At 39.6% G+C, this 288,358-nt stretch overlaps 1 protein-coding gene and 2 long non-coding RNA genes across 7 annotated transcripts; all 3 read right to left on the bottom strand.

The window, feature by feature from the left end:
- Window positions 1–5,576: 5,576 nt before the first annotated feature.
- Window positions 5,577–46,255, bottom strand: LOC125697155 (uncharacterized). 2 transcript variants are annotated; one of them, XR_007378700.1, is made up of 6 exons: window positions 46,083–46,255; window positions 45,595–45,722; window positions 40,378–40,488; window positions 8,875–8,935; window positions 8,557–8,753; window positions 5,577–5,756 (listed from the first exon to the last, which is right to left on the bottom strand). It is a non-coding gene; the product is annotated as an uncharacterized LOC125697155 (long non-coding RNA). The 2 variants fall into 2 exon arrangements; XR_007378699.1 differs by lacking the exons at window positions 45,595–45,722; window positions 46,083–46,255 and adding an exon at window positions 44,796–44,842.
- A 20,307-nt stretch (window positions 46,256–66,562) lies between these two features.
- ZNF804A (zinc finger protein 804A) lies at window positions 66,563–201,604 on the bottom strand. 4 transcript variants are annotated; one of them, XM_048953582.1, is made up of 4 exons: window positions 201,270–201,604; window positions 98,265–98,408; window positions 74,872–75,002; window positions 66,563–72,657 (listed from the first exon to the last, which is right to left on the bottom strand). In XM_048953582.1, the coding sequence occupies exons 1-4, from the start codon at window positions 201,429–201,431 to the stop codon at window positions 69,363–69,365; spliced, it is 3,732 nt and encodes a 1,243-aa protein (XP_048809539.1). In that variant the 5' UTR covers window positions 201,432–201,604; the 3' UTR covers window positions 66,563–69,362. The 4 variants fall into 4 exon arrangements, with proteins under 4 accessions (XP_048809539.1, XP_048809540.1, XP_048809541.1 ...); XM_048953583.1 differs by lacking the exon at window positions 201,270–201,604 and adding an exon at window positions 111,737–111,805; XM_048953584.1 differs by lacking the exons at window positions 98,265–98,408; window positions 201,270–201,604 and adding an exon at window positions 93,164–93,266.
- A 35,200-nt stretch (window positions 201,605–236,804) lies between these two features.
- LOC125697032 (uncharacterized) lies at window positions 236,805–240,624 on the bottom strand. The gene is made up of 3 exons (XR_007378651.1): window positions 240,494–240,624; window positions 240,241–240,383; window positions 236,805–236,950 (listed from the first exon to the last, which is right to left on the bottom strand). It is a non-coding gene; the product is annotated as an uncharacterized LOC125697032 (long non-coding RNA).
- Between the last annotated feature and the right edge of the window lie 47,734 nt (window positions 240,625–288,358).

Below are 288,358 nucleotides of genomic sequence, written 5' to 3' on the forward strand. Positions count from 1 at the left end.
GGCTGCACATTTTTCACTGCTCACAGAATTCAGCAAAAACTCCAAAACTTATTTGCCATCAGTTTACCATACAAGTTGGCACTGCACCACACACTCCCCGTGCCCTGGTTTCAGCCCAGAAGGGTTTGCAGCACACCAATATTTGGTTGGTGCTGAGGATTGATGCTGGGCACAAGGCAGGAAGAGCTGCTGTCATGACGGCACGGAGCAGGGGGCAGCCACAACACGAGATGTGCTGGGCCATAGGTTGGACACGTCTGCCATAGCAGACCACAGACCAACAAGTGAACATCTGAGAGCAATACTGCATAATCATAAACCAAGCAGTAAGATTCACACTGTCTCCTTCTGCAGCACAGTGTTGAAAATGCCACTGCTGCTTCATCTTTACACTTCTGTGCTCGCCACATCAAAACCAGAGCGATCTATCGACAAACGTAAGTCCTTTCTACCTTACTGCAATCTTCATCTTTTGCTGCTGCTCTTGTTTCAGAGCCCCATGGGTTTAGGTTCATGTGATCCAAACGCAGAGCAAGCAAATGCAAGTATCAAAGATCATCTGAGCTCATCTGAGAAAGCAAAGGGATGAAACAGAAAAAAGCCCAGTAAGTATCAGCTAATTAAAAAAATGAAAGAACTGGGATAAAGCTGTGTTTGATTTGGAGATTGAAGCTATGTTAGCACAATAGAACTTACAGATCACTACTTACCCATGGCTGACCCCAAAATAACAAAGGCCTATTGCTAGGAGCTAATGAAATCATTACCGTTGGGCAAGTAATCAACAGCCAATCTTCACAACTGCTGTGGATTTACACCGCTTTTAATTTTGCATATAAACTCTGTCCTTCAATAATGGGGATGAAAGACAAAATAGAGCTACTGATAAGAAATTCTTGGAATAAAGTTGAGTGGGAAAAAAATAGCAGAGAAAAGGGATAAACTACCTAGACTTCTTTCTTCAATAATTATTATAGGAAAGCAGCAGCAGCATGAGAAATACACAGTTTATACAGCTGCACTTGAAATTTCTCTTAAGCTACGTTTTTGTCTGCTTTCCTTCCAAGCCATCCCCCCTCATTTAGAAGGAACTGTACTGTGTACTAAATTCAGCATTCTGGCTGAAAATAATTTCAAACTGAGCACCACAGCAGATTCTTTGCTCCTCCTCTGCTCTGCAGATATTACAGTTGTTCCAACTCATGTTAGTGCAAACTGTGAAAGCCAAAATTGGTTCAGCAGGTGCAGAGCAGATCTGCCAGGTTTAGGGTTTTGTCTTATTTGCTATTCAGGGGAAGAGACCTGTGCAAGCTCTCTGTTTTGTAGAAGTACCTTTTGTTGTTTACTGGTAATCCTAGCTATCACCAGTAATACCAGACAAAGCTTTCTTATTTGGGCTTTGCCTTCTCTCCGTTTATGTAGGACACTGACTTCATTACATGGATTGGCACAGCTATAGGACAAAAGTTTCCTTGCTCCTTTGGCCTGACCTATAAACAACGAAAACAATTCTATGTTGTAGACCCAGAGAAACCCTGGGATAAATCAAATACTTTTACAATGGCTTTTACTGTTTCTCAAAAGACATCTTTTTTCTTTTTTGTTATGTTAAGATAACTGGCACTATGACATACGCTTAGTTTTATGACAAATAGTCTTAATTTTTTTTTTATTTTACTACTTTTTTCTTAAATTTAGGTCAAGTTTGCAGTACAAGGAGCTATCAGGTGGCAGCAACCCTCAGGAGTTAGTCACTCTCATCCCTTCCGCTTTACTGTCCCCTCATGGAGACAGTTAGCATTTCTTTTTGGTTATTTAAAATAAAATACTACCACCAAGATGTACAAAATGAGGTTCATACGGTTAACGTTTGTAATTACTCACATTTAAAGCCATCCAGCTCTCCATAGCACAGAGGAAAAGCTTTAGTCTGCCTGGAAGCACTGATGTACACGTTGCTCCTTCTGCTGCCCCTGCCATTTTTCTATAGTTCACTGTTGCCATCTCTGGGAGGATGACAACGGGGAGCAGGGAAAATACACTTGCATGCTTCTTGCACAGCATACCCAATTTTGCTTTGTGTTGCACATATTCTACAAAGCTTCCTTCCAGCACGCTAGGCCTATTACTAATACAAATATTTAAGTCTACTTCCATAAAACAAATTCCATCGGGAGTTTCTGTAAGGGACAGTTCCATCGCATGCTTTCTGCTGTGATTTATTCTCCCAGATTGATCAAATTTCAGATCAATTCTCTGGGCATGACAAATATTTTCTGGATTTGCAGTAACCTGGCCTTCCAAAGGTTGTTTTCTTCTATTGTCAGCAGCATTACTCATGTGCCACCACAGCCACGCTTTCTGATGCTTTTCAGATGCTTAAGCATACGCTATGCACTGTCTGTATCACAGAAAAGGTAGAAGAAGGATGATAATGATGGTTACACTTAAAGGAAACTAAAATTCACTGAAATCAGAACAAATACATGCACTGATCTTGGTAGGACATGCACCTCACAGACCGATTAATGGATTAAGCAAGATCACAGTAGAAGTGCTTGCATGAGATGATCACTGAATTCGAGTTTCTGGAGTCCTAGCCTATTACTTAGGGCAATCCATCTCTCACACAAAGTCTGTTCATACCAGTTTGGCTTCCCAATTCGTATGATTTAAGAAATGATTGCCTGGACAAAACAGGAAACTGCTCAGGATCAGTCTAATTATAAGAAAACAGTACTAAGGTACATAGAAATACTGATGCCAAAGAATAAGACGATCCAAATAAGCTAGTACTGCTAATGTGGGCAGCACTGCAAGAAAAAAAGCCTTTGGATTGCTACTGGTTAAGGAAAAAGATGCACTGCTTTGCAGTGTTACTCCCAACCCAAGGGACAGTAAGAATAAAGAAGTAAATCAGTCAACACTAAAATGCATCAACAATACCAGAAAGGTTAGAGGTGCACCAATTTTTTGTCTTAGAAAGACACTATAGGTGGAAGTGACCCTTGTTTTTAACAGCAATACAAGGGACTTCCTAAAGAAGTGGCATTATGCCTCGGTACCAAGTTCAGCCTAAACAGCTGTGTCCCATCCACAAGTCTTTAAAATTGCTGGGAACAGGAAATGCTAGTGATACAATACCAAAGACCACAGAGAGAGATTTCAAGATAGTCCACAATTTCCTAGTTCCCCTCCTGGTCAATCAACGATAGAGCACAGCAAACAAACTAGCAAAAAGAAAAGTGCTTTTCCAACTCACTTTCAAAATAGTACTGCACAGATGAGTGCTCCCAGCCCTGCTAGTTTTCTACCACCAATCAATACGCCGTAATTCTGTCAACATTTGCAACATTGTCATTTTAAATTACACAACAGCCACAGAGAAAGTACCTGATGTGTCCAAATGATGAACCACCAACTCCTGCCAAAAAAAATACTGCAGCAACACTTATTTTCTGCTGGGTAAACCACTTCATTTCTGCACTACAGAGAGTTCTTTTGGAGCTGAAAAATAGCATGTTACTGGCACAGAAATATTTGCAATCCCCAAATCCTTTCCTTCCCCTCCCCTTGCGATTCTCTCCCCTGTCCATCCCTGTTTAAAAATGAAATGGGAGTAGAAACAGTTGGAACTTCTCATCTCTCTTTTTTCCAGCACTCCCTCATCATTCGAGATCATTTCACACGCACCTCCAAGAATTGTGTAGTGCATCACCTACAGAAACAGAAATTATGCAAACTGCAGAAACAGGCAGGTGCTCATCTCATCATCCTGCTGAACACTGAAGAGATGCCTGGAATGACAGCAGCCCATCAGCTCTTGGGAAAAACAAACACATCCCAAAACCACATCATTGCAAGTGGACTTTGCACCAGAGAAGCTTTAACAGGACAAGTCGGTAATGGCAGTGGGACACATGCTCAAAAAGTAAGCAAAGAGTAGGATTTTATCCCCAGGGCATAAGACCCTAGAAGCATAACGTGTCCAGATTAAAAAGATACATATATATTATTAATAAGTAAATAAGAAACATCTAAACGTACCCCTACATGCATGCAAATTCCAATGCTTGAAAATCTCTTGGAGTGCATCCAGAGAAGGCCACAAAAATGATCCAAAGGATGGAACATTTCCCTTAGGAGGACAGGCTGAGAGACCTAAGGCTGTTCAGCCTGGAGAAGAGAAGGCTGCAAGGCAAACTGACAGTGGCCTGTCAGTTTCTAAAGGGGAGCTACAGGAAAGGAGGGGACAGGCTCTTTAGCAGCGTGGTGACAGGATAAAGGGAAATGGTTTCAAATTTAGAGAGGGGAGATTTAGGTCAGTCATAAGAAAGAAGTCTTTTCCAGTGAGGGTGCTGAGGCTCTGGCACAGGTTGTTCAGTGATGTGGTGGATGCCCCGTACCCTGATACAGCTGAGCACTTCCCTGTTTGCTGCAGGGGAGCGAGACGAGACGGCCTTTGAGCATCCCTCCCAATTCAAAAGATTCTATGATTCTACAGGCACTGCTACAGGGTACTGCTTCATCCAGGAGGCTTCCTTGCCTGAACATACAGCATTACCCTGAGTTATTTCAGTTGCCTCATATACCCTGGTAAAATGCTTCTGTTTGCTCACCCTACGTTTATTTATCACCTTTCACCACACAACTCGACATCTTTCACACACCACATGTGAGTTAATGCCAAATGTCTTTGCAGCCAGCATCACTGCAGGTGAGCCTAAAATCTGGTAGTTACACTCACCAGAAGGCAGCATGCCCTCATTCTGCACTAGGATTCCTCACTCGGCACCAGTGCCTGAAAAAACATAGCTGCCCTCATAGCTCATTATTTCTACACCATGGTATTGCTCCTGATGCCCCTAATGTCAAAGATCAACTTCATTGCAGTAACGCTGCCATAAGCTCTGATCTTCCTTGGGAAAAGGCAGTTCAGATATTTGGGTAAGTATATTTCAGATAGAGGAACAGAAGTGAAAAGCACCTTTGAACATAAGAAAAGCACCTGATGAAAAGAAATACACTTCCACATGAAGCTGACTACCTGCATGTTGAAGAAAGTTGACATTTTTGGGGTTATTTTCTTTTCTTGTTGCTGTGCAAAGCAATTATTACTCTTCTGTGACACTGCTATCTTAGCGGTAAATTTTGTAATGGGCCCTTTCAGTTTGGACTGTTGAAAGCAACAAACGATCATTGCATAAATTGATCTCTCTCTTTAAGAATCAAACGTAGGTAAGTATATATGAGGTATAAATTATCTGTTCAGAGAAGTCTGAAATTCTATCAATGTCAAACAAACTTCTCATGTGAAATCTCATGTGGCAAAGTGACATCTGAGATTTTAGGCATTATACAAACTATACAGTATGTTTCTAAGAAAGATTTAAGAAAATCTACAATTTGAAAGCATCTGTACAAAGTCAAGATAGCTCACCGTAGCTGCTGCCTCTCTCCTAAAACTAGCCTTATGCTTTCTTTCCCCTTCTTTCTTATTCTGAGAAAAAGAACATCCCGCAGGTTAAGGAAAGATGAACATTGCATTTCACCACTCACCAGCCTAACAAGGTGCCAGGCTATACGGGAAGTCCTCGCCTCTTTCACGTGTCTTCCTCTGAAGCTGGCGGTCCATCACTTCAGCTCACTACGCAGGAGCCCCTCCTCTTTTGCAATGGAGAAAACTACTTGAAGAAGTTACAGCAGTGGAAAGCAGCTCAGCAAACTGGGCCGTGATGAGTTGCCTGCCATCGTGTCTAAAATGATCACAAACACTAAGATTAGAGTGGTCATGAATCATGTTACAAGATTTTCTAAAAAGAAAAAAATAATGAAAACAACAACAGCCTCACATCTGTGCAGGACATTCCTGAATAAATCCAAGCGGATCCTTGAGCACTCGAGCACTAACAGGTGCTCCTCTGTTTTGCTTTTACATCGTGGAAGGGAAGCAATGTTGTGCGGTTGCTTTTAATGGAAAGCTATTAAGAGTTTTGTACCTGTCAAGGTTTTAATTAATTCAGACCCAGAACCGAAGCTGGTTAATAAAGGCCTTGATTTACTGCGCCCTTTGGAACGTGTTGCATTCAGTCATTGTAGATACCATTAAGAACCATGGAGATAACATGAAAGCAAGCTATTCAGCAAGGCTGCCCTTTGATTTCCAGTTGCCATGAGGTCTGCAAAGAGTTGGTCAAGAACAGCACCTCTTATTTCCTAACAGAAGTTAGGATTTTATGCAACTAATTCATTTTTTGACAACCAAGGCATATTACAATAAAGGTAATTCCTTTATACCTATTTTATTACATAGAGCTTGACATACGAAAAATGCCAGTCATCAATTTTGGTAAAGGTAATGTTTTTTGCCTCCACATCAACATTTCAACTCACTGGCATTTCTGACCTCTCTACTTGCATGGTGAATGCTGTAATGCTCCCAGTGGATGTTAACAATTGCTTTGTGAATATGTAGAGATAGGCACTCCATCCAACTATTACTACTGGCAGAAAAAAAAGTCAATGTATGTTAATCTGTACCATTTTTTTTTTTTTTACAAGAGGCTCTTAAGTACATATAAAGCACACACAAAAAAAGAATTGGTTTTGGACATACCAACAAACATATATTATTCCTTAAGAGGCTTAAGCTTTTTAAAAATCAAATAACATTATGGCTTTTTGTGACAGCAGAAAGATGATAATTTCAGTACTTCATGAGAAATATCTTCAAGCAGTGATTTTCCTCTTGAAAGCAGTTTTTCTATATTACCTACAGGAACAATTCTTAATCCAACACAAATAACATTTTTCTGATAGACATACTAACACTTAATAGGGAATCATGGAATAAAATAATCTGAACACCAGGTGTGAATATTTCTAAATTAAGAACAAACACCTTTAAAACCTGAAGGTTTATTGATATAGTGCTATTGCTTAATTTTGTCTCTATAATCAGGGGATAAAATATGTAAAAGAACTGCCGTATGTAATTTTGCTTGGATGGAAAACTTCAGTTAAATCTTTGCCTCTTTACTGGAAGGACTGTTGGAAGTAACAAAGCTACTGATCAAGCCACATAATACACAAAATGGAAGCAGCTAGTACATTTCTTTGTATCAATACTATATTATTTCAAGAACATAAAGGTACCCCTAGAAAGGCATTCAGGAAAACTGTTAATTTTGGTGAAGATTAATGCTATGATACTAAGAAGGTATGATGTAAAAAATAATTGATGGTAATTTTAAGTGAAATCAAAGTGTAATGGCTTCATGGATATTTATCATGGTGCTGTTATTAACTTTTCTTACACGAAGCTCACACAAGATTTAAATAAATGTGACTACTGCTTTGGCCCAACTCTATATTATGAAACAATTATGGAGGTAGAAGCCTACGAATTCATCATACTTGTGATTTTGAAAGAAGTTCTGATGGGATTTAATTTCATCTTTCAAGAGTCTTTTGCAATAGTCAAATAAGAGACAAATGTCATGCGACATCAGAGAAAAATAAGAACAAAGAGTCCATAATTTTTCCAAAGCAGGCAGTCTAATAGATAAGACTGGTTACCAACTCATGTTTTCTATCAGTTTGGAGCCTCTGGGGACATGAAATAGCACCTCATTCAGAAGTAACGCATAGTTCTGAACTCATTATTTTTCTCCTTCACTAGTGATTTTACTTAAACTCTACAGACTTCAATCAGATTTAACTTCCCTCCCTCAAACTGAAGGCATAAATAGGGCTTTCCTATAAAAAGTTTCCATATACGTATACAGATGTCAACCCAGTGACAGGCCTATCTGTGACTTTCTGAAATTGGAACGCACAACCAAACTTTATCTCCACATTTTCCTGTTTTCTAAATTAAGTTGTTTGTTTTGCTTTCACGTCTACCTGTATTCCTATGCAGACTTCTGCACAGATCAACTCTTCGTGCAAAAGTCTAACTTGGGAAAGCCTCTCCATTGAGGTTTAGATAATTCTCTGATAACAAAGATCTTTTTTGCATTCAAATACAAATGTCAATTCACAAGAAGTGACTGTAATGAGGAGCAAGAAACAAGAAATTCAGTTGCAACACCCTCTAGGGTTTTTTAAATCATATTGAACACAGTATTGAATTACAGTTAATAAAAAACAGAACAGCATCTTAACTTCCACTGATCATTTTCACATTGTAAAGGCCTTCCAGACCAATAAGCATATCAAAGGGTGATACGAACAAGTGAGCTAACCCTCTAGTGCACTTAGTTTCCCTATTTCTCATTCATCTTCTTATAAGGTATAATTTCCAGAATTTAGGTATAAGATGACAGGAGATACAAAATTTGTGTTTGGACTCCCTTTTATTTTCAGAAGATTAGATATTTGAGGCTAGTATCTCATTCCAATTTCTCCATAAATCAAAGTATATTATGCCTTTCTCTAAAAAATCAGAGGCCCCTCTGTCAACTCCTTTTTGTCAGTGATGAACTATTCACATAATAGCAATCAAATTCCTTCTAGGCTGTCTTTTTGAAAAGTTAAACGAATTGAGTTACTCACGTTTACTGGGATATAAATAAACTCGATTTTCCTTAGCTTTGAAATCATCAATGCAGGTCTTTTTTCTTCTTCAATGTTTTAATTTTCGTTCCTTGACAAAATACTGGCCTCATCAGGGCAGTATCAGAATATGAAGAAATACACTGATTTCAGATTTTGCCTCTTACACAGCAGAAGGGATGAATACCGCAATAGGTCTGAAAGGAAAATTCCAGAGGTCATAAATATTGAGCAGCATTAAAACAGCACAGAAGAGTGCACAGTATTTCATATTTAAACTCCACCTGAATTCATTCAATTTTCAGCATCTTTACTTACCTTCCTCACTTACTGCTTCCACCTTAGTCTGCATATCAGAGATCTGCATTCTGTACTTGCTCTGCCGTACCAGAAGGAAGGAAAAAAAAAATAAAAATGATGAGCACAGTGAAATTTAACTTTCAAATTCTAATTCGAGTCAGGTCTGCCAACTACTCCATTAACATTTCCAAACCTGACAAGGTACTCCTCCTTTTACAGAGCTCTAGGATTGATTTAAAGCTCTGCAGCTTCAGTTAGTATTCACAGTTCACTCAGATTCATTCTGAAGGTACAACTGGTGTACTAGATTTAGTATCTACAGATATAAACACAGTGCAAATGATTTTCATTGTTGGCATAACCACTGCACCACTGCCATTTGTAATGGCACTGCCTACTCAGATTTTATGAAGGAGAATAATGGATTCTTGCTCATGACACAGTGGACTTGCCTTTAAAGTGTTAATATGTCTGTACAAACAAAAGCGTAATGGGAATGTTCATCGTTTTTGTGTTCAGAATGACTACGGAACCAGAAGGCTATGGATCATAAAAAGCTACTAGGAGGAGTTTGAAAAAGACCCACTAGTCCCCTACGGTCTAGAGCCATTTAGACTTACTTGGGTTGGGCACTAACCACAGCAGGGTCAGTGGAGCAGCACAAGACATTCTTCCCATTCCCTTCTTAAACTGAGATGCTATAATTGTCACAAGGTGTTTACCAGCCATTAACTTGAAAGTGGCTCTAATTTCTCAGCGTGCAATTAGGGACGGTGACTAAAGCTGATCAGACATCATCCTGTCAGCTGTCTCAGATTAGGGATGCAAGGCACCTCTCCCTTTCTCCCAGTCATGACAATTCATTAGTTCTGCTGCTGGAGAGCAGCTGTACCATTCAAGATGTAATTTATTCAGATTCCCTCAAAATTATTGCTGAAACATGGGAAGATGAGTGATTTGATGAAGCTCCGCATTTACTGTCAGATAAAATTAAAGGTTGGATGTGTGGCCAGAAATGATAGGAGAGTATGTTTTGTCAGAATTATTGCCCTTTTTAAGGCAAAAGATCAAGTCAGACAACGCAAAGGACAAAACGCTTCAACGTGTCCGTCACATCTCAAACTGTTATCCATAAAACACTCACAAAATTATCTGTTTCATAAAACAAACAAAACAAAACTCATACCTGTTCCAAGGATCAGAAAACACAAGATGTTCTGCATGATTAGCAAGTTGGAAGGTGGACGGGAATGAGTGAAATTCATACTGACTTGAATGCCACGCCAAAACAGATGAGTCAAGAACTTAGGTATTTAAATTGCGCTCTGAGAAAGAACATAACTTCTATCTTCTTAGCAGCAACGAAACAAATCTACATTGCTCAGAAAACTCACAGCTCTAACTTATGGGTGTTTTCTTTTCCTTTCTTTCTTGAAACTTCAGTAGCAACACTAGGAGGAACACCGCAATGTGAATTCAGAGTCAGAAAGCAGATCGCAGGCTTCTCCAAACCAGCTCACCTTCCTGGATGTTCAGTTTCTAATTAACAATTACAGTTCTACCTCTGAGAGCAGCAATGATTGGATGTACCAGGAAGGTGCACAGGAACAGGGTAAGGATCTAGTCATACTGCCAGGTAAACCCTTCAGCTTACACGAGCCTGCAGCTAGGGAACTTCCTGAGCTTCAGGTGGTGATTTTGCTCCTAATGGCTCTCTATTATTTTTAATTCTGGTACTTCGACCGTTAGCTACAGTATTTTTTGTTATGAAATGCACACGCTCCATTGAAAGCTGCCTCCTTGCATCCACTCTGAACTCTGGAAACACTGAGTGTGGCCAGCTTTGTCCTCGACAGAGATAGCGTCACACATCACAAACACAAAGTTGGACAAGGCAGATTAATGCAGAGTGACTTCTCAAATGCACATTTCCCATGAAAAGTCAAAAGCAGCTTAAATTTATCAGTTGCTATCTCAGCGAGTATTTAACTGTAGCAAACTCCTTATTTAGGTATCATTTCAAATGATTTCTTACTTATGTCTGAAACAGGAAATTATTCCAGAATATTTCTTCTATATCTTTCATAGTACATACATTCAAACTTGCTTCAGATCCCTGCCTTTAACTAACTCATGGATGCTCAGTTGCTTAACGTGGCAATTTTTCCCATAGATTTGACTCAGACTTTGCCAGGTTTCAGCATCTGAATATCAGATGCCATCAGTGTACGCATCAAGCACACCAATATAGCTTCCCAGCCACGTAATGTCATCAGTGCTGACAACCTCGTCATGGTCTTAAATCCAATATCCTGTGGCCTCGCTGACTTCTGCATTTTAATTTGCTATCCCAGTGCACAGTAATTTCTGGTTATCTTTGTCATAGTCTTAAGCACATCTCAAGATGAAATGCTGGCAGGCTGTCATGTTTGCTAAGAACAGGTGCTCTGACTTCCTTTGTGGGTTTTTCTCCTATCTGCGCTTTAAAATTGGGTACTCTATGCGTGAAAGTAATCCCCGGTCATCCGTAATATGTAGATCTTTTTATCCCCATTTTTATACATACATGCACAGGCATAACTTTTAATCAGGAAAAGCTGAGATGAAATACCAATAAAGCAGGACTTGTTCAACATGACACTTCATTTACAGATACAGCTGAGAAGGCGAACGCCTGAGCCAGCAGCCTGTCCATTACACCATCAGCTACCTAGAAACAAAATGCCACGTATGGCTCCTCACCGCTCCCAAGAAACCTGCGCTGCCATTTCATCTATATGCATGCTATCTCCCTTTACAGTAATATTAATAAAAATGCAAAACTCAGTTTTAAAGAAGAAATCCTGCGTGATACCTTTCAGGGCACATGTGTGTGCCTACGATCTCTTCTGATATGCAACTTACATGAAGTAAGCTTCGCTCCCTGGGACTCTCCTTCTTGAAAGCTCCAAACTTATGAGCAAACAAGTGGGGGCAGTGAAGTGAGAGAAAAAGAAAAAGGGAGAGAAGGGAGAAAGCGCAAGCTGATAACACAGGTGTATTTGTTTGCAGGCATCAGCACCAGAACAATTATTCAACAACAGACTTAGGAACAGATCCTAAGCGTTCTGGGTCCATTTTATTCACAAAGCTTTCTATTCACACCGTTCATTTCTTGCTGTTAACGTGGAACAACAGAATACACTTTCCGCAGGAAAAAATGAAAAAATATATGTAATGTACAACACAAAGAAATGAAGATCAATTTTTTAATGCCTCTATTTAAATAGGGTGGTATCCTTCCATTTTATCTAAGGTGCATATTTAAATGATATAAAACACTTCTGAACTGCCTAGCGCACAGCAATATTCATAGGAGGAGCTTTCATTCAACAAACAGATTAGAAGGAAAACAAAACTTACGCCGATTGCTACGGGACAAAATTAAAATACAGAAAAAGTAAAATTATGTGTGTGAATGAAAAAACTACTTTCTTCCCGTGACTGTAAATAGACAGATTCCAGTCGTTACAGCTCTGTATTACGTTCATGAGAAAGATTTGTTTGTAAGTGCAGTGATCAAGAGTATTTTCTACACAAACCAGCAACATGGCATGCTGCATGTCCTGGATGACCTGCAGGAAAAACACTAAGACTGCACTGAGTTAACCCAGACAACAGAGCTTCTCCCTGGTTTTGCAGGTGCATTGCACACAGAACCACAGAATCACCAAGACTGGAAAAGACATCCAAGAACAGGTAATCCAACCGCCCACCTACCACCACCACTTCCCCACTAAACCATGTTCCTCAGTGACACACCTAAATGTTCCTTGAACACCTCCAGGGACAGGGACTTCACCACCTCCCCGGGCAGCCCACTGCAGTGACTGACCACTCTTTCAAAGAAGGTACTTTCCTAATATCCAGCCCATCCCATCAACGTAAAGAGGGACTTCCAAGTAAGCCAACAAAACATTGTTATTCATACACACCACCTGCATCACCTATGAAGCCTTAGCATTTCAGAGGTGCTGGGTGTTTTCAGTCTGTATTTGAGGACGCTGTCCAAATGGCAGTGAGAAAGTCCATCCTGCTCAAACATTATTCATTAGCACAGCAGAGTAAGAAGGCTTCCCTGCCTTCCTCAAATGCTATTTCGATCATGATTTTGTAGGTTCTTATCTAAATATTTCCCTAAACACTGCTCAGCTGCTTGGCACACGCTAGTATCATAAGGCAACTTGACATCTCTTACATTTTTCATGAGTAGTTTCAAATATCACCAGCTAGAGCCAGGTAAGTGTTGTTATAGAAAATCACTGAAGAATAAATTGTTTACAGCAACAATGGGTTTTTTGAGCTTTTCTCTCTGAGAAGATGTATGGCCTGTGAACACCAGGTATTTTAGCACACAGTTGTTTTTTTTTCCCACTCAAGTGCATTCTTTCCGGAGCTCTGAAACGTCAGACAACTGGCAGGCACACTTTACATTTGCCTCATTTCTTGCTACTAAAATTGTCTTTGCTAACCAAAGAGAAACTCAAAGCCAATTTTTCTGCTACAAGTATGTGTCATCTCTTCGGACTTCATTGTGTCTGGAAAATCCAGGGTCAGGAGCGACTGACAGCCAGGCTGCTTCACCACAAAAATCTCACCACTTCTTTGCAATGCTTATCTCGCTGAGCAGAAAAACAAGTCCTGTGTGTTTGTGCGTGTGCATCAAGTGTTAAGGAGCTCTACATACTCACAGAACTAGGGAGAACAACAGTGATTCTAAGAAAAAGCCATTAACCCTGGGAAGCCATAAGACAATACTGTAATGAAAATTACTCTTCCATATTGTTGGTATTGTCCACTACCAGGTTTTCTACTACACAATTAATAAGGCAAAAGCATATCACAAAGCAATTCTGCAATTTTTGTATGTAGAGAATATAGGGAACAATTACCATAGTTAATTTGCATGGGACATGATCAAAACAGTCAAGCACATCTTCAGCAGTCAGTCAGACTAACACTAACAACATCTGGCATTTGCCATCAGAAACCTTGAAGAAAGAATTGGAAATACAAAAAAAAAAAGTCAATTCTATTGGAAAACTATAAAACCAGAAATCTACTGCAATTGGAAATCCTTGCATCAAGACACCCACTTCCCAGTTCCACAGGACAACATTCAGCAACTCTGAGATACCACCTGTATCACACTTCGGAGGGCTTTTCCCTCCAAGCAGGTAGTCACCATTTACCTCTATTATTTACCTCTTTCAGCAGAACTCTCACTAGAAATTTTATTCTGAGCCATGCCGAGGTGCTTTTAAAGTCAGTGAGTTACAAAAATTACTATTTCTAAAGCTTCTTTCAAGTAAGAATCATTAAGAAATTCAATGCACAATCTCATTTAAAAAATAATAATAATAATCTAAATGAGGATTGACTGACTTACTTTCCAAGCAAGTCATTGGGTCTCATAGATGCAGATGTGGCTTTTGTTCCTGCAGTAAGCTCGCTGAACAATTACGTGGAAATCGCTTCTGTTCACTGTGCTTTGGTTCTCTATTCATTAAACTGAGATAACAGTTCCTTTCTCTGACCTTTTGTAAATTTTCTCTAAAGCCCACTGTAAATTCTACTGTGCATGTCCCATCTCTTGTTATGTGTAAATTCAGTTATCTGTTAAAGTAAGACCTTGATTTCAGCTAGGACCTCAAACAACAGCTACAGAATAAGAGAGTAAGTAACAACTAACCCGAAGTTATTTCAGCTAGATTTTAAAAAAGTATGCTTTGCTTTTTTTTTTTTTTTAACCCTTCAAAACATAATGCTTAACCATCAACAGTGTAACACAGATAGTCTACTTCCCTGCTTTGCAGTGGCAACGTTAAATGTGTAACATCCTGCATTCAGAAAGGGATTTCCTTCCAGCAACCAAAGTAGCATTTATTCATTCATGCATCCTTACAAAACCCTTAAAATTCTATAGACTATGTAAGTTATTTAAGACAATCTTGAAGAAAAAGGCTTTTGGTCTATGAATAGCACCAAGCCTCTAAAAGTCTGTAGAGAATGAATATTGGGTATATTACCTGTTAAGTCAGAACTGATACAGAACTGATACAGAACTGATACTCTACTTAATCCCGAGACATTACTTCAGGTATTCCCTTTGATTTTAAGGGAAAGATGTCTGACTTGGAGCTCCACAGCACAACTTCAGAGAGATGAGGACTAGCAAGCATGGGCAGCTGGATATGTTTTTGTGATGCCTTCCTTCCCTGATCATCTGGATAGCCTTGTTAAATACTGCTGTTTTGGAGGACCAATTGGAGCTTTCTCAAAATGGATAGGCTTTGACCACAGAACAATATTTATATGTACATCCAGGAATAAACAAGGGTGATGGTAAGCCTTGGATTAACCTGTTGTCTTTAAGCGATTTGTTGTAATGAATGCAATACAAACCCAGTATTACACTTTAGGTCATCAGAAAGCTGCAGACACACAACGCTGAACTCTGATGGATGAGATATTTTAACACTACTGGAGAAATAAACATCTTAGCAGAACTGATGTGGTCCTAATGTCAACAGTACGCAGGACTGGAGAAGACCCTGTCCCTCAAAGTAGATTTTCCTGCCCCATACTTCCAGCCTACATAAGGAAAAGTTTCCCACACTCCTTCAAGTAAGATTTCCTTACTTTTCCCCATTACTTGTTTGCACCCTCGACTGAATTCAGGCTTCTTAGATACAAAAGACTTTCCAGGCTAGCAGTCAGAATTCCATTACTAGGACTTGAAAACAGCTGCAGTAAACTAATAATGCCTCTGTTGTTTAATAAGCAGAAATCTTTTCCGTGACCATTTTCCTGAAGGGTAAGAGAAAAACAAAAATAAAGAGATAAAGAGCAAAGGGATGGATAGGTTACAGCTATGACAATTTGCTATGACAATGACTTGCACCATGCAGTTTCCTAAAGCAGGAATATTCCAGATACCTGCTTCATTTAAAGCAAATCTTTAAAGCTCTTAATCCTCCCAACTGAAGCCTTGCTGAAAAGTTAACCATTTTTACTGTAATCATCTGAGAGAAAACAGATTTGAATTTAAAAGGAATTCCTAATTTTCCATGAGATAACACTTTCATATCTTAAATATTTTGGTTCGAAATTAACAGTTATTTATTATATGGACTACTTCAAAATGTCTCTGAAATCACCCTGTAGTTTTGAAATCCTTTAGAAAAGATCTTCTTGATGTTTTGGTATAATAAAGTTCACTATGGTAACAGCTGTGAATAATCTGGCTACGGATAAGCGATCAGTGGCTTCACTACCCACCTCCAGCAGATGACAGAGTTATCCCTAAGAAATGCCTACTGTGGAAGGAGTTGCAAATAATCAGAACAGAACAATATCTAAGACAGGTTCTACAAAGTTCAAAACGTTCAACATCATATAACACATGCAAGGTTGTCAACGTGTTGATGTAAGATGGTCTTTCGGAAACAAAAAGCCAACAAGGTAAGGATGCTCAGAAGATAAAATGATATTCAAAGACAAGACGCTTAGGAGCTGACATGTCTATTTATGTCTACACAATCCTGATATTACATAGTCATAAAGTAATTGTAGTCCAAATTACATCCAGGTCCTTTCTGCAGTCAGACAAAATTCATATATCATTAAAAAGTTATAAATTACCAACAATAATGCAATTTAACTAGACAGAAATAAAAAACACCCTTTTCTCCCTAAGGCAAAGTCACGCGATCATGGCCACCTCCTCATATTTCCAGGACCAGCCCTTCTCTCCTCTGAGAAGCTCTCCTCATCCAGTGAATTTTCAGGAAGAAAAACACAGTCCACAGGACAACTCATGGAGCACAGAAGTGTTTTCCAACCAAACAAAACAGACATCCTTCCAGCAGCATCAGAGCAAAGAGATCTGTTTTATCATGGCAGCCAGCCTAAGTAGAAGAGCAGAGCGGTACGAGTAGGGACAAGTCCCAAAGGACACATCAGAACTTCAGCTTTTAGGTAAAACCCCTGACAGTCTTACCAACTGCAGAATACCAAAAGAGATACATTAAGATACATTAGTAATCCACAAAGCAAATTAGGAGAAAAAACAGCTAAGACATTGGGAACGCTGAGACCAGAGGGAGGAGGTCTCATTAAAACAACTTTTTGACAGAAGGACTTTATAAAAGCAAGCAAGAAAAGAACTGAGATGAAGAACTGATAGACATAAACTTGTAAAGTCATGTGGCAGCAAATAGTGTTATTTTGATTTTATACTACATAATAAAGATTTCATCGCGGACAACGGAGCTAATTAGATGTATTCATTACACATTGTTGATCCCAAATCTGCCATACTTGAAAAAGTGACAGCTAAGAAAGATACAAACTGCAAGGAGATCTGGGGGGAGAAGTGCATTGCCAAGTACGTGTAAAGAAACGTTTTAACAACAACATTAACGTTGGGTTTGAACAAGATGAGCTCCTAGTGTCCCTTCCAACCTCACTCGTTCCCTTACTTCACAATTCTGTAGTTGCTCAGATAGAGACACGAGTCACGGACTAACAGACATCTAACCCTCCAGCAAAATAATATTTTATATAGCAATGGAACGGTCTGGAAAAGTAGAGACAATTTTTATATGAATCAGTGCAACATAAAGGAACAATGGTGTATCAGTAAGAGCAACTCCATCCTAAGACTTGAGTGAGATTCAACTGGATGCCTGAAAAGCAGTATACTCCAATTTAGAGACCAGTTCTCCTTGGGGGACCATTTAAGGAAAACCTGAAATGTTTTCCTCAACTCTTACAATGAGAATTCAGCCTAAATTAGCAGTTCTTGCTCTTTCTGGAGGGAGATACACACTTTCTTCACACCCGACCTCCACTGACAATTCCATTAAGCCACAAGGTCTGACCAGAGTATCATTTCACATCTATCTCATATTGACCAGTGAGAATCACTGAGTTTTCGAGCAGGTTCCATCATTGCCATGCCTTCATTCTGACTGCTTTTCTGCTTCGGGTAATGAAAGAAATAGCTGCTGCACCGCAGAAAAACAAACATTCACATACAGAAGCCTATTTTATTCCCAGTCAGTTTGAGCAGGAAAACATATCAAAAGTGTTTTTGCATTTTGAGGAAAAAAGAGACAAATCAGAAGATAAGTTTATTGTCTGTATTTGACATCCTTACCATGTATTTATCCCTTGGGAATATTGTCAGAAAGGTGTCTCAGCAACAGTACCCTGGTTTTCCTATTTGCTCTCAAGTTTCAAGAGATCCGTTTGTTTCTGCGTAATTTTTTCCCTCTAAATACTCACTGTAATTAATGCATATAATGAAATGCATATGTATATGCATGTTTATGTAAACATTTTATATGTAAGAATTTTTTACATGACAGTCCCCAACATTTTCCCCTTGGCTTAGAGATCTGTACCTGATCACTGGCAAGTGGTGAAAGCCAAAGTTGATTCCAGCTTGATGTTTAGTGCTTTGTATTCCAACAAGCCTGAGAAATTGCACCAAGCTTTCACAAACCCTCACAAAGAGCACTCAGCCATGTTGGCTTGTCAATGAGTGACTGCTCAGTATGAAGAAGGTCTTTGGGTAACACAGGTGCCAGCAATGTGCACACCTACACTCCTCGAATAAACCTTTGTTCAAAAAATACCAGACTGTTTCAAACACAACTGCTTGGATTTTGCTGGCCTGCGAGCAGATTTCCATGATGCATTTTGAGACTTAAGAAATCCATACGTAAAACCAAAGTGACATCAGATGATGATCTTATTTAAAATGATGGCTGAAGCATTGCGTGCTAATATTAAAAAACTAATTTTTCACTCTATTTCCCTCCTGCAATTTTTTGAGATTTAACTGATCATTCCTCAGCTGTAATTTTGAGCTCCACTGAACTGTTGTGGATGTTCCATTATGTTAAAAAAAAAGGGTAAAAAAAAAAAAGAACATGTGGAGCTGAAGTCTTTCTTCTGCAGCTGAACAGTGCAACTCATGTTCTGTCACCTGGGATGCAGATGTTCACGTTCACTGCAGGGTAGTTGAACTAGATGACCTTCAAAGGTCCCTTCCCACTCAAATATTCCCATTTCAATCACAGAAGTGGTGGAAGGGACTTGTAAGGATCATTGAGCCCAGCCCCTCTTCCACCTTTGCCAGTGATCTTAAAATAATGACTTAGTATCTTTATTAGGAGAAAAAAAAAAAAGAAAAAAAAAAAAAAGATATTGCCACTAATCCTGTTTTTCCCCTTGTTAAAAATCACAATTCATAATAGTGAACACAAAAACAGGACACAGGCTTCAGTGCTTATATATGATTTTTGTCTCCACACATTTATATCACATGGACATCTATGCGCATGCAAGATTTTTATGTTGGACAGCTCAGGTTTGTAATTTTTTTTATTAGTCTTTTCTCTTGGTTTTAATCTCCTGTAGTGGACTGTAGGTTCTTCTACATCGAGTATGTCACCAAAGGTGAATAAGTGAGGACACAAAGCGCTGTAACTTGTTTGTGGACAGCTTGGAGCTGTCACGCAACAAGGAATAGAGTTTTGTATTTCCTGCCCCATGATGTACTGTAGGGATTTATATACTGCAAAGCTACTCAAAGCTCCAGCCAAGGTATTCTCTTCCAGGCAGAAAAGCCTCCAGGTACTAATATACAGAATCCATCCGCTGCTGTTTAAAACAATTGCTTCTGGATTTTGAGGATAAGACGAAACACCACAGGAACCAAAAGAAGTGTAATAGCATGGGTCGTAATAGAATAAAAGCACTAGAATGAAAAAGGTTTGTAGAAATGTGAGGAATATACAGCAAAAAAATTTAAAAGGATTATGTTAGAGCAGCACTGTTTAATTTCTCTGTGGAGCTGTAATAATTACCACCGAGCAGTCCTCTCTCATGCACTCCTTGCTCCCTACCACCCACAGAAAAAGTTAAATTTTGTTTTCCTATTTTTGAAGTCTGGCACTTCTGTTCCTTAAAATTTGATAAGGAACACCTATATTGTTCGTAGTTCTGGAAAAGTAACAGCATTTTAAACAAACCTGATGTGTTGTTGCTGTTCTCAGCAGAAGACCTACTCCATTTTACAATCCCCTTCAACACAGACAAGATGCATTTATTAACAAATACACATCATAGTGTCCAATGTAAATTAGTGATACTTTATCTCAGCTTTGCAGCACTGGTCCTCACTAAAATAACTGTAGTTCTGACAACCTGACTTCCAGCTTTTCATATCATAGCAGGGCCTGATTATGCATATACATGTTAACCTTCGAGTACAATTTCTTTAAATAAATGCCTTTGATGCCAATTGATGCATGCACGTATTTTGAAGATTTTATTTTAAATTTCAATGGTTTTGTCCTTTTTTTTTTTTTGGAGTGAAAAGGTTAGAATTTTTCCACAGGGAAGATGAAGACATGACTGTTGAAATATCTCAGAACAGCAAACAATTTATTGAAGTAAAGCTGCACCTCACAGCACTAGCCCACGTGGCTGCACTCTCCACCAACCACTCACACACTTGCTTGAAAACCACACATTTGCACCTCACCAAACTCCATGTACATCTCGCCAGCCTCTCGCTATGATGAAAGGCCAAGTTGCAGTCTGATGTACTGCAGTTTACACACTAGCACAGCATGGCACTGTAGGTACATTCTCACAGATGCACCACAACGATGGCATGTGCATGAGATGCTACATTCATTCCTGCCAGTAGCCCCAAAATAAGGAGGTGCATGGTTTTGTACTCCACGAAATGCCAGCTCTGTTGTCCTGAAAACAAACTTCTTAGATGGTCACTATAAACATTCCAGGCATTTCTTACTGGCATATGCAATATTTTTAAGTAATTTTAACACTCATCTAGCAGTCCATATCCAGGATTAAAATAGCCAACTATAACCGTCACAGATATTTATGTATCGCCTGCAGTACCTCATGATTATAGAGAAATGATTACTAGCAAAGATCTAAATCACTGTTGGAACGATCTCAAACTACGATATTCTAATTACAATTTGAATTTCAAATACAGAACACAGGGAGCAATGTCTCTTGGGGACAGAGCTTTTACTAGTCCTACTGCCTCCAATTCTTATGTTTTCTATTAGAAAAGAGTATTCGCCATTACTTTTCGTAACACATTGACAAACTGCAAAGGCATTTCTACGGACATAATATACAATGCTATGAATACATTTACTCTAAACATTTAAAGAGAAAAACCCTGGCTATAACAACATGAAAAGGTATTTCTAAGCTAGTATACGTTTGCATTTTATTTGCTCATTCAACTTCAGCTGAAAAAAATGGAGGTGTAATAAATCACCATCATTACGTCCAAACTTTCAAACTGCATCAACTGGCCTGAAATCTCTCAGATGTTCCTCACTGACAAGAATTAACGGGCCTGATCCAAGCACAGACCAGGAAAGGACAGGTCAGTCCTCACCAGAGCAGCCTGCACCTCCTCAGCTTCTCCACCAGTACTGCGGGACCAGGACAGCACATTATTATATATTCAAGGTATCACAGTTCTGAAATACAGAATTATTAAGGTTGGAGAAGATCATTAACTCAATCCCTCCTAACCCCCACCACACCAGCTAACCACACCCTTCAGTGCCACAACCACACATCCCTTGAACACCTCCAGGGACTCTCTTTCCCTGAGCAGCCCGTTCCAATTCATCACCATTCTTTCTGAGAGAAAGTTCTCCCTAATATTCAACCTGAACTTCCCTTGGCGCAACATAAAGGCAATTACTTCTTGTCCTGTCACTGTCACCTAGGAGAAGGAGCCAACATATTTGGAACTTGTTTCAAAAACAGGGTATTCTTTAATTAGGTTTATTGTTAAGAAGAAAAAAAAAAAAAAAAAAGAAGCCAATACGACCGAGCATTAGCATCACAATTCAGGCTGTGATCTGGAAATATTTCACACTATTTCTTATTTACTTCATTGTGGAATCAATCTCTCTAACCCACATAAGGTTATAACAACAGGTACGTCTTTACTTCAGCGCTGCGCCACACGCTGGGTGCAAGGGGGATCGCTGCTCCTAGCTTGCACACCGGAGAGTGGGATCTCCATTCACTTGTAAGCCAAGCCGTACATACCCAGCAGTATTACCCAAGACCCGTTGACATGTTCATTACTTTTCTGGGAATTCATTACATGCTGGCCCCCTCCCCAGTGCGTGCACAGCAGCTTGCATTGGATGAAGGCTCGATGTCTTCCTCCCCATTCGGTCTTTCTGGGATGAAGTCAGACATCTTCCTCGCCACGTCCTTCTGACCTTTGTCCCAGTTCTGAGCTCTTCTCCCTCCCTGCATGCCTAAGCAATTTCTTATCCTGCTTACCTTCCCTTTCCATTGCTTTCCTTAGGGGCTCCTTTCTACTGACTTGAGAAGGCTTCCTTTTGAGAAAGTGCTTGGGCTAGCGAAAGGTTGCACTAAGCAATAAACTTGTCTCGAGTTAGCAAGAGGTTAAACTAAGCCATGCTATTTGCAAATTCCTTTTGAGTAAGCAAAACTAAGAGATGGACCCCTTACATCTTGTATTCTTCAGCTTACTATCTCATACTTTGACCTCTGAATAATACTTGCTCGAAGTATTTGAATTAGCATCCCGTCAATTCACCACAGCTATCGGTATGTATACACTAGCAACAACTCCACTAGCTCAATTACATTCAAGGCTCATGAGCAGGAAAAAAGATGACTTAAAACAACATCTCATTCAAATCAATTTACGTTTACATATAGAGAAGGTCCAGGCTATATGAGGTATCTCTGAGAATCCATTCAGGAAATGAGCAGTAGCTCTCCATACAAATGATAAGTGTGCTAATTGTTGTCATCTGGAAATCCTAACCGCTTTCTGTGTTGTATAATTTAAAAGCCATTGACACACAAATGACAGATTAACGACTGGCATTATTGAAGCATAAATAACAAGAGCTCGATGAAATATACAGAGGTACCTTCCTCAGGCCCTCCTCTGCAGACAGTAAGTTTTAACTTGCCGAGGATGAAATTGCTCCTTCTCTACCTGGTTATTTAAGATCAGTGGAAGAATCCCCAGACAGGTGCAGGCAGATGGAGGCAGGAGAGTCGTTTAGAGTCAGCAACCAAAAAACCAGACTGGGTATTTTTATCTTCAGAAGAGTAGAAGAAATGGTCTGGGGGCTCCACAGAATCATAGAACGGCTCGGGTAGAAAAAGACCTCAAAGACCATCCAGTTTCAAACCCCATGCCATGAGCAGGGTTGCCAACTGCTAGACCAGGCTGCCCAGAGCCACATCCAGCCTGGCCTTGAACGCCTCCAACAGGTTCCCTGTTCTGCCTTGGTTCTGGTGGGCTAGACTTCAGCTAAAGTAGTAGAAATGCTTTTGTATGTGCTTTCTTACCCAAGAAAGATGCACTTCAATTCTATATCTAAAGACAAACCAAAGTGTTTTCCTTTTTCATTAAGCTTTGTTTGAAACACAATGTGCTTACAGCCAGGAAATACAAATGTGCAGTGACAACAAAGAATGCTGCTCTAAAGAAGAAAGCTGTGTTTGGGCACTCTATATTGTCTTTCCTGACTGCTGCACAAAAGTACCAAACACAGTGATCAGATCATTCCTCTGTAACCACAACAGTAGCATTAAATAGCATCTTTTAAATGTTGTTTCACCTCTATTTCAGCTAGCTAAACTTTTACAAAGGCACGCTTTGTAATCTCAGTTTCTAGAAAGGCAACTGTCTCCTAACGCCCAGCTTGCGTACTTTTCCCCCAAGACATGTTTGACCCCATTTAATGCATTTATTTATTTAGCAGCTTTAGCGCATCTGAAACAGTTCCTCACTCTATGAAACCAAAATGAAAACAGTGAGCATGGTCTTCCCATGCTGAGAGGGGATCTCCGTCCTGCAGTGGAAACGTTGACTTGTACCTTGAAAACTAAGAGTTTTTCAGCATGATGTCAGAAATTGCAAGACTGCTGAGAACTCAGCCTTGAACCAGCATTCCCTAAAGCTTCTAAGTTTTAGAATGGGGACAAAGTATTGATTTGTAGACCAACTTCTGGAGCGTTCAGCCCAGAGCTATAGTAAACAATTCTAAGTACAAAAGACTCTTCTCCCTTCCAACTAGGAGTATTTGTATAGGGGAAAAAATGCCTGGCAGTCCTCGTGACAGGTTTATTATTCAAATTTCATTTTTCACACATCAACATATCAGCCTTCTTAATTAACAGACAAGCAAGTAATTCAGTTTTTCCAGTTTAAGACACAGATGTTACTAAAATCTGTTGGAAGACTTCCAGGCATTCTTTGTCCTGCCAGTTTTTGCAAGTTCCTCCCCTCAATTTAAAGGCCTTTGCTTCCTCTCCCTCCACTCCCTCTCCCCCAACTATCTATTGACTATTCTGATTGGTTACACACAAGTTGGCTTCTTTCATGTCCTCAGAGTTTTTGCTATGTGTAAACAGACAGATATTCTGATACCTAATTCCTAGCTAATCAAGTCAGACAATGCTTTGTGAAACTACGTCCAAATCAGCTTTATGGTATCATACCGGAATGGTTAATATTGAAGAATGTTAGCCTTCAAAATTCATTTGAAACAGCCTTAGTATCTTTTAATTATAATTATGCAGTTACTGACAATACTGCTAATGCGTCTTGTTATTCCAACTATCCTTTATGAATCAAGATCCACACGTCAATGTGGTGAAAGAACGTAATAATTGACTCTTCATTAAAACCCAGGGCAACACATGCACTCCTGCACGCTATTAGTAACCCAGTCAGAGCTTCAACGGGGAGTTAATAACTACATAATGCATAGATGTCGAACCTCACATCTGTTTGATCTTCTACAAGCGTTACCCAGTTAAACCATACCTGCAGCACATCTAAGAAGTGATACAAACTGCTTGTGCTTTGCATAATCGAAGTGTGTACATTTCACATTCAGAGCACCCAGCACAGTGCAGCACGCATGGCCACATCCCCAGCTTTACTGGTCTTGCATCTCAGCATTTCCTTCCGGCAGTTTCTGATCCTGAGCTCCCCATCGTAGCCAGACAGGATTTCCCTACATTCTTGATGGCACTAACTTGTAACATTAAGTTACGCAAATAACGCTCTGCCACTTCAACAGTAATTTCGCTGTCTCACCTTCACTTGATCTCCACACACCCCTGTCCTCAGCTCTCCGTATCAGCTTTTAACTAAATACGTCAGACCGGTATTTCACTTCCAATGGTAGCAAATCCACCCGTGAAGTGACACAAGAGCTTTGTGAACATAATGCATCTGTTCATCTTAACAACCAAATCTACTAGGGAATTAAAGATTTAAAGGATCGTTCTTTAGAAGACATGCAGTGGAATCACAGAACAGGAAGAGCAGTTTAAGTCCCATCACTCCGCAAAACCTTGAAGGCACTGCTAAACCTAGCGAAGCAGCAGTAACGTATGTATGTTGCAATTAGTGTCATTGCAGAAGCTAAAGTCAGTGAAAATACTGAAGATGACAACCTGAGAATCACTGATTTGAAATTAATGAATGACAGCGTAAGGTGACAAGTGTGTTGTAACTTTGATAAAATAGCAATAATAATCCCAGAAGATTAAAAGGAGGGATGGATACCATTCCTATGTAAAAATCCCTCTAACTCTCTATAGATCTTGTCAAGTCAGGTATCTTTTCCTCTATATAATACCAAATAGCTGTATACATGGAAGAGTTTTAAACAGACTTAAACTTTTCCACAGATATCAAACAACGTTATGTGTCCACAGTATTTGACACTGGAAAATATAAAAAGATACAAGGCACAACAGTGGTCTAAGTTGGAGACTTGGCAATTAAACAATACATGAGTGAATGCTGCATGCCTCATTTGCTGCTAGGCTAATCCATTCAGTGCTCCTAAACCCAAGCTAGTAGTGATTACAGTCAAGGAAGACTAGAAGTACCAAAGCGAACTGCATTTTTAATCAGGAAGAGTTTTTGATCAGTAATCCATCAACACATGCAGCAGCTACCCCCTTATTGTCAGTATTTGCCAAAACTATTATTTCTGTGAGAAAGTATTTCATAGAGCAACAGTAGAAAATACTGCCTCATCTACTATTGCTGAGCTCATCTCCAAGAAGTCTGCAATTTTTCTAACTCTTATCTCAGCGCTGTAGATATTGAAGAGGGCAAGTCACATAAGGAATTCTACAGCAAATCAAAAATAGGAGGGTCGACTTGTCCTCTTCCTTTTACTCAAAAGGCTGAAAAAAATACACTAGCTAGCTAGGAGACTGAAGCACAACTGGACTTAGTGTGAACAAAACAGTCTGGAGTCATCAGGCAGAAAACCAAAGAAGCTACACAAGAAACTAAGTAACATGCATTGGCCACAAAAAGAATGATGTAAGAACTATTATTTTTGTACTGATTTTACTACAGCGATCACTTCACATGGTTCACAAAGACAGCTGGCGTGTGTATGTCAGAACCCTAAAATCAGTCAGGTTGGAAAAGACCTTCCAACCAAAAAGGTCTGGCCTCTTCTCCCTGGCAAATAGTAGGACCCAAGGAAACGGCCAGATGTTATACCAGAGGAGGTTTAGGTTGGATATTAGGAAAAACTTTTTCTCTCAGAGGGTGGTCAGGCACTGGAATGGCTGCCCAGGGAGGTGGTGGAGTCGCTGTCCCTGGCAGTGTTCAAGAGGCGCCTGGATGAGGAGCTACGAGAGATGGTTTAGTGCTTGTGGTACTGATAGGAATGGGAGGGTGGTTGGACTAGATGATCTTGCAGGTCGTTTCCAACCTTGTGTGATTCTGTGTGACCTTAAAGATCAAGTCCAACCACAACCTAACCATACCACCTTAACAACCCTCCACTAAATCATGTCCCTGAGCACCACATCCAAGTGTTTTTCAACACATCCAGGGATGGTGACTCAAAGGAAAAGCACTTCTGAGTACATTAAAGCGGTAATGAACTTAAATATTTCTCAACGTTATAGATTTGCCAAGCTACCAGCTAGAAAAAAAAATTACATTTCAGATTTCTTTATAAGGCTATTAAGTAACATACCCATTACTCCATTACCACTGTGCAATTGAAAATCAACTTAGTCCAGAAAATCTTAGACTACTGCATTAGACTGTAAGAAGTTCTGATGAATGTTTTTCTACAAAAAAATTCTCAACTCAAATTCCTCCTAAACGATTCTATTGCATATTGCTTCACCAGGAACCCACAGGTCTAATTTTAGAGAGGAACTTGGGAAATACCATATTTTTCAGCACATCAGTGAATATTCAGTATATGCAAAGCTTAGTTAGAACTTCATGTAGCTGTGGATACTATAATAAAGAATGAATTGCAACCCAGAGAAGTCTGCTCTTACATCTGTTCATAGAAATCACGTACCAGTTCTTCAGTACACCTATTACAACGCTTCAAGTTAACGTTCCAAAAACTAGATTTGTAGTTTCCCTAAAAGTAATTAGTATTGCTCCTCACATGTTTTTTCCTCAAAATAGCTAGCTCAGTAACATCAAAAAGCTATTAACTTTACACACAGTCCAAAATGTTTGGTTAAGATGGATCTTCACACACAAACAACACCACCCTCAATTCCTAGATGGTGTAAAAGTGGGAATACAAATTCATCATTTCACCCCTGAGGCCTTATTTCCCATTTGTGGTTCTTTTATGTCATCCTTACATTCAATAATAATAATTCTTAACTGAACAGCCTTTACAGTTCAGACATCTCCTCTTGCTTTCTTTTTTCATCATATCTTGTTAACATAGAGCAATTCTCCTTAAAGATCATCTCATAGAATCATAGAATCGCTCAGATAGGGAAAGACCTTAAAGATCATCAAGTCCAATCACAACCTAACCATCCTACCCTAACAACCCTCTGCTAAATCACGTCCCCAAGCACCACATCCAAACAGTTTTTAAACACATCCAGGGATGGTGACTCAATCACCTCCCCGGGGCGCCTATTCTAGTGCTTAACAACCTTTCTGTAAAAAAGTTTTTCCTGATATCCAATCTCCCCTGGCACAAATGTCTGCAATCATTCAGGAGGAAAGAAAGGGAAACAACCAAAATTCCCTCAAAGCCCTTCAGGTGTAGCCTGTACATTTCTCAGTTTTATGTAAGCAACTTAACCAGTGCATTAAGGTAGGACAAATTAAAAAGTTGAAGGAGAAGCGGTGCTGTAAAGTGTGAAGGTAGTCACATGTCAAGCTTCGGGAGAGTTGTTTGTGCTTCCTAACCTCTACAACCTTTCACCTTCTGCCTTATGCAGTCTCATTTCAGCTATTAAACTTAACATTCCTGCAGCCAAATCCATTCAACTTCAGATCCACCCTTGCAAGACTGAACCTGCGTCTCAGCCACATAAACCATTGGTCACCCTCCTCCAAGATACATTGACGCAAGTCCTCCATGTGTGGAATCTCTTCCCTGTGGGATCTTTGGATGTGCTGTTTTTTCAGGAAAGCATTTGAGCACCTATGCGAACATGTACCTAACTGCCTAGAATAATACTGATAGTTCTGTCTCTGACTGTCCCTTTGTGATAGGTGATCAGGTGAACCTCTTCAGGTTGGAATCTTTTTGTCTTCCTTGTAAAGCTGCCTGAGCTCACCAGCAGCACCCAACTCTTACACTCAGGGTTTCCAAAGGACAACTTGCATTTATTGTGAAACATCACTAGCAGTTTACCTTGCATGTGAAAAGCCACACGTTATAGGATAGCACAGAGAGAGACCACTGCATACCTTCCTACTGAACTAGACACATATAAGTGGGTGGTGAGTTTAACCTGGATACACTATGCTTACAAAGGCCATAAAGGAAAACATCTAACATGCCTGCTATTTTTCCCGGACACAACTTATTTTGAACTACTAAGCCATTAGCTCCTTTCATTGTAATACATTGTTTTACTATATTCATTCACTGTAGCAAACTCAGTAGAATTCATTGCGATGCTCCTGATAATTTCAGCCAAAAAATAGAGCTGTTACAGAACTACTGAACGGGCACCATTACACTGAATTCAAAGCAAAGACTTAAAGTTCGAGCACACTGTTAAGTGTAAGGCACATTTATCCTGGTCAGTTCTTACAATCAATGCCGTCTGTTAGATCACTCCTCTTAAACAAAAAAACCCAAAATCAATCCAGCAAAGCAAAAAAAATTAACTACAAACCAACAACAAGAGGACGAGAGCAGCTATGGTGAAAGCAATAGGGCCATCTACAATGCATGGGTCCTCAGTAAATGCAAAGCCAACCAGTAATACAGGAAAAGCACTGGGAGTGGTCACACCAAAACCAGCTCAGCCAAGGACTGAGCTTTCAAGCCAGAGATAAACAGGTCCCTGAGCTCCCTTCCAATCTGGGCCATTCTACGATTCTGTGAGCTGATGGGCTGCAGATAGAGCTGGGTGGCCAAGGGGAGATGGTCACAGACAGTCAAGCTTGTTGCTGCACTCAGGACTGACAACCAGCTGCCCTTGATGCCAATTCCTAAGTTTAGGCCAACACCAAAGTGCTGCTCAGAGCTAGGCAGACTGTTGGGCTTGCGATGTGCAATGATTTTCTTCTAACAGCTGGGTGCATTACTTACTTTTGCTCTGTTTCAAGCAAAGAATGAAGCCCACAAGTGCACACTGGGCTTGTACTCCACTTGCACCTACACACAGATGTGTTACTAAAACATAATCTCAGTCTCCTGCTGCACGCAGGGCACTCACCTGTAACAACAACAAACAGTGACACCTGCGCCTGACTTGTGCAGCTATAGATCTATTCAGACAGTATGAAAGCAAAGCATGACCTGAAACACCTGAACAAATATCTTTCCATTCAAAACCCAGATAGATATATGAATTTCACAGCATCACTCTACAACGTAACATACAAGCCTGTGCAAATGAATGCCCCAAAACAACTTCAAAAAATTACAACGAAGCACAGTAACGACTCTACCATACTATCTACTGAAAGTATAATAGAATATTCAATTGCAGAAACCAGAAGGGTAAATTCAGCAATATTGCAAATAATGACACCAACAACTTTGAGTGACACAGAAGATGGTATTTCTGCCACGCACCTGCAATTATTAAGAAAACATTTTCATACACAGAAGTACATCCCCCTAGAGAAAACAGGGATTGCCATATGAAGAACTAAGCCATTGTATTCAATTTGCCTCACCTCAAGTGAGTATAAACAGCAAAACCACAGATTTTGTTTGTTTCCTTTTAAAGAACAAGTCTACCATCTGACTTGATACCTCTTCAAGAGAAAATACCCTTTTTACAAGGCTTCCTTTTCTCTGTTTACTTTAAAAGTCTCATTTCGAGAAGGCAGCATTTCAGAAGATAGAAAAAGAGGCATTTTTACACAAAGACGCATCATTTCCTCTTGTTATGCCTGAATGTATTCCGCAGTCTGTCAGACATCTGAAGAATAAGCTGAAATTCTTAAAGCCCAACAAGACTTATTTTTAAATTCTTACTGATTTTTCTCTTTAGAGATGAACATTGTGAAAACAGACACTGGAGCACAGGAACCAGCCAGTTTTCCAAAGGAAACACAAACCACAAAAGCAAAGGGATGAGACAGTGTCAAACTTCATGACAGACGTAGAAGTTCCCGTGTTCTTTTCGCAAGGTGAAACTGGAGACACCTTCCATATTTGAAGAATGCAAAACATATCCAGAAACAGAAACAGTCTGATTTGAAGTGGTTTTACTGGTATTTTAAATGAGGTACATTTTTCAGAACGTATTTACTTTTAGAATTTTATAGTTTCCATTTGCAGCCTCGGAAACATATCTATGCAAGCTGCAGAACTGCAGATCACATTCTCTCCTTACTGGGGAGGCAGAACACACATGGAATGGAGGTCATCTTGAAAGGGTTTTTTTTGGTCTGGCTACCTACCTGACAAACACTAAAATAAATGATTACTTAAACCATATAAGATACTTTACAAGCACTGATGTAGGTCAGCTACAAAACCGACTTTCATTCTTAATCTTATGAAGAGGATGCAATCCAATCATTCCAGTGAAATGTTTTTATCTGTCAAGGAAATACTCTATTAGCAAACATTAGGTTTTCATGATGATGCTTTCTGCAATTTTGTCTATTCACCAGTGGTGTCTACCTACTTAGTGCTTCCACATGCTCTCGCATTTAAGTACTGCAAAAATTCCTAAAGGCAGAATATAAATTGAAAAAAAAAAAAAAAAAAAATCAAGCTACAATCATGATTATTTAGATAATAATGCATCCAAAGATGAGTTGAAGAATAAAAGAAAAAAGGAATTGTCAAATTAGATATCAGTATACATTTGTATATGTTTGCCTATTTGCAGCCTTGGCACGTTCATATGTAGAAACCTCATCTGGAAATATCGTATTCTTCTGGGCCACATCATGGCATGTAGGGAAGCCACTGTGAAATAGATCCTTGCTTGAAAATAACATTTGATTACTTAACGATGTCTTTGCATTTTCCAAACCAAAGGGTTACAGGAAAGTTGACTGTAACTACTCAGTGTTTCCAAGGCAATATCAGAGATGATAACATGATAACAGCACCATCCATTTCTGGCTTGCTTGACACTGTCCTTAAGATGGAGGATTAAAGCACTCAGCTGTTGTTGGTTTTGAAACAGCCATCAAGTTTAGGATGACAGGTCTCTCACCTCCCACCCGCTAAACCAAACTAGCAAACTTCACAAATGCTTCTTCTCTATTTCCATTGAAACAGAAAAGCACATTTGTCTCGTTGCTGGAATTTCTGAGAGAATTCATGGGTAAACCATGCGTATAATCAATGAATATAAAGATGTTATAATTTGAAATTATGAAATAAACAAGAGAGCTTGGCTAAGCAGGTTATAATCACAAAAAGAGAACGGATACAATGCTCACCCACATCCTGAGCTCCCCGCAAAACTCCAGAGGAAGGATCTCCGGAAGAGCTCCTTCCCCACTGGCAGTCAGCTCTTCAATGGGCCTAGGAGAGGTGCAGCCAGGCAGCACGGTGAATTGCCTCCACCTGTGCTCCTGTGCCTGACTCACTGCTCACCCCAGGTGATCATCAGAGGTTCAGGCTGTGATTCAGCAGTTCCCCCACACCATGACTATACAAGTGCAAGTAAGTTTTAGGAAGCCACTCCAGTAACATTTTGGGCTATGCTTGTTACATTATCGCTATTTAGTGATACATTATCACTAAAGCTGAGCAGGAGAGGATTTAAAAGTGAAACTAAATCACCCATGAACATACACTTTCACACCTCTGCCCAGTGATACTTCACTGTTGAAAACATTAGGAGATCAGCATGGTTTCTCAGAACCTGACACAAGGTGTTGGGCATTACAGATTTCCAGGTGTTACCACATCCTATTCAAATATTAACAGCTACTGGAGTTGGTTCTGGTCATGGAATCACATTTCTAAGATCCTGAATCATCAGTTAAAAATAAGCCAAAAAATACTGCCACTGTAATGGTCACAACCAACAAGAAGGTGGGCGGTGGAGGAGGACAGCTCTTATTGTTACAAGTAAAAGCTTTTTCCTTCATAACTACCGAGATATAGATGGAGAAAAAAAAAAATTATTTCCTTTAGTGAGTGAAATTATCAGCTATTTACATGTAACTATGGCAACATTCACAAAGTGTGAAAAGGAAAAATGGATAAAAGCAGAAAAATAAATTTACAAGGAGATTAGGAGCAAATAAAATTAAACAAAATTGATGCTACATTTTTTTTTTCTTCCAAAAACAAGTGTATTTCCACTTAACAATGATCCTCTCCAAAGGAAATTAACAATCTCATTCACGTGCTGGCTTTTTAGCCCACAGCCAGTTTTTATAGTTGGAAACCTGTCAAAGAAAAATGAGTCTATTTTCTACAGTAAGAGACAAAGAAGAGCTGCTGTAGCCGATTTTTAAATGCTTGCAAAACTTGGCTTTTCCTTCAGACTTAATCCCACAATCACGAAGAGCACATAGGCAGAACATGTTGCAATATTTACCCTCAGTCAACCCTGAGTTGACTGGGAAAGGTGTGACCATTACGCCTTGTCTCATCATGGGTAGAAAATCTCCTGGAAGTGTTTACAAAACCCTCTAAAACTACAAGATCAGTTATGCGGTGGCATCACCTGTCCAACCAAGGGTGAAAGGTTGTTGGAAGCTAGGCATAGAAGGACTGTGCTTCCTGTACTGCTCCTCCAGTGCAGGCAATGCTGAGTATGATAGTGGTTGAAAGGCACCCTGTCACCAGCAGAGAAGTGAAAGGCACTTGGCCACCGAGAAGGACTTGGATGGGCTCCTCACGTACACATGCACGTGTTGCAGCAGAGTTGGAGGTACAGTGGTCCAGCTTCCCCATTGCCACCAGTCCACCATTATTGACAGATTGCTGTTTCCTGATTCCAGTGCTGTAGAGGCCGCTAGATATAGGTACATTATCTGTAGTTTGTGCTAGGAAACTGTTCTGCGTTTTACAGCTCTCCAGCAATTTAGACAAAATATAAGCCAAGAACATTCAGCATGGTTTTTTTATTTTTTCGAGATGGCGACATTAATGTGAATATTAATGTGATATTTCAGTGCGAATACTGACGTGGTCACATAAAATCAGGGGTGTCAGAAGAAGAGAAAATTATGAAGTTATCGCATATAAGAAATAAAGATGTGGTTAGAAAAAAGAAAGGAACAATAGTTACATGTAAGAAGCAACAAAGCTTTTCAGGTAAAAAGGCCAAATAACAGACATTTCACATGAAGACTGGGTGCAGTTCTACAATCAGGAAAGGCTGAACAGGAACCATGTAATAAAGAGATTTCATTTGCCTACAGTTTGAAAGAAAAAAAACCTTTTAAAACACTGCTTTTTGGCAAAGGGAAAATTAGTACCTGATGTTACCCATAAACCTAGCTCTGCTTTACAAAGGGAACTCGTGGGCCTCTCAGCCATTAACCTTAAAAGCCTGTCTTGTTAAGCAGATAGCTTTTATTTTCAATCCTCCCAAGCACCTTGCACTTTCACATAGCAGAACCAGAGGAACTAAAAATCAAACGTTCCTTCCTCCTGTCAGCTTGAGAGGGCACCTCTCCTTCCCGCAAGGTGTGACAACCCACAGCCCCCTTCTGCAGTTCCAGCACAGGCTCTGGTTACACACTTGAGTGAGTATAGGAAACACACAACTGCGAAGATGAACTCTTCTCAGTCTAATGCACCCCAGCTATAATCTCATTCACTGGCACCTGTGGACATGGTATTCTAGGATATGGAAAGCAAATGGACAAAGCACAGATTTGGAAACAGGAAGAGAAGATCTGAATACTTGTTGTCACCTTCAAAAACACTGCATGTGTTACAGAATGTGGAACCTAGAGTGCAGCACATTCACACAAAGCACAGGACATGTGCTGTTCTGAATCTTCAGGGAGTTGATGCTCTGAAACATCATACCCCTAATGACACTTGTGCACTGTTACTTGGATTGACTGTAATGGTATTGGTGGTTTCTTGTTACCTGAAAAGCTCTTACACAAAACTGGAGAAGTTAACTGAGATAAACATCAGTCTATTGAGTATCTAATGAATTAATTATCACAGCTGATCTTTTCCTGAGTGAAATCACCCTACTGTTAAACAGAGAACAAAAATAAGTGAAATCCACAGCATATAAAACAACTTACAGTTGCAGCATCTTCTAGCTCTGCAGATCTTCCCACTTAGAAGACATGGTTAATAAATGTGGAGATTTTTGTTTGTTTGTTTTTTTCAAGTGCTGTGTCCATACCCAATAGCAATGCAATTGGTGCTTTTCGCTGCCTCCCATCCTGGACCTGAATGACCAATTCTACATCACAAGTCCCAGCTGATTCACTGGGTAACAAAAACGCAGTGGTTCTTCACAATCGGTCTTGGGAGACGACCATCTTAAAGACATTTGGACTGTCCCACACTACGTAGCTTAAGGTACTCAATGCACCTCAGCAGGATTGTACAAGGATTGTTTCCCTCATCTCTCTTCCTTTACTTTGACAAGTAAGTACCAAACAAACGTTGGCAAAGCAAGGATACTTGCAATGCTGTTGCAGTCATGCAGAATGAGGGCTCCTGATAACAAAACACAGTCCGTGTTGAGATACACAGCCTGCTCTTTTTCAGCTATTGCTGCCTGGCACCCACAGAGTCCTACTGAACCACTCCAACCAAGCTAGGAGAGCAATGTGCTATCCAAACAGATGGCTGCAGCCGCAGGCAGCCAAGAGACCACAGTTTTTTTCATGATGCGTAGGTGTTGACAGCATTTCCAGACAGAAATCCAAATGGCTGTCATTTCTGAGCTTCTTCTCTAAAGGGGATATGTCAGTATTAATCTACCTCTGAGACAGGCTGCCCTTCACAAGATAACATCTACCCCTTACTTATAATTGCTGGACTCTGTGTAACACTTGCAGAATCATCCTTTCCCAAGCTGTCGTGCAGCAACCTCTCCATGCCTTAAGCTACAGCTGACCTCTCAGGTAAGGTGGACTTCAAGAATGAAAAAAAAAAAAATTTATACACGTTTTTGAGGAGTCTTCTGTTTAATTCAATACATAGAGCTAATTTCAAGTTAGCACAGAGGTAAGAATAGTGGAAAAGCTTTTTGGCTTTCTGCTTGTTTACACACACACAAAAGAAATACAGAGACACATTTACTCTGCATTTACAAACAAATGATTTCACATTCTGCACACCACTGCTCCATACTGACAACGCCATGTAAAGTGCTTACGATTAGGAAGGTTCCTCATTTCAGACCTGTTGACAGTAGCACAGCTACATCGGTTTTCAAAGGACAATGTTGATTTATTCTGTATGAGCACATGACCTGTCAGGATTTAGGGATGAGCTGTCAGATTCAGCTGGGTAAGGTTTAAGGTATATCCACTCTACGCAGACTACACCAAAGATGTCCAACAACCTTGAATTAAATAGCGACGAATCAAGCTTAGGAAGGCTGATTTCAGCTAAATCTACATACTAACAACTGCTCTGGCTTTGCCCAAGACAAGTATTAAGAAAATTAAAGAACGAATGGAAGGGACAGTCAAAGGCTGTTGCTAGGTTGCCTCAATAAAGCAGAGCAATTTGATAGTATTTGCAATGAATGAGGGACAGAACGATTCCATTAGCTGCTTCAGTTTTCACTTCCTTTCTCTATTAGCTCACATCAGGCTTAAAACACGCTTTCTTGATGCCTTATGTCCTGTGGTCCACTAAATTGCCACAGCATTCAGTAACACAGATCTCAGACAAACCCTTGACAAGGCATAGCCATTCCATGAAAATAATATCACTTGAACAATAATTAGCAGAAATGCACACAAAGACTCTCAGACAAAACAGTAAGCTCCATTGGATGAAGTGGGCTTTCCTTAGATCCCCAGTCAATGGCAGTCTACAATAAAGTGACTTAAAAAGCTACTTAAAGATTGATCAAACAAAGATGAAGTTGAAAATCTATACTTAGTATTCTAATTTTCTTTTCAACAAAGGAAAGAGAAATTCTAGAAGGCCTTAAATACTTGGTCTCAGCTGGCTTCCTTCCTCCACACGCCATGATAACACCTGAAGTTCCAATGAAGAGCCAGGAAGAGGTCAAGCCCTTCAAAATGGCAGAAATAAATAACCAGTCAAAGCCCTGCAATGGTTTTCCTCTTTCATTATCTGAGTATCTTTTCAACATGCTTGTTGAAACAACACAGCAACGGCTTTAACAGCATACAAAAGCACAGTGGCTGGACTGCTAGGAAGATAATCCCTTGATCTTTTTCAGCTCTGTACCCTATTAGCAAAGCCTTTCATACTGCTCAAAGATGCCTAATGGCTGAGATGCTTTGTGACACGGTAAGAGCAACAGTGCAGCAGGGATTTGACATCCTCTTCTTTCTCCTGGAGCCTTCATGGACACTAGTAATTCCCATACTTGTCTACTCAAGACTGGCTGGGTCTACCTCTGTTTATCTGCCAGGCTATCCCTTACAAAGCTATACAACTGTACTTACTACCCAGACAACAATTAGTAAGAAACTAACTGGGAGGGACAAGAACCCTATGGACTTGTTCCCACTGGGCAGGAGCCCACCCCTTCCTTGCTCCAGGTCCATCCCTGCAGGGATGAGCAACACATCAAACTGCCTGAAGGCACCACAGCTTGAGAACCACAGTGCACTCATCGGCTTGCATTTTCTCCTGTGTGTCCTGGAAACAGTTTGAAAAGGCTGTAAATTTAGCTTAGGAGAAAAAAAAAAAAAAAAAGAAAAAAAAAAGCAGTCTCACATAGATCAGCCATGGCTGTGCACGAGGTACTCATTTAAAATTCTCTCATAATTGTAAAGAGCCCCTTGAGAAGAACAAATAAGCCCTGCCATGTTTCCTAATCTTGCTACACTAGTTATACAGAGAAATGTTCACCCCTAATGATGACACAAAAGCTGCTGTAAGCTTTTCTTCCACCACGCTGCTGCTTATATCAGCTATTATTCAGTGGCTCCATCCTAACGGTGGAGATTCATTTTTGCTTTTCATTCTTCCTCCCAGAGGGCAACAGATGTAATAACTTATTCCCTCTCTGGCACATTAAGGCTTGAAAAATTAATGCAGTGCTGCTGAGATTTCCACTTCCAGCTTTACTTAGAATGCCAAAGCTTTGAATTCCACAGGAAAAAAAAAAATTAAGTAATAAAACGCTTATTTTAAGTTTGTTAATGCACTTGTCTGTTATAATGCATTTCTCTATTTTCAGCAAAATAACATTTCTAGTAACTAATCTTCCAGATTTTTTCCTGCTTCTGAGCTATTACTTTACCTTCTAACTGGGAGCTCTCTGTTTCACAATTATCACAGACTAACCAAAATTTAAGCACTGTTATCAATTGTGTTAAGTTAAAAAAAAAAAAGTAATCAATTAAGGATACGGGATGAACATAGATAAGCTTGCTGGCAATAGGTTTTATCAGAAAGCTCTTAAGAACTCCCCAGTCACATCACTCCACAGCTTACTCAATCACACATACACACGTAGCTTACGGTTTACACCCAGGGCAGTCCATCCCTACAAAAACACTTTCTAGTGACATGCATTTTGTCAAAGAGTAAGATGGTCCAAACCAAATTCCACCTGTGTTTTACTGCTCTTGTTCAAAGTGCCCCTTCGGAAGCAGCACAAGAAACAAATTGTTACCATTGTGGAGTTTTTGCCCAGGGTTTTGCACGCCACAGGGCTTGCAGAATGGAATCACAGCCTGTCTAGGTAAAGAGCTGTTGTAGAGAATTATGCACTGTGTCATCCTTCAGGGATATTGGGTTTTGCACACCATGGTATTTCTCTCTACATCAGCACTATCTAATAATTTATGCCATATGTTCCAAAGGCGTATCTGCAAACTGGCTACCTTCAGAGATAAGAAAATAAACAGTCCTATCTCAGGTGACTATGGTCAAAGAAATCAGTAAGAATAATGCACGAGCAGAAGAATGCTGAGAGGATCAAGAGGGAAATCACAGCTGGGAACTATGCCTCATGCAAACACCACGCACAAGTTCTCTCTCTCCACCTCTCATATATTCACTGTTAAAGAGATAAAACAATCCCTCAGCACCAACTTCATCCACAACGAGTCAATCCTCAGCGTTACAACACTCAAATGGACAGAAAGCCTCAAACTAAATGTAGAGATTCAAAATACACCAGCATCTACAGAGAAAGCAAGTCCTGGGCCATGTTACCCAGCAGTGCAAGGTATTTTCTAAAGCTCCTGCTTTGTGTATTTCACACTTGCAAGCAGTGGAACTCACGTTAACCACACATCATGTCAGGCTGCCCTTTCACTCCCGCTTACAGCTACTCACTTCTCCCCACCCTAATAGAAATCCTCAAGTCATTTCTCCTTTGCCTTGCAGGCAACGGCTGTGCCCCAGAGAGCATCAGCTGTTACAGAACACAGGCTTCGTATTTCCAGTCCCTAGCAACACTTACTCCTTTATTCCAGAGAGAGGTCTCCATTTCATTAAAAGCTGGCTCTGGCGATTCAGGTTTCCTCATCTCAGAAGATTTCCCTTACAGGTTTTGATCTGCCAGCATCAAAGACATCCTCCTGTTCAGAGCATGCCTCAGTGATCACACAATAAGCAGCAGAAAAGTTTCAGACACAGCTACTCGTTCCCCAGGAGACCAAAGGCAATTAATACCATGTTTTTCTGCAAGGAGCAAAGCTAATGAACCCTGATTTCCTACAGAAGACATTCATCTTCTACCCAGCCTGTACACTGTTAACCCACTGAGCTACTCCACCTCGTACCTCTCGCCTTACCCCACTCCTCCTGCATTGTACTGTGAGGAACTGCCAAGCATCCAGCTTCCCCTCGTTGCTAACAGCCCCTCCACAGGGCCCTCAGCGTCCCCCATGCACATTTTCTATTTGTTCCATCACCTGCATGACAACTCACACTGTGGCTATATGCATGCTCAGGGAGCAGCAAACAGCAGCCAGGCAGAGTGAGAAATGTTTGCACCTCCAATAAGCAGCCCAAGGAGCAATTTTAGAGAAAACCATAGATACTTCATAGCTGTGAGACCACAAAATTGTCAGGTTTTTCTGTAATAGTACAACAAACTTACAGCAAAAGCTGTAAGGAAGCACAGGAGGAGTAAGAACAAACTGTCTGAGTACATTTTCCTGTTCTCTGAAAACCAGGCAATTAAAAGAACACTGAAGATCTTCTTCCATTACTGAACTGTGACCTTGGCTCAGTCACATATACTGATCAGTATCTGATATGAGCCACCACAGTTGTGGCATCGACCATCATTATATTTCCAATAAAAATGTGAAAAACGGTTGTTAATTAATACCTGGATCATGACGATCAAATGCCATTTTCATCAATTAACCATATCAAGCTTGAAGATAAGCAGAAGCTGACTAGACTCACTCTAAAGAGTCTCCAGATCATTTCATTTCCCTCAGTGGATGCTTGAACTGGATTATTCTCCCTCAAACAAGCTGGGAGCACACTCAGAGGAACCCTCTGCGCACAGCTACCCGCTTGCTGAAGGGATGCATCCTGTACCAGTTTTAGATCTGACCCAACTTGCGAACCATCACCTGCACGACTAGCCAGGATTTGGAGTAAGCTGCAAGCATCAGAATGCAACATACCTATAGAGCTAGTTAACTTTCCCTACCTATGCCTGCTTCTAAAAGATGAACTTCATCTCACATTCATGTGCCATGGTCAACTATTCCAATTGGAAACTGAGCTGACTTGGCCAAGTACTCACTCAAGAAAAAAATTATTTAGCAAGCAGCACTTGGGGAAAGGGAAGAAGCTTTTAGAAGGCAACATCTACCTTCCAGTCCGCAGCTTTCTTTCAGGTCGCTGTAATCTGCAATTGCTGCTGTTTGTAACAGTGTCTGAATAAGTTGTTTGTAGCTTCCACCTCATTCTTAACAATCCAACCCTGCAATTTAAAAAAAAAAAAGATGAAAGGAACATTACATCACCAAAGAATGTTAGCAACCTATTCACACCCCAGACCCATAGAATTCACAGTTTTGTATTTAAAAAAGAAACAATTTTAAGGATATAATCTAACTGTGCTAACTAAAGTAGTTGAGAATTAGGCATAACATTTCTGACAAGGGCCTAGAGGAAACATCCCTGTTTTCAGTACTCTTCACAGATACACTACATCTATTAAACAGGACCATGGCTGTCCCATTAACTTCTGCCATCTGTGCTCAGTTAAAGTGATTTGATGTTACTATTCTCATCATTTGATCACGTAAACCTTTTCTCTCAGTGCCTTAAGTACTACTTAAGGAACTACAGAATAGTGTATTTTCGAGGGGAGAAAATTTCTGGCTTAATTCCTTCACTGCACAAGATCAGCTTTTTTGTTAGCTCCATTTTTAAGTCATCTACATGGGATCCAGTTATTTAAGTTTGATTCATCTTCTTTTAACCTGGTGTTAGAAGGAAGATGTTCGTGCCTTAGCTTTAAGCTTACTGATCACAGGAGCAGCAAATCGATACATTTCTTGAAGAGGGTTAGAGATACCATCAAAGGGAAAACAACGTCTGCATCCATTTTATTTCACGTTCAGAACTAGTTCTTAAACTGAGAGGCAGAACAAAGATGCGTGAAATGGCTTTGCTAGGAAGCAACTTAACAGCATGGGAAAAACACCTGGACAAAGAACGAAAAGAAAAATGAGGTCATGGGAGAGAGACCACATGGTCAACCACTTCAATGTTCGTTGCATCTTGGTCGCATCCGAGACTGATCTCTAACTACTAAAAATGGTGTTAGAGCCACTGAAGTTTTATTTGTAGGAAATAAATGCTTACAAGAGGAAAAGAGATCACTTAATTTTCAAGACTGAGAATACCTGCAAAGGAATTTGTTAAACAACTGTAAAGCCAAGGAGAAATGCTTCACAGTGTCGGAAAAGTTCTGACTGAGGATTCACAAACCACGTGTGAAACTACTTCAGACAGTTCTTAATCACTAGCTTAAAAAGCAGCAGGCATTCAGAATGCCATCAGTACCAAGGTGAATGTCACATACATTGCAAAGCTTTTTTTTTTTTTTAATTGGCAATGCTTGAAATAGATGGGAGAGACTTTGCAGACTATCAGGAAGGTACAGAAACATGGAGGTGATACAGCACAAATGCTGCACTTGTTGCAAACTCTCTCACAACGTGTACAGAAATACCTAAAAGTTTGCAGAACGCTTTGATAGAGTGAAAAAAAACAAGTGAACCTTGTCTAAAGGCTTTAAAAACAGAGAGGGAAATGAAGAAGACAGGGATGAGAGGGAAAAGGAGACAAAAGCCATTTACAGCACTATGAGGCCAGACCCTCTGTGTGTACATTCATACAGCTCCCCAGTTCGTGAGGACTCCAGATGAGCTCCTCCTGAACAGCATTCCCTTTCTATCAGCCACAGGCAGTACAGCAGCCACGATCTGAACCAGTCAGAAGCCTCAGCGCATGAGCACCTCAACAAACCCACATCAAGAACGGCCATCTCTGTTCCAAAACTGGTGATCCTTAGAACACCTCAGGAGCAGGCTCAGCTGGAATACTAACGCATAAATTTGTGCACAGCAGTGACAGCCAATGAAGGCACCACCTCCTTCCACGGAGCACAGAGCTGGAGCCTGCAGCCAGCTGCCCCCCCGGGGTGGCAAGATGATCTTAGCTGTCTTTGCCAGCCTTAATGACTCCGATTCTACAATTCTGAAAGAACTCAAGCAGTCCCTGAAAAGAGCAACTAACTGTATGTATGATCCTTGCGATATACGGAGCGTTAGCATATAATTTATGTTTATTAGACACTATGAGGTTCAATAAATCATTGTTTTCATTTGTAGAGCATTATTAGAGCAGTGATTTAACTGAGGGAATTCTTCCTCATGGCCCATAGGAGTGAAAGGTTAATGGCATAATGTATTCCTATAAAACAAATAGTAGACTTCCCCCATCCCTCAGCCAGCAGGTGGTAAATTAGCAGGTAATAAAGTGTGTATGTAATCTGCATTCACAGGCCAATAAATAACGTTCAGGGGCCAGTTGTACCTGCTCCAGTTGACAGTACATCAGGGGGACTGTACAGCTCCACAGCAGTATGGGAAAGGTACGGGGACCAAAGGGAGCTGCTGCTGCAACAGCCTGACTTGAACACTGATATATGCCAGATTCCAACAAAAGCAGCACACCTAGGATATTGCAGCAGTGCTCATAAATCCCATACCGTGCTATAATAAAGTACGGCTCCTACATGTGGCAAACACACACTGCCTTGTTCCCTTCGGCTCCTGACATTTACTCTGCTATCCTATTAACACTGGTGGCATTTCAGTCAGGTACTGGAATAAGCTGAGGAAAAAAATAGCGTAATATGCGATGAAGGACAAACTAAAAAAAAAAAACAAAAAAACAAAAAAAAAAACACACCTAAAATAGCATGCTACCTCTTGCTCTGAAAGCAGAGTGTATTACCCACGTATTCCTACGGACGGGACTCACAGCACGGGTTAACGCAGGCACGCCCTTCCCGCCCAGCGCTCCGCAACAGCCGAACGCCGCTGAGCTGCAGCCGGGGCGCGAGGAGAGCGCCTGGATTTGACCTATTGGCTAAACAGTCCTGCGAAAAGCAAAGAAATACGCGGCCTTGCTTTCCGTTTTGATAAAGGGATGTGAGGGCAGGCTTCAAGACTGCGAAACTTTTTTCTTTTGTATATCTCCCCGTTCCATCGCCGCTATCTGGGAGCGCGCACCTTCGTGAACAACTCTTTTTACGGCTGAAAGGCTGAAAGATTTCATCAAAAATCCGACCAACACCGTGAGAGCTCACTGAGATGCCTCACAGCTTCAATGCACGAGTGCAAATGCCTGAGTTAACAATGGCTCGTTAGAGGGTCCTTATCGCTTCCACAGGGATTGCGGATGACTCAGCACGACAGCTTTTACCTGTGACAAAAGGGACGTCCTGGAGCCCTGTTGAGCTCAGAGTCCCACCGAACGCTCTGCTTCTGCCTTCTGCTCCAAAATAAAGCGCATAATTATTTGGATCTACAGAAATGGGTATAACTAGAGGGTACACCCATCAGAGCTGCACGTACATGCAAGCACTGGCTTTGCCCCGGCAGCGTAGCAGCCCTCTGGCACTCAACTCGTGCCTTTCAACACCTGTGCATCAGGACAGGCGTTTTGCTTCGTCTCAATTAGCTGTGGAGCGGCTTCCACCTGTTAGCAACAACAGAAGAACATTTTGCAAAGAAAAAAAAACCCACCAAAGGCCAACCTAACATTTCCCTTCATGGCTGACAAGCAGTATCTACTTACTGTAGAGAACACGCTCCAAAAGACGCCTAAAAGCGTATTCGTCGCAGTGCTTTGCAGACGCCAAAACGACGCTTCCATTACTTTGCAGCCGTTCCACAGCACGTGCCTGGGGATGACGGAAATGGCTGCCCCTACTTGTGCTTGCCAAATGGCGGCCTGAGCTCTTAACTAATTGCGCTGTAACAAGAGAGCGATACCGGCCGATAAACTCCATGTTGAACCGGACCGCAGCTTTAGAAGAGCCCATTAAGACCAATCCGCAACTAATAATGACATCAAGAAACAACAACAACAAAGCACCAGGGAGGAAAAGGTGAAGGACAATAAAGCACCAGCAAAGCCTATTGCCCCGCGTGCTCGGCGTTGTTCCGAAGACGTTAAAACCAATTCAAATGCAGCAATGCCTTAAGTACGGCACAAGGCTCGCTGTCACCTCCTCCACCTGCCTGCCACCAGTCTGCGGAACCCTTCGTGCTCTACTCATCCTTCCAGTGGGACAACATGTTAAATAATCGCCTATTCCAGACCTCACAAACAGAACAACATCTCTCATGAGGCAGAAGACGACAAACGTTCAGACGCTCTCTTCAAAACACAACAAATATTCATGGATATATGTTTCTCCTCCTCCTCCTCGTATGCTTCACCTGACTCACTTACTGATAAGCTTCTGGCATTTTTCTTTTCCTCTGAGATTATAAATCAGAATGGATATAATTAAACGGTGACTCCTGGTTAACACTTTATAGTTCCTAGAGGAAAAACACCACCAACAAAACACCTTAACAAAACCTATTATTTTACTCTTGATGCCTATAATTAATTATAAACGTTTCAATCTTGTCTGAAATAAAAGTTATTCATAGATGAGGCAATAAAAACAGAGAAAGCCAGCCAAAACGCATTACTCACCGTTTTCTCTCCTAGCTGTTTGCAGGTCTTGTGCTTTCAGAAGTGGGAACAAGACTGGGGAGGAAGGGTTGCCCCAGGCAGCACTAATAGAGCCCATGCAGGCAGGTGGGACTGGCACACAGATGTTGCTGCTCACAGTCATTAAGGCACAAGGGCACCTCCCCCTACTCTCCCCATCCTGGGCTGCTGGTGGCAATTTTTATCCTTTGGGCCTCAGATACAACCAACCTGCTGTACCTGGAACAGTTTTGATCAGGCCCTGAGGGAATTTTTAGCCCCAGTGTTCTGCTGTCCCTTAACACGGCACTCGGGCTGAGGCTGCACAGTTCCTCAGTTTGCTGGTCACTCATCATTTCTAACTCTTTGGATCACAATCCCCATACAACTTAGCGGGCCATTCTCACTAACAGCACTCAAAATTCATTAAATCCGTTTAAAACCCATTCCCACTGCTACATCTCAGGAGACAGTTGCTATTCAACTCAAGGGCAACATTTCAAAATATTTTACAGGTTTTATTGGGAACTGAATCAAGGATACCGTCATCTAACTGCTGAAGCCCCTTCTGCAACTAGCAAACAGATCAGTCCCAGTCATTTTTAGGGAAGTATTGATGTTTAAAATCAATACAGCTTGCTTTTAAATAAGCGTAGCAGTCCTATTGCCCTCAAGAGGGTTTTAGCACGTATTTAAATTTAAGGACAAGATAAAATATTTTCCTGAGTCAGTAATATATATTACAAGCTCTTCTAATTACAACAACTTGCAAATATATCTTTTACACTGTACTATATCTCACCTGTGTTGAATTGCCAATAGCACCCAGCATTTTTCCATTCTTGGTACGCTCTTATCCCACCAGCCCAGGCTGTGCTGCTGTTTTTGTTCTCCAAACTGCCTGACTTCATGATTCTGTTCATTTCACACCTGGCAACACAGAAAATGCAGAGGTAAGAGAGGGGAAATCCTCCAGCAATCAGGAAAACGACCAGAACCGCAGCAGTGATGTGTGCTATTTTCTCAAGAAGCAATAAAAAGCACGTGAATTTTCAAGAGAACTGCAAGTCATTGTTTGCTACAGTGACAAGCCAGCATATGCTCACATTGTCATTTAGCAACATGGAAGATAGCACTCATCGTAACTGTCACAGAGCAAAATATCAGAGAGGGAGGTGTTGTCATACAAAGTAACTCCATGCAAAATGTGTCACGTGCTGCCTGGATGTTGAAGTTGGAAGCAGATTTTATACAGAAATACAAAAACAGAAAAGATCCCTAGGTACGTACCTATGCATGTAAATGCACATTCTCCTCTTTGAGCAGGGAGAACAGCAGAGGAGATGAGAACCAGAAGTGAACTTCCTCGAGCTGAGTTTCTGCAAGATGTCCAGGAGGAAGCACCAGAACAGTCATCCAAAAGACATGGTGGGATGAGGTCAGGTGTGGATAAAATCCTGAGCCCTTTTCTTAAAGGAAGGAATAATTCCTAAGACCGAGGATATGGAGAAAGAAGAGCATCAAGCAGTAGCAGTTAGATTCCAATCCTATGAAATCGCGTCTGGAACAAGTTGTCCAGAGAGGTGGTGGATGCCCTGCCCCGTCCCTGGATTCATTCAAGGCCAGGCTGTGCAGGGCTCTGAGCGCCTGACAGAGCTGTAGGTGTGCCTGTTCAGTGCAGGGCAGTTGGACTAGATGTCCTTCATGGTCCCTTCCAACTCAAACGATTCTATAGTTCTGTGAAAGAAAAGCAACTGAGACTCGGGAGCTCTGCTTTGAATCTATTTCACACACTTCTTGGCCTATTTTACATTCATCTTCTAAATTCCCCCTCCACCCCCCCAAAAACAATTGCCCTGCATGTTTCACCATTAAATTATGCTTCAGAAATGACTGGTGATTTCATGTAGTTCACGGACAATGTTGCCATGTTACATATTCAAGCTAACTTTCCCATTATTTCATTTGCTGCTCCAGTAACCATTGGGACTGCAGTGGAACGGGAGCACATCCAGCAGAGTACAGGTTGTGGAATTGATTCCCTGTTTGTACGGAAAGCTTCTGTGTAAAATAATGCATAAAAAGGAAGTCAAATACAGATTAGTTATTCAATAAGGCATAAATAATTAAGAAGGATTTAATAAAACTAAACTTTAAGCTAACTGTATTTCCATCAATATTTGATATGTGTTCATTAAGTTTAGAAAATATATTGTTTACATTTCACATTGTGAAATAAATCCGTTCCTAAAATGTCCAAATTGGTCACACAGCACAGACACATATCATACAAAACCTCTGGGAGAAAATCTCATTATTTTAGTGGCAACTTGTAAATAACCATTATCCTGTTGTTTCCAGCAAAGGCTTGTTTCAAAAGCACCCTTACAAAAAGACAGAGGAAAAAGAAAGGAAAAATTCAATAACAGGAAATATATAGTGTAATAAACGTATGCCATGTTTTTCAGGGAGGGGCGAGCCTGTAGGGGCCCTGGGGTAAAGGGGAAACAAATGTCATCTTTCTTTTTATATAATTGTATACCCGTGTGCTTTATATAATCAAAATGAATACTTCAATTTGCTACACATTTAGCTGGAGGAAAAGAAGGCATATGGAAGAAAAGCCCCAGGGGCAAATGATCTCACTCACCTGGAAAACAATGTGTGCGTTAATGGAGTAATTTGTTAATTAAAGATTCTAAGATGCCCACCAAAGCCATTTATTTTTGAATTACCACTTCCTTGAGTCGAACAAGATCCCAGCTAAAATGTAATTAGAAAGTCTATTTTTCCTCTGTCTCAGTTGTTTCTGAGCACAATCAATTTGACAAGGATCCCCAGAGTTACCTCGGCAGCAGATGGTCCGCACGCTCACCCAATCAGCGCCGTGCACCAAGAACAAAAAAGATAAAACAATTTCACGCCTGTCGCTAGAGCTCCGAGATGCAGTGCTGGATTGAATTATCTTGAGATTAAGCTCCTTATTTGCAGTGGAACACAAAACAGGGACAACTGCCGAAGACGAATAAGTACTCATTTGTAAGACTCCAAACACAGTGCAATTTTTGTTGTTGGTTTTTTGTTTTGTTTTGTTTTTGTTTTAGGTACACTGAAAAAGCAGGCAATGCCTTTTCAGCTCTCAGTAGCAAAGATGAGAACTTGGCTGTAAGGATTTATCTAGAGGCATGTCCATTCCACTGACACCTTGGAATGCTTTCCATTGCAACCATGTGGCAGCCCATTAGGGAGTTCCCTAAACAGCTGCTTTTTGGTTTTTTTTTTTAGAAAGTAACAACAATTTGCTGTGCTTTGTGTTAATAACTCTAACAACTGTTTTGTTCATTTTAGAAGGAAATGACTTGGCTACGTTTAGAACCATAGAATTGTTCAGGTCAGAAAAGACAATTAGGATCACACAGTCCAACCATCCACCATCACCACCATACCACTAACCATGCCCTTCAGTGCCACATCTTTTTTTTCACTAGCTTGCACACAGCAGCGTAAAACAATAACATTCATACGTGTGTTCATCAGGAAGGGTCCTAATTTCCAAGTCTTTCAAGGGTGCTCTATAGGTTGCTGTGACATGGTGACAGAAGAATTGTGCTGTAAGAAGCAGTGCTTGACTCCAACTCCTGTTGCTGCTGTTGGCTTTGCCCCAGGTTTGAGCCCTGTGTGGTACTTGGTTTTCTTCAGCCCCTGAGACAGGAACCCAAGGAATGAAATAAATAAATCTTGTGATATGGAGCTAGGAGTTGTTCTAAAAGTCTACTCCCAGGAGCAAAACCTAGCAGGAAGTGGGGACAAATGTTGTCATGGGACAGTGGGATGCTACATGTTGCCTGGAATGGTTGTGCTTATTCCCATTGGAGGTGTTTGGCCCAAAACGTTGGCAGATTACGAGTAATTGGAGCAGAGCTTTGTTTTGACGGGTTGCTAAGAGACGCACTCAGTGCCATCGTTGGCTCTCCAGGAAAACTACAAAAATCCCTAAAAAGTCTCACAGTATATATTAAAATTAAGTTTGGGGAATTCTTAAACAAAAGCATCAGGGAAGAGCTGTCCTTTTCAAAAATTTTTGAATCAGATGCATGTTGTGCATCAGTCAGAGAACAAGCTATGAACACAGATACACCTAAACCTGAATCCACTGAAAAATTGTTTTCTTGTGGTAAGAATTTAAAAGCACAGTAATTGAAGTTTACGTGAAAATAACACAGGGGCAGGAGGGTGAAGTGCTTTAAACACAGCATGTAAGGCATCATCTGTCATCAGGACACACAGCAAATAATGTTGTTCTATTTGCAAGGTAATAGGCATTTATGGAGAAGAAAAGTGACAAAGACCTTGGCAGTGCAGGTAGGAAAACAGTTACCATTTGGGATACAGAGTTGCAGTTTGATTGCTACTGATCGAGAGGTTTTTCCTTGCTGGCCATTGTATCAAAGCTCAGCAAGTCTGATATTCTCCTCCTCTCTTACATTACTTTTGGCCTCTGGCCTAAATTCAGCTGTGGGGAACTTCTAGGTTTGGGGCACTTAGTAGCTGAGAAGTGTGTTCCTTTGCAGAGAAGCGGCTCCTTTTGCCTAACTTTCCAGCATACTTAGTAGTACCGTTCTTGACTTTAAAGAACAACAGTACTTGCTGAACACAAACAAACCTGATGTTTCTCCTACAACAAACCAGAGTTGGAAGCGATCCCAGAATTCCCCAAATCCAAAATGTTTCTCTACGTAGAACTTGCTAAAATTCTTTCCCTTTTTCCCTCATCCATACTTAGTGGCTTCCTGGATTCCCATTTTGCTTCAGGTTGGGGCTGAATGGAAGTTCCTCCCCTGTTAAGTTTGCACTGACATTAAAAAGCAGCCCGAAGCAATTCAGAAGTCCCATTTCTAGAGAACATCTCAAGTTCTGTGCTTACTGTTGCTCATCACAAAAAAAAATAATAATAATTTTAAAAAAAAATTGGTTTTTTATTCTTAATTAATTCCATTAAAAATAAATTTTAAACAGGCTCTCCCTCTCCTAATTTTATGAACATCTTATATGCTCCTAATTATTTTAATTTCTATTAGCCTGCAGGCCATACCTTGTTTTCATAACAATTTCTCTCTCCTATACCACGTGTTCCAACATCTGTCTTATCTTTTTGTTCTTTTGTTTTCAGCATCATTGTGCATCAGCACTGTATTTTGTGTATTCTGCTGAGTACACGCGGAGCCTTTTCCAACTTGGACAATTTTTCCTAAGTCTGCTCTGACCAGAGAAAATACATTCAGTGAAACGTCCAAATAACATAACAGAGGCTAATTAAATTAACTTTTGCCCATTATTTTGTGAGCCACCAGCATCCCACAGCCAGTCATTTGTTAACTAATAATAGGTGCATTATTTATCGCGTACATTGTTCCCTGACTTCAAAATGCTCCTAATGCCAATTCCTTTCTTCTCATCGCTGATAAATAATATTAAATTTGCTCAGAGGACCCACAAGCAAAATTGTAGCATATTAATTGTCTTGAGCTACGTAAATAATATTCACCACAAAAAAAAACTGCTTAATATAGTAAGACTACATAAATTAACTAACACATACAAGAAAATTAACAAGAAATTACATGAGGAATGCTTTTACCTGTTATTCTTATATAACCATTCATTGCAAATTACAGCTAACACTATTAGCTGTAATTGCTTTCTGTTTGTTCTTATTCTCTTTTCACTACTGGTTTTGGAGCCACATTTGTTCTAATAAGTATCAGAAATACGGTCAGATCTATCATTCTTATTTGGCCACCATGCTTTCTGTGTAGGTCAAAGTTTGATCTATGGAGTCCAGAGACATGTCAGTTGAGAACAGTCAGTATAATAGCTTTTCTATCCTGTTCCTCTTAAATCTCTGTCTAGTACATCGCATATAATGTTGAAATATATTTTGCCCCTACCTGGTGTTATTCGATACTGATGGGGGTAGTGATGAATAGAGAATGCAAATTTACTGCTTTTGTTGCTCAACAAAGACCTTGCGGAAGTCCTTGCATTTCAGGTTTCGTTTGGGGAATAAAGTCACCATCTGCTGTATTATTTCCTCCCTAAAATTACCAGCTCATGCCAATGTAAATTAATTTCTTATTAGCTTGCATTACCATCAGTATCTTCCTCTGCTGCATTCCGGGCTCTTCCCTTTCACAAAGTAGTCATGAATTTGCAGTTATGTGGAGTTGATCAAAACTATGATGCTATGGGAAGGGTTATTAGGAAATAAAAGACTGGAGAGACTCTCATGTTCTTATAGATATTCTGTCACTTCACCAGGTGAGGAATGAGGAAACTGCTGCAGAAAACAAACGGCAGCTAGTTAATGGATTTTCTTACAAGCCGCATATTTTCTTGACAATAACTGTGAAGACCATTGCTGCAAAAGGCCAACAGAGAATTCAGATCTATACTGGCAGGTCAGCAATCTTTGCCTTGGGTTTCTGTTGCAGAGCAATACTTGCTAGTTCAGGCAAAAGTTTAATTGTAGTTTTACAGTCCAGTGATAACCCTGACTAAAATTATCTCTTCTAGAAAACTGAGGTATGTGCAAACTAAAATTAAAAAAAAGGGAACACATTACTTGTCTAAGATGCATTTGTTCATTCCTTCCCCTAAGTGGTTTAGTGGCTTGAGAAGATGATAACCTTTTCTTGTAACATAATAATGCCAGGCCTCAAACCAATTTAAAGACCATGGAGCACACTGCTGGTCTTCCTAACGCGCCCACGTAATAGTCCAGATTTGGTGCCTTTTGACTTCCATCTGTTCAGCCCAATAAAAGACGGATGTTGAGGCATCATTTTCCTAGCAACAACGCCATCATAGCAGCTGTGAAACAGTGAATCTCCTCCACAGTACAGATTTTTGCAAGCGCAGCATGTAGGCTCTTCGTCACTGCTGGTAAAAATGGAAAGCTAACGGTGGTGACTGTGTTGAAAAGGAGTGTTTTGTAGCTGAGAATTTACTCTATCAAACAGTGCTGTACTCTTTGTTTTAGTTTCCATGGAAATAAACAGGAGGCGTTGCTTTCAGAGTGACCTACCTACTTCAAATTTGAAGATTTGAGGTTTTGAAGGTATTTAATGCATATTGCATTGATAGAAAACAACTCCAACATTATTGATAAAAGTAGCAATTCCCTTACTATCTACAGATGAAAACATTTCACTTCCTGCAGTGAATGAGTATACAGGATGATTATGACTTGTTAAAAACACCTCAACTATTGATGAAATCTATACAGGTTAGACAATGTCAGTTGTCAGAACAGAACATAACCTGTATTATAAGGAAAGCATAAATAAAAAATGCAATCTGACTCAACAATGCACCCAGGAAAGACTGGATCGAGTTACTGATCACTACAGAGAGAAGGAAGATTCCCTTTTACAAGTCAGAAGAGGAAAGTACATGTCATTTGGTAAGGCCAAGATGCTTAGTGGCTGAAGTGTCCCTCTGTCACAGAGCTCTGCAGTTATCTTAGTGAGCATAATAAAATCTGAAAGAATTTATTACACTGAACTCATTCAATTTTCAGGCTCTAAAAGGAAAAACAGCATTAATCACTGAAGAGAGACTAAAATGTAGTAGGATCGTGGCACTGTGTCCTGATTGCCATTTCTAGTAACGAGTCACCTGCACAGCTACCAAGTTCACTAAGCCTCTGGAGAGAAGCTTGTGGGGTACACTCGGTCTAGACTTTTCCTGGCCTTCCTGGTCCTTATTTTGCTGTAAAAGCATATATATTTTTAAAATGTACAGCACTGCTATAGTTTTGTACAGACAGTAGTAACAAGCTCTTGTTCTGTGTAGAATGAAATAATGATGCTTCTAATGTAATGACACGGCATGGAGAAACACAGGCCTGGTGTGATGGGGACATTTCGAGGACATGGATGTCCTTGAATGGGGACATGGAATACAGACAGAGGACAACTGGCAGAGTCAGACTGGAGGTCTTGGAGCACACCAGAAACATTTTTAGGGCTAAAAGAATGAATCTAACTGCTCCACGTACAGCAGCTTTGCAGGTCACATGGACTTACAGACCATTGAAGAAAAAGTAAGGTGTAAAAGGTTTTAGTAGATACCTAAAATAACCTTAAGCAATCCCCAGGATGAGGAGAAAGGAAGCATCAACACCAACTTCATATTGCTCCTAGTGCAGGGGGTGGCAGCAAGGAACACGTGTATAATTAATTGAACTGCATTGTTATTACTGAGCCTTAATGCAATGATACTCTTTTCCTTACCTTTTTTTTTTTTTTTTTCCCCATCCTGCAATTGTTAAACCTGAACTAATAATAACAATAATTATATGATTAAGATTTCAATTATCATCCCCAGAAATTCTTAGTTTTACACATTATATGCATGCCTGTTTTTCCCATAGCAGAACTTTGAGCGTAACAATGTACCTTTTAAAACATACGATAACAAGTTTGGTCTCCACATGGAAGTATCTTCACCAATTTCACACTGGTTCAGTCCAGGGTTCTCACTCTCCTTGAATCACCACTGTCTTTAACGGGAGTGCCATGCACACACTGATCTACGGGTGCTTTTTAGGGGGGCAACTAGCACGGAGTTCATCTGGATCACTGATTTTCCATGAATGAATTACAAGCTCCTGATCAATATCTTTCATTTCATCAAGCAGATGAAATCTTGAGTGCACACAGATATGCTATAAATACCTAAGGAGCCGTGAGTTTTTTTCTGTTATCTCAAAGTGACCAGGACCAAGACTTCAAAAAAAATCTCTGTAAACTAGATCAATGCCAGACTCAGTAAGTTAAGAAGAACCTCTAAGGAAACATCAGTGAGCCTGAGGGTGTGGGTATGACCTATGGATGGCAATAAATCATCAGAGGGGGATGTCTTTGAAATGAGAATATTATTACAGGTTTTTCAAATATACTCACTGTATGAAAGTCTGAGTCAGACTCTTCCAGTACTTGCAAAGTAGCCCTCTCTTTGACGTATGTTTTGATTTCCTCCTTGTACTTCACCTCTGCTGTCATGAAAGCTGCCATTATGTATAGTCACCTGTCATTCTTTGCTTCACAATTTCACAAATGCTTATTGTGCCCCTGATATAAAGTGAAGGAAAATTCAAATAGAGTTGCATAAAGCCCTTCTTCATTTCTAAAATAGTCTGGGATTTGAATGCCACCTGCAAAAACTGGATCTGAATTGCTGAGAGTTTGTTTTGACAGATCCCAATGGAGATGCCAACTTACCTCTGCCTCCAAGCCTGAGACTTGTCAGAGATCCCTGAAAAATACCACTCCTGTTAGAGCTGACTTTTAGCCACGTACCCCTGCTGAAATCGGTAGGATCTGTATTCTACTCAAGCCAGTGGGTTGGCCATAGCTCCACCTGCTACTTGAAAGCCTCTAATGATTAATGGACCACGCTGTCTCTCAGTAACCTCTCCCACCACTGTCTGAATCAAATTATATATATTTCATGTATGCGTATTTATATGCATGAGGAACTTCGAATTCTTTTCTTCCCATAGAAGTTGGCATTGAGATTCTATCAAAATGTTCAGACTTAATCCCCAACGCTTCTGTGCAACTGAAAAAAATAATAATTTTAAAACATGAGAATGTTGTGGAGTTTTTTTACTATTTTAAAAATCACGTTGTCTTCCCCCACTGAGATCCAACCAAGGCTTTCAGTTTTATCAGCTGGAACTGTTGAGAAATTTTTCCATCACAGCAAAGATAATGGCAACATAGTGAAGTCTGGCTTTCCTCACGTTTTGAGATTTTTGTGTTGAAGAATGCTCACTGATTGATTAATATAAAATCTGAATTGCAATAAATATACATGAAATACTTACCAAATGTAATAATGCATTTGAAATATACGTTTCCATCATGTTCATGTAAATATACATTCCAAACTCCAGGAGAATTATTTCATCCGTGACAAATTTAAGCCGTTGAAGGCTGTAATAGCTGCAATACTTTACAATTCACCTCACAATGTATTTTGTGACCTGGTTTTTAAAACATTAAAGAGGAAAAATCTTAATAGCAATTTATTCTATTCATGTACTGTAAAGAAGATGCAACATAAGCATAGCTGCATGAAATCAGTCATTCTGTTTAATTTGTTGTTTTTTGTAATTTGAAAATATTACTTTGCTCTGAATATTATTATACTAGAAAATGAGTCAGGCATAATACGAGGGCTGCTCCAAAAGTACCGCCTCCCATTTTATTCTGTTGGCCCACAGTGTCAGCAGTGGATGTTGGTGAAACGGCAGTAGGGGTTGAAGCTTCCCACCAATACTCTGCTACATTTTGTTACCATGCAACACATGGCTGTAATTTACCTAACAGTCTTGATGGACATATAAAATGTATTCTACCTACTCTACAGATACTTACTGATGTATTTGTATAGAGTTGCACCAAAATACAAAAGCAGCTATAGTAGGTTCATGTGATGATTTACGAAGCTAAGTTCTGCTTACAGAGAATTATTACAGTGTAATCTGAAATAGCTATGAGGAAACCCAATGAATGCTTCAGGAAAAGTTCTTTGCCCATTCATAAGGTGTACTCACTTGAATTCACTCGGTAAAAAGCTCTGTTGGACTTCAACCATGTGCATGTCTTTGGCACAAAGTGAATATGAATTGTGGGCATTATTCCAACCAGGATATTTTCATCTTTATTTCATTGCTTATTGTCTCTGCACTATGAAATTCACAGCAATGAGCTAAACTTCAGTTATTCAAGTGAAGTCCTGCCTACATATTTTTTAATGAGATCAGATTTTGCCTTATAAGCTGCCAAGATTAACTGTTATTTTCCCAATACTTTCTCTGTTGCAACACCAGAATGCACATGTGGAAGGATTCCACGCTATTGTAAATGGAAATGCGAATCAGAAGGAAAAAAAGATCAACAAACCAAATCAACCAACCAACCAAAACCAAGGGATGATGTATGGGAACTGCTGAATCATGGCCTGAACATCTGATTGATGACCTGAGGCAAGCAATTCACTGTGCTGCTGGAAGTGAACTGGCTGCACCTCTCCTAGACCCATTTAAGAGCTGACTGCCAGTGGAGAAGAATCTCTTCCGGAGTTATGCAGTGACTCCAGTATGTGGGTAAGCATTCTATCCATTCTCTTTTTGTTATGATAACCTGCTTAGCCAAACTCTCTCGTTTATTTCATAAGATCTTTATATCCATTGATTATACACATGAAAAGCAAGTTACTGTAGAATATTTGACTCGTTAGTAGATGAGTCTAAAGTCAAAGTTTAAATTGAGGCAAGCATCGTTAAGAATCTTCAAAACAAAATGCAGCTCAGAGATGATGAGAAAATGAGAATACCCACTTGTTTCATAGATTCAATGCACCCAAGAGAAAACGGTCACCTATCTGGCTGCTCCTATTAAGATCCCTTTGTTAGTTAGAGACCCTGCACTTGAAATGCGTTTGCAGATATGGCATCAATTCTGGAGCTTGCATTTTAAACCATGGACATCTGAATAGCAGGCAATGCAAATAAGTAACAGGGTTAGGATCTACCCTCCGGTAAGGAATGCTTACAGCTATCAGGTTTTCTCTCTATGTAATTGAAAGCCATTGATTAAAACGGTCAAAATGAAACTGTTTGCTTTAGAGCATAATCTCTTTACAGATCAGAATTAAATTCATAACAGCTGCAACTAAGATCATGCTCCTAAGCCTCCAAAAAGAATTAAGGTGGCTGGAAGGGAAAACATTAATCATGACAGAGTAAACCTGATGAGAAGTAGAATGCGATAGGCACGAAAGGCCTGTTCAGGTCTCTTTAGCTACGGAACATGCACAAGCTGATAAGAAGTTATATGTTCACACATGGCTAGAAAAGTCTTCTCTTTCCATGGTGTGCATATTAAGTTTCTTGACTTTTTTGGATAAAGCTTATTTCCAAATATCAGGCTTGTAAATATCCTGTGTGAAAACAGTTCATTGATGACATCAAAATATGCCATTCAAATGTACTACTTTCTGTTTAGAAGCTCACTGTATGTACCAGACCTATGATAACCATCTGTGCTCTATCTTATGACACAGCATCCATCTAGAACATTAAGATAATAGAGGGGAAAAAAAATCACATTCTTTCAATATGAACTGAAAGAAACATATCTGCACTTTTGTTGTGGGCTATGCTATCATTTTTCGATCTGAAATTTGTACCCATCAATAACCTACTATAAATACACACAAAAACACTGGTCATCATGCTCCCTGCAAAGAGAGTTACTCAAAACTTGTGCATTTTCAAAATGTACAATTAGTTTCTGATTTTAAAGTACATTAAACAACACACTCAGGAAAACAACGACAACAACAGCAACAACATAAACAGCTGCGTTGCACAACAACAACAAGAAACTGGTATTTTGGTAAGATCAGATTCATCTGATACATGTAGTACCTGTTTAGAAGCCAACTCCAGAGCATTACCAGATCTGTTGTCTCTGACCTCTCCTATACTGTTCTTCAGAAACAAGGCTGAAAATGAGTTGTGGGGGCTTCTGAGGTCATTCAAGCAGCCATAAGCCTACCTGCAAATCAATTTTTGCTTAAAACAAAATGGCTGATTGTGCTTTTAAGAATACTGGCTGACCACGTGATACTGCTTTTACTCCAACTTTGGGTTATTTCATTTTGTAAGAGCTATATATTTTGTGATAAAAAGTAAACCATGTCATCGATCAACCATTTCCTGCACTTTCTAACTTTATCCTAGGTATTTCAGCTGCCCATCACTGATAAATGCAGGTTTGCTTTCGATAGTTACAGAGCACTGATTGTACCTGGTTCCATGTTTCAATATATCGCTGAGCACAGACCAACATGCACCAATTAGCATTTTCCAAGCAATTATCAGGTACAGTGTTGCAGCTTGGACATGTTGAAAACCACTGTCTCACTGCTCACATCCAGCTGCCTTCACTGGCACAGTAGCAGACCTACCGAAATCAATCTGCATGGCACTGTGTCAGGTACTTGCAGCACCCACAAACACTGGAAAGCCTATTTAATTTACCATATCCCCCTGAGAGAAAGCACTTTGCATATGAAATCTGCCAGTCTATTAACTGAAAGGCAGGCTCTCTTGGTTGTTTACTTTTTCTCGTTATCTTGCTAAGCAGAATTCGGGTTGAACAACCAGCCATATTTTTTAGTTTCTGCTATGCAAGATAAGTGGGCTTTCCATACTTGTTTTCTCCATATACATACATATCCCTATGTGCACATAACTATGTTGGGATCTGTTGTTGTTTGATTGTACTCTTCTTTCCAGGCTGTTTTCCAACATACATTTTTCTCATTATATATAGAAAAAAATTACCACTCTAAGACATGGAGGGATATGTGGAAGGACCTCTTTAGAAAACTGTTAAAACTGGTTTAAATGTCTTCACAATACATATTAGATCAAAATCAAGATAAATATATAGTCCTGGATAATTCTTCATGTCCTTTAAAAGGAACAGAACTTTGTCATTTGGACCATTCCCTTTTATGCACTTGTTACTCAAACTGAGCAGAGGCTAAGAACCAGGGTCTGAAAAAATTGATTTTAAGTTAGTGACATTAGTGAGCATCATCGCTCCAAAGTTCAGCAGTTTCCATGAAACCTGGCCACTGTTTACAGTCTAAGTAGAATCTTGGACCAAACTCATGTGTACAGTATTTGTCTCTATTTCTGTCCTAGTTAGATCACAGAACATCCTGTGGAACAGCTTGCAAGGTGTCCAAGTAGCACCACAGCTGCTGTGGAATGCCTCCCTGTCGCCTCAATTACAAGCTTTATTCTCATAATATCTTTACCTTTTCCTGATCAAGCCTGCTACGTAATGTTAGTGTGGGTTCTGAGCCCATTACAGTGATGAATGAAATAACTTGAAGAAAGTGTGTTTCTATAATTGTTTTAATTGATTTGAGATAATTCTTCAGGAAAAAGTAATATCCATTAGAATTCACAGTCAATTTGAGATTACACTTCCTTATTCTAAAGTAAAAGAACTGTACATTTTATTGGTGGTGTGGAAAAAAAAATATCAGAAAAGGTGATTAATTGCACTTAATATTGCCTATAGATGCTCAGTTTAAAATTGATTCAGAAGTTTTTATGATGGAAATAGTGTTTCTTTTCATTAAAAGTCAATTTGTTAACATGGAAAACTGTCTTTTTCTACCAGAGAACATTATCTAACTTAGATGTTAATAAAATGCATTTCACCTATTAGTACTGTGGTAGAAGATAAGTGTACCCACTATCCTAGAAGGTAATTGCAATTGTTTCAGTCTCCTGAAGGAAGAAAGAGGGAAACTATTTGTCCTAAGCCACATTTCGTGTTTGTGATGAAGATCACATCTGCAACCCACACTCCTCACAGTATAACAACAGTTCCAGGATCCTGCATGTGTCGAAGCATGAAGATCCACATTTGTCTAGCAGTAACAGAAATCCTTTCTGAACCCCCAAAATGCCACTAGAAGGCTGCATACCTCAGGTGCAAGCCAACAGCAAAAAGAGGTATTTTTACTTTTTTTTTTTCTCTTTGCATTTTGCAATGCAAAACAAATCCCCATGAAGAGAGGTGTATTTTTCATCATCTTTTTCTCCAGCTGAGGTACTGGTAGCTTTAAAAAAACACTGCTTTAGCCTGACAAAGAGCATCACAAGACCACAGAGTTAGGAGGAAGTGAGAATTGCGTTTAGCTTATTATGCTAAAACCCCAAGGAAACGGCTGAGTCCATGAGACTGATAAGCAGCATGATAGATTTGAGGAAAGAGAAAATTCAAAACTTTTTTTTTTTATTTTACATAGAGTCAAAAAGAGCATTCAGACCCTTTTAATGGCTTTGGAAATTCCTCAAGATGCACATAGCTGTCAAACATAGACCCAGTTGAAAAGTTTGTCTGCAAAAATCAATTATCCAGACCTCAGCGTGAGATTTCTGAGATAAAAAATTACTCACAGAACCACAAGTGTACTGACAGAGTAGTTCAAGCTACAAAGACACATTCGGAGCAACTCAATCAGATGTAGATACTGTAGATGAGCAGAAAAAAATGCATGATTTTAGGTCAATCCAGTACCTGTTTATAAATGTTTTAAAAGAATCTTGAAAAGCAAAAGACTCCTATCCTATTGATGTATTTGATAACACATAAGAGAGCCACACATTGCTTGCTGGAATCTAATTCAGTTTCAGAGGCAACACAAACGTAATCCTGTGTACTAATAAGAAGTAATCACTTAGTAGAAAAGGGGAAAAAAAATATAAAAGAAAAAAAAATGTGGAATTACCCCAGAGTGAACACTGGAAATATTTGTAACTAAAATGTCATGAAAAACAATTTCAGTCTGAAGGAACTCTAAACTGAAATAGTGCATTTTTACCAGAGATATGTGAAAGTACAGGAAAAATTGAGCACATGTAAAACATGAGAAACTCAGTCTGCCAGGTACCTGGATACTTGTGATGACCAGAAGCCATCTTCTGTGGAGGACACTCTGGGAGAGCTCTAGCAGCACACAGCACTACTAAGGTGATTGAGGCTCCTACTCTCATGAGGAAAATCTCAATTGCTGAGGTTTGAAAAACAAGATTTCAGTCACTATTGAGTCTTCCATTATTATTTACTTCCAAGGAAGAACAAAATCCTATCTCGTATTGAGAAACATGAAAATTATCAGTTGCCTAACACAGAGGACCTAGTAAATTCACAATATTTGGTGGTAATGGCCCCTTCCCATTCCTCGTGGTTTCACCCACCTCTGCAGCACACCCACTGCCATCTCCTTACCCTGCATTTTGTCAGCACTCCGGACACAGTAGGCGCCTCCCTCTGCTTGAGTCTTGAAAGCCACTCTCCACTCAGTGACAGCACAAGACTGAGCAGACCCAGACTCCTTTCTACATCTCAACTGAGACATTTATCACTCCAAAACAGAGTTTTGCCCACCTGCTAACTTAAGTCCAGTCTATCATGAAGTTCATCCATACTGCTTATCTCCAGCAGCACTAGGGTCAGCCTTGAAGGTTATCAAAGAATGTTTGATACTGTGAGCACTTGGTATTTTGGCTCTAGAAAATAAATAAATAAATAAATAAATAAATAAATAGGTTTACTTTGCATATTGTTTAAATAGTTTTACGTTCTTTATTTTCACTCTTCTTAAACTGCAGTGACTGTTTACAGAAGTGTGCACTGCATAGACAGAACTGTTCTATAATGGCAGGACTTAGATCTACTTAGATCTATCCTAGACATCATTAAACAATTCATTTTCTGTGATAGGGAAATGTGCTCTTGGGCAAGAGCTCTCCATTAGTATGAATTATTAACAGTATGTATATACATGTATTATGGATTTTAAAGACGAAAAGACAGCTTGCCAGTTATTCCATGGAGCTTTCTCTGTCTACAAGACTGCTGGATTGCAGACAGCTGTGCGTGCTGAGTGGCCACAAACAAAGAATCCCTGGTGACCACAAAAATGTTTTCTTGTTGCCAAAATCATATAAAACTTACCAAAAAGAGAATTCTCTGTCTGATAATATCTGCTTAATCCTTCCTTATATCTTCCTGATGCAAAGTTATGTCTTTAAAGTTCCCCAAATATCCCCAAAAGAGGTCTCAGCACCATCCTCCTCAAAATGCTTCCACTTTTATGTTAAAATATCTCACAAAAAGAACATTTTTGTAACCACAGCATTTAAGAAAATTGTGTCGTTTTCAGATGTCCCTGCTGACGCATCTCCTTGTGATGTATCAAATCACATCTATCAGCTATGTTGAAGCTACAAAACCCTGCATGATAATGGCAAATGATGGAAAGAAGCAGCTTTGATACAGCACATCACACTGTGATACAGCAGTGGAAAGTCTAAAAGCATTTAAATCTCAAATAGAACCTCTCAGATGTGCAGCTGCAGACAGTCTCCACTCATGTTTCTACACAGCTTTGCTCTCTGTAAAAACATTCTGATAGGGGTTTGCTGCTGAAACCTTTCCAGGTAATTAGTCCCCCTGGTGCCTCAGGATTCACCCATCCTGCTGCTCCTGTTGCCATCTATCTCTATGAACGTTACCCCACGAACTTCAGTTGTTTTTTTCTCCAAAAGTAAATATGTTTTCCTCTAGAAAGTGCTCTGTGAAGGATTCCCTGCCGTCCTTCAAGACTAGTGATGAAAACAGAGTCTAACAGAGCACCCTGTTTACCGGTCACTCTGTGGGTTCTAATAGGGCATGCCTCCTTCCATAACCCAGGACTGCACATGTACTCCTAGTGCTGCACTGAAGACTTACAGGACTGGTTAAAGTTACACAGATATTGTATGCCTAAGGACATTATAATTGTTATATTGTTCTTATTCTTCGCTATCCATTTCTTACCTCTGAAAATGCCCTCATGGTAGCTTTGTGATTGATATTCCTTATCTCATCCCAAAACTTCTCTTTACTCTGCTTTTAAAAGCTGAATGATGTTTATTCTTTTTTTCTTAACCAATAATACATACGTTATCCACATCATTTTAAGAAAACAAACCAAATCAGGCTTTCTCTTACCTTTCTGAGGCACTCCCTGTCCCACCCCATGAGCAAAGTCTTGACTGATCTCTACCACACGTGGGCATTGATGCCTTAATTCAGTGGACCCCAGTAACTTAGTCTGAGATCCAGCTCTTTCAGCTAACGTGACATAAGTCTGCAGACAGCTGGTGGACATGTCCACAAGCCATGCATCAGCACCAGACAGGCTGTATGTGCTCCCTTATCTGACTGCCAGCTTCAACTTTACACTGGGAGTGTAAAAACAGGAGCGTTAGCAGCAGAACAGGAAGCAGGTCCTGCACTCTGTCCTACCAAAGGATCTGCTCAGATGCCCATGAAACAGTGACCTTTTGCTAGGAATTCATTTCTGCGCCCAAACAATTAGTGGCAATTTCTTAGCAGTTTAAACTGCAGAAAGCCTGCAATTTGGAAAACTCAGCATGCCTATCACTAATGAGGCAGTATAGGAGCTAATTTTTAAAATGCCTCATTCATTGTCGAAAACCACCTTTCCATAATATTTCCACTTCTGTGCTTCTTTTAAGCTGGCTGTAGTTCACACACAGAAGAGCTGAAAAACATTCACTGATTGTAACATTCACCGTACTTAAGATCACAACTCTGCTGTGAAGAGCATGGATAATCCTCCAGCAGGTTCCTCTGCACCTAGTTCTGGGTAAACCAGAGCTGGCTGATCAAAACACCTTCCCTTTATTTCTTCTGCTTCTAGAGGGCAGCATGTTAACAGAAGGAGGGAGCAGTTATGCAGCTGCCAGCAGTGGCAGAGAGCAACGTTTGCTTTGCACACAGAAGACTCATTCTATTGAATAATTTCTCCAGAGAGAAGTGGGATTCTATTTACAGCAAACTATATGCAAATCTTCTCTCTACATACTGTTTTTCTGCTTTTTGTTTTTTCCAACAATACGATGGATTGACAGACCAGCTACCAAAAGGCATACTAAAAAAATAGCACTCCTAATTTAAGTGGAAAAAGACACAAAAATAGAACAAAACAGTAAAAAAAAAAAAAAATAAAAATACAACAACAAAAAAGATATACTTTGAAACAAATTTCCTACAGGCTAGAGAGAGAAAAAAACATGTTTATTATATAGTAATCACCTACTTTCTCTGTTCATGTGTCACTATTCCTCCATCACAATAGTCCCTTCCATTCAGACCTACTCAAACAAGCCGTTCTCACCACTGCTTCACTATGGTTCACTGCAAAGTTATGCCCAGAAAAGAAGAATCCTGAGCCAGTAACCCGGTATGTGCGTGCCACAGCACACATGCTCACTTGCATACCTACATATAAGCATCACCACTAAAATCCAAGTGAAATTCTATTTCCAATTTCCATTTCACAAGCAAAAAGTCCTATTTAGGCACTGACAGTTGCAGGTTTCATCTCTTCAGAGTGTCTTACCATGGCCACCTCCTCTTTATTTCAATAGTTACTCTTCACATTAGAGCCATCGCTGGGCTAAACCAAGTACTGACATTTGAATGCACTAGAAATGCAAGACGCTTCTTTAGAAAACCCATAATTCGTTATGTGCAATACTTACATGCTGTTTCTCATCCACAAGGAAAGTGTCCACGTACCACCTACAATTCATTAAAAATCCATTTACAAATGTACTTGCCTGCTTGTCGTTTCTTTAAAAAAAAAAAAAAAAAGAACAAGAATTTGTTTCTTTTTTAACCAAAACAATGTTGGAAATCTCATTCATAGCAAACAGAAACACCACTGCTTATTTTACAGTAACCTTCTTTAATTAACATACATAATATTATACTCATTGTGGATTCACATTTGAAGCTTACTTAATGATGCTTTTTTTCTCTACAGGGATTTGCACATTTTGATCCTACCCCAGCAAAAATAAAGACCACTGATACATTAATTGATCTCAATGTGGTACGAACATAGGCCTGCTTACTAAAACCTTCTAAACATGCCTGTACAGGTAGAAAACCCAGGTTTTTGATTAACTGCATTTTCTTCTTTGGTATCAGAATAGAAGGTGCATGTACATGTTTTCAAGCACAGATGACATACAAAATAAACTTTAAAGATAGCTTTATGGCCATTAATTACAAAAATATCCTTACAGCAAAGGAGGTAAAAGGATGACTTAGGATGGATTAAGCCTTCTTTACTGAGTTGTGCTTTTCAAAATACCTCATGAAATTATCATTCAATTGAAAGCAAGATTAGGGCATTTCAATAAATAAAGAGCCCTAATGTCCCAGATCAAAATAAATCCTGAGTTATATTAATGGCAAAGCTTCCTTAGAATTCGTTGGTTTCAGAGTTTCACCAAGAGGTCAAAATTCAGACTTGGTAGAGATTCTTCCAGCTTTATATAAAATGCATGAAATAAGAAAGAACCTTGAAACAAAAACCAGGAAGTCTAATAATTCTTACACTTGGTATGCTATTTTTTTTTCCAAAAAATAAAATAGTAAAAAATAGAAACTAAGAAGAAAATCTGGTTCTTATTCACAAACGTACATGTTTGAAGAAATACTGAGAATCTTAGTTGGAGACAAACAGAAAAAGAGAACGCTTCATAGAGTTCCTGAAATGGGGACAAAAAGGAAGGCTATAAATAAAATAATATACAAGGTCACAGCTAATGTAAACATGAAATCAAAGTGATCTACAAAACCACATACACATTAATAACTCATCTTAATTTAAAAATATCAGATGACCTCTACACAGTACAAATGTCCTTTGAAGAAAAAGAGTTAACATTTGATAACTTTACAGAAGGCAAGCATATTGCATACATATGTACACTGCTGGGTACATACATGTCTCTAGGCAATGTACAGTCATAAATCAGAAAACTAATGTATGGGGTTCAGAATATGTAGACAGAGCACCATGTTGAAATACTCAATAGATTAAAATTTGCCACCTTAATTACAGACAAATAACTGTCTTAGAAATACATTCGTGTGGTCGCAATGTATTGCCTTCTTCTGAGAAAGTTAATGTAATCTTTAATGAGGAAACATTAGTGATTTTCAGCTGGCACAAACCAATAAAATGCAACTGAAATCAGGAGCTGTACACTGATTTGCACCAATTCAGAATCTGACCAAATACATTTACAAACTGGATTTTAAATGCAGCATATTAACTTAATGATATTATAATGTAAAAGATGTATTCCGAAAAAAAGCCGTACAATTATCAAAAATGAACTCAACAGAAAAAAATACAGCTGTAATGTAAACTGTATTTGGGGAGCATGTTATCCCATATAGTATGTATTAGAGAGAAATGGATGTTCCAGTGGCCTTCTAAAGCACAGTCTGAAGATCACATCTAAATTAATTTCCTTGAGTGTAAAAAGTTTATGAACCAGTACAAAGTTAACACTGCAAGAAAAGGCGACAAACTGCTTCATAATAATTTGACTGCTGTTTGATTGCAGCAAATGATAACAGCAAAAGATAGCAGCAAACATTCCTATTCTGTAATATTCTGTAAAAGGTACTTCTTTTACTTTTTGTCATCAGCAGTTTCTACGTACATTGCTCGCTCCTGTAGCATCTCAAGGTTTTTCTTCTTCAAAAGTTTGCATACTTCCTACTTTGTGAATGAAACCAAACGAACAATTTGGTTCCTCTGCTCTTCCTAGGTATTGGCATTCTGTGTACTTACAGACATGACAAAAGTGACTGATAACTTCGAACTGCCGATAACACTGTGAGGTGATGATACTTAATGCCTGAAAGATCCTATAAGGACATTACTCTATGGCTCATGTTACCTGAGAAATGGTACGGCTCCAAGAAGGTCACTGCCTGGACAGACTGCAGCTTCCCAAGGACAAAGACACACTTCTCATCTCAGCGGAACAGATTAACTTTCAAGCATTTCTCTGCAGAGCTGCTCTGTGGGGCCACTTAACAAAATCTATCACCTAATTTAAGGTCATCACCGCAGTCTGAAGATCTAATTCCTGTGATTCAGGTGGATTAAAGGGGATAGTATCACTTTCACTGTTTACAGGAGGAAGACAATCCAGTAACTCTATGAACTGGCAAAGTGAATAGGAACATAAATTAAAAAAAAAAAAAAAAGAAGTTCTGAGTAAACTTGAAAATTCAAAAGTAGATTAATTAAGCAAGTTTGGTGGAGCTTATTTAGAATGACAAAAATTCAACTATTTATCATTTGAAATAATGTTTACTTACAACTTAGACTGCTAAAAAACATATATTTAATTTAAAATACCAGATGAATGCCAAAATGAAGCTACTGTTACTTAAGTTACTGTAAGTTTAATACTTAATAACAATTCCAACTCAAAATGATACTTTATTACTTGCTTTCAATTACTGTGTTCAATTCTAAACTTAACTTGAGAATTATTTTTCTATTGGTTTAGCTCTTACACACGATGTCACCTATACTAACAGCTCTAGAATTGAAGGCAGTACCATGTTAGCAAATGATTGCATCTGATGGTTATTAGTCTTTTATTCTAAGTTTATACACTACCGAAAGCAACTACAGTAAATAAATAATGGTGCAATGTTATAAGATTTTTAACAACTTAAAATAGAATAAATTTAATTTAAATTGCTGGGAAAAGGTAAGATACAAAGCTGTTTGAATGCTTTTTTTAATCATTGACTCCTAAATTAGTAGGTGGGACTTATTCAATGAACTGAAATTCTGAAATTTGCTATCTTTTATCTTCTGCCAGATAAAAATGTAGGGATAGGGATCATGTATAATCACAACCGTCCTGCATTGTTTCTTTTTATCCAGTGGGTGTTATCAGACTGTTGTCTTTGACAGGACATCAGGATCCAGGGGAATACCCATGCTGACTCCTGCAGAAGATGCAGGAATACAAAAGCCAGTGTGGGTCAGCTATAAGGCAGGGGCCTGAGCAGCAAGCAGGCACCTTCAAGCGTCAGATACAAGTTTCGGTGCTTGAGCAGTGCGGCTTGCATGCAGCCTGCTTGCTGCAGAAGGCAGTGAGACATACAGATTGGGCAGGTTTACTCTTGAAATAAAGCAGAAGGATAAAGTCACTTACGTAATTTCTAGGTACCAGATAACTAGAAATGGGCATTCACTTGAAATTACAAGCTGGAGAAATTTTATCCTCTTAATGGCATTATATACACGGATGCCCACTAAGATCCTGCTCTGTGGCAGCATCAGGCAGCATTTATGAGAAGCAATCCGTGACCAGACCATTCATCTGCTCTTGTCAACTTTTTGTTTATTCATGTAGTTCAGCCCTTTCTAATGGCATGACAAGGAAAAGTTGAGTATCCCACACTGTAATCAGAGCTGACAAGATGTTGTTTTCTATAGTTTTAATGCATTATTAGACTAAAACGTTCAATATTGATATAGGTAAGTACTAATGCTATAGATGCAAAAAATAATAACCAGATACATATCTTTTAGGCTATATTATTACTTTTTGAATGGATAATATGTGATGCATATTCATAATCTTCCAAAACTACTATTTCAATTCAACTGTATATAATTCCATTATAATATATAAAAGGTGAAAAGAAGTGATTAATTTGAGAGCTAGCCCCTACCTTTTACTTTGGAGGGTCTACTTCTAGCACTAAAGGTCATGCTGCAAATTCTAAGCTTCACTCACGTGGCTAGATTTCATTTTAACTCACAGAGCTGGCTCTGCCCCGCAATCACTTTTGCTCACAAGTGTGGGCCTGAAATATCTCACAGTAACACGAATGAGAAGATTTCTCTGGCTGAAGTCGAGTTTCATCAACAATAAAAAGGCTTCAGAGGTAGGGAGAATTCTCTGAAATACAGTCAGAAATAACGGCAACATGTTATCATTATTTCTATTCTATGTCACTCATATATTTTTAATACCCCAACGCTGAAGGTAATGGAGTGAAACGAGGTAAGAACCTGAACCATCCCCCTGGTGAGATTCAAAATTCCCAGTGAGAAGTTTCTCCTGACCTTCCTGCACGTGTGCAAAAAGTAGGCATGAGAAATGGAGATCAGCTGAAGGTTTGATGGAAATAAGGCTCTCTGTGCTGCATGTTTTCATCATAAGAAACATTCCCTTGCAAGTCAAACCACTGCTGATCCATTCTTTTTTCTTCTACCACTGATGTTATTTTCGTTACGCGGCCTTTTTGTGGTTTAGTAGAAAAGGGATTAGCTCCAACAGTCAGCAGTCTGTGCAAGAAGACGACAAGAAGGCAAAATTTGTCACAGTGACATCAAACTGCTAACACAAACGGATCTGTTACCCTTTCTCTCTTGCTCAGTGAGACAGCTGCCCTGAAGGTATTAGCCTCTGAGCATCCGTGATAAATCACTGAAAGATAGGAAACCCGATTATCCCAGCACAGCAGGGGTAGAGGATGCAGAAGAACATAGAGCGACAACATCCGTGAGGCTTATAATGAAAGATTTTTTATATACTTAAGTAGTTAACAAAAATTTATTGCAAGAGATAGTTTGTCACTAGATTTACAGTTTCAGAGAACATAGTACAAAACATAGTGCATCAGCTTTGTCTAAACATTAAATAGGTGCAAATACACAAGGATAAAAAAACAAAAAGTGAATACTTTACAACAGAAGTTATAGATCTATAAATATATTTTATATACATTATACATATTCTAAGACATGAGCTTCACTGATATATATAGTTCATATCGGTATCAGACTATTCAGTGCTTTACTTATAGGATAGGTCTTTACACGGGACAGGAGCTTTTCATGGATGTTTGCATCACTATACTTACAGTAAATACTTCCCAAGGAAAGAGGAATTTCAACCAGTTTGTTTCACAGGACCGCTCGCGAAGCCGACGGGTGCTGGGAACCCCACGTCCATCTGTCTGGAGGCTCCCTGCCCCCCAGGAACCCATCCTAGAAGAGGGGCTGCAGCGGCAGGACGGCCGGGTGCGGGGACAGCAGGGAGGGGAACACGGCGTGCGGCAGCGGCGAGAAGGCCAGCGGGGCCGGCTGCAGCACCGAAGGCGGCACCAGCGGCAGGTGCGGCGGGGCCACGAAGGCTGCGGGGCCCCCGGGGCAAAGCCTGGGCCCTACGGGCAGATGAGGTAAAGGCGCTCTGGCAAGGGCCGGGACCTGCGAGAGGAAGTGCTGGTGGGGCCGGAGGGCCTTGAGCGCGCTGGCGGCGGCGTGCTGCTGCAGGACGGTGTGGTGGATGGTGGTGACCGAGGTAGAGCACAGCGGTGGCTGCAAAGGCAGAGGCTGCAACGGAGAGCTGGGGGGCTGCATGGCCGGGGGAGGAAGGGTAAACTTCACCTTGCTGGCCAGCATGTTCTGTTGCACGAGCTGCTGGTATGCCTCGGATGGGAGGTCTTTGAATTTTTCGTGGTTATCTGGAGGGAATATCAGCGTCTGGTCGGGAAGAGTAAAGGGAGCTATCAGCTGCTCCGTAGCTAAGAAGGTGTGGCTGTTGAGGTGTGCTTCTTTGAATGGCAAGGGTGGTGGGCTGTTAAATATGCCTGAGTTGCACTGTACCCAGTCACCGGTCACCTCATTTATCTTCTCATGTGGCAGAGAATCAGCCAACTCGTAATGGCAAAGGACTGACTTTGGGGGAGCCTGGTCCAAATGTCTGGTGGGCGGTGGAGCTTTATAACGAGCTTGACTTTCATGGCTGTTCGCATTTTCATTTTTCTTTTCGTCCTTCAGAGCATCTTGTGTGCTTGCAGCTGCAGGAGCACCCTGCTCAGGAACAGAAGCAGTACAATGTGTGGCAACGTCCGAAAGCACGCCCAGCACGCTCTCTGGTGCTGCACAGTCTGTTGGCTTGTCTTGTTCCAGAACATGTGCACCACCCATTGGCAGAGATGCCTTGTTTTCCTCCAGCTGCATGGCTTCATCTGCATCTTCTGCAAGATCAGCTTTGGAATTCATGATAGTATCCTCGGTGTCGTCTTGAGTCAAGAGTTCTCCCAGAACGTCTAATGTGGAACTTGCAGAGTTTTCTTTACAAGGCCTGGAGGCCTCACTTCTCTCATTCTTGTCAATGCATACGTGACTGATTCTAGTTTTCCTCCTCCTGTGTTTTCCTTTTGCCTTGTGATGCATACCTACAACGCTCACTTGCCTGAAATACTCCTCTGCCAAGCACGCCTCTCTGTACAAACTTTCATCTGAAGAACAGGAATAGGTGTGCTGTCTCCGCTTCCTGTGGGAGCTTTCCGGTTCATCCATCAGGCAGCTGTAACCTCTCTTTATGGACTGATGGTGGCCTGGACTCTTTTCTTCACCGCAGCGCCCTAAACATTTATGCTCTGGGCTGCAGCTCAACCTCCTGACTTTCCAGCTACAACAGGTTTTGGAGCACAGGCAGCTGTGCCTCCTACAAGTTCGAGCCAGCTGCCTCAACTGTCTCCGAGAGCTTGCTTTTCTCTTTCTATGCAGAGGTTTACAAGCACTGCGTTGGTCCCTACTTTTTGCATGCCAGATGTCACATATGCCTCTGCTCGCATGGAGGTGATCTGATGTAGCCAGGACTCTTTTATGACCATTTTCAGAATCAGCTTTTTGATGAGACTGCTGCACCTCATCCGAAGCTATCCAGATATTCCCTGCATCGTATCTACACTTCTCTGGGTTGTTTTGGAGGTGCTGATGTTTATTTTCATCTCTGTAACTCATTTGCTTTTCTATAACTGAGGAAATTTCCATTTCTGCAATTGTTGCTTCCCCACAAGGATGATAATGATGGTGATGACAATGACACAATTTTCTTCTCCTTTTCCGTTTCCTACTTTTGTGAAGCCATTTTTCGTGACTTTCTTTGATCCAAACTTTGTTATATTTCTCACCTATCACAGCATTTTGTCGTAAGTGATTTTTTGAAATGTGACACTTTTCTAGCTTTTTAATCCTGAATGACTCACCCAAGGCCACTTTATTTTCATTTTTTGCAAGATCAGAATTTCTGATGAGGGAAACGTCACTTACAAGGGGTACTGTATAGTCAGATGCACTTCTATTTATTTCTGCTTCAGGATCACCACATTCTGAAGTAGGCTTATTTGTAAAATCTGAGACTAAGCTATGGTTGGATTCAGTTGTGTGGTGCAAATTAGGTACGTTTGCCTGATGCTTGGGTTTTTCTTGACTATCACTTGCTTTTGATGACCTGAAATCAAAATACAAAGGGTTGCAGCTGTAAGAAATGGATGGGTCTGTACTCGTGTAAGTTAGCATTTCTGATGGCCACTGAAGAATGTTTGATCCGTGCTTGCTAAGAACAGGAACGAACGGTTCACAAGATCTCTTGCGTGTGTCCAGTTTGCTCCGGGGGACTCTCGAGCCATCTTCAGAATGTGATGGAACTAACGTCTCTGTCCCCAGTTTTATTTCAGTTTCAGCTGTAACTAAGTCACTGTTCCCATCTTTACCATTTTCCTCAGCAGTGTCCTGCAGAGATGAGCAATCCTCCACAGCAGCCTGAGCAACAGCTCCGTTTCCCAGCAGCTCACAACTGCTGCAGTCTGGGGGCAGAACTCGAGCACTGTCCACAGCCACAGACAGTGTTTGACCCGGTACATCCACAGCACAGGCATCAGTACTGCAGTCCTCCATGTCAGAAGACACTAGCTGCTTTGAATTAGAAACAGCAGGAATTAATGTGGGGTTCTCTAGCTCTCTGTTTTCTTCACTGGCTAGCTCTTTTGATTCCTGATTTTCAGGATCTTCTGCTGTGTCAGTGCATCTTTCCACCAGTGGGTGCAAACAGTCTTGCTTCTCCTCGGGACACAGGACTATTTCAGTTGCTGACGGAGACTGAAGATTACAAGCTCCTGGGAAAAATCTGCTTCTTCTGCTAAGTCCATTCTCCATAGATGTTTCGTCATTATATTCGTAGAAAACAGCAGCTGAAGATTCCAGTTTGACTACTGCTTTCTTAGGAAAAGCAAAGGAGAACCCAACTCTATGTCCTCGAGCTCCTTGAACTTGATCTCCAAATTTGTTAGTTCTGGATGTATTACTGCATGCATTTTCAGGAGTGGAAGAAATACCTGAAGTAGCATCTTTGCAATTCTGCGTATTGTGCATCAGCGTACAGCTGAAATCTTGTTTGCTGGAAGAATCTATAGCAGTGCTTTGTGGGATATCAGTGGAATTATCCCGCACAGTCACTGTTGTGGATTTGAACATAGGTCCACTTCCAGGAGCACTAGGAAGGCAAACAAGACTCAGAGTAAGCACCTCTCAGAGGACTACAGGCATACACAAAGCATTACATTGGTACTGAAAGGATTTTTAAGAAAAGAGGAAGAATCTATGGACACACACATTTAGAAAGTCTCTTATTTCACTATAGGATTTGCTTAAAAAAGATAAGTATTTTGTTCACAGTTCCTTCATGTGAGGTCATCGGACAGAGGGCTAATAATCTCATATAGTTCTATTCCCCTAAATGTACTTGCTGAACTAATAAAAGACCATATATTTCCCTAGAAACCTTGCTTCTCCTCCCAGCATGCCATCACAGTTATGCCACTATTACTACAAACAGCTGAGGCTTTATATTTCTATGTGCTACAAAATATATTAAAGGAGAGAGTACCTCAGAGATCACTTCTCTCTTAGTCATGATCCCAGCGACTGCTTCTCCACCCACAGGCAATCACCCAGCAGCTCCTTCCCTATTTGTGTTCTCAGACCTGTTGCAAGCTCAGCCATTTATTTCATGGAAAAATAATACCAGGAAAAGCATTTCAGCTGACAGTAGTGCAAAAGTGATTCATCCCTCTTGAGAAAAAATTTATCACTGTCTACTTCTGTTCTTCATCTCATACTCTCCCCATCTGTTCTATATGACTTAATAGGAAGTAAAGGGAAGAAAAAAACTGCTTAAGCTGGCAGTTTGCTGGGATTCACTGGAACTGGTCAGCACCAGGAGTAATGAACCTAACTACATCAGTATGGCTGTTGGTTTTTTTTTTTCTTTTAATTTTGGTTTGGTTTAGCCCAATTATTCTGTATTTTACAGTGCAATGCAGAGCACTACTGGATGATAGGTCACTGGAAAAACTTGCAAATATGATTCAGGACACCAAGAAGTGTTGCATTAAATAATGACGAATGTACCACATACATTCTTTCACCAACAAAATAAAGTAGTGACTTTTTATTCAAAACAAATCTAGAAAACACTAGTTAAAATAAATCCTGTGTGTCTGTATCATACCTCTAAGGACAGAAAGTAGCAGTGCACAGCAACTATTAGAGTTCAGAGAAATTCTTCACCAGTGATTAGGAAGACTCTGAAAAAAAAGTAATGGATAGAACAAACTCCTACAAAATCTGTGCTTTTTTGTGTTTCTTTTACCTCTTTGTCCTGAATTATATCATACAGGTTTTCTAATACTCTTAGGGAGAACGATATCTAAAGCTGGGAGCATAAAAACCATGTTTGCCGAGTATTAAATTTGGAAAGTTAGAACACTGAGGGAAGAAAAAGCATTTCCACGTGACTTACCATCAAAAGATAAGTAAATGAATAACTAAGGTGCTACACTGATCTTACCAAACAGACCTTACAGCTTCCATGTCACCTCCACTTGCTTAGAGAAACCTGATGTCAGCATGCTGCCCACCATACATGCTATGGAGGAATAATCACTGAACAAGGACTGTGAATCATATGGGCTGACTCTTCTGATAGATCATCTGGTGAGCTGAAGCTCGGATAAAATTGGCATTTTAGCTTATATTTTTCCCCCTGAGGTTCCACTGTGAAAACTCAAGTTGGTATATATATAATTAGTGCCAAAAGTGCACAAATAAGAGTAGAGTCACAGTCAGCAATCTCAATATTAATTTCAATAGTATGCCTAGATTCAGCAGCAGCGTGTATGACTAGCAATACCTCTGCAGTGAGAAGTAAACATTCTGTGGAGATGAGGAAAAGGAGCACTTACCTTTTAACATATACATAAAAAAATCCAGTTATTGAGATTTAAGATGAGATTTCTGGATGCTTTCCCAGGCAAGCAGTTTGAAAGCTAAATCACAGAAGTCTGTTACATCCTAGAAGGATTCTGTATTCCTCACCTCATCAATGGAGCAGTGTCAGCCTTCAAATGTGTGACCTAGTTCACTAAGCTTTCAACCAATACGCCTGGTTTTAAGAAATATATATATGAAATATCTTTTTCAACTAAAAATACATGTCATTTTAGCTCCACTAGAAAAAAAAAGGTTAAACATTTCTTCACACAGTGTGACTCAAATTACTGTACACACACTGCTTCAGAAATGTCATAAAACCACGCATGCAGGGCTCCAGCTGAGGGATTCCAGTAGCCCAGTGTCCCAGGTCTTCAGCAAATAGCTGAGGGATTATTTTAAGGCATTCTTTGTGTTTCAGTAGCCAAGCACTTACCACGTTGTCACTTTCCTCAGCTCAGCTAACTTGTGCAAACGTTGAAGGGCCTTTTCCTGTTTCCTTTCATCCTTCCTCGACTTTGATGCTACATTTCGAGCAAACTCCCTCTGCTTCAATTCCTTGAGTCTCTGCAAGATATCGTGACACACACACAAAAACAAGGCCAGGAATAATTAACATTTACAATGATAATTACTTTCTGGTAAGCAATTTCATACTCAGATTGATTTTCCAACCTAATCAGAATGATCCATTTAATAAATTTATAGATTTCAAGCACGTAACAAAAATACCTCATGATTTTAGGGAGAAACTAGCTGGGGCAGATATGATCGGATAACCATATTGTACTTTTGGTGATTATTATAGACCAGCCTCAGTAGAACTAGACACTGTTCATCCCGAATCATATTTTGACCCCTTTACTCCTCCTGCTGAAAGTGTAGGGCTGAGGTTAATGGGACTTCACGCCTCACGGTGTTGGTACAGTCTCACTCCAAGCCACGGCTATTTTCAGTTTTCATTTACTGCTTATTTCGAGCTCTACCTATTTCTCTCAGTGAACCTGACAATAAAATCCCCACTGACAGCACAGAACAACATTGAACCCACAGGGAATAGGGAGAACGCTTTAAAAGAACACTTGCACAATATGGGATGTAAAAAAGGTGCACTTTGTGCCTGCCTGGATTATGCAGACACAAGCGGTTCTTTTTCTTGCATCAAAACACAATCACATCATTTTACTGATCCGAGCCTCTCCTCAGCCTAATCAAGTCATTATGCGTTCAGCACATACAAGTTGTGGAACAGAAGAATCATTTAAAACTTTTCAGCAATTAAATTACTCTGCATAATTGCTACAAGTAGGTGTCAGTGTGTGAGACAGAAGAGTCTGGCTGCAGTTCCATACGCACAGCCTTCACGTTGGACTGTCTGCTTGTCTTTTCTGGAACTATCTGTTCTTGAGTTTGCCTTCTGCCAGATGTCCTGTCAAATAAACGGCCCTTCTTCCAGAATGGAAGGGTGATGAGCATAATTGTTCTTAGCATAATAGGAACTACTCCTAGAAAGTGATTTTTTTTCTTGTAACTACTGTCTCCAGCTTTAGCACGGAGGGCTTTAACAATCTATCAGAATTATTGTTAGACAATACCCGAGGGGTTTACTGACCAAACGCATACGTGAGTGGAGCTGTTCTTAGCCATTAACCGCAGAACATACAGCAGGCACAAGCTGGTCGGAGGGCTGATCAAGAATTCCAAAACTACTATTTCCTGGATATAAAAGGTCATCCAAGTGCAAAAATGCATGTTTCTATTCTTGGATATTGTGGCTCTTTTCCATGTGTCCTTATTCAGCCGTCTGCTGAGTCACCGTTACCTGCATTTCCACACTGCACTTAGGTGTGTTAGTGATAACTAGCAGAGCACTTAGCTGCAAGGTGTTTGTATCTTGTTGGGTTTTGCTTGTGTTATACAAATGAAAATATTGCCCAGTTACACATACAACGTCAGTAGTCCATGCACTCTGAGTATCGCAAGGTCCCCAGTCAAAAATCATTCAAAGTAAATGGGAGCAACTAAAAGAAGTGTACCTTAGTCTTAAAAAGCATAATTTCCCTAATGTTTTCCATGTCTTTCCATGTGGTGGGACTATTCAGTAATGATGAGCGCTTCGTTTAATGCCTGTTTTTTCTGTTTGCTTCTGCGGATCAGTAAGCAAGTAATTAGCAAGCAGTCATACAGTATTTAAATGTGATGCCCTCATAATATTATCCTCTGCTTACGAACCAGCTCAAAATGTGCAAGTCTTTGCAAGTAACAAGTTCAACGAGCAGTTCACAATGAATAATTAACCGAGATTCCTCCAACAAAACCAAATGGCTTCATAATGCATGATGCTGCCACAGGAATCTCCCCTGAGGTGCAAGCTCAGGTGAGCCTGCTTTTCACCCTGTCTGAGGTGTCCCCAGGTGGGCACTGCATGACAGCCAAACAAGATAAGCCCTAAGCAGAATGCTAACAAGACATATTTCTGCTTCTTTCACCCATGCCTTCACTTTCCAGCTTATTCCAAAGAGGTTTTTCCAGTATTCCTTGTTTCAAAAAACCCACGTCAAGTTCCCTAGTTTCTCTCTGTGTTATCAAAGGCACAAAACCAGATCCTGCTGTAGGAGACAAATGCCTGAAGACCTCCATGGATCAAAGCCTCTCTACAGCAGAGAGGCATTAATGCATTAAGTGTGCTTCTTTTTACAAGCCTTTTGCCACTCTGCAGTGTTCTGTTCTTTTTTTTTTTATTATTATTTTTCTTCACTTGAAGATTTAAGCACTTGCAACAACTGCACTTCAAAACTAATAGGCCTTAAAAACATCAAGATGACGTTAATTAAAAATATGCTCAGGACAGTGAAAGCGCATTAAGGTTGAAAAGTGAAATACAATGGAGCTGTATACTACAATAACAGGTGATAAAATGAGGAAAGAAAGACCAAAACCAGTGACAAATAAAGCAGATGATACATTCAAACCTGGAATTTCCACATCTAAAGGAAACCGGTGCAACTTTCACACATTTTATGAAAAACAAGGGGAAATCATACCATGTCTCAGGACTGATAATGCAGCTCAGAGTAGCATTAGTATCCCACATTAAAAGCAGGCGTCCTCCCCATCACCAAAGCATCAGCTGAGGACTGCCTATTCAGAGAGGCTCTCATAGCCTGCAGCAGGATATGGAACAACAGGTAAAGCCTCAGCAGGCTGGGAACAACTTCAAGAGGGTCACGAACTGATGGGAATGGTTTTTTCTAATAGCAGGAGCCGGGGGATTTCAGGACACTGCAGTTCAGATACGATGATGTTAATGTTCTGCTGACCTGAGATTAACAATTAAATTATGTGGACTTTTACAAGGTTTAAAATACCGTAAATCCATTTCCTGATCAATGCAAGTATAAATTGCAGAACTTAACTGCCATGACATCAAATTTCGCTTATTGTTTCTTTATTTTATTTAAAATCAGGAAAAATGACTGCATTCCCAGCAGCCACTGAAACTCTCTAGAGTTCATATTATCGTTGGCTCCCTCCTCCCCTTCTAAAATGTTTCCACATAACACAGAACTATGTGCTGGTTGTTCAGCACTGCCACAGAGGTGGCACAAGAATGGCGCTTGGATTTATTTAGAATAAATGGGATATCCCTTCCCTTTAAGACTTATACAGCATAAAACATTACTAAAGGTTAATAATTTTTTAAGCTTGTACTCATTTAAAAAAAAAATCTGATTACTGGCTGACACAAGGATTAAATACAAGTACTTCATAGCTACTGCTGACTGTTCTACAAGCTGTGCATATCCCCCTTTCTCTGTTATAGTATGACTGCTTTCCAAATACTCCCTGCTAACTGAGATGGTTTATCGCTTCTTTATGTGAATTATGGTATGACAAACAGAGCGACAATACACTCATTAGATAAGCACTTGTCTCAGCAAACCAGATTAGCATCCTTTCGCAAAAAGGATTGAGCTTAATCAGTTATAAATAATAACTGAATATACCAGAGTTCTATGCAACACCTGTAAACGTGGGGAATGAGATGTGCATTTAAAACACACAAGGTTGCTTGGCAAGATGTAAAATATATCCACCTTCCTTCTGCCTTTGGTGGTTTGGTGGAGGCAAATATTTTTCTGTTCTGCAAGTGGAGCCACCTTCACTTTACACAGCAGGACAGAGCAGCATCTTGATACCTGTGCTGCACTCTGCAGTGCTGCAGGGACTTCATGACCACCTCCTCTCTTAGCAAAAAGAATTTCTCCTTTTGAAAAGATTACACGAGCCCTGAGAAAATAAGAAAATACAACAACTTGCACTTTTAGTGCTACAAGTCTTCTCTAGCAGAAGCTAAAGAAGGCAAGTTACATCAACAGAAAGCAGAAACATTAAGATTTCTCAATTAAATGGGTAATTCAACCACTCCAACGTGGAGCAAACTAATAGACGATCCATTTATTTTCATTCTGCCACCCCGAAATTAACTGCTATAATATGCTCCTGAAACAGAATTGCAACATAGGGGAATTTTAACAGCAGCTTACAGCTACTTGGTGGGGAGTTGCAAAGCAGTTGGGACACTCGCTAATGGCTGGGAAAACCTCCCTGCAGGGCAAAATTTGTTACTAATTTGCAGGAAAGCCACACTTTTTGTAGTCAGATATTAGGTCTTCCATATGACAAGGGGTATTCAGGTTGTGAATAATCCTTTTCCTTTTCTATTCCTACCCCAAATTACAGCCATTACCTCCTGATTTTGTCTTTTAATAGTAGCACACGTTAATACAAATATCTATGGGATTTTAAAGTAGTCCACAACAGTGTTGTTTCTGCTGAAGGACAGATGTCAGGAGCCAGGAGGTGGACTCAGTGGGTCCTCCCTCCAACTCGGGATGTTCTCTGCTCCGTGCTTCCAGAGGTTGCAGGCACGTTCATTTCTAACAGCCGTGTAGGTAAAGCACCCCAGCAGCAATAACCAGCAGGCTCCATGGAAGCCACGCACTGTGGTTACGCTGTCAGTGCCGTGTGCTGAGCGCAAGCAGATTTCCTTGTCCATCATTAATGTTCTGCTCTTAGCATGACATATTTCCCTCGGCAGCACATACAAGCAAAGCTTGATTATAAAACACATCTGATTCTCTTCAGCATTTGGAGGATTTGTATTAATTTTAAGCACGTCCATGTAATGCAAAAACGTGCTTTGCTTCTCAGCACACTCAAGCACTGTGCAGTTGTTGAGAAGTGCGCAAGAGATAATTGTCAATCTAGCTTTTACATTCAGACCCCACAAAAGTAACAGATAATAAATATTATTTATATGCATTACTATACAACCAAAAATTCACATTGGTCTTTCTACATTTCTAACATGTATTTTTCTACTGCTAGAAAGGAACTGCTACACTTCAATGCAGACAATATGAATAACTCAAACAAAACTGGACTAATGTTATTTTTTGAGAATAACTCATGCTCACCTACGAAGCATCTTGCTAGTTTTTTGAGTTCAGGTAGATTTTCCTATCTAAGTTCATGGGAGAAAATAAACGGAGCAATCTTAAAATGAAAACTTCACTGGCTTCAAAATTGAGGAAAATCAGAGTGCTCAATATTTTGCACAATTGCACATTTAGTACACATGACAGCTAGTTATCTTTCATGAAGATCTTACTAATTGCTCTTGATTAGGTAACTGCAGAAGATACGCCCTGGAGCAACAGAAGGAAAAAAAAATAACTATGCTTCTTAAAGCGTTTCCTTCAAAAATTATCTGTGAGAAACAAACTCATACTCCTTTATGTAATGATTAATGCCCTTTCCAGCACAGGAAGTCTCATGCTCAATTTGACATCCTTCTGCTATCTGCATGTCTGCTGCTCCCTTACAGCGCATCCTCTGCAGGATTCAGATAGCGTTCTGGCTCACAGCATGACAAGGCTCCAAGACTTTGACAAATAACAGGCTCTGGACTCCAAAGTGAGACTTCTGTTGCTTTTGTTTTAAGATAACTGTGTTTGCTGAAGTTGACTAAGTGGACCCAGTGTTGCCATTGTGCAAAAATATTGTTTTAAACGCACAGAATTGCTGAGCGCTGCATGCTGAATATTTTACTATCATTGCTAGGAACCACGTGTACAAGAACAGCCTGCTCTTACTGCAAGCTTTAGGATACTTCTTGTTAGCTTCGGCAAAAATCAGCAGTGTACTTCATAAATATTAAGACCAAGACCAAAGAAAGCATCATAAAACCACAGAATTACTGTCTCGCCTATCAAATTAATGTTGTTAGATAATGAACATGAAGTTGACACACATTTGTACAGCTTGAAAGCGGCTGCATTCGCTAGTTCATTATTAAAGAATATTTATTTTAATGACTCTAGGCCTAATTCTGCTGCTCTTGAACTCAACAGAGAAACTCCTGCTAAGCTCAGGGAGAGCAGACTTTATAAATTCTACGTGCCAATTTTCAGCAACGCCTAAGGGAGCTTCTTCAGTCACAAAGATTAAAGATGGGATAGGTGCATCCCTTTTAAGGATCACTTGGCCTTTATTTCCACTTCCGCACCACTTAAGAGTCTAATTAAAAAACAACAACACAAGCAACATTTTAAGTCCTGTTAAGAAATGGTAATGCTGAGCAATGTCAGAGAGGAGGGCAACGCTATAGAGAAAGAGCTTGACACACGTGCTGGTCTGAGTGTAGGGCTGCCCTATGAGGTACCAGCTTGTCTTTGCTTCTTTTGAGTGACACCTGGAATGGCATCCTGCATAGCATGGGTCACTTCACATGACACATGTCATTCTCTGGCTCTCTCCACCATCACCATTTTGCTCCAGCAGAGAAACATAAGCACCCAGAATAATCTTTCTGAGCATAGATTGCCATTTTCAGGCTTGACAGTTGCGCTGCAATCCAAATACTCATTCAGTGAGGCACTGCCTCCTGATATATTTGATATATTTGGGTGGATGCTGGTCACTGAATGCTAAATGTTGAGGACTGATCTATTCTCTGGCCATTTACAATTTCCCATGCAAAATTAACAAGAGCTCAACATCCCAATTAAGCTCTGTCCATAAAGGTTTAAGGTACTGGAAAAATCCTCCCCTCGAATACCATTCATCTTCCACAGATCTCTTCGCAGGAACTGTGGCTTCTTCATCCAGAACTCCTTTTAGAGAAAGGTCACCTTTGCCTCTGTGGAAAGGGAACATTGGCTTTCCCTTCAGAATCGCATTCCAGAGGGAGACTATAAGACAGTAAGACTACAGAACGGATGACTCCATCCAATGCAAAGCTGTTGATGTTGGCCTTTGAAACTGCCTTTGCCCATTTTGCAGACTGCCTTGCTATTTCTGGCATGAATGGCATACTTGGCAGTTCTGAGTTGAGACATCACCCAAGAACTCCGTTCCAGTGTCCTCCAGTATCAAACAACAGCAGTGTTTTATTTTTACTCGGCTCAAAATGATTCTCTGCCTTCATCAGAGCTCTATGTCTCCTGGGGGCTTTTGCTGCCATTCTGATTCTTTCTCCTTCCTTACCAAAGGGGAACGCAATATCCTTTCTAAAAGCGCACTGAAAATAGAAAGCAGAAGTCTTCAAAAGACTTCTTTTTGGTCTTCTTCTTGGCCAATCACATTTTAGGAAAGATCACCACAGAGACTGAAGCGAGCCTACCACGTCTTAAGTCTCTCCAGTTTATACTGTGTTCACAATGACAGAAAAAGGAGGAAATAATGTTTACAGCCAGGTCCTCTAAACACTTTCTACATTCCTTGAAGGATACCCTAATAATAGTGACGGGCTGAAGCAGACTCATGAATTCCCTGAAGGTGAGCTCTTGATTCTAATTCTTTCAGTCAGAGATAAATCACAGTCACTTTCTCGTACTGGTTTTATATTGGATCACACTCAAAGCCTCTGTTCACAAATTGATTCTCATCAGCAGGATGCAGTCCTTGCCAGAAATTATCCCACAGCTACAACAAGCTTTTTCAAAGAATACATAAATGTGATCAAGCGAAAACTGAGAGGAGAACAGAACTTTACACATTTTGGCACATCTCAGCCACAACTAAGTGGCATTGACAGAATTTTATTTACCCTTAAGAAAACCATAAATACCATTAATTCAGATTCCTCTGAGAGAAACACAATATTAAAGAAAAAAAAAACATTAAACATCTTGGAAAGAAAGATGAATTAATACCGTAATTTGGCTTATGCTTTCATTTTCAACCATCTAAATGAAGAATGTTGAAACATAATGTTGATAACACACCAGTGATGTGAATGTAAATAGCTGATATTGGTAGCAAGTGGTTACAAGAGCACCGCTTGGTTATGAGAGCACACATCTGTATTTATATATGTCTTCTAGTGCGTCGCCACTTTTGCAGTGAAATATTAATAACTGCAGAGCAAGAATGTATCTGTCACTACCTCATGCTTAAGTATTACTGAAGTTATCAGTAAATCACAGCCTGGAGGCTGCTGAAGGAAAACAGGACTACCAGAGAGGGCTCCAGAAGTGCAAGCACAAGATCATAGCAAAGGCCGCGGGAGCGCAAGCACAGGATGACACACCAGGGTCCCAGGACTACAAACAGCTCAACAGTGCTCAACTACTGTGTGCTAAAGGAATGCAAGTTCAGAATATGGATAAAACTAAGTTTAGGGATTAAAAAGAGAATGACAAGGTATCCGGCATATCTGAAACTATACACAAGATAACAATTGACTGTAATACACAGCTGTGGACCACTAAAGACAGAGCAAGTAAGTTATTAAGTACATAAAAATGGCCCTCAGACAGACCTCCGTGAGAAGGCACCATCACCATCCAATTTGCCCTTTCAGCTAGAAGGAGGAAGAGGCCACCAACACCATCATCATATCCCCTCCCCATGAAGAACTACCTAACAGTACCTCCCTTTTTCTTCTGTAGGAACATCAGTGAAGCACTGTGACACTACAGAAGGATTAGATACTAGAGAGCTTGTGTCTGTCTACATCCTTACTGGGAAAGTGGTGGTATAATTGGATAATTTGGACTGTAAGTGCTGGTAGCACTGCTAGTAATAACTCATTTGTTATGCTGAGTCTTGAGCTGAGCTAATAGCCAGTTCTTGGCTTTGCATACAGTCTATGTTTTTCTCCCCGTGCAGCTGCAGAAGGCACTGGTTGGGCACCCTTGAGCCCTGGCTGCTATGTGGGCAAACAGGGCAGGGCTGAGAATCAGTGGAGCAGGGCAAGCTCTCTGCCTTGGTGTTTACCAGAAGCAATCCCAGGTAACGTTCCCTCACCCAACACAGATATCAGCCTTTCAGGAGATAATTTGCTCTTGATTAAGAATCACTAGGAAATTAATAAAAACAATAATTAGCTAATGAAGCACAGCTCATTACTGAAAGGAAATGTACCCAAATCTCAGTCCACATTCTTAATGGCAGAAGGCAATTTCTAGGGAAAGCTGGCAATACACTGTTTTACATTTTCTACTGCAGCAGTCAGGGTACTCCGCACACACTGTGGCTTCTGATTAACAGCTGATCACACTAAGAAGAAAGCACAAAGAAACACTAAACTCTGGAATATGAACTGCTGTATGTTCAGGCTTTGAGAAAAAGAAGAAAAATAAGCACGTAGGAAGTTATCTATCTAACATGAAGAAGAGGAGTAATTAACTAGGTGGGCCTTCTGTACATCTCAGCAGAAGGCAGATTTAAAGTGTCTCTGTGCTCTCTGTGAAGGTATTTCTGGATAAAAAATTGCCACAGAAAATGGAAAACAAGAGCAGAAGCTTTATCATTTCAAGGTCAACAGTGCTACATATTTAGGGAAGCTTAAAAAAAAATAGCGCTTCACACTCTTTCTCTACAGCAAATACAAATAAACAAGCAGAAGTACTTAACAACTGAGAACTAACAGTGATAGACATGAGAGCCTTGTCCACTCCTCTGAAAAGATGAGAAAAAATAATCTTAGAAGTCTTCTCGCTCTGCAAACAAGCCTCTTCCCATCTTCAAGCACTACGCAAGCATGACTACAGCACTCTGCAATTAATAAGCATTTAGAGAGCAGACTATTTCTGCTCAAGACTTACACTCTTGAAACAAGTATCTTCGTTGATACTTAATTTGGCACTTCTCACCTGGGGGCAATTTGCATATTTTTTTCTGTTTCTGATTCACCAAAGATTTTGGGTTTCAAAGTTCTTCACACACTTCTTTTTCTATGGAGGTCTATAAAAACAGAAGCAAATCACGGCTTTTCTTTCTATCCCAGCAAAGATTTGCCTGTTTTCTGCCCATGTTATCTCCCATAGAAACCTAGATATTTCAGAAGTCTGCTTTCAGTCTTCACAATACCCTTAAAGTAGGCTGCTCTTAGGACATCAATTCTGCCTTAAGGTCCCCATGTTACCACTACAACATTTTTTAGCAATATGCTGTTGTGCCCTCTGGGTTGGGACAGGAAAATATCTGCAAAACACTTGCCTCTCCCTGCCACATCCTCCTCTGTTTTTCTTCAACTGCCACAGAAGATGCTTAGAGAAGATTAGAAGGACATAAATTTATGCAAGTGATACTTTTTTCCTTCTGCACATCTAGGATTTATTGTTGGAATTCTCTCTCTTAATGGCAGCAAAGTGACTCATCCTTTATTAAAATCTTGAAGCAGTTCATCAAATTGTCAGCCCCCAAAACTATTTCTTGCTTGTTTGCGTAGGATGAGGCTACATAAGTCATGGAAAGACTCAGAAAGGCTATGAAAATTTCAGCGTAGTTTTAATAACTTGGTTGTAACATTTATACAGTGTTCTCCATTCTCCTCAAATCTCATTAGCATATAGCACTGCATAGGGATAAACTGAATGCGGGCTATGCCTTGGACCAACATTTTATTGCCAAGGTTTTGGCCCTTTTAAAATCTGGAAATTAATCAAATCTTTAGATCAAATCCTGGGTGAGAAAATTGCAAATGGCCATCTTCATGGAAGTAAATTAGCTTTTATACTGATAGCTAACCAAAATTTCTCCAAATAATTGCATGGAAAAAGGGACACTAAATACACGATAAAAGGACTATGTGGTTAATTTTACATCATCTTCAGCATTTCTTGAATCAAAATATTAAAATTTTGTAATGTTAAAACTTGAAGCTCTGATACACCTCTGTTCAACACGTAAAGACTGAGGAAGTTTAAGAACAAAACCAATGAACACCAAAACTTAAGACACTTGGCTTTTTGAATGAATTCCTGTCAGGAATTCAGAGCCTTTCCCCTACAAGTTATGCCATGCTGCATAACCTCACAGCCTCCTTTGGAAATGAACGGACACTAGATTACTAAAAAATATTACAAAGCTGATGTTCCTACACAAGAAAATACATTAGCATAGCTTCTGTTTGCTTTCCTTTTTAACAGATGTTGCGGAACAAATCTCCCGTGTCTACAAAGAGTGCTCGTCGCTCTGATGATGTGAGCCTTCCCTTCTGCCTGTGGCAGTATCACAAGGAATAAATCATTCTGTTTGAAATTCCTGATGACCCTCAAGATTCCAGCTGCTGCCCTACATGCAGCACACCTGCAACCAGCCTCCTGTTTAGTACCAACGAAAGCATTGCCTTCTCCACTGTCATTCTGGATAAGTCCTTCAGCCACTGACACCTCAGAGTTCAGCAGGCTCACGCTCCTCTGCCCAGCTCTGCTCACATTCATACTTCCCGCCTCCTCTGGCAACTGCTTCCATAGGAAGCGCAACCAAAGCAGCTTATCTGACTTACATAAACTTGGAAAAGTTGTGATAGCCTTCAGAAAGAATACAGAAGTATGTACGAGTCCTTTCTCCTTCCACACAGCTATGCTTTGCTCCAGATATTTCCTGAGTTTTTTGCCACTTCAGCCATCACCAGCGAAGCTCTTCTCCAATTCTCATCCACACATCCTCTCCAATGACACACATATAGTTCTTTACATCGTACTTTGACAAGGACTTTCATACATGTTGTATGTACTGTATATACAGCAACCTCCTTTTCTTCATTTTGAAGCAGGTTGCATTCGCTTAGATCAATGACTGCAGTTCCATTTGGAAAAACTCTGGCTAGCCAATATTCTCACCGAGCCTCTTTCTTCATGGCCTGAATAACTACTGCTTACCATGCCACACAGTAGTAATTCTTTCTCTCCTGCCCCTTATCAGGCAATATCGACTCTGAGATGTTCCCTCTTTCCTCAGGGCAGTTCAGTTCCTTACAAACTTTTCATCTCTCTGTCAAAAGGCATTAGGAAACCCAAACAGGCTGTGCTAGCCCAATGGCACTTACTTGTTTGAAACCCAAAGACAAAAAGTAGTATTTTTTCTTGCCAAAACTTATCTTTCTACTACCAATAGATTACAGAGCAAGAATTTCTTTTCTATTTCTTTTTCAGGTGCTGGAGCAGAGGACTACACCTGTATCACATCCATCACTGAAATGCAGCCACCACAGGCTTCGACCACGGCAGCTGTTTGATGGCGTGCACCAATTACACCTTGTAGTGAGGACAGGAAGGGAAGAAGGCACCGTAATCAGCAGAGGCTACGGGGGGGATTCATGTAACACAATCTAATTACTTGCCTGGATTTTGGCCAGTACACTAACTAGAGATACCATCCTCACTCCTAAGCAAGCAGCCTTGAAACTTCAATTACTGCAGTGGTCAAGGTCTTAGTTTTATGTCTCGAAGGCAGCAACTCCAGCTACACAATTATATTACTCCAGTACTGACTCCACAGAGAAAGTGCCACCTGCTGAAACGCCATCGAGTCCTGTAGCATATAAATGATAATTAGCGGCCTTTTTTTTCCCCCAGAAATTATGAGATGCTCTATAGCCTGCACAGCGTGAGATTTGATAAGATGGGAGCACTGGGTGGTATAGCTAATAAATCAGTTTACTGTACAACCTCATTTCTTTAATGAACAGCAAATACCTGAGCCTTAGCAAAGAGCTCCAGGCGCACACTTGCAGAACGAAACGCTGGATTTAATTTTTGTGTTGACTCTGAAGAGGGAGCGCTGACCTACCACTAGGCATTAGAAAACACTCTCCTGCCAGGGGGCAATGCTAAGTGTAAACCTCAATGTAAGAATTAAAACATAAAATCCAGAATACCAGAAGAGATAAGTGGCAAAGCCATTATCGGAGAATAACCCAGCAGAGGTACCATTTTCATAAGAGAATAACTTTTAGAAGCTGACAAGAGCTGTCAAGAGCTGTCAAGGTGTCAGGCCGGGAGAAGAGCCAGCACAATTAACATATACCAGGCTTCAATCTGCTGCGCGGGGAAAAAAGCGGGATTTGTTTTGGACAATTACAAGTTAATAAATGGAAGTGTCAGTTCCTCTGCAGTTATTTCTACAGCACACATTAAAGTGTACTAAAGGCCAAAACCTTTCACAGTTCCTGTCATGGTAGGCAACAGTACCATTATTTTATATTTCAAGCAATGTCAATGACAGCACTTACAAATGTCCAAGAAAATATTTCCCCTAGCAGCGTACCAGGCAGTTTACTTGGCAGAAATCATCTGTGCTCTGAGCAGTGACTAGTGGTTTAGATTTTTATTATGAAGACTATTTTTTCCCCTGCAAAACACACATAGAAATGAGTGCTGGAAGTGAAGTGCTCGGAAAGGCATCTCCATTCAGATGGCATCCCAAGCGATTTGCAAAGGATTCAAACTCACCATGCATACAGAGGAAGGCACAGAAGCCTCCATGTAGGGGGGAGCTCGCACTGGAGGAGGAGCAGCCATCGAAGCTTGCATTTTATCCCAAATGCTTACAGAATGGAGAAAAAGCTTCAAAATCCCATATGTCTTAACGCAAGCATTTTTCTCCTCTGTTGCTGAAGGAAAATGGCTTGACATGATTTTTGCCTTGTTGCTCTTCCCGTTAATCAAGCTAGAAAGATGAATCATTAGCTGCTTTATCTTCCTTTTGTTCACAGTCAGACAGGTGTGCAGAACCAAAGCAAAATACTACAGCAGCGTTTAAAAGAAATCCGCTACCCACAGAGTAATTGGGAAATACTACCTATTAGTTAAGACATTATCCATCCTTACTGAAGTAAAATAACCCCCCGATTCATCATCAAAAGTGAGGTTATCCACACACGCTATTTTATGACACACTATTTTAAGCCCAATTGCCACTGCTGCAAATACTATTTTTTGGTTACGAGAGCTCAGCTTTGGCAGCCAGCTGCTCCTCCTCACTCTGAGGAAGTTTAAGAAGAAATTGAAGATCCTAAAATGGGCCTGGGAACAGCAAACACCTCGCAGGAATCTTGGCAAGGGGTGAATGGACAGCTGCTTCAGCCCTGACCTTAATTTCTAAGCATCTGAACAAACACGTCTCTATAAATACTACCTGCAGAGTACTCTTTCAGTTGTTGATCTCCCTGTCATTATATGAGCATCTCAGAAACTTCCTCTGCTTTTCCAGCCCTGAGCTGAACTGAGTTATGTTGGATCTGGCTGTAGGAGCAAGTTTATAATGCTCACAGGTGAACTACAGCAATTTAAGCTAGGTTGTATTTTTAATATATTTCTAATTATGCAATTCATACCCTTTTATCAACCTTATAAAGTAGGCTGATGCCAGCAAAATGTACTAATTGTGGTATTCCTTAGAATTGCAAAACTACGAGCAGGAACAAGGGAAGAAAATGAAGTAACCCACATTAGTAGCATTCATTATCCTCACGTTCAAAGAAAGGAAAAAATGAAGTTTCATTAAGCAAGAAACAAGCCTTGAGATGGCAGAGAAGAAAGTCCCTTGCTGGGGCAGAGAAGGAGGACTGCCAAGAGACAAGGCAGAGAATGAGGTGGCAGCAGCCCATGATTTACAAATCAGATGACAGAGATAACTAATTCCTATTAATTCAATACTTGCTTAGGGAAAGAAAAGGCAAACTAAGGATGAGGAGTTTGATAAGAACCATTTTAAGGCTTCATTTACTTTTTTTCTGTTTTTATTTTTCCATCTATGAGTACCCATTTTCTTATGTATTTGTTGTTCAATTTCGTATCCTATCTAGCGACAGCCCTATTTCATATACAGAATCTTTTGTCTACGAGAGAAAGGCTACTGAGCACCTTAAGCACCCTTAAACAAATGCCCTGCTCTTGCACTGCTCACTCTAACTGAAGCCACGTCGGCCAGAGGAATGGTTGCTTCTTACAGCTAGAGAGGGACACCAATAATGGCAGGGAGGAACGTGCACATCTGGGGTGAAAGGATGAGCTGATCCCTAAGGGAGTCTCCAACAGTTATCTTTAACAGCTGGTACTGCTGGAGCCCTTCCCTTCTCAACATTCTTGTTGAGTCCAGTTCTCTCCCTCATGGAATTCGTAGGCTAATACATCTCTGTGTGATCACAAGTGATTTAACACAGTGAGATCCTGTCTGTACCAGATGCAAACATGTAGTTGTCAGTATAAGCACAGAATTTTAAAGCTATACAAAATATATGCAAAGAAGGGTGATTCATTTAAAAAAAAAAAAAAAAAAAAAAAAGCATTAAAAACTGTTTCTTTTTCCATTTAATAGATTTTTGTCATTTCCCTGACTTCCAGTGACAGCAAAGTGAGTGCAGGTTACATAGAGCTAACTTTCTGCATGAACTCTTGGTACTGTTAACATATCAAGATGACAGCAGCATGAGAGAAGCAGGAAGCTGGGCATTCAAAAGTAGCAGCATTAATAATGAATGAGCTTGAATTAATATTATTCATTATTTATATTATGGTGTACCATGGGCTTCAGTCAGTTCTAATTTAAGAAAAGATGCAACAGGCTGTTGTTTCCTTCAAGGAAAGAGAAGGATGCCTGCAAGAGAGGCACAGACACAAAGCCTGGCTGTATTTACGTTGCCCTCTGCAGACAGAATGTCTTAACATAAAGAAACAAAAATAATTCAGCCAAAAGACAGTAGCACTTTCTATAACCTGATCTCAAACCACAACTCTTCTGCCACATACGGAGTCTTTGGAAGGAAATAAAAGGTTCTTTGCAGAATAATTGAGGTTTGTCACAAGGATGCTTGTCATGAGCAGGCATAGATGAAAGCCTAGCGAGAAACTAGGGGCTATTTCTCAAATAACAGCATATGGCATCCTTGAAATGAAGGAAGAGGCTGGGCTGAATTCAAAGCAGGACTGATAGGAGGAGCACACTTCTAATTTCCTTTTCCATCAACTCTTGAAACTTTCTTAAACAAGGGCTGCTGTCTGCTCTGTCTGTCTGCTCAGGAGCAGCCGCAGTGCTGTTCTCTTAAACCATCCCTCGTTCCAAAATTTTCATGTGCTGTGTGAGGGTGGGGAAAGTTCAACTTGGTGAGTCGTTCAGATCTTTGCTAGACAGTTGAAGTTGTAGCAGTAAGTGAGAAATAAAAAAATTGAGACCTACTAACTGCTGAAGCTCACACAGAACAGGCTCTGCAGTTAGATTGTTCCAAGAAATGGGGAATCACTTCTATGCATGCTGCCTGTCTACTCACACCTCCTTCCAAAAGGCAACACAAATCACAATGTGACCCCACCAGGGGGTCAGAACCACAACTCAAAAAAGAACAAGCTCTTTCTGAAATGAATTGATTTTGCATGGATCAGCAAAGAATGCAATTATTGCTATCAAATTGAGTGTGCCTTGTACTGAAAAGGTTACTCAGTTCTTCCCAGTGAGCTCCCACATGTAAAACACAGGCTGCTAAGCAAAAAACAAAACGAAACAAAAACCAGAAGTTAATTTCACAAAACCAAGTCATCCTGAGAGGTTGGAATTTAATACATTACTGTCAACGTATATCTGTCTTTCATTTAAGAAAACTTAGAACTTCATCGTAAATAATATTCTTTCCTTGATCTCTGACAACGCAAAACCAGGAACAACCAAATTATTGCCATGCTTTTCGTTTCTTACACTTAATCTACATTCTACTTGATTACTTTCAGGACAGCAATGGGATTGCCTTTGGAATTTGAGAAAATTACAGAGAATGTATTCAAGTTGATTGGTTTGAACTTTGCAGCCATAATAACACTTAAATAACTTCGGGAGAGCGATTTTGTTCAAGAATGAATGACAACAAAAAAAGAATATTTTTCTTCCAGATAATTGCTTGGCTGATCTGCAGACTGACACAACAAAGCGTGTGATAGGAAAGCTCTCATTTGACCTCAACAACTGTATAAGTCAAGGTTTCAATCATTTCTGTCATCTGGAATATTTTACGCCAAAGTATGCATTACAATATGCAGGGTGCTTCAGGAATCACGTACGTAACACTTCCTATTTTCAGACCTCAATTATTATCTTCATTCTTATCTTCGTGCTGAATAGAAAAAAGAATTTTCTTCTGTAACAACACTGGCCAAATAGCAGAAACCTGATAAATACTGATATAGTAAAGCTAAGTTTAAAACTTGCCTTGACTTCAGCTGGTTTACATACAGACCGTTTCATGCACTGATGAAATTCAACTGAATGTTGATGAAGCTCAACTAAAATATATGAGTATGACTTTCAATAACATAGTGAACCACACAACAGCAGAAATGCATGCTGGTGAGACAAATGCACAGGATGCATTAAATAAATCATATTTCACTGTATCTCCCTCTGTGGTTTCTTTCAGACAAGCTAGATTCCCAGTGCACAGGTTTTATGTTATAAAAAAATTAAAATAACTAAAAGTTCAAAAGCCAATATATGATGGAATCCAAAGCACATCTGGCAGAGACTGCACCAGGACATTTAACAGTGATCTGAGTGACACACCTATGCAGACACACCTGAGGATGACACTTGGGCAATGGGTGGATGAATTACATTTTTGTTTATTTTGCACAGAGATATTCTATCAGCTATTTAACAGCGTAAGGACTGACAGGGATATTGGAAAGGACATAGGATGCAGTAATTCAAGACAGAAAAAATGAAAGAAATGAGAGTAAACACCAAGTTTCTATGCTCAGAAGGGGTTACAGCTGAGTAGGGCTAGCTCTGTATTAAGGAAAGGGCTTCTGGTGGAACCACAAGTACCAGCACACGGGCGTTAATATTTTGTTTGTAGACTATCTATGGGACCAGGCAGAGTATATGTTTTTCTATAGTAATTATGTTTGTTCTAAAACACCTCTTTGGGAAAAGTAAGTCAATTGCAGTATAGAATTTCCTTGTAACTAAAAAAAAAAAAAAAAAAGTTGTAATTGTCAACAGTTATTATACTTAAACACATTTTCTTTGGTATGTAAGAAATAGAAGGCTGATTAGAAACAAGACTGAATTCTGCAGTATTGACTGAAGAATACTATGATCTAAAGTGTCAGTACACGTTTGGAGCTGAAGAGTGCCTACATATTCCCTAACAGTGAAACTTGTCGAGGAGCCGATTCCTAGAATTAAATTTTACGGGTAAAAGAAAAGAAAACAGGAAAGAAAATAAATCAGCTTTTTCCTTCATTCAGCAAATAGCATAGAAATTCCTCCTCAAATAAATTCAGTCATTGCCAGCTAACTCTCAGACATCACCTCCTTAACTTGCAGACAGGCTCCACCATCCCAGCTGGCACCCAGGTGCTGCCTTGCCCCAGGCACCCAATGCCAGCAGCACAGCCCCGAGGGCACTCACAGCACAGCAGGGCTCTGCAGGAGCAGCTCACCTCTTAGCCAGTCAGCCACAAGACAATCCCCTTGGACAATCCTCTCGGGTGTTATGCTGTGAGTACCTTCTCATACTTCCACACAGCAGCGATTCTCCTTTATGTTCCTATTTCTGGAAAAGGAGGAGGTGTTTTGTGGTTGTGTGTGGGCTCCAAACGCACATGTATCTATAAGAACCACAGCTGAATATCTGTTGGTGTTCCCTTCATACTTAAAAAGAAATGAAAAGATAAGCATCTTTTCCTAAGGGAAAAAATTCAATCCAGGCAGAAATGAAAAAGTATGTTCTGTGAGTGGGAAATAACATTTAGAAAGAGCCAAATACTCAAGTAAAATCATTTAAATCCCATTTTATGCCTGCTTCACTTTGAGAAAAGTTAAGATTGCCCATAAAGGCACACAGTGATATCACTGTCTTCTCACCTGAGAAAACAGCTGAAGTAAGGGAAGAAACACAAAATTTCTCCATTCCTGGAAGTCTGGCCACGAGAATCCTGACTGTCTGATTCCCAGACTGATGGTTCATTGGGCACACAGCAGAGAAAGCACACAGCAACGTACTGCACTCGCAAGGAAAGGAAAAGATATTGCAGTAAGTGCTGCAGGAAGGGGGCTTTGTTCCTCAGCCCCCAGACCAGTGGGTTGGCACCTGGAGATCCATGCCTTCTTCTGTTCCATGTGGGCCCAGCTGGTGATCAAAGAAGGGATTTCTTTCATCACTCGGGGATGTTGATAGCCATGAACACTCCCCCATGACCTTCTTGTCTGCTCTGTTATCTTAAACATCCCCTTCTGGCTGGGCTCAGTGTGCACTACGATCCAAGCAAATGCAGTGCTACTGCCAGCAGCAACGAGTTTTGTCACATACATATAACATGCTTGTTTTGCTTATAAGTAACTCCTAAGAATGTCTCTTGAAGCTCTTAAGGCTTTGTTCTGTACTAGAATAAAGCTCTTTTTTGACACGTTGCTCTGGAAGAAGACATCTTCTGGGGAATTATTGTTTCTGTGCTTCTAAGATGGTATATAATGTGTTGTCTTAGTCTGATCCAAATAGCTTCAGTGCAACTCAGCCTGCAAAGAGCAGCCTCGACAAAGCAACTTAAAATACTACTGCCTCCCAGTAAACATCTTTCTTTTCAGCAGCTGAGGGGACTGAGCTGCTGCAATCCATGTTTTCACCTATTTAAATTACGTTCCTCCTAACCCAACACAAACAGATGGGAACGCTGGCCAACTAAGGGGCAGAAAAGCCCTATTTCAGTCAGGTACTTCTGTTTTTTGAAGTTACAGAGAATAAAGAGCAGCGAGGCATATTAAGATCACTCTTTACCAGGACACCGCTTCCACTGCCAACCATCCACCCGCCCCATTTCCTGTGGTCCCCATGAGCACTCCAAGAACTAAGACATTCTTTCAAGCAGCTTTTGTTTGGGATTTCCTATCTATTTCCTATCTAAGAGAGCTACACGTGTTGCATAGGCAAACGGAACATCTATTGTGAGGATCATGCACTCAAGATGATCAAAGGTCAAATTTCTGATGGGCTGCAGATTAATGTCCTCTGATCTACTTGGCACTAACCTCTAAAACTGTGCAAAGAAGAAAAGCGAGTAAAGAAAGATGTACACTGTGGCTGAGACACAAAACAATGGTGTCTAGTAATTTAGTCTTCCTCTATAATTTCTACTTTAGTACCTCCATAAAATTTTAAATACATTTTTAGAGCGAGAAGATCATTTTCATACAGGGAGAGAGTTTGCAACACGACCTCTGATTCTGTGGGAAAAGTTTCCTGCTAAAAATTTACTTAACTGATTGTATTTGCATACGTAGATGCAAACACATCGGGACTCTTTCAAGAGCAGCATTTTTTGTTCTGATACACAGAAAAACAGTGCAGGGAGAGGAAAGTACATCAAACCCGGGTGTGCTGCCATGATATTAGGTGATAAATCAGGTCTGGGATGGAGAGGAAGACTTTCACATTCAAGAATAAAAGCACTTTGTTCTGGCAGCAACAAGCCTCTTGAGGAATGATGGATGCAGGAAACCCAGCTGTGTGATCCACCGACAGGACAAAACAACTCACCGCCTCCGAAGGGCTACGAAAAGACGAAGGTCATTCACAGCTTTACACTCACTGCTCTGCCACGTTTATCAAAACGGCAGCATTTCAAGGAGCATGGGCAGCATTTTTTTCCTATCCTGTGTGAATACGGCACTTCAGAAAGCTCTTTGTATGCTTCCAAATGCTTAAGAAAATGCATAAAATCATACAGATGCTTTTGAGTCCTCAGATGGGTCTCAAAACCGCAATTCATTATTTTAGATCACCATTATCAAATAGGAATTCTCTCATTAGTACACTGGATAATACAGGTTCAGCCTTTGTCACATTTCTATCCAAATTGGGCCCAGAGCAATATAAAGACACCTATATTCAATTTTATTTTCTTTTGGTCCAGGCTTTCAAAGCAAACAGAGGAGTTCATTTTTCTTCATTACCACTTTTCAAGTTGCTTTTCCAGGAGTATTTCTTAAAAGCTGGAGATATTAGTCTCCCAACCATACTGTCAAATCTAAGACCAAGAAAGCACTGAAAGAGGGAAAGAGGCAGGTGCAGAACCCTACATACTGGTCTGAACTCCTCCAGCTTCTAGGCAATAAAATTAATTTTGCCCTATCCTTTATTTCTGGTCCGGTTGGATGGATCTATATGAGTGCAGAAGCGATATTAGACAACAAATCAAAGCACAAGCAATTCCTGGCAGCATGGGGTTCCCAATCCAAAAGGCAATTTTACAGTTTATTATTTTTATATTTTAATCCTGGTTATTTACTGTGCTAGAAATCTGTGAATTTTTAGAAAGTAAGGACAATAAAGTTGAAATACAGATGTGATGAACACTTTCTCTGAGGAACTACTGCATGGCTGACATGCGTGACAACAGAATGCTTGGTTAGGATTAAATAAGGCTTTTCAGAAGGGCTGGGATGAAATCAGGTGGACAGAGGTTTCAGCCACTTGATTATATGAGGGACACTGTGCTGGGAGCAGAAAAACAGAACTGACTGCACGTTACAGTTATTCTGGGAGCACAGGAAACTTTCATTTTTTTAATAAGCGCTTCCCCCTACCTGCTCACTATTAGTAGAAATGTGTGACTGAATGGGAAAGTTAGAGACAAGTAAGAGGCAAAACCCAGATCATCTGTTCATCTCCCACAATAAACTGCTGGAAAACTTCTGCCACTGAATTAGGAATGTCCACAACAAAATCAGAGTATCCTTACAGCAGCATCTGCAAATGGCTCTAGCAAAATGAGGTTGCTCAGAAATAGAGACTTGGTGTTAAACCCTTGAAAATCAGAGAGAGGCCACACCGCAGCCATTTGCTGCCTGCCTCCTTTTTCACTGAAATACAGGAAGAGGAAAGGCTAGCTTTTGTAACAGCAATCGAAGCCACAAAAGAAAATGCTCCAGAAGGGTTAAAGCTGACTTAACATCTTAACTCAGGAATCGATAGCCTTACTTTCTAATAGTATTACAGAAAATGTTCTCTTTGTCCAAACGAGCACCCATACATCTTGTCCTGCTGGAGAAGTGGCCACCTTTGTCTGATTTCCCACCAAAAAGCGGGGAGTTGTGATTATCTGACGTAGGAAGAGGATGGCTTACTGAATTTCACCAGCTAAGATGACACATGCAAACACTGACACCCCAAGACACCACTCAAAAGGTACAGGAACTGCCACACTCCTCCGAATGCTGCTGCTGCAGTGCCAGCATCTCCTGTCTAAAGCAATTAAAAAGAGAAGCAGCTGTGTGAAACACTGAAGTAATACCTGACCTCAGTTTCAAAGTACATTTTCATCAATACTGAATAGGTAGAGGAGCAATTACTGCAATCTTCAGGTTCTCATTATTTGGAAGTGTTTCAGAGCAGCCTGAAATTCCTAAGAGAGTTCACATGGGAAAGAGTCTGCCCATCACTTTTTCCCCTGCCTTCCATAAATGAGGTGATATTGTGTGATGGTGCCTGAAGGACCAGTTCCAGCTGTATTTAAAGTCAAAATACTTACAACTCATAATAAGCATCTCCAGGATGCAATGAAGTTACCTACTAATTTCTAATATAGCTTTCCCTTTAAAGTTTCTCATACATTCCTATAGCTGATGAGGTCTGCAGCTTTGTAGTTCTCAACAATGAATCTAAAACTCACAAAATCTAAAGCTGATAGCATCTGAAAGAAACTGCAGGAGATTCAATTAGAATGAAAAGCAATCGATTCTGATCCAGAACCTTATGGCTGCACCAGATAAAAACAAAGATAAAGGATAATTACCAGCTAATTGGACTAAGTGGAAACTTCCTGTATGGTTGTACCATTACATATCCTTTTGGCAACGTCAACCAGTACATTGCTGACCACTCTGCAGACCATGAGGCTGCAGTGGCATGCTGCTGCCTTGTGAGACAAATGCATTGCCTCTTCCTTTTATGCTACAAAAGCAGGATACGGGACTTGGAGGTGCAGTGACAAAATGTGGCAGTAAAACTGTAAATTCCAATGTTTAACACCTAACACACATTTCACTGTGGACCGAGCCAGAAACTTTTCATTACGAAGGCTTTTTAAACTCAGCACGTTTAAGGAAAATTATAGCCCATTTCACACAGAGGCAGCTCTGAAAAGAAAGTTTACCAAAAAATATGCCAAGCTTCGTATCCACACCTGTTCCAACACAAATGCTTCCCTGTAATCTCTTAAATATACCACTGTACTTATTGACATGCAAAATTAAACTGAGGACAAGTGAATTCTACATTTACTTTTTTTTTTTTTTTTTTGTCATTTCTTGTTCCTTTTTACCATTTAACTGTTTGCATTTCCTTTAGAGAATTCCCCACTCCTTATGTTTCAGAATTTTTGGCTGTGAAACACTTACAACTTGTACCTATGAAAACTGCCTGCTTTTTTCCAGAATCTGCAATCTGATGACTGTGATTTTCAAGCCATCCCAAAGGACACTGAAACCAAAAATGTCAACATTCTTGCTGGAGCGAAGTTTAAATAGTGAGAAGACTCCTCTTACCTGCTTGTGAGCGTGATCGTATGAGTTGATGTGATTGTCAAACTCCTGGTGTTTATAGTACTGCTTGTCACAGAGTGCACAGTAGAAGTTGGCTTTCAGATCTTCCAGGGCTTTTGCTATCGTGTTTTTCTTTTCAGCATAATCCTGGGGGGGAATGGAAAAGCAATTTTAGTGTATTCCTCTGATGCTGCGAATGGATTTTGTGCTTTGCAGTTAATCATATTTGTAAACATTTACACACTTCCATAACTAAAAGCCTTCGCATATTTGCTGTGTTACATTGCACATATTTACTGTATCTGCTGAGAGGCTCAGGATTTGCACACTTCAATTTGCTATTCAGTTGCCTGCTCCCCTCAGGGCTCTGTCAGACCTTAGACTACAGATGGATTTCCTCAGGTCCTTTCCAAATACAAATATTTATCGTGCTGAAGGTTATTCTCCAGTTAGTTTCTACCAAAGACTCACTGTTCAGATGACCTGGGAGGTGACATGCCTAAGCAGAATGATCACAAAGACACAAACTCCAATAATTGAGTTAGCAGACTTTCACAATGAAGCGTGCTTCTTAAAAAAGGAAATGAAAAACCTCAACTGTGCCTCTCTGAGCACAGAAACACATGAGAACATGATGAGTTCTTTCGTAGCTGAGAGTTAATGAATATCTTCCAAAGCTCTGTCATCCAGCATTAGAAGGAAAGACCCACATCTCCATTTACCATACTTTAGCAAAAGCATTTAAAACAACCTTGCTTATTATTTATGAACAAGTACTATACAAGCAATATTTTTCCTTTCCTGAATGCATTGATGACAACATGGCAAGTTCTGAAAGAGCATGGAAATGGTCTGTCATCTCAAATTAGTTGAGCACCAGTTACACATTAAACATGTCAAAAGCAGAAAAGCAGGAGGCTTTTCACTGAAGTCGACAAGTCTTAGAACTGCATGCTGAAGCCCCAACTGCAGCTAACACTGTAAAATATAAATATTTTACACTTTGAAATACATCTGTGTTGTATGGAAACCTATCCTGGAGACTCTGCCATTAGTTTTTAGTAACAGCAACACGAAACTGTAGGTTTTGAATCACTTCAAGCATTACTAAGATGCCTGCATTAAAGAAAGCAGTAGAGAAAACATATCAAAAGCCTCAAAGGGCAGAGACTCCCTTGATACAACTCAAAAGTGCTTCTCACAATCTGCAAGGGGACCCTATGTATACTTTTACTGGTTTTTAGAACACAACAAAGGAGAAAACTGTGGCTTCGGGGGATCATAGTGCCTATGATACTTGAAAATTAAAACAAAAAATATGATGGATTCTAAGAGTAGAGAAATAAACAATCATTTCTCTCGTACAAAGATCTCACAACATGTTCTCAAGTGGAATTCTGCAAGTCATACTGATGTAGGGCAGCAACTTAAATAAAATTATGTAATATTGTTGGTGTTCCTCTTGAAATAAAGCACCATTTTTGAAACGCTTATACAGCAGAACATAACCTGAATGGGATCTGTGCAATTGTAGCTGATATGCACAATGGACCCCAAATGGAGCACAGACATGAGAACCATGTGAAAACTGTACTGCAAAATAATAAAATCTCATCGTACCTGGAGTTCTTTGATGGGGAGGGCTCATTTTATATTTCAGTATCATCTAAAATAGATGCAAGTAAACAGAGAAGAAACAACAGCAGAGTTTGATTGTGGACACAGGAGAAGAAAAGACAGGGTTTATTTATGACAAGATTTGTACTTTTAAAGCCAGTAAATATTGGATGTCAGGAATACACAAATGACTGTACTGGATCAGATCAACTTCTTGAACCTAGTAAAGTTTTGTTGTGTGTAACAAAGGTAAAGTGACCTTTAACTGAAGACTACTCTATTCTTCACTTTGCTTAGCAGCCCAACAGACATTCTATTTATTCTCATATTGGAAGAGGTCACAAACATCCATTTTATAATTCCTGTTGTCTGGGTCATTCATAATTGTATACACCGTATCACAACATCTCTGTCTGAACAAAACTCTTCTGCAGTATTCAGTCATCCCTCAGGCCCAGGTCATGCATTGCCTGCCCTGTCCTTTTCACAGCTTCCAAAGCCTTTCCAGCTGTACTCTCCAACTCTTTTTATCACCTGTATCATCAGCTGCTGTACAGTATTTGGTTGGCAGGAGAAGTTTCTATTCAACTACCAACCTTCACTTGATTTGCTGAACAACATGAAGTAAATGGGATACATACAAAGACAGCATGTACTGCCTAGAAGAATGGGTTAAACACTGGCAGAAGACAACAAGAGGATCCAGATGAACACCAGCGCAATCACTAGTTGCTACAGGAGAACCTCACTGGTGAAATACACTCTTTGTGATCTAAACACAGGCAAAAAGAATCACTGATTGTGGACGGGGGAATCAATCTGAAACAAAGTACTGTTGTGACAAAGAACTGCTAAAGAAATACTAACAGTGGTTATTTTTCCAAAATTTTACCTTGCATTTGAAGCAATCATGAAACACGAAGCGCTCTCTTCACATTATCCCCAATGACCACCAGATGAAAACTACATATTTTATTCCAACCTGCAGGAAACAACACTGAACCACCACTCCAAACACCTGGGTTGATTATTTTAAGGTTCATGTTTCAAAGGATGAACGGGGAATGGAAAAAGGAGAATGCAGACAGATTCTCTGCTTGTTAAACCATTTGTATTGACTTGGAAGGGAGCACTTCCTTGGAAGAGGAGGCTTTTGCTAGCGCTATGAATTTCAATGAGAGACAGCTGCCCAAAAACTGACAGTAAGAGATGACAGTCCCTGGACCTTGATAGCAGCAGGCTATGGATTGCAGATGGAAATGACAGCAACTAGCTGGAAAGGAACGTGCCAGAAGTAAAGCAGTGGCCAAAAGCATTTAAAATGGCTAACTATTACCGGGCTTAGTCTCAATTCCTTCCAAAAAAATTTGCAAACCATACTGGAAGTTTTAAAAAGAACACTGAATTATGATTCATCTCGGTTGTGGAACTCAGAACTGAGTGTCACTTAGTTTCATTATTTTTTTCCTGAAAGGCTTATTATCTGAAAGCCTGTGGCTATAATTCACTGGAGCCATCTTTCATAATTGATATGAAAGATCTCTAATAAGTGCTCACATCTCTCAGCTGGCTTTATTTCTCTAAATCCATCTTCTCCACTCTCCAAATCCTTAAGCCTTAAGTGCAAACGCTGCTGCAAGCATCTGACAAATGGTGCAAAGAGCAGGCTCCATCTGCAGAGGTGTCGCCTGCAACAGCAGGATGGGACCTTCTGCTGCCATTGCACGGACAGGAAGAAAGGAGGAAAGTAACACAAGTATTTATTGCTTCCCATGGATAACTTCAGGAAGTTGACAGGATCCCTTGCTCTGGAGGATGTTTTTATGTAGTGCTACATACATTTAAGTCTCATATGTCTACAGTCTGTAGAGAGGTTAAGCAGGAAAAAGTGTAAGAATGTGAAATTATAAAACCCCACCTACACTGCTCTGATTGCCACAGTGAATATTCTTACCTCACAAGAAATGTGAGCATGCTCTACTGCAGCAAGCCATTTCACATTTACTGTAGACAAAAAAGGGTCAGGCAGGCAGGCACTGCAAAGTAAAATGTATTACAGAAACAACCCCCTTCTTCCAGAGTATTTACTGGTACAGTCCTCCCAGGGAGGATCAGGCTGCTCTAGTCTGAGCCTCTGGATTTGACCACATTAGACCTGACTGATGTTCTACAGCATGCATGCTTCACAAAAAAAAGAAAAAAAAAATATATATATATATATATATACATATATGTTTGTAAAGCATTTTTTTTTCTTTCCCAGTGCCAAAAAAATAAAGGCAAAATCATATTTTGAGCATTGTAAAAAAAAATCCAACTTGTTCTCTTGCTCTAGTGAAACTATTCTATATAGTTGTTGTATCTTCAGAGTCTGCTTAAAAACATGCCGTTACCACCCTTCTCTCCACCCCTCCACCCCAACAAAAAGAAAGGAAAATGAAAAATGAATCAAGGGAAAAAAAGATGTAGCTTAAAAGCAGACACTTCTATAGCCATTTCACTGCAATATCTATGGACGCAAGTAATGATGCCTTCATTTCTGGTTTATTTGCTAGGTGCTATAAAGATAGTGAGAAGGGCAGATTTCACTGAATAAAAGGTACGATTTACTAATATCTCTGCTATCAATCTCAGAATTTCTAAGCACGTATCATTTGTTTTAATATTTTCTTATATCACATTCATTTCCCTCATGTGAACAGTCCATACATCATCCACTGAACTGGAAGGAATAAATAAAAAATAGAATGCATTCATAATATTAATGCGCTCTAGCACCAAACCTAATTATTTATAAGGTTCCTGGCCTTATGAAGGCAGAAAGACCAAAGCAGAAAGATTAGATACATTGATCAAATTCCTCATTGATCTCAGCAAATTCGTATCGTGTAGCAAGCTTCCATTTCATTCTGAGCTGAAAAGGAGACCGGCAGGGACAACAGTGACAATTCTGTCACATCTTCCCTGTTACCTTACTTCAAACTTTCCTGTTAGCTGTGAGATGTGATAGCAACCCACAGCTCTCACGGGGCCATGAACATCAGATTGTTATTTGGTTGATTTTTTGATCCCACCTGCCACGCTCCTTCCAGGCGAAGGAGTTTCCAAGGGCAGCGACCCCACTGCTTCACTGCTTTGCTGCACCAGGTGATTACGGGGCTGAGGAAGAAATAGTTACCCTGAAGACTCCTACATAAATTGAACATCACAGGTTGAAAAAATAAAAGTAAAAAGAAAAAAGCACTCTGCCTTTGTTCTCTCTTCACGATGACCTGCAGACATGGGGCTCCAAACAGAACAGGTCCCACATACAAGGAGCCGCTCAGCTGCTGGGTACACATGAAAATGCTACTGAGGACATGCAAATACTTTTGCATACATATTCTCAGCTTTATGACAGAATTTCACATTTAGGCACACATTTTGGTATCAGGACAAATAACATAGTGAAATCAGAAGGAAATAGCTCACTGATTCCAGTCAGAGCTGCTGGTTTCCTAACGCCACCCTCACTTTTTTGAAACAGCACATTTCTCACCACCCATACTCATTTGAACGGATGAACTCTGCCCCTGCTCCACATGGAGGGAGATGGATGGGCGCAGGGACAGAGCTGGGCCCACTGGAACCCAACGCATCGCAGAGTAGTGTCCTGCAATGATAGGATTGAATTAACTGTAAAGGAAGCTAATGATGAGACAGTAATTTGTTATCAGATTTGTCTGTCTCATTAACTTCCTTAAAGCACTTTCAACTGTATAATTACTTTTAACTGGAACTCATAAAATCACTTAATTAGTTTTTTTGCCATTAAAACTAACTCTTGTGCATATATCTGTAGGATTATTTATTCTAGCGATTTGAAAACTATTTCCAGGCAGAGCACTCACTTAAAAGTTGACAATGTTGGACGCACATTTTTGCTTGGATACTCCTATTAAGAAGGGGGCTCTTCACCAATGTTTTGTGAGAAGTCTAACGTGGGCCTGCTTATAATGAAGAAGAACTTATCTACCCCAACACCACCACTCATTTCAATCCGTGCAAGATGGAATAGAAGAATGTCTTGCTGTAGAAAAGAAATGTTTAATAGCGGAAGACAAAAAGGTTTACTCAGATGTGTATTAAACTTAGATATGTATAAAACTTTTTTTTTTTTTCCACTGGATGTTTACCATTGTCAAATGACAAGCAGGAGAAGCCTTTACTGGTCTGCCTGAAATAGTCCAGTCATATGCTTCCACTAGAAAAGAATTCTGATTTAAAGAAAACTTGCAGTTGATATTCAGCATTTCATTTCCTTCCAGCAGGCATCTAAAGATGTTCATACCTCCTCAGTGTAATTTCCTTGACACATAAGTGTTGAATATAATTAGACTCTTTGGAAAATCAAGCTCTTACATCTGACCCTTACAGCACCACCCTAAACAAAACAAAGAGTCTTTTAACCCCTGCAGAACTCATAACCCTGAAGCAGACCACAAACCACTCCTGAACACAAATGCCACACTGGAACCCATCTCAATTTTTATGCCCAGCAGCCTTCCAAGAGGTCCAGGGGCGCTGGATTCGATGATCTCTGGAGGTCCCTTCCAGCTCCTACAATTCTGTGATTCTGTGAAAGGGGGGGGCTTGAGGATTGATTTCATCTCAAGACAACCTGGTGCCAATTGACTGGTAGCTATTCATTTGTGTTAGAAGCTGCTGTAGAGCTTGTCAAGCTCTACAGACTTGTTCGTGCAGTTAGCTTTTGGCCTGGTAAAATTGCCAATTTAGTTGGCTGAGGCACTGGGGAGCAAGAAAATTGGACACCACCTGTGATATATGTAACTTTCACTATGGCACTGGATTGTGGGGCGACTCGCTCACCGAGGCCTGTGCGCTTGTACGTTCGGATCAGATGTCTCAGTTTCAGTTTCCCTGGCTCTGGCTGTTGATCGTAACAACTCTTTTTCTACAGAGATTTTTATTATGATTGCCAATACCGATTTCTTGCCTAAGTTTCCAAAACTTTATTCTTCCTGTATTTTCTCTTTTCTGTTTCAGCTTATATTTTTAAAACCTTTTCTTTTGTGTGTGTGGAACAAAAAAGAAAAGCAAATGGGAGTAGAATCATACTTCAAACTGAAATTAATACATTCCCTTCCAATTTTCTTCCTCTCCAGAACACAACCGCTCCACAATAGGTTGAAATTGCGAGCCATTCTACTTCCATATCAATAACCCAGTTACTTAAATATACATCAATGCCTCAAAACCCAGGAACACGGCATGTTTGCCCCATCAAGGAAGCTGTACGCTGCGTTTTAAGATCAGCAGGTGCGCTGAGTTTTCACAGTTGATGCGTTTGCTCCGAGCAGTGCCTACTGTAGAAAACACTCATGAGAAGTTTTCTTTACAGACCTTCATACCGATTCCATTTTACTGTGACTTTCCAGACCATTAAACCTTCTCATGCAAATTTCCTATCTTTTTATAGCTCCAGGGACCCATCACTGCTAGCCTTCCTTCATGTGCTTTGAAATGATACGCCACAAGCACTTAAATATCTGGCCATTGAAGAGGTATCTGAGAGAGGCTAAGGTCTGAAACGCTTCTGGTTTGTGTGCCTCTGCCCAAGAAGTCTGATTCACTGATGGAAAACAGTTCAGATGCCAACAAGAATAACGCTCCACTTCTCCCTGTTACCATAACCCACTGCACAGTCATTAAATGGAATTCATCCTACAGGGCTTGACCAGAGTACTTTTTTACGAGAAACACAAGGAATTACACTGCTTGGCTTCTTCAGCTGATTAATTATGAACAGGCACAAGCTTAAGTTTACAATTGTTTTCAAAAAAATCATTCTGTTAACATTGTCAGAAAAAATGGGAAAAAAAAAGGAAAATATTACTACTTCTGGCATCTTTCAATAAACCCAGTCTCTCCACCACACAGAAATTCCTTTTTTGCACAGTGTTTTCTGGCCAAGAGACTGATAGAATTCCTCAGCAGGTTTGAAGCCCATAGAAACAGTCAGTCCTAAATAAGAAATAGACTTAAATTTAAATTTTTCCTAGGGGGGGGAGGGGGAGAGGAGGGAAAAAGCCCCGCATCACCCATGGATGCAACTGTGCTTAGAGGTGTACAGAGAAAATAAGGTGCATCCACAACATTGTCAGGCTTCCTCAAAAAAAAGTAATAAATCAAAAAAAAAAAATCAGCAGGATGATGTAGTTTAAAAATACTTCAGGTTAGGGGTGGAAGAAAGGAATCTATATATATTCATATATATATATATAGATATATACATAGACAAATAGATAATTAATTCCTTCATATATATGCAATTAAAACATTAATGACTTTATATCCGAGTTTAGGTTTCCATAAAACTATGGGTGCAAAGCTCTTCACTTAATCCTCATGAAGGAGAAGTTACCTGGAGCACCAAGGATCCTACGCAAGCAGAAAAAAAGATCAGAAGGGAGAGACAAATGGTGGCATAAGGTGCTGGATGGAAACAGAGAGATTCCAGCATTAGCAGTAGGCTCAATGAATTCAGTAAAGGAAACAGATTTCTTGTGTATGACTACTCTCTGGTGTGTGTGTGTGTGTTTATGTGTGTGTGCTTTTTGTATTCAAAGGCTTCATTTTCTTGGATTATTCAGTTCTCATCTAGCCTTAAGCCGTCTCTGCCCAGCCAAAAGTTTTCCTTTTTTAGCTGAAAGAAGCTCCAGCTGCCTTGAGGGAATAAACAAAAAAGAAATGCTCAGTGTCATGGAAACTGCATGTTGCACAACACTTTTTTTTTTAGCTGGAAGAATCATGGAGACCTAAGTGACATTAGCATTTCTGAACACGCTCATCATTTGTGTTAAAAAGCAACAACAGCTGCAATATTGCTGATAATAGTAGACAGATTAGCAGCATTCCAGCTTATCTATGGTTGATAATACACTGCAGTAAGTCTGATTTCGTCTGGGCCTGAGTTTCAAGTGTGGATTCTCCATCATGCACAAACTATGCTGAGGTCTTTTCCTCTTCCAAAGCATTTATTAGATCCTCTAGTACTGAAAAAGTATTTCAAACTTAAAGACACTGAGATCTCAGATTCTTTGCAAAATCAGATGCAAATGGGTTTTCTACTTCATGTTTACACGCATGCACATGTACACACAAAGATATGGCAGCATAAACCTAGCTTCAGAAATCAGATTCAAAGACGCTACTCAATAGCTAAAATGATCCACCATCCTGCTGAATTCCTGCAACAGAAAGGGATCCAGGAAGACACCAGGCCCTGCTCAGTCTTACAAAGAAAAATCTCCAAGGGATCTGATCCACACGGAACAGTAAAATCTCAAATCTGGGCAGTCTTAGTGCTGACCTTTCCAGGAAGAACTGTGAGGACCAGGTGATCTTCAGAGGTCTCTCCCAATTCCTCCAGCTCACCACAGGGTAATCACAAGGCAAAGACTACATACCTTGTTGCCTCTAACTGTGCTAATAATTATGAGGAATTTCCCTTTTATTGTTGCAGGATGGGCATCAAATAAAAATACAATCATTCTGCCAAACCAAGCTCCATCCTATGGTGAAAACCTTGCTGAAGTCAGACAAAAGCCTTTTAACCATATTCAGCCACTCCAGCCAATACATTTGTTTCCTACAGACAGGGGCACAGCAAAGGATGCTCAAACGGGAGTTCTGTGCCTGGATGTTGCCAGAAGATGCTAAGCAAAGAAAAATTTTTATGTTTTTTCCTTCCAATTTCATCACTAACAATGTTGCTAAATCTTTATGCATATTTTTAATGGTTTGCTTCATTTGAAGTGTTGCTTTATCAAAGCTTGTGGTATGTTTTAATCCCCTTGCATGTCATCAATTTTACAAACCAAAGCTTATAATTATATGACTTGTGTACAAAACAAAGTGAATGATAACTACATTTATCACAATTAATGCTTTTTCATAAATGGCTTCTCAGCTGGTTTTGTCTATGGAACCACATTACATCAAGTAACAGTAACATTCCTACATACGAAAAGACTGCACTGACAGAGCCCAAGAGCTCAGCCAGTTCTCCTAATATGAGGCAGCAATTGTGCTGTGATATCTTTAATTTGGTACAAGCAAAATCCTCTTAAGAGCATCTGCTGGAATCCAAAAGGTCAGACATGAAAGTGGCAGAAAATCAATACCGACATCTTCCGTCACCCAGTACAATCTACAGAACTCTTTCTAAGCTTAATTGCTTCTTTCTAATCTATCTAATATTTGGCTGTTCAAGTCCAGCTTACGTAACATTGCAAAAATACAGAAGGAAAAGGGGATTTTTTTCAGCACTAAAAGCCAGAACAAAGCTAGTTCCTGGGTGGGCTTAGTGCAGAAACCATTGTGGTCCAAGCTGCACGCTCATTGAGCGACTGCCCAAAGCCATGGCAAAGTAACTGAGCATACTCCATCAGCTGCACTTCTGAGGTGATTTACCCCAACATCTGAGACCTACTGATAACTATTTTCTCCTCACCTCTTTTCTGACAGATTTTTAAGGACAGTTCCTCTGTTTACATGTTTATAAGGGTTAAATCAAAATGCAGTGAAAAAGAGATGCCATATGCCTTCAGATTCTGCTTTCTTGCCTGCTGCATTTTTAATTATGAATAAATACCAGCAACTATCCAGCCACTAATAATCAATACATGCAACATGGAGGAAAACATTAATTTTTCAAGAAGGGAACTTTAATATGAAGCCAAGAAAAGGTCATTCTAATCTAAAACAGATTAGAACGATAATGAATTAAACATCCCTTTAACTCTGATCTGGGAAGTTCACAGGTGCTCTATCTGTTAGCTGCTTTCTCTCATAAAAAGTTCCCTTAACCAAAATAACAGAAGAAAATAAGAGATTTCAGCAGACTGAGAATGACCTTTTCTGTCCTTGAAAAGAAAGTTGAAAGTATAGAAAAAAATCAGCTCTCTGCTGTATCCTGATTTGATTTGGATTCTTTCCAAATCAAGACAAGTTTGACAAGTCTCTCCATTATATTAGTTTTCCCACAGTCTTCATTTTTGAGTTTTCCAAGCATTTATTTAGGACTGTGACACTCATAATAAAATGGAGTTTTATAAGTCAGTAATCATGCAAGGAAGTAAGGAAAGAAAAGTAATGATGGTGGCTATCACCTTGTTTATTAAATGCAATCATTCAAAGTGTTTTGAAACAACCTATAGCAAACATACAGTCACAGAACAGCTCAGCTTGGAAGGGCCCCTAAAGCATATGCAGCTCCAACCCTCTGCCAGGGGCAGAGCTGCCACCCCCCCAGCTCTGGCTGCCCAGGCCCCCATCTGACCTGACTTTGAACACGGCTTTATTCAAGGAAAACGGTTATTTTGGTCAACTCAATGCAAGTAAAATCTACCTGCATGGAAACACAGCCTCCTTCTCAACCCAAGCCGCCCTTTTACTGGGTATCTCTCCCACACAAACGGAAAGAAGGCACACGTAACACCGCTGGCAGAAAAATCAGAGGACCTTCCTGAGAAATGAGAACTATTCACAGCCCCATAGCACTGCATGAGATGAACAGGCTCTCTATTTTATCTAACATTATTTAAGGCTTATCGAGTAGCCAGAACGGCCACAGGAATCATCAGGCCATCTACACAGCACTGACAGATCAGACACTCCGAGGAGTTGCATTTGATGACATATTTCCCCATTTTGAAAGCATCTTACAAAAGGAAGAGTCTAAACCTACTGCTTGGAATAGCTCTTACTGTTACGCCTCCTCTTTAAATGGCAGTTCAGAGGCTTTTAATGTTGACCCCGCACACTTAATTTTAAAAGCAATGAGAATGGAACAACTTAATAGAAATTCATTGACCTTTTAAAAAGCTTTTCTACAGCGTTTTCCCTCATAAATTGGTGAAGTATTTACTAGCACAAAGCTTTTATTTTTTCCATTAACAAATACGTGTCCCCCTCCATCCTTGATTCTAGTATCTGTACTAATGATATCGTAACTACATGCCACACAAATAAATGTGAAACAAAGCATTCTAAAAGTCTATTTTGGAGTGGTAAAGTCCAAGTGAGAAGTAGCAGACAGAACAGCCATTAATTATGCTCTGCTCAACAGTATAAAAGTGAAAGTGCTAATTCTTTTAATGCATATTTAAGCAGCTGTTTGCACCTAAAGGAACCATCCCATAAAATAAAATGGCTACTTCAAATCATGCTAAGAAAATCATTACCAGAAAAATTAGAGTAAACTGCAAGTAACAAACCAGAAAATCATTATTCTGTTTCATGGTTGCATATGTACATATATAAATACACACAGCACCCAAACAGCACATCCACTGCATTGCAGGGTCTGACCATCAACGGAGTCACGGCTCATCAGCTGGAATGCCCACCATCACCACCTAAGACAAGCTGTCATGCCCAGTATCATCAGTGGGACTAACAAGCTTCTACCAGTAGTAGGGAGCTAAAACAGTTTTGCCTCACCATCGTTGGTAAGTCAACAACAGATCTCAGTGTGCTCATGCATCAGAACAAGAAAATACTGGTCTTAAACTTTTTTTCCATCCTCTCCACTTTTACTCCATCTTTTGAAATGACAAAACACAGTTCAAAGTAAGTATACTCCCCAGTACATTTCTCACTTTTAGGAAACAGTACCACAAAGTAATTCTCCTGAAGAACGTCACAGAGAATATTTGCTGTCCAAAAAATAAGGCAAATGAACTCCTTTCCTCAGTTTACATACTTTCTTAAGCAGAAAAGGTATGAGGTCTTTATGGTTTTGTTCCCTAGCTCCGCAACATTAAAGCATTATTTTCCTAAATATCTGATTATGTAACTCTCCACGGTTAGAGCAATAAATTTTCAGACTTCCAAGTCCTTTTTCTTCTCTAAAGTTGATACACATATACATGATTAAATCAATATTATCGTGCCTGTGGTATTTCCTTCTCCTATGTACATTAATACGATCTTCAGGCAGGCACGGTGCATATGACCATACAGGATGCTGGCTCAGGCATCGCACAGCTACAGAAGGCAGAACTGTACTAGCACAGTCCATTTTCCCCAGCAGAATGGAATAGTTCTTAATCCACTGCTGAACATATTGACTCGGTGTGAACAGAGAGGTGACATCAGTATCATCAGTGGGCAGGATCAATGGAAAGCTGAAGAACTCAAACAATTCCATGTAAATACAACAGGAGCACATTAAAGCCAGTGTAAGATCAGATAACGTTGATTTGATTGAATAGCACAGAGGAGAAAATGTGGTGTGCTGTGCTAGCACTTAACTTCATTAACCAATTTAAAACATTGCTTTTCTGATCTGATTATCAACGTAACGGCTTGGAAGTACTGAATTGCAGAAAGAGGTGTATGGCATCTCTTCAGTGCTGTGTAATTAAAAGCAAACATTGATTGCCTGACTGTTGAAGCCAAAATCTCTATCAAATACAACTTTATTGAACAATAAATTCAATTTCAGATTTGCTTCTTGTTTTAAGATTAAACCATTCTGTTACACGCAGAGAATGTACACGGAAAGCATTTACTACATAAGCAGTCATACCCCAGCAACAACAATTTCCATCTTGCACTTAAACGCCACCCAAAATGTCTCCTCAGGAGACATGCCTCAGGTAGTTCTGCTTGAGCCAGCCTGATGTAAATCAACCTGTCCATGTACCACAAAAGCTATGCTTACACAATAGCCAGCATCTCCAACTAATTCCTTACGGCCTTTCTATGGGTTTTAGTACCAAAACATTACAGTGAAAACAAGGAACATCTTCTAAGTCATTTTTATTTAAAAAGAAACCATCTATACTTACAGACATCACAGGAAAGCAGTTTTATAGATTTCCTTTCAAGTGATGCAGATTAGCATCGTATGAAAGACTCAGCTTCAGACTGGGCTTACTCCAGGTTTATAACACTGAGTTAAATACAGTAACAACAACCTGCTTTCATTGATATCTTCAGAATGAGAATGCTTCTTGGTTTATGTACCATGTGTAAATACCAACACATAAATCTTCAAGAGTATCTAGAAAAATGGTTTCAAATGGACACAGAAGCACATACAGCAGCATTTCTTGTGCTTCCTCTGTTCATGATGATGCACCCGATCTAACTTATCTTTTTCATCTGATTCAGCTATTTATGTTAAAGGCTGCAAAAAGCCTTTTTCAAAACCAGCAGAGGAGATGCTGCAGGTTTGTATGCTCAAGACATGTTATTTTTTTCGAGAAGGTTTTAAAGGAGCTCCAAGCTAAAGATCTCTTAAAAAACAACAGCAGAAGACAAAACATGAATTAAGGTTTGATACTCTGATGAAACCTTCCTGCAAAACAGCCTTTATCCTTCAAACAATCCAAGCACAAAACCCAGTTCCTTCACGGCTGCATTAATAAGACTTGCACAAAGGCAGACTCAGAGATCACTGATTTGTAATGCAAACCAGCTGAGTGAAGGGAAACTACTGACAGCCCTTTTCCTCTCATTTCACATACATTTCTCAAGTCAGCTGAAGGCACTTCCTCCCTGCCTTTGGTATTCAGGTAGCAGGAGAGAACTAAGTGCTGTTCTCTCATCTGCTACTTGAGCTGTCTGTAGAGCACAGGCTTCTGTCCACTGGATATTCAAAGAGAAGCTTCTCAATAGAAGAGGTTGTATGAAGTTGTAGAAAAAGAGTGCTGATGAACTGCAGATACTGGCATAATTTTCTCTAGTATATGATAAATTATTTTCTTTAGATTGATAAAATCTTGAAAACTGCAAAGAAAAACAATAAAAAAACAATCCATGTATGAGCAGGATGTGTTGTGTTACAAAGCTTCCATAATAATTCCATTCTCAGCTCTCTCTCTATGAGATTCTATTTAGAAGGTTATATAACATTTATGTTGGCAAAGAAGTTCTAAATCCCATCATCTAACCTAAATAATCAGAAGTCCCAGGTAAAGTTTATTCTTTATAAGCAAACAGACACTACTCCCATTTTCAAGTTCAATTTGTGGCCCATTTTCTAAACATGAAGGAAGTATGTGGAACAAAACATTCCATTTCTAAGGGACTGCTGAACCCTTACATATTGATGGCACCCTGGTCAATAATACTGCCCTGCAAAACGATGCTTACAAAACCTGCAAGCAGGTTAACTCTTCCTACATTTTCAATTTCTAGAGGCAAATTTAAGATCCAACGTGCAGCTCCTCTTGCTGCTAGATATGTGATTGTTAGCTATTTGGGAAAATAGCTACAGTTTGGGGAGCTTTAAGATGACATATAAATATAGCAGCAGGCTGCTCTCGAGAAAGAACTGATTTTGTTTCTGTGGTTTTCTGTATAATCTCCCACAGGACTGCAGGAGGCTCGCAATAGTCTATTTTAAAATACACGACTGCGTTGAAATGCTGGTATTTTTCTGAAATAGTTCTGAAAGGGCATTCTGTGATTGCATAAAGGTACTGAATTACTGTATTACTTCATCACCAATATTTCCCTCATAACACTCGTTAACGTAGCTCTATCATAAAACAGTAGATTGAGTCAATTAATGGCAGATCTTCGCAATCCATGCCTCCACAGTTCTCCCAGGTCTGCAAGTTCAGATTATTAGTCATCTGGCTGAAAAGTTAACTCTTTTCCACTTTTTTCCTCTATACCATTTGTGTCCTTTATATCTCAGCTGCTGAGAAGCCAATCGGTTTGATATTATACCACAGCACAGCTAGAAACTGGCACAGCAACCAATTTAGATCCGCTCATGCTGCTGCTCCGTTCTATTTGATGTGTCTGACCTTGGTAAGGAACACACTGAGAGGCTGCTCTGCTTAACAACAGCAGTGATGAAAAAAGGAGGCCCTGCCTGCTCAGAAATGCATTGGGGTCAAGTGGCGTGGCTGATACACATAGCCAGCTGGGTGCTATTTGCCTGGGACAGCTTCAGAACCTACTGCTCGCCTCCGGTCATTTATTCTGTATTCTTATTCCTAACCAAAGTGCAAAAGAGACAGAGCAAGTATCTTGAAAGCTAACCCTGCAAATCAATAACTTACTGTAAGAACGCTTTCTGCTCTGAAGCAAACCTGCTTTGAGATTGCTTCACGACTGATATCTTACAGCTAATGTTCAAAGTGGACAACGTAAAACTAATTGGCAAAAAGAAACTTTGTTATCCCTTTTTTCTCCCTTCCCCAACACTAGGGGAATGCATCCATTTCAATCTTCTGAATAACAGACTTGAAGGTGAACACAGACGTTTTATCGATAACCTCGAAATGCACGTAACCAATCATAGTGTATCAACAAAGCTCTCCCTGCATCTTCTACGGGCACCACTGCACTGCCTGCTGTTTTCTGAACTCTGGAACATGCTGTCCAGATTGGTCCAGAAAGTCTCCTTCTCTGGAGAGACTCAAAACCCATCTGGATGTGATCCTGGGCAACGTGCACTAGGTGAGCTGTTTCAAGCAGGGGTTGGACTAAATGCTCCCAAGAGGTGCCTTCCAGCCTCAACCATTCTGAATTCTGTGATTCCTGAATACTTCCACAACTCCTGCTCTGCCTTTGGATCATAGAAATAACAGTTCATAGAACTGTTCATTCTTCTAGCACGTAGATTCATTCTAGAACATAGTTCATTCTTCTAGCTTAAGGAGCTCATGTGATTTCTCAGGCGTGAACCTATGAAATGCAGGAAAAAGGTTACATCTGCACTGTGGCCACAAAGCAGCATTATGCTCTGTGTTTCAGTATTAACATATTTTTAGTTTATTCCCCATCAGTATCAGCCAATCAGCAAATTTTCATGTAATTTTTGAACCACCAGTATAACTAGATTGAGACTAATGAAATAACAGCACATCTTCTAAACCTTGGAACTCTCTATAGTTTTGGAAAAAGATGGGTAAAAAATTTCAGCTATCTGCTCCTGAATAATTACAATCTTTAGGTAATTTTTCTATTAGAACAAAGTTTATTATCAGTTGAGAGATAAAAGGAATTTTTCCTTTTTTCAATCTCTGACAGCCAATCACAGAAGCTACGAATCAGCTTTCTTCAATGGAACTCATAGCAAATGCTAAAATTCACTGAGGGCTGATTCTATCTGCAGTTTTATTTAAAAGTCTGCTACTTCAGTCACTTTAATGACAGGAATAATTTTATATCTATACGGATGTAATAACAAAAGGTCAGTGATCCCCATTCTCTGGGATTGTGACTGTACGAACAGACAGAAAAAGACAGTTTATCTCACAGAGATTTAAAGCAACCACGCAGTGACCGGTCAGAACAGGTCCTCAAGAAATAAGAGCAACAATCAATTAAAATGCAATTTGGAAAACACACAAAAAACTTTGATAAAGACATATTACTAGAAGATCTATTCAGCAAAAGCACCTCTGTCTCTCTAGAAAATTAAGAAAATTCCAGTCCTCTCCCTGTCCAGTATGAATTGTCTATACACAGGTATAAAGAACAATTCCTATGTTAGAATTGTCTAAGTACAATATAGACTTTTGGTCAACACAGATCTCTTACAGCCCCTTTAAAAAGATGAAAACTGTGCACACAGCTGCCACATAAACCAGGCAAACAGGAAGAACTATAGCAGTTAACTCAGGAGTCAGTCTTCCAAAAGGCAGCTAAAAAAGGCTTTAGAAATCAGAAGCTTGGCTAAAGGTTTCTGCCAATCAATACAGAACACTTATCTTTGGATTCAAGCATGCTCAAACACTTCAAAATGCATTCTGGTTCTGTAGACACAACAGTATCCACTACAAACATCTGAATTATGTCATGAACCCAGATGGAGCCAGTCCAGCTCCTTCATGGAGAGCCATGAGCTACAGCAAGATGTTCCTAAGCTTCCCCAAGTATTTGTAAGAACACAGTCAGTGACAAATAAGGTACAACCAGAACACTGGATAGGTGAAAAAATAAAACACAGATATGCATTTCTGGAAGAAGATCTGTCTCTGAGCCAACCTTTGATACTGTGGTTTTGATACGAAGAACTCGTAAAGGATAAAATAATTTGAGAGCAAATGTATCAGCCTGATTTTTGGGGCTTTGTTTTTGTTGTTGTTTTGGCCTCCTCCTCCTGTCTCATTTACATTGAATATGAACATTATTTTACAAGTTTACAATATCTGCAGGGCAAGTATCTGCAATCATCTGTTTGCACAAATGAATATATGTATAATTTCTATCCAGATGTGTTAACTTGTGTTTTAGAGATACCATAAATTAAGCCAAATTAAAAGAAAAGTTGAAATTCTTTTGTGCAGTGAAAGATGGGTGTTGGTGCCACAAGTTCTCTTGTGGGAGAAGGCATAAATTACAAAACCATTCATTTTGGGTTAAAATAATAGAAATTAATTGAGGGGGAAAAGGAGAGAAATGCAGAAAAACAGATCTTTTTCGCTCTACTTTTTCTTCTCCTTCCAGACCAGGTGACACCACCTGGCAAGTACGGAGGCATGGAATAAACATTTGTGATGCTACGACAGCTAAATACCCCCTTGCTGGGCAGAAGAATTTATCCAAATTTCCTTGTGCTCTGTACCGCCCCGTTAAAGCAGTGTTAATGACATCAATATCAGCTTCCTATCTTCCCTATAAGGACTCTGCTGATTTACAGACATGCCTACAGCATGAGTGTCGGTGACTTTTATGTCCAAAAGGAAGGAATACATACAGCTATACAGATAGCCCCAATGGATGAGAAAAAGAGTTTGATATTTGCATGCCTACTTTCAACAAATTACCCTCAGGAAAAGCCATAATGCCTTTATTCCTTGGCTCAGATCTTTAACCAGAGAGGAGTACACACGTATCTCAACGAATCACATTATGATGTGTCAAGAACTGCCAGTCAGAAGGGAAAAAAACAGAATGTGAACTTCCAGCCACATTTCTCTGGTGCTCCACTCACTGCACTTAGATTTTATACACACAAGGGAATTTGCAATGTCATCTATAGACTGCAGAAAGATACTTAAATAATTGTGGTGTTTACCACTTATCTTCCTGAGACTTTCTAGCAGTCAAGAGTCAAGCTGTTCCTTAAACAAATGCAAATCTGAAGCAACTTCAGCTGAGTTTCTCAAGCTTTATTCCAACAGGAAATTAAATCTTCACACCGGACTTTAGACATTTTTAGGCAGCATGTTTGGATATATTGGTTCATTTTAGTCTCATTCCCCAAGAGAAAAGCAGCATCAACAGTGTTATTAGAGGTACAAAACAGTGTCAATATGCACTGTATTGAATTATTGGAAGATCTCAATAAAACCTTCCCTAAGGTATGAAGACAAGGTAAGCAGCTGCATTTCTAATATCATATTCTATATTCAAAAACTAAGATCTTACTGAACAACACCTACCCCACAGGACAAAAAAAAAGGCATTTAAGGGTACCTCCAACACATCCAGCTCTCACCAGTCCCACCTCCCCTTCTGCCTTTCACTCACTATAGAATAGTGAGCAATTAACCAGGTTGCTATATTTGGTGTATCTAAACTTCACAAGCTGATCGCATAATGATTTTAATAACTACTTTAAATGTAACATGGTGACAGGTTGACACCTGAGGTTTGCGTCCTGCAATTTTATTTTTCCAGAATTCTCTTGTTATGCCTCAGCAATGATTAGAAATAATTTCCCATCGGCTCGACTTATTTTTAACTCTTGGCTTGCTTTGTGTTTTTCTTCACTGCATTATAAATATTGCAATTCTACCAAGCACAGGTGCTCCAGTAGGAACTGAAAGTTGACTCTTCTTCAAAGACCTGTCCAAAGCATGAGAAGGTGCTTAGATTTAAGGAATATTTCAGGGAAACCCTCAGACCGTATTACGTGTTCCATAATACTACAGCTTTCACAAACGTGGGGGTTTAATAGATTTTCCTTTTGATACAGGTTTGCATGTTGAAAACAGCTCATCAAATTCTGCACAGGACCTGAAAATACCTTGAAAGCACAGTCTTCAAAGAATCGATACTCTGCTGAATATCAATACTTACAAGATACTCCAAGAACGTATGTGAAAACTAGTAAATCACTAAATTTTCCCATGCTACTTAAACCATGTCAGATGTGACTTTATTTGCTTTAGTTGAAAGATGTGGAGTCACTGAGCGTCATTCAATTTTTTTTTGTTGTTGTTTTTATGATTTTTTATAATGCATCCATTAATTGGTAACTATTTTTCAAGGTACATAAATCTTCACAGAAGTTACCACGTCAGACTTCATCTCACACACAAGCTCAGTATACTTTCAAGACTGTACCTCATAAAGATGTAGCATACAAATCAGAGGCAGAAAGCATCTTTCCATCTTCCTGATTTTCATCATCCTTAATGGATTTAAAAATACAGTTGAGCAATCCTCAGTGACATATAATAATACCTCACCGAAAACATGTTGAATAACCATAGAATAGATAGCTAACTACCTCTTTATTAAGTACAATCATTTATCATTGTTTTTCTGTATCCAATCTTACAATCATCAATTCCTAAGGTTTTCTGACAGATAAAAAAACAAGTATTTTTGTATCCTTGTTATCATCAAAATACATGATATTTTGATGATAACCCAGGACCTTTTCGTGTCAAGCACGGAACACGAAAAATTAGTAAAAACCCATTCAAATTTTATTAGGAAAAGTGTGGCCTACAAAAAAACAGCATTTCCACTATTAGTTGCAAATGATCAACCACTACCCACTACTGCAGCTGAAATTATCTGCTTCCTCTTTTTTTTTCCCCTTATATTTTCAAATACTCCAAACGGTATTTCTGTACCTTACTGAAAATAATCTGGTAGGCATTAATTATTACCTTTGAATTGGTGTAGTGAAGAGCTACACAAAACATTTAAATGGTTCTCTGCTTTGAGAAAAGCAGAGTATTTTTAACACAGGACGGGACTCAGCTGCCTCCCCTCGCAGACCAGTATTGTATTGTATTGGTATTGCAGCACAATGTCCTAAAATCCCTTGTGGCTGGGTTTATTCTCTTTTAACACTGCTGTGCCCTACATCAATTTTCCTGGCTCCAGAATGGCCTCTTATAGAAAATGTCAGACCTTACTAAGGGAAAAGGCTCCATTCCTCATTTTAAAATTGTGAACACACTTAGCTTTTGTGATAAATAAATTAATGCCCATATGTAGGAAGCGTAGGAACTTTCCTGCAATTTTCTGCCTTTTAATTTATTTTTACCCTTCTGTATTCCAGAGCATCCTATTTGAAATATATGAAACACAGATTTAAAGGCATTTGAAGGTATGATTCTTCAACTAAAACCCAGCAACCAGCAACATACCCATGTATCTACTGACGTTAAAATAATGCCTACAACTGCTTCACAGCACAGTACATTGGCTATAGCTGAAGGATGAACCATACGCTCACTCCTCTAATGTTCAAAAACATTAAGATGGAATAAAAGCAGAAGAGATATACCAAGGCACATTCAAAACATACAGCTAAGAGCAACCTCTGGCCATGCAAGGAAGTTGCAAAGCCTTTATTACAGATGGAAAATGTTACAAGCAAAGTACAAACTATAGATTGGAAATGACACAATAGCTGAATTTCATCTAAGTGACCTCACTGCAGCACTATGACTTAACTGCAACCTACCCAAAGTTGCATCTTTCTATTTAATAGCAAGAGATTGGGGCTACCGAAGCATTAGACCACCAAAGATTGCAGATGGGCCTGATTCCTGCAACCTGTGAGGCACCAGTCCTAGTGAGATAACTAACAGGGGTAAGATGTTTATAAATCTGCAACATCAGATCCATGGAGGCTGTAAGAACAGCTTCAATCTATTTACAAAGAAATGCAATAACAAAACCATTAAAAATATGCCAGACTGTAGGCCTAATTATTTTAAAAGCCATGGTAAGAAATATATTTTGCATTGCATAGGAGGTGGCTTTCCTGCAGTCTACCTACTTACAGCTATGGATGAAGACACTCAGCATCTCTGGTTACAACCATCTATCAAATCAGCAGAAAATACACCTCTGTATAAGTAAAAGAAATTACCATACAGGGGAAAGGAAGCATTACAAGAAAAAGGTCTGCCTATTAATTTGCTCCCATCAAGAAAGCCCTGCTTATCTGAGCGCAGCACAGGAAAATGGATAAGAGTCACAGAAGCTCGAGCATCAGCTGCTCGGATACTAAGGAGCTAAGAAAACAACCAGAAGCAAAGGTTGCCCACTTTTCATATCCATTTATTGTCACCTGTGCTGATAAGTCCCCTAGCTACAGCAATGCAAAACACCAGAGCAGCACACTGGAAAGCCTTTTGCTTGTATTGCATTAGCAGACTGGAAAGGAGACAGGCAAACACTGCCCTCTGCAACATTTCTTTTCCTGCTCTTACATCTTTAATTTCAAGGATTTCAAATTATGCAGGAATTAAAAAAAGCCATCATCACCAAGAAGTGTGCCCTTCCCCCCAGCATAGATTACTTTAAATATGCAAGGGAGGAAATCGTGTTTGCTTTGCTGTGGAAAGCTGATTAATTTGTTAAGAATTCAGGCTTTAAAACTCAACCTCACAAAGAAACTCTACGGATAAAAAGAAGAGTGTTTATACGGTTTATTAAATACTTTAATTATAGTGCTATTCCAGGCAACTAATCATATCAGGCATTTTAAAATAAAGATACTGTATCTAGATGACAATTTCAACTGAAGAGTGTTTAAGGTGAAAGTTGTACCAAGGGCTCAGCCAAACTCCGATGCAAAATGTCAAAGATTCTACTTACACTCTGTGTAAACTTTACAGAAAATGCTTTAAGTTCTTTGTTGTCACAACATCTGCTTTCTAGCCTATATCACCATTAGAAACTTCCTGTCAGCCATGTGTCACTAGCCACTAAACTAGCATGAGTTGTTCCATGTCCAGTTCTTGTCCAACACTGTATCTCACTGATTCACACGCCTCTTTAGGACTGGATCCTAGCCTTAGGTTCAGATACAAAACGTTGAAAACAGTGCAATCTGCTGTTGGGTTGTACAAACAGGTAATATTTAAAAAAATAATAATAATACAGAAGAAATGTCTTTCATATCAGGAATTAAACATCTTGGCCCCTCCTTGCTGGCTATGATTAACTGCTTTCCCTACTTCTCATCCAATGTGTGCATACACAAATTGAGACTGCAGAGCACCTGAGCATAACTGTAATGCATGTAACGTAAGTGTAGCAACAGCCAACCAAAATCCTAATGCCAGTTAGGGCAAATACATTGCTTGCTATATGTCCCTTTCCCTGGAAGTCATTAATAGGCTCATATACGAGGTATATATTTAAACATACTCATCTTTAAACTATTTTACTTGAGGCACGTAAAAGATGCAATTACCCTCACGCAACAGCTATGCTTTAAATGTTTAGGCAGTCCGTAGGAGGAGTAGACTTCACAGTACAAACAGTCTCACGTTTAATAACATCCCTGAGACTGCAGTTATCTTGCGAGACAAAAGCTTCTTTGGAAAATGATAGTACTGCAGTGGCTTTACTCTGCAAACATGAATTTGAGTTTGGCACTGGAGATTCCTTAAAACCTGAAGGCAACAGCTGAGGAACAGGTGAAAAATAACAATGCTGAATTTAACCCTATTCCTTTGCTTTGTGGAATGGAGACTCACAACGATCACCCAGAACGTCCTGGGAACCCATTTCTTTCCTTCTGTGCCAGGGAATGAGAACAGACTGGATGAGACAAAGCAGTCAGTCCTGCTCTATGATAGACCCATAAAAGGAAGTTACTAAGATGGCAAATACCAGTTCAGATTTAAAATTCTCACACACAGTGAAATAAAAGACAGAAGAGAGGAAGAGGAATAGGTGCTGGGAAAGAGAGCAGAGCCAGGTACAAGAACTGCCAGCCATAGCAGCAGGGCTGCCAGGACAAGGCCAGTAAATCACAGAATCACAGAATTGTAGGGGTTGGAAGGGACCTCCAGAGATCATCGAGTCCAACCCCCCACATCACAAATGCACACCACAGTCCCTAAAGACACAGCACAGATAAGCAACACTCTGCATTCCAAGATGGAGTACCTAATAATATTTCTGAGAGTTTTCATTCTCCTTTCTTCATGTGAAAGTTGAAAGAACAGAAGTCCTAAATTCTCTACGCATAAAAAATTAAGGTATCTTTTCCTTTGATTTCATTCTATTACAATTAGTCTCACAAATTGCCTGGCTTCCCTGCTTTTCTGCCTAACAATATTAACACAGAGAAATTCTGGAAACTTTCTTGAGCTGAGATAATGCCTAGGGAATCAGGATATTTAATATGGACAGCTCAGTAGTTTAGCAAGTCTCAAGGAAGAGCTGCCTTCAGCAACATTGCCAGCACTTCCCTCTGGAGTCCCTACCCATTAAGAGCTTAATTCTGTGTTTTGATTTCTAAAGCAGTACGTTCCTCCATTCCCTCAAACACATATATGCTCTACTAAAAAGGATCACTAAATTATAATGCCGGATTTGTCTTTAAAAAACAACAAACAAAACCAAAACCAATCAGTCATTTAGAAACATACAAAAACCAAGCGATAGAAGGAAGGCTGTATCTGCAAACCTTTAATATAACATTTTTGATGTAACATTTTGCTTTATTTACTTTAGAAACACCCGCCATATGCTTTGCTGTATGCTGCACTTACATGCATTAAACCCCGTACTTTGTAATTATTATTATTATTTATTGATGATAATCATTGCTGAATCAACTTTGAACATGATGTTGTACCAATAGAAGCTGATGTCTTGCTTTGTATGAACATTGTAACATCTCAGATGTACTCATTTTTGAAATTTTATGAAAAGACTTTTCAGTCAAGCATTACATTCTACTTTAGACCATAGTGCCTATTTGACTGTATACTTTGGCCAAATTTTCTCTAAGCAAAAGCCAGAAAAATACCCTATATTAGATTTAATTTAGAAATATGTGAGTATGGTTAAGGCTAAAATGTTAATATAATTATACACAGCTAGGAATTTTTCAAAAGTGCCTCTTCATGGACATCCATGCCCAGATTTTGTTTTATGACCAAGGTTTTAGTAGACACTCAGCAAGCTGCACACAAATTATAGAGAGGTACTTAGAGCAAATCGCATAGTTAAACACAAGTATCCAATTTTTCTTGGTTGCAATTACAAATTCTGTGGGTTTCATACACTTAAAAAATCCTCTACTTATCTGCCAAAGGAATTAATTAAAGGAGAGAAGAATAACCACACCAAGATGGACTAAAGATACCTCTAATTTAATGTCTTATCTCTAAGATGCTAAGATGCATCTCCTTATAGCATTTCTTTATCTCCCTATATTCCTGTTATTTTCTGGTTTTGTGGGGTTTTTATGTTGTTTTAAAAGAGAGATTCCAAACACATTTCTTCCGTTTCAAAATGTCATACCCTGTAAATGGAGATGCAAAGAAAGAGACGCTCTGATTTTCCTTTAATTCCGCTCTTAGCCTTAGTTGTATTCTGCATACTGATTTCTCCATGATTCTAAGAGGAGTTGAAACTAGACGATCTCTGAGGTCCCTTCCAACCCAAGCCATTCTATGACCTTGGGAGGAAAGACAGAACCATTACTTACAGGGAAGGGAATGGCCTCATGTCCCCTTTGCCTTTAACAGAAACCACACCCATATCACACCCTCCTACCAAAAATCACTTGGATACTTTTCTTGCCTTTCACACTTTTCTATGAACTCAAACCTACTGGAGGTACCAGCACCAAGAATTAAACTAACATAACTCCATAACTGAGAAGTGCTATCAAACAGTACACACTTAGCAATGTTGGTAGTTTTTCATTAGTTACTGAAGAAAAAAACAAAACAAAACAAAACATAAAACATGCCATAATGCTTTACATTTCCAACTTAATCCTAAGAACATACCATTTTAATCCTGCAGCCCTCTCTAGATTGCATGGAGAAATAAGTCAGCCATGCAGGGCTCTGAAAGATCAAACTAAAGTAGGTGCTCTGTCAGAAGGCTTCACTGGAGAATATCCTGCCTGGTAACACTGCAAAATTTTAATATCTGTCATACTTCTATCCAACGTACCCATAGAAAAGTCATGTTTTTCTATAAGTCTATCTCATTTTTGCACTTCATTTATTTATTTGATCTCAAATTCATGAAGTTGTGAAAATACTTTCATCATCGTGAATCTCCATTAGGAAATACAGATCTCCTTTTACATTCATACGCACACACACATAAATGTATATGATGCACTGGTATCTATGTGTAAATACCTGTATACACACCGTACCGTCTAAGAAGAAGAGGCTAACTCCAGGATAAGTGACTTGCCTTGGATGGATTGTACCATGTAACTTCCATTTACTTAGACCTAAAAATCTGTATGTCAGTAGATAACTATAAACTAAAAGAGATAAAGAAAAAAATCTAAAGATCCATGAAGTAAAATCAATCATTCAAAATTAATTATTTAGGCTACTACAGTCTGCTTAGATAAGCCCCATTTACAGCTCAGTATGACCTGAATCAACTTCAAAAATCCTTGAGTTTTCCATTTTTGCATAAAGCATTAGAGATAAAGATCATAATTAAAGATCTGCCCAAATCTTTTCTGGGGTGATTTTTGTAAAGGAGAATATCAAGTCCTTCATACCGTGGAACACAGTTGGATTTCAATAAAAACTTGTGGGCAAATTGATCCATGGAAATTTCTTTCAACAATCTCTTCATCAGTCATAGCTGGCAGAAGTTTCAATATTTTGTTTCTATTCTCTACTCCCACTTCAAGATCTGAATTCCAAGAAGAGAAATTAATATTTCCATGAAGCTCCAAGAAGGATCAGATACAAATCCCCCCTCCTCATTTACTTTCAATTAACCAACCCTTACAAAGTATGACATCAAGTTACACAACACGAAGAGATGCCCTAAAAAAGTGAAGTAGAACTTAGAAGAAAGGGCTTTGAATGTTACCTGCTAACTAGCAGCCGTTAGCTTTCGTGTAGTTTCTCTAATAGCAGAGGCTGCAAGAAGAAAATTACTTTCGTCATCTTGATTAAAAAATAAAGTACGAAGTTGCAAATTCCCATTGCCCACCTCTCCTGTTTGTTGGTAAAACTAAATATTTTCAGGTAATTCTGATTCACGGAGAAACATTTCACTGAACAAAAACTTAAAACTGACAGCACAGGAAATCACTATTTAAAATTCTTCAGCTTCTGCTCTGACAAAGGTTAATAAACAAATGCCATGATTTGATGAGTTTGGTAACAGGTCAGCACACCTATAGCTGCCAAAGCCAGCGTCGCCGTTCATTCAGTCACAGTAGCATGACTGTGTTGTTTACGGAGACCAACCACCTCAACCACCTGACTGTGCTGGGTGGTGTAAAGGCACGAGAAATTGCATAGCCCCCCAAAAAACCAAGATGTCAAACAAAGCAAAGAGAAACACAGGGCAAGGAAACAATAAAAATATTATTCTGTTGTCATCTAACATCTTTAGCTCTTCAACCTTCACCTGTATCACCCTTCTCATTCATTTATATCAAGGGTACCTCTGTTATTTTACTTGCAGCTTATAGCTGTATAAACTTAATACGGAACCTCTTTATCATCATCTTCCTTGTGCAATGGACACAGATGGAAAAAAACGTGGTCCAGTGCAAGGTATTTTTCCAGTGCAACTCCTAAATGACAGGCTTATTTTATCCACGTCCTTCTTTTTACCTACACAGTGTCTGACAATACTCCAGCACATGGTCACAGTTTACCATCTCAACCAGATTAGCCTTTAGCAGTAATTGCTTGCCTTCATTATTATTCGAAGAATACTGGGGTACATTATGCTCTAGGGGGCTGTGTCTCCGCAGAAAATAAACCAGAGTCTGTTTTCAAGTCATCCATCTTTAGCAGTAAATAGTAATTACTATGCTGTGTACCATAAAGCTCCAAGCTTTCTAATTTCTTTCCTATGCTGCAAAATAACCACCTAGGCTTCTCCACATTTTCCATCTGTACTTAGTACCCAGTCAGTGCTCTACAGAACTTTATTACATCAGCCAAATCTGTAACTTTGTACAAATGATACCAAGCTAATTTGACAAGGTCTGTTTTCCATAAACTCATGCTGATTAGCAATAATCATATTACCCTTGTTTAATTCTTTATTAATTGAGTCCTTTAGAAACCATTCCATTATTTTCCTTAAGATCAATGTCAGGCTGACAGACTTGTAATTACCTGGGTCGTCCCATTTACGTTGTTATTGGCACAACATTAGATTTCTTGCAGTCGTCTGGAACTTCCACAATATTCTATGACTTACAAAAACTCAACATTCATGGCTCAGTGAATGCCTTAAGCAGATTTTCTAAAAACTTTCAGAGACTTGTAATTCAGATCTGTTGTCTGTAAAACATCCAGCATTGCTACTCTCTATGAAGCACTTTTTGTTGCTGCTGTAATGCAAGGCATTCTGTCATGCTCTTCTGCTTTCTTTTCCATGTACAGAGAATCAATATTTTCCCACAATTTCTTACATTTTTACATTATCATTTCCAACTGCTCGATTGTTCATTTCTACACCGTTACATAAAACCTGCTTTCACTACTAATGAGGTAGGCAATCACACTCTGAAGTTCTGTTTACACTGTACATCTGAAAAAAGAATCACAATACTGATTCTACCCCACCACTGATTTTTTAGGGGTATGTATATACATATATATGCCTATTTTATACACATTCCTTGGCAGCTTTCTGCAGTTTCTAGATTCTGATTCACAGGCACAAGTATCAACCACCCCTTTGGTGTTGGGGGTTTATTTAGTTTAACCACTTTCTCTTGCCCTTAATGAATTCTCTCTTTAATGAGAAGTGTTGTAATTATTCTCAAAAGCTGGCTTCTTCAGCACGCCAAGCACACAGAAACATACACACATGCACACCCAGACTTTCTAAGGTATCATTTTTCTCACAGTGCACAATTTAGCCAGCTCGTGTTCTTTTGTACTTTTATTAATTACTCCCTTTGGTACTTAAGCTATCGTTAATTTTCTATTCATCTGTGAAGATGAGGTCTAATACAGAATTCTCTCAAAACCAAATTTTGTAGAAGGAAATTAATCACTACATATATGCACTTCAAAAAAAAAAAAAAAAAAAAGAAGAAGAAAGAAATTGAAATGGTGCTTTATAAGGAACTGTGATTGCAGTAACATCGTACAAATTGGAGCCTCCTACAATAGAGATTTCTCTTCCCACACGTTCTAGGAGGCTTTTAAGGAGCTGGCCATGTTGCTCTCCGCTGGTGATCTACAGCACAGAGTGAACTGAATCTCCATTTGCAAATTACATATTAGAAAGTGGAGCTGTGAGTTATTCAAAACAATTATTTCTCAAATTATCAAAAATGGAAAAAATATTACATATCTGAGCCACTGCTTATCTTCTGCCCTCAGAGCTTTTTAGATGCGTTTTCACCATTTCAATCATTTCAATGTTCAGGCTACCTTCATAGCAACCTGCTCAAGTTTACCACACAGAAGGAATTTCATTACTTGCTACTTATGGCAGGCTCTTAACATCTGCACAAAAAGCAAATAATTCCTTCTTTTCATCTCCTTTGATGTGTTAATTAATGTTATTTTCTGGCAACATGATTTTATGCTAAATCAACGGCCTTTTTTCCTCCTTTGCATCCACATTTGCACTATGCCCTTGTTCACTTTCTCCCTTCTAAAAGACGGGCTCCACTCATAACGATATGCAGTAAACCTCCTTCCACCAGAGACCAATCCTACCACACAACTCTGTCTTCAAAAAACACCCTAGATTACAGTTCACGTCAAGAACCTGTCCTTGCACATAAAACAAAAGGTCAGTTGGGCATTAATTCTATTTGCTCTTTCTCCAGTTTTACTGTGGATTTCCTTAACTGAATAATTCACTAATACAGCAGGATAAGGAGATGTAATAATCCTGCAATCCTAAAAGCCCAGAGAAAAAACCTGTTTAAGGAAGGACCAGTTAACAATTCTGAATGGGACTCCCCATTCAAGACAGACAAAAAGAGATGAACAACTCACTAAAAGGAGATTAGTAACTTTGATAAGAGGTTCTCTAGAAGTGTGAGGGGCTGCTCTGAAAGTAATGCCTTATCTTTAATTCCGTTGGCCCACAACATCAGAGCAGGTGGTGGTACAGCAGTAGAGACTGAACCCACCAGTATTCCACTACATTTTGTTGCTGTGTGACAGATGGCAGCAGGAGGGCAGGCTGACAAAATGGCACCTGAAATGGAAGTGCGTATAAAGCAAAGGTGAACTTTTGCACGTGGAAAAAATGGCACTCAGTGACATTCACTGACACTTGCTGAATGTTTTTGGAGACCAAAGAGTGGATGTGAGCACAGTGAGGCGGTGGTTGGCGTGCTTCAGCAGCACTGACAGTGGATCACCTCAGCTTCTGCAGATTTTTTTACAAGTGTGGCACGCAGGCTCTTTTTCATTGATGGTGAACATGTACAGTGGTGGCTATACTGAAAAAAAGTACTTTTTTTAGTATTTAAATATAGCAGGAGACAAGACAAGGGGAAACTGCAGCATAGGAAGTTCCGCATGAATGTGCACAAGAGCTTCTTCAGGTGAGGTGATGGAGCACTGGAACAGGCTGCCCAGGGGGGTGGTGGAGTCTCCTTCTCTGGAGATGTTCAAAACCTGCCTGGATGCCGACCTGTGCGACCTGCTGTAGGGAACCTGCTTTGGCAGGGGGGTTGGACTCGATGAGCTCTGGAGGTCCTTTCCAACCCCTACAATTCTGTGATTCTGTGATTGTGTAGCTGAACATTTGCTCTAACAACTAGTGCTAGTGTGTTCTTAGAGGCTGTTGCTGCTTCCATGGAAACAGAAAGGAGGCATTATTTCTGGAGCAACATAAATAGCTGGAAAAATCTGAAGATCAGTTGGACCTGCATGAAGCAGTTCATGGATTCAAAACAGACACAGAAAGTGAAGTTTGATGGCAAAGAGATTTGTTGTCCTTTTTTTTATCTTATTTTTTTCTAAGACAATGGGATGATTGACTGTAATTTCTTTAATGAGGAAAATATAAAGCTAGTGAATAGCAAAGGACAAGAATGGGAGTGAATGGTTGTGAAAGGGGAGAAAGCAACATGTGGGCAAGCAAAAAGATTAAGTACATTCTTTAGAAAAATCTTTATGCTGGTGGTATGGAAGGTAATTCACTGAGGAACAGAAAAAAAAGGAAAAGAAAGGGGAAGTAAATTTTTAAAAATCTATTTGGGCATTTTTTATAAAATGAATTAGGAAATGTGCTATTCTCATGCTGATTTACTTCATAAATTATTTCTGCAACTACCTTATCCTAACAAAACACAGGATGCAAAGACAATTTAACTTTGCTTATGGAAAAATGAGTAAATGGCATGCAACAGGAGCAGCCATCTGATTTTAGAGTTAACCAGTCATCTCCTGGGACAATGCAGGAAAGAAAAAGAGGATTCTCTCAGGAAAAAGGCTCCTGAAAACTGCTCCAACAGAGATGACGCAGGGATGGAGTTCGGAACTGCTCTCCTGATCCATGCTAAAACACTACGACTGATGCACCCCCACGGTACGTTGCCAAAATATTCTAAAGCTGGTGTACTCCAAAGCATTTAACACCCTGACAATAGTGTTAGCTTGCATCAACTTGCACTCCATCAATTGTACTTGAAGGAAAACTCTAAAAATAACCATTTGCAATCGAAAGGATGCTGACATTTTCAGTCCATGCCAGGACTTCTGTTTTGACAGCTCAGTCAAGTGAATGATTTGTATTTGTAAGCTGGGTACAAATGCCATGAAAAAGTTATGGTGCCAGAAAACACATCAGCAGTACATTACAAATGAAGATTGATAAATCCACAACAGCTTCTAGTATACGCTGCTCCATAATGAACACTTTAAATGCTTCCCCAAATATTTCCCGACAGCACAGAACTTCTTCTAAGAGTATCTCTCCGCCCTAGTTCTAAGATTGATTCCTTAAAAGCAGGAAAAAACATATTGGCTGCAAAAGAAGTAACTCAACCTTTAATATCTTTTTAAATTTTAATATCTTTATAAAATGAAGTGGAGAGGCAGGAGCCTAAAGGCACTCTTCTTCTCTCATTGTAAGCACCGCCACTTCAAGCTTTCTCCAGGTATCCTAAAGTGCAACGTAAGCACTTTGATATGACACAAGTATGCGCTGGACGCCGATAACAAGGGCATACGCTTGGCAAAAAACAGTGCTATCTTGTTAGAGCACACACAACCAGAAATAAACCAATTCACATGCTATAGAGATGCTACAACATTGTAAAATATCACAGATGCTATCATGATCTCACAAAATCATTTTGAATACACCATGAACAAGTTACTTTCATAAACTTAAGGCAGGAAAAGCTGTATAATAGAAATAGAAATATTTCTCTTGGGGGAACAGAGAACTTTATTAGAGGACTTTATTTCTAACATAGAGAGAGAGTTAGCCTTCAAGGTGTTGCAAAAATTCTATTTCTTATATTACTTTACCAGATGCTTGCTAGGGATGCAGTTCACTTTTCAATAGTCGTTTTCTTAGCAGAATACAAGCCATACTTTACAGCTTATTTGAGAAAGAAACTGTTCTTTAAAATAGAAAAAAACTCTAAATCTGGATGGTAGATGATCCACATACACCAAAAGGAAAAACAGCACTTCATACACAGGCAAGATTTGCATTCCTAATGTTGCAGAAATGCACTTATTTTCCCTGGTAAACAAACACGTGATGAAATCCAGGCCTTAAGTGTATAAATAGTTTGGTCTCCAAGCTAATCAGATGTATTTCACACGTTTCTTTCTATTCTGGGCTCGGTATGTTTTCCAAATACCTCATATTCTACAACTTTCACATTAATGTTACTTAAAATTATGAGTGTATCAATTGTGAATTTTCTTATTTTTTTTTTCTATTTCAACTCTAAAATACTTGTAGAGTATTTCCCTGCTATTGAGAACATTTGTAAGAACTTCAGAGCTCCATCTGTCTTCTTCATTTACAATTTAAAATTGCCACTTTGAGTCCCATGAACAATACCTTACTAACAATTAAAACTACTCTGTAAAAACTAAGAAAATTCAACCTTCCTATTTTCTTTGTGGAAATGGGTTAAAAAAGTGTTCCAATATGTACTAAAGAGTATGAAAAAAAGGCCTTAAGATAAATACATCTTCCATATTCGTGCTTTAATCACTCCACCTATGATCAGAAAGTAACTAAGTTACAAATGACACGGAGAGGATGAGTAAGGATCAGCTACCAGCTACTCTAACACAGCTGGTCATCATTAAGTCAAACTTAGATCAAAAAACAGGAGGTAGCTCACTACACAAGGTTTGGTTAAACCATTAACTTCCTGCTGCAAGATGCTGTGGATGTGCAACATTGTGGAACTTGTGGCAGATTGCACAAGTTAACATAAGAGAAACCTGCTAAGGTTTAAAAATGGATATTAGAAATGGGTAGAAACCCTGCCTGGCTTGGGAAGCAAATGAGTCATAAAAGATCAGTGGTTGGATTGAGAAATTGTCCTTAGTTGCTTCTACAGGCAGAATATCATGCTGTGGTATGATTCACCACAAGTCTTTCCAACTATTTCGTAGGATTCTGTGTTGTTTTTTTTTCCCCGTTAATCAGTTTCATAATACACTTCTGGAATCCATTTTTGCTATTACTGAACTATAAAAAAATAAATGCATTTGTTAGTAAATTAATGAGATACTGTGCACTTGAGCATTCGCAGAATTTCATTATATCATATATATCACATATAAGTTCATGTTGTATATATATATGAGTTTTACATATATAATTTCAACAAGACCAAGAGCCTGGTCCTGTACTTTGGCCACAACAATCCCAGGCAATACTACAGGCTTGGGGCAGAGTGGCTGGAAAACTGCTTGGACGAAATGGACCTGGAAGTGTTGTTTGATGCTTCACTGAACATAAGCCAGCAGTGCGCTCAGACAGCTGAGGCCAATGGCATCCTGGCTTGTATCAGAAGCCAGCCAAAGCAGGGAGGTGATCATCCCTCTGTATTCAGCTCTGGTGAGGCTGCATCTCAAATATTGTGTCCAGAGTTGGGTCCCTCATTACAGGAAAGACAATGAGGCCCTGGAAAGCATCCAGAAAAGAGCAACGGAACTGTGATGGTCTGAAGCACAAGTCTTATGTGAATAGCTGAGGGGACTGGGATTGTTCAGTCAGGAGAAGAGGAGGTTCAGGGGAAACATTATGGCTCCCTAGAAGTCCCTTAAAGGAGGCTGCAGTGAAGTGGAGGTCGGCCTCTACTCCCACATAACTAGCGGTAAGATTAGAAGGAACGGCCTCCAGTTGCACAAGGTATGCTGGATATTAGGAAAAATATCTTCTTCAAAAGAGTGGTCAGGCACTAAAACAGGCAGCCCAGGGAGGCAGATGAATCACCATCCCTGGAGGTGATCGAGAAACATTAAGATGTGTTACTGAGGGACATGGTTCAGTGGGAAATACTGGCAGTAGGTACACAGTTGGACTAGACAATCTTGGTGGTCTTTTCTAATCGTGGTGATTTCTATGACTCTGTGACATGCTCTGTTTGAATAAAATCAATCTAAATTTAAAAAAATGCAAAAGCTTGCAAATACAAACAGTAGACTTGACCTATTCAACAAAAAACTCTTATTTTTAAACATAGTCCATTCTTCTAATGATTTACTTTACAAAATGACTTAACTCATTCTGATTCTTCCTTGTCGGTAGGTATCTTCACTGCACAAGTTGCCTGAAGTACTGCTATTAAATCTACCATACTTCATTGCTCTCATGCAAGAACTTAATAGGATTTAGTTAATAAACCTCTATGTATTTTCTACATAGTCTGGTTGAATACAGTTCTGTGTGGAAATGAAGGGCGACAATCAGAAGTTGACAGACCTCACAAGAAACCAATTACCAATACATCTAGCTTCCTTCCTTACTGTTACAAGCTTGACAGACTACAAGTATTGAGTTGTTTCTTTGTATCATGCTCATTAGTTTTTGTGCCATTTTTATACTTGACAAGGTTTCTATTATAATAATGCTTGTGTTTCAAAGTTACTGAGAACTTTAAAATTTCTCCAGATGTACCCTGATTGGAAAGAAAGTTTCTATGTACTTGAAAGTTTCCATCCAAAACCAAACAAGTTCTTTACTCTTCCATTTCTGAGGAAAACAGTAAATGGAAAAAGTGTCACAGGTCTGAATTTATTCCTTTTTAACACAGTCAGCTAAAATGGGAGGGATGGATCATCCGCTGACAGCGCATGGAATGGAACTCAAATCATTTTCAATTTTCAGATGGCTAAATTTAATAGAGATAAGTCTAACCCACTGTATGCACAGCCACATACTAATAACACATTTTTCCCTTGCAAGACTTTAAGACTTTAATTTGTTTAATTTTAATTATTCCTAAAAAAACAAACAAAACTAAATTATACTTGTAAAGGAAAATAAGATGGATTCAAAGATTCTGAAATAATTATCTCAGCTTCATTCCTGAACTCAGGCAATTTGGGATTCATTCAAAACAGCACAAAATACCAAAGTCAATAAACATTTAAAAATCAATTGTAATTTCACAAAAAGCACCTTCATGGTTTCTTGTAGGACACAGTGCTGGATTTGACTTAACGCACACTGTGCTGCTCTTTGTTTTCTCAGTAATGTGGTGAGTAGTTTTCCAACTTCTCTTTCATCTGAACTAACAATAATTCAGTATTTTGATAGCCAGTCCCTACAATTTAGAAACTCTGAGCTAGATAGCAAAATGAAACAACTGAAACAAAACAGTGCAGGAGGATAAGCCCAGCTGTGAAATTTGGGAAATGACTGTATAATACAAAAAGGGACAAAACTGGAGCTGGTAGTGATAGAACTCAAGGGAAAGACATGAAGGGGTGGTTTAGGTTGGGTACCAGGAAAACGTTCTGCCTCAGAGAGTGGATGGGCACAGGTACAGACCCCCCAGGAAAGTGGTCATGGCACTGAGCTTGCCAGAACTTAACAAGTGTCTGCACAGAGCTCTCAGACACACGGTCTGATTTTCATGTGGTCCTGCGTGGAGCCAGGAGTTGGAATTACTGATCCTTACAGGTCCCCTCCAACCTGAAATGTTCCGTGTTTCTATAGTTATTTAAGTACCTTAATGTTCAGTCCTATATTTCCTGCCCTTCAAAACCAAACCATCATCCTCCTGCTTTGATTTTGCACTGACTTATATTAATACCCACATTAACTCATAACTGAATTCCCAACAGTGACATTTTTTTCCCTTTTTTAACTTCTGATCACAAACCCTTCAGCCTGGTGACACTCCTATTTTCTGCCTTTGCTGTTTTCATCCTCTTCAGACAGCACTATCTTGAGAAAGCAAGTATTCATAGCATCAGCCTAACAGATACAAACATTTCCTTCTATTCCGTAATCCTAAAGCACTACTAGCAGCAGTCTCATGGGAAATGCCTTTTGTTACTGCTGGCTGGCATAAGATCTAAAAAAATTAAAAAGCAGCTTAGTCTCGCCAAAGTCTGGCATGCAAATTGTCAATCAGCGCAAAGAAAGGAAGGGGCTCAGTAGGGAGCCCACTTCAAAAAGTTCTTCAGATCCTGCAGCTTTCCCCAGAGAAGCTGGGGAGCATCCTACACCACATCTTCCAACCTCCCTCAGATACAGCAAGACGGCACAGGGACAAGGCCACCTGTAAGCTCCTTGTTACCCACACAGACAGGATTTGGGCTAGACTGAGGATGTGCTACATCGCTCCTTCAAACTTTTTTTTAATTTATTTTTAAGTGAAGGGCAAAATAAGGCATCTTCTTGAAATTGTTTGAAGTGGATTGACATTTTTCAGTGAAGACTGTTGTTAGCTTCACAGCAGGTTTCATTTTTAAATTTAATGTTCTAGCGCATCTGAAAAGGAAAGCATCCTAGGGGATAATAACTTTAGCAATCAATTGATTGCATATATAGCTGCTGCTTCTGCAGGTACCACCTCTTAAAGAAGGTTGTAAAACAGGGAGATTTTAGCCTTCAGACGTACCTGAGTTTGTGGGCTATGCTTTAAATAAGTTTTCACAACATATGTGACAGTAAATAGAGCAGTGAATGGTCATCAGGTCAGAACGCATCACCTACTTTATGGCATTGCTTTCTGCTTCTTTTGGTTTTCTTAGTCACTGCTGAAGAAAACTTGCTTGTCATTTACCTCAGAAAAAAACAAGTAAGATTAACCTGGACTATTTTACCAAAACAGCTCTACTCATTCAACTGAGATATCAATAAATATTAATATAAAACCAGTATAACACAGCGTGGGCACATTCCTGCACCAACACTTCTTAGGCTGTCATTAAGCCCCTTACTTTTGCCATCTTTCTCCTAAGCACATATATTTATGCTATACACACTGAGTGGCAGCCAAAGGACAAGACAATACTAAAATCTAACTGTCACAGATCATCAAACCCTGCATCATATTTTTCATTTAAAATAGAGCTTCGCAAGAAGAAAATTTGAGACCCGCCTTCAATTTTGTTTTTGCATTAAACGAATATGACTTAGAATAGGAAAGAGAAATTACATGGTTCACTACTGTTAACTTATGCTATCATACAGTTTTTCAGTATAGCTTTCACTATTGCTATATTGCAATGTATGAAATCTAGAGGTTAACAAAAAAACAAATTAAGCTGTTTTCCAAGAAGAAATTACACATACAAAATTTTAGCACTGGCTCAAGTGTTTGTACACATAAAGAAAAGGATGTTGCCATGTTGCCAATACAAGTCCCATGACTTCTGCATACTTTTTGAATTTAGCACTTCTTTCAGGGACCTAGAGGATCAAATTAGTCAGAAATTGCTGTTCAAAAGAAAGGAACGCAGAAACAAGAAGGTTGCAAGGGATGGACCTAATGAGGAACCTGCCCTGTGTTTTGCATCACTAGAACAGGAACACCTGTTATATTTGACAGATACTGTGAGAAATGACACTCTAAGCAATACACTATTCTCATTTATGACATGTGGCTTTCAGCATATATTCAGGTTTATAAACAAGTTCTTGCAAAGCATATTAACCTGAAAATCCAGACGTAATTTTAGATTGGTATTTACACACACAGTGAATTATGCCATAGAGGCAACACACAGTTTGGGGAGTGGCTGAGTTCACATGATTTAGAAGCACAGTGCAAATAAGAAATGTGTTAGGTTATGAAAAGATTTAGTGCTCTAAGTCCAAGACCAGTTGCATCCTAAAGTTTCCACTTCTTCTATCATAACTGAAATAACTACGTAACTTCTTACTTTTTTACCTGTTACATTTATCCAGGTTTATAAGTAAAAAATACGCCGTATCTTCAGATGAACCGAACTGGATAAGCAGCCTAAAAGATCCTTTGCCAATATATTTGCTGAATCTATCTAGCTGGACTGCTAGAGCAAAACAATACATGGAGAGGGAGATCTCCACCCAGACTTTAATTGCTATCGATCAGTGAGATAAGCCAATATTATTAAAAATATATTGCTCAAGTTCATTGAATTAGTTCATCAAAAATACACAACACAGCAGATGAACTTGCATTTAAGAGCTTGTGGTTCTGGACGGTTTGAGCTTAATAAGGACAAAATAATCAGTTGCAGATGCTTTCACTTAACATTCAGAAATATCCCATGGGACAACAAGATTTAATTTTATGGTCATCTGCCATTTTAATGATGTGCCTGTTATAATGCAGAACATCTCTGTCTTACCTGCCTAGGTTTAGAAAACATAGCAAACTAAATTGGGAATGCATTTAGCTGCACTATTGATAGTTTCTTTCTTGATGAAAAAAGATACATCCTCAGAATATGAACTATTAATACATCTACTCTTTTCTGCAAAGAAGAAAACAGACACTTGCTATTTAAACATATTAAAATCTGTCAGCTCCTCTTCATTTTTTTTTTCTTCCAATCTTGAATTGCATATAACCTAGAACACTCTATACTTGTGATTTTTATTTTTTGGTGCTTTTCTTTCTGTTTGGTATGTCACGTAACATAGAAACACTCAGAGACAGTATGCATAAGTTTTGGCTGGAACAGCATAGACTAAATAAAAGCAAAAAGAGAGTGAGCTTACTTACAAAGAAGCAGAGCTTTTCCCCTACTACTACCTACAAAGAAATTTGTAAATCTTGAGTAGCTCTAAGTGAAGCTCTAAAAGAAGAATTATAGTTGATTTGCACAATATGGTACAGATGAAATTCTCTACCGTCCTTATATATTAATGCCCTCATGTCTGTCCCAGATAGCAGTGAAACCAAAGCAAGCAGGTAGAAAAGGTCTCTCGAAAGAGTCAAGCATATGTTCATGGACTGCTTTCTGTTTCCTTGGGGAAAAAAAAAAAAGAAAAGAAAAAGTTTTTCGTTTTTTTTTTTTTTTTAATATATATTATAAATTTTTTTATATTTTTTTTAATTTTTTTTTTAAGGGCAAAAAAGGTAATAAAAATATGTATAAAATGATGAAGACATTAGGTTTCTTTGTAACATGTAGTGGACCAAGACTGCAGACAAAAAGAGATTGGCTTTTAAAAGAAGATAGAAATAAGTTTTGTACAAATGAGTACCGAGACTTAAATAATACTCACCACACAATAATACTTTATTTGAAACTATGGGAGCTCTTTATGTTTTTGCCCAGGAAGAAATTAAGGCAGGCAAGTATATGACAATCTACTGGTATTACATGGACATTTCCTTCAAGTTTCAGACGTCTGGTTGGACTTCACTGCTGTGACTGGAATCTCAGTCAAGAAATACAAAGAGCAAGTCATTTCACCACCAGAAGTACTGAAAGTACACATACTGTATCTGTATTATAAACTTAAATCATTTAAGACTCGTGACAGTCTTTTAATTTCCTAGCATTCTTCTTTTGATCAATTTCCCACAAAGAGGATACTCCAGTGGAGACTAAAAAATCTTCCAAGAATAAGAAACAAAAGGAACAAGGCAGGCAAGTTTCCTCGCAGTACCTCTCCGTCTGATAGATAAAGGTCTTGCAGCTCTTCCACCTGGCAGATGTGTCTGCATGACCCTTTAGAGCCTCTGATGACAAACCATGGCACAGCCTCCCACGCTCGCCTGACAGCACAGAGCCTCATTTGCTCACGTATAAAACACAAGTGAGAATCCCATATGCTACAAGTCACCAGGAGGAGCTGCCACAAAGCAGTGTCACCCTGGCACAGGTTCACAGGAATACTGAAGCCAGGCAGAAAGCCGGGATAGAGGCCCTCAGTCCTGAAGCACGGTTACCCCCAGAGGCAGCCAGGGGCTCGCTCGCTTCCTGCCTTGCCCCCACTGACCTCCATCACTACAGAAATAAAGACTTAGCAAAAGACTTTCCAAAAACCATTTTGATTCCACCCCCATTACAGAATCCAGCTCATCAGCAGATTAAAAAACAAAAAAACCCAATTCCCCTCCCTCAAAAAAGCAGTAGCAAGTATTATTTACTCTGCTACAACATGTTGTTGCTCCCGAGTTCCCTTTTTGCTAAACCTGATGGTAGGCACAACAGAGAACATTTCAACATTGCCATCTGTCTCCCTGGCACTTCATACCAAGTGAGTCGCTGTCACTTTGATGGTAAATTAGAATTTCCCACCAGATCCATTAAGCCAGAGGCTGCTAACGGTTTGCCCCATCTCCCTCGGTGCCTTCCTCCCTTAAATCTTTTTTTGATATTGAACAATCTCAGAGTTTTAAGAACAACCTTCTACACGATGTATTAAACTGCAGAAATTGTTAATAAAAAGAATTATATAGGGTCTGAAAAAACCCATTTGAAAAGACTTTTAAAGCATCATTAAATTTATTACATTACTTGCACTACGCTGTGGGCTTTCCCCCTGGCAGTGGTCACAAAGCTTCTGCTTGGGAGGAAGAAGACTACATGGCAAATGGAGCTGATGACTTGGGGGGAAGTGCCAAATTCCCATTTGCATTTCAAGATGTACAGCTTTACCTGATGGCTGAGCTCAGGTTAGGGCTGCTGCATGGTGGTGACAACATGAATGGATGCCTCACTGATCCGCAGAACAGCAGGGATCTATTTCCACTGGTAATGCTGGGATTTGAGCAAAACTAAAATCATCCTCAAAGTCCACCCACTGTAATAAGAAGAAAATGCATTTTCCAACATACTTCTAGCCAGGCTTTTCCTGCTCAACATGTTCCTTGAAATAATAAGTCCGTTTTAATTTCCAAATAAAATACAGCTTAAGATTCCAAGTTACTTTAGTGGGATGTAGGTTGTGTTTAGGACAAGGGACCAAGTAACGATTCAAACAATATATATAAATCCATTGAAAGACAAATAGAGAAAATCGTACCTTGAAAGGACAGGAATGCTCCCTCCAGCAAAGGCACTTGAACAGCAATGCCAGCCCTTGCAGAGGTAAATGACTTCTCATACAATCCTAGTACCATTAAGGTCAGAAAAGGCCTCTAAGAATAACACTGTACCATATCCACTGCCTCCCTCAGGGCACCATCTCCCCATTTCTTGAACCCTAACAGGGACAGTGATCTCACCACCTCCCTGGGCAGCTTGTTCCAATGCATTACCACTCCTTCAGAGAAGGAATTTCACACACTAAGCTTATACACAAGTGATCTACAGAATAATGCTTAATATGCAATACTGTGCTATGTGAAAATAATACGCAAGACTGATACTGAGATAAAAGCACAACAAGGATCAAACCAGTAGAACTACCAAATGTTTCTGTTCCTAACTGAACATATAAATGAAAAAATTAGTCTTTAAATGAAATGCTTTTTGTCAGTCTTTCAATAAACGTTCACAGCTATCTTAAAATTTTTACAAAGAGAGACTCAGGCATATAAAAGTGTAAGAGATCTAAGAATTTGTTTCAAGACATGAAAAATGGCTGTCATATCTTTGCATCACTTTATTTAATTGATTCTGAATGTAGAATGTAGACTACTTGCACATTTTATTATTAATCTGAAAACAAATAAATAAATATTTCACATCTGATTTCTACCTCATACAGGCAGAGGCCTACATCAAGTCAATGTATTCTGTAGATTCTGCTGCCTGATCCTGGGCAGGTAAGTAATACCACTGCCATGAGTTAAAGAAAGAAATGTATATATCTGGGAGAAAGTCCTCCCAAATTAAAATAACAAGTAACTTTCAGGGCTCTGCACTGGGGTTTATATTTCAAGTTGTTATCACCAATTTGACAAACACACTGCTTTTGAAGATGTTTTACACACTTATTTCACACTATATGGGGGACAAGAAATAAATTCTTAAAAACTATTATCTCTCTGCAATAAGTATCATAAGGTCTACGTTATTAAGTTGTCTAATTGAAGTTGTTAAGAGAAAAGCAGCAACCATGAAAGATAAACACCAAGTCTAGCTAAGCTGGACACCTTTCCAATTCTGCCCTGCTGCTCTGCTCTTTCTCAGTGTGCCTGTTACCCACCAACACCTCCGCCAGGAGACAAAGGACTCCAGAAACATATCAAGCTTCTCTATTTCATGGGCTAAAAATCTCAGAGGAAAATACTGGCAATATATCAGCATCTTCTTTTACGTGACCTCCATCATTCTGCCTTATAAACTGAAAGCAGGAAGTGTTCCTCTTACGATCACAAGGCTCAAAGTTTTTACATTAAATCACATCAGAATATTAGAAACTGAAGAAATTTAATCATTAAGAATCTTGAGTCTCCCTTCCCAATCAGCGGGTGTTCAGTTAGTCTCTAACACTCAAAGCAAACAAGAAAGCAATGAGGTGCTAATAGCTGAATCACATAAGCTCAGGAGTTGGAAGGGACTTCAAGAGCACAAGCAGGTACCCTGCAGTAGGTCGCACAGGGAAGCATGTAGCCAGGTGTTGAGTATCTCCATGGAAGGAGGCCCACCCTCTCTCTGGGCATCCCGCTCAGTGCTCCACCACCCTTACTGTAAACAAGTTCTTCAGCACATTTGTATGCAACCTCCCACGTTCAATTTTGAGGCCATTGCTCCTCGTCCTATCGCTGCCCACCACCGAGAAGAGCCTGGCCTCACCTACCTGCCTCCCACCTCACTTTTTATATTTATTAACATTAATCAGATTCCCTCTTGGTCTTTTCCCCAGGCTGAACAGACCCAGTTACTCAGCCTACAAGGGGCCAAGAAAAAAAAAAAAAGGAGGAGAAATTCCTTAACAAACCCTTTTAAGCATTTACAAGACAAAAAAAACCAACAACATTTATTATAATTATTCAATAAAAACGTGTTTTTTTTCTATCTTTCAATAAGAGGAAGATATTTTTATTTCTAATTGAAGTTAAATAATAGCAGTGTTTGAATCAGCAGGATTTGAATAGTTTGTAATCATATTCATTCAATTTGAAGCCATTATTTCCATCTTTATTATTAGCTTTTGGAAATGTGCTCATGCTTTCAAGTTTTCACTGAATCGTTATCCTGCACTACCGGTAAGAGCATTTCATTGTTATTAAATGTTACTACAGCATTTCTGCATACAAATGCAGAAATCCATGCATAGAAAGGTAAATGAGAAAGAGCTATGAAAATCTATCAGCTAAAATACTTAATGATTCGCAACAGCACAGGCGGCAGAGCACCAGGCATCCAGATGTTTAAGAATGGTCATCTGACTGCTGCTTTCTATTTCAGCCACTTCAATTATTAGCTGAAACCTCAATACAACTTGGTGTTCTAAGAGTCAAATCATTCATTTTGCATTTTTTGGTATTTACCAATGAATGAGAAAACCGACCAACACAACTTGTTAATCAGTAAAGCAGAAGTTATGCAAATCATCATTCAGTGATTGAATCTACTCCAAGGTTATATTCTCCTAAGTCTAAGTCTACTTCCTCAGCTGTACAATTACATCTTACACATTCACAAAGTTCAATGCTATGAATATTCATGCCCACGAATACAAATGCACATATACCATTTTCCCTCTTTAGCTACAAGTGTCCTACTTCCCATAATGATTCTGTCTCATCTCTGAATTCTGAGAGGATAACAAATACAGTGAGTGCACGAATACAATGAAGATGAATAGTATCTTACTCTGAAATTACTTTTTGTCAGACCGTATTCTCATTACGATGCCTTCATGGGCTTCCTGATCACAGCCATTACTATTCCTAACTTCCTTGCTAGAATGCCTCACCCGAAACACATCTTTACAAAACCACAAACGTCTCTCATTCTCATTCCTCATTTCTTAAAAAGCAAACAAAAATCCTTTCCATCTTCATGCTGCCAGCCATGGGCACAAAGCAAATCCATACAGACGGTCAGAACTCAGGGTTTTGCAGCCAGCCACATAAGGCCCCTTCCATAAGCTAGCTGTGGTTGGACTCGGGGGTTGGATCAGATGATCTCCAGAGGTCCCTTCCAAACCCTGCTATCCTACAAAGCTATTAGGAGAAGCATTTACCACAGTCAGTGTGAAGCACGCCGATATCACATCACTAGTGTGCAGGGAGCATTCATAACTGCCTTAGAATTGTTTTGAGACTGTTTGAGTGTCCACAGAATTCCCTCCCTCATCTGGAGCTGCTTATCCTTCTGAAGCAGCAGTGCTAGTATAGTACTGCATGGGCTCTGAACTGATGTCCCTCTTCTTCATCCTTGCTGCCTTCTGCCAGTATTAACATTCCTCAGCTGGCATTTGACTTAATTGCCCTGTGTTATGATAAAAGGAAGCTCGTGACAATAAACTGAGAAATGGCAACTATTCATCTCTGGAATTTGAATTATTTTACCCTAAGTGGAAGGCTGGAAAAATCACAGCACCCAGTACTGAACCTCCTGCTGGTAGCCAGGATGAGGGCTACGACTGGCTGAGGGCCAGCATCCAACAAGGGAGCCCCCCTTATTGACACTGGAAGCAAACTCACGGGGGGAAAGTATCATAAACCAAAACCTTGAAGGAAAAAAACAAAAAAATTTTAAAAAAACAGCCAAAAAAAAAAACCCAAAAAACAGAACCACTTGACTTTTTCTGACTAACAATAATGTTAACTCATTTAATAAGGCTCTGACATTTGCTTTCAGAACCATCTGGGACCAGGAAATAAAGTTTAGTATCTAGCCTGCAGTCAGACCTATTATTACAAAAACCAGAGACCATTTCTATATGTCATAGGCAGAGTTTTCATATCCAGCATCTCTCAATAATCTGCTTTCTCTGGCATGCTGTTCAATATATGTGACATTCTGGCAAAATCTTTTCTAAACAGCACCAGATGACTGTAGATATGTCTTCAGATAAGATGCAATTATATCCCACAGAAAACAGGGGCAGGCAAATGCCTTAGAGCGACATATTAGCATCAGGAAACATGACAAAGGTGGAAAAAGGATCTTCTGCTGGCTCTGATTGGAAGTAGAAATTTCAAGGATGTAACAAATTGGATAAAGTCACTTGCTTTCATATTGAAAGCATCTTGTTCATCATCATTTTGATCTCAAGGTAACACGGAGAAAAGCTTTTGGTTTCCACAAATATAAATGTTGCATTTCTTATCAGCCTTGTTTCTGACCATAACCACTGGAATTCAGACAGAAACTTACAATGTTGTTTGCACAGAAATTAAGAAGTTTCAATGGAAAACAAACAACAACAAAAATGAACATTTTTCTGCCTTCTCTTAATATGTGAAAAAAGAAGTGCAGTGCTCAGAAACATAAACTTGGTAAAATTTGGGAAGATTCACTTTAAAAATGACATGTAAACCTTACATACTTTGCACAGTGTTTCCCAAATATTTTTCAGCTACACACATTAAAGCATCTTCTCACTGGTTAGATCAATCACTAATCGGATTACTATCAACTCTCATTATAACCTCTGTTGATACAGTCAGGACCTCTCATTTCACCAGAAATCAGAAACAATTTAAAATCTAGACCAACACAGCTTAAGAAAAACATCACCTCAAACTTCTGGACCGCATGATGACTCTCAGCCTAATTGGCACAAGCACAATGCAACTCACTTATCTCTGTCAGACACCCCATACCTAAATTCCCTTTCCTTGCTTGTCAGTCACATAGGGCACAGCAATGCTGCTTAAGAAACTAAAGCAATTTTAAGAAATCTCAAATGCAGGCCACTCACTGCAGATTTCGTTGCACCTTCCTAGGTCATAAAGCACCTATGATTCTGCTATCTACCTAAAGACCCTACCAAGGAGCAACCCGGCACCTTGCAAGCACAGCCTCGACCTCCAGCAGCAGCTTTTACACTGCAGAGAGCAACGTAAGCAGTTGCAGCCTGCAGCCTGTGAGCCTGCACTGAAACCCAAGGAGCAGAGCCAGGTTGCTGTGACCCAGTACCCCAGCTGCTAACCTTTGCTGAGAGCATCTGCAGCTCAAAGGCAGCACCACACAGAGGCAGCTGCACTGGGCATGGGACCTGACCTGGAAATACAGCATTTCAGTGCTTCAACCTTTACAACTCCATGTGGGTATATCAGCTTTGGATAACAGTCATCAGTTTGGTACATGTCCTTGTGAACTGCAGCTATTCCTCGTACTAAAATCTGTACTTAGAACATGCAATATGCTTGGACTGTGCAAAGCTGGAACTCTTAAATAGCTATAGAAGAATGTGAAGTTTTGTGACAAGTATTCTGCAGTGACAAGATTCAATGCACAACCACTGACATTCCAGGACAATTTTTTTGTCCTCAACTAAATCCATTAACTCACTCCCATTGAAGCAGAACATCCCTCACTCACCCAGCAGAACCATCTACAATACTTAAACGCACGGGGAGCAATTTTGCATGTCATTATTTTTCTCCTCTTCCCCATGGAGTCCTGTAAGCACTGGCTGGCTCCAGTGAACCAACACTGAGATGATGCCATGAGAAGCCAAGAGGAGCAGACACTGCCTATTCGAGGTCAAGCTCATGTTTGGAGATGCAACTGTTGTTCTCCTGAAGGAAACTCCGCGTTTATTTAAATAACTACGTGTTGCATACATGTATGATTACCTCGCTTGAAGTTTGGCATTCAGACAATTCTTTCCTTGAGTATCCACTCCCTATTTAACGAATAACACATCATTCTGTAAAAAAGTATCTTCTGTGTAACACCTAAATGTGTTAGAAAGGTTAATACAGCATTTTATAACACGCAGGTTGATGACAGAATGTAAAAATGTGATTCTGAAAACCAGAAATGTCAACAAATCTCCAAAGACATAAAATAGCACCAAATTAAATGTTACCAACTGCTGAGGCTGAAGAAAGGCTTCTTGAAGTTAGGAGATGACATAAAAATAGGAGAAATCATGTTTTAAAAGCATAATAATCTACCTAATGAAACTTTATAAGATGCTTTTTACGGACACAAGCTTCGAGAAACACTGATCATTTCCTTTTCACTGAAATAATCTCAAAGAGTCCCAAAATAGAGGGGATTGCAAATGCCGATCATTAATCACTCATCAACTTCTTGTAGCTCGAAACATCTGAGCTTCCACGTCCCTTGGCACATTATAAATCATTCAGTGGAGCCCTTCATTTTTATGGAAGAACATTTTGTAAAATGAATCATGACAGAGTACTTAGTTTAACTGCAAAAATAGGGCTTTACATGTGTAGATACACAGACTTACATACGCATATTCACGCCCACAGTGTCACACTGCGTAAACACACACATTTACGGTAACTATACATCCACACCGTGTGCCTGTATTCATCTACAGCCAGACCTATGCTATTAGATATTCAAAATGAACTACATTCATTAAACTCTCCTGGCACGATCCTCCCCAAACCTCACGAGGAGGTAAACCTGCAAGGTGGAAAATGGATGGGGAGAGAGTTACGGTCTTCATTACACACTGGGATGTAATTAGCCCTAGCAAAAACATCACTCAATTGTATGATGAGGAGAATTGCTAACATCCTGGATTCCCCCAGTTCAGATCACAAACTTTGTCTTTCAGTACCTTCAGGAAGCTTTTGTGCAGCTGGTAAGTTCCAAGGGAAATAGTGTCTCTGCTTTATCAACATCAATACCAGGCAGCTGCAACAGCCTCGTCATCTCTATCACCCTACTGATTTCTCAATTACCAGCAGCAAATCTTGAGCTCCCTGGTTTAAAGGAATCAAGTGAAAACCTAACATGTCCAAAGGCTAACATCTGTAGACAACAACACTGCTCAAAGTGTAAGGCTGCAGGCAAGTGCAGAAAAGTAGCTTACGTGCCCAAATACTCAGCCAAAGACCCACAGGGAGCAGCAGAACAGTAATGAGCTGTCAGTGAAAGCCACAGTTCACTTTAATTATTGCCTCAGCACTGGATTTTTAAGATGTCAAAGTAGCCCTAGGAGAATGCCAAGCATGGAGCTCAGTATCCACACCTGAGAGCAGGAGGAGAGCAACCATCAGGCTTGACTTACAAAGGGAATTTTAATGCTGTAGAGCTACTAAAACCATTAGATGCCCTGAGCCAATTTCTGATGTCAACTTTGAACTACGCTTTCTCCAGAATAGGTAAGTGGTGATTAATTTCATTCACAATGCTGATACTTTTCTTCAAATTATTACTGGATGCATCTAGGTGGTCAGCAGCACTTACCAAACCAACTAGTGTGCTGATTTTTCTTTAACATCATGTCTGTGGAACAGTGGCATAAGCACAAGAAGATAAACAGAATCTCAATTCTTTTACGGCAGTTCCTATGCAAAGTACAAAATATGCTCGTTTATGCTATAATTATCACACTATAATGACTATGTTCCTAGCAGACATTCAGGAAACGTAGAAGCCAATTTGGCCCTCTTCCTTTATGACTTTAAGTTAATCAAAACAAAATCTCAGCCAAATGGAACAGACCAGTTAATAAAGCTCATCTACCTCGCCCTGGAAGAGCTCTACTTGAAATTCAGACTTACTTGCTCATTTCAAATCTCTGCTAATGAGCATAGATATGTTTATCATTCTGTGACAGAAATGGAGGCAGAAAGGAGGAGAAAAAAGAGACAAATGATGAAGGTAACGTCTCTGCTTGATGTTACTAGTCATTATAATGGAAAATGATGGCAAAACATTTGAAAGACAAATCCGTCCTAAGATATTTAATCCAATTTTTCATTATGTTGGACATTAGAGAAAATTTCATTTCTGTAAGACAAATAGGGTATGTGAAAGTATTTTTAGAGACAGACAGAATCAATTGGAAGGAATATGGCTATGTACAAACACAGATGTCTGTGCTGGTTCCAGGATAGGAAGGCTATTTTAATCTAGCCTATTTCTGATCAGCAGCCATCATGCCGAATAGCTCCAGAGCAAATTTTTTCCTTCTGCTTCTAGAGACATTCTGACTATGGGATGGCCTGCTCTAAACCACTGACAGACACTTGGGATAACTTAAAAAATAATAAAGTTCTTTTAATTCTGTATGTTTCTTCTCTCAGTACCAGGTGGAACAGAGGGATGCTGCCAGGTGGTTCCAGGCTAACCAGTATTTGAGTGATGACACTCACACATGAGATGGTAGTTTTTTCTTCCGGTCAAGTGTTGCAACTCACTCAACTTAATTGTAAAGGATCACCAAATAAACCCAGCAGCTATTTAATACTGCTGGTCTCATCCTTTCCCATAATATGAAGCTAGGAGGCTCTAATATGAAGCTAGGAGGCTCTACGCTTATACAGCTACAGAGAATTCTTTCCAAAAAGCACAAGTTGAGAAACTAACTCAAAATTCTTCCATTAATCAGAGGTGTATTACACACTCAGATGTGAATACACGTTGCTAAGACTTAGATTTTTCCATTTTAAAGGTCCATTCAGACTATTAGCTTTGAGAAAGATTTACATTCTAAGTCAACAGACTAAGGAAAAAAACTAGCAACTTACTGCCAACAGTATCAAAATATTGAAGAGAAACACACAGAATCACACAGAATCACAGAATCACCCGGGTTGGAAGGGACCCCAAGGATCATGTAGTTCCAACCCCCCTGCCTAGCAGGGCCACCAAACATACACATTCAGATCAGGTTGCCCACAGAATCACAGAAACATTTCTAAACATGGCAGAATTAGGACAAATGAGTTATTTCTCAAAACAGGAAGAAAAAAAAGGCAATCTTGCAATTTCTGGAAACGGAAAGTACATAGGGCACGGCCCTCTGGGCACAGCTACGCTTTCTGAAAGACTTACTGGATAAATAGATTTAGTTTACTGAAGATCTATGTTGGGAATGCACATACGATTCTGTTACTGCTCAAGACAGCCAACCTACTACTATTATGCTGGCATCACATATGAAGCACTGGGAGTTATGCGAATGTATTTCTCCTAAGCAAGCCTCTGAGCTGCTCACTGTGACATGTTCACACATACGTGCATTGGTTTTTGAAAGTTACAGATTATACAGAAGCCACAACTGTTGTCTGCAGAGAAAATGACTGCTGCTTCTTCATACACTTCAGTTGCATACAGATTTTAACATCAGCCAAAAAAACAGAGAGTCTTTGGAAAGCATCATACCTTCAGCATCTGAATCCGTACACTAACAGAACCTGCGTGACTTCAAACAGATTAAAGCACCGTGACCTTTAAATGTCAAAATGATGCCTACTGCTCATAGGATGTGGAGATGCCTACAAATTCATTCTCAACATCACTTCCAATAACTTCAAAGCACAAAATATAATCCAAATAACTATTCCATCTTTCCCGGCATTTACACGCTCCTTTATCATCTTAAGCATCTACACTATTTCCTAGTATAGAACTGACTAATTTTGCAAATATTAGGCTTTGTGTCCCAATGCATTGGCTATGCACAACTTCAGTCACAGGCAAATCCCTGTTTATCACACTAACACCAAGCCAAGAAACACCAGCGTAGCCCTAGGAGACTTTGGCCATTTTGTATCTTGCAACATATCTGCACCCTCTGCTGAAGTCACAGTATGAATGCATTCCAACTCAAGAAGCTGACACGCATTTTCCAATAGCCTTGTAAGCTCTCCAGTTCTTGCTGAGTCAAGACTTCAACATCAACTCACTGAAGCAGATAAGAAACTGCAACATAATTATTACTGTTAACAGAAAACAAAAGACATGATTTCCTTCCCAACAAAATTCTCTTGTAGCAAAACTCTGTCACCTGAATTCATATTCCACTGTTTTTTTCTTAGCTCTGTGCTATGCCAGCTGGTTTGCTTAGAGCAATGAGCTGTTGAATTAGGTAATGTTTTTTGTAAGTCACTCAAGTACAGCAGTTTTGAATGGTTTCACAATGCACAGATGTCTAAACTGCCTTTAGAGCAATATTAAATGGTAAATACTAAGTAGTAATACTAAGCGGTAAACACAAGGACTTGCAATTCTGTTGAGTCCACAAGTGACAAATACACATTTTCTCAGAACAGCTATCATCTCTTAATTAGTGTTTTAATTAGCCCTAACTAAAATTCCACATTTGTATAGCATCAAGAATCATTTTAAATTAACTACAGGTTAATACAAATGAAGCATCCACCTGAACTCAGAGCAAAACTGAACGCACAAAGAGATGCAAAATCCCTACCTGGTGAATAAGAAGAATGTGTGCTACTGAAGAGCTGAGTTCCCAAAACTTTCAAACTGGGTCTCAAGAGAAGAGCCTGACAAGTCCTGGCCCTGCAGCACTGGGTAAGCTCAGGGTGCCAGGACAGTTCTCTTAGACTCATAGAGGTAAGACAAGACCCAAGGACTGATGCTCTTGGACAAACTGGGGATGTTACGGCTGCCAAGTCAGCAGGTGCCTGCTCTGGTTGCATGCTGGTGACGAGACTCAGAAAAGAAGGTACAGAGCTCTGTAGGGCTGGCATGGCCTCACCACACCAAAGCAAAGAGTCTTAGTCACATCATTTGGGAACACCCGTGCTGACTTACTGTGATAGAGATGTCATGGAATGAAAACGTAGCAAATGGAACGAAAAGGTTTTGTGAGAGCAACAGGAGATGTTGCTACTGGCATGTATGCATTTGAAATAGGACAGTTTGTCAAAATTATGTAAAAGGTTGTACAGAAAATCATCTTTTACATTTTCCTGGTACCTTTTCATGAAGTTTTCATTAGTTTTCAGGTACAGCGCTGGTCAAATTCTTTCTATGATTAGGACTTTAATGTTGATTTAAGTAAAACCATAAGTGAAGGCAAGGTCACTTTTAAAATTCCATGTGCTTTGTAGCAGGGAACACACAGTAAAGAAACAAAAAATAAAATTTGAAAAGAAAATCCAATAAAGCTTCGTTTTCAAAATCAAAGAAGATATATGCATGACACAGAAACGGATCAACAATATTTTCACTGAAGTGAAATTTCTTCCATAACAAAGTACTTCAAAAATAAAATTGGTAGCAAAATCCACACCAAAATACAGCAAACTAGATTTTTAGATTAATCAGTTACATCTGTATAATATTTCACAGTTCAACAACTGGCAGATTTAAGGCATTTGCTAAGCCGTACAAGCAATACCATTTGAATAATTTAATGAAACATGTTACCAAGTTATGCTGTAAAGTATATGGTCTGCACTTAGATCACTTTGGCACATCTTCTAAATGCAACAAGAATGATCTGCACGAAGCCCATCTTCTACATTTTCACTTGTTCTCCATCACACCGTGCAATTCCTGAAGCATGCTGGCCCATTAAGTGCACAGGCAACCCCAGACACTCAAATACAGCACACTTTAGGGCCACGTTTAAGCCCTAGCTTAGATAATTGCTTTCGTACTTTCTAAAACTTGACTCCATCTTTTCTCCCCATCATTCACCATAATAGATCATTCCTGTGAACGTAACTGTATAAGCATCTTATTACACAGGGTCTTATTTAACAAATTAGTCTGCTTTTCACATTAGTTCAACCCAAAGTCTAGCCCATTCCTTTCCAAAATGGAAAAAATCACTTCCGATTTACAGTCTGCAACATTTGGATGCTGAGTACAATAGACAGCTTCATCTCAAGAACTCACCATGACAGACTATCAAACCAAAGAAGACAGAGGCGGGAAGAGAAAAGTGAGAGTATTAAATTCTTTGGACAGGAGGCAAAGCCTTGTCTTACTAGATTTGGTGGAAGGATTAAAACTGAAGATTTTCTGAAATTACATTTGTAAGTTCCTCCATAAAACGTATTTCACAATATAGAAGGTGAACATATTCCTTTTGGAGCAAGTTCCAAGTGCATCAAAACAATTTCAAAGAGTTAGAAATGCCAAAGTACCATCATCTATTGCATTCTTGAATTACTCTTCCTTCTACTGTGCCCACAAATTTCACCGTTAAGGTTGTTGATCAAGTTTAGACTGAAACACAACTCCACTAAGAGCTTGAAATAACATTAAATTGACTATAAAATGTTTAATGCACATTAAAAGTACCAAATGCAATAACCAAGGTATGAATCCCAATTTTCTTTATATTTTCAGTAGATTTTACGTCAAATAATCAAGTTAACAAGCTAAGCCAAGATTATTTGTTTATTTCCCTCCAACCGTTGCATTTTAAGATCAGCTCCAAAAGGAAGTTAGAAATAGAAGAAAAGGGAGATAAAACAAACAGTATGTTTGCAGCCAAGAGAATAATAATGGTAAGAGAGAGATGTGCATCTCGTGCTGCCTGGATCCAGTGAAACTCCGACAGAAAACAGATGTAACTTCACAGAAATGTACACCTATCGATCAAAGTAAATCTTGTTGATCTGGGCTAAAGCGCTCAGAAATGCAGAACAGCACTTAAGCTTATAAAAGCACCAAGGAAAAGACAGATAAACTGCTTTTTAAGAAAAGAGTGTCTTTAGGAAGTAATAGCTTACTAAATTATAGACCTTGGTTTTGTAGCTCAAAGGTTTCTAAAATTCAAATTGCATCTCAAATTAATTTCCCTGCACCCCCCGCCTCCCAATCAGATTTATTATACTTGAGCTTAAAGATGACCAGAACTTTAAATACTGTTAATTAGTTATTTTATTTTTTATTTTTTTTTAACATCAAACTTTTAGCTACTGGAAGATCACTAAAGTGATCGCCATCACCATCCTTAGCCATTATAGTCCACCTGGAACCCATTCATGCTTTATTCTAAGCTATAAAAGGCAATTTGGACATACCCAACAGTATGTGGATATCAGGGTGGTTACAGAAACCCAACCAAATTCACAGGGGAAGAAAAAGGATTTTAAATACACTGTTTGCAACAATTTACCTCTACGAATCAACTCAGAAAGTAATGTTACAAAATATGTTAGAAGAGGAATAAATGTTTTCAAGCCTAGCTCCCAAATCATCACTGCAAATTGCCATGGATACCAGCTTTGGAAATATTATGTAGATGAAGAGAAGGAGTCCTCAAAGAATGAAGCCATCTTTACTCTGAGTTCTGCCTAATCTTTAGAAATGCAGATGTGCAGACAAGGAAGCACAGCATTCATTTTTGTTCTGTCTTATCACTTACTTCTAAAGCACACTGTCTAGCAGCTCCACGTGATAAATAATTCAAGTGAAGTCTTGTGTTCTGAGTTCAAATTTACCGAATTCAAAAATAGGCTTTTTTTTTCTTTCTTTTTTTTTTTTTAACATTGCTGAGTCCTTCCACACACAACTGCCTTGCATCCACTCAGTTCCGCTGACAAACACCACCACACAGCATCCTTAAGAGTGCTGTGTATATGGCAACACCATGGAAGCATTTTGAATTGTGAGCAGTGCAATAAAATCTTAAGATCTTTCATTGTAATTTTGCAATTAATCATCTTCTCCTGAATCATTTTCCATGGGTATTTTAAGCGATATAAACCAATCAACATCATCATTTTATGATTCTGTCAGACCGTTCTGTAATTCAACTGCCACAGAAAACCCAAGCTTACAAGCACTGTAACACCTAAAAGCTACCACAGATGCTGTATACAGTAACACTTGAAATTTTGCTTTTCAAGGACATAGATGAGCATGAAACCTTTTGGTAGTAAGTCTTTCTGGGAGACGGAAGGTCACTTGTGCAAATCCAAATCACGCCAGGCATTTCCACACAGGAACTGCAATGCTTCATACTGCTCTACTTAACATGGAAAAGAGAAAAATACTCCTTCGTTCTCATGGGGCCTTATGGCAAATCAAGCTGAATGACAGTAAGAAATACAATTTTCATATTTAATTAATGCCTTCTTTACAGATTTCATCTTTTGTATATAACTGCCACAAGAAGTCTTGTTGAGATCAGCTCATCTTTATAGAGGTGAAACACTCAGCAAGGTAGGACTTCCTTCAGCCTTTTCGGTCAAAGCAACCCACCTGAGGTGTTCATGAAGTGGTTAGCCTTCCAGATGTGAAAGGGGGTAAACACTTAGTGTGAAGAACTTGGGTAAGTCTTAGTTTTCAAACATCACCAGTGATTTTGATTAACACTTGCAAACTTTAGTAAGCCATGTAAGAGATGAACAGCAAAGTCTCAGTCACTCCCTCAGTCACTCCAAGGTTGTTTACTCTTTTTCCCTACCCAGATTTCACTTTAAGCTACAAAAAGAAATCAGAAAAGCTCAAATAGAAGTAGCTCAATTACAAGCAACTGAAACTGCAGTAACAAATATCTACTTATTTTGCAGGACTCGGATGATATGTTTATCACCACGCATAGTTTGTATTTCTACTACCATTCATTGCTCTACTCAAAACATGTAATTATACACCAGAACTATAATTTGCAGATGTCCTTATTTCATTGAGCACAAAGAAATTAATTACCCTTTTTCTAAAGAGCATAAAAACTTTGCATCTAAGTCTTTCAGCAACTCTGAGAATGTTAATAATGTTATTGATACAATACAGCATTACACAAAATAGTACCCGTGGCAAACTTTCCAATTCACACTAATAATTAATCAGAAGGCAGCCAGAGTAATTAAGCACTGTTGTATGTTCAGCCACAGCCAATATCTTTACAAAATAAACTAGAAGTACTAAAAATATGTTCAATAGAGTCATACTTTTTCCTATATTCTACGTCCTTCTACACCATACTGTGAATGTTATTCCATTCAGAAACTGAATTTATCAAGTGGCTAACAGTGCAAAATCATCTGATGAGCAGATTCTGATATCTGACGCTTTCCTTGAAATCTATCTGAATCTAGCATTCTCCCAGTTATTAAAAGAAGCAATAAATAAATAAACACAAAAAATGACTGGCTGCCCACCTTTCAGACATGAAGTCATCTGGAAGTTTGGCTTTACTGCAAACATCCACGGCTTCATATCCCAGTCATACCTAAAACGATCAAGATGCGATGTACACCGATGCTCGAGCCATCCTCTATCAAGTCTTATTTCCCTCTGGGTATTTCAGGCACTTAGCATTTGGCTCACTGTCGACTTCCCAAGGTAAAGTGCACAGTTAGCAGTTTCTCCCTGGCTGCCGTGGATCGCTTGGAACAGTTCCCTGAGAAATAGCAGCTTCAAGCGTTTAAAGCTATTCTGCATCACCCAGGAGGTTTTTTTGTGTCGCACTAGAGCCCTACAGAATTTGTCCCAGAAGGAAGATTCCCAGATGCAAGCTGCCACGACCCTCTCTCCTTTCACCACTTTCTATTATGATATACAGTTCACCTTCTTCTCACTACAACATCATAGCACCTGACTCTCCAACCAGTCAAATACGGCAAGTTACACAGCAGCCCTTAAAGTAAGGTTACAACTTCACTGGATTTCGTTTTTATTTCTCAATCACAAAAGATTGATTTTACATAACAGACGTTTCTAATTCTTCTGCTTCATCACAACTAGTCCACCACACACCTCACAAGGCTCACAAGGACTGCTTTTTCAGTGACTAAGGTTTCTTTCCTAAGATGTATCACTTTGGAATCATTTTATCCTGCTGCTATAAGCAACAAAAGCTTTCTCTGCACAGAGAAGAACGAATGGGAGCCATGCCAGGGATTCGTTACAAATCACATGTACACTTCTCTGGCTCTTTGGGACTCTGACCTCAGGAACCCATCCAGTTATAGGATCAGCAGCTATAGGAACCATAGGTAATCAATAACAAATGAGACTGCACCTGGAAACTAGTGTCTGGAAAGCTATTCAGGATGGTGTACAGCTTTTCTTTGGGGCTTCATTTTTGCGCCTCTTTTACGTCTGCAAGAGTAAGCTAAATTAATCCTATTCCTCATAACTGTAGTGAAAAATAGTTATCTGCAGAGCAAAGCACTGTAGCCCTAAGCTAATTAAGAATAAACTAGATTCCAGGTCCTTCACTTGAACAAAGCCATTTCTTATTCCAAAATGAGTTCCCACTCTGTGAACAGAGGAAGCACCGCAACCTCCTGGCCAGGATCACAGATTCATGGAATCCTTTAAGTTGGAAAGGACCCTCAAAGGCCATCTAATCCAAGTCCTCTACAATGAACAGGGACATTTAGAACCAGATCAGGATGCTCACAGCTCTGTCCAGACTGACCTTGAATGTCTCCAAGGACAGGGCATCCACCACCTCAAAGCAACCCAGGCACATTGCTGGCTCACATCCAGCTTGCTATTCACCAAGTCCTACTCAGCAGAGCCATGCTCTGCCTTTACATCCCCCACCTTGTACATACAGCAGGGCTTGCCGCAACCCAGGTGCACGAGCCTGCACTTGAATTCAATGAACTTCATGACCCTGGCCCTCTGCTAGGTACCTATCTAGGTGTCTCTGAATGGCATCCTGTCCCTTGGGTGTGCCAAACACACCATATGGTATCCTGCCTCCCAGAACCTCTCTCAAGGTGCTGAGGAGCCATTATTTATACTGAAGATTCCACAGACTAAAACAGCTGTGACAATTATTTTACCATCTCATGCTGCACAAGAAAATGCTTTCAAGTATAGATTTGTAGAGGCAAGAAAGTACCCTATTACCATTTGGCCATAGTGAGTTGAGATTGCAATGTAATATTGCAAAGAATAAAGCCTTATGCAATATTTATTAGTTTTGTATTTTATACTTTTATCCTCAATCCTTTACAGCTTTAGCTCTATTTTTCTGGAAGCAGATTATAAACACTGTCACTTACACCGTGCTCTATGAAAACACTGGAGATTACCCTCACTTTATTTCAGTGACTTGTGGTTTCTGAAAAACTTGTTTCCGTCAGCTGTGGGCAGCAGCATAAAAATGAATCAGATTATTTGAAAGGAAGAAAGTCGTTGGTAAGAAGCAAGGTCTGAACACACTGGGGAGAAAAAAATCATAGCACAGAACTCCCCTCTGTTTCTGTACATCTGAACACTTCCTTTGGGATAAGTTATATCCCCAAAAGAATGATGGTGGAGCAAGAAAAACCCTGTCATTCCTGATATTTTTGTACACGTGAACCTAGGTGAATGTCAGGTAAACACATCAGTTCACTGAAAAAGAGCACACTATCTCAGTGAAAGCTGGCTGCAAACTAACGTTAAGTTTCCCCAACACGTTCCATTATTTTTCTTTTATTCACAGTTTTGCAAAGCCTCACTCTTAGAATTATCCACCAACATGACTGATGGCAGCTCTGCCTCAAAGCTGCACCTGAGCAAGGTTGGAAGCAGCACCTCTCCATGTGCAGAAGGCTCCCAAGCCTCAGACAACACCTGAGCTTGATATACAGAGAGTTCTGACGCCACCTCCAGTTTGAACCTGGCTGCAAGGTACTGTCGATGCTTCAGGTTTATCTGCCTTATCTTGAAATCTTCTCCAACAGATGGGGCTAAGAGCATAAGATGCTGCTGATAAAAAGGACCTAGCTTTGTCAGGAAATCTCTTCTGCGATCAGCATGGATTTGCTCGCACACCCAGAGTAGTAGAAATAAAGAGGCTTTTGTACTTCTGGATGATGGTGAAGGCTGTGCTGCAAATCTGATTCTGTTGAGCTCCGCTTGCAGTCTAATCAAGTAGAGTTAATTCTCTCAGCACAAAAATAGGCGAATGGGCGAGCAATTAGCCTTTACAGCCTACGGTTTCATTTGAGCACGTTCTTTCAACGTACCAAGGCAGAAAACTTCATATGTAGACTTGGTTTTTACGTTGTTACTGCTCTAAAATTTGATAACAGAATGGCTGGTTCCTGTCAATCACATTTTTTTCACCCTTCCGTTCTCCAAAAATGAAACACTGAGCAACAGAAGACATTCCTGCAGACAGGTCTTCAATTAGGTCTTCAAGAGGCGTCTGGACGACGTGCTGCATGACATGGCTTAGTGCTTGTGGTGGCAATGGTGATGAGGAGACAGTTGGACTAGATGATCTTCTAGGTCGTTTCCAACCTTGTGATTCTATGATTCTATAATCACCACTGCAGTATCAGAGCGCAGAATCAAAGACCTTCCAGCCCTTCCTCAGCACTGCTCTGCTGTACAGCCAGAAGACAAAATTGGCCACGGTTCAGGAGTATCTCAAGGCAACATCTCTTCTTAGAAAATTTACGTCCATTAGTTTTAGCATGCTTTAAATTGGTGAAAGCAGAGGTGATTGGTCAGTGGGTTCATCGCTGAATTGTGAGTAGTTCAACAGATCTTTGGGAAACTCAGTAAAAAGTGACGTTTGGTGCCAGCACCATAGACACAAGTCTGCGAGTTCTCTGAATTTATTGCCAGATATACAGTAGAGATAAGATACTGCTGATAAATCTCGAGGGCTGCCACAAAACCCCTGTCATATGTCACAAGCTATAAACTTACAGAAAGGGCAACTCTGAATAACTCTTCCCGGCTTGGTTGCAGTGTCATGAGTTATTTCTGCTGGGTAGCTTCAGCTCCCTGCACAGGCAGCAGGGCTGAACAGATTCCTGTGAGCAGGCAGGCGTGAGCTGGCAGCTGGCAGGGACCTCTCCAGGTATCTTCTGCGAGGCTACAGCACTCTGCAACACATGGTGCTTGTCCTGAGGACGCCGCCAGCATCACCACAGTGAAAGACAAGATGCTTCTCACAGAGAAATGAAGTGCTGAGTTGGTATCTGTAAAGTCCCCGCTATGACTGATGGCCATGCACAGAATCAAATCATTAATTCAGTGCTTTGCAGCAGCTCTCGCTGTGTAACCACTGCTCTCCTTTGCTGTCTGCCTTTTAAAACTACATTTTCCTATCCAACTTAGTTTTGAAAAAGAGGAAATTAATTACATCTGAAGTAATTAGAAATTTTAAATCCTTTAATTCGCTTCTCTCAGACACACAGCTTTAGAATATATTAAGAAGATGTTAGGCCTAATGCTCTCCTCAGAAGCCTGAGAGACTAATTCATTTTGATAGAAGGCACACATGCTTCTGAAAGCAAATATAGCCGTTAACTCCTTTAATCCTCCTCCATCACAGATGATCTGTTTGCTGTTTAACTGTTGAATCACGGAAATGTTGAACAAAAAGGTTCTGGGATGCTCAAAGCCACGTATGAAGGAGATGCACCCCAAAAGCTGCCTGCTCTTAACACCGTGGCCCTGCAGTATGCTGCAGTGTTTGCAGCCCTACCTGATAACTGTTCTGCCATCTGCCAAAGCACTTTGATATCACACTCAATGTGGCCCCAGCACAAATTTTACCAGCGTTCTTCAATTCAATGCACCAAAAAGAAATTTGGCAAAAGACAATGAAGGCGAACAAAAGACTCTAAGCATCTAACCATAACCATAAGTTTCTGCAATTATGCCTGTTTACAGAAATAACTTACTTAGAATTTAAATTATGTGCTTTATGTATGCTGGGAAAAAAAAAAAAAAAAGGCATATTGCAATATGATGCATTTATTCTTGTTTGGAAGAAAGACGAACAAAACAGCAAGTACACCAGGAGAAATTTACAGCACCTTGCTGGAGCCCATTGCCATCACCACACAGCAGAAGCCCTCAGACACAAGGGAACAAACCACACAAGCCCAGTTCACGTCCTGCCCAAAGCAGGCACACCTCAGTGCAGAGCAGCACCAGGAGGAAGGCCCTAGCCTTGTAACACTTCAAACTACAGCTTCACATCAGAGCCAGCCTCTGCATTCTGGCTGCCCCGGCCGGGCTGCATACAGCCTATAGCCGCAATCTGTTCTCTTAATCCAGCAGATTAAAAAAATAAAAATAACAATACATACCAAATGACTAAAGAAGGACAAAAAAATTTCTAATACACTAAGTGCTATTTGACCTAATAGCTTGCAGTAAGCTACTTATATAAATATTAAGTATCAGATAAAGCTCTGCTCCATCAGCTGCAAAACAAACGGGAATTGGACAGGCAAAAAAAAATATATTATTTTAAAGAAGAAAGGGCCGTGCATCAGTAAAATCATCTGTGGAAAAACCATAATATTCTCATATGCAAACACTACATTTCAAAGTAGCACTCACACTGTCTTAAGATGAATCAACCCTCAGTAAATATTTATTTCACAGGCCACCTACTACAGGCCTATTTTTTTTTTTTCCTGGAGCTTTAACATGAAAGATCTGCAAGTGTTTCATTTTTTTTTTAAGCAATGTGAGCAGCCTAAAGATGATGGAAATATGAAGGCACATAAGGACACTTTCAGAAGCTTGAAGATTAACAGCGCGCTACGATGCAGAGCAGTTGACTCACTTGAACTTAAGCAGGGGATAATTTCTTCCTGCAGAGGAAGCAAGTGGACAGAGGACTCATCATTCATAATTATCCTAATCTGCATTCCCCATTCCTGCACAGAGGTTTTTAACAGAACGGGATTTAATAGCGACGTGGGATGATTTGAGCCCTTGAGCAGAGAATGACAGAGAAGAGGTTTTTGTTACATGCACTCAGGCAGGGCTCTTCAAGCTCAGCCCCTGTCCATCACTCCATTAAGAGACTTGCTAGCAGCCACGTGCTAGACTGAAACTGTCTGGCAAAACATTAGAGGATGATTTTAAATGCTGTATCTAACCCATGAGATCCAACTGTACCTATTACTAGGTTACCTTGAGCAGGCTACACGACTTGAAGCGCTGCAGAAAAGGGGATGGGATTCACTGGCAGCAAAAAGGCAAGAACTTAGTTTTATGCTCTGCTTCTTGCTGTGGGGGATCCACCCCAACTGAAGAACACCACAGAGCTGCTCACGCACGTGGAAAACAGGATGATCTGAGACCCGCTATCTTGAAAGCAATATGGTAGAAAGCTAAACGAGATGCTCTGCTCTTTGTAGCCTGAATTTCTGTGTTACATGACATTATTTTCAAATAACTTGTTTCAATCTATGAAGCTGGAGCTGATGCACTAAAGCAGCTGGAACCAGCAACTTTGGAACCGCATGCAGAGGGCTTTGGTGGGCTGAGTCCAACAGCAGCTTCCTCTGCCTGGTTTTGATACTGCTAAAGACCCAAACACAGCTTCAGAAAACCATAACTTAAGTCTGGAAGGTTTGCTACTCAAAAAAAACCCAAAACAAAACAAAAGCCCTGAAAAGCCCCAACAGATAAATACTCATGTATGCCATGAGGAGCACAATCCCTTGACAGATGTAGAAGCAATCCCCTCAGGACCCCGTACATACTGAGTGTACAAAAGGTCTGCCAAAAGCCACGTAGGGCTGCTGAAAAAATTACTTTTCACAGCTGGTAATAGCTGGGGGAGGGGAGACAAATTGGAGAAGTCAAACTCTATTAGAGAAAATAAGAAGAAATGAAAAATGACAGTGAGCAAATGGCATCTTCCCAAAAGACATGAAGTAACACTTGAAAACAACCCACACACAAATATTTGAAAATAATCCGAATACAAATATTTGATGGAAAAGAGATCCATTTTGAGAAACTAAGGCCACGAGAAATTTTATTCTCAAATTTCAGTTCTTCAGTGCCAGCAAAGAAGCCCTTCCCCTTCCCAAGATCCACCCGTGGTCACTGACTGACACACAAAACTTCACTTCTGCAAATGAGCACCCAAATGAATTCAATACAGGAACAAAGAAATAATTTCCCCATTTTTTGTCCATTGAAAGGTACAAGGCGTTTGGGAAAAACCTCTCATCCTTTCCGATGGATTCCCTGTACTTCATATTAAAAAGGAGCAGCAGCAGGAGTACAACCGACTGCAGCCACAAGCTACTTAAGAAGAAAGCCACCAGTACTTTCTCTGGCAATAAACTACATGAAACTTCTGTTACTGACACAAGTGTCGTTGTGATATTACATACATAATATTTCCTGGTTTATTCTTAAGAAATCAGAGCTACTCATCCAAGGTAATGCTAATGGGGTACTAACTGCTATTTCTTACAAGCAGAATTATTTTAGTCATTGCTCCTTGTTTTGGCTGACAAATACATGGTATGCGTTCGAATATATTCTTACTCTCTACAACATCCTGATATATTTCTAAGTATATCCAATTCACTAGACTTTCCTGTATGCTTACTGTTCCCAAATATTTACAGTGAATAACCAAAAGTCAACCTGAACTCCGTAAGTGAAGAACAAACCTATGTATTCAAATATTTCAAGCATATGTTTTATTAAGAAAAACCAAAAGCCACTATGAAACCTCCAAGATACATACTCTATACTTAACTTATTTCTGTAAGCTGTCTCACTATAACCCCTATCAGCATTTCCATGTTGGTACTTAACATTCCCAGAAGCTGACTGGCAGTGCAAGTTCTCTGGGCCCCACTCAGTCACGTGCCTTGAAAACCAGCTTGCAAGTACCTTAGAATATCATAGAATCTAGACATTCCTTCCTATTTAAATGTGTGAAATCCAAAAGAAATGCTAAGAAACACAAGGTTGACCAATTATCGATCAGAGTCAGGTCAAAATTTACTATTTATGTTAGCACTTAGATTAGCTCTTTCTGGTTCTTCACAATTCTGTTCTTCCCCTAATTACTAAACATGTATTTAACCTAACACAAGATGTTAGAGCAGCACTATATCCTAAAATATAGCTAATTAAATCAAAGGAGTACCTACACTTACAGACCTCTACCACGGCCAGTGAAGAGCCCAAGGCTGTGAGGAACACAACCTTCCTCTTGCTCTTAAGCAGACTCTGCTGGACTCAGCAATAAACTCCCATACAACCAATCCAAGAACCCAAACTAAGCAGGGAAACCTCTAAGATGTTTTATTAAAAAAGGATGAAATTCTGCTTATGATAACTGACTTGCTAATGTGACATAAATACATACACAGACAAAATATTCACATGAAAATGTTCTAATGCTTTAAGGCTTCTAACTTTAAGTTAATTAAAAATAAAATAACTTCAAGAATTTAAGTTATGACAAGATTTTACATAGAGAAGTCATCATAGTAATCAAATATGAGGAAACACTAGAAGAGCAGCTGTCCTAGAAACAACAAATTGGTCATGTCTCTATGTTTAGAACAATGCATACGCAGAAATCAGCAGCACAGAAGATGTGCATTAATAGAAGACTTCTGATAAATCACTGCTTTGGAATGATACTATTCAATAACTATGCTACATTTTCTTCTCATCCTCCCTTATATGTTTTTAGGACCTGCTTGGTACACGCAATGTAAACTGGGTATGGTGAGAATATCATAAATATCCTCAATGGCATCACTGCAATGTTTAATGCAAATATGTTAACCCACCTCCTGTCTCAGACAATTCGGTTAATTCCAGTTTGCTGGTTATCTGCAAACCCAAACACAGATGTTTAAATCTTGGTTTTAATTTTTAGCCATTTCAAGTTGCAACCTTTGCATTGAAGTCACTGCCACCATAATTTGTACATATTTACATAACCACAAGCATATTCCTAGAGAAACGCTTGCCTTCCTTCTTTATAAAATAAAAATTATATTTCTTTTTCTATGTTGACAACACTGTCAATGACAATATTTCTGGCACACATTAGCACAGTGTCACTGAAGATTCCCTCTACCACGATTTAATCAGAGAAACTAAGAGCCAAAGACCCACATTGACTATGTTAGACCAATTTATATCCAAATGAAAGCTTATATCTTCAAGGAGGAAAGGAAACAGCAGTGAGCCCAAAGGAGCAGTTCCAATACAAGTGGCACAAGGGAGCACATCAGAAAGGAGAGAAATATGCTTGGTGTTCCTCAACCCATGAATCCTCCAGACAGGGCTGATAATCTCCAGATTGTCCAGGAGAAAGGAACAGGCTTACCTGAGCCCTGGGCCTGTGATACCAGTGAGTGACAGCACTCATACTCCATTGGTTTTTTTAAATCTAGAGTTCATTGTGTTAATCTTATTCCGTTCAGGACAGGTTAGAATTGAGAATAGAAAAATTGCTATCTTTTCCCAAGCCCCTCTATAACATACACACTGCAATTTCAAGTGTAAAATCTTGCATATGAATTTATTGCTTCATAAAGGCCCATATTTTCCACATGCATATAATTACAGTACTTGATGCAGAACTCTCACTAAGAAAACAAGGTCATCTCCCCACTGAGGGCTATTAGACATGAACATCTGTCACTTAAACAAATGTCACCAAGTACTTCAACCTGAAAACTTCACTAAGCCACACAAAATGGAAAAGAAGTTCTATTTTCAAGTTGATGGGGTGACATCTGTTTGAGTGACAGATGCCTGAGCCATAAGAGTGCTGAGCGCAGTGTTCCAGTGAGAAAGTAATCCCTTCCAAAAGACTTAACCCAATACAATAAATGAAGCGTGCTTTCTATTCTGAAGAGCCCTATTCATATTTTTAATTCTCATTTATCAGGGATTGAAGTTGTAAAATTTGAAAGAACTGCGTATGTTAAAGTAAGCCAGTCTTACAGCATTTAGAAACATCATATTATTTGTGCTGGGGTTTAAATCCTGGTGCTTAGATCTCATTATCTTGGTTTGACCATGAGACAGCAAACAAGTCATGCAAACGTGTAAAACATTCAGTCTAATTTGTAGTAGAATTAAAAACTGCTTCGGGTACATGCAATTTGGGGGATATTTATTATTACTGCTGAATGCTACACTAATCTGTGATTGAATTGATCACTGCATTGAATTAGACATTATAGGATGATTATCTCAAGCGGAACAGAACAACCCCAAAATAAGCAGGGAGTGTCTAACTGAAAACAAAATTACACAGATTAAAATGATGAAAAAACAGCTTCATAATTTACTAATTACTATTTTGAGCTTGTTTCATTAGAACATAAACACATTTTGGGGAGGCAGCCCATTACTGATAGATAGGATGCTGTCACCTCTAAAATAATCTGTAAAAAACAAACAAACAAACAAACAAACTTCTTCAGTAAATTATCCAGACAGCTTGTACAAGGCTCTCCAACAACCTGTTGTTTATATCTTTTTTTTTTTTAATATCTTTATTCCCATATAAGTGAGGTATTTGCTTTTTAAAACAATGAATTAAAAACAAAACTAAACAAAAAACCCCGCAAAACTGATTTGGCAAAATAGAAACCAAAGCACATATGGAATAGTTGAGTGCAATCCAGATTCACTCTTAAGAGAGCTATTAGCATCTTTCCCATCAGACTGAGTCTCCTGACAGAAAATGAACTCCGTAATATCCGTCCAATCATTCTTAAAATTCAAATTTTATCTGCTTTTACTTTGTACTAGAAATGAATACCCACAAAAAGAATTAAAGCCTTTCATTATTACTAAACTTAACAAAACATTGAAAAGCATCCTTCTGTCTTCCAACACCTTTCATTCTTTTCCTTTTGCGGGGGTTGGGTCTCACAGGAGTAAGAGTACTTCCATTAAGAACTCAATTCACTTTTTTAGTTTTACAACATTTTAGTTGAATTACATGCAGGGGAGTTGCAGGCCTGAATACATTACTGGAAAAGTAGTTTACTTATGTGGAAATTAGATCACCTGGACATGCTACTCTGACTGTTGAAAACACACCTGAGGGGGAAGCATAGCTCAATACAAAGCATTTTAGTGTTGTTCTGCAGCTGCATTTATATTTTGAAAACATAAAAATACTGCCCCGACACAAAAGTCTCGTCACAGCTGTGTTAAAAGAAAATCATTTGGAGAAAGAGGAAGCAGTGAAATTTCCAGTTTCTCCCTTGTCTGGGAGAACATAACATCTATGAATTTTCCTCAGTTCTACCCTTTGCTCAAAGCCAACGTGTTATTTGTTAAATTAAATTAACTTCTGTTTGTTTTTTTAATCCCAAGAAACACTACTTCTGCAACAGCTATCTGGCCACCAAGAGCCAATCCATCCCCGTGCATCACCTCCACCACAAAGGTGAGGGGACATATCCAAGCGTTGGGACAGCCAGGGACATGGCTTCTGCCAAGCAGCTCTGCGGCAAGGAAAAGCCTGCCAGAGGAGAGCGGGCCTCCAGCACAAAAAGATGACAACTATTTGCAAAAAGCAGGATAAATGGCACCTCTGGCCTGAGGCAAGAAATCTGGCCACTGCAGAGAGCTGCAGAAGGAACGGAGAATAAAGAGGTCACTGAAATGGAGCCGCCTCCTCAGCCTCAGCCTGACAGCCCGCACACCAAGGGTATTTTCTCCAGGATAAATTTAGTGCTGCAACGCTATGAAAATAAATTTAAAACCAAACCAATGACAGCTGTCTGTATTGCAGCTCATCAATCAGAAACCATCTTCTTTGGATGCGTATAATTTAAGTCATTTTTTAAAAGATGAATTGAGCACATTTGTTCTTACTTTGTAATTCATTTTTGAATGCTTTGAAATAAAAATGATTACAGGGGAAAAAACGCTTCATACTTATCAGTATATATTTATGTGCAATCATAGACATTTTTTTTGCGACAGATGCTCCAAATGTGGAAAGTGACAGAACATGCCCTTCAGATAAGTCTTCTGGTTGAACAAAATATAGCACTAGAGCTTTCTACCTTCTTATTCAATATTTAATATTTTGGGAAAAGAAAAAAAAGACAGCATCTTTTAACTAGGAAGTTAAGTTTGCAGCATGAAGCTGGCTGCACACTGCACATAGGACGTACTGAACTAAATCCTTAAGTTAACAGACTTGGCTTTCCCAAACACGTAAGACAAAACAAAAATATTTGAAAGAAAATGTCTCTCTTCCTTTCTGTACCACAGATAACTGAAGTCAGGATTCACATTCCAGGACTTCTGTCAGCTATTAATTGTGTTCACGTCTAGTTTGTTTTGTTGGTATTTTTGTTTTTAAACTTTGCTGCTCAAGGTCGAGGTGAGGTTCACAAGATGAATCCAGACCTCCTGCATTCAGCTTAAGGGAAGCCACAGAAATCAAGCAGCTTTTTAAGAGAAAAATCTTACTGAAGCAGCCATAAGTGCCTCCAGACCTTGCTGGGCTGTTAAACATTTGTACGTGTCTTCACTCAGAGCTACTGCAACACAGCACCCACCTGTACAAAATAACGATGTGAAAAGCTGGCACCGGAAACACGATATCAGAATCAAACTTGACCATACGTCTTAATGATCTGGTAAGTGTTTACAGGGGAGGAGAGGATCCTAAAGCATAAAACACCTCATACGAAGTTGAGGAGTGGTGGCAGCAGTGAGGGAGCTGAGCAGGCAGTGAGGCACAGGTCGGACACACAATGGCTGCCTCACTGGAGACCAACCCCACCTCTGGGGTCTGTTGGATGCATTCAGCTCTGATAATTTGATGAGTATCTATATACATATGCACTATGTACAGAAGTAGTGATGAGCACAGGCTGCCACTAGTCTCTTTGTTGTTATAGTGCTGATAAGCTTGAAATCCAAAAGTATTTTCACTGCCATAGCATTATTGATGCTATGATGATGCTATTGATACTGCTCTGTTAAGCCTATAACTACCCCCAAGCCACATCTGTGGTTTCAATCCTGATTTTTCCCACCTCAAATCACTTTTCTGTTGCAGCTAATGGCTGCTAGTATTAATCGATCGGTGCTGTATCCTTTATATCCACAGGCTAGGTGGTTTCCCACTACCACCTCTTTTTGGATCATAGAAAGTGATGAAATCAGCACTGGAGGTATTATCTCCTACCTCTTCTTATTGACAAAGCTGTGATAAATCATGAGGAAATAACTCTGAAAGAACCATTTTTCTTAATCCCCAACTTTCAAGATCACCTTATAAACTGAACTGGCATGTTAATAAAAGGGATTTAATTAGCACTGTAGCTCTAAAACACTTGGAAGATCTTAAGAATGAAAGAAAAGTACTTCACAATAAATAACGCAAAAATGTAAGATTTATTTCAATTTCTTCATTTTGCTGTTAAATCAGTCCAATCTACTGTTGTCACGACAGTTAATTATTTTAAGTAAGTTGTTTCTGGAGGTTACTGTAGTAGTAATATTTCCCCAAATTTTCTTTGTCCTTTTCATTTTTTTCTCTATAATTATTTCAAGTTTTTCCTAATTACACATGGTTCACATTCAAATATTGTCACTTAAAAGCAACAACTTGTGCTTCAGAGTATTTAAAATAACTAATGTATAAAAACAAACGGAGGTCAGTTATCGCTATATAGACTTGAGTTCAAGGCCAAGTAAGTAAATTCACATCACGCTAATGGGTTTTAAAAAGGTCTATCTCACATTCATGATTTTATTTATTCATGCTGACTAAAAAAAAAATTAAAAAGCAGAAGCAGGCCTTTTTAGTCCAAATGTGGTACTACAAGTATTTGCCTTGTATCTGTCAGCAGTGATTTTTCTTTTGCCAGAGATAATAGAAGTTGCCATTCCAAAACTTAAAGGAGCTTTGAAATCCATTATGAATAAATAAATACCAGATACATCATTATTAATGTATGCTTTTTACTTAATTCCTGAAAACCCACGAAAGCATGTTCAAGGAGAATTTTTTAATTATCTAAAATGAAAAGTTACTAAACTAACACATTGTGAATGCACAGCAACTGACCTAAGTTATCTCTAACTGAAAATTTATACTTATCAAGCTGTGAAGCACACAGCAAAGAACCTAAACAGCCAGGGCCACATACACTTTCCTGTGTATTACACTGTGAACAACTTCACAGTCAGTTTTCTAAAAGCAGCCCACACTGTCCTGCTCCATAGCTTAATCAAAGGGAAGAACGAATCTCAGGCATAACTGTAGCTGCATCCTGTTCATCTGAGATCAACAACAGACTTTGAACAGTTCTGCAGAATCAGGCTTGAGTAAATGTCTTTTCAGCAAGACAAAAAGAATACCTTCCAGGTGCTACAAGTCACCACACTGATATAAAGGAATACTACCTGAACCACCTGTCTAAAAGCCTATGCTGGCATTGGAAGAAACCAAAAAGTACTGTTTAACTCATCTGACAACATTCACTTTTGAATACTGAAATTGTTTCTTCTATGAGCATGAAAAAAAGCAAACACAGAACGTTATTACAAAACACAAAAAGGTACACTTTTTTTTTAACCACTGAAATGCTAAGAGGATAAATATGCACAAAGTACAGAATAATTTTTCCCTTAGAAGGAAAATAAAACTTTTTTTTTCCCCTTTGCTATCCCCACTACTCTACCAGCCTTTCAAGTACTGCTTGTAGGAGTGCAGAAAAGGGCTTATTTTCTCTGTTTGGAGAAAGCTTTTACTCAGCATGAAGAAATACAAAACATTTGCTTTTCTTATTATCTAGTATGTGGGTAAAACTAAGACTGAGAAGTTTTCCCAAGCACTTTGCAAAGTACTTTCACATGGGTATACAAGACAGTTATGCTCAGCATTATTAGCATCATGCTTACTATTCCAATTTTGAACCCATATTTTGAGCTTGCTCTTAACTTTTTTAAAAATAGTTTTCTACTATGCACCTAACCTCTCTCTTCCCATATTTCAAATGGAAAACCAGTATTTCAATCTACCTATGACAGATTTAATACCTTTAGAAGGAAAGGTAGCATTTAGCAGTTTGCCTGGTTCACACAGCAAAACCTTCAATAGCACTACTGAGATGATAGGCCTTTCCAAAGCCACATCAAATCCTTCCCTGCCAAAAACATTACAAAAGATAAACCTGTACTTACGCAATACATGCTGTTATATATAACATAATAGCAGAAAAATAATTTTGAAGACTGTCTACCAAGGCTCTTCATGATGACTGTATAAAACTGACCAGGTTTTGGTCAGGAAAATGAGACTGTGCACAAGTCGCAACACATCTTCTGATTTGTAAGCACCCTGCATTACACACGCAATAAGAAAAACACATGTTCCCATCTGTCCTCATTACCCAACACATCAGGGTGAAAGAGCAGAGGGTTTAGAGTTGAGTGAAGACAAAGACAGGGAAAGAGAGAAAGAGAGGGTTTTTCATGACAATCCTTCATATACATCTCAAAGAGAATTACAAATCCAGAGAGTTACAAACCATGTTAATCCCAGGTCCCTCCCTGACTGCTTGAGTAACCATCATAAATGATAAAGACTAATTTTTGTAAGATGTCTGCAGGCACAGGAACTTGGCATGGAGCAGGTGTCTGCAGCCCCCCTGGCACTGAACAGTATGCAGAAATGGCACAAACCTCTTATTTCTGTGTCTCTTGATGCTCCATGAACATGGCCAAGGATTTGACCCTAAACAAACAAAAAAAAGTGAATGCTGTAATACACACCGATAAAAGCCAACTCTCCACAGCCCCAAAAAATAAATTAAAAACCCTCCCCATAAAAAGGAAGAAGAAGAACAAAAAGTGAAATCCAGACAATGAAGTCAGGTCAATCTAAACAGAAAAGAAAAAAAAAAAGCTAATGAGATGCTTCTGAGATCATCTCATCTTCTGTGTATTTTAAAAAATGTAGTAAGTTTTCAATGGGTCCAGAAAGGATGGTTCCTTTCCATTTCCATAGTCCATACATTTCCATAGTCCAGCAGACACAACATTTAATCTACACTTTACAACAAAAGAGAGTTCTAGGAAGAAGTTGGGAAAACATCAGCAATAAAAGTAATTGACTAAAATGAAGTTTTTATGTGTGTGTGGAAATTGCTGATTTCTTCAGTTGCATGTCTGATAATAACTCCAAATTCCTCTATATAACAGTTTGAAAAGGAGATTTAAGTCTGTTCCGGAAAGATCTCACCTTGGAACTGATGAAGTTTGTCGTTTCTCAACCTTTTGAAATGAAACTAAAAGCAAGAAGTACACTGGCTGGCATCAAGTGCTTTAAAGTAAAAAAACCATTCATTTTACTTCTGTATCCTTGCCACACTCTTCCAAAGAAACCACTGAGTTTCCAAAAAATGTTTAATGATCATTATCATTAAACAAAAAAAAAAGTGAGTAAACCATTGCTTCTCATGGCCACTAATTGTAGACAGTGGAAAATAAAACTAGGAAGATAATACTATTGGTAATCTCATTCTAAAATCATAAATCTCAAGAAGCAGAATTAGAAAAAAACTTGACATTATCAAGTGTCTGGCCAATCACTTACATAAAATAACTTTGTGTAATGTATTTAGAGTCGCCTGGGGATAGAAATAGCTAAGCATCGCTGCACTGAGAGAGCCAGGAGATCCAACTAATGAGGACACTGTCTACTAGAGAAGTCCTGGCAGGAACCAGAGCTAAAATTCCTGGCAGCTGAACACAAAACCTGCCAGAAACTACAGAATTTGGATGAATCAGATCTCCACAATAGCATCCAAGTGAAAGGAAAAATAAAATAAATCCAAATAAAATAAGTTCAGCAATGTGGAAGCCACCCTGCTTAGGTTACTAACTGCAGAAAAGTAAATGTGTTCAAGACACATTTAGTTGTTGTATGGAGGGACATGATTTAGTGGGGAGGTATTGGTGGTAGGTGGGTGGTTGGACTGGAAGATCTTTTCCAACCTTGGTGATTTTTTAATTCTATGCAATTTTAACAGCCAGTATAACTGGACATCTTACGAAGCACCTTTCAAGGGCAGAACATTTCATTAAAATACAGTCTTTCTCTTCAGTATAGCTTTCCATCAGTAGATCCCAAAACACTATGCATATGGTCAATAGCTGTCCCTGAGACTGAGACGAATAGGAGTCTTGTAAGAAGATACGAGCAGTCTAATACTAAGCCAAATGATGTGAAAAGGATACAAAACAAAGGTACGTGGAAAGTTGTTACAAGCAAAACCTTCATTGGTAAGCAAAATAATAACCTCTCTTCTATAATGGAATATGGCTGTCCTCTTATTTTACTATCCTACTAGCTAATAGCCTTATGTAGAGATCTTAATTTCTATCTTTCTTAGAGCAGAGGTTGCCAAATGCAATTTGGCTAATCGGTTCAATTAAGAGATTAGGAATGTACCAAGTTTTGCTGAAAAAGAAAAAAAACATATTACTAACTAAAGTAATCGTGTCACAGAATTTGGACTACTTCCTTGAAAAGAACATGAAATTAACATACAGAAATATAGTGTTTCCCTGTTTACTCAGAAGATGCATAAGGAACCCTGGACGTGAACATAAATGACCATTAGTTCCTTCTGTGGGGGAATTACCAGCACATACTCAGAATATGAGGCACTGGTTGTCTAAGCAGAACGGACACAGCTAAATTACATCCACAGAAATCTTCAATTTTAGGTGTTCAGACTTAGAAAGTAATCTTAGAATAAAAGGTCTACTTCATGACAAAAATTACAGTCATTAGGTGAGTTACCCTACTACAAAATAATTTCAATATCATATGTTTAGCTCCTTGAAATCGTCTTTGTAGAGTTTCCTAGTAAAATATTTTTTGCAATAAAGCAATTTACCAAGAGCCAAATTGCTTTGCTACCATTAGAGTTTCTCCTTTACCTATTTTAGTTTTGTGTCAGCAGTGTGTTTTAAAAGCAGTAAAGCAGAAAGCAGTAAAAGAAGCAATAATGAAGGAAGAGACACACAAAGTGATCCTTAATGGATTGTCAGCTTATGAAGGCAATTCACAAGCTGTAGCAAAATGAGTTCTATGCACAAAAGAAATCAATACTCATTGTAGCATCCTTCCTGCTACACTGCAATTTATCTGCTAAGCAGAATACTGCCACATCTCATAGACCTCAGAAAACTACCTGCTCTTGAAAGCAATATTTACGGTACCCTGGTTTCTCCACAGCTGAATCTGATCCATTCCCAGCACCGGTTTGTTTGCTCTCAGAAGATCAGAACAGGGCAGCTTTTCCAGTGACAAAGACCAAGGATGATTCTCTGTAACACGAGGACTCCACACAACACAAGATATCCCTGGGTTGCCTTCTATTGCAGCCTTATTCTAAATTGTGATTGCTAGTGAGTTCAGACAAGCTAATATCTGCTTGGCTGTCAGAGCAATGTTTATCATGGAGACATACTGTAACATTTCCCATTTACATTAAAAACACATACATATTCAAACGCCCTGAAGTTTGCATCATGCAGCATGGTTCAAAGACACGCAGTGAAGTAATGATGTTCACAAAACACTTCCTCAACTAATAATTTAAAAAAATGAATGAAGGACCTCATGTCAATTTATGAATTGGAAGTTGTAAAGATAAGTACTAATTTTACCCTAGGCAAAACTCATAGTATAAAACCACTAACTTGGCTTCAGTAAGTACTTCCCGGCAACCAATTCCTAAAATAAGTTCTCACTTAATGATAAGCCCAACTTACTAACATTACAGTAATAGAATCCTACTCAAAATCAGAAGTATATAGCACTGCAATGCCTGTTTATGTGACTGGAATAAATAAGGCTGCAGATCCCAGCACCAAAAAGATCCCAATCTTATCATTTACCTAAGGTAGCATATTTCTGCATTTCAGATCATACAGAGTCCTTTAATGAAACGTAACAGTAGCAAGTAAGATAATCCACAGTTCATTGTGTGATTCACATCAATTCCCTGCTGTAATAATCGACTGCAACCATCTAAACGTACCTATCAACATCAATATGACGTCAGCATCGATCAGCGCAGACACAAAACAAGACTGAGCAGGTCAAAATCACTTCCAGGACAAAAGACTGAGGCACACTGAAAGAAGCTTAGTAAATGCGGGTAACCATTCTGAAATTGGTTTTGAGCTGCTCAGAGGTCAATCCATGAATGTTTAACTGTTCATCTGAAGTTCAGAGTGAAAAACTGCCTCTGGATATTTTTAGTGTCTTTTCTCCCCCTTCCTCCCTCCTGCATAGCCATTATTTAAGATGACTTTGGCATTCAAACAATAAGTACGCTTTCTGTTTCTTTGCTAGCTGGACACCAAAGATTCCTCTCATGTACACCAAGGAAGGCTAAGTACTGCTGAAGCAAGGTACCGGAAGTATTTGTCAGACATGGAAAAATGGCTGACACTGATTCCCAAAAAACACAACATTCAGTATTCCTCCTGAAAAAATACCTCTTTAAAGGGAACCAATCAAAACCACAGCTGTGTTATAATTCCAAACACTGGCTATAAGCTTCCAGAGTGGTAAGCTCCCATCTTTTCCAAATCCATTACAAAAACATACTTCTGATGGCATCATCACTAAAACACAGGAAAATTCAGGAAGAAAAAATATCAGACATTTTCAGAAAAAGATAAACAGTAAAGATCATCTGAAAAAAAATAAAAGAATCATGAAGAAACTCGCTGGAGTTTTGGAATCATTTCTGAGACACCAAGGAGTAATGAAATCTATGGGAGTAAGAATAGTCTTCTACTGATTTAAATGCTGCTTTGAAATATTTATCTGCAGATCTCAAATTTCCACAGAATCTTCCAGCCCCAGAGCACTCAGAGAATTCTGCGGCAGGAGCTCCTTACAAGGCTTCACTCAAAGCCATATTCAATAATAATCAGCTTGGAACTCATTTCAGTGAGGATATGTTCATTATTTGGCACTTCCCACCTCCTGCTGGTAAATCACCACCCAAACAATGAAAACAATTAATTGGCAGATTAGGAAAACAAAACCATTCACTTCACGAGTCAATAGCTTTAAAAATGAAATGAAACCATCCATGTACCTCTTTTCTTGGTTAATCTCTACCCTTCTCTCCTTTAAACGACTGCGTCCTGAAAAAATGCATTAATCCCAGAAACTTCATACACAATCCACTTACAATATATAAAACTCAGAAGAAAAAAAATAAGAATGCTGTTCATACTGATTCATAGTTCAGACATGATGTAGGCAACCATTTAAAACTTCAGGCAGGAAAAAATTAAACAGCTATATGCTATTTGTAGGTACAGAGACATTTGTATCTCATTTCTTCTCGTAGTAAAACAAAACAAAACACATAAGCAAGAAAAAAAAGTACCTGGGCTCTTGGAATTTAACTGCAGCTAAGAAAAGTAGGGTCACTGACCCTGGAGGTGTTCAAGGAACGTTCTGACATTGTGTTAAGGGACATGGTTTAGTGAGAACTATTGGTGATAGGTGCACAGTTGGACTGGATGGTCGTGTCAAACCTTGGCAATTCTAGGATTGTGCTCAGCATGAACAGAAATAATGAAGGGTTTCCCAGTGTAATGAGTGGAGCCTCGAGAGCAACTCTGAGTGAAATGCTTCAAGTCAGCTGCAGCAACATCCAGCAGGGCTCCTTGCTACCACTAACGGAAACACGTGGTTCTTGCCAACTCACTACCAATGCTTTCTCTCAGCATAGCTATAACAGAGTTTTTAATGTGTTAACACATATAAAATAAAGCAGGTTGACATGTAGCAAGCCATACAAAATGCCTGGAAGTATTTTATAACACTTAAAATATTTGCATGAGTAGTTCAGGTATGCACACCTAATCCACAGTTAACAGATGAGTGGGAAATACAGTATTTTATTTATATATTTAAAAACAAACATTCATGCACACAGGTTATGTAATATACACACAGAATATATGAAGACAAACTCCCAGTGGCAAAATAAAGCTAGTGGACTGAAAAGCTGCACTCAAATTCACTCCCTAATTACTTCTATAAAGAAAAATAAATATATATTATAAAAAAACACAAAACTGTTTTACTATATTCATTACAAGATCTTCATCATTTACTTATACAGTAATATAGTATTTACAGATTTTATTAGAACTAACTCCATCACCTACCAGTAGCCAATTATGTTGTATATTTACAGATAAAATACCAACCCTACCGAAGCCAACATATTCTGTAGTGACCTCAATATAATCATCATACCCTCTTCAGCACTAAGTCTGAAAAATCACTACACATTCACAATATTTTGAGACCAAACCCTATTTAATACACCTATCCTGACAGAAAGGTTTTCTCAAACAGATGGCAGATAGATCAAAATACGTTCCATACAGAAAAATATCCGGGTTTATTACAAATATGTTGGACCTCTTACCAGGACAAGAAGGACTTCAACCACATTATTTTTCTTGCACATTAGCACTGCATTTTTATCCATACAGTCACATCCAGATGTCACAGTTCCATTAGGTCAAACTTTTTACTAGCTCCTTGCCACATACACCAAGTATATATGTTCAAGTTCAAGCTTTATATGCCAAAGTATGAACTTGTCCATCGTCCCAACACGCTCCCAGCTCTGCATTAGTAAGCACCAGAAGAAGATGCGAATATGTCAGGCATGACTGCATTCTCTCACAGGTCTGTCCAACCTTCAGAAATCTGTCTCACCCTTTCCCACCAGTCTCAGCAAAGCCCATCCCAACAAGGAAGCCTCCCTCTTCATCATGTGTCGTTTTGTATGGAACTAAGATTTGTATAGTGATAGTGCTGAGCACTAAGGTTTTGCTTTCCATCCTAGAATGGGGCATGTTATTAGCCACGGAGGCACTGCACTAGTGACTTAATGTCTACCAGTCTTTAGGCACTCCAGAGGGATCAATAAAAATATATTTAGAGCAACACTTATTTCATGTCCTTCCAGAATCCTTCTTTATTTACAAATAGTGATGCAAGGTTCTTATTTTTTGCCACCAAAATATCTATCGCTTTCACTTATTGTAAAAGGACAGACACAGACCTGCTTGACTAGTTAAAACTTGTATTATGCACAACACATCTACTCTCGAAGTTAGAAAGGAAAAGCTAGCGCTCCCAGTTAAATGTTTCTCTGTGATATTACACATTTTCAGTACTCAGTTTTGTGGCTCTTGTGGTGGGCAAAGTCAGTTGGCCAGTTCTTCAAGTATACATTGCTACACTTACTATACAGATTCTCGCTCATTTTCACTGCTTTACCTGACTTCCACTGCATAACCCGACTCATAAGCTGAGAAAATAGCAGGTAGAAGCAAGAAGTTTCTGAAAGGAGTTACCACAGATCATAACATAATTATCACCTTAATGGAATTTGTAACACGACGTTCGAAATGACTGCATTAAACCTACAGAAGATAACAGTTACCTTATATATAAGGACTCACTGGTGAATCGGTCATTAAATACATAACAAACTCTTTCAATTCACATGTAGGTCCTAAGCAGCAAATTAAGCTGCTCACGTAAGCAGGCTCACGAGCCTGTTTTTGGCATGCTCAGATCAGAAAGCACATGTTGCAAAATACTTGAGATTTTGACTTTTTCCATGCAATTACTAATCTAAATTCAAATAATTTAAATAATACTATAGAAGCATTGCTGGCATTAAGACATGAACTACACAATGAGGATTTGTAATTTGCTGTAGTTCTTTTTTTGGGAATACAAAGTCCCCTTTACCCCATTACAATCAGTTCCAAAACGATCAGAATTCACAATTCATCTCAAATATTCGAATACGTTATCAGTCAGGATAACAGAATGTAAGCAATCCTTAAATATTACTTTAAGAAATAGAAAATGCGATCTTGGTGAATATCCTGGCCCTTTCTCAGTGAGGTTTATGACCTGATAAAGAACAAGAGAAATGCAAGAAGCCTCTGGATAGCCACAGAGCCTGGAACACATCTACCAGATTGCTGCCTCATTTGCTCTGAACATTAAATGGCAGAGAAGCCCTCTAAGCTGTCACTATTAAAGCAGGTAAGTCTCGAGGGGAGGAAAAATAAATCAGTCAAACTAACTGTAGCCTGCAATGTTTGTATCTCCAACTCCACAGAATTAGACTGTCATTATTGGTAAATTCCTGGTCCTGAAAACGTAAAGGAAAAATGCTTGAAGGATATCTGTGTATAAATATTGGCAGAAGCACAAACTGAGGGCAGAACTTGTTTCCATGGAATTCAGTTTCCTTGCTCCAACATATATATTTTTTAACATTAAAAAACAAAACAAAACAAAAAACAGAACATAAAAATATCACAGTCTGATTATTTTGTAACTGCAAATAATGCATTATAAATTAGCAGAATATGTGAATGCTTGATGAGAAGAGCTGTTTCTCTGGAGAGACACTGAGATCATACTAGGATCATAGAGGACAAGCCCTCAATGGTCTCACCTTCCTAAATGCAGATTACAGTGATAAAATCACCTTTTTCACATCAGAAAACTAAAAATGGGGAGAATGGTTAGGAAGGGGACCTGCGATGTAAAAATGACACCAGTTCATAAACAGACACAGCTAATTAACTGTGTGCAGATTCACACAATACTCTTCAAAACGTGCATCAGAGCAGTAGAGATTAACGTGCTTATAGGATCATCAGTTGGTAACATTTCTATTTCCATCTTTTTCCCTCTCATCCACAAGCAGTCAGCAACTGCTGCTTAACCCCAATCAGAAGACTGAACAAACAGTTCAGTTAAACAAGGCCCATCAAAATCAATTGTCAGTCTCCACACAAACACCAAAAGAAAAACGCCCATGACACGAGGCTGGAGCTCAGGCAACCTATGCTTGCTAACTGCTGCCCCAGTGTGGTGCATAGTTTCACAAACCGAGTATTTGAATTATAAAGAAAAAATGATCCAACGATAAACTCCCTCATATTTCTTTATTCTTTTCTATTTTTCTTTATATATCTATTCTAATATTAGAGAATGCTGTGCTTACCATACATTACTGCTTGTCAGATTTCTCCTATACTGGAAAAGTTCCTTCCCAAATACCGTTTTCTTTTCTTTCCCAGTTCAGCTGTTGGTTAACTTCACTTTAGGTTTGCCAAGCCAAATACACAGTGAGCTTTACACACACACAAACCAGTCAAGGATGTGGGAAAAGCAGACGTGCACAACAGAAGAAAAAAGCTGGAGAAGAAAATGGATCACGGGACCAAAGCACATGTGTGTCACAGAGATAAAGCAACACCCAGATCCATTATGAACTGACACCTGAATGGGAAACAGTCTCCATTGGACTGGCATGGTATAACACACACTTGGATTTCTATTTGAAATAGATTCTATATCCCAAAAATCAAGTATACTAAACTATACTATAAAATAACCAGTATAGACTGCTCCAAATTATATTATATTGATGGCAACAGAAGTTAAATACAATGAAATGTAAATTCATCAGCAATTCAGGCACCAGCCCATTACCAAACTGTCAAGTAAGCGACCAGGTGGGGTTCGTTCTCCTGGGAAACCACCACTCTGGCTGAACCTGTGAACAGACCTTGAATTCCTCCTCAAGGTACTGTAACTACACCCAGACCTTTGCTAAGCCACGGCCAGCCTTTTCCTGGCATCTCCACAGTCTTTTCTGTTCAACTGGTGTGGCAAAAATTGATTCTTTTCAACTCCCTTTTTCAACGGCCCTAAACAATGCTCCTTTCTGTTCAAAAAAGAAGGAAAAAAAAAATATATATATAATATATATATATAAAAGGGTTTATGTTTTCTTTTACAGTTAAGTAATCTACTGTGCAGCAATCCATGCATTGATTGGCTCAGAAAATATTTGCTACAGTCACTAAAATACAGCAATCCTGAGTTACGTGAGATACAAGCATATGGAAATGAATTTGATGCTGGATTTGTGCTCCTGGATGCTCCAATTTAACACTAGCACAGGAAGATGGTGCACGACTCAGTGGAAAATCTATCGGCCAGTGCCGGCCTTCCATACACTTATGAAGAGCAAGATCTGTAGTACGTCCAAACAGCTTCCTGAGGATGGCAGCTAACTCAAACCAAGCGTAAACAAACTAGGAAGGACCCTCATGGCATTCTCCACCCAGCAGTGAAATTCTAATCTCCATTTATTCACGCATAGGTGGCTCATGCCTACCATCTCCAAGACTGCAGAAGCGCACCATCCAATGAACTGTACGTAACCGCTGTGTTACAAAGAAATCATATTCCAACAGATGGCACCACTCCAATAAAAAGAACAAAAACCTTTGTGTGAGGTGCACAGTCATGCAGTAATAGAAGACTGGAATATAAGATAAGAGCACCTGTTTTAAAGCTCTGTGCCACAGATGGGTGAAACCATGCTCACATAAAAGGTACCATGGAAGACTCAGTCCCAACTTGCAAAGCAAGCTAAGATTCTGTTCAGGCTGATTTCTTCACAAATCATTAATAGAATATTACAAATGCAAAGTATTCAATATTGGCTTAAAAATTATGTTTAAACTCTTCTTCCCTTAGTAGACTTCATAAAATCATTCAGGTTTTATCTGTAGTTCTCTTCTTCAGCTAATTCCCAAGAGAATATCTGATGTCAAAAGTTGAAAAACTGATTTTACAATAGGAGTTGCAGTGGTGACCTTCTTAACTAACTTTATATGCCTGGAAAAGCTCTAGATAAAATAATCTCTCCTTCCTGTAATTACTGGGAAATCTAGAGGGAGGGAGGAGAAAAGTGCTGTAATTTTTAACTATATGAACGCTCCATGCCCTAAACTCCACAACTGGCTGTTGTTAGTTTTTTTTTTTTTCTTTTTTAATTAAAAGCATACCACAATTAAAGCAATGGGGAAAAAAGAAATAAAAATCAACAAACATGACCAGAAACCCAAGATGAAACAAAATAACCAGAATAAAACAACTTGCGCTTTGACGGAGACAGAAAAGAAGTGCTTGTGTACTGCGTTCCTTTTCTATGAAGCCAAAAAGATGCACTCTATTTAGTAACACTTGAAAGGAAAAGAAGAATCTCTCCATCTCCTTTGCAGTGCGTGTGCTGCCCAAAACTCAGGCACTGTGTAGCACCAGTGTGTGCACTCACAGCTACTAACCAGGCACTGGGGATTCCCACTCCCCCAAATCAGCATCCAATATCTATGCTGGAAACTTGTAAGAGAAGAAAATGCAAAGAAAATTAAGTTGGAGCCTGTTGGTCAAATACATCCTTCTCTTTCCTTAAGTCTGTATGCCCTAACCATAACTTCTGATCAAGAACATTAGGGTCCCATCAGTTAGTAGATGAGGGAAGTATTAAGGACTATCTCAAAGTACCAAAACAAACAAAAACACAACAAAAACCTCTTCCCATAAAACACTTGTAACTTCAAAACATAATAAAGGAAAGAAGGAAAGAAGATGGCAGCAGGGAAGAATTTTTACTATTTTTGATTGTTTGGGCTTTTTTTTTTTCCTGAAATACCATCATCAAAAAATACAAAGAAAGAAACTTAATTAGTTTTCCTCTAATTATCTCCTCCACCAACAATCCCTCCTTTTTTTTTTCCCCCTGAACTGAATCTCAAACAGTTATATTCAGGACACAGACCAAAGCTACCTCATCTCAATTACAGGACTCTTCTAGCTGAATCGCGAGAAACTGCAATGCACAGGTACAAAAATACCTACTTCCAATAAAGCACTTTTTGGCTGTGCAAATTAGATCGGCTCAAGGTTTCTCCAATGTCACACAACACAAAAGCTCCAGGACGCTTCCCTCCTGCATTGGAGTCATCTGATCTGCACTTGTGCTTGCCAGGGCTTCGCTAATGGCTATTTCCAGCCTTTGGCTTCCCACTCCCATACCCAGCTGTGCTGAACTGCTCTTGTCCTTATGCTCTCCTTGAGAAAAAGCCAGCTCATCTTGGTTGTATGTACCTGGCAAAAGCAAGCCTTGTCACAAGTCCTTTTCCAGCAAAATATAAAGCAAGGAACAAAAGCGGGGGAAAAAAAGAAATGCCCAATTGTTCAACACACCTATAGGTAATGGGAAAAAAAAGAGGAATGGTCACAGCTCCACCAAAACACCTGAGTGCATACGGCCTTACTTGTGGCTGTGCACTGCAAATATCTGTGTACAATCTGTGCCTCGCACAATATTTACTGATGCCAAAAGGTATGAGAGGTTTCCTTTAAATAAGACTGCAATTACAGATCAGGTGGCAATCTCAAAATTCAACACAACACTGCCATTAATCACCACGTTCAGATTCAAATTTGCATATTCTTCTCCATCACACACCTATTTGAAATCAAGCTTCACACTTCTCTGCAACTGAGAGACATCCATTAATTCCTGTTCACAGAATCACAGAATCATAGAATTGTAGGGGTTGGAAGGGACCTCCAGAGATCATCGAGTCCAACCCCCCTGCCAAAGCAGGTTCCCTACAGCAGGGAAGTTCCCCTAAATCCAAGTGTACGGATAGTATTACTGAGCCAAAGGACATCAGTAAATGTTAGAGGTAAAAGCAGGAAGGCAGTTGGAAGGGATTTAAGCTGATTGCTACCTGCCCATACGTTTTCCTCCAATGTTATTGAGTGATTTCTCAGCAGGCGAAGTGCCAGCTGAACAGAAGGACTTGAGGCAGGTGGGTCACAGCCACCCCACTTACAACTTTATGTGCGGTTGTTAAGGGAAGCTGTCAGCTCAGGTTATACAGCAGTACCAAAAAATAAAAGCATCACTACCAACCTGGCTGCCTTGTAATTTTAAAATACACAAAGAGGGAGCTGCATGTGTATCATTCTATTGGAAAATGGTACCATTTGCACCCTGTGCAAAATTATTCATATCCCAAAAATGTTTGGTCGTTCACTGGTTTTCTTTGGGAAAAAACTCATGTATCTGCAGGAGTATTACTCTTCCCCAACTTTACAAATGTTCATCTGTTGACGATTCTAACTGTTACTGTTGCTTTTCTTATACATTTCAGCATTTTGCTACAGCAGTAGAGAACAATCACGTCCCAAAACATCATGCAGTACATGATTAATGACTATGTAAAGTATTTTACACAGGGGAAAAACAACCAAGTCTCATCCAAACAGTTAAAATAGGAGAAAGGAGCTCCAGCATTAAATCCAGCTGGAGGTTTGTTGCAAACTTCAGTAAGACCAAAGAGAGGAAAAAAAATAAAATAAAATAGAAGACTAAAGACCATCAGCCTGGTTACACCAATTCCTTTGCTCACCTAAGCTGCACAGCCTTGGCCCTGTCGCACTGCGGAGTCATGCAATATAAGCAATAGAGGGAAGGAAGATAAGCCAGAAAGAGCAAGTGCAAACTGTTCAGAAATTCCAAGAGGGGAGAACTGCCTGCATCTTGGTTATGATGATGCTTTATTTAAACCTGAAAGTTAAGTTAGCTTTTCCCTGTGCTATTTCACATGCTCAGGTCTAAGCCAGGCAATTACAGAAGGCTGGAGAAAGCATCAAATTATTTTGCTGCTGTGATACTGCAACAACTGCTGTGCTGAAGAAGTCAGAGGGCAGCTTTGCTGTGCTGGTGCCAAGCTGCCCTCCTGTAAGACAAGCACTGCATCTGATCTAATTCCTTAACTTCTGCATCAAATTCCTCCTTATTTCAGAGAAATATAAAAATTAAAAAAAATTTAAGTCTTTAACTATTTTCAATGTTTTCTAAACATTATGTTCTGTTTTTCTGTCCAAGTTCATATAATCCTGAATTGAAAGAGGCTATAACGTAGGAAGTGACTGAATCTCATGTTTTGTGAAGTTAGCTCAATAAAATTTAACAAAGAAAAAAATTCTAAAAGATGCAGTCACTGAGCAGAAAACGGGAGGAAGAGGAATGGTAGGAAATGGGGAGGAACTAGCAAAAGCACGATTCCTCCAGCAGATGCAGTTATTGCTGAAGTCAAAAAGACCAACTCCTTGACGTGTTGGGGGTAGGGAAACAGACTGCCTTCAAACACTCAAAATAGCTTGCACTTTTCTTGATATCTCCACTGATTTCAATGATGAGCAATTAATTTGAAATGAGGTGTGAATGTTCTGCTGGAGAGAAACAAAAACCAACAGCTAATATAAATTGACTTAATAAAAGCACTGACGCTTTCATTTACAGCACAAGCCTCTCTACCACCTTCTTCTTTCACCTTAAAAAAAAATAGTTCAGAGTTGTTTCTAGTACGTTTTTCTCAGCAGAATAACAACTACATCAGGAGATGCATCCGCATTCGTACTTCAGGCCCCAAAGCACGTACTTCTGAATCTCCCAACTGTTCTGATTTATGATGCTTTGATTCACACCATGGAGAAGTCTTGGAGCACAGGAGTGATGCTGGAAGATGAACTCCAGGACCTGCCTAACGCACTCCAACTGCTCATGGCCTTCCACGTCACTGGAGCGAACAAGAGTTAGCACGAAGAAAAAGCCCTGGAAGTCCATAAGTAGTGCACTCTGGGCTTCTGTCACTCTTGGTCTGTGGAGCTGCTTCCTTTGTGCCTCATTACTTGCTAAAACAGACATAGCCATCATATGGCGAGGAAATTTTGTGTGCACTTGTGCATAACAATGTTTGCATGCAAGCACATATTACAAAAATTAAGAAATCATTTATTCTTGCCTTGCTTTATCACCTCATTCATCACGAGGATACAATATATTGTTTAACTATATTATAAGCATAATGTCCAGTGTGTACCTTCTTATCATAGAGTAATATTCTGATCCGGTAAATAGCTCAGTTTCTCACAGACATTTGTGGCTGTGTCTGTATTAACAAAATAAGACAGCATCATGGATGTGTACTGTGAGGCAGTCAGCGTAAATAGATATGGACCCTAAGCAGATTGGGAACTCCAAGATTTACTAGACTTCCTCTGATTCCTTAGACCTCATACATGTTTCAGAGCCAGTCATTGGTTGGGATCATAATAAACTGCATTTCTTGGTAAACCCATGGAGGGAAGAGGAGTCTCCTTCAAGAATCCAGTTGGTGTGCCCCAGCACTGCTGTGCACATGACATCGTTGTGTAGAAAGCAGGAAACGGCAACTGGCTTAAAAACTACACCATCTCTCTGAAATGAAATAGAATGTAGGTGCAGGCCAATGTGTTTATGGAATTTAAGCAACATCAATACTATAAGGCAGTCCTGACTCCTGTGATATTTGTCAACTGTCCTCACTCTTGTCAGCAACTGTAAGAAACACAAGATGATTCTAATTAGTTTAGCGCAAAAAGAAAGAAAGCTAAGCTGAATCAATTCGCCCAGCATTTCCCAGGCTAAAAGCATGCTCAGATAACATGCGGCAACATTTTTAAGTCAAGGTAATGTGATCATTCTTACATTCCCCATGATTAACTTAAACATTCTCCACTTATTGCTTTAAGAAGCGTAAGTAGCTCTTCCCTGGTTTCCATTCAGTAGTGTGGAACAGTGAAGGCTGTGCGGAAATGGAGAAAAACCAAAGCAATCCTCAGGCTATTCAACAGGTTAGAAGTACTTAGGTTACCCAAATGCACGTATACATTATACACTAACATCATAACAAACAGAAATATCTGATTCAGCCACCACTGTCCACTTAAAGTAGAAGACACAATTTATCTCATGCACTGCATATTTCAACCAGTGGAACAGCAATACAGGACCCTATTTTATGAGGCATCACCTCCTGACAACTTTGAGTAGGTTGTAATTAACATCCAACAAGAGTGAAATACACTGTTTGACTGAGGAAGAGGATGGGGATCACCGGTGCTGCAAAATCTACACCACTCCTTATGAAATAAAACAATTAAAAGCAACATCTGAAGTAGTTTAAATAAGCAAAATGTACACAACATGGACAGAAACCAAACCCAAACAACTACTTTTTGTTTATGCAAAGAGACTCGGAAATTCTCCGATACGCACCATGTTAGAAAAGCTCATCATTTCCTGCCTAGGGGTTTGAGCATATTAAATTATTATTCAGCACACTTAATACATGGTAAGGCAGACATTTCTTTTGTGGTATCTGACACCTTTAAACAATTAACATATTTAAGTACAGGCTACGTTTCCAGGCAGTAAGTGGATCTAAGTACAAAATAACGAAGAGATGTCTTTCCTGTCAGTGGAAGGGCTGTAATATTAAAGATGGTAACCGTACCGCATAAGAACCCCTCACGTTTCCCTGGAAAGATTCTGATATTTAAGTACTTGCAAACAATACTGTTTCGGACCTGGAAAGGCAGTACAAATTTTCAAAAGATGTTACCTCTTTCACTGAATGTCTCACTAAGTGTTTTTTTGGATTTTTTGTGTGTGTGTTTTGAGCTTGGGGTTTGTTCTAGAAAAAAAAACAAAAGCTGCTTTCCAGTTCATTTAGTTTCCATACTTGGAGCGCCAACTTGACGAATGGCTCATATGAGCCCAGAATTTCTCATTTACTTACATATCAACAAGCACATCCATGTGGATGCACAGGGAGCACACAATTACCAAGCACATGGCTTTCATGGGCATCTAGAGAGACTACTCTTCCGAGAGATGAGCTAGAGAAAAAAAGAAGGAAAACTCTTCAATGAGGTTTGACATATCGGAGTCAAATGTTTCTCAATCCTTTCTTAAACATGCATGCATATTTAAGCACTATTCATTTTTATGTATATGTTTTTTAGATTTAGAATGGATATAAGGACAAAGGTTATTGTTTTTTTTTTTTTACAGTAAGAGTGATGAGGCACTGGAATATGTTGCCCAGAGAGCTGGTGGATGCTCCATGCTTGGACTGGACAGACTTCTGAACACTATGATCGAGCTGTAGGTCTCCCTGTTCATTGCAAGGGACCCTTCCAAGTCAAATGATGCTGTGATTTTTGAATATCCACTTGACTTTTTGATTTTATGTAGTTTACAAGTCCAACAAAAGGAGCAATTTGCATTGTACCTGACTTTGTACACATGCAAGGTTCATGCTGCCACAGGTCCTTGAAATCTACTCTTTAAATGCCCAGAGTTGCAGAGTTGTCATACAAAAACATACGTGTTTTTCTGCATGATATGCCTTAGCATTTTTAGCAACACTACTTAAACAGCCCATGCTTCCTTCCTCGTTACCAGACAAATCCCTCTTCCTCCCAACCTTCCACCTCTCTCCTTCAAAAATCATGTTTTTATTACTTTTGTACAAGAAACTTTCTGTAAGAAAACTTAAGCAGAGGTGCCTTCATTTTCATGTCACCACCACCTGCTCACTTCGCCCTCCACCACGGAGTTCGTATCATGAAAGGAATGGTGGCCATTACAATGTATTTTTTATATGTATTTGTAGCTGCATGTGCACACCTTCCACATTGAATGTACTGCCCCAGTCTGTTGTTAGCACAAGCACCACAGGTAACAGCCATGTGCTCACTTAGAAATAGAAAATTCTGAGTTCTGACTACTCAGACTTGGAGAGGATTTGTCCCACTTGTAAGTGCTCACAGGAACAAACACAGTATTATAAGCAGAGAAACTGAGTAGCATAAAGCATCTGTACTATTCTCTCACCTACAGATCTAAACACAAGAACTTTGTTTTCCAAATCAGCTAAATGGCAGCTGCAATGACACCATTAAATCCATACTAAATCTAACAGATTAATGAGGTAAGTAACTGAACTGTATTAGAGACCTTATTCTTACTACGCAATCAAAAGCACTTCTGCACTTTCAACCAAAATAAACATCCAAACAAAAGCTCACAGCTTAAATCCACGTCTTCTGATTGACAGTTAATCTATTCTTAAGACGACACCAGGTTTTCAGAACTTGCAAAGATCTGGGATATAAAATGGAATAAAGATCAAAAAAGAATTCAACCCAAATGAAGTAGTATGGAGGTACAGACAGAAAGGAAAAATGTAAAGAAAAGAAGAGGTGATAAAGAAACAAAGCAGTAGCGTGGGACAGAGACCACAGCAGAGAGCTGTGTTTAGCAAATTATCTTCCATGTACAAGTCACGGTGTAGTTGGCAATCGCCGCCCCTCCAAAACAATGAAAATGAAAAAGAAAACTAAGAAAAAGATGGTTATAAAGAAATGAAATGGATAAAAAAAAAAAAAAAAGTAGCAAGAAACAGTTGTATGGTTTAAATATATGTGGATTGATGTCCAGCAAAAGCAATCATTAATCCTTTTATTTTCTTCAACTGCTTCTGAAATCCACTGCTTTGTCATCACAACCATTGCTTAGAAGACAATCCCAGTGCCTCCAGGATTTTATTTTATTTTTAAGTGCCTAAGCATACGTATTAACTTGTCAGCATAGTGTTTGAAAGTTTAATGACATTTTCCTTCAATTCTTCTAATTGCTAAATTCAGTACTCAAGTGGGAGGTGAAAGCAATGCAGGCCTGTTACTCAAGCAGCCTCCCATTTATCCAGTCCAGTACTTCTCTTCTGTGAAGTTCAATTTCATTCCACTTATAGCTGTCATTTTAAAAATTCTATCTATGAAAAATGATGAAAGAACCCCAAGTCCTGGTAGTGAGTAAGTGATGAGTGTCAGTCTGGTCAGAATGGTAAAATTTAGAGAACTAAATTGTACAACTGTTTAAGAAAGAACAGTGAGATCTAAGTTCAAGATAGAGAAAACACTGCCAAATATTTGCAGGGGAAGAAGCAAATTTGACAGTTGTCATTCAAGACAAACTTTGGGGGATTCAGGTCATCTCATGAAACAGAAAGGGAGATGAGGAGGGTCAGGTGGGGATGAGATGAGGAGGGAGCAGGCTGGGGCTCAGAGAGCCAGGACAAGATGGAAACATTGAGTAAGGTTCCATTTGCACAGAGCAAGGCCAGGGTAAAAGGAGCCACTCAGATTTTCCACAGACGGTGCGGAGGTGAGGATAAGAGTAAAATGGGTCAGAAATAAAACAGTTCTGCCTCTGTGTAGAAATGCTTCATATTAATTAAATTTCTCCCACAAGGAAAAGAACTTATACAGACACGTGCATTCATTATGTATGTATGTGAGCTCTGAACAATTATTACTGCAGAAGAAATACCTTTGTCAGCTCTCGACAAGGATCACATTTTTCTCACAAAAATACAAACAAGCCTACATTACAAATGTTATAGGAAGATTTTTATTTAAGCACCTTCTTGAGAAATGGTAAGTTAGATTTGATATATCAAAAGAAACTGACAACTTACGGCACGACTAAGGACACGAGAAAAAAAAAAAAGACAACGATAAAAAAGCCACACCAACACCATAGCCAAATGGTGCATTAGCAGCAAGGTATTTAATGAGTGGAGGAGAGAAATAGGGATGGCATAAAAATAGGATAAAGTGAGCGGTCCCAGTGATCTTAATGAGACTATGTATAGAATAAGTACGTCACTATAAATGCAGGCCACATGATCCACCCCCAGATATCTGTACATCAAGGGACCATTATAGCAACATCCAGAGTATTCTTATAGTTTCCACTTATGGGCTACTGGGAACTGTTTTGATAGATTCACATTTTAATGCTGAAGTTAAAAAAAAAAAAAAAAAAAAAAAAAAAAAAAGCCTCAGTATAATCAAGACTAGAGGAATTGATGCATGAAGAAAAAAGAAAACAGCTAGAACATTCCAAGCCTGCTAAGATGCAAGTAACGCAGATTCTTACAGCTTACAAATATCTGAAGGATGTAACCATCAAGGAGGGATGGCAATTAGCACAAAATGGCCTTAGCTACATATAACCGAGAGGAAGGAGTTGCAAAAATAGTAAGCATATTAGGAGTTCAGATTTTTTATTTTTAACTACAGAAAATGTAACAGCAGCTATGAAGCATCCCACGTAGCATACACAATACATCTTCTCACGCAGTGCAGAGGTAACCTCTTCCTCTCAGAGGGTAGACATGACCTTGCCAGACATCTCCTAACACACAGGCTGACCAAAAGTCCTTCCACAACATTTTTCCTTGGAATGTCAATGCTTTCTATTTTCAACCGAACTGCAGGCCAGATTTGCATGGCAAAACAACTACACTGAGTACTTACATGGATTTAAATGTTGAAGTGATTACAGCTAATAAAAATGCTATTTCTAAACCTCCGAAGTAATATTACAACTCTGAAGGACCATATGGTTTCGGTGTACTTATACTGCAGTGAGCTCCTTGGGGCGTTTTTCATGTCAGCTGTGACCCAGGAGGAGCATTGGGCGCACGTGGCAGGTTTGGGTGGCAGGCGACCGCTGCAAGCTGCATGCCCAGCCAGTCTTCCCCACTGCCACGTTTAGAGAGGTGCTTCCTCCAGAATTTCAGTATTCATGCCCAGCTCCGGTAAGCATACGTGGGTCTATCTGGCAATAAATTATGCAAAATTGCCTGAAGAGAGACTGTTTTGCCAGCAACAGCAGATGCTATTCTAGAGGCCCGTGTTTCATTTACTAGAACCACATATACGCGCTAACAGCACTGAGCTCCATCATCATTTCTCCCGTGTCATCAGGAAGTCAAATCTGCTCCGCAGCTCCCCAAAAGCAAACAGGAAATATCACTGAATAGTACATGATGATACACATGAACATCCCGTAACACCAGACTTACTGTTTCGACAGATGACAGGAGAGCCTTTGAAGTAGGGCACTAAGTATTTTTAATTCACAGGTGGCTGCCATATTCATGCGTCCATTTTTTCACTGAATTACATCATGAAACACAAGTGCAGTTATATTAACCCTATTGTAACCCTGACATTTTGCAAAATGGGGCCTATTAGTGATTAAGCTTAAAAGTAGAGGTAATATAGTGCTCTCCACTTCACTGACAGCACTACTCATCGTGCATTTATAGCTCATACAAGGACCCTTGACAAGGGAGAGAGAACTAGGCAAATGCGTTAGCAACTGGGAAAATGAGATAAAAGCTACTGACTTTGTAACCTGTAATTCACCAAAAGCTTTTTCTTCATTTTTTTCCTCGAGTTAAACACATACTTTAAGAGACAAAAGGTCCATTTTTTCCTCTCAGTGCACACATGTGAGACTCATTAATGTTAATTGGATTTATGACTGCCCACTGAAAAGAGAAGAAACTAAAGATTTCACATTTGCAGGGAAACAATCAGAGGAACAATTTCTTGTGTGTCTCACTGATGAAGAGATGAAGAAATAATGGATGAGTCATTTCACATTCTGATTCAAAATTCTTAAAATAGATGAGATAAAGACACTGATTTCTGCAAGGGTCATACTCATGTGAAGGACTCTTTCTAAGAAACTGATGTGAACCTTCAAGTATATCTGTGCTTCTAATTACCTGACACTAGACTGTGGTCTCTGAATTTCATTTATACAGATTTGTAGCACTAATTCAATTTGGCAGGTGTAAAATACAATGTAATTCCTCTGTCCTCCCTGTAGTCTTCAAAGAGACACTGAATTTGAGCCATTTGATAATTTCTTCCATATTGTAGCTTTCACATTCACTATGCATCAAACTTCTGAGAGATCATTTTGGAAGGCGATTATACATGGCTACAGTTACTCTACTAATCAATTTCAATATAAATCCAACATGCAACTCTTGACTACACTGTGGTGTAGCTTTAGCCACTGCTTGATCCACCATGACCAAAAAGCTTCCAAGCAGCATCAAAACCTCTGCTAGTTGTGATGGGAGCAGAGGAGAACACAGTCTTCGTGTAGACAGACTTGCTCTATGGGGACTTCTCCAAAGCTGGTCTTCTACTCATCCTCCAATTTACTTGATGGCATTATCTATTTGTTTGAACCAGTCCCTTCTTACAGAAAAGACAGAAGGAGCTTTGACACTTTCCCTCAGAATCATATTTAAGTAAAACACAGACAATCAGAACATTATAAGAAGTTGTATATGTAACATCAGAAGAATTAATACAATGTCATACCACTGCATTAAAAAATAGACCTGAATGTAGACAAAACAGCTATTTTATACGTGGGCATGTGCGTGTATTTGCATCTAAGTATAAAACAAAGACATCCCACACCAAACCGTACCTACTGTATGATGGGATGCAAAATATCTGGCCAATTTCCTGGAAATACTCAGGCCATGGAAACCTAACACTATCCATCCCACAACATGAGAGCACGGTGAGTTGAAGAAGAAAACTTGCCTGAGTTCTTTCTTTTTTTTTTTCTTTTTCTTTTTTTTTCTTTTTTTTTCTCTGCTATATTCTGTATCTCCTGCAATATAGAAGAAAAAAATGGCTATGTACATCAGAATTGGACCTCTGCACCCGGCTGATGGACTGAGCAAAAGATTGGGCACAAGAGCATCCTTAATGCTTTTCTAGATATCCATACCTGTACAGCAAACTGACCTATCTTTAGAAGAGCAAGATCAACAGATCAACAGACTGTAAACTTTGCAAGTTCTTTATGCTTCTCAGTTCAAAAGCACATAAAAGCTTTTCTCTCTGTTGTACAGTGGAGAAAACATGAAGATCAGGACAGGCTGCTGCTTCCCAGATTTCTTTGCCAATACAGAGAAGGCATCTGCCCATAATGATGACTCAATAATACTGGATTTCATCTCTGTCAATGCCAGACAATCAGCATACAACCTCTTTAGAAAATGCTCAGTTTGATCTATCTTGCCTCTGCACGATAATGTTCTACCAAAAACAAATCACTTCTTTATCAATAGTCCTCCTGAGTGCCTTTTAAAAGCCTTTCCAAAATTAGGAGTATACTCGCCAGCACTTTTTAATATGAAAAAGTGTAATCAATAAAATACTGCTGGTAACTCAGATGATTTACAGGAGGTGGGGGGAATTAAATATGAATTAGTTTGGAAGAGTTCCGAGTCCATCATCTTTCTTAATTATAAATTGGGTCACTGGCAATGAATTGCATGACTCAGCTCAGGAATGCCTGAAAAGAAATCACCAGTAGATTCAACAGTTGCGCTTGATTTATTTCTTGGAGCTACAAGAAGCACTAGGGTTTGGATCTCTGATAGTTAGGAGATCCCCAGAGAAAGCTGATGGTGATGCTGCTTCTGTCAGCTGCACCTGAACTGGAGTGAGGGGAGAAGAGAGTAATCCCAAAAAGCTGTGAGCAGAACGTGACAGCTGCACGCCTTGCTCCCCAAAGAACCTCATCATGGCAGAATACATCAAAAGCCACTCCCCAGCAGATTGAACTCAGAATCATGACACGAGTGAGGTTGGAAGGGACATTCAGTCTCGTGCCTTTCTTAAAACATTGCTGTGTAGATTAAGGCTGTGCAGTAAAGTTCTGAGCATTTCCAAGGATGGAGATCTGACAGCCTCTCCACAGCTTGACCACTCTCACAGTAATTTGTTATTTTCCACTGTACTTGATCAGTTTCTCACACTCCCACAGGGGCCCACTGCCTCCCACTGCACAACTCTGAGCTATCTGCCTTACCAAGACCACTGTGAATCTCTCAAGTTCCTCAGTGAACAAAGCAGACACTATACCCACTGGCACGAATATGCAAGAAGAGGCAGAACTTTGCTGCTGAGCTATTCTCCATCGCTGAAGCAATCACATCAATTATCTCTTTGCTATTATTTAGTAATTTCTCATTTTCTCTCTACTGGGTATTTCTGATTCCTTTGCATACCTATTTTATATTATTCTCAAGCTTTTTGATTGAAAAATTTCGGTTCAGGTTGCCTTCACTGACAGCTTCACCAAACCACTGTTCAGATCAAAATGCCACACAGAGTCAGGATTGTCCCCAAAGTTTCAATGCCAGACATTTTATGAAAAACCACATTACTAAGCAGCAATTGATAAGCTATTTGCTAATGGGTATTGTGGTCTCCTTCTAGAAACACTTTCAACTGAAATTAAATACTTAGAAACTGCAGCTATTTGAACAGCTAACCTGAAAGAATAATTACCTTCTGCCACGTAAATCAATTTGTAAATCTATTTACCAAAACTTTATGGAAACTAATACAAAGTAAAAGAATCTGATCTTTTTTTTTTCGTTTTAAATGCAGTCTCAGACGCATAGGTTCATTTTTCTGTAGAAGGACGTTATCAGTAAGCTGGAAACAGCACTTTTCCTATTTCAGTAAAGTCTTCTATAGCTGGTAAAGAGCTCCACAGATGTTTTGCAATAAAAAAGTTCTAAAGAGGAAGACCTGGCCAAGACCTACCCAGCTTGCAGAACGTGGCTATGAGCTAGATGGGAGAAAGGCAGCAAATTGAATACTGGAGCCAGTCCTGGCCCCAGCAGGAGCAGCCTGATCACTTGCTATTTGGGGAGAATCTAAAATTACCACACTGACAAAAAAATTCATCTTCAAGAAATGCAAATCAGCACAGTCAGACAAAAAGCCTGACCAGTTCAAATGATGTTTCTAAATCCTTTGTACAGCTAGAGAATACTGATGAGAGACTAAAATATATATATATATATCTCCCAGCTCCTCACCTCAATCTAACCGTTTTCCAAGGCCTTTTTCAAGAATCTGAAGTCAAAGCCCTGGCTGTTGGCAGACACAAGCAGGACAGGAACACCAGGGTGGAAAGTCAGGTTGAGTCCTTAAGTCTTATTTAGGCATTTGCTCTTAGTGCAGCAGGGGAAGAAATTGCATTTCCTTTCTTACAACGCTATCTGCACAGCCACTAAAGGTTGGAACCTGCATTTCCATTTTGAAAATACTTGGAAACGTGCTCTCTGAACTACTAAAGAACAGGGCTGCACAGGAATTCACATCCACACACAGCTTGGATGCTCAGAAAAAGCATTCTGTGCCAAGGGCAAAGGAAACCCTCTGCCCAGCCTATGCCCCTGCCACTGCCAGTCCTCAGGGGAGGGGAACTGCAAACACATCGTAACCAAATAAATTAATTGCTGTAGAAGTTTACAATTCCAGCTCCCCATTGCCTTCAAGCAGTTTCTTATCTCTCTTGGAAAAAACAAGGTTAAACAAGTCCAGCTCCTTGTGAGTAAATGTTGTTTTGTTTACTTTTTGCTCTTTTTAAACAAAATCAAGCTCCAGCTCATCCTGGAACAGTCTCTCTCCAGTGCCAAAGGAACAGTGTTTGTTCTCTCTCCAAACACGCGTGGCAAAATAAAAGGGTCTGATTAGTGCTTGTTTATAGTAATAGGCCAAAACACAGCTAAATTAGGAAGGCTCACTGCCTCTCCCATGCTCACATTTGAATCACAAGCAAAAAAGAAAATCAGCTCAGTTTCCCTGGCCACCAGGGTAAATAATCTATGCAACAAATAAGGCCATCATCTCCATTAATTGTGTTAAGATATTCAATAAGACAAAATGCCACAGATTGATTTCATGGGATTATCTAGCCCATTCCTGTATCCCAGGATGCATCTATCCATCCGCTTTGCTTTCAGCAGGAACTAATTGTCCTCCTGGCACGCCTAAGAGCCAGGCAGAAAAAGGAAGTATTTTCATTGCTACCAGTCAGGGGTACCCAAGACCTTGCAGTTAACTTGGTCAAAAGCCCTGCTCCAAAACCCACTGTGCTAAGCTCTGACCGCTCTTCATCTCAGCGCCCTCCAGATCTGCTCCTCACTGCTGAGCAGTTTTACCAGCGGTGAATCCCTACTGTTAGCAGGTAGGAAGCAGCCCCTTCCCACAGCCTGCAGGAGAGGTAAGGCTTCCAGAACTCCAACCTGCACATTGAGAATGCTCAGTAACAGGGTTTCAGAACCCTATTGAAACAAAAAAATATGACTGGTTTTGAGTAGCCAGAAACACACTTGCTGTGTTCTAGTTAGTGTATTCGAGCTGTGTGTTAAAATTAATGTTCAGTATCTCTGAGCTACAAGATTGCTATGGATATTTGCATCTGAAAATATTCAAGGCGAAGGCTCTCCTTACGCTTTAAGGCCTTGATCTGGAAAAAAACCTGAACAAGTGTACTAATTTAACCATGGTAATAGCCTAATTACATCCAACAGAATACCGATGTGTTTGAAGTTTACCATGCATTTAATAAGCTTTTACAGTACAAAAGCTCAGTCGTAACTCTACTTGAATCAGACTCTGCCCCAGTTTAAATCTGTTGCACATCAGAACCCAGCTCCTACTATTCTCTAGACCAGACCATGCGTTCCTATGGAGTCTGATGCAGATGAAAGCACCGAGCACATGCTGAACTTCCAAAATTAAGCACAATGTAGTGTGGTAAGAGGAACCACTGCTGCTGAGCACTTTCTTCTACAGCTGAATTTGAATTCTGTTCATATAAACCAACCTCAGCTTTGAGAGCCATAAGATAAAACAAGAATAGCAGGAGTATTTTATTCTCACTGCACGAGACTCATGAGGTTGTAACAACCTCCTGTTCAATCCAGCGGAGAATGAATCCAGCTGAAAATGCTCTGAACAGGCGCTCTTACCTAGAGCCTTATACAATGCAACAAGTCACTTGCATTCATACGAATTAATGCAACAAGTACAATAAAGATACAATCTTACTGTTAATTCCATGCTATTAAATTATTCCATTGTTTTCTCAGTGGCTGCTTCTCAATTGTTATTTAAATGGCACTGATTAACTGTTCAAATTAACTTAAGTAGATTTTGTTGTTGTTTAAAATTGTTAATGAGTTTTAGCTGCTTTCATAGAAAAAAGTTTGAACATTCTCACATCCAACAATCAGCTCACGAGCACAGAAAATACCAAAGACATAAAGAGCTCCATAGGACACAAGATATAAAAGTAATAGGTGACATTCATTTCCCACTCTGCCAAATTCAATACACGGCTTGACTTTTTGCAAGTCACTCTGCCACATAACTTCAGGTTCAAGTGTTAGACCCTTGGTGAGCCTGTGGCACTGATGCTACAAGCCCATAGATGCACGCTGTGTTAACACTGATTGCTCACAACTACCGTATGCAACTAAACAATTGTGTGGTGCTCAGCTCAAAATGCCCCAATGGTTCCTTTCAGATCATGGGGGTGCAAGCCTGCAATTAAGGATCGGTTGAGTGAGGTACCAAACAGCAAGTGTCCCCCTACAGCTCCTGTCTTGGTACCCAAGATCCTCAGATACATATTGTTTGTAGCATAGAAGCTCTCTCTTTATGTATATATTCCACGCATCTGCTCACAAAATAGATTTCCATGTCCACCACAACGTGTTTACTTCAGTTGATCTAGAAATACAACTATATTCTACAAAACGTAAAAGAAAGAAAGGCAACAGACAGCCTGAACAACAGATGGCATTTTCAATATACACAAGTGTAATCAATATCTGAATTCCACAGTTTTTTATAAAACTGTAACTAAGGCCCAGAACTCAAATACATACACATATGTATTAAACATTCAAAGCAACTTAGTACCATAAACATGAGTATGAGGTAGATGTTGGTAACGGTGTGAATGGACATCCAACAGCTATTTAGACAGACCTGTGCCTATGCTGTATGCTAAATGCCAACACACGTTCCCTGTGCTCATGTCAGAGCTGACTTGGAGCCACAAAGCTCTCCTGTGTGGTGGCAACATGGATGGAGCTGCTGTGTCTCTTATCTTCACGAGACACATCACACAGAGCTCAGAGCTGAATCAACCACAGCAGCACAGGTTCCAGTCTGAGAACATTCATGCCTGTCACTCTTGCAGCAGGAAGCACTATGCATCTTCTATCTCTGCAGTCTCTGTGTACATACAGCTGAATGCACAGATACATATGTATGTACATGTAGACATACACAGAGAGTTGAGAGAGGTGTTACTGTTGGACAAAACAATGGATTTCTGCGATCAGCACATCACAATCCTTCCCTGACCTACTACATGTAAACAGGGCATTACTTCTGATCACCGATGGAGAAAACGTATTTGTCCAGCTAAACATAAACAGGCCTTCCACAGCCAGTCCTCTCTCACAGACCACAAAAAGGAAGAGATGGAGCAAAGGGAAAAGTATAGATAACTAAGAAAAGTAGGGAAAACCTTCAAAGACGCTGAGAATGAACCCTGACAATAAATGGCCAATCAGGCCCGCATTCATTCACTAAACCACCAAGAAATAAGCATTATTACACAAAAACACAGAAAGAGCATCAGAACATTACCTTTGGTACGTTTTTCTGACCCCATCGTAAGCCCTGAGTTTCTAGTTTAAAAACTGCCTGCAACACAAAGGACAGGCAGCGATCTGTTCATGCACACCAACAAAACCAACAACATCCTTTCTAAAGGGCTGAAATTACGTGAAGTACTTCAGCAGCAGATTAGCTATCATTATGAGATTACACCTATTTGAAGAATGCTTCAGATGGCAGGAACTGCCATGGGAGAAAATAAAGCCTTATTCAAGAGCCCAGATACCACCAATTTCTTTTATTAAAACTCCTACATTTTCCAAGGAAATTTATGAGTTTAGATGCTATTCTTCCACATATGCTGAGCCTCCTTCACATCAATTCATAATTCCTATTTATTTTCCTAGCAAGGAGCAATGGGTTATAATTGAGTAAGTGTGCCCTTCATGCACTGAGCAGTTATCCAGGCTCATTACAGAGCACTCATACTGCAAAGCTGTAGCATCAGATAGTCAGAACCACACTAGATACACATTCCTTCATTCTTCCCCATCATCTCACCCAAAGCTCGTGCACAAGCAATTTTTCCCATTTAATGAAAGTGTTTTTCATGGTAGTCTATTTTCCTCAGATTGCTTAAATACATCCTTTTCTTCATTCCTTCTCATGCCTTTGCTCTTTCCTGTCTTGCCTTGCCAGAACTGGGGTCTTTCCCTTCTCCTACTTCTTACTTTCACCTCTTATTCCCTTGCTTCCATCTCCCGTATAACCCCATCTCATCTTTCTGCACTCAGTAGGCAGTACAGCTATGCAAGACTAGGGAAATGACCTGCCTGCGAATAAGGCAATAGAAATACTGCAATTTCCCCCTTTTTACCCAAAAGGAGCTATCTGATCTTCTCCATTGGGAAAAGTGAGGCTTCCTACCTCCCCAAGGCTTAGCAGCAGGATGTTGGCTGGCTCTCGAACCCTTGGCCAACACAGGGACAAGGAGATCTCACAGTCATTAGTGGCAAATCTGCATAGAGCTTCAATTTTTTTTTTTATTACTATTTTTTTTCTTTAAACCCTTCTTCTTTTCCAACCAAAGCAGAAAGCACAAAGCTTTGTGCTTCATGTTCCCTGCCTGGTGAGCAGGGCCTGCTACCTCTTTCTTCCCATTACGTTATGGGAGCTTTGAACCAAAACTTTTTAAAGCTTTAAATTAAATGTGTGAAGCAGAACGCTGTCAAAAGACAACCAGGTAAGAATCACTGGCAGGGACAAACACATAGGAAAAAGTGTTTCTCCTGTCCTCTTTTGGAGAGTAGGGCAGAAAGGAACAGTTCCAAATGAATCCCAGACCCCTCCAGAGCAGGACAAAAGGCAAAAACTCTAACGATTTTCCTCTCCAGAAACCTCATGAGCTCCAGTTTTGCAGACAGGCTAACATTAAATCACGTAAAGACAGCATCTGTATTCATTCTTGGCAGGAGGTTTTGGTGATACAAAAGCACATATGCTGTTAAGCGTTTAAGCACAGTAGTGAGGCGGGGAAAATAAACAACCAAGAACCCGGCTTCATCATTAGACCATGACCAGCACTACTTGCTATAAAACTCTAGCAGAGTGCACAGAATCTTACCTTCTTGTGGAGGATGGGGTTAGAGCTCCTCAAAAGGAGCAAGGCTAATAAGTGTGCCAAGTTCTGCACTGAGGCAATTCTACAACGTGTCAACAACGGCTGTCCTCAGGTTCTCCTCAGCTTATGAGCGAGCAGGGATTTTCAGAAAACATGGGTGAGGAGCACGGAAAACCCCAGACCAAATATTTGAAAGCAAAATGAGAAAATGTGCCTGAGTCAGAGCTGCTCCAAAATACTTCTGGCTTTCTTACTTAGACATCATCAGTTTTCCTAGGCTTTTTGTAGGACAGAAGATACTGAGAACATGTTAACAAAGCTGGTGTTCCCATCAGAAACTGTAGAGGTGTATTCTACTCTGTGTTAGTAAAGATTTTCACCTTTGTAAGGCTGAAAACCTCTCTACAGTAAAAGCACCCAATCCTCCAAAGTGATCTAACGTTTGATTTTCCAGTAGAAGCTGTCTGAAAGGTACTTCAGTGCCTCAGAAGTGTTCATCCGAGCTACCTAACCATGCCACACTGCAACAGTATGTGTATCTACTTGATAGCAGAACTGACCCCAACGCAAGTAAGTCTTGATGTCTGCATCTATTCCATTTGTTTCACAGCGAGGGACTTCGCTATGCTGTTAAGAGAGCAAACATCAACAACTCTTCCTTTCTAGCCCAGTGAAAACCAGTCATACCTCTCCCTGCTTACAGCACAAGCTGTAAGGGCTCTAATGGCAAAGTCATAACCAGTGCTGTTCTTTTTCCCCCACAAGCATCTATTCTGTCTTACTGAAAAGGAAATTTGAGGTAGATTTCTTTCCAGAGTGTTTCAAAGCCTGTGTAGTATGTTCGTATGAAGTTTTAGATGTGTCTCCTCAAACACATTTTGGTAACTCATGTTTTCTCAAAAAATAAAAATCCAAACTCTTTTTATATCAAGGAAAATAAAAAAAAAAAAAAACATTGCTGAAACAGGATCAATTATGAACTGCAAGATGATGCACAGCCCCAAAGTTACACCAGAGCAGTCTCAGCCTGCCAAACGTATCATGACTGAAATTGTTCTGCAGAGAGAAGGCGATGCTTCATGCAATTATTTAAAGTGTTCTGAGGACTGCTACAGTAGGTCTTGGGTTGGCAGCTGTGACAGTGAGATATTACACACACATTGCCATCTCATGGATGCTACAAATATTTGGTTATAATTCCAAGAATGTATTTCCTCATAGAAAAATAGGCAGAAGCTACAGCACATAAAATTGTTGTAAGATTTACAACATGAAAGCAGGAACTTTACACTTGAAACCATCCAAAAATCTGCCGCGGATTCTCTCGTAGTAGTTACTATTTTTACGACTTGGCTCAGCCTTGCTTTAATCTCTTTATTTAGGAAGAAATTGCAGGCTTGCCAACTCCAGCAAATGTTAAGTACTTCAGTAAATTCCCCATCAATATAGGGCGTGCATTCGAGGGAATGGGAAGATGGGCAGCGAGCCCTGCTTCTGCTCCTGCAGAAGGGATTGGGAAAAGAGAGACGGCAGCACGGCTGAGCCCCGCAGCCCCAACACCTCCTGCAGCACAACCGAGACAGAACAGTGCCCAGCCCGTGCCGGTGCCCAGCCTCACGTGGGCAGAAGGGCACGCACTGGGCTGAGGTGCCCCTCTTTGCCAGCTGAAGTTTGGGAAGCGACAGCACAGCAAGTCAGCACAAGGCGGGAGGCAGGAGATGCTAAGGCAGCAACGCAGCGTGTCCGCACAGTGACAGAGCTGATCCGCTGCGCAGCCATTCCCAAGTTGGCCAGCCAGGTGCTTTTAACTGATCGACCCCTTCCAAACCTACAGTTTTGTTTTTTAAATAACTGGGCAACCAACTACCTAGCACAAATTTATAGTGCTTACAAAACCGCTAGCAAAGAAATGAAGCTTTGCACCCGAAGAGCCTGTACCCCAAGCAAACAAGTTACTGCTCCTCGCTGCACTTCCAGACTGGGACCTCCCTCTGCCCTCCGTGCCCGGGGCGACGCGAACCGTCTAGTGACCGGCACCTTGCCCCCAGCACCAGATACGCACTGGCCGCATCCCCGGACAGCTTCAGCACTCGCACCGGAGCTTCATGCCGTCGACCCCCGTGTAGGTCGCTGAGCCCTGCCTACCCCGGGGTGCCCATCCCCAGCCGTCCCCGCCGGGCTCCCAGCCACCGCCTGCCCAACCGCCGCGCCGAGCCCGGAGCGCAGAAGCCGCCGCGAACCCCAGCGAACAAGGTGCTGGACAGAGGCGCAGAGCCCCGCCGTCCGCGGAACGGCTGAGCCCCACCCCCGGCACAGCAAGGCACCACCGTACACTCCTGCAGATGTATCTATCGAGAACGATAACGAAAGCGCCCGGCCGGGGCTCCGGCTTCCCGCACCGGCGCCGACGCACACGCAGCAGTTTGCACCTCGGCGGAGACTCCGCTGCGAAGGGCAGGGGAGCGCGGGGCGGGGGATGCGGGAGGAGAAGCCATTACCAGAGTTTTGTCCCCGTTCTTGCTGAGGGGGCCTCGGAAAACTCCCTTGATGTTGCGAAAGTGGCCGTTGCTGAGGTGCGCCGAGCTGATGACGATGTAGTAGCACTCCATGGGGCCGGGGCTCCCCGGGCGATGGGGGCCCTCTCGGGAGCCCCGCGGCATGCGCGGCCCCGCGGCTCACAGCCGGCACGGCGGCGGCTGGCGGGGGAGGAGGAGGCGGCGGCGGGGGAGAACGAGGAGGAGGAGGAGCGGCGGCATCGCCGAGGCTTCGCCGGCGCCGTGTGAGCCGCCGCCCGCGGCGGGCATAGCGCTGTTATAGCGGGCGGCCGTGCCGGTCCGCTGCGCCGAGCCAATGGCAGGGAGCCACCGGGCCGGCGGCGGGCAGGGGGGGACATCGGGCACACGCCGCCTCCGCCGCCCCCCCGGGCCCGCAGGTAAAGGGGAGGGACGGGGGGCGGACGGGAAAAGCCCTCGGCCCGCCCCGCCGGATCCCTCCTTTCATTTTTTCCTCTCTTTTCTTTACTGGGCGGGGCCGGTTTCCGCGCGATCTGGGGGGTGGGGAGGGATGCTCGGGCCCTCTCCCTCTCTCCACCCCGCCGCCGCCTCTTATTCTACGTTTCTACATCCGCGTTATCATTTACGCCAAGCCGGGCTCGCACGCCGCTTCACCCGGAGAGGGGACCCAGCGGGTGCCGCAGGCTCACGGGGCGCACCGGCGCTCACTCGCGCTGCCCCGGGGGGCGCACTGAAAACGGACGACGAAGCGGGGACGGCCCCGCTCTGCCCTCCGCGCCGCTGCGAACAAAGGCGGCGGCAGGAGGAGCGGCAGCAGGAGCGGCAGCAGGCGCTGCCCGTGCCGCGCCCTCCGCTCCCTGCTCAGGGTAAGGCCTTCATGCAGCGCCACGCTTTGTCACAGCATAAAAGATGGGCGTATGGAAGATGCTCGAGTCCTTTTTTCCCCTCAGAGACCCCTGACCTGCAGCCTTAGCACAGAAGGCACCGCACATCCTGAGCCAGCTTGCCTCCTCGCTTACTTTCTTTTACATACCTAAAAATCAAGAGGCTAAAATGATAAATTCCAAAGCTAAAAAAGAAAACAAGCCCAGAAGCACAATGTAACCTTCAAAAACAAGCCCCAGTCTGCACTTACTGCTGGCAACAAGATACCGGGAGCCTATCCATCCCATCCTCAAAAATAAAAGGAACTGCAGGTAGGAAACACAAGGGGTGAACGGGGACAGACCCTTTTCCCATCAGCATCTGTGCAGCTTGTATCCTTGGTAGAGGAAGCAACAATCTACAGGAGGTGCCTCACTCCGATAAGACTTGGCTATCTGTTCTGTTCCCCATCCTACAGAGAGCAGCACAGTGTGACAGCTATCATTCATCCTTCCAAGGCTGCAGTGCTTTGGAAGGAATCCTGGAAATACCATCAGCAGTCAATTCTGACAGCTGAGGGACAGGTGAGGTGCCACAGTTTGCTGCAGCTACAGCTCAAAAGAGAGGGTGAAAAATGTACACACACATAATAGCACACTGCTTTTCTGTTTGCACATACATACGTATATAGCCAAATATAGTCAGGTTTATTGCAGCATAACTATGAAGTCAGTATCATAAACGTTTGCTGTGTTTATGATCGCTGCAGCTTCGCACCCCAGTTTCAATCCCAGGCAGTCCCACAGGTGGAAATATCACCATGATTGGACTCCCACACATATGCACCAGGTTGCTGGAAGCCATCATGTTAGATTTCCTGGTGGTGCTGGCAATGGAACAACTGCCAACTGGAAGGTTTGTTGGGAAGCTCCTCTGGGCAGCGAGATTTCCAAAAACATCCCAAGTTTGGATAGGATAAAGTAATGAAAAGGCTGAAACAGCAATGAAAAATTAAAAGAAAACTACTGCCACTCCATTTTTCTGGACCAGGGCATACAACACACTAAGCACCACCTTCCTGTACATTATGTTCCCATTAAGCCAGCTCCTAGTAGACAGCCCTTCCCACAGTCACTGTTGCAAAGAACAAGAACATTCTTCTCTGAAATACTTCTGCTGCCCACTTCATTGTATGTCACCAGCATATAATTGCCTTCCACAAGCACACATTTGCACGGCCAGGGCTGGCTGCTTTCAGCCAACACTGCTTGCGTGCTCTTACTAGGCATACAAGACCATGGGAAATGAGAACGGGCACTAAAGAGCACATAATAAGCAAAATTTATGTCTTCTACTTTTTCTGGTTGGTCACTCTTCTCTTTTTGGCTGCTCTTCTATCTCCACTTTTCCTTACGTGTCCTTCAGAAGTCCCTTTCCTGCATTCTTTCTGCCTCTGTCTCTCTGCTATGATCACACGTGCTCAGGGAAGTGCTTCTTTTCCAAACCTTCTTTCCCATCTTAATTAATGGCTACTTCATAACTCCCTGAGCCTATGGCTCTACATACCTCCAAGCCTTACCTATTTCCACCTCTATCCTATTCTGCCTGTGACAATTAGAATAGTATTCTGCAGTTTGACACTCGGTAGAATTAATCATTCAAGAAATAGGCACAGTGTAATTCAGAGAAAAATACTCCACAGTATCAACAGTCACCTTTTGTTTAACAACCTCCAAAGCACATCCCAGTGTGTGTATTACCCACTGAACATATTCCGAGAACTCACTTATCTCGCTGCTGAAACATATCCATCAAGGATGGCAAGGATTGTCTGCACAGTAAGTCACAAGAAACTCAGTTCAGCTCCCACAGCAATTCCCACTGCATTCGCTACAACTCAGACTGTTTTAAGAACATCTCCCTCACAGCACTTTAAGACGCACTTCTACATCATGCTGTTGTTTTAAAAATCATCTCCTCTACTTTCAGTCTCCTCTTATTGCTCTCCTTCATTTCTTTATTTTTACCACTTAGCCACCCATGTTTGCCCCTGCTCTTTAGATGCCTGCCATCCTTGCATTACACGCAAGGAAAAATGGAAGCATCCTGTTCACCTCTTAAAGGCCATTATGGTGGAACAGAATCATAGAATCATTAAGGTTGTAAAACCTCTCTAAGATCACCAAGTTCAACCCATCACCACCATGCCCACTAAATCGCATTCCTCAGAGCCACATATCCATGGTTCATTAACACCTCCAGGGACAGAGACTCCAGCACCTCCCTGGGCAGCCTGTTCCAATACCTCACTTTTTCTAAGAACTTTTTCCTAACATCCAACCTGAACCTCCCCCAGCACCATTTAAGGCCTTACTTCACATCTTATCAAATACATTTTACGGGTGCAATACGCCCTACACACTACTTTACAAATGCATTCATTCATCAGCTTGAGGAAAAAAAAAAAAAAAAAAAAAAAAGCTGAGGCATTCCTATAGCCTCATTGCTCAGTACTATTGAGCTACAAAATTTTACTGCTTGATATTGAAAGCAGGCACAGAGATGTATTAAGAAGTGCTGAACTCTTCTATATAACATTTTCTTCCTTTGCTTTGTCAGCCCTGCACCCCACCCTGTCTTTCTCCCCCCCCCAAAAAAAAAAATTAAAGTTGTTTGAAGCCTATAGCTTAGAAACTGTGTTAGATGCCCTGGCACACTTCTCAAGTGGTGCCTTAATTAGTGAAAATGCTGCAAGCACTGCTGCTTCATGCCCTTCTTTCAGCTTGTAGACAGCAGGGCAAGAGGCTGCAAGGCGACACTGTCAGGGAGCTGATGTGCCACTCACTGTGATAAACCACACTGCACAATCCCTGAAGCAAACCCTCCACCACGTACACATTACACATGCAGTACAGAAAGCACCAGCAACTGAGGAAGAGTCCTGGGACCAGCCCAGGACTACCGGAATGCCTCCTCAAACCCAGTTCCCTAATAACCTAACAACAGTGCCAGGAGCAATACAGATAGAAGTGGAAAATCCCATAAAACAGTATGCCCTTCCCTTCAGAAATAAAAACAACAAATGCACTAAGACCACAGAATGGGCACATCTCCTCCATCAATAGCTAAAATTCCCCCAAATCCAGCAAACAAAGTACATATCCTGCTCAACATTAAAACCAATAGAGCATTAACTCCACAGGGCAAGATCCAAGGAGATTCAAAGTAGCCTACCAGTTGTCTCCTATATTTCTAAAACAGGAGCTGACTAATGAGCACCAGGCTTTAAATTTCACCAAATAACTGCTCTTTACTTCAGTTTAATCAGTTACAAACTTGATCTGTTGAATACATACAACACTTCAAAAATACTTAGGAGGCAAAAGGCTTTTATCCAAAATAAATGAAGCATCAAGACAAAACCTAGTAAATGAAAGCAAACTAATGATTAAATACGAAAACTGTACATGTGGAGATATAGAACAGCAGGTAGTTTGTGGCCATTTATCAGATGACTTTCCATCCATACAGCTTTTTTTTCCTAAAGTTAAAAACATCTAAGAAATCGATCACAAGTCTTGCACAGTCAGTAGGAAACCACCTTTGCTTCATTTGCATCAGCAGCATGAAGAGCCACCAGGCACCCTGAAGTTCATGCCAGGATGTGGTACTGCATCCAAGCTTGTCCACTGGGTGGTGGTAATGAGATCAAGAAGTTTCAAAGTAGAAAAGCACTTTGAACAGAACCAGTACTCAGTCAGGTATTCATTCATTCCTCTCCAGATACTTATTTGTGTATGAACACACACACACACACACACACACACACACACACACACACACACACACACACACAGCTACACGAATGCGCACAACACTGGAAAAGTATATGTTCATCACCCTTTATGCCTCACCAATAAGAGGTGGAATAAGATAGCTTTTGAAATCTTTAAGAGTATGAAAGAAGAATATTAAAACATTTTTTGAATGACTGGTGTGCTAATTTCGTAATTAAACACCTTTTGCTTCTTTAGTATTCAGTTCACTGCCATAATCTTCTCAACATAAAAGCTGAGCAGAGCTGGGGTGATGCTATGACACTGATAATAGGTCAGAAAGTAGAACTGTATTATTCCTGAATGAGCCAATATAAATTAGAGACTCACCAGGAAAATAACAGTCGTTAATATTTTAATACATTTTATTGAGTTCAATGTATGACATACTATTACGGCTTCCTTTAGCTTGTGATCTATAATAGTCAGAAAAAGAAACTTAAATTCAAAGCCATGTGTTTATTTCCCTAACACTACACAATTCAGAAATCTAATTTTTAGAAGAAGAACATTTGGCACCATCTGAAGATCAAAATCCTCTACAGTATTTATGGTTACAACCTCCCAGTTTAAGACACCATAAATCAAACCAGACATTAGTTGGTTCACTTTCACAGAGTGCTTGTTCTAACAATACCAGAGCACAGCAGAATATCAAGTACACGCTCAGGGAGTACACTTGTAACATTGTACAACTGACACACTGCTGCACACAACTCAGATGGCACCCCTTTACACTGCAGCTCGTACACAGAGCAGCTAAGAGAACGTTGCATTAAGCATTAGGCTTAATCCAAGAGCTTGTCTTAAACTCTCAACAACCGTGAAGTTCATCAAGATAACTGAGGCAGGCACATCTTCACTCTGTGCCTCCTGGGCAGCAGGGCGCTCAGTGTGTTTTATCAGTAACACTGCAAGGCTTCCTTGGGAACATAAAGCAAGGTTTGGAAGTGGCCACAGCCTCATGGCTACCCTCACTCACTGCTCAGCACCCAAGCTTCATCTCTTCTTATCTGAAGGGACCCTTATAGCCATTTTCCTTTTTTACAGCTTAAGGCAGTAGGACCCTTGCCAGAATATACATAAGCTACGTTACACACCATATAACAACTTAGCCCACAATTTTTACCATCTGCAATTGAAATACAGGTAGATACACACAGAGCTCTAATGTTCTTGAAGTACTCATTACAGTCCTCCTGAGTGGTGCTTAACACCGTGGGCTTCCTGTGGGAAAGGCCCTGTTTACTCATTAGAACAATTATCTAATTTTTCCTTAATAACTAATGACTAACCAATCTGTCTGCTGTGGAGGAAGAATCTAATTGCAAGCAGGCACGCTAAAAATACCATCAAAAGGATTTATTCTACCTCAAAACATTATTAACTTATGTACTTAATTAAGTATAGCTGAATCAAAACAGCCTTGAGCATACTATAGGTTACTAGCCTGAAAACTTCAATTCTAAGAAACAAAGCTGATATCGTTCTAAAAATAGAGAGGATTTCCAAAGCCCAGCATATCACTTTTGGCATTTTGACAATTAAGAAATATTTACATAATTCATTTAATTAAGGAAAAACTTGCTCATTAGCTTAAGCTATAGCAATCACGCTGCGTTCTAACCCAACGTACGTTTTCTTGGGTCTCTCATGTAATCTTACATAAACAACTCATGTAATCAGAAGACAAGGTTATCAGTTATCAGTAGTGACACCGAAACAGCTGCCACTGGTGAACCAAAAGCCAGCTGCAACATGAAAAGTCTTTTCATCCTAATTTCTGATTGCCTTAGAGTTACATTGCTCTTTCGTTGCTGAACCCTGACTTGAAAGAGTCCTCCTTGTTACTAAGATGGGAGGGAGGTTGAGGTATTGCCACTACTGAGGATTACACATTAATTTAATTAAATTAATATGCATTGTGACCTTCTTTATTATTCAAGTAGAAAGAAACGTTTAATGTGGTTTCAGCATTTCCCTGCCCTACAGTCACAGCCATAGAATCGTTAAGAGCAAGCACTCCTGGTGACGAAGTCCCCAGACGGGTCACTGAAAACTAAGCCTTCTCCACTTAAAAAACACACCACCTCTCCCACTTTCCCCTTTGCACAAGGTGCATGTTATATACAGCTAGGTGCTTCCTTTTCCACTGCTATTATTGCTATGTACATGCCAATGCGTCTCGACAGATTTGCCTAATTGCACACTGCTCCTCCTCTGCTCAGACCAGGATTGAACACTAAAGATCTATTAATAAAATAAGAGGTTGCTCTGAAAGTAATGCCTCCTATTTTACGATGCTGGCAGTATGGCAGCAAAAGTTGAATCTTCCCACCAATATTCCATTACACTTTGTTACCGTGCAACAGGTGGGCGGGCTGACATGGAAGTGCACATAAGGCAAAGGTTTGTCACTCAGTTCCTCCATACAGAAAAAAAATGGCACCCAACTGACATCCACTGATGCTTGCCAAACATTTATGGAGGCCAAAAGTGGATGTCAGCACAGAGCAGTGGGTGGTGCATTCCAGCAGTGGTGACAGTGGGTCATCCCCACTGATGCAGATTTTTATTTGTTTTACATGAGCATGGCACACAGCTGCTTGTTTATCTCTGGTGAAAATCCACAGCTGATGGTAGCCACTATGATGAAAAACAGTGTTCTACAGCTGAGAATTTGCTCTGCCAAGCAGTGTTTTGTGCTCTGTACACCTGTCGTAAATACCATATAAATAAATAGGAGGCATAACTTCCAGAATTATGTATATTCACTTTTATAGAATTTCCATACTGTCAACTCCTAAGTATTTTCAATTAGCCTTGAACTGACCATAATATTGGCATTTCCATTAGAACCAATGACACTAACGTATTTGAAATGCAAGAACCAGCAAGAGGACTAGAATACAAACTGTTTTAACAAGTTTATTCTATTTAACAAAAAAATGATAGAAATCCACTGTTCCTTTGGACCTAATGTATCAAATTCCTTTGTCTAAGAAGGAAAATGCAAATTAAAAACAAAAAAGGAAAATGTAAGCTAAAAACACACAGAAGACATCTGCAGGAAAACTCCCATGACTCAAAAAGTTAAGACAAATCCACTGATCTGGAATTAGTTTTAAAACATTCAACATAAACCATCCAATAGATCTCCACCTCTTTTGAAGCAGATTGTGAGATTGGCATTTCATATTAAGGCAAATCATAGGTCCTTTTTTGCCCGACGCAATGAGAATGTGAAATATGAAGTGGAAAGATGACAACTATCATATCTGCATCTCTCCTTGAAACAGTTCTCCAGATTGCTGCCTAATTTGTTTTTAAAAATATCTTCTTTGCATTAGGCAGCACCTTACATTGTCTAAACTTGCAGCTTTTAAACTTCTTCACTGCTGCATTTTGCCTGCTAGAAATCCCCACTGATTCTCTGACCCAACACAGAAATTAGAAGACCTTCAGGCTCTTCTTTTCATCTTCACAAATACTGATTCATTACTACAAGACACAGTACCTCAAATCTGTATCCCTGTTGTTTCCGCAGGTAAAGCTTTATTGCCATTACTTTAATTCCCGATCACGAAATGATTCTCTCTGCTTCTCAGTAATTTTCATCCATCATCTCCAAATTCCCTTTATTCACTTTCCAGAGTAGAAAATTCTCTTATAAGAGACTTTTATGTCCAAATGACCAAAAGCATAATACTTGCAGGCAGATTATATTTAAAGATCTTATCTTAAAGACATACATTTGAATCCATTGGTAGGTATTTGTCTCCGTGGCATCCGCCACATTATTTTTAGAAGGCAAAATAGGGATTAATTTCACAATAAGATCAGAAAGGTTGAAAAACCAAAGGTGCAACCAAGTAACTGAGAGACGGAGAATACTAAGGAAACACAAGTGCAAGATGAAATTGAATACAAATAAGCAGGACACACGTCTACCTTACTCCTAGCATGACTAGGGTGGCTGTTGCACTAGGTAGGTGTAGCCAGATAGTGTAGGGGATACCGCCAGCCTCACACTGGATTATCAATTTCGACTTTCAGTTATCAAGCACCTTTGATACTTGATTCTTTCTTGCATTTTATACTCACACAAGATGACTGGTGAGTGCTGACATGGACATTTCAGACTAACCATCGGAGCTCTTGTCAGGGATGGCAAGCCTGTGTTATCTTTCATAGTGGCATCTCAGAATCCTAACATCCACAGTTTGCTCCTTTTCAGTACAGTCAATTTTTTAATTGCATCTGATGTCCCACCTTGCAAAGCATGTTTTCTTATCAGTTCTCATCTGTAGTTTATTCACCATTCACGTAAGCAACTAATGAGAAAGCTGAAAGAAAACCAAGTCCTATTTGTATTATTAGAACGTGGATGGTTTTCATGCAATATTTCAGTTGTGTACTCTAGATATAACAAAGCATTCCTGCATCTGAAGGCTAGCAGTAATTTAAGTGAGTATTGGCCAAAGCATTTGCTGACCTCCTGAAAACAACAGCAGGAAAACAAGTCCAGTGGATCAGAATTGGTTCATAAAGATGAAAAACCATACATCTTTCTGGCCTTTAAATTGTTCTTCTGCAGAGCGATAAGAGGCATCATATAGGACCTTATCAGGATTTAATTTCCTAACTGAAATGAGAAAGGAACGTGCAAAATCCCCCCTATGGGATCTAACATTAGATTGCAGTACGTGATAAAAATACCTTAAGAATGGGTGTATACCTACAGAGATAAAATCCCATCTTGTCTTCCTGGAGATGCTTTCTATACACAAATCTATGCAGAAATAGCATACTTCTGGCTTTCTGTACTTTACTATCTTCTTAAGGAAATTCTATTTTTTTCTTGCAAAATCTGCTCACAGGAACCATATCTTTTTAGTGCTTCTATAACGACACATCATAAAATGCTGTTAGTATAAGAGATTTATGAATGAAGCCTGTCAGAGTACACACAGTAAAGCAGTATCATTGAGAAGCTTCTTTGTAATAAAATCCTTCATTACAGTCTACCTGTATCATAAAGGTTCTCTACTACAAGACAACGCTCCTAAATGAAATACCAGCATTGTGTATTTTGTGCACAGTGAGACAAAAAAGATGCATGTACATCTCTGCCGATTCTTGTATTCCAAATGCAATTTAGAAAGAATCCTCCCCTGCATTTTATTACATTTGTAAGCTTTGCAGCTAGAAGGTGATCTCCATATCAACTCAGATTTCAAAAGGTTTCTCCATGAGTAATGCTGTTCTTTTAATTAAGAAAATGAGTGAATTTTAACTACGAAATTTAAACTTTCCCTATTTCAAGATATTTACTGCAAGGCCAAAAGAAAAGATATCTACAAACGATGTATGGGTATTCAGCATCCACACGTACCCTCTGGGAATAAAGGAGATGAGCAGCAATCTGCACTTAAGTACTTCCTCTGCTGCGTAATGGGCAGCATTTTAAGATGAGTGGTTGTAGGAAATGAGGGCTGCATCCCTCAGCTTCATCATTTTCTCTGTTTTGCAGATTTTGCAGTTTCACCTCCCACTGCTTGTGTGTTTTTAATGATGAGATTTAAAGCTAAAATAATTACCACGGCAGTCAGAATGGGAATACTTACTATTCTAACTGACAGATGTGGTGTTCCCATTTTGCAGCACTGCTACCACCATTAAAAATAGGTTTTTGCTAGTTTTCTTACATTTTTGTTTGGTTAAAAAAAAAAAAAAAGGACAGCAAAAAAGCATTTCCAGTACGTTTATCAGTCAGCTTCCTGAAACATCTCAGAAGGTGTGAGGTTTTTTGCTTCCCCTCCCCACATTTACTGTATGTGGAAGCAGATAGGATTTCCCACATTTCTCTACAGCATGTCTTCCACGTCAGCCTGCTCTGTGAATTTGCAAAACACAGTATGCATCCTGGTAGAATGCCAGGTCTGCTTGGGAAGCCAGACTTCCAGCTAGCTCTTTATGCCACAAAGATCATCTGGCCTTACAAAAACACACAGCAGACCATACCACTATATACGTTCTGGCATGAAAAAGCTGCAGCTCCAAAACTTTCCACCAGGCACCATCTTCACTTGGGCACATTTCAAGTCCCACCATCACACTGTGCTCCTGTAATAGAACCTCCCTACACAAATCAACAAATATTTAAGTTTTACAGATATATCACCCTAAGGAACTTTTTAGTTAAACAGAAACGGCATAGCTGCCTAATGGGCACAAGGAAAATATTAGGAAAGCAGTTTGTTTGGGTAAGACAGCTACGATTAATTTTTCATTTTATTTTTTTCTTAAATTTAACGTGCTTCTGAAGATCACCCTCACTGAACACACACATGGTGCCAGCCCTACACACTATTTCATTTCCATAAGGTGTGTGGGAGGCTTTTTAAAAACCACAATTTTGTATTGTATTCTTTTTTTTTTAACATGTTAAATTATTATCATCAGATGGAGGGGAAATTAAACATTCTGAATGTGTTAGAAGCCTCAGTCTTCTGGTTTCCTATCACAAACTGTTAACCATTGCTAAAACTCATCCATTTTTGGAACGTGGACAACCTCGACAGCATCAGATGAAGACAAAATAAAAATAAAGCTTTGGCAAAGGCTGGGGGTTGAATTCCGGTGCTGAAGAACAGTGCGTGAATCTCTGCACTGCCTCGGCACATGGAAGTCGCCGCATTAATATTGCAGCTCACTCATTTCCTCAGTCCCTTTTCTGAACAGCCAGAGCGGCGGTCGTGCTGGAGAAGGGGACAATCCGATCAAACCCAGGCTATATTTAGCTGAGATTGGTTTCTTCCTGACAGATGATAGGGAGGATTGCAAGCTGTTGGGAAAGGTTGGTGAATATGTATCTATCACAGAATGGCTCAGGTTGCAGGGGACCTTAAAGATCATCCAGTTCCGCCCCCCCGCCATGGGCAGGATTGCCAGCCACCCGATCAGGCTGCCCAGAGCCCTGTCCAACCTTGCCTTGACCGCCTCCAGAGATGGAGCACAGACTTTCAGCAACGCACAATTGCCATCACCTGCAAGTCTCAAAGCACAATTCCCTAAAGTTCTGATCCATCACCCACCAGCTGAGCCTAGAGATCAAGCACTCCAGAAAGTGGCTGCTATCCTCAGTACCGTCGTCATCCTCTCTGTGCCTGCCCCCACCTGTGGCATGCTCTGATGAGGTGAGCGTGGAGATGCCCTATGGCATTACAGGTCAAAGTGGCATCACTGAGGCAGTATCACAGCGAGGCAGAGTACCGCCAACGCCATTTTTCCTGCTCCAGACAGATTTCCAACTGCCACAAGCTCAGTCCTGCCAAAACACCACATCCTCTGGGACTGCTGCAGCCTAGCAGCCTGGATATACATGCACACTCTGGATTAATTCAATAGCTGATTGGAAAACAACAGAAACCATCCTGTATGTCAGCTGATCCCGCTGTAACCATAAATATCTGCAAGTTGTGTGATTATTTAATGCTTTCCTCTGTTTGTAAGCCTCTTAAACAGCAGCACATTCTCCAGAGATCATTGGCTTACTGTGTACCAAAGGAAATTAAACTACAGTTAAATTATGGTAAATATATTTCATTCCCCCTAGGAATGTCTAGGTGAAAGTGCTTCATTTCAAATGGAAGCTGAATTAAAAATAATAAAAAAATTATTTAACCCCTAGCATAAATAGTAAGGCTTGTGCAAAGCTTGGCAAGAGCATATCCTCACAACCATTGCAGTATATAGAAAATGTTATTATTTCTGAGTTTTAAATTCATTTCCAAAACCTATCCTCTAGCAGCCATTTTTCATTCAGTAGGCATGTATTTTATGCAGTTCTTTAAATAATAAAATTAAAGATCACAATAAGCAATATGCAGCATTTATTGACATCCACTTATATCCTATACTACCACACAAAACTCAACAACAGGAAGAATCTTTCCATTGGAAGTGGGGAAACACTAAGCATCTGGGCTTCAGTTTTATCCTTCTTTCTTCTAATTTAATTTCACTATAATTTTGATGTTGTTCCTAGATGTTTTTGTTTTTTTTTCCTATCATATGAAGTCTAATAGGAACCAATTATTTCACTGTTCTTTTAAAGCTTGTACAGCATGTTGAATATTACATGAGGAATACGCTTGGTGTTGCTAGACTTACCTTCTCTACACTTCCATTTAACAACCTATAAAGATGCTGAGGACACAAATCAGGAAAGAGCTCCCTCATCCTTAAACATATCCCAGGGGGTGACCTTAATGAAGTCTATGAGAACACCAACCCGCACCATCTAGCCAGTCACTCCTGAAACCCTGCAAAGGAGTTTGTTGGAACCGAGATACATAAATGCAAATCTATTGATAATAAACAGTCACAGAATGGTGAGCCGAATGGCTTTGCTAACTGCTCTAAATTTAAGAGCTCACCTCAGAACAAGGATATGTACTATACTGACAGCGCTTGGTACATCATAAAGCAATTTAATCAAATGTCTTAGAATTTATTGTTATGTGGCACTCAGTACCAGCAATTGACCAATAATAACACTTAACTAAAAAGCAAGTAGTGTCACTACCGTACAAGAGTTACGACCCCACAAAAATCAGGAAATGCACTGCAGTGGGAAGGCAGTGAAGTACCCAACTCAGCTATTTAGGGATGCCTTTGTGCTTGCTGCCCACAGCAACAACAGAACCACTCTCCGTATTTTCAGAAGTGAGCTACTTGGCACTACTATCACCGAAGGCTCAAATTTTGCTAGAGGTTACATTTCAACTCATGTGACATCCCTCCTCCTCAGCTCCGACACACCAACTTAGTAACCAAGGACCAGCAGATATGTGACTCTGGGAAGGCATCCAGAGCCCTCACTGAACTCTAAACACAAGCAATATGAAAAATTCCATTCCAGCAGCCAAAAGGCTTCAAAGTACTGCAGATGCTATTTCATTTCCTGCCGTTCTTGTACGCCACAGGCAAGAACATGTTACTTTTTTTAGGGTCTGCACTGAAATACTACGACTTAGCAAGAAGTCTGCTTCTCAAGCAAGCGGTCATACATTGGTTGCACCCTTGTGCTCCTAGAGTTCATCAGCACTACAGCCAATGTTTCTATAAGAGGAGTGCTTTCATTACTCAGTTTCTATGCAGATATTTGGAGGTTGCTCCAAAGGTAGTGCCTCCTATTTATTTCAATGGAAACTACAACAGAGACAAAGAGCAGAGTAACACTAGTTGGTAGACCAAATTCTCAGCTACAAAACTACTGAACATTAACAGGTGCAATTTTTTTTCAACACAGAGGAATTCAAGACACACCTTTGCCTCATATGCACTTCCACATCGAACACCATTCTGTCAGACTGCCCCTCTGCTGCCATCTGTCACACAGCAACAAAACGTAACAGAATGCTGCTGGGAAGGGTCAGCCTTGACTGCCGTACCACCACCATCTGCTTCACACATCACTGGCCAACTCAATGAAACAGCACGCATTACTTCCAGAGCAGCTCTTAAATGTCTGTGCATATACACATAGATATATATTATATATACATATACACACACACACACAATAGATGCAAGTACAGATATCTCTTCCAGAACTTTCAGCCTCCTAGAGAATCCATAAAACATCAGTATTTCTGCTACGTATAATCAGACTTCAACATATAATTTTATAAAGTTCTGAGTATCATACTAATAAAGTTATAGACACAAGTGGAAAACTCTGCACTTTGTACCATGCAAAAGACCTGAAATGATGCATGGGCTCAGTTGGTCTGAGGATGGGGATAAGCTGCTGCTCAAGGAACTTCCTGCTCACGCTGGTAATTCCCTGTTATGTTCCTCACAATCAATTTTTCCAAGATGGTATAAAATAACATCACACAGGCTGGAGCAATGCTCAAAAAACTAGTCTTCAAATGCAATCAATAAAATGAGTCAAATAATATTGCTGTCCTGAGAATGCTGCCGCCTGGATCTTCTTCCCAAAGAGCAGGAGAAGCTCTCCAGCACCCACATGCTTAAAGTAAAGCAACTACTGCTGGCAAAAATGTGTCTGTAATCAACATAAGCTAACATGGCACCAGCCTCAGCCCCACAAGGCTCAGAGGCAAATAGTCTGGGTGACGGAGGAGTTGTCTTTATATACTATTGAAAATTATCAGGTTATAATATTATTATGAAAAGATAAAGAAAAGGCAAATAGGTTATAAATGTGTCTCAAAAGAAAACTTAAAGGAAGGAGTTAACTCTGTTTCTCTTCCTTTCACCTTGCCTACCACAAACAGCCTGATCTTTCACACCATCTTAATAAGCCATTTCTAGCAGTCATGTCACTGTTGTGCTTCTTCTTCCAGTTACTTTAACGGAAAACATTAGTTATCACGAGGCTGTTTTTTTCATACAATTAAGCTGACCTGTTAGCCAATACACAGACTTAGCAGAAAGCTTCTAAGTGCACACACCGTGGCATCAGTGTGGCATTTTCTGTGGTCCACTCTTCATTTTGTAAGTGATGGTAGCTTTCTCTTACTGTAAGGAAAAAAGAGAAAAACCCATCCATGGTCATTCATCTTCTGTCGTCTAAGTATAGGAAGCTCAACGATAGTAAATAGTCAGGCTTAACGGAGAAAGGATAGAGAAGTCCCAGAGGACATCCGAATATCACACTGCATTGCCAGTTCTCAGTATTATTGCAATAATCATCACTGCAATTACAGAGTTACAAACATACAAACAAGCAAGCACATTCCAACAGGTCACTTTCGTGAAACAATGCAATAGAGGAAACACAAAAAACTAAGTGCTAACTAGTAAGAAGAACCTTTCCAGATACCTAACCCAGACAATGCTGAAAAGGATGGACAACTTATTTGTCTCCCTTCCCATTTTGTCCTGTTTGTATAATACCTCTCCCGGCTCTAATGTACAGACCCATTTCCCAATCACACAGCATCCGCCTTTCGTCCCCTGCTGGCCCACGCAGCACAAAAGAGATGTGAACTTGTGCACACAAAGTTGGCATAATGATGCTTATAAGAAGGAGATTTTTAGAAAAAGAAACAGCCGAATGGAGAAAGGTACAGTTTTTGCCCTAAATTCATATATGCTGAATAAAATAACTGAGTAGAAAAACAGCTGAAAAGGATGAGAAAAATGGGGTTTAGATGAGTTTTGTTTGATGCACATTCAGGTGAACACTTTTAAAAGAAAAGCTTCTGTAAAAGAAAAAAAAAAAAGTTTTCCCAGGCAACTCATTTCCACATCTGTTTTCATTCTTTTCCAATAATTTCACAGAAAAAAAGTCATCTGCATCCAGAATGAATAATCAAGAGATAAAAATAAGGTACAGAACCAAGCAAGACACTTCTCTTTGCAAGAGTTAATGCTACAAAGGAGCTGCAGGAGCACTCAAACCATTCCAGCCTCAAATTTCTTACCCTGAAACTCAAATCTTTCTGCTTGCTTCAGTGTAAAGCACACAACAACAATGTGAAGAACTCTTAAGACAGGCTTCAGATCCTGCACTTGAGCAGGGAATTGTGAATGTGCCTGAAACATCTGGCACATGGCAAGCTGTTGCACAATTCTACATAAAGCACAGTCTGCTGTATAGTATTTTGGATCAGCAAACGCATTTTTTCCCTTTCTTTCCTAGAGAGAGATTCAGCATGAACACGACCACTTGCAGTATTAACAAGTAAGCTATTCCTTGGCTGACAGACAGGTGAATCTATGTGAAACTCACTTTTCTCCTTGCAAGATTGCATCTCAGTGTCGTTATAATTCACCTCTATTTCCTTCAACTGATCAAGAACGTCTTTGATTAAACAAGAATCCTCCTTGACATTCAATAGGGTAACAGTCAGTTATAAGGTACAAAGAGAAGTTTTGGAATATTATCACTCGGTACCATCTGGAACACTTGAACCCTCTTCCAACTGGGGCCCAGATGTCCAAATTCCCATCCTGCACAAAGGGAGGATTTGAGGCCAACAAGTTGACTGAGAAGAGAGAAAATCCACATAGGGATTTTCCTTCTACCTGGTGGCCATCTGGGAATTAATGCTGGCAAACATCCAAAAGGCCTGAGGCACAGGTCCGATGTCTATTGCTATGACACATCCTGCATTAAGCAGGACTCAGTTCTTTATTTTCCAGTCTTTGCTGCCCAGAATAGACAAATAACAACAGCTCCTAAAATACCCAGCTTTCATTTTTACTTCATGCAATGCTCCACTATCTCCTGGGAGCACAGCCCTTTGCAAAGCACTCCAAGACTCAGCCCAAATGGAAAATACGTAGTTGCTTGTTGTTTTAGTTTTCTTCTCCAGATATGATCAATAGCATCTATCTTTTATTTGCACCAGAAGCACATATACCATATTTCACATCGAACATAACACTTCTTCCTTTCGCTCAGCAAATGGATTATAACAAATCAGCTGTGCACCATTACAGCCAGCAGATGTAAGTGCGTTTTGTCTCCAATTCAGCGTGCCATGAAAGGACAACCTGTTCTTCTGCCTCACAAATCTTGGAAATAAAGCAGCATCAGCTGCTTTGAAACAAACAGTAACAGCATTCATTTTCCCTCAGGCAAATAACTGGCACGCTGCTAATAACGTCCCTCTTTTTTCTAAATTCTAATGTAATCTCTCAGCATAAAATAATCTGAGATAAGATATAGATAAAGTAGGAGGGAGAAGCATCCATCTCACTGCTAGGTTGTGAGCTAGCAAGAAGGGGTTACATGGCTGTAAGCATCACAAATCAAACTATACTTAGGCCAAAGAAAAAAAAAAAACCAAAGCAGCAGTCCTTCTTAGACCAAATTCTCTCCATCCCAAGGGCTTTTTTCTGTCACATGGCTCGCTCACAACCTCTGAAGAAGCCATGAAGCCCTTCCTTCCATTTCTATTCTGTTCTTTCTTTCATATATGTTCTTACAGTGGAAAGGCCTAAAACATAGAATCACAGAACAGCCACCAGCCCGTGACATCCCTTTCTGCAGCCCTTAGCACATCCCCATAATAAGCAGAAGAGTGATTCAGCTCTTTCAGAGCTGTATTGTACCCTGGCTGTTAATACAGCAAAACTACAGGAGACAGTACCAATAAAGGCACTCCCTCCTTTTTCTGCTCAGTTAACCTTACAAAGGTTTGTCTTCACATTGCCTTCTTTAAGACCCTGGCATACATGGGTTCCTATTATACCATTCCTATGGTATAATCACCACAAAATGCAATGTAAGAGTTTTTTTCTCTTCAACATGAATGCTATTTGAAGAGCAAACTACAGCTTGAGGAATGCAGAAAATAGCAATAGCTGTTTGGCAGTAAGAGCAATGCTCAGCTAACAACGGCACGACTATATTTTTCTTTTCCCTCACTAGGGTGCTAAAAATATTGTACCACAGGTACCCAAGAAACCTGAAGAAAGAGAGAGGAAAACATTTTTTTCCTTTTAGAACAACAAAAAGCATCCCTGATTTTACATTATCCACGTGGGTCTCAGCATGGCTCTTGCTCACTGAAGTCCTGACATAAAAAGCAGTCAAACATTTATTTCCCCTCCAGCCACGTCCCCTGAATGCCGAGTAATTGTCAGGCACTAACAGAGTCTCCTCCTCTTCTCGCATGGATGAGGCAAGCTGGTGACCCTCAGAGCCACAAGTGGCCAAGTACAACTTGGCAAGGTGCAGATAGAAGGATTTGGTGACAGCACTAAGACCCAACAGCTCAAAGCACATCACTGGGATGATTCATGCTGAGGAGGAAATGCATTTGCTGGTGACTCACAGGATGGCAAGTTTGGAGCTTAAGCTCTGTGTTCAGTCCTGAGCCCAAGATCCTTTAAATAATCTTTTAATATGAAGTTTAGTTCGCATACCAGGCCAGAGCTCCTTCTGCTAAAACTAATTGGAAATGGATTGAGAAAAGCCACTTGCATTAATCAGTCTGAATGGCAAGAAGAAAATAAGCTGAAAAAAAATACACATTAAGTGTATCTTCCTAGAGCACATCAGAAAGCCTGCTAACCAAGCCACAATGATGCAGCAAACATCCCAACTTGGGCTCCGTGGAAAAGCAAGACTCCGTGCAGCACAGACCCATAATCCTGACCTACCTCTTGTCCTCCCCACAGGACTACCAGATGGCTTCCAAAATTTGCCAAACGTGGCATTTTAATGAAAAAAGACTTTATCTGCTGATCAAAGATGTACATCCCCAAGTTTTCTGGACTGACTCCGTATTTACCAGTGTTAACCAAGCAGATTCTAAAATATGTCATCAAGGAATTTCTTTGAAGCATTTCATTGCCAGTAAAGCTGAGCTCTAACACTTACCACAACTCAGACTGATACGTTAAATTAAATATCTTAGGAATTTAAATTTCATAGCAAAGAGAAGAACAGAAATGTTAATATCCATAGACTTGTCATTTTTCAAACCAATGTTCCCATGGCTACTTTGTTACCACCAACACAAACAATTGCACAAATCATGTGCCTAGGATAGGAGTAAAAAAGAGACTAACTAAAGGTCTGCTATTTTGGAATATACAGAACAACAGAAAATAGTACAAGTGCCCCTGCAGCCAAGAAAATGAATGCTGTATAGCAGGAACCTCCTATGCATCCATTAGAGCAGACATACCCCAGGAAAGGTTACTCAGAGGTTACGGAATAATCATTTCTATTAGATTTCTAAGCTAGAGAAGATAACCATCTATCCGGAATTGTCTAGGAACAGTGTAATCTCACATGACACAAGTGTACAAGCTGGACAATGCTGCTCCTCCAGTTTTAGGATGCTAAATTGCTTGTATCTCTTTGCCCTTTTGTTATTTCCACTGACACTGTCCTTCCTGTGCCTATAGATTATGAAAACTGAAATAATAAAACAAGTAACTCAAAGCATTGCTCAACTCTCTTCATACCTAGGTTTTTATAGACCTATACAACTTGCAAGAACATTAAAAAATATTAGAAAAATAATAGCCATAATGATCATATCCACAGACATTTTTCATAACTTGTCCATCAGCCTAAGACCTCTATTTCTTCCAGTTACATACATTTCCAAGTGACCAGAAACCTTTTCCTGTGTCAGTGCGAAGTTTTGATCTTCTGCCTGATAATCAAATTAACTTCCTGTTTTCCACATTACTATAAATCCATTTCTCCAAAGACTCCAACATAATTGCTCTATCCTGTAAGCTCCAGATATTTCAGCAACAAAATTGTTGTCACTTCATCATCTGGGGATGGAAGCGTCTATCTACTTAAAAGCTCCAGTGCTTTGGCAAATACCTATATTCGTAATATCATACAATTGCAATATTTATTCCTTGTTTTTGGATGTTTGTTTACATCTTTATGTACAAGATAATTGTTAAGCAGGTTTTGATTTTATTCAAGGAAGGTAGCAAGCTAACAGTAAATAAAATTCATCTGGATCTTTAAAGAAATGACTAAGAAAAGGAATAAAAAAAAAAGGTGCGCCTACTCTTGCTTACGTATCATAGAACAGCCTCCCACAAATCCCAGCTACTGAGACAAACCTACATACAATTTGTAAGAAGGAAAAAAAAAAAAAAGGTAGAAACAATAGAGAATAAGCTGTGCACAGATTTTGACCATTTCCTCCTTTTATGGAGAAAAAGGAAAGAAACAAAATAAGAGAATTTTCATTAGATGCTGTTCTGTTTGTTGAGGAATTCCAGTAAGAACAGGTACCAGAAGTTAAGATGAGGCTCCGATCCAGTGCAGGATTTTGTCATCAGTACACCCGGAGGTGTTCAAGCCAGGTTGCACAGGGCTGTGGGCAGCCTGACCTTGGGAGTGGCAACACTGCCCACAGCAGGGCTTGGAACCAGGTGAACTTCGTGGTCCTTTCCAATCCAAGCCAGTCTATGATTCTATGCTTATCTGTGGAGTGGAGCCACAAACCTCTGGGGCCTGGCCAAACACCAGGCATATGCCCTTCTCTTTTCACAAGAGTTAAAACAAGGTCAAGCAGCTTCTCCTGAAGCTTGCAGATCTTACTAACTGCTTTGGTGAGACACACCCAACATGGCTTTCAAAGTCCTCATCACCACAAACTAATTAAAAGAGCTGAGGACGTACTTGTCAGTTCAGTCTCCTAGACAAGATCTGGACGGCTAACAATCATGTTTTCAACAGCTTTCAATTCCTGGTGTATCTGAATTGTTCCTTTGCTGGGTATTGTTGTCAGGACTTTGGTAGCTTCACTCACAGTCAGGGGCTGTCTCTAAGAGCACCCCAGCCCTTCTACCTAAATACACAAAGCAGCTCTCTGTGCTGCTCACACAACACTGGGGTTGCAGCATCCCACCAGCCATGCCCACTGAGGTTGCCTGCAGGGTCTCTCCATAGACACCCATTTAAGTGACTCTGGAGGTGGCAGTCCTTGCTATTTCCACACCAATTCCATGAAGAGAGACAAGCAAGCAGTGCTTCCTGCAGCCTACAGCACTAACCAGAGCAAGCACACACCCTATCTGACTTCCAGCTTCACAGCCATCCCAACATGCTCTCGACAGGCATCACCTGGTTTTATTTCAACAATTACCAGAAGACATCCATGTCAGCTTCACCAGCATTCTTTCACATTTACCATTTGTTTCCACTGAGAAAAACAAACAAAAGCACAGTAAAAATGGGCAGAATGTTAAAAAAAAAAGCACAAAGAGCCTTTTAGGCCAAAGCAGACCTTCTACACTCACACTTCAGAATGCATACACACACACACATATATATATATATATATATATATATACACACATATACACACACAGACATAAAAAGTGCATACATATATATTTGCTTATTTTGGAGAGAAGGGGAAGAAAAGGAATTGGAAAACAGAGTAAGGGAGCCTTTTCCAATAATCTCTACTTTTTCATGCAATGCTAATGCCACTAAACTTCAGAGCTATGTCAGATGTAATTACAGGCAAAAAGGAAAAAAGCTTGAAAGGATTATATACTTCTGACTGCTACTTGTAGCTAAATACCATCCTATGGGGCTTTCTCCTCTGCAATATAAATGTAAGTTTCACGATGAAACAATATATATTAACAGATGTAAAAAAAAAAAAAAAAAAACCACAACAAAACCTAAATATCAGGTGGCAAGGCAGAGTCTGGAATTAAAGACAATCTTAGTACATCTCTGGGCCATTGTTTCACTTTCAGAGGACTGCAATTTTATAAGCACTAAGACTGCTAGCTGGTACTGTTGATTTGCCAGGCATCTTTGGTACAGTACTTCACACCTCCTCTGTCAGATGGGAAAAAACACTAATGCAACTACACTTGTAATAATAGGTATTGTCCTTCTTTCTTACACTGTGAATGTTTTTTTCAGGGTAGAATTCTTTCTTCCACTGTAAGAAATTATATTTGAGTTCTTTTCACAAGCTTATTCAGTGTTTAGAATCTTGACATGAATGGTAAAGTATCATTATGCACCATTGTTATGGTGATAATGGGAGTAGCCCTGTAGCTTACTTGTGATGTTTTTATGTTAATGCAGTGGTCAAAGCATACAGCATATTCAGAGATGGAAATAATTCCTCATTGTGAAGTAGCCAATTTAGAAACTTTATGAAATTCCATGCTTTCTTGATGAAACCCAACCAAATTGTCTTTCTATTTAAAATATTCAGAATTGTTACTATTGAAAAGATTTTGATTCCCTGCTCTCCCAAACATCAAATGATCTTATTTTTTCCCCCTTCCCATCCATGCACTTAAGCATCATCCCATTTCCATACACAAAAGCTACCGTCTGTTGTATTTCAGCATCTTATGAAATCAAATGCCAGAAAAAGTATAATATTTACACATAATGTTGCACTCATTGAGACGTGTTTCGGATTTCAAAATACCATACAGGCAGATGATCAATTTACGATCCAGCTCCTCCCAAAGTGGATTACAGCATTTTCTATGTGCTGAGATCACTCCTCCCTTCTCCTTGCTGAAATGCCCTTACTCAAGCCAGCTCTGCACTCCTCACAACTTCTCTAGCTCTCTCTGCAGACACTGACAGGGCAAAGTATTATACCCATAATCCAAGATTGTACTTCCTACAGTCAGCAGCAATTTTATTTTGGACACCTGTACACCTGTAAGAGGACAACCTCTAGATTTACTCCTTCTCTGACAACAAACAAAGCACAAAGAACAGGTCACTGAAAAGTTGCAGACACGTGTTTTTTTTCTGGACTCACACACTTCCATTCTTTTGCTTACACACCCCAGTATAAAACCAGCAGCATTTTTTCATACCAGTATTTTCGCTTCTTTCTTTCTATGGGTTTTGAGTTACCCAAAATGATGTGATGGGTGCCTCTATGACCTTAAAGAATGAGGAAGTTTAAAGGTATGTGTGAAAAGGAAAATATTCCTGGAGGCAATTGTTTGATTTTGAGTTTCATAGACTTCTTGCTTTTTATATTTATGTTTTTTGCACTAGGGCAGACTTCTGTATTAAGGAGAATGCTTTAGTTTGACTTCTGTTCTCCCACTTAAAACAAAATGTTTAACATTTAGATAATCTACACTGTAAAATAAAAATTCAAATTACTGTCACAAAATCTAATGGAATCACATCATTTAAATTTACTGAAAAACTAAGGTCATACTGCTCAGCCTATAAAGGTTTAAAGGGGAACATTAAAAGAAATAAGATGGAAAGAAAATGGGCAGTAAAACATTGGGAGAAACATGGATTGTTTTCTTTTTCCTTACTTAGAAAATATAGGTGGCAATAGGGGACACAAAAAGGTGCTCAGCATGGGAATAATTCCAGAAATCCTCTCACCAGCTTCAGCAGAAGGAAATAATGGTAACATTGAATGAAACAAACAAAACAAAGCCACAAAAAAAAAAAAAAAACCACAAAGAACTCAGTACAGAAGAGCTTGATATCCCAACTCTCCTTTGAGTTAAGAAGATTAAAAAAGATTTAAAAAATAAACAAACGTACACAAAGAAAATGGAAGAGAAAGAAAAAAAAAAGAAAATAGTCCTCTCAGAAGATAGCAGCCTGTGGTTCCATCACAGACCAGGGCTCCTTACAATTTTGTTCTTGCAGAAATGCTGGTTTTGCACTTCAAGATGAGTGATTACTCATCAATGCCCATGATGGTTGAAATATTCAGGCAGTGTCCACCTTCTCTGGCCAGAAAGTGGTTTGTGTATCTTAAGCCTTGAATCTCACCTCTTCTGCAGCCTGGAAGATCACCAGCAACTTTTCTCACAGGTAAAAAGTGATAGGTGTATAATCAGTGAATATTAGGATGTTATAATTATGAAATAAATAAGAGAGTTTGGCAAAGCACACTATGATAACAAAAGGAGAATAAATAGAAGGCTTACCCCTATCCTGAGCTCACTTACAGAACTCCAGCAGAGCAGATCTCCACAAGATATCCTTCTGCACTGGTAGCCAGCTCTTAAACAGGTCTAGGAGGGGTGGAGCCCAGCTGCACCCCTTTGGGCAGCGCAGGTGAATTGCCTTCACCTGTGCTGCTGTGGCCGACTCATGGCTCGCCGCAGGTGATCAATCAGAGGTTCAGGCCATAACTCAGTAGTTCCTATACAAAAGTACATGAGAAAACAGCCTCAAGTTGTACCAGGGGAGGTTTAGACACCACTTCATGAAGAATATCTTCACAAGGAAGGCAGTCAAACATCGGAATGAGCTGCCCAGGGTAGTGGTGGAGTCCCCATCTCCCCGGCTATTTAAGGAACAAGTGCACAAGACACTAAGGGACCTGGTCTAGTGACGGGACTCACAGGTCAGGTTGATGATTGGACTTTATGACCATGAAGGACTTTTCCAAACTAGTTGATTTCTGAGTGATTTCTATCACTGCCAGCCACTTCACTGCTGCTTGAAATTCAGCACTGCTGATACATACACACACACACCCCTCAAGGCCAGGAAATGCAGTAATGCACTTCATATTCTTCTTTTAATAACCATCAGGAGGCCTAGGGACTCCCTAGGTATTAATCCAATGCAGAGCTGTCAGCTCTCTGCCAGAAGTTACTAACAGCACACAGCAGTGTCACGTTGCTTGTAAATGATGAAAGATTGCCTAATTCTTCCCTCAAACATTCACATACATCTGAAGAGCACAAGAGATGGGTGACAAGTGACAAAGAATCAAAATGTTTTAAAGCAATACTTCATCCTGCAGGAAACAAAGAGCTTTGTGTGCCTGTCTTGGAGACTAGAGGAATATGTTCCAGAGAACAGAAATAAATTATAATTACCTGCATTCTGGCAGTACAAGAGGAGGAAGAAACAGGGTTCAGCAGAAGTAATACCTTCAGACTTTTCCTTGAAAACAACAACAACGTAACATTCCTTTCCCAAACAACTACACTTTCCACTAAGACACCTAAGGGCTTATGCCATTTTAAACATAATTTATTAATGAGTTATCCCACTGAACAATTTGATAGCATCTCCTTCTTCCCATGCTTTCAAAGGGAAAGCTATCAAGCTATTCTGCAAAGCCACCTCAGTCAGTATACTTTCAAGGGTTTTTTAATGTGTTGTGTCAGGAGATAAATATCTTTTCATCTCCACTAAGTCAGATAAGCAGCCAAATACTTCAAGGAGACTGTTTGATATTTCAAACTTGGAAAAATAAATGACAACACATAAATTGTACCTAAATAGAAGAGCACAGCTATGCAGGTAGAACAGATTGTTTTCAAGATATTATACTCAAAAAAGACACTTTCTGGAAAGTAATAGTTTTCTCAGTTCTTAATTATTTTGGGTCATTTGTGAACAAAAAGCATTTTCTCTAAGGCAGTGAACTGAAAACAAATCTATATACACACACACACAGTAATACATGAAATTTTTCAGAGAATAACAGCCCTTTGCCCATTCAGAAAATAACTTACTAGAATTGCTGAAGATAACTCACTTGTTAGAGACACAAGAAAAATCAAGATTTCTAACGACTACAAACAAAAAATTGCTGGGGTATGCTTGTGCAATGCAGCAGCAAAACTGATGAAGTACTGTAATTTTCCTATAGTCTGCACAGTTCAGTACAATAAGGAATTTGTTAGATACCCTGAAGAATGCATCAACATAGCCGAAGAATTGACCAAAGTAATTTTAAAGGCAGAGAATGTTCATTCAAACTTAAAAATAAATTTCTCCCAGGCCACGTTAACTTCCCACATTAATTTTTCAGGTCACATTATAATCAACTCTCAAAAAGCATATATTAGTTTTGAATGGAAGACAAAAAATCTCTAATATCGCGTTAAATGGTAATACAGGATCAACCCAAACTACCAAATAAACAAGCCCATCCTGGGACTTGCAGTCACATAGTACATAGAGACAACAAACCCAGTGTCATATTCTGTTTAAAGAAATAAAAAAAATAAAAGAAAGGTGGGGGGAGAGCTCTTCAGCCAAGTGTTTCTGTAAGACAGACATCAATGGAAGAAGAAACCTTTCCTGCCTATTAGACACAGGATAAATTGTGCAGTGAAAATAAGACAAGTAATTCGCTTCATATTTCTGTATGATGATCTCAGGAAAAAAGGCAAATGAAATAGTGGAAATACAAGGAAAAAAGAAAATGATGTCATCACAACTGAAGGTTGAAAAAAGTCAAGAGCAAGATAAATCCATGAATCCAGGCATGAAATTACAGACCAGGTAGCAAGGTTCCATATACGTTTATACATGTAATTACATATATATACACACACAATAATTGTCTGGATCACTGTAAGTATTATATATATGACCTTCTAACATGATATAAATACATATATATTTAAAACACATATCAAAATCAGCAAGTCTTATGTGGCTAGAGACTAACAGTACTCATATTTAAGTGCAAAGAGAGACAAGAGAGTGATCAGGACCATTTACGTGGTTGATGAACTGACTGCAGTAAGACAGCAGAGCAGCATTTCATTTTCCAGAGGAAAGCCTGTAGGTATCCACCCTGTCACGTAAAACTTAACTATGGCAAATGGTGCACTAAGTATTGTGCACATACATACAGAACAGTTTCAGCTTTGCAGCTAAGATTTTGTCTCACATAAGCTAATGAAACTAAAATGTACTATAACGTAGCCTGGCTAAAGTAGACACTGGTATGTTAAAAGTAACAAACGCAGTTGTGCTCGGAGTGCAGCTCATCAGTTCTATGAAGACAACCAGCAGCCAAGTTATGGAGTTAGACCTATCCATAAAGTTTAAGAAAGCCTACAGTTGTTGTTTTTGTTTGTTTGTTTAAATCTATTAATTTCTTCTCCATTTTTATTTCTTAAAACCTACGTGTTCAGCACCAGCCAAAATGAGATGTTTTCGATATTTAAAACAGCACACTTACATTAGCCAACTTTCATTCTTTAAGATCATTTCAACGAAAATAAAAACCACCACCAAAGGAAACAGGAAGATGTGAAATCAAACAAAACTGTATTTGAAAACAATAGTGAGGCTTCTTCAAATTCCCAAGTTTCTCAGAACTGTCTTTCCTTGTTCTCCCTTACCTGGAGTGGCAGAGAGCAGCAAGCAAACTGCACTTAACACAGAAGTAACACATTCACATGGAATTTTACAAGCATAAACTATTTCAGAATCAGGTATGGATCATCCTGTGGTATATAAAGCGATTTTTCCAGCCACACCAAAAAGCTTCTTTTAGTAGTTCTTATTCACTTAATAGCAACTCTTTTACATAAGCTACTCTAGAAGACTCTTGAAGGATACTCTACCTTTGAAAGTTCATTGTGGATGGTTAACAAAAGTAACCATGGGCTTTAGTCTCATCTTGAACAAGAGTTGTCACCTAAAGTTCATAAAAAACATAACAAACCCGCACAATGATATTCAACTGCCCTACTTCACAGAGCTTTTTTGTAGAATGAATACATTCACGCTGTTTTTCTACTCCTATAAGAGATATTGACTACCCTGTATTTTAATTTAATTAAGAAAAATAGTTTAAAGCTAAAAAAAAAAAGAAAAAGATTACTCTGAGGTACCCAAAATAACAAATTAGAGTGTCTGCATTGCACGTGGCAAGCAAGCTTCCCCTCCCTCACCTCCAAATAAGCAGCAGTGACAGCTCTGCTACAGTGGCATTCATCACTTGCTTCAGGCACTCAATTTTTTGATCAGTGCAGCTGATATGGTAGATTTAACCTGAGACATACGAAGTTAAAACAAACAGAGTGTGATGGAGCTGACAAAACGTGCATCTGGAAAAAAAACATCAAGATAATGATTCTGAGGGAGGGACATGGCTCAGCGGGCATGGCGAGGATGAGCTGATGGAGGGATTGATGATCTTAGAGGTCTTCTCCAATCTTAATGATTCTATCATCCTATGAAAAGGATTTGATCAAATAGAAGCCATCAAGAAGACACTGCCTTTAAAAAAAAAAACCAAAAAAAACAACCAAACAACAAACACAGGTAGGTTTTAGCTTCACTAGCTAAATTAATTTACTGCATTGAACCAGAAATATTTCCATATTTACAATTAGATTTAGGTGAGACTGTTACCCTTTGAATCCAGTCATTCTTACCAGTACTTCCTGCACACAATGTTCAGATAAAAGTCAAAGATCAACTGAATGATCTCTATGGAAATTTCCATAGCAGATCAGGCCTTAACTCTGCTTCTGCCCAAGCAGTGAATAATCCTTCTCTGCTCAAGCAGGATTCTTACCCCATTCTCACCAGTTACACCAATATTGTTGGTAAGGTGAAAATCCTGATTGCGTTTATCAGCACAGGCAGAGAAAGGGACAATAGAAAGAAAGAAAGGAAAGGACCCAAAACCAGTTATGTGGACTTACAAGGTTCAACCTGGCAATACAAGGAACATCACACTGATGCCAGCACACTGCTTGCATTTTGAGGCTTTATACAAGCCTTGTGTTGACAATCTCCAGGTACTGCTCAGCTCAAAAACTGGATTTCAAAATTCTACTGAACTGTAATTTCCAGGTTAATAGTCTTAAAATGAGAGTCACCTGGGGATCCCTTTTTAGGGAGATTATCATTGCTACAACTTCAGTGGCTTTGGCAAAAAAAGCTATTTCTAAAAGCATCACCCTTATGAAACCATTGATGTGAAACAACAGATACTGCAGCAGGGGCTGATCAGGACCAGCTGATGCTTCTCACATGATTTGCAGTTTCCTAGCTCAAGGTAATTCTTTGTTACTGGCATTGATGACTCAAAGATGAGGCATATTGTGAAAACTGCACATTTCCTGAGGTCAAGGGCATGAGATCTAAGCAGCAATAGTAAGTAAATAAATCCATGATAAAGTATTCAGAGAATACACAGCTACACTCACAAATACTTGACTTTTTTTTTTTTTTAATTCCTGTTGGCCATGTTCTTGATTATATAAAGCTGTACAGAACATCTCTACCAATGAGCACTATCAGCTCAGGAAAGGCGTCTTAATAAACTGCAAATGCAATTTATTTTTAAGTTAAAGCTTAAACAGATTAATCTATTTCTAAGGTTGTATGCTAACAACTAGGTTCTTTCCCACGACATTACTGTCATTATCATAAAGATCCTTGATTTATACAATACCAAACAGCAGTTGAAAGATGGACACAGAGGTGCAACTGTATCCAACAGAAATTTTCAACTGAATCTTTTTCAGTTGCATTGTAACGTTTCTGAGTTTCAACAACTGAGGTGCTAACGTTACATAAAATTGATATTGTGGGGCTGAGCAATAAATACATCTTCCCCTCTATGCAGCACATAACAGAATGGAAATTGCAAAGTAGCCTGCACAACACAGGGTTTTTGCAGCTTGAGAAATACCACTGCATATATGTACTTCAATTCATTAGAAAGCAGATTAGAGAATCCACGTTTCTTCAGTTTTTCCATCCACTGTGGTAAAGGAAAAAGTAGAAATAGCAGGCACATAGATAAGCACACAGATAAGCACGTGCCTGGACTTATCTGACATCTGTCCCTAGTGCTAGATCGTCATATGAGCATTTGGGATGGGAGAGAGGCCTCCCCCTCATGCAGTCACATATCACAGCTCCCACCCCGCTGACAAATCTGCTGCATAAACCCTTTGATCTATACCCCATGTTACAATAGCAGGGTTTGGGGCCAACACAAGCACCTGGAGACAATGACAGGATGCACACTGGAACTAAAAGCATCTTCTTCCCACTTCTGGCAAGGAGCACTGTTGGTTGACAACCACCTGAGCGCCCACAACCAGCACAGACGTACCAAAGTCCTGTCGTGCCCATGTGGGCTCTTCCTGCCCTGAGCAAGAGCACCCTCTCTCAGGAGACCCGATGCTGAAATTTAAATGGGTTTGTTCAAGAGGAACAGCGCCTATCTCTCTCAGGCACACTGTCGTGATTTCCCCCTGCTTAGAAGAAACTTGCAGATCTTCAGCACAGATTAATCCACATTCTGCAAGTTATCACTCTTACTGTGAGCTTGCTTGCTCGCCACATGCAATGCAGACACTCTAATTTGTTATTTTGGGTACCTCAGAGTAATCTTTTTTTTTAGCTTGCAAATGATTTGTAGGACTGCATCCACATTATTCATGACTGCACAGAGACACTAAAGATATATATATTTTTAAAATAAGAAATACTAAGTTCTTACTTTTCAACTCACCTGCCTCTCTAGCCTTAGCCAGATACACAGGTCTCCAGCACAGCTCTCACAATGCACAGGGAAGTATTACTGTCCTGCTCAACTTCAGGATAAACATGATTCAGGTTTTGTTTTGGCTGAAGATACCCATCTACTTCAGTGCTGACAAACAGCAGGCCTAAGTCCCAGGATAACACCGTAATTTTTCTCTTTAAGAAGTTCAGGTTGAAATTTGAGGCAAGAATGCAGAAGAACTGCCCGATGAATAAGCCTGAAGATTTCTGCTAAATGAGATTTTTGCCTATGCTGTGATGTTTAAATGCAGAACACCTCCTGCATTGCTGCCACTTCCATCCCCGCATACTGCAGGAAGTCAGTCTGGGGAAGAGCACAGCTATCATCTCTCCTCACGTCCTACCAATTCGTCACAAGTCAGCTATAAAATAAGGTGACCCAAGAGAACGAAGCCAGAGAGAGCACTCAGACATCCCTTATATTGATAGATGAAGATACGACGTTATTAAAATAGCCTAACAAATATTTAATGCTCCACCAGCCAGTTGGATGTTCTGTCAAGGCTGCTTCCACCTGCCCTTCAGAGAACACTTCCACCCAAAGTATTTTGTTCCAGGTGTCACATAGTTTTCTGCATTCAGGCCTAATACAAATGGGCATTAAAACAAAATTTTCTAGGGAAAAAATAAAAGATATATCAAAAAGAAAGGAAAGCTCTAAATGTTTTGCTTCGCTTTTCTCAGGAGTCGCTTTACCAATCTGACAACTTCAATTTAGTACACCTTTCCCCTTTAAAGGGGAGCTCATTTTTCCCTACTGATGCTACTCGCTTTCACTATACAATCTTGTGGCGGTATTTCAGCTTGGAGAGGTAAAGCTGTTAGCTCCCTAAAGCCAGCCATATGGCCACAGCAGCGTAAACACTCCTTCTTACATCTGTCTTCATGTAGGCTGCTACCCGTGAACGAGAATGTGTTGTGTTTTCTATTTCAGGTCTCATGTATGTTGGTGAATGCCAACATGTTTATTGCAACACCACCCCACAAGTGACAATGTCAACACACACAGGAGTAAGTTTCAATATCCATCACTTTGATTTTAATTTTCAATCTCAGACCTCAAAGCACCAAAGAGGATGACATGTGACTTTCTTTTTCCCCCCTTATTCTATCCTTCCAAAAAGCCATAGCACTCGCAGGGAAGCAATCTGTTCCAAAGAGCAAAGGCTAAGCTAGTAACAGCTCGGATCTCCCTAAGACTGATGCAAGAGAGAAGAGGGCAGTGGGTTTTCCAGGTGACCCTGCCACCACACTGTGTGTGTTCAGTGGGGAGTTTGGGGTGTATTTCATCCAAGTTGCTCTGACCTCACGATTGCATCCATCAGCACAGGCCTTTTCACCTCAGTACAACTGACAATGTAAAAATGTGGTTGTTAAAATCAAGTGGATATGCCTGCGCGTAAGCATGCATTTCACAACAAGGCAGCAACATTTACAGAACTTTTTTTCCCTGCTTTCTCCTCCAGAAGCAGCATGGATTTTCTTTCATAACATAGCTTATAAAACACCTCTTTAAAATCCATAACATGCTGCGGAAGCTGACATGTTCATAATGAATAGTCTTCTCCTACAGATTTACTTCTTCTTGATTTTTTAAGTGGAGCACATGGCAACAGGCTTACACAGAAGTGAGCTAAAAGCAGATGTTTTTCAAGTGAGGACTGTTGTCTTGCTCCGCTCTGAAGGAAGTGTGTCTGCTTTCTGAATACGGAGTCAGGATTTTAAAACCACAGATGACAGATCTGTTTATCAAGAATGTTTACAAAAGTTAAGTACTGCATGTAATTCTACACCACATCACTTCTTTCCAAACCCAAGTAACCAAAGCCATTGTGTCAAGTTTTGGACTTCTATTATGCCACAGATTTTTTTTCAAATGAAGGTTAGTTTCAAGTCACATTCAGGTAAGTACTTTAAAACATAACAAAATGGCCACATTACACTTCAGGAATTGTATTTAAGAGGGTCATCTGCTCTCCTTGAACACCTCATTTATAAGACACAGTCACCCAATTTCAGCTATATCAAATAGATACTGGAAACACACAGGCTAAGATTACAAGTTGGAAATGATAGATATATTCTTACAGGATTGAATACAAGTTTCATTTACTCAGTTACCAAATCCTGAGAATACTGACCATAAGATGTTAGAAAAAAATAAACTGCTGTGTTAATGCTCAAAATATTTTTAAAGATTTGTTTTGATGACTACATCCTCACTATACTTATTCATCTTGCTGTTAACATTATCTTTATTGAGGCTTACTAGTTTTGCATTAATATTCTCAATCTTTATTAGCAATATGAAAACGATAGTGAAAAATTTCAAATAAGCCTCTGAAAAGCTACATAGATTAAGAGAAATCCCCTGAAAGTCCTTCTCTGAAAAGGTCATCCTTATGGGCAACTCTTCTACGTACTCAGAACTGACTGTGGCATTCAGCAAGTTTTATTCTCTACCTAAATTATTCAGCACCTGCAGCAAGCCATCCAAAAAGCTCACAGCTTTCCTCACAGCTCAATGTGAAGCTAAGTGGCACATGGGTGAAGGTTAGAGACAGCAAATACTCTAACATCCAGCCCAAAGCAGCACCAGAAAGAGAAACAGCTGGCTCAACTCTGACACGAGAACTGGGCTCATAGAGAAGACAAACACACTGTAAGACCTCAAAAGAGTAAAAACTTGAAGAAATGGAGTTTTGCAGATCTCTCGAGTAACCACTTCACATAGGATTCCCTTTCTGAAACACTTAGTGACTGACTCACCTAGAGCACATTTGCAACAGCATGCATGCTCAGGCAATTTCTTTTGGGCAGTGACACATGGCTGGCCCTGTGCAAAGCCAGCAGTTACACTCACAGATCTTTATGGATCTCTTCCAACTCAGGATATTCTATATTTTAAGACTATATTCACTGATTTCTTTTACATTAGATTCCTAAATACAGTACTGCCACACAAAAACAAGTGGAACAGTCGTACACAATCAAGAAAATCCAACTCTGCTCCAACTCACACTGCATTACCTCATTAAGGGAAAGAGATGGCATACCTAGAACCATTACACCTCGTGCCACTGCACAAGAACAACAGGTTTCTAGAGCACTGCCCTCCTCTCTAACCACGTGTGAGAAAATACGAAGATAAGTCAACTGGCATTGATGTGATCTCATGCAAACTGCTCCAGTGGAGAGATGAGGATAATCAGATTAGTGCTCAGTAATGCTCAGCCTTGTAGGAAGGAATAATACATAAATCTTCTAAAAATCTTTTTAAAATGCACGTTAGTCTGTAAAGCAGGGCTATTAATGCAGTGATCACACACCTTAAGATTTTCCCAATGACAGCATACCACAATAAAATGAAATACTATAACAAAATGAATGAGTACCTGTATAATAAACAAAAAAAGGACTTGATAATGTAAAACATAGGAATTTGTGGAAAAAAATATACATTTTACTCAAATAATCAAAACTCTTAAGAAAATTGAAGCACACCTTTTGTTATTACCTGACCTTCATAAAACCTTCTATACTCCATAATGCAACTATAAGTTCTCTCCACTAAATTAAGATAATCGAATAATTTTATCTTCCAAAAATGATTAAAAGGTCACTTTTTTATTGCATTTAGAACTCAAAGAATTCAAATTATTTCTTTTATATCTGCTATCATCTTCCTTTCTGTTCCAATGACATTTTCCTTAACCATTTTACTTACATTTCTATATAATGTATGTTGTTAATGATTAATTGAATCAAAAACATGCCAAGTATTAATGAATTTTCTAGTGCAAAAATCATAAATTGTTTTACTTTCTCCATGAAATGCAGTCCAGAAATAATTTTGCATTGTATTTTTTAAAGGCCAGTTATGGCAGTAGATATGAAAAGAATTCTCCTGCTTTTTTTCTTTAAAAAAAGCCACACATTTTTACTTCAGTTAGGTAACTGACTAAATTTATCAGCTTTTATATATTAAAGCAGCAATTTTTAATAAAGACTCAGTTGTCACAAATAACATCTGAAATCACTTTTGATTTTTTGAAGTTGACTTTCTAGTCTTAATTAAAAGACTGTTTAAAAGGTTGTATTGTTTGGTCAAAGCATTCCTTGACTTTGCATACTTCAGCATTCATACAATTAATTCTGTATCTCATCTCTGCTGAGGACTGGAAGTACTGGAGGCATGACACTCCTGATAGCCAAAGCAGCAGAGTCCAAGTGTTTTTGCCAGATCTCAAACACATCCAGCTCCTCAGCACAAGTTTTGTTACTGGCAAAATTCCTTACAGGATCAAATCTAACAGAACAGATCATAAATTCACTGCAAGGAAATAAACAATGGGGGGAGGGCAACAAAAAATCCCTCTTAAACATATCACACCAACACCAAAGCCACAGTTGTCTGCAACTTCTCTGCTTCACCAGTTGTCCTGCCTCTCCCTAACACCTCAATCTTTAATGAGCCACTGGTGGCTGCATCACCTACCCTCCTATTCACATTATTTGTTATACCCCTGAATTTGCTGCTGCTTTATCTGTTATCACCAGTGTCACTTGGCAGTCCTTGCTACTGAAAAGTTTCCAAATAGACAGAATACACCACTCAGATAGCATCCTTTCTTCCACCTTCACCCCAAAGTAGGCCCACTATGCTTTGCACAACAATGCACCTGTGTCTCCCGCGCTTTTCTCATCCATCTGTCCCCAGTAGCTTTGGTTTCTCATTTTCTTTGGCATTCACCTACGTGTAGCTTTTACTTAAATTACCACTTGCCAATCCATTTAAACCCTGCAGATCTACATTTCACAGTTTACTTCTGCTCAAAGAATGCAAGTGTTCCAAAGCTGGCAGACAACTGACAGCACCACTGCACTGCCTTGACTCAAGACAGATTTACTAAGCCATCTCGTCTGACAATTTATTGGTGCAAAAGCTGGTTGTTTTTCACTTCTTTTCAATGGTTCTCTTGCCAGAAGACTTAAACTAGTTGTAAAACTTGCCTGCAGAGAAGATGCTATAGATGATGCCTTGGGCAGTGACTCACCCCTCCATCCCTCCCTTCTCCTCCGGCTACAGTGGCAGATGTAAGGGCAGCAGCATGTGAACGCCAAGACTCGGCCCAGAACTATTAACTCGTGCTTGCTGCATGTCTCTGCAAGACAAAATAGATAGAATAAAAAGGAAATCCATGCACCACCACCATTCGGCCAGAAAGCTAATGAGCATCATGCTACATGAAAAAAGTGAGCTTAGCAAGCAGCCAATTTAGGTGAAGTCCTCATTAACCATCTTTTCTCTATAACACAAAACACCACATTATTAAAATATTTATACTCAGAGGCTTTTACAACACTATCATCTTTGAGCAAAGCAGCGCCCTGGCCTTTTTCAAGTACACCTCAACATCAATAAGAAAGTTTAAAGCAATTTGTAGTGAGATGAGACAGCGAGAGAACAAGCACGCTCCCACGCCCCGCCTGCAATTCCCACAAGTCAATTGCTTTACGTGAATTTATCGATTCACTACACATGTGTACACTACTTGGTGTTTCAGACTAGATCTTGGCCCTGATTTGGAATAAAGCATACACAGGAGTAGGAGCTTTTGTAAGCAGATGATTCATTTCAACTCTTTAGATTCCAATGGTCGCAATACGACCACCTAAACAAAGAATAGCAGCATACATAGCTCTTTAGTAACTTAAAGCATGCAAGCAGTTACTGCAAAGGGCTAATTCACTCCTGGCAGTTAATAAAACAAAGCCGCCATTCTTAATGTTCATGATAGTAGTGTCCAAGCACATTAATGTACAGACAACAAAAGGAATTTCGATGAGTGATTTTTCAAGGCCACTCAACTTGAAAAAAATCTGGCGTTCTTAAAGAAAAACCTCAAACCAGCTTGATTTTTCTCTTTATTGCAGTGAAAGTAGGGCCAAATCTGCAGCCTCAGAGGTCCTCCTAGGAGATCCCTATTAGCATAACGAACCATTGAGGCACAGACTAGTGTTATGGCTAACAGCCACAATCCCACCGAGCAAGCAGAGCAGAGCTTTGTCAAGAGAGAGGACTCTGCTCACTGTCTCTAACAGAAGACTTCACAGCCACAGGATAGCACAGTTTAGCATCAATAGAGGACTCGGACATCGCTCTTCTGACTCCAGGTTCTAGTCACAAGTAAGATGAGATAAAAGATGCTGCTGGCTCAAGCTATGCCATTTTATTTTCCTTCGTTAAGCTAAAATGTCAATTGTAATCTAGCATTTAGTGTTATTTTAGGATAATCTTTCTCTGACATTTTCCGTGAGACTTTATTTGCAGACTGTTATGATTGGAAAATATCATTTTAGGCTAATCTTTCTTTTGACATGTTTATGAAAAGGTAGGTTGCTTATATGTTTTTACTTCCTCTCTGCGCCACTCAGAGAATCAAGAAAGGCCAAGGCATAAATTGCAAACACAATTGCACCACCTTGTGCAATTCCCCTCGTGTCAAATGGTAAAAGGTAAGGAAATGAAGAATCTCTGGGTCCTTTTAAATGTACTCCTGTTTCTGAACTGAGATGGAACCGTCTGTCAGAGACATCAACACACATCATTTATAGGTATAGTCTAATGCCTCCTTTTATTTCATAAAGTTTTAAATGTCAGGTGATGCCCTGCAGGAAAAAAAAAGCCTCCTCAGATGGTTTTCCAAATATTAAAGCCACATGTGGATAATACTAATGGCATTAACTGATTCCATAGCAGACAACTCGATACTGCTGTTTTACACACCTATGTACAAGGTGCCTGTGCACCACTGTACGCTAGAGTCAAAGTCATAGAGAGAGTCTGATGTTTGCATCATTGGCCTTTTGGGAAGTTCTGCTACAACTACTGTTTTATTCATTATTTTCTAATTCACATTTTTAAGCAGCAATGTTGACGTTTATATATTCAAGTGTTTAAATATTAAAACCCACTCTCTCCATACATAATTAGTGAATTTAGGTAACATAGACAAGCTGGAGTAATTGAGAATAAAAAGTATGATAACAGAACTGAACAAAACTGAATGAAGCAAGTCCTTCGAGATGAAGTAGAAATGGATAAACTCAGGGTACAGAGTTGAAAATCACAGCAATGAAATTCAATACTTAGACCTGAAAAGCCAGCAGTTTTTTCAAGTGTCTTTCGGAACATAAGTATATTTTCTCTCCTTCCCTTAACAAGAAGTATTTCCTATTATTACTCTAACAATACAAAAACAACGACAAAGAGAATATCATTCTCACCTAGTGAGAATGCCTCAGTTTTTGAGTTGTCTAAATCTATGCATTAGTAAAAACAAGCTTCTCCTAAGAGTGCTTTAATAGCAAGCATATCGAGATAATGAAAGAATTTAAAAGTTGTGCCTCTTTCTCTCACTCCCTCATAATCCAACCATAAAAATGAAGTATCCTCATCCTTGGAGAGCTGCTAAATGTTAAACACGCTAAAAACTACTGCTACTGTTTTACTGTTGGGCACACTAGTGCAAAAGAGGTTAAAGCTTATACCATGCTTTACAAAATGCATCCAGTTAGAAAGCATTCACTGCCATACGAAGCAGAGCTGTTCATATCACTACAGGTGTTCCAGGAGCAACAGAAGGCTATAATACCTTCTGATAGGACAGGAGCACATTCACAAAGGCATTTTTAAGATCTAGTTTAGAAAGCAGCATAAAAGAAAGTGGCTCACCCTTTCTGATGACTACCAACATCTTGAGAAGAGCTCAATCTCTGAAGAGAAATGCTGCACCCCCAGCTGCTAACACTTAAATGAGGGTAAGGAGGGGTTCCAGGCACTCAAGTATATTACTTGCACCTGAGCTCCCTGGGTTAGCCATGCCTTCTCACTTAGTGCTCAAGCAATGGTTCAAGCCGTGACCTAGCAATTGTCATAGAGTATCTCAGCTACGAAGCACTTAGCTACAGCAATACTCTATTGGTGCTTTCAGTGCCAAGTATGGTGTCTATCCAAACAAAAAATAAAATGTGGGCATTTACAGCTTGAAGTACACTTGGGATCTAAAAATAAATATCATAAACAGTAATAAAGTTTGTTATTTCTTTTTTATTTGAAAGAAAAGTCTCAACATGCTTAAAAAACATGTTGCAATCTGACATCCTCCAAAGCATTCCATCCAGTGCCTGCTAACACATCCTGTCTTTAAGGGACTCCAGTTAACATAGATTTATTTTTTTCCAGTCAGCAGATAAAAAACACAGCTTATGTCAGTCATACTACACTGAATTCAGAGTTGCATCTCGGCTTTCTGAGGGAAGACTTGGAGTGAAGCCACCCTTACCTTGCATTTGCTCAGCAAGTCCGCTGACTCATCTCAAATTAGAATCATAGTCAATATATAAATCAAAGAGTCAAAGCATTATAGGAGACAGAACAGACATGACTCACCTGCGTGAATCAATCAAGTTGCCTTATGGCTCCCAGGTAGCTCCAGCAGTCACATAGGCAGCAAGTGACTGGAACAGCTCCATGCATCTTATGTGATGAGCAACACAAGAATTACTCAGCCTCAGTAGTGAAAAATCCTATCCCTATAAAAAAAGAATAAGATCGTTTTTTTCTTTAACTAGCTAAAAACAAATATATCAATAGTTTACCTCCAGTTAATGAACCAGCCCCTTACATACTCAAAGTAGCTCACCAGAAAATACTATCAAGTTGCTAACATCCAGTGTAGATACATCACAAGCGTGAGTTGAAGATCATTGATAGCTGAAATTTTAAACAGCAACAAAGGACTACTATCTCACAAGCAGCAAAAAAACCCACCATTTCTGTGCTCACTCAATCAGTGACCAGCCTGTACTGCTGCTAGAATAAATGAGTGTTGATGCAAGGTGGCTTCTATCAGCATCATTTGCCAATGACCTCAAGAAGCTGGTGTAATCACTGAAGACACCTGAGCAAAGGGGTGTGAACAGCTACGCAAAACCTGCTTTAAGAGTTTGTCAGATTCTGAAGTTCTATAGCAACTCTGCTTTTAGATATCTTTATGATAAGAATCCATTTGCAGTTAGAGGACTAATAAGGGCATTTAAAAACTATTATTAGAATTTAGTTATTTTGTACAATGCTCTGTGTTGTTTAGGATGCTGTTTGAGAATATTGTCTCTCCTGTGTGAATTCAAATATATCTGCATCTTCGCAGTAGGTTTTTGACTCTGAAAAGAAGGCATTATTGTCCTAGTGAGCAATGCATAAATCTGTCATATGTTAGCAAGGTCATCTAAATTCATGCCACTATCATCAACATGCGAGTTTTCTTCCCAACCATTTGAGCACTGCTATTTGCTCTGGGGACAATGGCAGACTGAATGGCCATTTTTGGTGAAGCTACAGCCAAAGGCAGAGTAACATCACTGTGAAGAAGTTACCCTCTGAGAACATTACGTAATCTCTGTTATTACTATTTCTTTATTTTGCAGATGAGTTTGTGCAGACATATTCAAATAATGTAAAATTCAGGGAGGTTTTTCTTTTTAAATGATTTTCTGCACAAGTTTTCAGTCTCTCTATGATATATACAAATTTTCTACATTGTTATCTGACAATGCAAACCCTTAAAAACAATTCTTTTCCTCTGGAGTGAAGGAAGGTGGATGAAGAACCAGATAGGCTGGTTACCCCTAATGCATGGGTCTCCAAAATTTTAGCTTCCTTACATCTCTGGGGATGAAGAGGAATTGCCTTGGGTTGCCTATGATTTATTTCCATGAAAACTACAACTGATACAAAAAGGTATTTGATAGAGCAAATGCTCAGCTCATAAAGATCTCTCATAAAGATCTGCACCAGTGAAAGTGACTCATTGTCACCTCTGCAAAATACACTACCCACCGCCTCACTGTGCTTGCATCCTCTGTTTGGTCTCCATAAATGTTCAGCAAGCATCAATGAATGTTGATGGGTGCCATTTTTTCCATGTGGAGGAATTCAGTGATGCACTTTGCTTCATCTGCACTTCCACGTCAGCCGCCATTTTTGTCAGCCTGCCCCTCTGCTGCCATCTGTCACACAGCAATAAACTGGAATGGACTGTTGGTGGGAAGGTTCAACCTGTACTGTCATAGAACCAACATCCACCTCTGACATCAGGGGCCAGCAGAATAAAACAGGAGGCAGTACTTTTGGAGTAGTCTTCAAATATATATATAATTAATGTATACACGTAACAAAACTCCTCATGATGGCCTGCAGCTCCCCCAGGATGGTCTGCAACTCCCTCAGGGCATCCCGCAGCTCCACCATGGCAGCCCGCAACCTGCAGCTCCCTCAGGGTATCTACACCTCCCTCATGATGGCCTGCAGCTCCATCATGGTGGCTCGCAGCTCCATTGTGGCAGCTTGCAGTTCCATTACGGTGGTCTGAAGCTCCTTTATGCTGGTCTACAGCTCCCTGATGGCATCCTGCAGCTCCCTCAGGACAGCTCGCAGCTCCACTGTGGCAGCTTGCAGTTTCATTATGGTCGACTGCAGCTCCCTCAGAGCAGCCAACAGCTCCAACATGGCGGCCGGAAATTCCGTCAGACTGCCTGCAGCTCCAACATGGCGGCCGGAAATTCCCTCAGACTGCCTGCAGCTCCAACATGGCGGCCGGAAATTCCCTCAGACTGCCTGCAGCTCCAACATGGCGGCCGGAAATTCCCTCAGACTGCCTGCAGCTCCAACATGGCGGCCGGAATTTCTCTCAGACTGCCTGCAGCTTTCTCGGGGTGGTCCACAACTGAGGAGGAAATGATTCTGTATCAGAGGGAGTGGGCATGGACCAGGTTCCTGATGGATGTGCACACGGCCCGGAGCTGCGGGAGCCCAGGGAGCGTTTGGACAATACTCTCAGGTTTGGTGGTCTTATATGGAGCCAGGAGCTGGAACTCATTGATCTCTTCAACCTCAGCATATTCTATGACTCTATGATAGCAAGGGGCAACTACAGAGTCCATTCTCAGCTTCTGAAAAGCTAGAATGCCTTCACAGCATGCAAGTTCCACCCTGACAGATATCTGTAAGAAGCACCTGACGCTTCGCATTTAATCCTTGCCCTGGGAACATAACGATTAAAAAAAAAAATAACAAGTGACAAAATTGATTCTATGATCTCCTTAAAAAAATGAATTTCCAGCTTAAAAAACAAATGCGAAAGAAAACCAAAAGAAATGAGATAATTTGATTCCTGAGACAAAATTAAAAATTTAGCTGTGTTGAAACTTAGGTTTGTATTGCTATTTCCGAAGCCTCAGGGTACAGAACACCACTTCCTGCAGTAGGCAGGCTCAGCTGCCTTAAGCCAGGTCAGCAGGCAGTCAACAAACAGGGTGTGCTGAGCAAGGACAGCAGGATATTAATGTTGTCATTCACCACAGAATAACTTGCACACATTATTTATTTCCTAAGTCTAAAAACACAAATATATCTAACCAGTTACTCGGATTTCTTGCCTGACTATTCTGAAAAGCTCTTCTCCCTGCAGAAAATTCTGGTATACTTTCTCCCTGTTGGCCCCAAACTCAGGTATTTCAGAGCAGAAACACTGCTGAGGTGTCTACCTGTAGCTTTCTTAAAAAAAAGAAAACCTAAAATTTCAGAACACTGAAACAAGACCAGAACTACTAAAATGTCATCAAGGAAAGTATAGAATTAAACTGCATCGTTCCAGAGATAGTCAAGATGTGGACAAAAGTATACGTGCAAAGAAAATTTTCTTCCACTGAACTCAGGGACGAATCTTGCATTGTCTTTTCCTATGTTATACAGAAGCTTTGCACATTTAATGCAGTTCCTTGAAAATGTTAAGAATGGGAGCATTTGTAAAACAGAGCTAATAAAGTAACGAATACTCAGCACTGTATTTCTGTAAGAGTGATTACAGATTGAACCAAATGTAAGCTTCTTCAAGAGTTAAAATACATAGTGATAATACTAAAAGCTCAAAGTTTGTATTCAACCATTAGGTTGATGGCAATTTATTAGTTTGGGTTTTACTATCATATGTATTAAACAGATCTTTTTAAAAGTGTTTCTGTCTGTGTTTTTGGTTTTGAAGATAGAGGCACAGAAGTATGGATGTGGTCACTTACAAAACAAAGGCAGCACTGAATTTTACTGAAGAATTAAAATTGCACCAGAATGCTCACAGAGGTTTATTTAGAGTACAGTTTACTATATTATACAAAAAGCACTTAGGATAGTAAATCTGTCTTAGGAAGATATGTAAGTGGAATGTCTGGGTTGGATGGAGATGAGCAACACCATACTGGAACAAATCCTGACATGTCCTGATCCTTTCAGATTTACACCTCTATTGTGGATAAGGATCCACCCTTCTGAAACACTGACTTCTTTTGGACTACTTTACCTCTGAAAACTTGTTTATAAGATTTTCTCTACTAGATACAGTAAATCAGAAACATACTTCTTGCCAGCAATTCTCTAGATTTTGAAGGTTATTAAGATCCTACCCTCTAGTTTCATAAGAATGCAGTATTGATTTAAGGGCTTCATTTTCAGAGCCTACCCCTGTCCCTCTTCCCTGGGACAAGGGGAAGGGATGCCAGGGAATCATTTCATAACTTAAGATTAACATCCAAAGATGTATGCAAAATTCCTCAAACACTGTACTGATTTCAAGAAACAGAAGAGATTCAAGAAGCAGAGAGGAAAGAAAATAAGTGAGGTGTGGAAAGAGAGAACAGAACACAGCAAGATGCTGGAAAACAACAGAAGTCATGTGATCTAAATTCCATTTGCTGTGTTTTAGTAGTGTGGTGCAGTTTACCCTTTATCCTCTGAAAGACTTCAGCTAAGCCACAGTGAAATGAGGTAAATTCAGGCCTGAATTTCTACTGAATACAAATACAACAGCTTATGCTATTGAGAGGCTATTTTACACATGTACTTCCTATTAAATACCATTACATTTTGAAAAGACTGCTGTTAGCACAGTAAATCTTTGAGCCACAACTTGCTGTAGGCCAGGGTATTGAGATCACCTGATCATTTAGCACCGTTTGTCCCATGTTTCTTCCCTTGGCATCCATCTCTGGCAGCAGAAACAGGATGCTGAGTAAAACAGTTCTTTGATACATTTTTTTCTCATGCTCCTAGTATGTCTATAATAAATACTACTATGAGAAACAGCACACAAAGTCAGAAAAGCAAAGTAACATTTCATACAATCAAATCGTGTTTTTAAAAACGAAGCCCACTCTCTCCCATTTTTTTAAGAAACTTTTGTTGTAAAAGTGAACGTGATGGAATATTGTAATAAAAACACATTTCTGGTAATTGCTATGTACTTCTGTGTAATTTAGGGAAGCTAATGAATCAGCCTTCCGTATGAAGGCTGAACATTTCCTCCTTAAGTAACATAACAGCACGTATCTGCCAACAACAGCAGCAGTCTGAAGATTTAGAAGAGATCTGGTTAAGGATGGAGATAGGAGCTTGTGGACAGCAAGTAAATTTTGCTTACCTTTCTGTACAGCATCTGGAGCAACGAAGCTCTCAACACATATTTCACCATTGGTTCTTTCCTGATAGAAATGCACAGCTCAACATCTGGGCAAGCTATCCATCTCTCTGATGAAAATATCATTTCATACCTGAAAGGAACATCAAAACTGTAAAATGCAGATAAGGCCAATGGTGATGAGCACTGCTCAGCAGAGAAGAAAGCAGTAAAGATAAACATCAGAATAAAGATACTTCCAATCTCCAGCCATGATAGACTTTAAACATGAGTTAAGCCTCTGAGACTTCTTGTAATTCATCCTTTTTTCCTACGTAACTTTTTTCTTTTTAAAGATGTAATTTCCTTTTATCCTCTTTGCCAATACATGTATACTCCCTCTGAAGAAAGCATTATTGAGCTGTGAACCAGCTGCAGCCAGTGGGAACAGGACAAACAATAACCCTAACATAGTCAAGTTCGAGGGGTTAGAGAGTCTTCACAGCCAAGACAATCCAAGGCAAATGAAAACCAGGAAAATAAAAAACATACGCTTTAAAGGTCTGTTACTGCAAGTCAAAAACTGAAAGGATTCTTATTACTATAAATCTAAGAGACAGCTAACAAGACGTATTCAAAAGAAATGTATTTTCTTAAATACAAACAGGAGAACTAACAGGCATCCCACAACAAACTGCTGCAACCACTGACTTACTGGGAAGAACAGTAAGCATGAAACCCGTGAAAACAGACGGCCATGTTACTTTGATGCAGCAAGTCCTCAGAGCAGATCTTTAGATGTAATGTAATCTCACTAAATGCCATTCAGCAACGACCACTGTTTCTAATCAGTGAGCTGACAACCAAGCTGGCTATCAGATACCGGCTAGAGCAGATTCAAGTATCAGCATCTGCTCAAACAGGCATTTTCTTTTTCACTCAACATCCTGCCTCTGATCTTCAGTTACCAGGCAATCTTCTACTCATACAAGAGAAACTGCTATTTTCTGTTATTACTGTACCAGCAGGTATTGTATTCCAGGTGAAGGGATGCCATGGTTCTGTAAAACCCCTCGACTTTTATTAATGCTTCAGGGAGCTTGAAAGCTAATGGGATTAAAAAAAAAAAAAAAAAAAGTTAAATAAAATAGGCTAGTACCTGTTTTTTTGCTTTTTTTTTTTTTTTATTACTTTCTTTAGCAATAGAGGGAATAATAAATATCAGATTTGAAGATTAATTCTGAATGAAATGCTTATGGGCAAGGTTGCATTAAATCATGTACTGCTTGTTTTTAGCACACTTCACAAGTATACCATAAGGTATGATATTACTGTACGTTATAACAGTATACTATAGTACACTTCAGAAGTACACTTCATTTTGATTTTAAATAAGATGAAGTCTCAAAGTAAGATCTGTAGACATTCATAGACAAATTAAGTTTCCACATATATTATGAACCTGGTTTTCTTTTTCATGTAGCGGATGCACTACTTAATATATTTTGTTATCCTAACTTTACTGATCTTCCCATAGCTTGTGTGTCATGTAGAATTTCCAAGGCATTCAACTACAGATCCCACTCCAATATCCTGATTCTACTTACACAGCAGCTTAATCAGTAGGCAGCTAACTTGGTGGCATAAAAAAAGACCATTTTTTGCCCTGGATTTCAGTGATTCAGAGAACTGGAAATAAATAACCAATTTAAAATCTTCCTGGGATCAGGGAGGGAAAGAAGAAAGCGGACATTTTCCATGACTAGCAACAAATCTCTCCAAAACCAAAAGCAAAAATACTTCCAGTGATGTACCTCACAAACCCATGATTCTGTAATCCATTCTGAATTATGTGCAAGATCAAGAAACAATTTTGTCAAATTTATGCTCTGTATTTAGAAAATTTAAATATTTTAATCAGGCCATTCTGTAAACACCGTGCGTGCTATTTCAAATACTCACTATCCAGAAAAATCAAATCCAAGCAAAACATTTAATTCTTAAACTTAATTATTTATTTAGAGTAGTAATATCTAGTTGGTGCCAACTTCCCAGTGTTCCCAGGACACCTACTTCTATCTGGAACACATTCCTCTGCTAACGTCAGTGGTTTACCCGCTCCAAGTGCATGGGGCACCAAGCCTTCCTGCACTTCTGGGATTGATCATTTATTTTTAATTGGTTTTCTAGGAAGACGTCCCTAAAGCATAGACCTGTGTCAGCCAAGCACCAAGCTTTCCTGCACTTTGAGGCTTTTCATCAGAGAAAATCAAACCCTAATGAGCTGCCCATTGTTTGTCCCTGGAACCCTGTTTCCAATAGGATCACAAATTATTTTACAGGAATCTTGTCACAACACTACAGGTTGACTAAAGACAACAACCCATTTAGAACCTGCTTTAGAAGTTATTACCTCCTAAAAACTGTTGCCAGTATTTGTGAAACAACAACTTTGCCAAGAAGCAGCATATTTTAAACCGACTGACTTTGGGCATTGGACACCAAACTGCTCTGCTGCTATTTTAAACCACATCGACAAACAGAAAGGCATTTCCTTTAAATGCCTTTAGATTCATTTAAACTCCTATGTTAAAACAGAATTATTTTAAGAAATTTTCCAAAGTTCTCTAATGCATCTTTTTTTATACTCAGCTAGCCAAGTTCTTCATACTCAGAAACGTCTGTTAATTGCTCTGTTTAGTATCCCAAACCATATCAACCTAACAAACTTTGCTTAAGCTTGGCTGCAATAGCTTTTTTTGGAATTGTTACAAACTTTAATATGCATTAATATATTATTTTTTTTTTAGTATTTCTGTAACTGTGCTAAATATTTGTCTTCAGAGCTGCAAGGAAGAGTTCAAAGAGTAGTGCACAGAAATCCAAGTTTTAACATGGAATTCTAAAGAAAATCTTTGCATTTCTTTGGACTTCTGAAAGGATGAAGTACAGTCTTGGGAAGCTATTTAAGTCTCCAGTTATAGATTTTTTTCTAACAAATACAAATTATGTTTTTATTATCTGCAGTGGCACAAGAATAGAAAAAATATGTGTTTTGGGAAGAGGGTTGCAGTGGAGTTTAACTAATTATAGTAAACAATATGAAAACTGAAATATAAATGAGAAAGAATAACCAAACAATTAGCGAGTATGACTGCTTCTAAAAAACAGCTTTGTAAATCTGAACATGTCTGTATTTGAACACACCTTTAAGAAAATTCTGTTCTAATGAATGAGAAGGCAATGCCAACAGTACAACACCCTCAGCGCACACTGCTGAGCACATGAAGTGCTTTGTGACTACTATATCTGTATTTATGCAAACAGGCACCCATCACTAAGGCCTTTGGGTACATTCACATTAACAGAGAGCCATAATTTACAGTAAAAATAACAGCCTGCCAACATTCAGCGTTGTCAACAAATGAATACCTTAAGATCCATTTCTCAGCTGCCATAATAGTATCATAAAAACTACACACGGTTGCCAACTGCCACAAAATTATCCTTTAATTGCCTTTTACACTCAATTTACAACCAAGGAAAGATCAAATGAAGACGATAGCCTTAGCCAGTATCTTGAAGGTCAAGTAACTGATCATGATGTATGGTTAGGAATGACAAGCTGGGGACAGCCAGCTTATATGCGGTGGGTTTCTCTTCTCTCTCTGTTATTCCCAGTCCCCTCTAACTTCTTTTCTTCTGCCTTCACAGATCAGCTATTACACTGTTCATATCCACATTTTTTACATTCCCCCTCCAGCTGACCTGACAACCGGATTTCCACAACCATGGCTGTTATGAAGCATTCCTGCACCAGTTCTCTCTTCACTGCCCACTCCCTGCGGACTGCTCACCATCACAGCCAACTCTGCATCTTCCTGCCCATCCCAATCTAGGCTCTGCAGCTCCTTCCAGGAGCCTAAGCAGCACCACGAGCCACTGCCATGCTGATGTTCCACTCAGCCTGAAGGACAGATAACAATTTAAGACAGTTTCCCTCAGCTCTTCAATTCAAATTTATGTGCTCTCATTCTTAAGCCAGGTTGGAGACATCCCGTGTCACCGGTTTCATCCTCCTTGCTTGATTTTTAAGTCCTACAGTAGCTTCTCATATCACTGAAGTGCCCACCTTGATGTTATTTATTTGTGATCACTGGCCGTACCTGGTTCTTCTACAGAAAATTCTCTGTGTTCATCTGCTACTACCAGCTGCCATGACTTCAGCTGACAAAACTAGCTAACTTGAAAAGGATTAGGACACTGTCATCTGTAAACACAACTTAGCTAAAATAAACTCCCCTTTTATTTGGCTATGTTATTTCCCCCAAGCATTCAGGGCAAAGTTTATAATAACTTCCTAATTTACTGTGCATTTTTACCCTGGTTCAATTGCACGTCAAAGATGATGTGGAAAGAAGAGGAAAAAATGCCATGAATTTTTGTGCACACTAGGAACTGCAGAAATTACGACATCCATGCTGCTAAATACTTACATAGAAATTTATCTATATGTACGTACAGAAATGGTAAAATATTTTCTTACCTGAAACAGCAATAATTTATCAAGACCCGCAGTCTATCAATATCTACATAAAACACCATGCAAGGAGAGATCAGTCCATGCTCCTCTAAATAAGTTTTTGACCTTAACTAGCTTTAATTTTTTATTATTGCCCTAGCTAGAGATTCTAGTTTATATATGGAGAATAGCAGAAATCTGCATATAATTAAAACCTGTGTAGTCACATTGTGTCCTAATTTCCCATACATATCCCTAAAGAGTCTAGGATATATAAATTACAGTATCATTTGGCTAACAATCATGGGTGGCCACGTTTAATAATATAACCTTCCCAGAATTTAATTAAGCAAGATCAGAACATGGAAATTAGAAGTAAGGAGACTCTAGAGTGAAATAAATTTAAAGAGTCTCCCTTCATTTTTATGCTTTTATGATTTTATTACCTTTACTAAAACAAGGGGAAAATGCAAACAGAGCAGTTACTGTTTATCTTATCTTAAATTCTACATTGCTCTCCCCAAGAGAAAGCAAAAAGACTTTGTTTTTAATGCTGTACACTTTAGAGCACTTTTGGAAATGTCTTGAATTTTCAGACCAGCATTTTATGGATATGATCTATCTAGAAAAACTAAGCTTAAATTTTCCCTTTTCCTCTTTCCTAGTGAGGAGAGATTGTACACAAACATGTTTGGCATTCTGATGCTGTCTGAAAGTGAAAGAGATCCTAGAGAACATAGAACCAGTACAAACTTGGGATTGCACACACAGAATGCTTTGTTCTGCCCACATTCGTGTAACACAAGCTCAGCAGAAAATCTTTCAGTGGAGTTTATTTTTACCATATTAGCCATAATCTATTGATTATAAAATTAATCTGCTGAAATTAAATGGTAAACTTGACCTTAAAAAAGGAATAACTTCAACGAACAACCTCTCTCTTGGACGCAAAACCTCTTTGGGGACTTGAACTGTCGAAGAGAAATCTTGTTCTGATTTTTTATGTGATGGTTTTGGTGCATATAATGCCAGGTCACTTTACCCTGCCACAGGTGACTGCAAAATCTCTAATGTGTCAGAGTTCTATTTTGGAAACTCGGAGGAAGAAATGGAGGAATTTTTTATTTTTTTTTTAGCCTGTGCTAACACTTCTTTTATATTAAAACTCTTCACACATGCGCCGTTAAATATCTGCTCTTATTAGTTGTAATTATGTTTGTATGATCAAACCATTTATGGGTTTGTTTTTAAAATCATGTGCTTTTTTCCCACATTTTATATAGGAGTCAAAAGAAAACTGGAATTTATAGTAACTTTCCTTTAAGCATTGCACGAGGAGGTCACCAAGGACAAAAAACTTTGATTTTTGGGGCAGTTGCTGTCAAGCCCTTTGACAGTGCACCTTTCTTAATGCAATACAAGAAAACAGAACTCAGGAGCCATGCCCAAAAAAGGCCACACGGTGTTTCTGCAATTATCACAGTGAGATGGGCACACCTGTGAGGTTACCAAAAAGCTGAACAGCTTCTGGGCTCACATGTAGATAAAGATCCCACAGTGACCTCTTTCTTATTTAACTCCTGAATAACAGGCATGTCAGCATTAAGAACACAGCTCAACAGAAAGAGAGTGAAGAGGAAAAGGGTGCGTATGTGATGATGATAACAAAACCAAAGAATCACCAATATTAATAACTGGAGACCAAAGGACCCCATGTGCTTGCAGAGCGTTATCTCACACGCATTGTGAACATCGTGCTTTTCTACAAGCACTCTGCATTCCTCAGAAAACCTCTATGATGTACACTGCAATCCATGATTGACACGCAGGATGAAATGTTCTGCAAAGTTCAAGAGGAAGAATCTCCTCCAAGGAGTTACAAGCAGTATTGAGGTTTAAATGGTAAGACTTTATAAAATGATGAAACGACCCAGAACAAACAGTTCTAGGCAAAGGCCATGCAAAGATCCCTTGAGGCAATATCAGCTTTAAAATTTTACCACCGTATCTTCTTTATTTCCTATACTATGTTCTAACTCTGTGACAAATCAGCACAAGGCTCTTCTCCTAGACGTTACTTTTGGCTATAGGAGTTATTGACATTTGTTGAAAGAAAAATCCTTCACGTGTAGAACTGAGCAACATAACCAACATACAAATAATCCACTACTAACGTACAGAAATTCCTTTAGCATTTCAGGGGTTTCCTTTTCAATGAGGATTTTGTCATTTATTGTTGTGAATCTAATCAGAAATGTAGTCCAAATATCTGTATACTGTGCATTTTTATCATTTCAATTTTGCTCCAGAAAAGAAAAAAAAAGTTTAAAAATCATTATTTAATTTTTTCAGGATCTCTTTACTCAGGCAGAATTTACTACAGTAACTGTCTTCCAATCCAATTATAATTTCTGCATATATCATGAAGAAAACCCATCGTAGGACAGCTAGCATTTCAGAGATGTTAAAGATGTCAATTACAGTTATTTTTGTTATGCTAAACGTTTGCCTGGGCCAAAATCATCTGGCACTTCCAACCGAAGCTCCAGCAATGTTTTATGTCAGACATAAACAGCCATTACCTTTGTGGGAATATTTCCATATATCAGCCTTACTATCTGTGAGTTCTTCAAAAGTTTTTCATTTTATGCTGTAATTTTTTTCTGAATTTAACCAGAGGGGAAATGTGATATGTTTCCTAGGGTAAAAAGCGTTTTATAAACCCTGTTAATATACCACTGCAATGTAACCCGTGTCCGTAAGCTTACCAACTATGGCTGTGTTGAGCAGTAGATGCATTTCTTTCATTCTATTTTAGACAGTCACAGCAGGCATTTTCTTTCTGCTGCCACCTAACACCCAGCATAATACTCAACAGAAATGCATGTTTCAATGGTTCCTTAACGTTCAAACCTCTTAGCAGCAGGTAAGTGCTTCTGAAGTTAGGTAACAGCTGACATTGAAAGACACCTGGGATGCAGCCTGTGCTGATACAGAACAGCTACAAAAGCACAGCAGCCTTGGGCACGGGGCATGCCAGCTGCTCTTGCTGCCAGATTAGAGAGTAAACGCAGGTTTTCAAGCAGTGGGGCAGAAAATCAGGGACCCTGCCTTGGGTTAACAATTTAAATCAAATAGATCCTAGGGATTGCAGATAAAGGCCGTGCCTCAGAATGCATTATGTTTCATGTTCATATACAGAGGCAAGTACAGGAAGAGCACTGACCTTTGCTTGGCTGACACAGGTCTGTGCTTTAGGGATGTCCTCCAAGAAAACCAATTAAAAATAAATGATCAACCACTATTACTTTTTTCAGCTTGTCTTGTTCATATTTGGAGTATTTTAGCCACATCGCTACTTTGACATCAATTAAAATTGTACAGCTTCCCTATATCATGCACATGAGGACGAGACTATTCCCCATGCTCAGGAAGAACAAAACTGTTTGTGCGACAAAGGTTATTCCTTTTCACCATGCTTCTAACCGGAAGAGAAAGAAGGGATGATATAGCTCCCGAAAGTTTATGATGATAAGAACTGCAATATGATGGCCAAAAGTGTTTGCTCGGACCTTCTGGGCCTCTGTCAGCGGGCAATGGATGCTTAGGGAAAGCAGAAAGAAGGAAAAAAAAGGATGAGATCTTAGTTCCTGAAGACGCTCTCCCGGCTTTCAAGTATCAGGGATTAGAAACAAACCCCATTAGTGCTGCAGTGATAGCAGTGATATCTGTCCTCGTATCAATGGGCTTCATGTGGAATCGTAATGACTGCTGGGAGCCATGCCATAAATCCCATGCTGCCAATAATGGATAGAGATATTTTTTGGATCAAATGGCAGTAATCAGAATATTAGCAGCAGAGAGATCTGACCCTGTTTTTATTAATGTAAACCTACAACAATGCAATAAACTGCCCCAGCAAGATGTGTTTCACAGATCAAGAGTAAAATGCTTTCATTCCGTGCTGCATGTTAAGCTCCTATTGCTTGAACCCTTGGTGCAATGCTGGTCGTACTAAAAGTAATGACAGTATTCCCAATGATTTGAACACATCCAAGTTTTCATTCTGTGAAGCCACAGGGTGTTTGAAACATTACTTTTAGCTACCAGAAAAGCAACAGTAACTTCATATATTTGGTTTTCCCTTTGCAGCTACGCTGGGCAGTTATAAATATTTTCTTAGAAACAATTATACGGTTTCTTTCACTTCCCTTAACTATTGACTGAAGTGTGATATATGTATTGTTTCAAGTAATATATAAAGCCTCACAGCCATTTATTGACAATGTGCTAAGCCAGGTACCTTTTAGGCAATTCTCTAGCTTGAAAGACCTATTGTTAACAGAGTCAACTCCAGACACCTCAATATCCCTGGCTGTTATCATTTTGAACGTAAATGTACATATTAATCAGCTAATCACTAACCTCTGAAGCCCCTAAATGCAGTATTGGCAAGTCTTCTTAAAAAGCATTTCCAATCTTGCATGACTGTTGTTGCATTTACTTAAGGAATCATCTGTCACATAATGGCTAGTTAGTAAAATCGACTAATTAACAGATAAGTTAAATGGAGAAATAAATCTCACAAGCTCAAGACTACTGAAATGTCATCCTTTCCCATGCAAAGGCACCAGAAAAGCTTGAGAAAAACTGATGCATTTTCAAATTCTTTTAGGTATGTGAAATGTATACCATTTCATCCATTTTGTTACAGCTTATTGAACAACGGTTTCTTTTTCTTTTTTTTTAATATTAAAGTACATGCAGAACATTACAGAATTGACAACACATCTGAGTCTTTTTTTCCTCTTGCTTTCTATCTGAAACACTTGGTTTGCCCTTTAAGATCATTTCGGTGTATTAGCCAATTTTGAGAACTATTCATGTGCACGCTTTGGAACTATTCTATTAATTTATTATTGATCAGACCTTTGGGACTTAGAAATCTTTAGATCCGTGTTTAATTCCTGTTAATGTTTGTTCTAACTCTTCTGTGATAACTAATCACACTGGATATCCAGCAGGTTTATATATGCTTTAGACTCCCTTGATATCTGTTCTGTGAAACACTTAAAAGCAATTTAACTTTTAAAACTAATATTAGCACTGCAAATACTTCCATTTCCTCTCATCCTAATAAATGAAGGGTATCCTGACGAAGGAAGTGGGAAACAGATGGGTACATCGCCAAAGCGTGAAGCTGAATCACTTTGCTAATACGCACGCATACACAGCACACACACACACACACACTAACAGCATGACACTTCTAACCTCCAATACTCCAATTACTTAACAAATATTGTAATCCCATTTTTTTTGAAGTATTTTCTACAAACACAATCTTAGAGATTACTGGAAGAAAACACGCCTGATGCTAAGTAGGCTTGTGGCAGGACCAAGAACTGCACCTCTCGTCTCCAAAGTTTCAGCCCCAAACACCCTGCATGGGAAGCCAGGCAAGAAAACCACGTTCCCCTTAAGTTCCAGGAGTAAAAACCTCCCCAGCCCTTGAAATTCCATGAAAACATAAGTTTCTCTGTTTTTCTCTGATTTACCTCATAACGCATCAAACATCAACAGCGTTCTCCTTGACACAACGTGGGAGATGGGATAATGCTGTTCAGCACACAGACTACTCATGGCTTCCTAATTACCAACTGCAGCAGGCTGCATGATTAGGTGCACTGTAATGCCTACTGTAATGCCTCCTGCATTAGCTTCTCAGTATTAATGACTATTTTAATCCTGCCATATTTCATTCAGATTTTATTTGACAATTTCTCAGTACTTTTTGGGTACCTCAGTTACATTGCTGATATTCATACTAATCAGTCTCTTCTGGCATCTGTACTTTCAGTTTGGAGCTGATTCAGGAAAAGGCCATCAAATCATGGCACTACTACCTCCATAATTTTCTGTTATTTAGGATGCATATAACTGCACTTCTGAGCTTTTACAGATGCATCTATAATGTCCCCTGCTATCATTTTGGGAAAAGTCTCAAAGCACACTTGTGTTCGTGATATACAAACCATTCAGTTCCCTACCTCCATTCCTGCGAGCATACAGTATTTCTCCCTCATAACTGTGACAAAAGCAAGCTCGAAACTTCAAAAGAAATAAAACTGAGATATTGGTTCCTCTGATTAAATATCTTGCATCTATCCAGTTTGCTACACAGACCACTATCATCTGCTATAGATATCATCTTTAAAACATCACGATCAGTTATTCTGACTCTCCTTTTTCCACAGTATAAATCAGAAGCATCTCAACTGCAGTCAAGTGTGTTACACCTATATAAAGGCATAATAAGAATTACAGTATACAGTAACAACCTCCAATATCTTTTCCTTCTCTTCAGGAAACAAACAAACACAGTATGACGAACACTGGTAATTTGGCCTTCTAGTGGCAGCATATTCAAATGTCCAAAATGAATGAGAGAAGCAAAATCAAATGAGTCTACTTTACCATCCATCCACCCTGATAGCATTCAGCAATGGAAAGTGGCAATAAAACCATCACAGGTCTCAATTGCTGAATAAGAATTGAAAAAATACACCAATAAAAAGAACCTGCTTGTTCACACAGCAAGACCCAGACCTGAAAAGGAGAACAACACTTAGCTTTTTTTTTTTTTAAATAAAAAATAAAGTGAAAACCAGCCCAACATGAGCACAGGCTGTGGCCAGTAGGTGAAACGGAGCACCAGAGGCATTCAGCCCAGCTCCTAAGCTCTGCCAACTTGCAGATGGGGCAGAAAGCAAACAGCACAATCAGCTTCTATTGCGAACCACTGCTGTTTCTTTGTTCAGTAATAGCTTAGAAGTAGATTCCTAGTATTCAGACAGATTCCTAGACCTTCATCTGAATGTCTATACTCTGCTAGTGCCCTAATAGCTAATGTACACATTTGGTGGCTCCTATGAAAGTCACACATTCAATTTTGTTATGCTGGTCCACAACATCAGGGACAGATGTTGATGGTATGGCAGCAGAGATTAAACCTCCCCACCAATATCCTGTTACGTTTTGTTGCCACGTAACAGATGGCAGTGGAGAGACAGTCCAACAGAAAGGTGTCTGACACGGAAGTGCATATGAACACAAGGTGTGTCACTGAATTTCTCCACACAGAAAAAATGGCACCCATTGACATTCATTGATGCTTGCTGAACATTTAAGGAGACCAAACAGATGTAAGCACAGCAAGATGGTGGGTGGAGCGTTTCAGCGGGGACAACAGTGCGTCAGCTCTGCTCGTGCAGGTTTTTCCGAGCATGGTATGTAGGCTCCTGTTCAACACTGACAAAAATACATGACTAAAGTTGGTGATTATGTAGAAAAACAGCATTTTTTAGCTGAGAATTTGCTCTACCATATAGTGCTACTGCACTTTTTATAGCCATTACAGTTACTGTAGAAATAAATAGGAGGCATTACTTTCAGAGCGACCTATGTACATTTTCACTTCCCTCAGGTACTTCTGCAGGAAAATGCAGGTAACTTCAGAGAGGTTACAGCACATTTACTTCATTCAATTGAATCCAATGCTCTTTTACAGCTGCCTAATAGAAATCAATTCAGTTTGTGGATGCCTGACTGCTATGAACAGAACATGTTACTGTGGCTGCCATTTAACAGTTCTCCTATCTCCAATGCTGCATGCCAAATTCTAAAAATGCAGAGCCTCTCACAGAGATGGTATAATCTTCACACAGGCTTCATATTTAACTAAACAGGAAACTTGCCTGCTCTCCACTCTACATCAACAATCAGAGGCTCACAGTATACTAAAATCTCACCATGGTTCTTTCTCCTGAAATTTATTTTCATGTAAAACGTTCCTTATGCTGCAAACACTGAAACTCCATTTCCAAGACACAGAGATCATTAGGGGTCTATAAAATGCTTCTCAATCAGTTTCGGGTCCACGACATATGGTTTCTCTCCATGCCCAAAAGCTCCAAAGAAGGCAAGAGCATTGCAGGTTGCTACTGAAGGTGCCCACTGGTGACTAGTGGAAACTAAAGAAAGTTTATGTGGCATGAACACTGGCTCATTAATCTTCCTGTAGCATCTACTGCAATGCCTCAGCCTGCACTGTTAGCACACTGGCCATCCAAAGCTAATTCTTTCTGTCATTATGGAACAAGAGTGGCAACCCAGGATTGAAAAGCTCTGTATTCTAGTGTGAACTTTCCAAACTAACCAGGTCCATGGTAGCAACCTTCAGCCTATCTGAATCACACAGGTTGGAAAAAATACTCAGCTGTATCATTTATGGTAATGAAACTTAGCTCTAGCTAAACTTGAGATTTTGGAAACCATAGCTGGCATTGCTTTTGTCGAGCGAATAATGGTTTTCAGCCACATACAGCCCTGGTAAAATAGCTGTTGGAAACAGTTGTTGCTACCGTGCAAAAACTGCATGGAGCAAATACCTGCCACAGCCAGCACTGCTCAAGAGGGATTCTCTGCAAACCATAGTGAATAAAACAAGCTTTTCCTAATGCCGGGTATTTCATCAGCCGTTTCACACAGCAAACACCAGTGCCTTCATGTTAAACCCCACATAGTTCATGCCCTTGTGCTGACAAACAGAGGAGATGTAATCATGTTGAGATGCTGCAAGAGGAGCAAATGGGCTGTCCCAGGCTTTGGCATAATTTCTCTTTCGATAACTGGGGATTTTTTTTGTCCATCCTTGCCTGTCCTTTTTGATTCCATCTGCAACTTCCTCTGCTTATTTGTCTGTCAAGTTATTTTTTTAATTTGGTTTCCCTGGAAGACATGTTTGTGTTACCATGGTTCTTGCGATAACCTGAATGCAGTGGACAATATGGCTGTTTCTGATGGAGGGAGATTCCTAAGTATCAGTGGATTCTTTTCAATTTCACAGAATTTCTGAGGGGAACAGATATGTCCCATTATTCCTACAGCGGGGAGCTCTTCTGTGAGTCCACCCACAGGCACCCAAAGGAGTGCATGTGCAAGTGGCAAGGAGCCAGCTACAAACAGCAGGGAAGCAGACCTTTGTTGTTTCTGAGATAGTCTTAAATGAGGTTCGCAAATCGTTTAACACAGCTCTGTATATTTTCCCCGTTGTACATTTTGGGCAATGCTTACATGTTTGTCCATCCCCCACCCGGCCACGCTAGATCTCCTCTGATCAGCGTGCAGCTGCCGATCCTCTTCTCCAAGCCTGCCTTTGCATACCTGCCAAGAACAAAAGGAAGGTGAGAATACAAGCAGAAGAAACGCAAAGGGGACTTCTTTGTTTTTGCACCTGGTCAGCACGTATCATACACATTTATATAAATAAAACATAAAATTATTCTTCTCTTGCTTTGAATTGCCAGCCAGCACTGATCGCAGCAACTAAGCTCCTCTTGCTGACAAGGGAGACTATCTACCATAGCCCAAACTTTACTCTTAGCTTCTGTTGCAAAGAATGCTTTAAAAGTGAAGCAACGTAAGTACGTTGTTTGCAACTGTATGACAGAGCTCATATTAGAAAATCGCTAGATTAATTTCTACCATTTAGAATGCACTGCACTTACCTACGCAGTATAAATGAGCTCATAAATTAGAATGAATACTCTAAATTTAACTTCTGCGAAGTTCTGCATCTGCATGGATATTAGTGTGCACCAAGGATAGGCTGTTTGAACTCTCTGGCCCTCACTCTCAGATTTAAATTAGTGTTTTGGTTTTAATTCTCACTGTGCTTTCACTGCTCTCAGTGAACAATAGGGAAGCCCTCTTGAAGTTAATTTACCACCTGAAGACACTAAATAAAAGTTGCAGGGCCTCATTTATTAAACCTCTCCATGAGACTGGAAACATTAGGCATTCATTCAAGGCTGTTTTTATTCAATATTTCCATTGGGGAATTAGAGCACTGCTGCAAACAAACCTAACGGAATCCAACATATATCTGCCCACTGCTGCTGATGCGTGAGGACTCTGTATCGCGACAAAGCCTCTTCTGTGGCAGAAGTCAGAAGACACATATTGAATAGGGCTGGCTGACAGGAGCCGTTTCTAGTCCACGTGAGATTTGAACATTTTCGCATTTGGTTCTCCCTAAATTCTTAGTGTAAAATATGTTTAGATGTTGCACAAAGCAGATGGTTTATAATGTGTAACACATTCATTTCCACTGGGATGACATTGACATACACAGTTCCAAAATGTACCCTAGAACTCAGCAGCTGCTGGCAACACGGAAATATTTAAGGTCAGTTTGAATATAGCCTGTACCTACAGAAGAAATTAAAACAAAGAAATAAAGGTAATAAAAAAGTGTTTACTTTGCTCTGTAAGATGTAATTAGGGATATAACAACATATCACAGTTTACTATGATGTTTGAATTGTATCCATGTAAAATAAACACTATTCTTTCATTTGCACATCTTTCCCCCTAAAGAAATTTTCTCCTCCCTGTTAATTGTCCCACACCTAGAAAAGCAGCATTTTTCAAAGACATGGCTGCTGTCATTTATAAAATGTCAAAGTCTCTCGTGAAACACATGGAGATTTTCCCAACATCTCTACTCTTCAAATTCAGCATGAGAAATATTGCTGAGTTCCTCGCTCAATAATCTCACATTCATCTCTCTGGCATGGAAAACAGCTCCAGAAGAAAAATGTCTTTTCCCAGCTCACTGTACGCACAGCAGTATTGAAGATCAAGTGGACACTACCACTAATGGCTACTTCTTTTTTAATAGCACTGGCAACTACAAGTTGGATATGTGTGGAAACTGTGGAATGCTCTAACTATCCTGATGGATACAGGTTTGGCTCAGGCACACACTCTTCTGGTGCGTGAATAATGGCAACAAGTGGTGAAAGCAAGCCTGAAGGGTGGGCTCTGTTGCTTCTCAAGTTCAGCTGTGCTCGAGGAGGACGGTCACTAATGGGTCATCGTTTCTCTGATGCCATTAGTATTCACTTGCTCACACCTAAGGGGCACCACACACAATAGAGGAGATTTTGTACCATAGCCCTGCCAGCAGTAAGGCACCTACTATGAAAAAAAAAACCATTTTGTAGAAGAACTGTGAGTAGTAAGGTGAACAGCTTAATGTGGGTTCTGTTAATACAATATAGTTAATATTATCCTCAAAACAATCTTATTAGAAACATCTCAGCTGGAAAGGATAATGAGACCACGGAGATGTTTCTGCGTAGTCTGAAATGCCAGCATGGTCTTATTATAGTTATCATTTATTTTGTCACCGCGGTTATATCTGTTCTATTAGCGAACCTGCCTCCTACATTTCAGTTTGCTTATTTATGGCCGCTATTTTTGTTGCGCCAAATCTGAGCTTACAGCCTAATCCTAAAACAACTGTGCATGTAATTATTTTCATCAGAGTCCAGCAGGATTGCCTGGGGGCTTAGACACAGGCTGGAGCAGTGCCCACTGCCTTCCAGTCCTCAGAGCAAAGACCCAGGATTTAGCTCATTCCTAAGAAGTCCTAATGGATTGCATCTCTCAGAAGTGGAAAAAATAAGTAAATATGACTTCATCTTTTCACCTTCTGGAACAAATAGTAATTACGCTAAGGATTACTTCATTAAAATAATGTATCCCATACGTTTCTGAAAACTAAATAAGCAAATATTACTTATATCTTTTTTTTTTTTTTTTACTAGCAATAATAATAAATCCCTAAATTCTTTCAATAAATCAACACCCATTTAGCTTTCCCAAACATAAATGAAAAATTACCTTCACAAGAACAAAAACATCACAACCCAATTCAGTAATACCAGCAATTTTGTACTGATACAAATTTTGTTTAAAAGGTGACCTAGACAATGAAGCAAGTATAATTAAATTGGAAACAGCCAATTCAATGAAGTATTGATGTCAAAAGTAATAATTAGAGGAAATTTTAGTGCAGCAGTCATCTGGAAAAAGGATTATTTAGGAATAATGATATACTTACGTAAATAAATTTGAAATATAAAATGTCTGACAATAGCTTGTGGAAAAAAATAGTGTGAAAAGGGGGATTTATTCTACTAGATTACAAAACTGGTAAAGACGAAACACGATTGCTGTCGTTAACACGGCACTAGTGGTTTCAATGTAACAAAAAAAGCCAATTGATTTTGACGACTTTTACAGAAACACGCTTTCTGGTATGAAATGGTCGAGCGCAATTAAGTTTCATCCAATTTGAGCATTAAAAAGACTGCTGATGTTAAATGCATAACATATTTTCCAGAATAGAACTGCGACTGCACAGGTATTCAGTGAAAAATATCAGCATTTCCCACTGCATAAGAGAAGAGAGAGCTCAGCTCCGCTGGTCCATAAGGGACCATGTGACCTGCTAACAAGATGGAGGATAAGCCTCCCAACACATCTTTAAGTTCTTTTTGCAGAAAATCAAGACAAAGTCTAATATCAATTCAGCATGAGATATTGATTCTCTGGCCCAGTACTGGATAAGAAATGCAGCAGAGTGCTACAGCACCCATATGAAGCCTAAAATCTTTCATTAAAAAAAAAACAAAACAAAAAACCTAAGAAGATGAAGTAAGATAATTTGAAAAAAGAATTCATGTGGGATAGAAACGTTCTGTGGGCTGACCCAGCCTTGCAGCCACCAGCTGGACCAGAGACCTCAAAGCAGTTCTAGGCAGGGGTCAGACATTGCAGCAGCATGTAGCTCCATGAAGCACCGTGAGGGGGATCCCCTACGACAACACATTAATTGTTCTCCTTCAGCTTGTCCCTCTGCAGCATCTCCAACAAACTCATGACCAAACCCAGTCTACACAAGTTTCCTTTTTAGCTTATGAAACAGTGCGTATTCTCAGAGGGCATGTCTATATCCTCTAATCAACAATCTGGATATGTTTCACAGCAGATTCCTGCTCTGTGCACATTTTTATCTTCTTCATTGCTGATTACTTTCCACCTTTACTCCATAACAGTATGCAAAAGAGATCAAAGAAGTAGAAAGAGAAGAAAAACTTGTTTGAGAATAACTAGCTACATTTTCTGCCAATAAGGACCTCACACATTTGCCCTGCTCCAAGTCAGGAACTTCCATGAAGTTTTAGTCCCAGAATGAAAACAGTGAATATTCTAACCAAAGATTAATATAAACAAGGGAAGGCAGATTAAACAACTAACCACTAACTGTGCTCACAGCTTCTCAATTTGTCTGGTGGATGCTATATACAGCCTGCAGGTACAAGGCCCAAACAGAATTGGGCATTATTTCCCTGTTTAAAAATAGGCAAAGCGAGGCTAATGAAATAAGACCAAAATACCCACCGAGGCTCAACCGACCAGTGCTGGGGAGCTGCTCTCTCCAGGCACCCAGGCCCAGCATTTGCAATTAACTCTCTGCTGATAGCACTGCAGAGCCCTTCTGCTGTGGGAGATGGAGCTGGATCTCGGCTTGCAGATTGTAAGCAATAATGCCAGCTCGATTTTGATGGCTGGCATCACGAGCAATGAAATAAGAGAAAGAAATATCACAGCTTGATTTTCAGTTCCCACGCTGAGCTGAAATGCTGGCAGTTAGGAAAGCACTGATTGACTTGTCAGCTGAGCAAATTTGATCTGGAAGTCCCAGAGAAAGAAAAACACGGAACCCCACAATGTCATTTTTCCAGAGTCACTTTTCTGACTACAGCCACCCGTTAATTTGTCAGTCAGAGTCTCTCAGGCCCACATAAATCTTGTTTCCCTGGAGACAAGCCTTTTAAATAGCAGTTCAAAACACCAACCAGATTGGGAGTGGAATTCAATTAAAGGAAAACCATCTTGTTGCTTCAGGGGTCTGTCCTGGTAATAGCTTCTGGAAGATGCATTTCCCCTGTTGCATGCCTGGGCTGTTGTATTCGTTATTTTTCATGCACTACTTCTTTATGACAGGTAGGGATAAACAAAATTAAACATCACCTGATAATTTGATTATATTGATATCTGCTGCTTTTAAATAATGGCTAATAACTTGGATTTGCACTATTTTTCAACCTTTATGTAATTTAAATCATTCACTAACTCACTTTTTGATAACTTACTGACAATTATTTTATTCATATAATGTTGTTTCTGCCATTTGATTGAATAAGAAACTTTTATATGATAAAATTGAAGAACAAATTATCTTAATCACATCTTTAGAGCAAATCCAACTGGAGAGTACTACTGGGCTAATTGATCTCAAGAAGAAGCCACCAAAATGGTTCACTCTCAGCAATACTTTGACACACGAATTTTGAGAAAATGGGAGATTTTCTGTGTGAGGTATCCAAATATTATTCTCTGCAAACGTATATTCTCTGCACAGAATTATGATTCCTCTGTAAAGAGAATCTGGTGTAGGAAGGAAAAAAATGTAGTATAAGCGTGCCTGAAATTTAGAATTTGAATCCACATCAATAAACTGATTTTTTCACTGTCAGCTGCGCAGCAGTCATGTTGGCAAATGCTGATAGAAAGAAAACAGCAAGTCAGATCCAACCACGATTATATAAAGGAATGACAGTCAGTTTGTAAAGGCTAAGCTTAGCCACAAAAAGCAAGTGCAAATAAACGGGAATTTTCTTCACATGTTCAAGCACAATTTCCTCCTCTACCTGTAAAGTTAGTGAACTAAATTTAGTGCCAATTTTCCTCTAAAATACAGTTTATTGAAAAACTAATCCTGCCCACTGCAACTGAGTGTAGAATGGAAAAGAAATGAAGGAAAAATATAAAAAAAAAGGTGGAAGCCTAATTACTGTGTCTTTTGCCATAGCACTTCACTCCTAGGATGTTCAATGCTCCCACGCAGGCCAGTTTGCTTCCACTTGCATGTGTACACATCATGGCACTAAATAAAGTCTCATTGCTGAAGAACAATTTATTTGCACTAAGTTTACTGGGAAAGAGATAAAAGAAGATTAAACTTCTTACGCTATTCAGTCATGTAACTGACTTTATACTTGGCCCTAAAGTCCTGCCAAATCTCTCTTAACGTTGTAAAGGATCAGCACTGTTTGCTGCAGCATTTTATTGCACGTTCACTGCCAGAAGCTCATCATTCTCACTGATGAGAAATGGGTCTAATGCAACACCAAACACGTGAAAGATCCCCCTTTCCTGCAACAGCTCTAAGACCATGAAAATTTCACTTCTGGGCTGACATCTGCAGCGGTTAATGATCAATATGGACCACAGTATGCCACTGCAAAATGAGTGAAATTAGTCAGCTATTACTTCTGCATTCCATCACAGCAGACCACAGACTGTGAAGAAACATACCATTTTATAGGCTTTTAAGTGGTAGAAATAGTACCAGATTATCTCATTAATGTCAGAGCGTATGGGAAGATGAGACATTATCATCGATAAGCAGTGGTTTGCTTAAAAGGTATTTTCAAGATAATAGGAAAACATTATGTATACAAAGAGTAGGCAACCTTTTTTTTTTTCCCATTTGGTATATTTAAACAGTACTGAGAAAAGAGTAGAATGATGACAAAAGCCTTGTGATGGACACTTAGTAGAGAACAATACGTATAATGCATATATTTTCTGCCTAAAAATTGTGAGACCATTATCACATTTACAACTTCAATACATAAGTTTAGGAGTTGGTGAAATGTAACAGTAATTGGGATCTGATCCTGTCATTTTGAACTATTTTAATCATTTTTATACCAACATTGATCCCAAGAAACAACATATTTATCACAAAACAAGTTCTCCTATTGTTACCATGTGAAATTACAGTATTCTTGAAAACGTTAAACTTACTTCAAAGTATTTGGAGAGAGGAATGCTTTGTTTTTAACTGAACATAAAACATTTAGCATAACTGCTACGATTAAAATCTTACAGCTTTTCAAATGAGACCACTGGAGAGCTATGCATAATAATGGAGACGATAAGTAAAACTGCTGAGACCTGACGTAGCATAAGGAAAGCAACTGGATGATGTGACAGAATGTAATGGGGTTTCCAGAAGACATCCTCCAGCAAAACTGGTCTGAACCCCATTTAGACAGCTTTTCTTTATAAAGCTCATTCCTATTCCTTTTAACAACACAAGCATGAGACGATACCAGGTCTGACTCAAAGGATCTAGAAATAAAGCAGCCTTAAAACCATTAAGTGAAATCAGCACTTATTTCCCGAGGCTTTCCAGAGATGGATTCACCCCTTCTGCATAGGCTTCAGGTTTTCTACATCTACTTCTTTGAATACTGCTAGCTTCCACAAGTAGAAGATACATACCTTCTATAATGCTATTAGGAAAGCAGAAATGTTGTAAAGCATCAACATGTTGATACTTGGCTCCAGAAGCCCAAGGTCACCCCTGGCAGGTTTACATAAGGCGATAATTAAATAGAACAGCTGCAAGTTACTCTTTGGAGCATAGTGGGATGATGCTTTGTAATGCTCTGGGCACAGAAACAAGGAATTGCACACTGCACAAAATATATTTTCAGAGCAATCACAATTGAAAGCCAGTACTCTGTTTTAGTTTCAATTTATATGAATATATATACATATACATATATAAAGGAATAATTTACACTTTTATTATAAAATTACGTAAGGATATTACTTAAGTTTTATATATATATGTACATACATATAAAACATATTTCAGACTAAAGCTATCCCCTGTTCAGCTGAGGGAACAGCACTGTGGAAGAAGGTACATTCTCAAGATGTCCTACCAGATAGCTTTGAATTCAAACTGGAATAGTTCTACGAATAAGTCTCATGCAAGGCTTCCTGTACTCTCTTCACCTCACCAAGCATAATGCTCCTGCCATAAAATGCAGACATCCATTTCCTTAGCATTCGTTCTTTAATAGTTAACACTGTCTTACAACTCAGTCGTAGCTCACCAAGAACCTTTGAGCAGAATCAGTGTCAGAATCAGCAACCTTCCTCCAGTTAAGGAGGGTACAAGAAGCTGTTGAGAGAAGTGCTCTCCCTCCTGCTAGTAATTCCTTTTGTTGTGAATTTACTCTTTCAAGTAAGACATGAACAAGACAACCAGGATTTTGCAGAGCTGCAAAAAGAAGTGATCCTAACAGCTAGGAAGGCTGCAATCCAAAGCAAAACCCTGATTTTTGTGTCCTCTTCCAGATCTATTAGGTTATTCATCAGCCTAACCAGCCAAAACAGATGTTACCCACTATCTCAACCTCCTTTCAATTAATAACTCAACCGTGATATCAAAAGAGATAAAAAGGGAAAAGGGAAGTGGCATTGGATATAACCCAAAGATAAAGTCTCTCTTGATCATTAACTGAAGTAGGTGCATTCTACTGGTTGGAAAACCAAAATCCTAAATATTGCACTATTTAATAATCCATGGATATTTTATATTTTCTATACATAAAACATTTTAATTTGTTAGAGATGTAATTTATGCAACCTGATGTTATCTGACCAAAATTTAAATATATCTAAGACATCTGTCTAAACTATACAGACCAAAAATTATGTTGTGATCTTTTTAGAGTCATTTTTTGTTTCTAAAAACTGATGGGAAAAAATAAAAGCGAAACATTAACATTAGGAATAGCACCAACAACTTACAATACGAAAAATTACTAAGATGTACAAAAAAACAGTGCCTAAAATTATCTGGAAATAGAAAAACAGTTATCCTAGTCTATACTGACCAGAGCTCTCCTGACTGAGGAACAGTGTTCATTATTGCTTAGCTTTTGGATGATCTCTGCCATACTGAATATCAGTGAGATTCAATTCTCACCTCCACTGATGTCTGAAATTTATGCTGGCACCATTTTTAAACTGTTGAACAAACACATCCCAGTAAAAGTCCCAAGAGATTTCCTTTCAGGAAAGAATAACCTTTCTTTTATCAGAAGATGACTACAATGGATTCGGGGTAAGAAGTGTTTCTTGCCATTTCTGCCTCTTCCATTCTCATGCAATGCTATTTGTATGGTAAACTTGAATCTTAAACAAGTGAGCAAATTCCTCACACAGGTACTATACAAATCCTGCAGAGCATCTTTATTGCTTCACTGAGCATCAAAAGAGTCTAGACAGTCCCAGCAGAGAAACCTAAAATGAGGTAAAACACCCACAGGGAAATTGTGAAAATGACTAAAGTTACAAAAAAAAAATTGCTCAGAAAATACAGAATTCAATTCTGATTGCAATCAAACTTTTTTTTTTTTTTTAAATTCACTGGATTTTAACAAAGTAAAAAAAAAAAAAAAAAAGATACACATAGGTCATATTTTGAAGATTTTCTTTCTAGGTACAGTGAAAATCAGAATGATGAAACACTTAAACAAGGGTTGCTCAGTAGAAACCTTTTGTCTTAGAGGCTCACAGAATAGCTGAAGATCAACTAGCTCTCAGCTAGAAAGAACAACAAATTCTCAAGAGATTAGGTAAATACCCCAAATATCGTATTTGTATCTGCACACGATTAGATCCTGCCTTAAAATACACATGCCATGAAAATTATTTTTATTACCATTACTATCAGATAAAAAGGGTGACAGTGGCATGAAGTATGGTATTCCCTCTGTGAGTAATAAGGGAACTCTGTGTGTTAGTGAAAGAAAAAAAAAAAATACCCTGAAAATCAGTGGAAGAAATGAAGAGCTGCCTCCCGCTTGATTTATGGCTGTTCTTCTTTTTATGTGTAGCCTGGGGAGCCTCATGATGATATGTAATGTGTCAGGGTGAAATGTGAATAAATAAATGTACTGCCAGTTTGTAAAGACTCTTCAAAGCATCTTTTCTCTGCACTCCATACTGAATCACATTTTCTTGAGAAGAAAGCAGAGACATCAAGCATAGAGAGAGCTGGCATAGGTAGAAAAAACTCCACTTTCATTCAATTTTTTTTTCTTGCCTTTGCATTTTCCTTTTTCCTTTTTTTTTTTTTTTTTAATATTGTCCAATATTTCATCCTGATGCAATAATAACCAAGTGCACAAAGTTCAAGGTGAACATCTTTGACAGATCTCTGTATGCAGTGACAGTGGTACACACCTGCACACATAAACCTCCATAGAAAATAACAATCTGATCTAGAATACAGCATTTTTAAGACAACTGATATTTTGACAAAGACAAGTATGTTTTGTTCTAAGCTGCTTAAAATATTCATATCTTTATACACAAATCCCTAGATTCACAGAAGGTAAGGAGAGCAAAGTATGACTGGGGAATGCCCCCTGAGATATAAAGCCCCATTTCACATCCTTAAGCATTCACTGAATTTGTTACAAGTTTACCCACTATTTTTAATGGAGCTTTTCATGTAAAGCTTTCCTCTCTTCACTTCAAGTCCGATAAGTCTGTCTGCTAAATCAACACTTGTCCATACTGTCTTTGAGGGATTAGGTTGCATCACTAAGAGAAGGTAGCAAGCATTCTTCTACAATTGGAACTGGGCCTCCAAAAAATGTCTTGCTATTTTTTACTGACCAGAAACTATAACTATCACCCCTTCTTTTTTCCCCACTTCCTTTCCCCTCCAATTTTCCACTCACTTTGTTTTCCTATAACGGTTGGTGTGACAATGAGACTCCTTCACCAGCCAAGGAAAATCCGGAATATCCAGAATATCCAGAACACCGTTCCTTCATTTATGAGGAAATAAAAATAAACCCCAATGGTTCAAACATCTGACTGCCTACCCCAGAAACACAGTGACCCTCAATTGTTTCTCCATTTTGCTCAAGAGCCCTTCAGTACTACAGGTAGCAGGACTTGCATCTTCCCAGGTTTGGGTGAATTTCTGTTCAACTAGTCAACTAAGGTGGTCAGTCCATCATATCTTTTAATGCAAATACTCAAAGCTCAAGTGGCGTATCACCAGTAAGTACCAAGAAATACTTATCCACCTCCTTGTTTTATACATTCCTCCCCCTTAAACACCCCCAGCAGGTCTGCACTTATCCAAGAATTTAAAAAAATACTGAAGTTCGTACAAGACAAACATTAGTAATAATACACTGTAATTCTGTACTCAGAAGAACCAGTCTTCATTACAGTGTTGAGATTTAAAATGTGATCTTTGTTTCTTTTTACCCTCACTGATTTGCTTTCCAAATGTGTTCCTTTCAATGAAGAAATTCATTTTTAATAATTTACAAGACTCCGATTTTAAGAACCATAAGCAACGCTTTGCAATTCAAAATGACAGAAGTTGACAACATGCAGGTATATCTAACGCCATTCTTTTGGTCTATGAGAAGTTACACACGACTCATAACTTTCAGTATGTGACGACAGAAATTACCTGAAGAGGTTATGATATTCCAAGTTGTGAAGCGACAATTCAATGCTGCAAATTCCTACTTCAGAATCACCTTTACCAGAAATTAGTTTCAAATTACTTATTTACAGACTTATCGCTCAGGGACACCTCTACCCAGCTTCCAGCCTTCATTTACTTTCACTTCCCACATGGTGAAAGTCGAAATGAATTTATGCATGCTAAGTTTTAGCATAACTTTGTTGCAATCATTGCTATTCACAGGCGCTAACACTACTACTAACTACTGCTATTTCTGTCTGAAGTTTCTTGAGTTTGCTTAGAAAGTTCCTAGGAGCTGCTAGCTCCTAAAATCTGTCAGCTTCCTCTCTGTGCTCCCATGCTAGCAATTCCCCCTTCAACTATATTTCTGTGAATAGTGTGTTGTCTGTCTCTCAGCAATCTTGATTATCTAAATAAATTAGAATGAGTAGCATTCCTAGTTGGGTAAGTACCTGCCCTGCTAATGCACTGGGAGACATTATTGAGTTTAATTCATAAGTCACTAATACATCATCATCATCTGAAGATAAAAGGCATCTCCCTCTGTGAAAATAAACACCTTCAGTTAGGCTCATTGCTTATCTTTTGATAAATCTCTCCACCGTCCTTCTGCATTTATCAGCCAAGGAAGAAGAGACCATTATCTGCAATAGCTTTTCATTCTACTGACATTATTATCACTTACACCTCCTCTGTCTTGCACCTCTTGGCTCCTTCACCAATTTCATGTTTGGAGCAATATTTATCAATGGGAGCTGGAAATTACCAGTGTCTAAATCTGGCTTTTCATCTGATTCATGAAGCACTTCTCATAATGTGAAACGCAGTTCATGAATTGCTTGAGAGCCAGCAAAAGAAGAGTAGTGCATCTATTTCCATATAAATGGCCTCATTACTATGCAGACTAGGGATAATTTATAAGAAGGGATTCTTGTCTAAAAACAGGGGTCCTGCTGGCAATGTCCTTTCATTTATACACAAGAAAATACAATTTCAAAACTACTCAGGAAATATAACTTATACATCAGTAAAGTGCATCTTGCTTCAACCGGCAGCAAAAGCACTGATTTGGCATGGAGTTTTTTATGGCAGCCAGTGGCTTTAATACCTTTTTTCCCCCACTTTATAAAGCAGTAAAACAGCTTTACCTCATTTAGCAAGAGCTGACAGTTTTAAGAAGGTCTGAATATCATAGCAAAACATTAAAATACACAGCGATAAGAGATAGGTTAAAGCATATCTCAACTAAAGATTATTTCCAAAATTTAAATGGATGTGTTCTTAAGAAAAAACTGTTTGTGGTCAACTTCTTTCCTTTAGAGCTCTGTTTGCCTGTTAATTTCTGCTAGTCCTGTGTTCCACCATCTATTATTTAGAAAAGTTTTATCCAGACGTTACACAGATGACTGAGTTTAAGTCTGCTTTAGATAAAACGGGTTGTATATTCTCCAGAAGCTCCTCTTTTACAACCTCCATCTTACAAAAGCATAGAATATGTTGTGTGAAACTTCTTTTGCAATTTTCCTGTCCTGGTCAAACAACAAAATCGTTTGCAGAACGTTGCTGATATAAGATACACGGTGAACTCCAATTTCACAAGTGCTGTGTTCTGGGCTAGGTTCCTATGGTAAGATACACTGAAAAAGAATGGTTCTCAAATGGTCCTTAAAGGAAAGCAAAGACTGAAAAGAAGTAAGCTTTTACAATTACATCCAACTCAGTCTCTTCCAGTGCATGAAGAAGGTTCTTCTCCAATCTTTCCCAACAAATTGAACAAATTTTGGTTTTGTGGAGAAAGCAAGATTCCGGAATGTGAAAAACATCTATTTCCTTTCAATTTGCTTATTTGAGCACAACTATATGTAATAACAAGTGCCATGAGGATACAGTATAGTAAAGCTGCTCCTCCTTCACTTTGGGTGCATGAAAATTAATTTCAAAATTTAATTGTAATTTAAATTTTGATTCGAGCAGATGAAGAAAGCACGAGTGCTACGTGGGAAGAGTAAAATATAAACAGACCACATAGAAGGAAAGCAGCACTAGCATGGAATGAAGTCCCATGCCCTCATCATTTTCCTATCTCCCATGTCAAAAGACGTGAATACAGTAGGACTGTAATGCAACTGGTACTAAGTAGCAAGTTGTTTCAGATTGCTTTTTGCTTTATCTCTAAAACATTTTATATCCTTCAATAACAACTCATTTGACATCAGCATACCTTCCTGAGACAGATTTCAGCCTGTGGGCAGCCACTGTGTGCAGCACCATTTCTATAGGGTATGCCCACTGCAAAGGGCTGAAATTCATTTACAACAACTATACTGAACCTTTCAGTTCACACAAGATTGCTTTGATGTTGCTTTTTGTTTTTTCCTCTGCAATCTTTGGCTTTTCACATTAGCACGTTTTCATGCTTTTTAAAAGAAGCTTTCTCCAATGCTAGACTTTAACAAATTATCAAATTATATATTCAATTACAAATAACTTATTGTATCAGCTGAAAGGCAAAATTCATGCTGAATTTCCATGCTCACAGTTTGAGTATTTCAAATGGAATGCAGAAATTATATTGCTGAGATTTTAACAGTAATTAACAAATTTACATATACATACGCACCCCTAAAAATATATATTCCTTAATGATGTGGGAAGCTTCACCACAGCACAAACTTCAACACTTCCATTAGTGGCAACATGCTGCCAAATGACAGACAGAGTCTATGGTATTGTAGGACGATAACAAGGAAAACTTTAATATCATTAGTTCTCAGCATTACTTAAGCTAAGCAAATTATAGACCTAGCTTTTAAGGAAAAAAAAAATCATTTTCTAAATATAATGAACTGAAAGATAGCACAGAACAAGAAAACAGCAAGACCATTTGAAAATACGGCCTTCTGTGACAATATCTACCTTTTATAGGATGCCGTTCACAAGGAGGAGATACTGGACTGCTTTTTAGAATGTCAGGCATAGAGAGATATAACAAAAGGAGTTATTAAAAACATGTATTTCAAAAACATGAAGTTCCTAGTAACAAGAGAGTTGCAACTTGATCCAAAAAAACAACAACAAAGAAACAAAAACCCTCAAAACAAAGAGATAAAAACAAGTAAAATAAAACACAACTGAAATCAAACTAAAAATAAAAACACAATTCTGAGTATCATGATTCTACCATTACATTCAGTGTTAATCATAAAATCACTGGTGTTGGAAGGGTCCATGAAAGGTACATCTACAGCTAGAAACAGGAACGTCTACAGCTAGAATTAAGCTGAGGATTAGCCTCAGCCATAGATGTCTGTGAGGACCAAAAGCAGCACGGCACACTGAAGAAGCACTGAGATATTCACTGCACTGTTTATACCCTTTGAGAGATGCTGGTAAACAAATCCCTACAGTTCCTAAATGCTCCCATCGCTGAATCTGCAGAATTGTTACAGCTGAGCACAGTTCTCAAGAAATGAAAGAAAATGGATTGTATTTATAAGACACATCAACCTCCACGTAGTTTTCTCGAAAATACTTGTTTCTGGGCCCAGAAGTGCTTTACAAATGTTGTGATAAGCTAAGTGCCAGAGCAGGGAGCAGCCATGCATGTGATAGGAAAATTCAGTAGCGTGGAAGGAGAATATATATGAATGCTTGCATTTGTTTGTTTGCTTGTTCCTATTTTCACAGCAGACAGACTTACTATATCAGCTGTTCTGAAACACTACTAAAATATGCACGGTTTTGCAAAATATATTTGTAATTGTAAAAAAGAAGTGTTCTGCTTTCTTTAAAGAACAATTACAGGAAATTGGTCATGGCAATTTAATATCCTGTCTTATGTGGCTTCATCTCTCCTGATTCTCCAGTAACCTGCTGGAACAGGTTGCTGTTGATTTATGCTTTTGTTTGTGAATTACACTGTAGAGTATCAGAAGCAATAAGAGCTTGAAAATTGCTTCTTGCAGTCAATGACCTCCTTGTAGTTTACTTCCTTATTTTATCATAATGGAGACATATTCACATGATGGAAATTTCCCTGCCAAAGAGAATGCTGTGATCCTTGACCTTAATGACAGTGTTTTTGTACCTGCTCAAGGTATTATTAGTATTTTTGTGACAGCCAACTTTTAGGAGACAGCTAGATAGGGTTTGCCGTTTGGTGATGAAAGTACCGTTCACTGAAATAACTACTGCTGTTAAGGAAACAACACTATATCCTTTATATCCTTTAGACTACAATACCTCTCCTACAAGCTTTCATTGCTCTTCCCTGATTAATTCATCTCCTAAACAGGACTAGCACTGCTTGATCACCACTGTTAAGGATATTTATTTGTAACTCAAAATGAAATGGAAATCTCTAATAAGGGCCCTAAAGACTACAGAAATCAGTGGGTGGCTTTCCCTCGACGACTGGAGGATCTGATCAATCTCTCTACACAGAGAGTAATTACATTTTTCAAATAAGGAACAGAACACTGTCTTCTGCACTCGCTGATGCTCTTGGAAATGAGGATTAACCCCACTGCAGCTGAGCTAACAGAATTACATTGCTACATATGAGAACTGAATCAGACTCTCAGTAGGGACACTTTTCTGGGTAAAGGCAGAAATTTGCTCTGTGGAAAGACTGACAGATGCCCAGCACCACATTTACACTGAGTGTAAGCACTTGTTACTAACACCAGAGCAAGTGCTGTAGTGTGCAGAGATGTGACCAGCTCGCTAGATCTAATTAAGCACCTTGAACAAGGTTCAGTCATTTAGCATTATTGCCTGATTGTCCACAAATACAGTATTTCTAGAAATCAGTGCAAACATATTATAGAAGTAACTAACCCCAGTTACAGATCCCTTCCTCTCTTAGTAAACTATGTTTCTGAGTTCCCATCTTCCTCTATCTTAAAATCCTCCAAATAACACCTACCTCCCCATCCATTCTCAGGTCAAGATCAGCCCCATTTGACACTGAGGTAGAAGTATTGAAGATGTTCAGCTCCCAGCTTTGTTAAAATACGTGGTATGGCATGATTGAGGAGAGATCCAGATTAACACTGAAATAAGTGTTTGCAGAGCAGATTCAGCCACGATTAGAAATTCCACTCAACAGATGGCATTGGAGAGAAAAAGAAGCATGCTACGTTCCGCCACTCATAAAAATACTTGTTAAATAGGATATAGAATAGTTGTTAATGAAGACAACACAGAGTATTATTGTGCTCTAAGGCTTGATTTGACACAAAAGAAGCTTTTCTACTTATCCCAGACTATTCCTGTTCACAAGATTTCTTAGATATCTTTTTGTTTTAACGTATTTTGTTCTATTACCTTGACGATATAGCAGTAAACAGGGGAATGAGATTTCTTGTAGGTTTCATTTCCCCCTCAAAAGCAACAGTAGAAAAGCTGAGGTTCAAAAGTCACTTTGCCTTTCTTACACTGCCACTCCAATTACAGCCACCCTCTAACGAGGAGTTCTTGCTTGTCTCGTCTTAATAAATGTTTTAATCTTCATACTAAACAGTTTCATATGCAGATTTGTCCCCTTAATTTAAATACCTATTATCTTCCTGCACATCTATTAACTTATTATTCAGTCACATTCATGCTTGTGTTATTCAAACTTTATATCTTGGATTACAGAAAATTTCAGGTAGCACAGAAAGAGAACACAGCAAAAGTAGATGCTCGGTTGGTTGTGGATTTGTTTGTTTTTAAAAGAAAGTAGAAATGAATTCACTGAATATGAAAGTAAAAAAGGATGTCAAAAGTTCCATTCCCCTCACACCTACATCACCAGGGTAATCTGATGAAGTGAATCAATTACACTATTGAGTAAGGTGCATATGCATAAGGCTGATGAGTTTACCCTCTAGTTACAGCACTCCTCTTAGATGAACATGCTCATCCCTTTAAGTCTGGAGTGGCTGAAAAATCACAGAATCACAGAATTGTAGGGGTTGGAAGGGACCTCCAGAGATCGAGTCCAACGCCCCCTGCCAAAGCAGGTTCCCTACAGCAGGTCACACAAGTAGGCATCCAGGCAGGTCTTGAACATCTCCAGAGAAGGAGACTCCACAACCTCCCTGGGCAGCCTGTTCCAGTGGCAGCAATAGAGTGAAAATACAATTTTAGAAGCAACATTGTCAAAAGGTTTTAATAGAAATTAAAAAAAAAACAAAAACAAAACTTCAATCACAAAGTAGTTTAGGTCTTGGATGTCGTAGCCCTTAGACTTCAATAGGAAAAGTCAACTCAATAACATGGAGATCCCTCAAGGAGAAGGCATGTTCTGATATTCCTAACATAACAGTTATGTTATAAAAAGTCACTTACATTTCCAGATTCCAGCCTGGTCTTGGTCTACATCAGAAGATTCAGGAAGAATGTGAACATTTCGGATGAAGTAATTCCAGATCTATGTGAATACTACGTGAATAGCACAGTGCCTATGGAACCAGGACAGAAATAAAATTCTTCAATTTACATGGTTGTAATCTACCCAGTCTCCTTTAGTACATCAAAGTTTCCTACAGGACCCAGCCAAACGGTTCTTACTTCTCTAGACAAATGCTCCCAATGAGAGGAGATCCTCAATATCGGAGACTGGAAAGGATAAAAAAGTTTCTTGAGCTGAGGTTTCTTCTTTACTTTAACTGAGAATTTTCCAAGAGGTTGCTACACTGTTGTAGAAAGGAATGAAAAAAAAAAGCCAAAAGAAAAGAGCATTGAAAGAATTGTAGCAATACAACAGAAAAAGCATTCCAACAGGAATGCTGGGTCACAAACACCACGCACACAACAATGTGCCTAAGTGCACCAGCACTGCTGCACTATTTTTTCCTAATAATTAAGTTTCCTGCTATAAAGAAGAAATTATGTTTACACTCCCAATAATGTAATCAGCTATAGTGAACAACTGCAACATGTTAGATTAGAATTTATTTCATGACCTACTCCTAATTATCATCCAGAGGCTTTATCTTTCAGTGCATCTCAAAGGAACGCACTGCGTTTATCACAGGGCAGAGGAGGAAGTACAAGCCTAGATCAGAACCTACAGAGCTGCATCCAAAGCAATAGACAGGAACGTGATCAACTCAACTTTAATCCCTGACTCTGTAACAATAATTTTGTCTTCTACCTCTTTCTTTCATAATGCAGTTCTTTTTACAGATGCTCATATTTTATAAATGCATGTGTATTTATTTCTGACTTATTTCTTCAAGATTGCTTTTTATTTTCCTCTACACCCACGTAAATTTCCTTTAAAACTATAGCCTCAAAAAATATTTCATTTCCAGTCTTCCTCTGAGCAGCATAGAGCCATTCTTCACTCTCCTCTTCCTATATGCAGTGGTGACTAATTACAGACATCTAAAAAAGGTCACCAGCAGGACCCCCTTGTTCTCCAAATCAGTCAACAAGCATGATCTTCCATTTCTGATATGATCTTGAAGGTTTTCTGTTACTGACAAAGATAGCAAGGTTATTAAGCTTCTTACGCTGGTTCTTGTGCTTTTAAGAAATGTTAGGATAAAATAGAAGCGCTTTACGTTCCCATCATAAACCTTCTTTTTATTCTAAAGAGGCAGCCTTTGTTTTTTGAGGATACTTCACTTCTGTGAAGTATTACAGTCAGCCAGCCAAGCTCACTTAGTGCTAAATATTAGGACATGCACAATGTTTTGTGAAATATGGCATACATTTCTGTTTCTCATAAACAGACTTTAATTCTGCTCTTTCTCTCTACCAAAGGACAGTAGGTGTCTGGGCTTTCAGGAAAAACAAGAAAAATACAATCTGGATAGGCTTTGAATGTGATTTAATTTAGTTCTGTTGAAAGCAGACTGGAAGGAAGGAAGCTGAACAGCAATCAAGAAGACAGGCTACTTTTAGAAATTTTTGCCTAGCATAGAAGACTTCAGGAAGCCCTTACTAGAAGCACAGCAAACACGAGAAATATTGCCTTGCAGCAGATCCTCCTGCAGAAAAATATATACATCTGGCAAACTACTGAGAGCTGCACTTTTATCTAGGAAACTTCATTCTCCTATAAGCATGACTGCCATTCCCATCAGCTTTCTGCTGCACGCTATTGCCGCTGCAATGGGTAACAACCCAAATACCCATTTTGTACCCTAAGCCCATCTCTTCAGCATATTTTATTCCTCACCCAGGGAAAGGTGACTGAAAACAAGTCCTTTTGCTTAAAATATACATATATATTTATTTCACTACAAACACATCAATGCTCCATCAGTGATTCATCAATCACCCTTGACAATTTTTGCTTTATTTGTAATCTCTTCCCCACCCCCAGACTTGTGCCTTTCAATTGTTTGTTTTCATGGGGATTTACTGCCATGGAGGATGGATTGCATTTTAATGCCATTTGGGTCACGTGTAACCCAGAATAGATCGAACATCTTGTGCCCTGGCTTTCCACCAATACAAATGTAGGTCTCTCATCTGCCATCCCCTCCTCACTTCTGAAAACATCTGCTTCAGTCTTCCCAATTTCTCTCACTCCCCACGTCCAGCTTTTTTCTACTGCTAAAATGACAGAATAATGGCGACTACAGTAGCAAAATATAAAGATGTTTTGCCAGCTTTACACCAAGAGCTAAACTATGCAGTCAGCAGTTTGGACTGCTGCAGTCACTTTTTGCTACTCCAACAGTACAGAGAGGTCACAGACAATAAGAAAAACAAGCCTGCTATGGCTGCATGACAGCAAAAATGTGGAAGGCAGTATTGAATTCACTATTATACAGATACTCTGTGGCATGCAGTAAGCTTCTGCACATACTGAAGTAATCAAAAACACCCAATTTATCTTGGTTATCCCAGTCACTGCTCCCTGTCCAGACCATAGAACACAAGTAGTTCCTATAGGAGGGTCAGAGACAGGCTTTAGCTTAAATCACTGACAACTCTTAATTTTAGATACCCTTTTCAATTCAAGGACAAGAAATCAAGAGAAAACTGTCTTCTCAAGGCCACTATTGAGAACAACACCTCCCAACTCCCCTTCTAAACCAAACCATGATGGAAACCATCTTATGAAACATTTGCCAAAGCAGTTTTAAAGCACTACACTATGCAACGTCACTACCAATAGCACAATTCCTGCTGGACTTTTCTTGGTCTCCTGAATTCCTCCTGTTGTCAGACAGCATAAGCCCAACATTTTTCTGTACCAGTCTTGCCAGTAATGGATACAAATCCTCCTGTACTCGCATGCAAATCTGTTCAAATACCAATTTACGGTATGCTGCGATGGGCTGATTGAAAAGTTGATGCCTATTGATTTTAATGCTGCTTGAAACACATTGTACTCTGCAAGTTCAGGGAATTCACTTTTTCCTTCGTATTTCAGCTTTTTCATCTGTAAAATGTCAGTACTAATTATTATAATCACACAATTTTCTACACTCTAACACAGGAGACAAGAACCTTGATGATTTCTATTGCAATACTATTAAAATGGTATTAGTATTAGAGTAACTGAATGAAAGCAATAACAGAAAAATCATTTAAGTATTTAAACAGTAATAGTTTTGCTTGATGCATATCTAATTTTGACATCATAGCCTAATTACTAGAACTTCATTTTATTAACAACAGCGTAGAAATGGCCATAAATAAATAACGTTTTTATCTCAGCCCGAGCCACAGATTGCTGAAGACCAGAAGGGTTTGCCTTGAAAGCAGCCAGAAGTGTTTCTGCCCTGGCCTAAGAATCTGCAGATGGGTACGGCTGGAGACAGGAGAAGCAGTCAAAAGACTTCATGTGCAGCCTTGTATACAGCATTTGGAAATTATACTGGAACTTTACTTAGCTATTTTGTACAGACAGTTCTGAGAACATAAAAGTCTCCTTTTTAAAGAGAAAAGATGAGGGTCAGAAAGGTAAGTTAAAAATAACAAATGCATGCAGTGGGTAGCTGGGTGACCTAGTTATCTGTAACCTACCTCTCTATTTGTGAGGTTATGATGCCATGCTGTCAGTCTCACGTGAGGGAACACATCCTAGTAGATTGATCCTATGGATATATTTTAGATGAATTACAGAGGGGAATAAAATCCAAGAACATCCCAGGTTAGAAGGGACCCACACAGAGTTAAGCCTAACTCCTGGCTCTGCACAGGACCACCCAAACCCTATAGCCTGAGAGCCCTATCCAAATGCTCCCCGAGCTCCAGTTTGGGGCTGTGCCCACTGCCCTGGGAACCTCCCCTGTCTTCGTAGCCCTCCTTTGGATGCTCTCTGACAGTTTTATGCCCTTCTTACATTGTGGCACCCAAAACTCTGCGCACAGAAACCAAAGATTCTCCTGCTGCCAAGAGTGTGATCAGAGACTCTTCTGAAACCACTGAAGTTCAGTGTTAAAATCTGCAAGTCAGGCTATGACTTACAAGGCTATAAAAGCATTCCCTGGCAAACTGCCTCTGCTGCAAGCAGAAAATCATGTAAGTAATGAGTGTCAGCCCCAGTTCCCAAATTTGCTTCCTTCCCAAAGGTGCAACACTCCCAGACACCGTGGAATCAAAACAGTAAGATTACAGGATGTTGTTATAATGACAGCCATTACCCAAAATGGATAGCAAGTCTCAAAGCACTCTTTTTGCTTACCCAACAAGCATTCCCACTGGTTTACTTGGGATATGCCTGCAGGTCAACTATTTCACTGAGCTCAGAGAAAATAATACTATATTGAACTAGACATTTTGCTAGTACTGTAAACTAGCAATGAGGGGATTAAAAAAAAAAAAAAAAAAGAATCAGAATAATAAACAATCCCACCCCTGCTGAAATTCAGCATTACTGCTGAAGGAGTTTGCAAACTCCATATTCAAGTTCAAGGCATGAGATTAATTCCATGGGCTTCATGCTTTTTTTTCCAAACATGATTGGTAACCATTTGAGAGGAGCTTATCCCTTGACCACACAGAGATCACTTTACTGTTTCATAACTGACAGGAAGTGCTTTAAGTATCAAAGCTTTCTTTAGCTCCATGCAGTTTTAAGCAATTGCTGTCAAGTTCCCAGCTTAAGGAACGCAGTGCACACCTCCCTGCTTGCTCCACACCAGCCTGCAAGGCTAGATTCAAAGCAATTAAACATGAACATCATCTCATCTTACTCACCATACTGCTCCCCAAAAAAGTGTCAATGTCAAAAAGCAGTGAAATTATATGGCAGTACGCAATCGGAACCAAGTTATTACAAAACCAGTGTAAATCCTATGGTTGCAAATCAGCTTTTAAGAATTTTCTTTGCAACTCATAAATCTCCTAGAAATAGTTGTCTTAAAATACTACAGGTTCAGCTTGAGAGGATATTGTAGGCCCACATGTCATAAAAAAAAAATCTATTTAGCATTTATTTAAAATTTATTTTAAAAATGGGAAGTGTGGCAATCTTCTTAACTGTTCTGTGACACCGTAAAACAAACATAAAGTGAAAAGTTAGTTGGAACAGTGAATAGTGCTTGCATTTTAATACATCTGAAAAATGGAAAGCTGTCCAAAGCTTGGATTAGCGCTCAGACTGAAACCTAATGGGTCTTTAATCCTCTATCACTGCAGAAAACAGGAAAATTACAGATTGAAAATGACAGCCTTTCAAATGACTTCCAGGAGTGTGGAAGCTTCTCCAAAATCCACTGAAGAGAAGTGCATTATGGCAGCATAAGTCTATCAGCTTTGTCAGTCATTCGCCTCTTCTAATTTGTTTTAAGGAATCCTTACATAGTATCAGAAAAGAAAAATAAGGGAAAATATGGAAGACAAATTCTTTTGACCACAGGACATTGAGTTCATCAACTCTTGGTTATCGGTAGTCAGTGAGGGCCATATCAAAGAGAAGTTACGATGTGCTATCAACGATACACCGCATCTGCACCTTATTCTTGTCCTGCATATTTACATATGCAACTTTTAATTTCAAAATCTTTTCTATGCATTTTAAAATTAGGTTGTCTGCTTAATATTTAAGTCTCTATACTTCACCTGCCTTTGGAAATAAGGCTTATTTTGGTTCTTGTAAGTTCTGGGCTTTTACCTGATTTTAAGTGCAGACAGCACTTTAGTTAGTTACAAACGCCCTAGAGCAAATTTATCAGATCTTGATGAGCTGAAAGCATCTAATTGATGCATGAGCTCTTTGACACATTCTTTATTCTGTTCTTGTCCCTCGTCATTTAATTATATTGAAAATAATTAACTTTTTATGGGAAAACCAAAGCAGAATAGAGAACTAACATTTTGCGTCTTCTGTCTTCTCCCTTTCCTCACAAAAAAATTTCATACTAGTTCAGCACTGACTTATTTTAAATCCTTCCTTAAGTTCAATGCCCACACACTGCCACGTGAATTAAGCTGCTATTCTACAGGACAACAGAATCTTTTCTTAAATGTTCATGTTCCAAGGGTCATTCGTGCAAGCTAAATAATGCCTAACAAAAAATCAGGTATTCCAAACAAAACACTAGCAGCTATTTTTTTTTGTTAGGAATACCTTTTGGGCTAAAGTGATGGATATTACTGCAAGCCTAAATTAAATGCCTTTTTTTGTTCTTTTATACTTTGGCCACTGACTGAATCTCCTGCAAAAAAATAACGAGAAACAATTGCAGCCATCTTTTTATAATGCTTTGTGTGTGAAAACTCATTCTGTTGCTGGTTAAGCAGGAACGAATCTCAGTGGCTACTTTTCCATCTTTTAAAATAATGGAATGTCAACCACAAAACATCTGAGTGGGACTCTGGCTATTGGATCCTGATAATAATCATGCATCTTTTTCACAGTGGCCCAGACAGATCCATAACATCATCATTACTCTCGGTAGCAAAGTTGCCTTTCTCAATGTCTATTAACGTAAGTACCGAAAGTTCAGACTTTGTTTGGATTGTTCAGATGAGACCACCTTAATTCACAGTTCCTCACTGAAAACTCAGTAACCTACCTTGGTTTTTACATTTGACTGGTGAATATTTCAAGTTACATACATAATTTAGATCCATTAGTACTGCAGTTTGCATTTATGACCATGTTCTCCTATCTCCATGACCTTAAATATATATCCAAAGTGGAAGATGGAAGACAGTATTTGAATATTAACATCATATAGGAAAAATACATAATTACAAAAAGTCAATCTCTAGCATAAAATAAACGCTTAACATAGGTGGATTAAAGAGAGTAGGCTTTCTCAATATATGATTTCGAGGAGCCTTCTCAATTAATAGCTGCTTCTTTTACAAGGATCAATTTCCACTCAGCAAAGACCAACACAGATGTTGTGATTTCAAGATTCAATACTATTTCAGCAGGTGTTTTGCCTATTGAAGACTAAAACGTGTGTCAAAACATACCAGATACCATGGGAAATTATACTTGGGCTGAAAGAATGATGAAACATCATTTCTCTAGTATTACGAGATGCCCAAAGCTCTGTGCTTCACTTACATTTAACCTTGTAGTTATAAAGAAAAACATGTTGTGGTTTTGAAATACCATTAGGACAATCTTGAAATACCATTAGGACAATTTTTTAATTAATCTTTTAAAAAATTAGTTTAAGGGGCAGAAATGGGAATATTTCCTGCAGAAAGAAGCAGAGAACAGTCTTGGTGAGTGGCTGCTTCACATTCAGCAAAAAAAATATCCTCACCTCCTCTGTGCACTTAACCCTGCCGCAGAAATTACCAGCGTCTGGACTGCACAAGATCTCACCCACAGCTTGAAACCATCAGTGCCATGATAAGAAGCAGTGTAACTTCCTAGATTACCCAGTGGAGCGATTTTCCCTAAAGCAGATCAATAACATCAATGCTTTGAGCTCTAGAATAAATAAAACCTCATACTGGTAACAGGCTAATGGTGCTTCAAGCTGCTCACACCGCTGATAATAATTTATAAGAGTTAGGACTTGCAAGGCTCTTTTCTTCTTGTCATTATGGGTAAACTAGAGGTCTCCACTTAGGACATAACTCAGACTAAGAAAAAAGAAACCAAAAAAGAAAATAAAAATAAGGAATTTACTTGTGTGAAGTGTGATCCTAATTCTAGCACAGTGACAGCCCAATGCGTCATTCTGCAAGTCTGAGACCAACAGCAGTAGATTCAGGTGTGCCTTTCAGTTTAAGGGAAGATTTCACCTTTAAGCTCGTGGTCATTTCTAGATCCCTTGCAAGGTAACAAAGGGCAGGAATTGACTTCAATGGAAAAAGCTGGTTCTGTAGCTTGGTGGTCTTCAACACTTAACAGCACAAGAAATCCTATAAATACATGGTACACATCTAGGTTTGGCCAAGATGTCGTCAATTACTCACTGGAGCTAAAATTATCCATTACCATAACTGTCAAACCAACAAAAATGCACTATAGGTGTATCCAATAGAGGCAATCAAATGCTTCCTTTAACACGGTGTGCTGACATTAAAATCATGTTTCAGATTTGTTCTGCGGTTTGAAAAGTCTCCTAACAAATATGCTTGAAATATAACTTTTTGTACAATTAAGAGCTAATGTGTCATTTACCTCTGAAGTTACATGGAGTAAAACAGATTATTTTACTGCTAAATATATTTTTTATCATTTAAACGATCACTGGATTCAAGGTGACTCTATCATGTGCTGAATCCAGGGTAGTTCAGGAGTAAAATTTAATCATAGAAAGTCTCCCCTGAGAAGCTAAACATAATCATATTGTGCTAAGACAGAAGCAGTCGCTTATAGAAACCTCCCTTGGTTCAGCCCTAATTCTCCTCAGCAGAGGTTCCCCCACACACACAAACAAACACGAAGCTCTCCCCCATGACCTGGGTTTACTCTCCTGCCTGTGTCAGTCTGCCTTACCGATGCATCAGAGCTGTATCTGCACATGCCTGTAGTTACCTGCATATACACGCTCACCCTCTCACACGTTTTCCCATTTACTGAGGGAAGTATTCAAAGGCACAAAGGAGAATTCACACTCAGCTTTCACTAGATGTTTTATCCGCAGAAATTAGTAGCCTAACATGAGCACAGCTTTGCTTCTCACCACCCAAGACTTGGTCAAACCTCTGCATTCAGTCCTAGTGAACATATGTGTCATATACAGTACAGTTTTTACATGTTGCTGACAGATGTGTAATGTCAAATACGTCTGCAGTGAGCTCTGAGAACTTGATCAACATGAAAATCACCATCTCTCTCTTTCCCACACAGAAAGCCCTAATAAACTCTGTTTTCCCATTGATGTTTTTGGATACACTTGGCTTTTTTCCTAACTTTATTTGATTAAATTACCTTCTAATTCCAAGTAAGTAGATGCCCAAAATAAGATTTAATGTTACTTAAGAAGGCTCCTGGTAAAACTCACTTCAAAGTAAAACAATTTAACAAGAGTAGCAAGTCTCCTAAGCTATCATACTCCATAAATAAGGGAAATAAGACTAATTAAAATTCTACCCTATTTCAAGGGAAGAGAAATGCCTCATTGTGATTCAGTTCTCCTAATCTGTGTAAACAACTGCAAAACGCCAATATTTATCCATCTAAGCATATAGTCTTCATTTTGTTGCCAGGACAAAAAAAATCATCGGATTTTCATCACCATCTATACTCACAGAGCCTCTGCTGACCAAACCAGTAGAACCAGTGCCCGAAGCACTGGAAGGTTGGAGATCACCTGTGGCAAAAGAAAAGACAGTTTCCACAAATACTTATTCCACAAAGACTGGTCAGAAGCCTTTCACCATTATTTTCTTATTATTTCTAGGTAACAACTTGTTCTTTAAGTATACAACACCCAAGTACTTTTTAGCAAACTCCACTTTGTACTGTTTAATGTCACTAAGGTTTTGTAGATACTGAGGAGCAATATACCAAAACTGCTCATCTGACCTTTAGAATCTTTCTAGGGATTCCACTCATATTTGACTCCAACAGAAATTTTGTTTGTGATTTTATTTGATAACAGAAGGTTAGGCAAATGCAAACAGCAGAGCAACAATCGTTCGCTCACATGAGGACACAAGAGCTGAATGTTCCAGGTACATTGTAGGCATCCTCCCAATATCAACTTGCACTTGCGCTCTCACTTGCTTAAATTTCCACTTCTGCAAAATGTGACTGGAGCTGCTTTGCAGCTATGTTCTGCTCAGACAGAAAAAAGCAAAAACCAGCACTAAAATTTACAGAAATGTACTCTACGTTTTCTCAATTATGTGAGTTATCACTTTGCAGTAAAAGATAACTTAGCAACCTTCAAGCACAAGTTTTGAGTCCACCTACAGCAGAGCCCACAGTTTCACTGCAACCTCCAAGAAATACAACCCCTTGTATTTCGGTGTCATCTGCAACTGCAGATGCAAATGAGAACTGACGAATGTCAGTGGTGACAGAAGAAAGAAGGAGCTTAGGGCAAGATGAATGAACAGGACACACATCTATAAATCAAGAGCGCTCACTGGCCAAGGGATTTGCTTGGAACGTATCAGAGGAATGAAATGTTATTAGTTATTAATCAACATAACTGCTGTTCAGTTACAAGCTGTTATTTGTCAAAATTTAAAACATTATACCTTGTTCTGCTTCCTACTGAAACCGATCTTTGTGTTCCACCAGATAGAGCATCGGAACTTATCTCCTGATCTTGCAGAGCACTGAACAACCAAGACACATGTTTACTGCTGGTCAGAAACAGGTTTTCCTTCAAAGAGTATTCAAGGCTATATAAGGAACTTAAGAAAGGGCAAATACAGACTGAAGTGCTCCTGACAGTGAAAACACAGGCTAAACAACAAGAGTTATTTCTGACAGTGAAACGTGGCAGTCTCTGAATCAATCTTCCTAAGGGACAGCTTGGTGACCTCTGCAGCTGGAGGCCTGGAGCCTAAGCAAATAAAATGGGGCACACCAAGTTTTCCAGACCCTGGGGTTTACATTAATTGTGCAGACACACACTGGCAGGATCTACTCCACGTGACAGAAAGCCTGTCTTCTGATTTACGGTTTTGTAAAACCATAAAATAACCTGGTGGTTTATGATAAAATGCTTCTGAAACTACTAGCATTACCTTATTCACTTGACAAGAATTTTTTTTTTTTTTCCTTTTTCTTAGCATTTCTATTAGGGGGAAAAATATATTCCCAATTGCAGTACAATCCATACAAAGACTGCCTACTAAAAGGCATTTATAATTAAAAAAAAAAAACTAATAAAAATATCTCTAACAAAGCCACAAATAAGGCAGTGTGCATTTCTCTACATTTAAACTTTCTGCCCTCATCACAAAAGACACATCTTCTATACAAATCTCATCTAAGCAGACTTGTTTGTTCTAGCTGTGAGACGGAAAGCATCTGCAGTAAAAGCAGTATTAAAAGCATCATTTAAAAGATTTCCTACTGTTCCTTTCTTTTCCTACTTTACCTCATATATTATTATTATTATGGTTTCCAGCAAAACCTAAGAGACATGGCATCAAAAGCTCAGATTTTGAAACCATGCAAATCTTAAAGAGATTAGGGTTTATTTTTTTAAAAGCTTGTGAATCCTGGCTATTATTGCCTGGAGAGTTATTGCTCAAGGATGGAGCCAGTGGTGGGAGCAGAATACCTGCAAAGCCTACATGTCCTCTGCCAGGCTGCGTCAGTCCCAGCTGCATGGCAAAGCAGCCCTTCAGTGAATAAATGAAGCAGTGAAATTATGAGAACTGGGAGGAAGGCCCTTAAGGACATTAATTTTCCTGCGCTCTGTGAGGCATTTTAGTTCGCACGTCATGAGAGAGCACTCCTCCTCCACTACACACAACACCAATGCAGCTCCAAAACAACCCCAGTAATGAAGCGTGCCTCTCTTGCATTTATATCAGCACAAACCTGGAGTCAATTTTAACCCTATTTTAACACTTCTTGATCATTTCCCCCCTTTTCTTTTCCTGTCTCATTCATTTAAAGTAGCTAAAGGTGCCTAATGCAGCTGTTATCTCGTCACTACTGACTTTGTAGATGTGAACTTGCAGTGATTTTGTAGCAGTAATCACAGGTGAATATGTTTCGAGTTCCTATGTTTGGGCTCAACACAGCATGTAAATCAAAAATTGTTACGTACAGCTTGCATGTTGTTTACTCAAAATATACTCTGTTTTAGACCATTCAGTCCCCATTATTTACTTAACAGGAACTACACATCTGTACAGATGTGAACTGTGAACTCAGCTGCAAATTGTAAAG

The sequence above is a fragment of the Lagopus muta genome, chromosome 8 (genome assembly GCF_023343835.1).
Source record: "Lagopus muta isolate bLagMut1 chromosome 8, bLagMut1 primary, whole genome shotgun sequence".
In the NCBI taxonomy this organism is placed as follows: Eukaryota; Metazoa; Chordata; class Aves; order Galliformes; family Phasianidae; genus Lagopus; species Lagopus muta.

What these genes read in the sequence shown, in the direction of transcription:
- ZNF804A (XM_048953582.1), bottom strand. Translation starts at nt 201,431, where the DNA reads ATGCCGCGGGGCTCCCGAGAGGGCCCCCATCGCCCGGGGAGCCCCGGC. An exon ending in AGAACGGGGACAAAACTCTG is followed by an intron (nt 98,409 to 201,269) that starts GTAATGGCTTCT and finishes ATTCCCCCCCAG; the next exon opens with GATTATGCTGAAAAGAAAAA. An exon ending in CTGAGGAAAGTGACAACGTG is followed by an intron (nt 72,658 to 74,871) that starts GTAAGTGCTTGG and finishes TTGCCTTCCTAG; the next exon opens with TGCTCCTGGAAGTGGACCTA.